The sequence below is a fragment of the Trichosurus vulpecula genome, chromosome 3, assembly GCF_011100635.1.
Source record: "Trichosurus vulpecula isolate mTriVul1 chromosome 3, mTriVul1.pri, whole genome shotgun sequence".
Lineage (NCBI taxonomy): Eukaryota > Metazoa > Chordata > Mammalia > Diprotodontia > Phalangeridae > Trichosurus > Trichosurus vulpecula.
This window is the reverse complement of record NC_050575.1, coordinates 349,555,691-349,844,048: the sequence shown is the minus strand read 5'-3', so window position 1 is coordinate 349,844,048 and position 288,358 is coordinate 349,555,691. Positions and strand designations below refer to the sequence as shown.

At 39.2% G+C, this 288,358-nt stretch overlaps 4 protein-coding genes and 1 pseudogene across 7 annotated transcripts; 3 read left to right on the top strand and 2 right to left on the bottom strand.

The window, feature by feature from the left end:
• The first annotated feature begins 17,812 nt into the window (after positions 1-17,812).
• PLEKHH2 (pleckstrin homology, MyTH4 and FERM domain containing H2) lies at positions 17,813-136,590 on the top strand. 2 transcript variants are annotated; one of them, XM_036752063.1, is made up of 30 exons: positions 17,813-17,916; positions 28,734-28,863; positions 48,997-49,059; positions 57,862-58,011; positions 61,863-61,946; positions 62,616-62,697; positions 68,327-68,512; positions 68,838-69,826; positions 74,155-74,230; positions 79,245-79,339; positions 80,144-80,288; positions 82,985-83,121; positions 83,222-83,332; positions 85,345-85,431; positions 88,912-89,070; positions 92,362-92,442; positions 96,000-96,179; positions 96,856-96,964; positions 98,067-98,179; positions 99,178-99,357; positions 103,529-103,626; positions 105,960-106,137; positions 110,133-110,288; positions 113,261-113,358; positions 124,680-124,821; positions 126,730-126,875; positions 128,857-128,986; positions 131,908-131,994; positions 133,537-133,674; positions 136,033-136,590. In XM_036752063.1, exons 2-30 carry the CDS (start codon positions 28,741-28,743, stop codon positions 136,216-136,218), a joined length of 4,509 nt encoding a protein of 1,502 aa, XP_036607958.1. In that variant the 5' UTR covers positions 17,813-17,916; positions 28,734-28,740; the 3' UTR covers positions 136,219-136,590. The 2 variants fall into 2 exon arrangements, with proteins under 2 accessions (XP_036607958.1, XP_036607959.1); XM_036752064.1 differs by lacking the exons at positions 126,730-126,875; positions 128,857-128,986; positions 131,908-131,994; positions 133,537-133,674; positions 136,033-136,590 and having other exon boundaries at positions 113,261-113,324; positions 124,680-124,815.
• A 12,718-nt stretch (positions 136,591-149,308) lies between these two features.
• On the top strand, positions 149,309-193,926 carry DYNC2LI1 (dynein cytoplasmic 2 light intermediate chain 1). Of its 2 annotated transcripts, none has more exons than XM_036750341.1 (14): positions 149,309-149,385; positions 151,147-151,264; positions 163,267-163,301; positions 165,314-165,383; positions 168,852-168,940; positions 175,022-175,208; positions 176,238-176,306; positions 176,875-176,952; positions 183,548-183,624; positions 184,217-184,287; positions 184,906-185,003; positions 185,132-185,224; positions 192,494-192,587; positions 192,950-193,926. In XM_036750341.1, exons 1-13 carry the CDS (start codon positions 149,378-149,380, stop codon positions 192,554-192,556), a joined length of 1,056 nt encoding a protein of 351 aa, XP_036606236.1. In that variant the 5' UTR covers positions 149,309-149,377; the 3' UTR covers positions 192,557-192,587; positions 192,950-193,926. The 2 variants fall into 2 exon arrangements, with proteins under 2 accessions (XP_036606236.1, XP_036606237.1); XM_036750342.1 differs by having other exon boundaries at positions 149,332-149,385; positions 192,494-192,583.
• A 320-nt stretch (positions 193,927-194,246) lies between these two features.
• LOC118842983 lies at positions 194,247-195,548 on the bottom strand (annotated as a pseudogene). Its single transcript, XR_005009891.1, has one exon. The product of XR_005009891.1 is annotated as a fructose-bisphosphate aldolase A-like (transcript).
• A 4,276-nt stretch (positions 195,549-199,824) lies between these two features.
• Positions 199,825-236,905, bottom strand: ABCG5 (ATP binding cassette subfamily G member 5). The gene is made up of 13 exons (XM_036750340.1): positions 236,763-236,905; positions 235,974-236,095; positions 216,295-216,431; positions 215,738-215,834; positions 214,861-215,013; positions 213,186-213,325; positions 212,679-212,808; positions 211,189-211,402; positions 210,810-211,015; positions 209,048-209,186; positions 206,695-206,880; positions 201,535-201,647; positions 199,825-200,018 (listed from the first exon to the last, which is right to left on the bottom strand). Exons 1-13 carry the CDS (start codon positions 236,903-236,905, stop codon positions 199,825-199,827), a joined length of 1,974 nt encoding a protein of 657 aa, XP_036606235.1.
• Positions 236,906-237,278: 373 nt separating this feature from the next.
• Positions 237,279-283,307, top strand: ABCG8 (ATP binding cassette subfamily G member 8). The gene is made up of 13 exons (XM_036751308.1): positions 237,279-237,419; positions 253,266-253,358; positions 255,868-256,024; positions 260,608-260,846; positions 262,184-262,316; positions 266,676-266,945; positions 272,685-272,850; positions 272,949-273,041; positions 273,677-273,876; positions 279,945-280,021; positions 282,018-282,285; positions 282,808-282,935; positions 283,049-283,307. Exons 1-13 carry the CDS (start codon positions 237,357-237,359, stop codon positions 283,184-283,186), a joined length of 2,025 nt encoding a protein of 674 aa, XP_036607203.1. The 5' UTR covers positions 237,279-237,356; the 3' UTR covers positions 283,187-283,307.
• Positions 283,308-288,358: the final 5,051 nt, after the last annotated feature.

Here is a 288,358-nt window from a genome sequence, read left to right as displayed (position 1 = left end):
GGCAGCATGACACAATAAACAGAAAGTTGGCTTTGAACCCAGGAAGGTGTGGATTCAAACCTCACCTCTCATAATAACTGTGCCTGTGTAACCCTAGATAAGTCACTAAATGTGACTAGATATTGCCTTAGGCAACTATCTAAGATTGTAAAGAGTAGAAAAGGTCCTGACTTGTATTGCTAGAGTGTGTCTCCTCAGGTCTTTCTTTCCTTATAAATAATTAATTTTATTAGTTAAATGTCATCAATCAGATCTACAAAACAGGCAGCTAGCTAGTTTAGTGGATAGGGAGCTAGGCCTGGAGTTAGGAAGACCTGAGTTCAAATCCAGTCTCAGACACCTACTAGTATGTGACTTTGAGCAAGTCACTCAACCTTTGCCTTAATCCACTGCAGAAGGAAATGGCAAACCACTCCTGTTTCTTTGCCAAGAAAATCCAATAGACAGTATGGTCCACTAGGTCATGAAGAGTCAGACGTGACTGAACAATAACAACAAAAAAAATCTACAGCAGTATATACCAATCATGCCTCTAAACTTAAGTATTTAAACAGTTATGTGACATTAAAAGTTTGAACAATCATTAATGAATATAAAAGGAGAATTCTGCCATATAGTTCAAAGGACTACCATATGAATCAGGTTAAGTGAAGTTGTTTGAATACTTGGTTTCCGATGTCATGGAAAAAGGTTAGAAAAAAGCAGAATTCGCAGTTTTTAGTAGGAAAGTCTGAAATTATGTGAGATCAGCTATGGAACAAGTGAGCTTTTAGATGTCTTTTGGGATCAAGAAAATGGAATTTCTGGTATCAAAATAATGACTCATTATTCTTAGTGAAATGAAGAAAAACGATTGTACTTCAAATTCCAATGAAGTACCTAAGAAAGTATATATATATATATATATATATACACAGTCTATTTTACAAGGCCCTTTATCATATTTCTTGAATATTTTCAGACCATTGAACAAATATGCACCAAGTCTGGTGAATTCAAGTGAATTCTGAACACTTAGACTGAACAATAATATAGTTCTTTAGAAAGGATATACGGTGACTGAGACAGACTTACCAGTTTATAGAATCACAAGTTTTGTAATCCATCATTGCCTCCAGTAATCAGGCAAGGAAATTAAAACAAGAATTGAACTCTTTAATTTTGTTTGGCTTTTCACATATATATTCCATTGTCCCCTCACTGTTTACCTAACTTTTGTAAGCAAGAGAGAACAGGGATTTGCAGGACTTAGAGTAAGAAAGACCTTGATTCAGACCCTCCCTCTAATCCTTTACTAGGTGCTTGACTATAGATAAATTGCTTAACCTCTCTCTGAGCCTCAGTTTGAAAAATGAGAAAATGACACTCCATACAATTGTCACACCCACACGAGGCTCAAATGCTATTATGCATGTAAAATGCTTTGTGTTTGTTTTTATAAAAAGCACAAATTATTCTTTTTTCCGCAATTTTTTTAACATTTTTATTTAAAGTTTTGAGTTCCAAATTCTATCCCTTCTTCTTTCCCTGTCCTATCCCTGAGATGGTAAGCAACCAGATACGTTACACATGTGCACTCATGTAAAACATTTCTAAGTTAGTTATTCTGTACAAGAAGACTCTACTAAAAGAAAAAATGAAAGAAAGTGAAAAATGGCATCTTTCAGTCTGTATTCCATTAATATCAATTCTTTCTCTGGAAGCACATAGTATGCTTCATCATTAGTCCTTTGGGATTGTATTGAATCATGGTATTGCTGAGAATAGCTAAGTCATTCACAATTCTTCAAACAATGTTGCTGTTGCTGTGTACAATGTTCTCCTGGTTCTTTTCACTACACTATGCATCAGTTCATGTAAGTCCAGGTTTTTCCGAAATCATCATGCTTGTCATCTTTTATACCACAATAATATTCCATTACAATCATATGTCACAGCTTGATCCCAAAAGACATCTAAAAACTCACTTGTCCCATAGCTGATCTCATATAGCGCAAGAATATTCCATTACAATCATATACCATGGCTTCAACCATTCTCCAATTGATGGGCATCCCTTTGATGTCCAATTCTTAGCCACTATAAAAAGAGTTACTATAAATATTTTTGTACAAATAGACAGAACTTTTCCCCCTTTTTTGGGTGTTTTGGGGATATAGAACTAGCAGTGATATTGCTGGATCAAGGGGAATGGACAGCTTCATATTCCTTTGGGCATAGTTCCAAACTGCTCTCCAGAATAGTTGGATCAGTTCACAACTCTACCAACAGTGCATTAGTGTCCCAGTTTTCCCACATCCCCACCAACAGGCAACATTTTCCTTTTTTGTCATATTAGTCACTCTGATAGGTGTGGAGTGGTACCTCAGAGTTGTTTTAATTTGCATTTCTCTAATCGATAGTGACTTTAGAGCATTTTTTCACATGACTATAGGTAGCTTTGATTTCTTTGTCTGACAATTGCCTGTTCATATCCTTTGACCATTTATCAATTGGGAAATGACTTGTAGTTTTATAAATTTGACTAAATTCTCTACATATTTGAGAAATGAGGCCTTTATCAGAGGTACTTTTGGCAAAACATTTTTCCCAGTTTTCTGCTTTGCTTGTAATTTTGATTGCATAACACAAATTATTCTAAATGTCATTATTTTGTTTTTTCTGAGTAATGAAGACAGATATTGAAGTAGAGAAAAAAATTTGTAAATAGCATTAACACACTCTACATATAATTAATCAGTAGAAGATAAGTTCCCTGAGGACAGGGACTGTTTAGCTTTGTTTAGTTTAGTGTATAGCACAGTTCCTTCCCATACTACATCTCCCAGCTCTGGATGTTTTCAGTAACTGCCTTCTTCCCACTATGCCTGGAATTGTCTCCCTCCTCACCTCCACCACCATGGCTTCCTTCAGGTCCCAGCTAAAATCCTACCTCATACAAGACTTCCTTTTTTCAATTATCTCCAGTTTTTTTGCATCTCTCTCTCTCTCTCTCTTTCTCTCTCTCTCTTATTTAGAGTTGTTTGTATATTATCTTTGCCATTAGAATGTGAGCTTCTTGAGAGCATGGACTATCTTTTACCTTTCTTTGTACCACCAGTGCTTAGCACAATGCCTGGCACATAGTAGGAGATTAATAAATGTTTATTGACTGACACACTAGATGCTTAATAAATGTGCTGAACTTAATTGAATCAATTGACTAATTAACAAATATTTATTAAATGCCTCCAATGTACCCAATACCATCCTAGATCCTGTAGGGAATATAGTGACTGCCTGCAAGAGACTGTAAATCTGGGAAAGAACTTAGGGAAATAAATGTGCTAGCCTTCTAACTCTGCACAGTTTTCTGTTGGCTACCCTTTTATCTACTTTGCATGTTCTCTCTAACCACACCTCGTTCTCTCAATACTTCACCTTTATTACTTGTTTATTTATGTCTATGTTGTATATACACACTTACCATAGACACACATATATACATTTATATGTATATGTATAAAAGTTAGTTCCCTCAAAAGAAGATCCTTAAGAGTAGAGATTATTTTGATTTTTGTCTCTATATCCCTAGAGCCTAGCACAGTGCCTGGCATATACAATAGTAGATGATTAATACGTGCTTGTTTAATTGACTTTTCTTTAAATGATTCATAAAAGCTCTTGATATACATTAAATAAAATAGAGTAGGGTAATAATTTACTTAGCTCCTTCATCCCTCTATTCCTCTCTAGTGGCATCAAATAGAAAGGCACCCTTGCTGCCCCATGTTGACTTAGACAACCACAAATTAACATTATCTATATTGTATTGTATTTTTACTGATTTTGTCAAACATTTCCCAGATTCATTTTAATGGAGGCGGGGCATGTTGACCTCTAGAACCCACCTGCTGGGAGCTTGACACCTCTGTTCTAAAGTTTGAAGTTGACATCACTTAGCTCAGTTATAGGTTCAGCCCTGAACCAAAACAATGTGACCAACATTGCCCTTAGGAGAAATGAAGGGACTCTAGGCCAGTAGTTTTTTGACTCAAAGTCAAGTCAGCCTAGCTACTGGCCCTATTCTAAACATGTGATCCAGTTCCAATGAGTCAGAGCTCTTTTCTCTTGTGACCCAGCTCCTAACTTGCACTGTAGTCATCTCTGTCTTCCTTTCTCTCAACCCCTGTAAGGACCTCAGTAGCCTCCCTGTTATTTTTCGGTTGTTTCAGTCATATCCAAATCTTCGTGGCCCCATTTGGGGTTTTCCTGGCAAAGATACTGGAGTGATTTTCCATTTCCTTCTCCAGCTCATTTTACAGAAGAGGAAACTGAGGCAAACAGGGTTAAGTAACTTACCCAGGGTCACACAGCTAGTAAGTATCTGAGGTCAGATTTGAACTCAGGTCTTCCTGACTCTAGACCTGGCATTTTATCTACTGTGCCACCTCACTATCCTCCCCTGATTTAAGAAAAAATCATGTCCCTTGGGCCACCTTGTTGAATTGACAGCCCTTCTTCATTAGAAGTGTGACTCATCAATAAAGCTAGTTTGTTTCATTGCTTTGTTGTATACACCACGATTCTTTGTGCTGAAGTATTGGTATCCCTAGACTTATCTTTGCCTCTCCCCCTCTCCCCTTATCCAGTCTCACTTTTGCCCCAGCTCTCATATTCATTCCTTGCTGACACTGCTCTGATTCAGATCTGCCCTACCTGCCACAGGGACTGATACAATAGGGTGCTAATTAGTCTGGAAGCCTTCATTCTCTTTTCAGCTCTAATCCATCCTGTACACAGAACCTAGATTAAATTTCCTAGTATACCTGTGATCGTTTCATTCTTTTAAACACACACACACACACAACTCAACAACCAATCTACACACAAGACCCACTTTCACTAGTTCTTTGTTGCCTACTTCATTCATCTATTCATTTATTCAACAAATATTTATTGAACATCTGTTACATAGTATATAATTCTATGAAGTTCTTGATAAGATTCTCCGAAGTAAATCAATATATTCCTGCTATTTAACATCTTCACTGCAAAGAAAAGGGGATACAAGAGAAGATGGTGAAAATGTGTTGGCAAATAGTATTTGGAATAATCATAGCTTATACTTAGATCATCCTTTAAGGTTTACAAAATAATTTTCTCACAATAACCCTGCGATGTAATTAGCGTAAATTATTATTACCCTCACTTTATAGATAAGGAAACTGAGGCTGTAGAGATTAAAGAGAGATACCCAAGGCTTATGTAGCTATGTTCAGAGCATGGATCCAAATCTAGCTCTCCTGACTCCCAGGTCAGCCTTTATTTTACTAAAGATTGTAAACAAAAGAGAAATATTATGCCTGTACATTATGCATACTTTATTCAAGAAGAAAATAAGAAGGTACTGTGTCTGTCAAGTACCTAAGGACATTAGGAAAAATTAAATTGAGTATGTCTTTAAATACAGGAAATGAAGGATTGGTCTTCAATAGAAAAGTCCTTTCTGATCAGCTGTCTATATGTAGTCACATCATTGACTGGTTCCAGAAAAAGTTACAGTACAAACTAGATATCAGAAAAGGATAAAATGATTTTAAAAAGACATTAGTGTAGTTACAGGAGCTTCAGTCCAACCTGTATAAACAAGGTTTTGAGTGAAAAAAATGGGAAATAGTTGAAAGGAAAGTCATTCAACATTCCCATTGCCTAGAAAAGTTGAACAGATACAAAATCATCCCTAAAACAAGAATGTCAAAAGGGTTATCAAATCATGCCAGTCAGCAGATCTTGATTTCCTTATCAATCAGAAGGATGTGAAGCCAAGAATAGCCTCTCTTTAGAGTACAAGCTCTTTTGCCAAACATTACTGACGAAGGGACAGAACAATATTGCCTCAAAAAACAGCAAAAAGATATTAAGAAAACAGCCCTACAAAGAACCTGCTGAGATCCATCCAAATCAGTTCCACCCAAAAGCCTTTGCAGAGGCAAGCAGAAGAACAAAACAAACAAACAACAACAGCAATAAATTAATGGAGGATAACTGTTAATGTTCCTGTAGTGATGTTGTCTTTGGAAATGGTAATGAACTATTCATAAAAGCTACGTCTGTCCAGCCCTAGTCTCTGTCCTGAGCTCCAATCCCACATCACCAAATGTCTACTAGATATTTTAAGTCAGATGCCCTGGTGACATCTCAAACTTGATATCTCCAAAACTAAATTCATTATCTTTTCCCCATAATCTTCTTTCTGAGTGGAGTGGGGACTCATACTTGTTCAGACCCTTATCACCTCTCCCCTGGTCTCTTGTAATAGCTTCCTAAATTGCCTTCTTATCTCAAGTCTCTCTTCCCTTCAATCCATCCTCCACACAACTGTTGAAGCAATTTTCCTAAAACAGGACTTTGACAATGATACTCCATTACTCAATAAACTCCAGTGGCTTTACCTCTAGGATTGTACATGTAATCTCTGTCTCAGAGATCATTGGTATGGGACTCTCTCCTCAATAAGGTGGAGATGAAGGCATGAAGGGTGGGGTGGAGTTGGGGACAGCAGGACAGCTCCAGCATTCCTCTGTCTTCTTCAGGAGGCTTGAGTCCTTTAGAACACTTTTGGCTTCCATTTTCAAGAAGGAAGATGGAAGAGGCCAATCCCACCTCAGGTTGCCAATGGGAAAGACTTTGGAAAGACATGAGAGGAGCTCTCTGTCCTGAGTTTGCTACAGTAGAGACTTTGCAGAGTTTCCCCTTGGGCGTGATCTAGAACTCTCTCTCTCTCTCTCTCTCTCTCTCTCTCTCTCTCTCTCTCTCTCTCTCTCTCTCTCTCTCCCCACCCCCCCCTCTCTCTCCCTCTCTCCCCACCCCGCCTCTCGCTGAGTTGCTCCCAATTGGAGAGCTTCTTCATTCTGTATTGCCTGGTACCTATTTCCTACGTATGCCTTCTCTTATTTCTATTTTGCTACCATTTCAGATAAATGGGTTTTCTTTGATAATTGCTGTATGCCCATTGAAGAATTAATATTTGGTGGGAAAAAGGTCAAGCCTTGGATCTAAAGCTGGGGGTCCTGTTTCCCCCCAATAATGACATAGTGATCAAAAGTTACATCCCACCCAATCATATCCCCTAGACTAATCATTTTTAAGGGACCAGGTAGACAAAATTCTAGTCCAGTATCCCCTCTCTCTGAGGAGAGCAGAGTGGTCACTGGCCAAAGCTTCCTGCTTCCCCTCGTGGCAGGAGTTAAAGTCTCCCTTAGAGAAGGATGGGGGAGAAGAGGCTAGAGATGTCCACCCTGCCTCCGTTCAAGCCCATCCTATGTGTTGGGGAACAGTTCTTCACTACACATGGGGCCACTCTTTGCAAATGCAAACTATTTTAACATTTAAAGCTCTTCAGAACTTAACCCCAAACTACCTTTTCAGTCTGATTATTCATTACTCAATCCCCTCCAGTCAAATTCCTCTTATTGCTGTCCCTCACACTAGTTACTGAGTCTCCCTTCTCCATGCCTCGGTGCTGACTCTTCCTGGTTCCTAGAATGCACTTATTTTCATTGATGCCTCTGGGAATCTCTGGTTTCCTTCAAATCTCAGCTTACATGCTACTTTCAGTGTGAGGTCTTTCTTGGTTCCCCAGCTTCTAGTATCTCCCTCTGTGGTTAATATGTATCTCTTTTGTATGAGAAATATCTACATGTGTCACCCATTGGAATGTAAGCTCCCTGAGGGCAAGGATTCTTTTGCTTTTATCTTTGTATCCCCTGAAATGAGTATAGTGCTGGAAATATAAGGCCAGGGATAAAAAAAAAAAGGACCTATGATTCCATTACATATAAGGTGTTCCTGGATGGAGAAATGCCCTTTACCAGTTCAGGTCAGGATCTTCTCTGCAACTTAACAGTTTTAGAGAGTTGCATAGATGGCTGGATGGCTGGATGGCTAAAATATTTATTTCCAAATGCTATGCTAAGCACTAGGGATATACTTCAAGCAAACAAGTTAGTTCTTATCTTGAAGAAGTTTATATTCTAGTGGAAGAAGACAACATATGAAGGGTAGCTGGAAGAGGCACAAGGAGGCAATACAGACATATTATGGCATTGTGTAGAGATGGCCAAGAAACCTTGGGAACTAAGCTAGAGGCTAAGTGACTTGCCCAGGGGTCACCTAACTGATGTGCATCAATAGAGGGATTTGAGCTCAGGTCTCCTGGACGTGCTCTATGTTCTACTTCTATTAATATGAGGCATAGAAGGTCCTTGGGTAGTAGATAGTGTAGATGGTGTAGCAGATAGAATTCTGGGCCTTGAGTCAGCAAGACTCATCTTCCTGAGTTCAAATTTGGCCCCAGATACCTACTAGCTGTGTGACCCTGGGCAAGTCATTTCACTCTGTTGGCCTCAGTTCCTCATCTGTAAAATGAGCTGGAGAAGGAAATGACAAACCTCTCCAGTATCTTTGTCAAGAACACTCCATTTGGGGTCATGAAGAGTCACAACTGAGCAACAACAAATAGAAGATCCTTAATAAATGCTAGTTTTTTTATCTTTTGATTAATACCCACCACACTTGTATTCTGTCATACCAAGCTACCTGCACACTCATCCTCATGTTCGTTTCCTCCCTACTCTCAACCTGGGACTCTGAGGTCTCCATGACACTTCCCACACCCACACATACTTTCCAGATCCCCTTCATGTGTTTTCTTCCCCAATAGAATGTAAGCTCCTTGACATTAGAGATTGCCTTGCTTACTTGTATTTGTACTCTTCCCCTGCCCTGGAATAGAAGAGTATTTGACACATAAAATATGTTCATGCTATCACTCTATCTATCTATCTCTCTATCTCTCCCATTTCTCTCTTTTTAACTCTCTATTCTATCTCTCCATCTATCTCTCTGTCTTTCTTTCTTTTTTCTCTCTCTGAATAAGTGGCAATAGTGCTTTAAAAGATGAAATTAGGGAGGCAGAGCCAAGATGGCAGAGAAAAGGCAAGGACTTGCCTGAAGAAGATTACAGGAGTCTCTTTGCTAGCACTAAGGCAGGACTCTGTTGCTTTGCCCATACTCAGATCCAGGTCACAGTCCTGGTTAGCAGTCCCGGAGCAAAGAGGAGTACTAGCACAGTAGAACTGTCAGCCTCAGTGGAGCAGGGACCCTCCTTATAGTTCCAGGGCAGAAAAGAGTGCCTGTGGTCACTCATAGAGCAGAGAACAGGCCAGGAGAGTAATAAACACTTCTCCTTAGATCACAGCACTGAACTGAAAACTTATAATTCCCTAGAAGTGTCTTTGAAAACAGCTGCAAAAATCCCTGAAGTTTGGGACAGTACACCTTCCACCCTGGAAGCAGAGCCCTATTTTAACAAACAGTTAAAAGTCAAGTAATAGGCTGGGAAAATGAGCAAACGACCAAAAAAATTTTGACCATAGAAAGTTAGTTTGTGACAAGGAAGATCAAAACACACACTCAGAAGATAACAAAGTAAAAACTCCTACATCCAAAGCCTCCAGGAAAAATATGAATTGGTCTCAGGCCATGGAAGATCTCAAAAAGGATTTTAAAAATCAAGTAAGAGAAGTAGAGGGAAAATTGGGAAGAGAAATGAGAGTGATGCAAGAAAATTATGAAAAATGAGTCAATAGTTTGGTAAAGGAGACACCAAAAAATACTGAAGAAAATACCTTATAAAACAGACTAGGCCAAATGGTAAAAGAGGTCCAAAAAGCCAATGAGAAGAATGCCTGAAAAAAGTAGAACAGGCCAAATGGAAAAAGAGGTACAAAAATTCACTGAAGAAAAAAAAAACTCCTTAAAAAAATAGAATTCACCAAATGGAAAAGGAGGTACAAAAACGCACTGAAGAAAATAATTCCTTAAAAATTAGAATTGAGCAAATGGAAGCTAATGACTTTATGAGAAATCAAGAAACAATAAAACAAAAGTAAGAGATTGAAAAAAATATAAGACAATGTGAAATATCTCACTGGAAAATAGATCCAGGATAGATAATTTGAAAATTATTGGACTACTTGCAAGCCATAATCAAAAAAAGAGTCTAGACATCATATTTCAAGAAATTATCAAGGAAAACTGTCCTGATATTCTAGAACCAGAGGGTAAAATAGAAATTAAAAGAATCCACTGATCACCTCTTGAAAGATATCCCAAAATAAAAACTCTCAGGAATATTATAACCAAATTGCAGAGTTCTCATGTCAAGGATAAAATATTGCAAGCAGCCAGAAAGAAACAATTCAAGTATCATGGAGCCATAGTCAGGATAACACAAGATTTAGTAGCTTCTACATTAAAGGATCAGAGGTCTTGGAATACGATATTTCAGAGAGCAAAGGAACTAGGATTACAACAAAGAATCACTTACCCAGCAAAACTAAATATAATCCTTCAGGGGAAATAATGGATATTCAATGAGATAGAGGACTTTCAAGTATTCTTGATGAAAAGACCACAGCTGAATAGAAAATTTTACTTTCAAATACAAGACTGAAGAGAAGCATAAAAAGGTAAACAGGAAAGAGAAATTATAATGGATTTAATAAGGCTAAACTGTTTACATTCCTTCATGGGAAGATGATACTTGTAACTCATCAGAACTTTCTCATTATTAGGGCAGTTAGAAGGAGTGTGTGTGTGTGTGTGTGTATGTATATGTATATATATGTATATGTATATATATACATATGTATGTATATATATACATATACATATATATATATATTTAGACAGAGGGCACAGGTATAAGTTGAATATGAAAGGGATAATATCTAAAAAAATAAAATTAAAGGGTAAGAGAGGAATGTACTGGAAGAAAGGGAAAGGGAGAGGTAGAATGGGGTAAATTATCTCATATAAAAGAGGCAGGAAAAAGCCTTTACAGTGGAGGGGAAGATGGGGGAGGTAAGAGGGAGTGAGTGAACCTAACTCTCATCAGAATCGGCTGAAAGAGGGAATAACATACACACTCAATTAGGTATAGAAATGTATCTTACCCTACAGGAAAGGGGAAGGGGAAGGGGCTAAGAGAATGGGGAGTGATAGAAAGGAGGGCAGATTGAGAGAGGGAGTAGTGAGAAACAAAACACTTTTGAAGAGGGACAGGGGGAAAGGAGAAAGAGAATAGAATAAACAGGGGGAAATGGGATGGAGGGAAATACAGTTAGCAATAGTAACTGTGAAAAAACTTTTGAAGCAAGTTTCTCTGATAAAGACCCCATTTCTCAAACATATAGAGAACTCAAATTTATAAAATAAGAGCCATTCCCCAATTGATACATGATCAAAAGATAAGAACAGTTTTCAGATTAAGCAAAGTCATCTATAGCCATATGAAAAAATGCTCTAACTCTATTGGTTGGAGAAATGAAAATTAAAATAGTTCTGAGGTACTAACTCATACCTATTAGATTGGCTAATAGGACAGAAAAGGAAGATGACAAATGATGGAGGGGATGTGGGAAAAATGAGACATTAATGCATTGTTGGTCAAGTCATGAACTGATTCAACTATTCTGTGGAGCAATTTGGAACTATGCCCAAAAGGCTATAAAACTATGCATACCCTTTGACCTAGCAATACCACTACTTGGTCTGTATTCCAAAAGAGATTTTTAAAAAAACCAGAAAGGAAAAGGACCTATATGTACAAAAATATTTATAGCAGCTTTTTGGGGGGGCAAAGAATTGGAAATTGAGGGGATACCCATCAACTGGGGAATGGCTAAACAAATTGTGGTATATGATTACAATGGAATGCTATTGTGCTATAAGAGATGATGAGCAGGATGCTCTCAGAAAAACCTGGAAACAGTTATGTGAGCTGAGGCAAAGTGAAATGTACTGTGCACAAAGTAAAGACAATATTGTAAGATGATCAGCTGTGAATGACTTAGAATGTCAATGATCCAAGGCAACTCTGAAGGACTTATGATGAAAAATGCTATCCATCCCCAGAGAAAGAACTGATGGTGTCTGAATACAGATTGAAGGATACTTTTTTTACTTTATTTTTCTTGAGGTGTTTTTTTGGTCTATGGTTTCTTTTACATTGTGACTATTATGGATATGTTTTGCATGACTACACATGTATAATCTATATAGAATTGCTTGCCTTCTCACTGGGGGTGGGGAAGGGTGGGGAGGGGAAAAGGGAGAGAATTTGGAACTCAAAGTTTTAAAAACAATTATTAAAAATTGTTTTTACATGTAACTAAGAAAAAATAAAATACTAAATAATTTTTTTTAAAAGATGAAATTAGAAAAAATGCCTGGAAGTGAACACAAACATAAAAAGGAAATCTGTCCTGGAGTCATCACAATTTTAAATATGCTCATGGGTCACTTTTCAAGATATCTCTGAAAGGGATAGATTTTAAAATAATGATAAAGGTCACAGATGTTGCTTTTGTTAAAAAAGAAAAAAAAGAGGCAACTGAGAAGACATCTGTAACAAATACCTGCTTTTTCTCTCTTTTTACAATCTGTCTTTGCACCCAACTGAAAAGTATCAAAAAGACAGGATTCTATGATGTCTATCATTTGTCAGGCTTTTTGAAAAAGTATTTTACTCAGTAGAACAAAATATCTCTTTAAAGACTCTTCTCAAACAAGGTCATAGGATCATAGATTTAGAACTAGAAGGAGTCTTGGAAGCCTATTAGTCTGACTTCCTCATTTTACTGAACAGGAGTTTGAGGTTTCTTGCCATATGACCTTGAGGGACTTACTTGAGTTCAAACAAGCCCTCAGTGGTGGAGGCAATACTTGAATCCAGATTCTCTAACGTCAAATCCAATGTTCTTTATACTGTACCATGTCAACATCGCCCAAACAAAATAATACAAGAATCTGTGACAAATGTGACTATGGAGTCACATGGCATAGTCAACTGACATAGTCATGATTATGGACTTCACTTAATGACCTGCAAAGTATTAACATCCAACATGACATAAAAAAGGAAGACAGTCGCACACTTATGGTGTTGGCCAGTGTCACAGAGATGCCTTTTTCAGAGTCAAATAGAAGACATATCCTTCATCAATGGCCAAGTTCCCCAGATGCTTCCATTCACAGATGACCTGGTAATAATTATATTTAATCCTCAAATCCTACAAAACTTCCTCAGTGATACCTAGAGTTATTTGCAAAAAAATCAATTTAACCATATACAACACACAAAAGAGGAACACAAAATAGCATCATATAGGAGAAGCACATGGCAGTGGTGGGCAACATAAGCTTGCCCAGGTGAGCCCAAGACAGGAAGTTCTTGGAGCCTGAACTCCTGGCTGCCTTCTTTTGTCTTTCAATTTCCTTTTCTGAATACAGGTCATACATTCCTGATCTTGAGAAAGGATGTTTCCAGCCCTGGGCTTAACTGATGGATAATTCTGAGTTCCTGAGCTTCTGAGTTCAAGAGTCAAGCACTAGCTGCCCAGAGGGAGAGATTTCCTTAACAACATTCTTCTCAGAGGAGGAAGATAACTTGTAGAGGGATTGCCCTGCAGCTGAAAGACTAAAATCATGCCATGAGGGGTCAGGAGAGCTAGACCTTGCCAATCTCTCATATTGCTATGAGTTGTTCAGACAGGGCAGGTCTCAGGCTAACGGGGAGTATTTGTTCAGTGTAAAGTGTTTTGTTTTGTTTGTTTTATCTTTCAGGGAGAGATGGTGTAACTGCATACTTGAGTATTTTATATTTCCTGTATGTGTTTATGTCAGTCTAGAAGCATTTTTTAAGTGCCTACCATGTATCAGGCATTGTACTAAGCCCTGAGGATACAACAAAGGGTAAAAAAAAAAACAGAGTCCCTGCTCTCAAGGAGCTCATGGTCTGATGGGGGAGACAAGATGCAAACAACTATGTGCAAACAAGATGAATACAGGATAAATTGTACTTAATCAAGAGAAGGAAGACACTAAGATTAAGAGATATCAGGAAAGGCTTGTCATAGAAGGTGGGGTTTTAGTTGGGACTTGTTGTTGTTGTTGGTTCTTTGTTTTTGAAGAGGACCAGTGACATTGAGGGATGATGTCTTGACTTGTGAGTGAATTGGGGTTGAGTGAAGCAGAGTTGCACAAAGTTGTCAGCCTTACTCTCTCTTCCAGAGTCACAGAGGTCCAATGGTAACACAAAAGTCAAGATGACTGGTAATGGCCCAGATGCCATAGATGACCTTGGCATCTTTGATGTCTGACCAACTTCTAAGTGTTCCACAAAGTCTACTTCAGCTGTCGACGTGACCATTGGGACTGCCAGCAGGCAGAGGTGAGGAGGGAGAGAATTCTATTCATGAGGGACAGCCAATGAAAATGCCTAGAGCTGGGAGGTGGATTGTCTTGTGTTGAAGAAAAGCAAGGAAGCCAAAGTCGTTGGAACATAGAAATCTGGGGCAAATGGGGAGAGGTGAGGGTAGAACAAGGTGTAAAAAGATTGGAAATGTAGACGAGGGCCAAGTTATGAAGGACTTTAAAAGCCAAAATTTTATATTTGATTCTGAAAGTGGTAGTCACTGGAATTTATTGAATAGGGGGCTAGTATGGTTCTGTGAGCTCTTTGTGTCTTATGCATTTTCAGAAGTAAAAGAAAAAAAAGCTGGCCCATACCTGAAACCATACTGTACATTGAATTCCTTTGCAAGTGAAACATGAATCGTACCTGTGCTTTATTCAGAGATTTCCCTGGCATTTTATTCCAGTGTATTCCACCTACCTGGAAATAATCCCTCTAGGGTCAGATTCTGAGGATAAAACCAGTCTGTTAAAGCCTAGAGGCCTTTGGGGTGGAACTACTAGCCACAGGTGATTATTATCCTCATTATCCAGCTGAGGTTAAATGACTTGTCCAGGGCCATTCATCCAGTAAGTATCAGAGGCAGGATTTGGAATTGTCTCTCTTGATTCCAATTCCATTTGGGAAATTGGAATTCTCCGAGTCTTTCTCTTCCACCAATAATTTTCCAGTAACGTTATACGACTACAAATTTGTTAGCACTATAATGAAGAATCAAAATTTCAATTGATCCAAATGGCACAGTGATAGAAAGATTCATGGTGGGTGAAAATAGGCTGCAACATAAGGCAATAAAAGGCTGATGATGATTCATGTGATATATACCATCAAAGAGGGGACCTTTGTTTAAACATTTGCTTTGAAAGAATATTTAGCACCTACTATGTGCCAAGCACTGTATTAGGTGATAGAGAAATGAATACTAAAGTGAAACAGTCTCTGCCTTTGAGGAGTTTACTCTTTTTTTGTGAGGCAGAGTTAAGTGACTTGCCCAGGGTCACACAGCTAAGTGTCAAGTGTCTCAGGTCAGATTTGAGCTCAGGTCCTCCTGATTCCCGGACTGGTGCTCTATCTCCTGTGCCACCTTGATGCCCTGAGAATTTACTTTTTAATGGGAGAGATAACACATGTAAAGGCTGGTAGTCAGAGAAGGGAATTTGGGTCACAGAAATGGTAGGTGTAGCCACAGAGCAATCAATAATCATGTCTGTTTCTAGAGGCAATGGTAGTATTTCTTTGGTTACTGCTTCCAGAGAAAGAATTGGAAAATGAGGGTGGAGGTTGAGAGAAGGGAGGGGGTCTTACAGGCCATGTAGTGGGGCAGACAGCAAGACGTCCAGAGTGGATAAGTGTATGATCTGGAGCCAGACACAGATTGGAGACATGGATAGTCTCTGGATTCTAACCATGCTGTTCCACTTGAGAAGAGCAAGTACAACAGTAGGGTAGATGACAGGATATCTGAGGTGGATGGTGTTGCAAGGGTTAATTATGTGCAGAGAAGACATTAATGGGACATGACTGAGTATAAAAACAAAAAAATAATATGGAAACTTTAAAAAGACATTATCAAGGAAATATATGGTGGGAAAGGAAGATGGGCCAGTTATGTATAAAGGGAGACAAAATATGGAAAGCCAAAACACTACATTGGTACACATAAGTCACCAAAGGAACAAGAAGAAAGGTACATTGGCAGTGTTCTTTATGAAAGATGTATAAAAGGAGGCAGAGGATGAGAACCAAAGTCACAGAATTTGAGAGTTGGAAGGGATTTCAGTCACCATCTAGTCCAACCTTTACACCCATGGAGCAAGTACCCACATTAGTGAGAGCCTAGATAGATTAAGGTACTGAATGAAATCTATTCCCAGGGCACTGTGCTAGAGCAGTGTGGTAGGAAAGTGTGTGCTGGACTAGGAATCAAAAGACTTAATATTTAATATGAGTTCCACTCCATACTAACTGTATGGTTTTGGACAAATCACTTAACCTCTGTGAAGTGTCATTTTCCTCATCCTAAAATGAAGGGTTAGAATACCCAATCTTTATTAAAGATATCTTCCACCTTAAATATAGGCTCCTACAGGATGCCTAAACTGCTGTTGCTTCTTGGGGAAAATCTAGTTATTACCTAAGTTAATAATTCACCACAATAGTAGTCTCTCTTCCACTGTAGTTTTTATATCTAGTTTTACTTGAAAAGATCGCCTGATATCCTATGCTGGAGAGATACACAGTGAGTGTAATTCATCTGCAATCTGTTAGCCATGATGACTTGGGCAGGATGTGATGTAGCTCCTGTAAGAGAGATTTATGGCAGTCAATGGACAGGAATTTCAGAGGATGAGAAGGTGTGGATGGGTTGGGATCTGCACCAGTGGTGGAATGCCCACAGGAATGAAATCAGGCAGCCAGTATCCTGTCTTCTTTCATCATCATTCTAAAGAGAAGGTGGGTTTTTTTTTTAAAGTAATATTAAACAGCTGGCAGATTTTGGATCTGCTGCTGCAAAAACGTAAAATTCACATTGTGCTAGGGCTGGCACCGCCAGACTTCATGCTACTGCCGGTTACACTGGACTCTCTGTAACAATCAGAAAAGAATTTTTTGAGTATTTTTTTTTCAGAAGTTAAGTAAACCGATCCTGGATCTTGACGTGATAAATGACTTGCTTTAAAAGCTTCCTTAACTCACTTAATCCACAGTCCTTTAGGGTTTACGTCTCCAAAATGGAAGCGATTTTACTGTATGTGAGGATTCTTTTTCGTGCTTGGTCATTACTGACCTAATAACTTGGTGTAAGTTACTTAAATTCTGTTTATTTAACTCCTGCTTTCTCTATAAAACCGGGCCAAGAGGGCTTGCTTGTTTGGTGAGGCAGCTTGGAGACAGTAAGGCATGTGCTGTGCATCAACAGCTCCCACAAAAGGCAGGAAGAATTTGATGTGTGGGGGTTGCATGGATCTGGTTCAAAATTAGTGCTCATCTGGAAGAAATATGAACGCCCGATACCGGCTGGCTGGTCTTTTCCTAGTAATAACAGTCTGCCTTTCCTTGGAGGAGCTCATTGTTTCGCAATATTTTATCTCCTTCGGGCTTGCTGTGCGTACTTGAAACAAAGCAAACTCAGAAATCCCCCGCAGAAGGGAAAACTCTGTTATTCCCATTTGCCAGCTGTGTAAACTGAGCGAAGTGACTTGCCTGACCTAGTGGTTTGGGGTCCGGTTTATCAACAGGATTGAAATCCCCTGTCCAGAATTCGGACCCAGGACTGCAGCAAGAGAGGCAGAATATTAAAAAGGGCAGGGAAATCCAGGCCACTAGACTGGGGGGCTTGGGACCACGGGTGGAATGGGGGAGGTGGGGAAGGGTCGCCTTGACCACGCCCCTCCGATGACGCTAAGGGACCTGCCCCACTCTCTCATTGGCCTCCAGAGGCGTCCGTCAGAGTAGTGGCGGCGACCCGCCCCCGCCTGACTCTCCGGGTGGGTGGGTTGGAAGAGACCGGGGCGCGGACAGCCCCGGGAGCCCCGGGACCAGCGGTAGCCGGGGACCCCTCCGCAACCGCTACCGCTGCCTCTGTCTCCGCCGTCCCCGGAACAGCAGCACAGGTAAGTGGGTGGCAAAGTCCGAGACCCCTCTAACTTCTTTGCGCCCCCTTGGGTCCTCAGGAGAGTCGCCTCTCCAAGTTCGAGCGCCAGACAGCCCTCCTGGGAGCAATGGTGCAGCTCCACTACGGGCAGGGAAGGGGGTAGAGGGGTAGGGGAACCCCCAGGAGGCCCTGGGCCAGGGCATGAAAAGGGACTCGGCCTCCGCTCCCGGTACCCCTGTCCCCATCCTCTTCCCACGATGTGCCTTGATTTCCTCGATGCCCACCCACCCAAAGGGGCATTGATCCGTGCGAGCGCGTCTTGGCTCTCGGCCAAGGGGCTTGGCTCCCGGACTGCGATCGCCGCTTGCCATGCTCTCCTCGGTTTGATGAATTAAAATAATTTGACCCCAGTCCCTCGCTTCTTCTCCCCTGCCTCCCAAGTGGGCACAAGGCGCTTTATGTAACTAGGGGTCTCCTGCCTACACGGACGTCCTATGACTTTTCCTTACTCCTCAACTTCATGTGGGTCTGTGTGGGGATAGGGTGTGGGGGGCGGGTGGGAGGACAGGGGCCTTTGGGGACTGTCAGGTGACTGAAACTTTCCCGGAGGGAAGAGTTAGGCAATTTATACTTTTCATAGCAACCGTGTGCATTTTAAAAGTTCGCCCTTGCTTGTAAAGTTATCCACGCAGAACCTAGCGCTTATGTCACTTTGTGTTTCTTGTTCCACCCACCAAGATTTCAGGGGTAAAAATGTTAAAACTTTAAGAAAACATTAACTGAAGCTGCTGCAAACTGTGTAATTTTAAGGTTACTCGTTCTCTTCCAATGCTGAGCTCTCACATAAATGACAGTACAAAATACTTTCCCCAGAAATACTATGAACATTTAAAATGACAGTATATTTTATAGATTGCAGAAGTATCTATATATGTCTGTACATATACACACAAATATATAAAACAAAGTAGTATCTAAACTATATTAAAAGGAAAATAAATGTAATAATCTAGTCATTATCTTTGACCAGTCCCTTCCCACCCCCATCCACTTCGAATTAAAACTTGTCTTTTAACAAGACAGGCAAAACGGGGATTTCTTCTGTTTTAGGGGGGAAATAACATATTTGCGGGCTGCTTAGAGATCAGAGGTACATAGGGAGACTGCAAATTTAGATAGCAAGAGTGAGCTTCAGTAGATGAACTCTCTATTTTTCTTTCCCTTTTCCTTTTGGGGAATTTGGGAGAGAAACAGGAAGTAGAGATTGAAAGAAAGAAAAAAAAACCATTCACTCCACAATTGTAAACAATTTATTTTATGTCAGTAAATATTTCCAAAGGTCCCTGGGGATGTTTGGAAAATCTGAAGCAAAGTAGTATCAATCACTGGCACTTGACTATAAAGTTGTTTTCAAATTTAAAATGTTTTAAACTATTTATATAGCGAATGTTCATAGCAGTTACAGCTGGGCAGTTAAGTATAGTAATGGAGACCAGAAAAAAGAGTACTATCATTCAGTCTTGACTCCTTATGATTATTTATTAGAGTTATAATTGGGGCAGCTAGGTAACATGGTGGATAGGGTACCAGGGCCTGGAGTCAGGAAGACTTATCATTCTGAGTTCAAATGTGGCCTCAGACACTTATTAGCTGAGTGACCCTGGGCAAGTCACTTAACCCTGTTTGCCTCAGTTTCCTCATCTGTAAAATGAGCTGCAGTAGGAAATGGCACACCACTCCATTATCTCTGCCAAGAAAACCCCAAATGGGGTCCCTAAGAGTCGGCTGTGACTCAACAAGGAAAGAGCTATAATCATTTCTACATCATAGGTACTCTATGACTAACCAATCAGTATAACATTAGTATAGATAATGGTGAAATCAGGTGACCAAGCTGCCATATTGCCTAGGTTACAATTGGATGGCTGTCCACCCAATTTTTTAAGTGGTGAAATGTTGGTAACATACCACTCCTGTCCTCAGAGTGTCATAATCTAGTAAAGGCAGGCTTTTTTTTTCCTTTCAGTTGGTGCATGCCTGTGTTCCAATATGCCCAGCCCCAGACTTCTCAAAAGTATCTTTCAAGATGTTGTATGTTTTAATTAAAATTGACCCCAAATGGAAAGAGAATGTGTCTTATTGTTTTCAAATGAGTATTCTCCTCTTCCTCCTAACATAGTTATACATTGTCTCATGCCTTCTTCCACCAAGTCTTTTCACCTCTGCCTGGCTTCTTTTTAAGCCTCGTTTAAAATCTCAACACCTGTGAGAAGCTTTGCCTGATTCCCTCGGTCATTGGCTCTAATTTATCCTATACATATCTTGTCTACCAGTAGTTGTTTTCATTTTGTCTTCCCCATCAGACTGGGAGCTCCTTGAGGGCAGGGATTGGAATTTTACTCTTTCTCTGTATCCCCAGCCCTTAACACAGTGTTATTAATAAATTAATAAATATTTATTCACTTACTGATAGCAGAATCCAGTCATATGATAATGCCCTATATAGTTGAAATTTAGTTTGGTTTCCCATTTCACCCAGTATTTCATCATTACTCATGAGTGGGAAAATTTTTTTTTCTTATCTTCCTTGAATCCTAAAGTAATTAGAAATAAATTACTTGGAAATTTTCAAAATTGCTTATTTTTATTAAGTTAAAATTAGCATATTAGCAAACATGTCTTTGGGGAAAAGCACTAAGGAGAGGAGATCAGTTATATACACAAGCATTATTCAAAATAGTGTGAGGAACTAAGTGCTATGAGTGTTCAGGGGTAGATGAGATCACTTCTGGCTGGGCAGACCAGAGAAAGATTCATGAAAGAGATGGCCTTTGAACTAGTCTTCGAAGGATGGGTAGGATTTTTAACAGGAGGAGATAAAAGTGGAGGAGAGGCCCTTTTGAGCTTAATGAAAGTGTGAGAAAAGGAGCAGAGGCAGAAAAGCCTGGACCATGTTAGGGAATGGCAGGTTTTCTAGTGGAATGCTATATTAATATAATAAGAGCTAAGGCTCAAAGAGTAGGCTGAGTCTAGCTCAAAGAGGGCCTTGAATGCTAGGCTGAAGATCATAGGATCGTAGATTAAACATGAAAGGGAATTTAGATACCATCAAGTCCAACCCCTTCATTTTACAGTTGAAGAAACTGAGGCAGAGAGTTTCAGTGACTTGCCCATGATCAAACAGGTAGTAAATGTCTGAGACAGGACTGAATTTCAGGTTTCCTAACTCCAAACCTAGCATTCCGTCCACTACCACCTAGCTGGAGTTGAAACTATTCCATGAACAATTGGGAACTATTAAAATTCTTTGAGTAGGAGGGTAGCATGATCACAGCTGTTCAGGAATATTAATTTCATGGTGGTACATAAGATAGATTAGTTGAAGGAGGGGAGATGCTTGAGATGAGTAGACAGGAAGCCATTACAGTTTTCTAAGCAAGTAGTAGCAAGGGCTTGCACTAAGGTGGTGGTGATGGGAATAGAAAATAGAAAGGAGGCCGGTGTGGGAAAAGTTGCCGAAGGAGAAATTAGTAAATGATTAAAGTATCAGGAGCAGGCCTGGAGGGTTTAGTGGACTGCTAGATGTATGAGTTGGCAGTGTGATAGTCAAAAAAGCTACTGTGAGCTGAGCCTGCATCAAGAGAAGCAGAGGGTTCCTGATGGGAAAGAGGATAGTCACTGAAGAGTGGTTAGAATAGTACAGGTTGAATGTGCAGAGGACAAGTCTTGGCTCAGTGTACTTCCTGACACTTAGAAATGTCCTAGAGAGGAATGAGCTCCCTTGGGAGATTGTAGATTTGGCCTCTCTGGAGGTATCCTGGCAAAGGCTGGATGACTTCTTGTTAGATGTGTTGTCAAAGGGACTTGTCAGGTACAGGTTCGACTCCTAGTCCTAGGACTCATAGTCCTAACTATGAGATTCTGTGATTTTGTGAAAAAATACTTGAAGGTTTCATGTGTGAATGATTAGGAAAATGGTGGATGTTATCAACAGGAATAGAGAAGGCAAGGAGGAGAAACAGGCTTTTCTTTTCTTTTCTTTTTTTTTGAGGAGGAGGAAGAAAATGAATTGTGTTTTGAACATTGCCTAGAGGGATGAGCCAGTACAGTCATCTAGAAATGAGGGTCTGGAGGACACCAGAGAGGTCAGGGACAGAAATTTGGAAGTTTTCCAACAGAGGATTGTGACTGGAGTTATAGGAGTGAAAATCATCAAGGGAGAGAGTATACGGAGTAAAAAGGGAAAAGGAGTAAACTGTAGAGGTGGAAATCCTTACATTTAGGGGTTGAGAGAAGAAAAAGGAACAAATAAAATTTAATAAAACAAATATAACATCGTAGATGACTAAGGTGAAAAAAAATCAGTTCGATCCCATAAGCATTATTTGGCAACTACTATGTGCTGTGGTAAGCACTGGGGATACAAAGACAAATCCCTACCCTCAAGGAGTTTATTCTCTATGGGCATAGCATTCTAACAGCTAAGTAAATTCATACAAAATAAGCTAAGTAAATTCATATGGTGTGTGTGCATATATTATATATATAATATATGTATATATATAATTTGTACATTATATATATATATAAACATACAAAATTATTTCAGGTGAGGCAAGGATAGAACAAGGATAGGCAAGATCAGGAAAGGGCTCATTTGGAGGTAGGCTGGGAGCTGAGCTTTGAATATAACTTGGCATTCTAAGAAGAGAATGTGAAGAGGAAGAGCATTCCAGGCAAGGGGGGCAGCCTGTGCAAAGAGGCCCAGAGGTAGTAGACAGAGAAGGAATGTTGTGTATAGGGTACAAAAATGGGCCAAGTTGGCTCTAATGTAGAGTTCAGGGTACATGAGGGGGAATAATGGAAGGTAAGTCTAGAAAAATAGGTTGGAGACAGATTATGAATAGCTTTAAATGTCTAGGCAAAAAGGAGGCACTGATGTATTTTGAGCCCAGGAGTGACATGGTTAGACCTGTGCTTTACAAATATACATTAGGCAGCTATGTGGAGGATGGATTGGATAGGGAAGAAGATGGAGGCAGTGTTAACATTTAGATGGCTATAGCAGTTAGTCTAGGTTAGAATTGACAAGGGGTTGAACTAGGATGTTGCCGTAAAGGTTTTAGCAAGAGGTCTAGTTAAAATCAGTAAATTGACAACCAATTGGATATGTGAATTAAGGGAATGGGAAGAGTTTATATGACAGATTCCAAACCTGGTTGACTAGAAAGGTGCCCTCCACAGAAATAAAGAAGTTAGGGGTAGGTTTAGAGGGAAAGATAATCAATTTTATTTTAGACATGCCAATTTTAAGATATTTATGGGATATCTAGGTAGCAATACCCCATAGACAGTTGGCTATGTGGGACTGGAATTCAGGAGAGCTATGAAGTAGAGCTTTGTCATAGAATCAGGCAATGCCTGTATAAGGAGGTTCCTTAAACCCATGGAAGTTAAGGAGATCCTAGAGAGAAAATTAGAGAGAGAGAAAAGAAGAGGGTCTCAGATAGAGAGCCCTGCTGTGTACCAGTGCTTAGTGGGCAGAACGTGGATGACAATCCCACAAAGGAGAAAGATGAGAAGCAGTCAGACACATAAGAGGAGAACCAGGAAGAGCGTTGTCATAAAAACCCAAGAAGGAGAGAATGTACAGAAATGAAGTCAATAGGCATTTATTAAATGCTTTACTATATGCCAGGTACTATGTTAACTACACAAATAAATGCAGGAACAATCCCTGCCCTCAAGCAGCAAGCATTCTAATAGAGGAAAAACACACGATTATATATACACAAGATAGATACAAATATGTATCTATCTAAATACACACGTGCACGCACACGTTCTGCCCACTAAGCACTGGTGCACAGCCGGGCTCTATCTGAGGCCCTCTTCTTTTCTTTCTCTCTAATTTTCTCTCCAGGATCTCCTTCCATGGGTTTAAGGATCCTCCTTATACAGGATGGGATGATGCATTACAGATGTCGAATACATAGTTGTAGATGCAAGACTGGAGGAGGAAAAGGTGAACATCAGGGTCAAACACTGTAGGGAAGCTAAGGAGGAGGAGGACTGACACATAGTCATGGAGATAGAAAGAAATCCTTTAGTGACATTGGAAAACAGCCTAGTTTCATTCTAGATTGCGAAGAATTAAGAAGTGAGTGAGAGGTGAGGAAGTGGGGCCAACCAGTACAGGCAGCTTCTTCTAAGAATTTGGCTTGTAAAGGGTGAGGCGTAACATGATTACTTGAGAGAATGGCAGGGCCAAGAGAATTTTGTTTGTTTTATTTTTGGAGGGGGCCAGGGAGCAGTAGAGAAGGATCTAGTGGACAAAGCAAAACTGAAGATTAGAGAGAGGGCATATAAAAGAGGCAAGCTCCAAGTACAGTCTGGGAAGGCTGGGATTACGAATACAAGAAGCAGAATTGGCCTTGGTGAAGAGCAGCGTCAACAGTTCTTATGGGATCAGGAAAAGAGAATGAAAATATCAAATGGAAAGGGATGGTGTTAAATATGGCAGCAGAGTCTTCTGTCACCTTAATTTAGACAATCAGTCAACAATTTATTCAGACCAACTGCTAATGGGCAAGTAAACCCAACAGCTCCCAGAAAGACAGTGCCTTCCAGACCACCAACCCTGCTACCAGCCATCATCAAGGGGAGCCACTCTTGTGTACATCCCACCTGTCAACTGCCTTATCCTTCCTTTCTCCTCTACTCTTCCTCAGTAACCAAAGAACACCCAGACAAGAAACTCCTCATACCAAAGCCCTTAGCATTGTCAACTTGTATTTAACTATAGAAATAAAGGTTTTATCAATGGAAATGACATTAAAGAAGATACATTACAATCTTCTTTTTCTCTGTACCCTGTGGGCCATTGGGCCTTTTCATCTGGCCTGTAATTGAAACTTTCTATATGTATTGTCTTTCACTACTAGCAAATAAGTTCCTTGAAAGCAGGGACTTGCTTTAAGATATATAAAAATACATACACACATATATACATATTCATATATACACACATATTTACATATATACATGTGTATATATGCACACATGTATATACATTATAGTATGTGCACAATATATAATAATACATATATGTCTATAAAATACATATTTCAATGCAAGATAATTTGGGAAGGAAGTCACTAGGTTTTGGAGACATCAGAAATGGCTTCCAGTAAAAGGTGTTACTTGAGCTGCACTTTGAAGGAAGAGAAGGATCTAAGTTTCTAAATCTATTTATAGTCTCATCTTCATAGTTAAGTGACTTGGGTAAGATAAAAAGTATTTCATTTTTATTATCTTTTCTAAGCTTCATGGTTGAAGGTTAACAACGGAATTCTTCAAGCTAGCAGGGGAAAACTCCAGTATAGATGACCCCACTGAATAGATAAACATGTATAGTATTTATTAAAACTTCAATATAAACTAATTGTTTATTTTGATGTTGTAATACCCATGAATAAATTACTTTTGAAATTGCACAACCCAGTGGCACAATTATTGAACCACAGAAAAATTCCCCACTATGAAAGAGACACTTCTTTTTGCCCAAAGGCTAGAAGTGTACTCTCATATTAAGTGGCTATAGTATGGCTGATTTACGGCTCAAGTTTACCTGTTTTCCAAATTAATGAAAATGTTTCATCAATGCTCTCCTACCCTGCATGCTCTGGAGATAATAAGAAGCAAAGTAGTTGGTAGATGAAGTAATGGATAATTCACTATAGCAATGACATAATCTATACCTTAATTAATGAGAGTTGGTTGGAATATGGATAATGGATAATAATATGGAAAAAGAATGGTTAATAGGAAGGAATGGGGACCAGGAAGAGAGACCAAAAGAAGATAATATCCAATTATATGTGCCATCATAATCATGTTCCCTTTAATTATGATGAGACTTTAGATATATTTTGGTGGGTCCATTGACAGATTCCTAATTTTTATCTTCATGATTGTTGTAGAAATTCCCTAAATAATGGTGTATTCGAAAGAATTATAAATGTTGAGTCTGGAGACCAGGATTCCAGTCCTGGCCCCCACACTTACGGTGTGAACATGGCAAAACCATGTAACCTATGTAAATTTCAATTTCCTCATCTTTAAGATTTGTATTGCAATTAGTTGTACTACTTGCCTCAGAATTGTTGAGAGGAAGGCATTTTGTATACTTCAAAGCACTATACAGATTTGGGTTATTGCTATTGTTAATGATAATAAAGTTATAACCTTTGAGAAATGGTTCTTTGTGATATATCATGAAAGAACCTGTTAACTGATGTATTATTAAATAGGCAATTAACAGAAGTTTGTTGAATTAAATATTGTATGGTTATGTTATAGTATTAGCATAAGGACTGATCTGTGCACAAATGACATGCCAGAAAATCAGGTTTCTGTTGTTGTTGTTAATAGGTCTTAGAGTGAATAGATAATTAAAAGGAAAAATTAAAATGGAGATTAGTCAAGAGGATAAACTGATATTCTTTTAAGAATTTTATTATTTTTTATTCTAAACTTAATGAATACCAATAAAATGAAGAATTTCATATTTGAAATAGAACAGAAGAAAAGATTATGTGAATTTCTGTAGAGTTTGATTTTTTTTACATGTGTAGTAAATTCATCATGTGACATTTAAAACTCTCCAGTTTATGTTTCCTTCTGGCCATCCTTTTGTTCTTTTCCATGCATTTTAAAAGAAATATTTCAATGAGCCTTTCTTTTCTTTTTGACAACTCCATTACTAACTTTTAAACTCCTTTTCCCTTAAAAAACCAAAACCCAAAATTCTTGAAACAAATATGCATCTTCATAACTTGGAATTTTTCTACCTTTCTAGTCTTCTTACATCTATTACCCCTCACATACTCTGCAATTCAGTCATAAATGTCATTCTTGCTGTTTCTCAAACAAAATGCTCCTTCCCTCTACTCTGTGAACTTTCACTGGCTGTCCCCCATCTCTCTCTTTCCTTATTTCCACCTACCGGCTTCCTTCAAGTCTCAGCTAAAATCCTACCTTCTGCAAGAAGCCTTCCCTGATCTGCATTAATGTTAATATCTTTCCTCTGTTGGTTAACTCCAGTTTATCCTATACATATACATATTTGCATATTTGCAGGTTTGCATGTTATCTCTTTCATTAGACTGTGATCCTCTTGTGAGCAGGCACTGTTTTTTGCCTTTCTCTGGATCCTCAGCACTTAGCACAGTGCCTGGCACATAGTAGGCACTTAAATGCTTGTCATCTGATTGACTAGACAAGCAAAACAAATGCCCGCATTGGCCATGTCCAATGTCAGACATGTGTCTTTCATTCTGTACTTTGAGTCCATCACCTTCCTGTTAAGACATGGGTAACGTGTCATCATCAATCCTCTGTAGTCATGGCTAGTCATTGCATTGATAGAGGCTTTTAGGTCTTTCAAAGTTGTTTTTCTTTACTATGTTGTTGTTGAAGAAATTGCTTCTGTATTGGTATTGGTTCTGTATTTGCATTTGTTCTGTTCTCTTTATTCTGCATCAATTCATAGAAGACTTCGCAGGTTTCCCCATCATTTCTTACCATATACTATAATTTGTTCAATCATTCACCAATTGATGGGTATCCACTCAATTTCCAATTATTTACCACTCCTAAAAGAGCTACTATAAATATTTATATCTTTGGATTCTTTTCCTTTTTCTTTGATCTCTTTGGACGATAGGCCTGTTAGTTATATTGCTGTGTCAAAGGATATGCACAGGTTAGTGACTTTGGGGGCGGAATTACAAATGGTTTTCCAAGATGGCTGGACCAGTCCATAGCTCTCCTAACAGGACATTAGTGTGTCTGTTTTTCCATAGCCCCTACAACAGTGGTCATTTATTCTTATTGTCATCTTTACCAAGGCAGTAGGTCAAACTTCAGAGTGGTTTCAGTTTGTACCTCTTTAAGTATTAATGATTTGGAGTATTTTTATATGCTAATAGATGTCTTTAATTTCTTCCTTTTGAGAACTGTCTATTCATAGCCTTTGGTCATTTATCCTTTGGACAATGGGTAAGCTTTGTTGAACGAGAGTATTGGGAGTATAAAAGTGGCAAAGAATGTTATGAGGGATAGAGATAGAAATTTTTAAAAGGTTATTTTTCCATTATTTCTCTGTGTGAGCATATAGAGTATTATATTTCCAATTAAAATTATGTCTTAGGGCTCTAAAATATTTGTGCTTGTGGTTTGGACTTCTTGATGGGTCTAGGTTCTTCAAGGAATTATACTCTTCATATTTATTCTTATCAATTTAAAGTTACCACTGTATATGAATATAATTTGCATTTCCATAATAATAAAAGCTCCTGTTCCTAAAGCATTGTAAAGTTTACAAAATGCTTTCTTAGCAACTGCACGTTGAGGCAGATAGTACAAGGATAATTGTCCCCAGTTTAATAGAAGGGAAAACTTGTTGATGGCAACCTAAAGCTGTCTTTCTTCATAAAAACAAACTGATAGTATGTCATAAAATATTTTTCAGCACTCAAAACCTTAATGTTTTAATTCATCAAATGACCTAGTAGCTCATCATACAACAGTTAGAGTATGCAAACACATATTATATATAGAAGTAGATATACATATATAGATATACACACACACACATATATAAAATATGTATGTATGTATGTATATTGCATAAGTCCATCTGTTAAGACAATACTTTCACTTATTGAATGTCAGTCGAGGGAGTAATATTTCTGTAAGGATTAGATTCTGAAACAAATTTTCCTGAATCCTGAAAGGTGTTTACTTTCTATCTGAATCTTTCTTCCTTTCTAGAATAAAGATGGCAGAACTTTTGGAGCCAGAAGGAACCGTAGATTGGAAGGAAAGGTGCATAGCCTTGGAATCCCAACTCATGAAATTTAGACTCCAGGCAAGCAAGATCAGAGAGCTTTTAGCAGAGAAGGTAAGTTTTTCCACCCTACCTTAAAATATCTATTTAAATATAGAACTGAAGTAATTTGTCTTTTTCAAATCCAAATTCAACTGACAAAAACACAAGTCTGACTGCATCATTCCACCTATTTGTTAGACTCCAGTGGCTCCTTATTACTTTTATTGTTCTATCTGGCGTTTAAAATTCTCCACAATCTCGCCCCCTCCTACCTTTCCAACTTTATTACATGCCACTCTCCTTTATATATTGCACGGTGAAGCCACACTGGCTTTCTTGTCTTTCCTCTCTGGGCTTTTTCACAAGCTGAGACCCATATACAAAATGTACTCCTTCACCTATACCTCCTGCTTCCTGAATTATGACTCAGCTCAGGACCTACCTTCTATAGGAAGCTTTTCCTGGTTCCTCTTAGAAGCTAGCACATCCTCTTCCCAGACCTCTTATCTCCTTGGTATGTGTTTTGTAGCTACATATGTACATGTTTTCCCTTGCTTCCTCCCTTAGAATCTAAGCTTTGTGAGGGCAGGAACTATTTTGCTTTTTTGGGGAGGCAGAAGGGGAGTGTCTTTACTTACCCAGTACCTACTACAGAACCTAGGTGCTTAGTAAATGCTTGATTGATGAATTAATATTCAAATTATTCTATTATTAGTAGTAGTATTTTATACTAAAATTCTAATTATTCAGGTTAAGTTTTTTTAAATAATAAAAATAACTGATACCTGTCAGTTCTTTAAACAATATATGGCATGTTATCACTCAAGGTTTAGAGTATTAAGATGAAAAACATGTCTTCGTGCTTACAAGTAGAATATGTATGAATTGAAAGTAGGTAATTAATGATTATTGGATAGCTAAATAGATACTTTGATTTTTGCAAGATGAATCTTTTTGGTTTGACGGATTTTAGATGGATTAAATATTTTGGAAAGTAAGGTCAAAGTGGTTTTAGAATAAAATATACTGACAGAGAGGCAGCTACATGGCTCAGTGGATAGAATGCTGGGCCTGGAATCAGGAAAACCTGAGTTCAAATTTGGCCTCAGATACTTACTAGCAACCCTGGGCAAGTCACTTAAAGCTGTTTACCTAAGTATCCTCCTCTGTAATATGAGCTGGAGAAGGAAATGGCAAACCACTTCAGTATCTCTGACGAGAAAACCCCAAATGGAGTTATGAAGAGTTGGACACGACTGAAATGACTGAACAAAGATACAAAATCATTAGTTGATGAGGCAGCTAGGTGGTATAGTAGATGGAGCATTAGGCCTGGAGTCAGGAAGACTCATCTTCCTGAGTTCAAATCTGGCCTCAGATACTTCCTAGCTGTGTGACCCTGGGTAAGTCCCTTAACCCTTTTTGCCTCAGTTTCCTCACATGTAAAATGAGTTGGAGCAAGAAATATCAAACCACTCCAGTGTCTTTGCCAAGAAAACCCCAGATGAGGTCACAAAGTATTGGACAGGGCTGAAAAACTCAACAACAACCACAACAACAACAATACCTGACAGAATATTTTTCCTCTATTTTAGAATTGATGTTCAATGTTAGCATCTGTCAGGGATATACGTGTGTATATGTTAACTCTATAGCAGTTATATTTATTATCAAAGTGGTTGAGGGGTGGCACAGTAAATAGGGTGCTAAGTCCAGAGTCAGAAAGACCTGCCAGGTTCAAGCACTTACTAGCTCCATGACCCTGGGCAAGTCACTTAACTGCTCTCTGCCTGGTTTCCTCAACTGTAAAATGGGGACAAAGCAGGTGTTCTATAAATGCTTATTCCCTTCCTTATTATTATTGTCATATTAACTAAAACCAGACTTCGTACAATGAGTTTCTACTGAGAGCCCCACCCAGGTGCCATAATGTTCATTTCACGGTAGGAATTTTCTTCAAAATCAATGTTTGAAATGCATGGAAAAATCATATTAAACCTGACATAATTATCTTATACTGATATGGAAAAGTGATCAGAAGAGGTTGTAGCCAATTTCTTAATCTTCTCTACTTAATATGATATTAGGGACTAACATTTCTATGCATAGTGCCTTAAGGGTTGCAAAGAACCTTACAGTCATTATCTGATTTGATTCTCAAAACGACTCTGTGCTACTGTCATAATGACTATCATAACAAGTTTACAGACTGTTTCTTAATTGTCAGCACTTCTTGGCCTGTTGAGATGGGTCAAGCTGTATTAGGACTATATAACAAAAAAGATGTCAAGTCCCATTCCAATTACTGTCCAAGAAGTTGCTACACTGCCATTAATTTGAACCCGTGATGGTGAGGATTTTGAGGCCTAATAAGGCGGTACTCAGCTTAAATGTCAGAAGTGGCCTATAACTTTATGTTTTACATTTTGTAGCTGGGGAAACTAACGTTAAACCACTTATCTTGGGGCAACTGTTCGTGACATTTTTAAAAGATAAATCTCAGTTTCAGATTATTATCTTATAATTTACCTCTTTGTGATTAAAATAAGCATGTCATCGCTTTCTCTCTCTCTCCCTCTTTCTCCCATCCAACCCCCTCACAGCCCATGCAACCTGGATCCATGAAGCCAAAACTGTTGTCCCCCTGCTCAAATGTTCCTAGTTGGTTCATTTGTTCCTATCATGCCGCTTTTCCTATTCTCTTTATTTGTGTAGATGTTATATACTTCCTGTTAGATTATAAGCTCCTTGAGGGCAGGCAGGAACTGTGTAATTTTTCATATTTGTTTACCCAATTATTTGTGCAATGTCTTGCCTCTAGTAGATGTTTTACAAATAAATATCTGTTGAATTGAAATTAATTGTAATCCGAAGCTTCCATGGAGCTGTCATCTTAATGAATGATAGAAGTATTCCCTTCACTGATGAAGATCAGAATCCACTGGAGCCTGACTCTCCTGGGTAGGAGTCTTGTCCATATCTTCCCACCATTCTGCCATAAGGCGGGGCTGGCAGTGAGAGAGAAGATGGAAATAGAATTGACAGATTGAACATGGAGGGTGAGAGAGAGGGAAGAGTCTTAAGCCCAGGTAACTAGATGGAGGTTGGTGCCATTAGCAGATGTAGGAAAGTTGGAAGGAGTAGTAGCAGGTCTGGTCAGGGAAGACAAATTCCATTTTCAACATTTTGAATTTGATATTCTGGAATAACATGCAGGGTGAGATGTCAAACAGGCAACTCGAGATACGAGACTTGAGGTAGGGGAAGAGATTGGGGCGGGAGAGAGAGATTTGAGACTTTCCTGTGTTGACATGATAATTGAGCCCAAAGTAGAGAATATATAGAGAGAAGTGACTGGGGATGGAGACCTTGGGAATCAGAAAAATCATGATGAACCAGCAAAGACCAAGAAGCTAGAGAAAAGGAGATTTTTTTTCTTCCTAAGTAGACCTGTGATTCATCTGTGTGGAAACTCAGAGGGAAGACCTTGCTCTCCTAGGGCGAATCAGCACCTTCTCTGTAACTTATAGTCTTAGGTAGTTTCATGGGATGCTGAGAAGTGAAGCATCTTGTTCAGGATCATGCAGCTAGTTTCAAAGGTGGCACTTGAAACCAGGTTTCTTGACTTGGAGACAAGGTCTCTATCCACTGCACTGCACTAGAGGGAATACAAGACAAAAATCATTCAAGTCATGTAGGAAATTGAGTTTACTTGCCAGCTGGCTTGTCTGTGACTAAAGGAAAGTATACTCTTTTTTATTACAGTAACTAAAACTAAAGAGGCAGCATGGCATACTGGTTAGAGATATTGCCTAGGGGTCAGGAAGATCTAGATTCAAATTCTACCTCTGACAGAAAATGGCTATGTGCCCCTGAGCTAGACACTTAAAATCTCAGTGTCCCCCATAACTACATAAGACTACAGAGCTGTTTCTGATCTGTGTTGGTACAGGGGGTTTCTTCATTTGGAATTCCCAACACTGATGAAATCACAAGTTTAGGGGGAAAACTAACACCCTAGAATTGCACAAATTAATTTTTGTTCCTAATCATTAAGGGATCAGATAGTTCAGTATTAAACTTTACCCATGAACTAGTAACAGGAGCAAAGTAAAATAAATATTTCCATTTGTATGACCTTATTCTTTTGACAGATCTAAGAAATGGAATTATTCATGTGTGTTTTACATATTGGAAACGAGATAATTTTGCCATGTTTCTCATGGTTTCCTCATAAATAATTATACTTTCAAAATGGGAATATGTCTTTACACAATATTTTCCATCAAACATATGCCATTCCAAGATCATATTTTTCTATAGTTGTCTTCTTTGCTTACTCTTTGCTACCCACTCACTCACTCCCCCATCCATGTTCCTACTTCTCTCCAGCATATCCCTACTTTTCTATCCAGCTACCTTCTGTCTACCTAATTCTGCTTTCTGCCTGGGTTGTTTTTGCATATGTGTGTCTGTCACACATTTCGATAGTGCTTTGTATTTTTCAAGGCACGAGTGATCTCACTGCTTTTGAAAGTGTATGGTCCAAAGCCAGAGATTGCATTCCTGAGGCCAGCCAGGTCCCACCTAAAACTTTTGGTTTGGAGTTGGAATCATCTCGTCTAGGTCTTCTATAGTGATTTTGTTCCCTGTGAGAGTAGTGCCTGGGAATCTAGACTGGCTTCAGGTCATCCTCAGTCCTGAAGGTGGGTTTGGGAAGCTGGGCTGGTTCTGGTAGGTATTTCTAACCGGAATTCTGGAGGCCTCCCACCTTTATAGTAGTGTTTATTTCCAGTTTGCTTCTTCTTCCTCCCCTTTCCCATCTGTGGTAATGCTACCTTGGGCCCTAATCAGATGGAATCTCACTTTTGTCCTCTAGATAGAATCTTGTAGAATCTTACTCTCGTCCTTAGAAATCATAGGTACCATAGTTCCCCATCATGCCCCCTTATATTTTTTTAGCATTCTCCCCATTTCACTCCTTTCTTTTTTGTGATTAAGCATAATGATTGTAGACAGAAAGACAACTTGGAATAATTATAAATCGATGCAGAAAGGCATCTTTTGATTCTCTAGCAGGGACTTTGAAATCTCTAGGTGCTAAGTTATGAGTCTTAAAAGATGATATTCATGTCTGCCCTACATTTCTGGAGATTTCAGAGGTGCAAAAAGCAGACTGCACAGCATTTAAAAGTGCCTTTGTGGAGTGTATTTTTGGGCGGAACCATCAGTACTACTAAACATACTGAAACTTGTGAAGAAAGAGGCCTTGTCGAGGTCTTAGGCAGAAGCGACTTCTGTAGGTGGGAGAGGTCTTTACAGGAATTTTAGGAATGGTGTTAGAAATGTCTCTCATATGCTAAATACAGGCTCACCCGGAAGCTGAGACCTAAGTGGATATTTTCCTGCTATGCTATATATTATGCTCAGCTAATTTTTTGAGCCAGAGGGGAAAGGACAAATTTCTTTTTTAAAGCTAAGGCGAAATGTTATTTCCTATGGGTTCAATTTCCAGTGAAAAAGCAAGATTGAAGAATATGAAGAATTTTTCTTTTTGGCACCAATATAACTCACCTAACCTGCTGCTATAAATGTGGTTAGAACAGCATCGTCTTACTGTGCAACAGAAAATTCCTTTATTTCTCTTGAGGTACGATGAATTATCCTACCCAAGGATCATCTTGTAGCATATGTGATTTGCCAGAGGTTAAGGCTACCACCACCATAGAAATGAAGACTCCCAAGAACTAAGATTTTCCGTTACTGGGCTGTCTAGGATGATTCCATATTCTGACCCAATAGTAATTTGTCCTTAACTGGGCAGGCAATATTGATGGCTCTGAAGGGCCAGTGGATTCTTAATGTTTTTGCATGTCATGACAGTAGTCATGGCAACAGTCTTCTGAAGCCTGTGGACCCCTTCTCAGAATAATGTTTTTAAATACAAAAAATTAAATACACAGGACTGAAAAGTACACCAATTATATTGAAATATAAATTTATTTATATTTAAATTCAAATTTATTTTATTTATTAAATTTTATTTAATTTAAATTTAATATATCTAAATAACATTTAAATTCGCAAATTTAAATATTTAAATTTGCGAATTTAAGTAACATCTAAATTCATGAATTTAAATAATTAAAAACTTTTTTTTTTAAGTTCACATACCCCAGATTGTGAACCACTGTACTCATCTAAGTACAGCAGCAGGATTCACTGTGTAAATCTGTCACGAAAGTGGCTCTTGCATTTTATAGATGCCTTTATCTGAGCTGGAATTAGTTACAACTGTACCATGGGGTAAATTCAGGGGCTTAGAGGGCAGACAGTCCTAGTTCAGTGCATAGTTTCATCTATGGTGAAGCTCATCCATTACCCAGAAAGTCAGACTCTTACTCTTGTGGTGTTTAGGGAAAAGATGGCCCTGGGGAGAATGACAGGCCTGGGGGTGATAGACCAGAGGAAGTTGTGGGAAGGTAGAGGGGGGAATACAGTGGTCATTGTGGGAAGGAAGCAAGTACCACCTCCGTTACTGATGCCCATGCTCATCCCATGTGTCAAGGAGGAAGTTTGCACTGAGTCATTTTATTTGTGTAAGATGCTTCTGGCTTATATTATTTTCCCCTTTGCTCAGAGAGAGTGTGAGAGAATTTTTAAAAAATAACAAAACCCTTCACTTTTTAGTCCAGTCAGATCTAAAGCAGTTTCTTTCAGTAATACCCTAAAAGGATTGGTTGTGGAACCAATCCAAGTGTTACATTGCAGGGCAAACAATGAAGGTCAGAATTTACAGGAATGTTTCCTGGATTGCTTCCTTGAGGGCTTTGAAATGTTATTTTTCTATTTTGAAGGATAATGAAGGAAGTATTGTCTTTCATACTAACCTTATTACTCTGAGACTAGTTGTCAGAAATTATTATAAATTTAATAGCCTTCAACGAAAACAATAAAGAAAATGAGGAATAGACTCACATAAAATCCTCCGCATTTGAGCAAATAAATTAAAAACTAACAAACATGCATTTATTCTGTGCTACTTTCTAAGTCCCACAGACTGAATTTTTTATGTAATACATAACTTTCATTAAAAATAATAAAAGTTATGGCAAACAGGCATTGTTTTTGATGTTTTGTGTTTTGCAAAAAATAAAAACGTTTTCTTTTGACAGAGTTTTTCTTGGTTTTAAAGTAATATCTTGGAACAAATGTTGTCCATACCTTAGGACAGGGCTGTCCAAAATGTGGCCCACAGTGTGATTTATGCAGCCCACCTACAAGCATAGAAATTTACATAAATACTTTAGTAAAGGAAGCCAAGCTACCGCAGAGCTCTCACTAAAATGGCAAATCAAAATATATTGTCTATTGTTTCAATAAAAACCTAAGGTTGGACAGCCCTGCCTCAGGATCATAGGATTTAGAATAGAAAGGAACTTTAGAGATAGTTTAGTCCATTCCTCTAATTTTACATGTAATTGTCTGAGGCAGGATTTGAACTCAGGTCTTTCTGATTCCATATGGGGAAACTAAATCCCAAAGAGGTTAACACATAGTAAACATCAGAAACACAATTTGAACTGGTCTGTTCATTTCAAATCCAGTTCATTATAATTTTTAAAACATGGTATCCCCATAGTCTATATACACTAATTTTTCATTTCCCTCATCTGTAAAATGTCCTCTAACTAAATTTTAAATTCTAAGTCATTATGAGCAAAATTCTCTGATCCTAAGTAACAGCCCTACTCGTGATTCAAAGACTAGGTGCCAGACCTCTTTAGAACAGTTTAGAATCTAGATGACCCCAGAAAGCTTTGAGGAGGAAGTGGAATTTTAATTGGACTTTGTAAGAGGGATGAGATTTTGATAAGCAGAGACAGAAAAACAGTTTGGAAAAATAGGCCCTTAGCTTAGGAATGCTAAAGGTTTATTAGGGGTGCAGTGAATTGACTAGTTAGACCAGTGTCACAAGCAGTGAGTAGTAAATCCAGAAAATTATATTGGGGCCAGATTAAAGAGTTTAGACTTTATTTGATAGGTGATAGGTAGCCATTGAAGGTTTCACATAGCAATAGTAATAATTTGTTGATGTCACTGAGTCGATTTCACTTGGGTCCAACTCTTTATAAGCCCATTTGGGGTTTTCTTGTCAAAGATACTAGAGTGGTTTGTCATTTCCTTCTTCATCTCATTTGACAGATGAGAAAACTGAGGCAATCAGATTAAGTGACTTGTCCAGGGTCACACAGCTAGTAAGTATCTGAGGCCAGATTTGAACTCAGGAAGATAAGTCTTCCTGCCTCCAGGACCAGCTCTGTATCCACTGCACCACCCAGCTGTACTAATAGTAATAATACCTGGTATTTATACTGTGCTTTGAGGTTTGCAAAGCAGAACACATATGATTTCATTTGATAACAAAGGAGTAATATAATTTGGGAAGATTAGTATGATTAGTCTGGGTATATAAAAAGATCACACTGGAAGGGAAGACAGTGTGATAGAAAAGCCAAGAGACATATTATCCAAGGAGGTCAAGGCAAGAAGGAAGGTCCCCTACATGTCAGTGGGCATGGTCTGGGTTCACATACTCTGGGCTTAAACAGATTGGGCTCAGTTGTAGGAGCAGCTCCCCAAAATAACAACTCTGGCTTGTTTTCCTCTTATCAATCCATCAATAAATATTTATTAAGTACCTACTATGTGCCAGGCACTGTGTTAAGTCAGGAGGATACGAAAAGAGGCAAAAAACAGTCCCTGCCCTCAAGGACCTTACAATTGAATGGGGAAGATAACATAAAACAAATATATACAAAGCCAGAGGGAAGGCACTGGAATTAAGAGGGGTTGGGGAAGGCTTCCTGTAGAAGGTGGGATTTTAGTGAAGACTTAAAGGAAGCCAGGGAGGAGGAAGAGGAGGGAGTAGTAGGAGCAGAGGAGGGAGAGTATTCCAAGCATGAGGGACAGACAGGCAGTGAAAATGCCCACAGCCTAGAATTTCTCTTGGGGGAAACCTCAGAATACAGCCTCCACATAGCTTGTGTACAGGTCTTCACAGATGTAGGTAAAACAGTTCTCAAATTCTGTGCTAATGCTTAAGGAAATACTAAATCTCAGGGACAGGACTGCCTTTATTTCTCCCCCTTCATCCATGAAGAAAACAGAAAGAACGCACAGACGTGCATGGACACTCAATACAGTTCTCCCTCTCTAATGAATCCCACCTTTCCCCTAGGGCCCTATACAGTCCCCCAGACTCAGATTACCACCCTATCATTTAGACTCCCTTCTGAAGGGAAACAAATTCAGGGTTGCCAGAGAAATATTCCTTTTCCCCTCTGACTTGTACTGTCTGAATAACATTAGTAATAAAGTGGTCCTAGAGGGGCAAAGGCCAAACCTTTTCTCCTCCATGTCATGTCTTAGTCCCTTGCTATTCTTCTAATTATAGGATCATGTGAATGTTGTTCTTCTCCTTAAGAGGCTATCACTGCTCAAGAGGGAAATGGAAGACAATAAGCACTTCTATAGCACCTACTCTGTGCCAGACACTGTGCTAAGTGCTTTGTTTTTTTTACAAATATTATTTCATTTGATCCTCACAACATCCCTGTGAAGTAGTTGCTATTATTAGCCCCATTTTGCAGTTGAGAAAACTGAGGCAAAGAGAGGTTAAGTGACTTTTGTCCAGGGTCACTTAGCTGGTTAGTTTCTGAGGTCATTTTTGAACTCAGATTTTCCTGATTGTGTCACCAGCCACCCATAAGAACACCCCACTTCTCTTACTCTATGGATAGATTCTGTGGTCCTCTTCTAAGACACTAGAGCTGTCTAAACACTCCCCCTTTTCAAAAATGTGAGTCCCAGAAGCCAAATCTGGGGCTGTTATAGAGGGAACCCCAAGGTTAGTGCTGTTCAGAAACTTCCCTTCTCTAAACTCTAAAAGATTGGAGTTCAGGAAGGCTTACTGTTTGCCTATGTGGTTGAGGGTCCGTGCGACCACAATGAGTGATACAGTGCTAGGCCTGGAGTCAGGAAGAACTGAATTCAAATTTGACCTCAGACAGAATCTTCCCTAGTCTAGGAACAAGAGAATCCTATGTCACAGACTCATAGGACACCTTCTGTTGGACCAAAAGACTGGGACCAAAATGAATTTGCATCAACTATAGTAAATGAATGTAACAGGATACTGCATACATTTGAGGAATTTAGAGAAGTATGGGGAGACTTGTATGAATTGATGCAGAGTCAAAAAAGCAGAATCTATTCAATGACTCCAAAAAAACATGGCAGCTGATCTCAGAATGAATGGACCGACCAGACTTGGTCTCAAAAGAGAGGCAAAGAAATGCATTTCCTTTTTCTTAGTTGAGAAGTAGAAGGCAGTGGATATGTAACACCCCATATGCCATTGGATGCAGTTGTTGTGATGGTCCATTTTGCTTCATTGTTTTCTTTTGTTACAAAGGAGAGAAAATGGGTGGTATATTGGAAATGGCTTTGTTATAGGGGAAAAAGACATTAGTAAGACTTTTTAATAAAGAACACTGGTACCAGTCAGAAGATTTGGATTCCAGTCCTGGCTCTGTTACTTACTAATTGTATGATGATCTTGTTCAAGTCAGTTCACCTTTGTCCATCTTAGATTCTTCATCTGTAAAATGAAGTTCTTGAATTAAGGATGTCCCACTTCTAGCACTATGTATTCTGTAATCTCTTGCTGCAGAAGGTACAAAGATAAATAAGGCATAGCTCCTGCCCTCAAAGGAACTTACAATAGAATAAAAATAGATAGAACATAGATAGATATATAGATAGATTATAACCTAGAGAGATATAACATAGGATAAATATATTTGAATATTATAAATTCATAAAGAAGTATAAAATCCTGTGAGATCAGGTGAAATTAAAGGTCAAGGTAAGCTAATTGATTTTACAGTATGTTTTAAACTACTGTTAGGATTGCTTTTAAAAGGACTGCTGGTGAAAAGTAGTTTGTATAATTCAAACTCCCCAACACTGCCACTCCCTTCCTACCCTTTGGCATAGGCACAAAGAGTCTGCCTTTGCAAACCATTCCTGAAGCCTAACTCCCAAGGTAGTTGCTGGAATTGCCTTCGCTGATACACACAGCGAACATTTATGTTCCTTACTGTGTGCCGTGCGATGTGCTATGTACTTTTAAATTATTATTTCATTTGTTCCTTACAACACCTTGGGAGGCTGGTGCTATTGTTATGCCCATTTTACAGATGAGGAAACTGAGGCAAACAGAGGTTTTTAGTGACTTGCCCAAGGCCACTCAGCTAGCAAGTACCTGAGGCTAGAATCGAACTAAGGTCTTCTTGACTCCAGGTCCAATGCTCTATCCACTGCACCATCAGCTACTGTCATCTATGTTCAAAGGTGTGTCTAATTCAACCAATCCCAACACATTTTAACCTGTTTCATTCAGTGGTTCAAAGCACTTCATTCCCCAAGCCTAGTTTACTACTTTGATTGACTGATTCAGGGGAGGTGTCTAGGATTTATTTTGTTGTTCTTCAGTTGTTGTTCAGTCATGTCCTATCATCATGATCCCATTTGGGCTTTATTTATCAAAGATACTAGAGTGGTTTGCCATTTCCTTCTCCTGTTCATTTTATAGAAGAGGAAACTGAAGCAAACAGGGTTAAGTGACTTCCCCAGGGTCACGCAGCTAGAAAGTATCCGAGGCCAGATTTGAATTCAGGTCTTCCTGAGTCCAAGTCCAGGGTGCTTTGTCCACTGTACCACCTACCTGCCCTAGGTCTTGTTTGTCCCTGGTTTATACCTTTGATCGATTGGTTCTGTAATTCAATCAGTCAAAGAGGCATTCTCACTTGATCATGGAATCAGCGTGTAGAACATCTTTTTAGTTGTATTAATTGGGGTTGGGGTCTGGGACACCTTTCTTATATATAAAATGTGAGGGTTGGTCTAGGTGTCCTCTAATATCCCTCCTAGATATAAATCTATGATTCTGTGATATAATAATAATAATGGTAATGATGATAACAGTGTATACATAGCACTTTAAGGTTCGCAAAGCACTTCACCTGTTATTTCATTTGATCCTCACTACAACCTGGTGAACCAAGTGTCATCACCCCCTTTTACAGATGAGGAAACTTAGGTAAAGACAGAGTAAGTGACTTGCCCAGGGTCACACCGCTAGTGTCTGTGTAAATCTTGTATCCTCCCCCAGCAGGATTGGTTACAAGGGCAATTTTTCCTTTTTGCCACTGTATGCCCAGCCCAATGTCATGAATATAGTAAGCACTCAATAAATGCTTATTCAATTGAATTGAATCTAGAAACACAATCCAAACTACTCTGATGTAAGAGATACATCCCAATTATAAGAGTCAAATTACTAGAAAAATGAGAGAAAGAACAGAATGTATCACTTGGGTCACTTCTTTATATTGTTACAGTAGAGAGTGTGACTAATCCTTGCTTTATAAGTTATGTTTTGTCAAAGTCACATAGCTAGTTGGTAACAGAGCTGAAACTAGAACCCAGGACTCCCTAACGCCCAGATCAATGCTATGTCTACTACATGTTAATCCATGTAGTAATGAGAACCGTGCCAGGGTTATACTATACTTACACTGACATCTTTAATTTCTATAATACTTCTATAAACATAATATATGTATATTATATATATAATTATAATTATATAATTCAGTTGATTAGTACTTGGTGCTAATGAGGCCCAAGTAGAAGGTACAGGTCTTGAAGAGCTAGTCAACTAACTGGCTTCATTCTCTCTGTTCAGAATGAACTTTTAGCTCCAGGACTTCTCAGCTCATCTTACATATTTGTGTCATCATAAATCGCTGGTTGAGAAATATGGATAGGTTAGCACATTGTTTCACTCCCACTTTAAACAATGCAAAACATTCTCCTTCCTGCCACAAGTTTCTCTCTCCCTCTCTCCTTTCTCTCTCTCTCTCTTCTCTCTCTCTCTTCTCTCCTTTTTTCTCTCTTCTTTCTCTCTCCTTTCTCTCCTTTTCTCTCTTTTCTTTTTCTCTCTTTCTCTCTCTCCCTCTGTTCTCTCTCTCTCCTTCTCTTCTCTCTTTCTCTTTCCCCCCTCAAATTTCTCTCTTCTCTTTCTTCTCTCCCTCCTTCTATTTCTCTGTCTCTCCTTCTCTCTCACCTGTTCTCAAAAACAGAGGGTATTCTATCAAACATCAAATCAAAATCCCTATCAAATCAATAGATATTTATTAAGCATCTACTATGTTCCAGGCACTGTGTTATGCATCACTGTCAAAGTGATCTTTCTAAAGTGTAAGTCTGACTATGTCACCTCCAGCCCCTCAGACAAACCCAATGACTTCTTATCCCCTCTAGGATCAAACATGAAATCCTCTGTTTGCCTTCAGAGCCCTTTATAACCTGCCCTGCCTCCACCTTTCCAGTCTTCTTACACCTCACACTAGCCCCACCCCAACCCCTACATACTCTTCTGGCCTCCTTACTGTTCCTCAGTCAAGATGGTCCATCTCACAACTCCAGGCATCTTCATTGGCTGTGCCACCTGCCTGGAATGCTTTCCCTCCTCATACCTGACTTTTGGCCTCCTGGCTTCCTTTAAGTCCCGGATAAAATCCCACCTTCTACACAAATCCTTTCACCATCCATTTAATCTAGGGCCTTCCCTCTGTTGATTATTTCCAGTGTATCTTTTCTACATCTTGTCTGTACATAGGTGTCTCTCTGTTGTTTCTCCCATTAGACTGTAAGCACCTTGAGAGTGGGAACTGTCTTTTATGTTTCTTTGTATTCCCAGCACTTAGTCTAGCACCTAGCATGTAGTAGGTGGCTAACAAATGTTTGTTGACTAATAGAGGACAAGTATGAAACACGTCGGAAGTCGATGTGGTGTAGTAGAAAAAGTTCCAGATTTGGAGCTAAAAAACCTCAGTTGAAATCCCAACTCTGCCTGTATGGCCTTAGCCAAGTCATCTCTGCGGGCTTCCCTGTCCTCATTTATGAAACAAAGAGGCTGAACTAGGTAATGTCCATGGCCCCATTCTACTCTAAACCTATAATTCTAAGAAAGAAAACACCTAGGTGGGGAAAACAAAGATTTGTGATTTAACCACCCAAGTAGATTCAGTTGATGGTTAAAATACAATATTCAGTGGCCTTGTGGTCTGCCTAAGTTGAATGTTAAAGTCTGTTTTCTTTTAGGAAGAAAGGCTAACCTGAAACACAACACTAATTGCTTGTTTCTTCTTTGAAAGAGTTCTGACTCAGGGATGTTTGCCAAGATTTTTTCGGACTAACCAGCATCAGTTTTAGCAGCAGAAGTGGAAGAGGCATTAGAAATAAAAATTCTAACATGAAATGAAGGATTAGCTCATATGTCCCAAACTCAGGACAGGGGACATTTCAATATAATATAATTTAGAGCAACAATATTAGTAAACAATTAGATAATTTGTTTTTTAGTGATTAAATCCACATTAACAAAAATGAAAAGTGAGAAGTTATCAGCAAGAGGGAAAATAAAAAAAAATTATCAGATATTATTATACTAAATTATATACCAGTAATAGCTAGCATTTATATAGTGCGTTAAGGCTTGCAAGGCACCTTTAAAAATCTCATTTTTCTCCCTCACAACAATCTTAGGAAATAGGTGCTATCATTGTCTCCATTTTACAGATGAGAAAACTGAGGCTGCGAGATGTTAAGTGACTTACCTAGGGCCACACAACTAGTAATTGTCTGAGATCAGATTTACATATGACAAAAAAAAGCAAAAAATTGGATGAATATCTGCAAAAATATAAAATACCAACATTAACAAAAGAGGAAATAGCCTAATTAGAGGTTTTTTTCCTTGGGGCCTGTTTTGAAGGGCATGTTCTCCAAAACCACTTCCAAGGCCTCATCCAACTTTTTGATCTTATGACTCTATGAATCAGCAAGTTATTGTCCTCTTACCAACAAATAAGCTGATATGTATAATGTTAAATAGTGACAAAGAGATAAAAAGGTAACCGTATAAAACTAGAGAAGACAAGAGAAATGCTTGATCAACTTCTAGTCAAAATGGGTCATCTGAAATATTTTCCACAAAGTACAGCCAGAGAAATGACCCAATACGAAATGTTTCCTGTCTCACAGAAACCTAATTAAACTCAAATCCCACAACAATGAATAGGCCTAAAGGTCCAGGAATAGAAGCCTTAAGTAATTTTTTCTAATATAAACTTTTTGTTCCAACAAAAAAAAGAGATATGATTACAAGAATTCCTCTCATATTAGCCTACAAAGTTCACTTACGAGCTTCTGAATATGCTTGAGAAATGTCCAAATTGTCTGAAGTTACGCAAAAGGATAATGAAGCTCTAACTCACAATTAATTGGAAATCCACATTTTCAGTATTTTGCAGTAACCACATAAAAGGTCACTATTTGCATTTTAAGTTCCAAAGACCAAAAGGAAGGGGGGATGTGGAGAAGAACATCTTAATATGTAGATTTGTTTTGCTTGACTATACAAATTTGTTACTAGGGCATTTTTCTTTTCCTTCTTTTTTTCTTTCTTTTCTTCTTCCTTCCTTCCTTCCTTCTTTCTTTCCTTCCTCCCTTCCTCCCTCCTTCCCTCCTTTCCTTCCTCCTTCCATCCCTCCTTTTCTTTCTTCCTCCCTTCCTTCCTCCCTCCCTTCTTTCTTTCTTTCCTTCCTTCCTTCTTTCCTTTCCTTCCTTTCCTTTGTTCCATCATTATTTCCTTCCTTTCTTTTTTCTTTCTTCCTTCCTTTCCTTATTTCTTTCTTTTCCCCAGTGGAGAATGAGGAAAGTGGGAGAGAGAAGTGATCATTGAAAAAATACAATGTTATTATTTTTTAAAAGTAGGCCATTTAAAAACTTACTGTGATGATAGTTAATACTAAATATAAGTGAATTATACCGTATAACTCTCATGTCAGATATTCCCTCCTGATTAAAAGGCCCAGGTACATTTGTGAAGATGTTTTACTTTCTAACTCATCTCACCTCATGGTATCAAAGAGTTGGTAGGCCTTCTCCACGCCTGTCAGTCAATGAATCTGCTACTATAAAGCAGCCAATGTGGAGTCGCCCAGCCTTTGCTTGGAGACCTCCAATGAGGGAGAATTACTACTTCCCCCTCCCCCCTAGTTCTGCCCTCCAGAGACAAGCAAACACCTCTTCTGAATAAGAGCCCTTCAAATGCCAGAAAATCACTTTTCCTCTCTAGCCTAAACGTTCCCGCTTCCTCAAGGACTCCTATGACACAATGTTAAGGCCCCTTCAGCTTAATGATTGCCTTCCTCTGTCTGCCCCTCTGCTTATGAATGTCCTTCCTAAAATATTTTGCCCAGGACAGAGCATGGCCCTCTAGGTATAGTCTTACCAGGACAGAGTCAAACAGGAATACGGCCACTTTAGTCCTGGAAACTACGCCTCTCAACATGACGTAACTTATTTAGCAACAGGCAGCAAGGCAGCACGGTGTGGGGCTTGGAATCAGAAAGACCCTGGATTCAAATCCTTTCTCAGATACTTTTTAGCTTGGGCAGATCACCTCATCTCTCTGCCTCAGTTTCATCATCTGTGAAATGGGGGTAAAAATAGCATCTTCTTTCCAGGGTTATTGTGAGGATCCGCAGCTAGGCAGTACAGTCGATAGAGCACCGGGCCAAGAATCAGGAAAATCTGATTTCAAATTTGGCCTCGGTCACTTGCTAGATATGTGACCCTGGGCAGGTCACTTAACCTCTGTCTCAGTTTACTGGGGGTAATAATAGTACCTACCTCCCGGGGTTATTGTGAGAATTAAGTGAGATAATCACTGTAAAGCACTTAGTACAGTGCTTAACCCATAGCAAGCACTTTTGTTATTATCACTACCATAGCATACAGTTGAGTCATATTGAATGAATGAATAAGTGTTTATTAAGCTCATATGTTGATCTTATAGTCCAGTATCGTGACTGATACCTCCAATCTTTTTCAGGTAAACTGATGTTTAACCAAGGCAGTCCTGCCCTCAAGGTGCTCACTTTCTAATGAAGACAACATACACAGGGGAGTAGTGGCTAGGGTAGAAAGCTTTGCTCTAGAAAGCTACAGGAGTGGTCACTAGGGCCATAGGAGTGTCTATTGATACACCCCATCCAGGAACTGCAACAGAGTTGGTGTGATCATGGTTCATGGTTTCAGAACTGGACAGGATGGGGAGGAAAGGGTAAATGAGATGCAGCAAATCCATTAGTGAAGCTATGGAAGAGAGAGCCAGAGAGTTCGGAGTGAGATGAATCATAGCTGGCTTTCCTAAAACTGTAGTCCAGAAAGATAGTCCTATCTCTCAAAATCAGAATGAGAGATATGTTTGAGCTTCCATCTGTTTCCCAGAGCAGGCAGATGTACAAGGTTTGCAGCTTGGAAGCCAGCAAGTGCAAGGGACAGAAGCAGGAGTGTCCTGGGACTAGCTCATACAAGCTGATGAGAGCTGACTGTTCAATTTGCAGTGTGAGCATTTATGTCTTGCTACAAACTGGACTTGGTTTATTGTTCTGTTGATTCTCTAGCCTTAGTAAAGGGATGGAGAAAATGTTAAGAATGCAGGTTAAAGTTAAAAGTGTGTCATACTTTTAAATTTTTATTTTTGGAGAGTCAGTTGTTAAACATTCATTAATGCACTGCTCTTTGACACCACTAAGTACAGCTGTTGACTCTTTCTTTATCTTCCATTTAAGGTATGGGTCCTCATAATTGTATGTCTATGTACTTAGCATCACAAAGAATCACTTGACTACTGAATGTAAATATAATATTTGAATGCAAACATGAGTGGTTCTTCTAAAGAACCACAGTGATGGAACCACACATGACAGAAAAGATAATCTGAGTATTATTGACCAAAAACTTTCTCTTCCTGAATCCCCTCTCACCATTTGCTGTATGGATGGTTTATGTATTTTTCATTTGGTGGAATTCAATTCATCACCAAACACTGAGTTCCATGGGTCACTTAGAAGGGGATCTGGTGAACCTTTGCTGGGATCAGTTTAGGGTAGGTAAGGTAGGGTCGGTAAGTCCGTGGCAATGATGAAGTTCAGAAAAGATTCGTGTTGAGTGGAAGGATTAGAGGAAACCTTCTAGGAAGAAGCTTGAAACAGTGGCTTCTCACAAGATACTCCATCTCATGACTCATTTTCACTATCTGTGCCTGGAATTCCTTCTCTCCTCTGATCTGCTCTTGGCTTCCCTGAAGTCTCAATTAAAATCCAACCTTCCAGAAGAAAGATTTTCCAAACCCCTTCCTTTTATTGATTATCTCCAATTTATCCTGTCTACATCTTGTACAGAGTTGTTTGCATGCTGTCTTCCCCATTAGACTGTGAGTTCCTTGAGGGTAGAGTCTGTCTTGTGTCTTTTCTTTGTTTCTCTAGCACTTAGCATGGTACCTGGCACCTAGCACCTAGCAGGTGCTTAATGTTTATTGACTGACTGACTGAAGATCAAGGACCATCCAGAATAAATGTAAAAAGCTACCTGGGAGAATGGAGACCAGGAGAAGCAAACCAAGAGGAAGCTTAGCCCAGAGGCTGAAGAGAGATTAGTCAGAAACTTTCAGAGGGCAGAGCCCTGAGAATGCCATAATGCCTTAATCCTGAACTGAATAACATGAGTCTCTGTAAGTTACCCCTGTTCACCATAATTTGTATATTCAGTTCTCCTCATAATGTAATAAATATTAGTGGGGTGCTATGCTAAACTACAGTGGAGAAGATGGGGAAAGGTCCCCTTCCTGACAATGAAAAGTGGTGAAAAGCCTTGAATGCTAGAGGAGAAATTCCTTTCCCTAGTATCCTCAGGTGATGGTTTCAGTAGATGTTAACCAGGGTAAATGTAGCACCTCCTCTGGGCTCAGTACCCCAAATGGACACTTGAGCTCTCAGGTTAGGTCCCCAGAGGATGGTTGACTACTATCACCTCCACATGGGTTTGAAAAGAGTTCCCAGAGCTGAATCAAGGAAGTAAAGCTTAAGAATCTATTCTTTCATCCACTACTGGACAGAATGGATTGGAGGAAAAGCTATACTGCCAGGCAGAGTGGTTTGGAGAGAAAAGATTTTACTTTTAGCTTTCTTTGCATTGCTATCTCCTGCTTGAGAGGTGGAAATTCTTCAAAGCTCAGCCTGGATGTGGGAAAGTTTTGCAGATCCTTGGTTGAGAGTTCTGTTTTGCTGAATGAACTTAATGTTACCTCAGGAGTGCAGAAGAACAGCGGCAGGTAGCAACCAGCTGAGGAGCTGCCCTTCCCAGTAGGAGAACAGAGCTTGAGAAGAGGAGTAACCCCACCTATGTGTAACTATTATACAGACTATTCCTGGATGGGACAATAGACATCAAGTCCAGAATTGTACATTGCATTGTGAATATATATTCCCTACTCATGTACCTCCATGTTATGGTTTTGTAGTTTTATGCCCATTTTTCCTTATGGTCACTGTGAGCATTGGTGGGAGCGAGTATGTCCTAAGTTTATTTCTGGAATATTATGTTTTAATATTCGTGCACTGCCCTCTGTTTAGTAAATGGTTCTGATTAAGAGTTAATGGTGCCAACTTGACTGGTTTGTTAAATGAGAAACATTGATAGGGGTTCAGGAGCTACATTAGTGAAGAGCAGAAGCATACTCCCCAAACCTCTCCCTCATCAGGGTTATCCAGTATGAAATCCGGAAAGACTCAAGTTCAAGTCCTACTTCTGTCACTGTGTGACCAGGGATGAGTCATGTAGCTTCTCTGAGCCTTAGTTTTCTCATTTGTAAAATGGGGGTAATGCCTATAGTACCCACCTCGCAGGACTGTTGTTAGAATCATGTGAAAAAAATGTATTTAAAGGTTTGTGAGTCTTAAAAATATTAACCATTATTGTTGCTAAATGATAATTTTAAAATTTTGTTTATAAAAAACTGAATAATAATTTAACTTTGTATTCAAAACTTTTTGGAATCCAGAAATAATCTCAAGTTTATTTTAGACCTTTTAACACATGATAAATGACATTACCTACTTTTAAGTCAGTTTTTGACATGGTTTGAACCTAAGGAATTTCTTAGCCCATTTCTAGAAGAGCACTGGGAATTTAATATTTGATTTCTCCTTCCTTGTCCTATAGATGCAGCAGTTGGAGAGACAAGTTATCGATTCAGACCGTCAAGCAGAGAGAGCTTTTCAACAGGTACAGTTTAAACATTTTAAAAAACTTTAATTAGCACTACTATTAATAATTAAAATGTACAAAATCATTTGTAGCAAATAATGAGGCTGATTCTCATCCTTCTTTTATACCCTATGCATTTCTACTGTTTGTAATAATTTGATTCTATGTTATAACAACAAAAATTTAGTAAGGGTTAAGGGATTTAAATTTTCTTATTCTGAACTTAAACACTAAATAAAATGGGCATTTGTATATACATAGTAGAATAGAAAAAAGAGAATTTTATAGGAAACTGGAAGTCTCTCTTATGTACAGCTTGCTTTTCTTTTTAAAAATGTAGTAATTTCAACTTTTAGCTTTTAAAGTTGTCCTGCTTACTTGTCCTTCTTTCTGGCCTTCTGTTTTCTTCTCTGCATTAAAAAAAAAACCACTACCTTCCTTCCTTCCTTCCTTCCTCTTTCCCTCCTTTCCTCTCCCCCCTCCCCTCCCCTTCCCTCCTTCCCTCTCTTGCCCTCCCCTCTCCTTTTCTCTTTCTTTGTCTTTCTCCCCCTCTTTCTCCCTCTCTCTCCCTTCCCACCATCACCATTCCACCCTACTTTTTATTGGAAAAAAAAAGAAGAGAAAAAAAAAACAAAAAACAAACCCTTGTAACAAGGGTTTGCGTAGTCAAGAAAAACAAATTCCTACCTTGGTTTTACCTGAAAATGTATGGCTTATTCTACGTCTTGAGTTCATCGCTTCTGTCAAGAAGTAGGTAGCGTACCAATACTTATCATCAGTCCTTTGGAATTGTGGTTTATCACTCCACTGTTTGGAGTTCCTACACCTTTCAAAGATATTTTTCTTTATAATGTTGTCCTTGTATAGATTATTCTGGTGCTCCTTACTTCACTCTGTATCAGTTCATACAAGTCTTCCCATGTTTCTTTAAAACAATCCATTTTATCATTTGTTACAGCATAATATCATAATGTATTTAGCCAATCCCTCCCTAATAGATAGGCATTCCCTTAGTTTTCAATTCTTTAGACAGAACCGCTGTACACGTTTTTGTTTATATGGGTTATTTTGAGAGATTTTAAAAAATGAACAAACTAGTAAATAAGAACTTTAGTAGTTCCTGATGCTTCTTTGGTAGCTGGTCCCAGAAAGATAAAACGTGAACTTAGCTAAAGGATATAGTAATCAGAAGGATCTTAAAATTTATCTTACACATATTTTTATTTATAAAACATTAAAGCAGAAGTGAGAAACCTAGGCTTGCATCCTGAATCTGGTTATACAGCTTAATTTCATGGAACTCATAGAATGTGTACCTTAGAAGATATGCCTATGGTTGTGAAAAATATAACATGACTTTAATAGTCATAGCATCATAGGCTTTAAAGCCAGAAGGGACCTTCATGATCAAACTCTGCATATTACAGCTAGGGAAACTGAGGCCCAAAGCACTCAACTTATTCAAGGTCACACATCTTACTAATTTCCTGCTGGCAGAATGGAGACTCACAGAGCTTAAAACTCCATTGCACTATTCTCCTATTACTATCTTTAGCAGCAATATCTTTACAAGATGAGAATGTTTCTCCGTGAAACTTTCTGTATTCATGATTCGGTACATGTATCTCTCCAGTGTTCTCTAGGTCTCCCTCTTTCTCTTTGCCTTATGTATGTATCCCTTCCTATTACTGTTTTTATCTCTGTGTTTCTTTGTGTCTTCTTTGTATTTTTTTGTGTATAGAAGATCTGTCTTGTGAGCAGCCAGCCTTTACTAGGATCCTCCGTATTAAGTCAATAAACAAAAATGTTGATTTGTTTTGTGCCTGCCTCTGAGCCGCTCTCTTTTTCCCTCCTAGGGCTATATCTAGTGATTTTGATGCCCTGGACAAACACAGGTGTAATAGAGATAGGTTCAGTTGAGTAATAGGGGACATCCTTTGATATCAGTTCCCTGTGGGGGATGAGATCACACACACCAAGACTTTGCTGGGAGAAAGTCTAGGACCAAGGGTAGGGAACCTGTGGCCTTCTTTTGACTGAGTACGAGTTCTACAGAACCAATCCTTTTATTAAGGGAATTTGTTCTGTGAAATTTGGATTCAGTCAAAGGGCCGCACTTGAGGACCTAGTGGGCCACATGTGGCCTCAAAGCTTTATTTTCCCTGAATTCTAGGACAGTGCCCCATGGTGGGGAAACAGAAACCTAAGAGATTTTGGTCAGACTTCACCTTAGAAATTGGAGCAGCTCCCTCATGCTGCTGTAGGATGGAGCCTACCATCTGGTAACTTAGTAGCTTCATTGTTCTTATTAAGTAGGTACTACACTCATTGCCACACTGATGAAAGAGTGAAAGTCGAGTTGTAAATGTAACAAAAATTTTAAATGGCACAGTCTTTTAAAATAATCATTTTATGTTTGCGTGTCTTAAGAATTACAGAGCACAGATATAAAAAGGACACCTCCCACACTCCTCTACAGAGGCACCCAGGGATGTGGGGGTGAAACATTGTATATAATGTCAGATATTTTCAATGTATTGACCAGTTCTGATGATTTTTTTCTTTTCTTGTCTTTTTCTAAAGTGTTTATAAGTTAGGGAACTTTGGGAGGCAGGGGAGAGAGGGGTGGGGGAATCGAGGCAATGTAAAAAAAGCTATCAATAAAAATCTATTAAGCATTTTTTGTGCCTTATACATTTAGATGTCCCAGAGAAGACTCCAGTTGTCTCATACTAATTATTATTCTGTTTTTGCTTCCTATTTTTCTCTGATTGTCTCTATGTCTCTCTTCCCCATTCTTTCCCTGCTTCTTACTTCTTTTCTCACCCTCTTTTCTTTTACTGCCCACGCTAAAAGTCAAAAGACTTTAAAAAAATCATATTAATTACAGAATTTTTGTTCCATGTTTTTAATTTAAAATGTAGCTCACGATTGCTTCTTTCTCTAAAACATAAGATTAAAATAAGTGATTTTTTTTTTACTTATCTACCTCAATTTTTTTCCCTCTGTTCTTCAGTGGATTTTACTGAAAGGCATCCCTAACTTGACACTAAGGGAAACTGACTTCAATAATTAAAACCTGCCTGCTACTTCTTCCCTTGAAAAGTTCATTCAGTGAGAACTTCTTAGCTAGAGCTAAGTTTTTATGTGTCAAATTTAAAGTTTTTCTCTGCAATCCACCCTCAAATTCCTTGTGCTTCATTTCCCAGCAGCAAGTCACTAGGACTGGTTTTAGATACATTGACCTAATGCATTTTTTTTTTTAAGTACGACAGGGATTGAAAACTTCTTTGCTATAACTAATCAAAATCCACAGTTCTCTTCAGACAACATTTGAATAAGCAAAGTTATGTTCTAGCAGGGATTGTTTTCGTTCATTGCCCTGAATGGAATTTTAAATCTAACAGGAAATATGAACAAAGAATGAATATGTTTTCAAGTATGAGCTGTTTCAGGTTATTGGCCTTTGCAGCGCCAAATAAATGTTAATGATTTATAGTGACTGAACATTTTGCTGTGTCTGTAACAGTGCCCATGGGACTGTGGCTTATCTGTTACTCAAATTCATCTTGTCCTTTCTCAGTGAACCACATATGAAATTTGAACTTTATTTATATGAACAATGGAGGAATGTTTCAAGGCTTAAAACAGTGGACAGCTAAAACTGGTTTGGCTCCATTCTGGCTTTTTATGTTTTTCCCATGTTTACTAATAAGCATACTCTCTCCAAGCTCTCTGTTAAGGTTTTATAGGTATAGAAGATCATATTTTTTTACAAGTCAGATTTTAGTGATTCGAGTTCAATAAACATTTATTAAGTTCTATGCGCAAATCTCTGCCCTGGGAGCTAAGAGAACTCCAGAAATGCATAAGAAATGCCCTCCACTAAAGGAATTTGTAATTAAGATAGCAACACAAACAAGAATGATAACAATAATAGTATACATTTATATAGCATTTTAAAGTCTGCAAAGCAGTCAGTCAATATGCATTTATTAAGTGCCTACTATGTGCTAGATAGTGATACAAAGAAAGGCAAAAACTAGGGCTTGTTCTCCAGGAGCTTAAGTTCCAATGGATATACACACCCAAGTGCCAAGGGACTGCCCCTGGAGGGATCAGAGAAGGCTTCATAAAGGAGGTGGCCTTTGTACTAAGTCTTTAGGGATTGGAAGGATTTCAGCAGATGCCAAATACTCCGGAAACAGAGAATAATGTGAGCAAAGTGAGGGATGTGTTCAGGGAGCAGTGAGAAGGCCAGTCATTATCACCATGCAGGACTGCTGTTCACCACCATTAACAGGAGGGTTAAGAGAAATACAGAGGATGTAATAAGAAACTTGTCCTAGAGTGGCTGAAGCCATGGGAGCACCATAAGCTTCCTAGGAATAGAGCACATATCCTTTGGTTGATCCAATACCAGGCAAGATTAATCCTAGGCAAACTACCAAGAGAGTCATGCTCTTTCACGATCATCATTTCAGGGCTACTCACGTCCCAGGTACACTTTGGCTGTCATTGCTTTGGGCCTCCTCCTTCCTGTCAGCCACCTAGAGCTTATCTGGGGCTACTTCCCCCTTCTCCTTCTTCTTTTTCCCACTCAGTTTTTCTTTTCCCTTTTATCTCAGCTGCACCTTTCCCTTCCTATAGTTATTCATGATACACAAGAGTTTACGATCCCTATGACCCAGAATACCCTATTACTTTAGCATATTCTGCTATTTCCCATTTTATGGAAACCTGTTTTATATAACACTTGATTCTTTTATCCCCTAACTGAGAAGTATCCTGGCTTCCTCCTTGCATAAATTCTAGAGTAATTTGCCAAAAAAAAATAGTGATCAAAATGTGATTGGAATGGGTAATGAGCTTTCAGTGAATCTTAAATAAATAGAAAATAATCTAGAGTTGAAAACTCTATTAAATACAGTTTATGTTTTGGGATAATCCTAAGACTTTATATTTGTATTTTTGCAATTTGAACATAGGATGTGCCTTATCACCATTTGCTCCAAAAATATAGTGAATTTTTGATTATGCATGTTAATCCATAAGGATAGTAGGGCTATGGGTAATTAAAAAGTGGGCAATCCACTGTTTCCTTCATTAGCACAGTCTGCAGAGGAAAAATGGATCTAGGATCATGGTGGGCCTTGAAGCCTGCTTTAGAAAACTTTAGGAACACTATAGGTTGAGGGGGTGGCAATGAGGTATTCCAGGATCAGCTAAGCAGAGAAGGCCTATGTTGAAAGCTCAGTGCCTAGTATGATAGGCATTTAAATAGCTTGTTAATCGATTGATTGAAGGGATAGATACAACCGTTGCATCAGCTAGCAGTAGAAGAGTAGAAGTCAACAGGAGGCAAAGGGCTTATACTCCCTGCCCTGTGGCTCTTTCATGTGTAGGTGATTGGGAATTGATTTAACATCCAATTTGAATTTGTCTGTGATTTTGCTTTATACGAGCTCCAAATTGTTTAGATAACTGCAATTCAGGCCAAGCAAAAATAAATTGAACTGAGTTTTCTTTGCTTGCTGTAATTCTGATAGCATATCCAAAAAATGCCCCCCCCGCCCAATTTCTCAGAATGTCCTGACATCCAGACTTTTTGGAACATGGAATGGTACGGAACTCCATGAGAGGCAGGCCTGGTGATCTGTAGCCCATGGCCTCTTTCTTCTTCTTCATGAGAAAGTGAAAGCCATTCTTGCAGGGGATTTTCTTTGCTCTGGGCAATGGTATGAAAGATTGTTTATGTCTCTGAAGGTTTTGGTCTGGCCTGAAAAATATGCACGAAGAAGACTTCATTTGTAGCCTTATCTGCAACAAAAACCTCATACTTCACAATTTGGCTTATCAAGAGTTGGAATTCCCAATTTATTTTTGTTCCTAGTATTTAAAAAGCCCTCTGGATCACAGTTTATACATCTGGAGTGGTTATTCCTAAAGGCAAGTCTCACAGTGTCACAGACTGGGCAATTTTACGTGGCAACCAGATTTCTCTAGAAGATGTTGGGTCAAGCATTAGGTTTGATTCTATTCATTCTGCACCCATTTACTTCAGGTTTTTCTTCTTTTATTTTCTTTTTTCTTTTTGGAGGGGAGAAGGGAAGGCAATTGGGGTTAAGTGACTTGCCTAAGATCACACAGTAAGTGTGTCAAGTGTCTGAGGCCGAATTTGAACTCAGGTCCTCCTGACTTCAGGCCTGGTGCTCTACTCACTTCGCCACCTAGCTGTCCCTTACTTCAGGTTTTTCTGCTGCTGTTTATCCTCAAGGCTTTGAGTGAGTTCTTCTTGCTTTACCTCCATAGCTGGAGAATGCCCTGGATGGGGCTGGCTACGTCATCTTAGACATTATGTTGGTTTTCATAGGCCTGAAAGAGGACTGTGGTACATCTCCCATTGTCTTAAGTCAGATTGGCAGAAAGTAGCTAACTAAAAGTGGTGACTTTAGTATTGCTGAACTCACAACATGGGCATTGTGACATGGGGTAGTGAGCTTTGACTTTGGACTTAAAAGACCTGTTTTCAGATCATAGTTCTCCCATTTACTTTTGTGACATTTGGCAAATCACTTTATCTCTCTACACCTGGGCTTTCTTATCTGGGCAGTGAAAGGGTTGGACAACATGATGTTCAATGGGTCTTGGAGGTCCAAACCCAAGATAAACAGTTGAAATCTTAAGGGTATCACTATTGAAATGTTTTTCTCTCTTAGTTTCCTTTCTCTTCATTCTTTTATTATGAAAGTTATACAGCCTTGTGGGTAGGCATTCGAATAGAACCTTTTTCCTTGGCTTCTGAGATGAATTCACATTTGTAGAGAGCCCATGGATGAAAGGTGGCATTCATGCTGTAAAGCTAAAATAACCTGAGTTCCCTGTCTCATGTAAGCCTCAGGAAGCCAACTGCCAAACATTTTTGAGCCTCGAGCAGAGATTCATTCATTTTATTTTCCACAGGTAGTTTTTTATTGCTTTTTTGGAGATTCTTTGCTTTTACTCCCTACCATGCCTCTCCTTTCCCCAGGGTATTTTATATTTTCTCCCCTCTCTGTATTTCAGTCCCCTAAACTTCAAAAATCATATCCCCATATCACTTTGTAGATAAACACCTAAGGCGAACTCTTTCCTCTGTGTTTTAGTTAACTCTCTCATGTTTATCAGTTTCTCATCCATATTCTTTTGAGATCATTTATGGCATTTGGAAGCTTTCTCCATTTCTCCTTCCCACTTCCCAAGGCTTTGATTGTGAGAGGCTTTGGTGTGAGAGGAAGATGAAGTTTATTATCTTAGAAATGATGAGAAGGAAGTGAGAAACAAAAGGATAGAAATAGTAACTTTTAGTTTTAAAATTACTTGCAGAGTGATTGCCACTGCATATAGTAAGTACTTAATAAATGCTTGTGGAATTCAATTAATGTCTTGACTGTATGAATCTGAGCACATTACTTAAGTTCTCAGTCCTTGAGGTAGTGCCCAAAGACTCTAAGTCATTGGTAGAGGGAGTTTTCTCATTGGGAATCATCTACTCCCATGAAAATCACAGGTTAGGAGAAGGAGGGAAGATACACATACATGACCACACAATGTGGGCAGGCACAAATCATAAGCAAATAGATACATTGCCCTCCCAGCTGTTTAATGTAACCAGATAGGACTACTGGGGGGAAAAATCTAGATGGAATCCACAATACCTTCACTAAAGGCCAAAACTATACTTTGATATTGGCATTCATCTCCTTCCTTTTTATCTTATGTTTCTTTCATATTTGGCTTTTTAGCTTTTTTCCTTTTATTTCCTCTATTTTCTTTATATAATCTACTTCCTATTGAACAGATCTAGCCACTTATTTTGTTGATTTGCCCAGTCTCAATCGTGTCTTTCCCCGGACTATTCATTTTTTTTCATGTTTTTCTATTTTCTATTTTTATCCTTTAAAATGGTGAATAAATTAGGACAGCTCCCAGGAAATGTCATTTTTGTCTTTCCAGAATGTTGAAGGGAAAAACTTATGTGTACCTTCAGTGCCACAGTAATCATACAAATTCTGTAAGATAGAAATCTACCAGGAACATTTAAGTTAGCAAGATATGCTCTTATATATTGCAAAATAATCTCATTTTGTAAAGATTTCAGTACTAAGGTTAAGTGCGCAGAAGGTCACCAAGTTGTTTTTTCTTTATGACTCTCCCTTTATGTATGACTGGAAAAGGACATGGGCCAATGACGGGGAGTCAGAGAGATACTAAGTGCTTTACTTATGTCCTTTAAAATACAAAAAGAACCAGAGGGAGGCCCTCCAGTGCATTGAATGCATCTTCTGGAGAAGACTTATGAAAGGATATGGATAAGAATCATAGATGAGAAAGTGTAGATGGTTGTGATCTATACCCACATGGAGGCCATGTTATCTTTGAGGTACTTTTTGGGAATCATTAATCAATTAGGTGGTGCAGTGGATAGAGTATGAGACTTGGAATCAGGAAGACCTAGGTTCCTATCCTACCACAGACATTTATTTAGCCATGTGGTCCTGGGCAAGTCACTTACCCTCTATGTGCTTCAGTTTCTTTCATCTACAAAACAGGGATAACAATTAATAATAATAATACCTGTCTCATAGGGATGTTTTGAGGGTCCAATGAGTTATCATAGGTAAAGTGCTTTGCAAACTTTAAAGTGCTGTAGAAACGCCAACCTTTATTAGTTTCCATGTCAGAGCAAGATTAAAAGTGTAATACGATAGTGACCTTTGTTGTAATGATACATAACAGTGTTAAATCCAAGTAAAATCTTTCATGTTTTACCTTAATTAGGTACAGGCTATGGAGGAGAAATTAAAAGCAGCTAATATTCAAACGAGTGAAGCAGAGACCAGATTATATAAAAAGTGTCAAGATCTGGAGACTCTACTCCAGGAAAAGGATGATGTCATACAGAACTTGGAACTCCAACTTGAAGAACAGGTTAGCAATCAGAATTCTATCATTCAAATGCCTGGTATAGATGAATGAATTTCTTTATTCACGGTCACCAAGAACAGGAAAGAAGAAACCTGTGTGCCTTTTTACGTGCTGGTGAGAAAACTGGGATTAAAAATGATGGGTTTGATTTCAGCCAGTGAAAGTTTAGTAAATATGGTTAAAAATAAAATTCTAAGAAAAATGGGATTTTCTTGTCCTTAAGTGTGGGGCAGCCTGAAGAAAACACCAAATGCACGTTAAATGCAGAGAAACTTCCTAAGTTTGGGGGTTTCCAATTGTGTATTTTTCTAAAAGAAGAAAATTTTTTAAAGAAAACATTTATTATTATAGACCTTTTTTATAGAAATGTTTGTTTCTGAAACAAACCTTTGTTTTGGATTTGCTTCTAATTTATAGCACGACAAGTGCTACTTCATGGAAACGTTTTATAAAGAATGAGGGATTTGTATTCAGAGAACCTGGGTTCTCTGCCACTTACCACCTGTGTGAGTCCCTTGGGGTAAGTCCCTTCACCTTCTCTGGGCCACAGATTCCCCATCAGAAAAATGATGGGGGGAGGGGATGGTTATTAGTTAACTTCTTGTCCCTTCTAGCCTTATTGCTCTATCGTAAGCCTGCGCAATCCTGGGCCGCACCCTTGAAAAAATGTAGAGGAAAGCATCCTCTACATTTTTCACAGACTGCCTGAAATCCTTTGGTGTGCCCATTGGCTGTGAGCCACCTGAGGGCTGCAGGTTGTGCGGGCCCGCTCTATAGCTATGGCCTTATGGCCCCATGTCCTCTGAGATCCCTTCCACCTCTAAATCTGTGATCCATTAAGAAAGTGGAAAGGTTATGGAATATGTTCTTCATTACTTATGCTTGTAGCGAACATCTGTTATGCTGATATTGGTTTTGTTCGCTAGTGTTTGCACTTAAAGAAAATCATATTTATAGACTGATGTTATTTGAACAATAATTTTTTTTAGTGTACTCACTTTAAAATTTTACTGTTTATAAGAAGAAAGTTGCTCCTTTTCTGTCTTACTTTTTAAATGTCTCTCAAAACTAGTCTTTCCTTAAGAAACTTCCAAAATGGTTTACTTTTCTTTCAAATGTGGTGGTTTCATTTCTGAATTTTGTGGTGAAAGTAGTTCTTATTGTATCTAGAAATAGTCATGTATGTTTTTATTTCTGACTTGCTTCTCTTTTCACTTTTTGCCTTTCCTGGTAATATAGAGGCAGTGAAGGGATTAGTTTGAAAATAGACTTGACATTCAATTTTTTGTTTCGTTTTGTTTTGTTTTTGGCCTTTGTGGTGCTACAGACTCCCATTTTTCTTTTACCAGAAAACCCCAGACCTTGGCTCATTTCCACTTCCTGTCCCCCTTATATGGGATTCCTAAGCTTCCTAGCTTTTTCTGTAGGAGAGGACCCAAGGATTTTCTTCTCCTGCCCTGTGCCCTGAAAACAGCATACAATCCTCACTTGTGTTGTGAGAGTTTTACTACTAAGCACTTCAGGGAAACATGCTGAGGTTTAAAATAATAAACAAAGAAGAAGCCTGAGAGCGCATCCTACTGCTTTGTTCGCAAATGTGGGCCCTAGACCTTAGTATTTCTTAGTACTCACCTCTTGAATCTTTTCTTCCAAGTCTAACACACACACACACACACACACACACACACACACGCACGCACATCTAGAGAAGGGGAGAAGGAGAGACAGAACGAGGGGAAAGCGGGACAGTGTATGCATACATATGTGTCCCTATGCTTCCTCCCTGTCTGGACGCAGTGAGATGCTGAATCATTCCCTAGCCTCTCATCTCTAGTTGACAGCTAGATATTTCAGGCCTTCTAGAACCTACTTACCCAGTTAAGTCCTAGACTTGAGGCAAATGATTTTTCTCTGGCAGTCCACCCTCGCTAATGTCCTGAGGGAACTCATTTCATCTTTGGGGACAGCTCTAATTGTTAAAAAGGCTTTTTTCTCCTAAATTAAAAATAAATCCGCCTCTCTGCAATTCCCACTCATTGCTTCTCGTTCTTCTTTCCGGGTTAATCCCTCTTCCACATGATAAATGTGCAAATACTTTTAATGCAGCTGTCATGAACCCCCTGAGTCTTTTCCAAACTAAAACTTTTTCAGCTGATGGCATGTTCTCTAGTCCCTTAAGCATACCAATTAATGTCCTCTGGATATTCCTGTTTACCAATGTCCTTAGTTCCTAAAATGTGGCACCTAGAACCTTAACACATCCCCCCCCCACCCCCACCGACTTTGGTGGGTTATCAGTTTAGCAGGTAGCAGGTCATTAATCATGACCATAGATTTAGAGATGAAAGGGACCTTGGAGGCCATCTAATCGAACTTTCTCATTTTACAGATGAGGAAACTGAGGCCCAAGGAAGGTCAGTGACTTGCTTCAAGGTCACATAGGTAGGTAGTAAGTATCAAAAGTGGGATTTGAACCCAAGCAAAAAAGAAAAATGAAGCTAAGGCCTGAAGATAGTCTAGGAAGCATATTATCTTCCATGTCAGTCATTTAGTCAATAAAGTACCCACTGTGTACCAGGATGTGCTTAGTGCTGGGAATATGAGAAATGGAAAAAGAAGGTCCCTCCCTGCTCACAGTCTATTGGAGGAGACAACGTTAAAATGTACAAACAAGACACAGACAGGATAAATGGGAAATAATTAACAGAGGAAAGGCATCAGCATTAAGGGGGATCAAGAATGGCTTCCTATAGAAGGTGGGGTTTTAGCTGGGACTTGAAGGGAGCCAGAAAAGCCAGGAGGCAGAGATGAGGAGGGAGGGCATTTCATGGGCTTGTAGCTGCCATTGCTTGTGGGGAAGACGAAAGGAAAGAAATTGCCTTCCTCCCCCACCCCAAACCATTTGCTGGCAATAAAGGGGAGTGGCCTGTTTTGTCCTCAATTCCTCTTGACTCTCTGATCAATCAATTTTGACACCATCATCCATCACTTGTGACCAATTAGGAATTGCTGTGTCATTTCAACAAGGTCCTTCAGGAAAGGATCAAAACAGTCCTACATAAAGGAATCAGAACCCATTCCCCCTCCAATGGGAAGTACCTTATCTAACAGATCAGGAGGTTCCCCATATCAGCCTCATTACAGACATACATACATGCATGGGTATATTCATATCTATCTATATCACATTGATATGCATATATGAACATATATGCATATATATGAATGTGTATATATGTGATATAGATTGAGATGATATATCATAATCATATATTCACACTTATATACATATCCATCTATATCACATACATATGTATATACATATATGTGGGCTATAGATGGATATTTTACATATGTACATATATGAATGTAGGTATGTATATATGTGTGTGTACACACACACAAGACAAAAGGGAATTGGTTAAAACAACTGATAAAAAACATTTTGCAAGTCAATATACCAGAAATTATTGTGGCTATATTATTAACATTCTCCAAAAAAGTGCCTTCCTAATAGAGTAAACAGTAATGTATAATTGTTCTACCACTGGTAAGAGGAGGGTCAAAGTACAACAGCTTGTGATATGAATAAAAACTATTCACATTTTCTGATTTATCATGCACGTTCTCCTGCAACAATCCTGTGAAGGTAGGTACTACAAATATTATTCCCATTTTATAGATTAAGAAACCGAGACTTTGAGAGGTCAGGTGACTCATCCAGAGTCTGTCAGCTGATCAGTGTCAGAATTAGAAATGCAAACCAAGGCTCCTCAGTCTAATTCTCTCTGTTGCTTCCTAGATTGGAATGTTTGTGTTGTCATCTCATTGATGAATTGCTAATGTGGTTTCAGAAACAAATTAGAATACAAGAAGCCAGAGTAATAGAAGAGAAAGCAGCCAAGATTAAAGAATGGGTGACAGTCAAACTACAAGAGGTATTTAACTTTCATTTTTGCTTCTTTCGAAGAGATAAGTCACAGAAAAATGGGATGATTCTGAATGAAATGTAAAATTCTGGTCAGTTGGTGGTGCTGCTGTATTTTGGTAAATTTGTGAAGGAGAGACTAAATTTCATTGGCTTCTCCTGAATTGAAAAAAAATAATAGTATCGAACATATGTATGACAAGTTGTCATTAGAAATGTCAGAGTCCTAATGAGTTAATTATAAACAAAATTTAGATGAATTATAGAACTTGTAAGTACATAATACAATATTGATGTTTTACACATCTGAATATCAGAAAATATTTAGCTTATATGATAAATTAAGTGGTAAAAATCCTTTCAGTACTATTTAGAGTAATTTTAAAATGCCCATGTTCATAGAGGTACAGTCAAGTGGAGAGTTAGGGCAATTATCTGGATCACTGAGATAAATCTGCTTTGAAGAAAAAATAGAAAGAAAGAATTTGAGGCCATAATTTTCTAAGTTGACTGTCTGTGGTGATCAATTTCACCTGATAAATTGCTTGGCCTTCATTTTTTGCCTTTGCTTACTTAGATCCAGGCTGAGAGTCATGAGGTACCTGTGTTAGATGGTAATCTACAAGTTCATTTTAGAAATGTTACCTGATTAGAACTGAATTACATTGTGTGCTTTTAGCTGGAATTGGAGAATCAGAACCTTCGTTTGATCAACCAAAACCAAACTGAAGAAATAAGAACAATACAGGCAAAACTGCAAGGTACATGGCTTTTTTTTTTAAGTAAGGTAGCTGAGTTTGGGTTTTTGTGCGTATAAAGAACTATTGTTTTCATTCTTATGCACCCTTTAGACATAATGAACACTGAATAAAATGTGACCATAAAGTATGAGAGTGAGTTAAAAAAAAAAAGACCTGAACTCATGCATCAAACTGAATATTGCTCTTCAACGTAATTGCCTAGGAAGGCTCTACACATGCTCCAAAGATGCCACCACTGGCTCAAAACACTTTTAGAAGTTCTCTTTTGGAATTGCCTTCAAACTAATTTGTGAGCTGTATAAGAAAATTGCTTTTGTTTCTTTATAATGGCACCTCATTTTTGGATCAAAAATTATATTATCCTGTTTGAGCACTTGCCTTATATACCAGACTTGCTTCTAAGTGAATTTTGGCTATTTCTTAAAATCAAATCCATCACTAAGGAGGGATGAAGATTTACTACCATCAATTAATTCTAATACTACAATCAATTCAACATAACAAATATTTACTCATCTTCCCTTGGGCTCCATGACATTGTTCTCTCTTGGCTTTCCTCCTACCTTTTTGACCATTCCTCAGGCTCCTTTGCTTGTTCATCCTCCTCCTCCTCCTCCTCTTCCTCCTCTCCTTCCTTCCACCCAAGGAACATAGGTATCTCTCAAGGCCTTGTCCTGAGCACTCTTTTATCTGTATACTCTCTCCTTTCGTAAATTATGGTCTCCCATGTAGCAGGGGTAGGGAACCTGTGGCTCAAGGCCACATGTGACTTTCTGGATTTGTTCTGTGAAGTTTGAACTCAGTTAAAAGGCCACACTTGAGGACCTAGAGGGCCACAGGATCCCCACCTAGAGGCCCCTTGAGGCCACAGGGTCCCCACCCCTGGTATAGATATAGTCTCTAGGTAGAAGACTCCCAGATCTCTATATCTACCTCTAATATCTCTCCTCAACTCTAGTCCCATATTACTTAGAAAACCTCCACATGGATACCCCATAGGTATCCCAAATTGAATAACTGAAACAAAATTCATATTTCTCCCAAAACTCATCCTTCTTCTAAACCTACCCAAGCTTGTTGGTGACAACATTTTCCTTCTGGTAAACCAGATTCACAACCTTGAAGTCACCCTTGAGTCTTCCCTTTCCCATATCCAACCAGTTGCCAAGTCTTGACTGTCCTGCTTCTGTAACATCTAGTGACACCATGCCCTTATACAGATACTTTCCTCTACTCCCCTGCTTTTCAACTCCCTTTTATGTGTCATCTTCCCCCTCCATCCCCCACCCCAAATAAAATATAAGCTCCTTGAGGGCTAACACAATCTTTTTGTTTGTATTTGTATCCCAAGCACTTCGCACAGTGTCTGGTACATAGCAAGTGCTTTGTTGTTGTTGTTCAGTCATTTTCAGTCATGTCTGACTCTTCATAATCCCTTTCAAGGTTTTCTTGGTAAGACTGGAGTGGTTTACCATTTCCTTCTCCAGCTAATTTTACAGATGAGGAAACTGAGGCAAACAGGTCGAAGTGACTTGCGCAGGGTCACACAGCTAGTCAGTGTCTGAGGCCAGATTTGAACTCAAATCTTCCAGACTGCAGACCTGGAACTCTATCCACTTACTTGACAGACTATTCCTACCTCCATTTCCTCCTCTCTCCAATCTATTCTTCACTCAGCTGTGAAGTTGTTATTCATAGAACACAGGTTTGACCATCTCCCTCTAAAAATCCTCAGTGGTTTTCCATGAAAGATAAAGATAAAAACTAGAATTTAGATAATAGCTAGCATTTATATAGTGCTTTAGGGTTTGAAAAGTACCTTATGTTATTTCATTTGATCCTTACAAGAGATACAATTTTCATCCACATTTTACAGATGAAGAAACTGAGTTTGAGACAGTGGAAATACCTTGTCTAAGGTCATAGTACAGGTGGAAAGTATCTGAGACTGGATTTGAACTCCTATCTTCCTGACCTTAAGTCCAACTAATACTTACTCTCTCTCTCTCTCTGTCTCTCTCTGTCTCTCTCTCTCTCTCTGTGTGTGTATGTGTGTGTATGGCTCTCTCTCTCAATATATGTGTGTATGTGTGAAATCTTCAACCTGTCACCCCCCTGTTACCTGCTCTCCTTCCCCTCTCCACATACAATTCAGCTTTCACTTACCTGTGCCACCTTATTTCAGGTTACTCCCCTTTATCTGCTCTCTTCCCGTCATACTGGCTTCTTAGCTTTTCCCCATATACAGCATTCCAAGTCCTTTGTGCCTTTTCTATACATGTCCTCCATGTCTGGAATACACTCTTGCCTCATTTCTGCCTTATGGAGCCTTGAGCTTCCCTCAAAACTCTTCTCCTTTCCTAATGATGCTACCTTCTTAATCTACCCAGATAGTAGCAGTTTCTTCTATGAGATGACCTTGTATTAATTCACATATTTTTATTTACTTGTATACATGTTGTATCTCCCAGTTCTACATACAGTAGAATGTAAATTCCTTGAGTGCCAGGATTATTTCATTTTTTCATTGTATTTTCAGTATCTAGTAAGATGCCTTGCCACCTAGTACTTAGTGAACATTTGTTTAATGAACGAATGAATGAATGTGCTGAGCTAGATACCAGATGGAATTCAAAGAATGAGAAGATATGGTGCTCTTTGTTGGGTACAAATTATGGATGACCTTGAATGCCAGATAGAGGAATTTATACTTTATTCAGTAATTAATGACTAGCCACTGAAGGTTTTTGAGTAAGGTATAATATAATTAGAGTTCCACTGTAAGAAGCTTAATCTGGCAACAGTGTGTAGGATGTATTGGAGGAAGGCAGAAACTGTAGATAAGGAGGCCAATTAGAAGCTATTGCAATAGTTCAGGAAAGGTGGTTGCAGTGGAAACAGAGAAAAAAGAACGAATGTGGGGGTGAGGGAGAGACAGAAGTCAAAAATGACTCAGACTTTTCCAACTTGGGTGACTGAGATGATGCCGATTCCATTGATAGAAATAGGAAAGTCAGGAAGGACTAAGTAAAATGTTGAGTTTGGTTTAGGACATGATGACATGAGGTGAAGAGAGTTGCGAACAATTCTTCAGCAATGCAGAACCATTGATAAAGTATAGGCAGGTAACTGAGCAATCACTGATTTGGATATATAAGTTCTAGTGTGAGGAGCAGATTGGAAGATACATATACATACACATACATGTACACAGGTATGCATATGTGTGTATACACACACACACACATATTCTACCTACATAATAGAAAGCATTTGATCCAGTGTTTGGTTTAAGATTCCAGGATTAAATTTCAAGGGGTGAATGTGCCATTTGCTATTACTGAAATAGGTTAAATTTGATAATCTATGCCTCTTAAGTGCTGATCCTTTCTAAGATGTTTTACTTCCATTTCTGGCAGTTATCCACCAGATAACATTGTTAGCTATTAAAAACTTAGACCACTTTGGTCTAAGTACCTTTCCTTTAAAAAAAATTAACTTATTTTAAGAACATTCATTAATTCAGTCTTTTTTTGTCCTCAAAATGCAACTTCAGTGTAAAATGCAGCTATTACATAACCACACATCTTTTTCAGTCTCATTAATTTTCTTTTTGGCATCATTTTTACATATTACATTTATTTCTGAATATATCTCTTTCCCCCTCTCAATTACCTAGCTAACTATCCCCTATAATAGAAAGAGAAATAAAGAAAAACCATTTGAGCAAAACCAATCAATACACTGACCATCTCTGATGGTATATGCAATATTCTACCTAAGGTGCCATGTCTAAACACAGGGTAGTGTTTAGTAAGAAAGTAAGACAGGATAAAAGTAAGACAGGATAAAACTCCTGATACAGTCAATATTGTGTTTTTTAAAACAAAAGCCATACTCTTTGTTGCAACACAAACACCAATGTACATATGGGTGTGTGTGTGTGTGTGTGTGTGTGTGTGTGTGTGTATAAGAACTATCTCTATGGAGGCACGTGGAGGAATGGAAAGGGTCTTGGATTTTAGAGCCAAAGTGGAAGTTCAAGTCATGGGTTTGGCATGTATGTGACCTTGGCCAAGTCCCTTGATCTTTCTTTGCCTCAGTTTCCACAACTGTAAAATGAGGAGTTGGACTAGGTGACATAAAAGGTACTCTCCAGCTCCAAATCTGTAATCCTTTGATGATTTAACTAAATAATCACAATTAAAATATCTAGATGCTTTGTGGTACCATCTTGACTACCTTAAGTTATTATCAATGTAGGTTTAAGTTAATCAGACTTCTGGGGGTTCTCCTAGATGTATAAATCAATTGGAAACTTTTCTTATAAAGACCAATAAATAAATAGAGCATTTATTAAGCACTTATTATGGGTCTGACACAGTGCTTAGTACTGAAATACAAAAACAAAGAAAAAGACAGTTCCTGCCCTCAAGGAGCTTCCATTCTAATGGGGGAAGATAGCCCATAAAAAGGAGCTGCCCAGGGCAGGGGGAGACAAGGTGGAAAAGTAGTTTAAGTGCCTAACAAACTGTGGTGTGCTGCCTGCCTTTGCTGATGAGTTAGGCTTGTAATTAGGGGCTTTCCTAATCATGAGATCATAGATTCAGTGGGCCCTTAGGGCCTTTCATTTTAGAGCCAAGGGTTGAGGCAGAGAGAAAGGGGGTCAGTAACTTGTCCAGAATCACATAACTAAATGCTTGATGCAGGATTTAAAGCTGGGTGTTTTTAACTCCAAGTCCAACTGGAGAATGCTTCTCGTTTTCTGTCTCTCTTAGAGCATCTGGCTCCATCCGCCTTCTTCAAAGGATTTAGAAGTCCAGAACATGGTGTCTACCCGTGCACCCTATGATATTTTTCCACAGTACTTTGGTACTTCAAACATCTATGGTTTTGTTGGTTTCCTCCACTAACAGAGCTCATAATCTCTCTTTGGCATCTCAGTTTCTAAGGGTAAAAGAATAAACCATCATACAACTAACTTGTTGATGGGCCTTCTTCAGTTGAGCTGGACTGGGCCTTGGACAACAAACAATCTATCTTGGAGCCTGCACTCAACATCTTTTAACTTGGTAGAGCCCACTAGAATTTGCACTTTATTGGCATAAGTTTGAGAGTCTGGATTTACCTCCGTGCCACAACGAGGCATTGGGTTAGGATTTAAGTAGAAGATATTGCTGCCACTTTGAACCTAGTTCTCCCCAGGTTACCTTGGCAACCAACATGTTGATCACTCCCTAAACCCTTGATCTCCTACCCTCAGATGCTAGCATTATTGAGTAAACAGGTTCCACTTATACTTTCTTTGCTAGTCCTAACGTTCCTATGTGGTTGCAGCTTATATTGGCAGGTTCTAATCTACTTTTATGTCAGGGCTGACATTTTATAAAGGGGTCTAAACTTTCAAAAACACATTTTGAATATATGACAATTTTAAAATACAGCATTTTCTCATAGGCTACATGATTCGTAGGTGGTCTTTGACATAAAGGAATCTTCTGGGATAAAGAATGAAATTTTGACTTTTTTTCTTGCACAGTGAAGAGAGTTACCCAAATATTTGTATGCCTCGGACTCATGTGCACTCCATTAGAAGGACATATGGTAATTCTCAATTATTTTATTGCAGAAGTTCAAGGGAAGAAACTATCCACCGCCTCCCCACCAAAGCCTTCAGAGGGCCAACGCTTAAGCAGTTTGACTTTTGGATGCTTTTTATCCAGAGCAAAGAGTCCTCAACAAGTAATTAAATCAGAGGAAGTAAGCAAGATATCATCTAAAGAACCTGAGTTCCCAGAAGGAAATCATGTAGAAGGTATTTACCACCTAATGTTATTTACTTTTAACCTTATACATGTATTTTGAATCTCTCACTAGCTTATCTTCTGTATGAAAGCTTTCTTTTGTACCTTGTTCCTTGTATAACAATGCCTGTGGCAGTTCTCCCATATGATTGGAGGTGATACTTTTTTTAAATGTCATAATGTAGAAGCTTATGTAAAAAAGAATAACCAAGTTTAATTTAGAGTGACTATATTTGTACCAAATTGCTAGTTATTGAAGAGTAGTTATACAAAAAAAATTTACAAATACACAAGCTTATTTAAAGCATCTTGCCAAGTTGATGTTTTCTTTTCTAGAAATGGACATCCCAGAAACTTCCCTTGTTAGCCAAGTACAAGAACATAACAAAGGTCAGAGGTCTTTGCAGCAAAACTCCTGTAGCCTGGAACAGAATGGGGTGACAAAGGCAAGTTATGCCCTACAAGGTGTAGGTGGCGTCAAAGACACATCAAAGAATTCCTGTGTAAGTGACTGGAGTTCTGATGAGGAGGAAGAAAGCAAAGAAAGGTTGAAATCCCGGTGTGACTCTACACTTTCTAGTCATACTTCAGAGGAGAGTACCAGGTACAGCAGAATGGGAAGTGAAATGTACTTGACAGCATCTGATGACAGCAGTTCTTTATTTGAGGAAGAGAGTTTTGGCATTAAAAGAACAGAGCACAGAAAGTTATATTCCTGGCAACAGGAAGCACAATGGAAGGCTCAGAGCAGTACAAGTGGAAAAGGAAATTGTGAATCACGGAGTAAAAAGGGGAAAGATGGTTTTTCAGATGAACTGAACAAGAAATTTCAGTGCCAGAGACTGGACTATTCATCTTCATCTAGTGAAGCCAACACCCCAAGTCCTATTTTAACCCCAGCTTTAGCACCCAAGAATCCTAGCCTGCCGCCCACAGAAGGACGTCAGCATTCGATGCCGTTCCATCCCTCCTCAAATCTGCCCCCCACAAAGTTAAGGATTCCTAATGTTTTCAGTATAAGTGTTGCTTTGGCCAAAAGACACTTAAGTCAGCCCCAGTTAAGTTCTGATCGCATGTTTGGCAGAAACAGAAATGCTATAAGCATGATCCGACCCCTCAAACCTCAAGAAACAGACATCGATCTAGTCGATGGAGACAGCACAGAGATGGTAGAAAATATGGATGTTGGTTATGATGATGGAGTGTTTTCCTATGACTCCCTTGAAGCACCTTGTTCAGAAGATTCAGAAATATGTGATTCAGCTGCAAAGAAGGCAGCTGGAGGCAAACCTCCAACTCCTCCACTTCATCGGTTTCCTTCCTGGGTAATTATTACAGTGTGGGTGCCTCCCCCACAGTGCCCTTTCCTTCTCAGGTGTATTAAGTTAGTCTGATTGTCAGCTTTAATTTTATTTATTTTCCTGCCTTTTTCTTAAAACTTCATTTATTCTGGCATTTCTGAAACTTAATGTAGTAGGAAGTTAGAATATAATGCCTGGGTACCTGATGCTCCTTGATAAGTTTTGAATTACAATGCTAATGGTATTTAGATAAATCTTTGACCTATTTTTTTTTTTTAGTTTTCAGCATTCACTTTTATGAGATTTTGAGTTGAAAATTTTTTTCTCCCTCCCTCTTTTTCTCGCTCCTCAAGATGGCAAGTAATCTGACATAGGCTATACATGTACAATATGATCTACCATCTATCTATAGTTAATAGTTCTATAAAATATCTATCATCTTTTATAGATGATAAATTGATAGATATATAATCTATGTAGTAGATTAATAATTTTATATACACTGTCCCTCTATAGGTATCTATGCCTACTCATAGATATCTATCTTTAGGTATCTGTCTATTTATAGATATCCATCATATATTAATAATCTAATCCATATCTATAATATAGATGTATAATTCATATCTATTATAATGCCTATAATCACTATAAGTATCTCCCTCCACCAATACAGATTGTAAGCAGCACCCCCTCCATACTTTCTTATCTTGGAGATTCCTGTCGGTCAGTCAATAAACATTTAATAAATAATAAATAAAGTGCCTGCTGTGTGCCAGCCACTGTGCTAAGTGCTGGGGATAAAAAGAGAAGCAAAAAAATAATCCTTCTCTCAAGGGGACTGCTCATAGTCTTGGGGGAGATGAGATGTAAACAACTATGTACAAACTAGGTCCTGTATAAATAGGATAAATTAGAGATAATCAACAGAGGGGAAGGGACTAGAATTTGTGTCCATGTCTTTCTCTAAGTGAAAGTTTTGTATGGTGCTTAATGTGTTCCCAATGAGTAGTCCCAGAGAATCTATCCCTAGAGAATCTATCCAAGGCACTGGAGGGCCTTGTTGCTTGGGTTGTCCATTCTTTGCTCTTGCTATGGGCTCAATTCATTTCCATTTTCCATCCATTCCATTCATCCATATTCTTTTTGGTGACTCTGATGTCCCCTTTCATGGAAAAGTCATCATTGGTAATATGTTGTCATATGTTGTTGTTGGTGGTGTTCAGTAGTGGTCTGACTCTTCATGATCCCATTTGGGGTTTTCTTGGCAAAGATACTGGAGTGGTTTGCCATAGCCTTTCCCAGTTCATTTTAAAGATGAGACACTGAGGCAAACAGGGATAAGCTGCCCAGAGTCACATAGCTTGTAAGTGTCTGAGGCCAGATTTGAACTCATGAGGGTGAGTCTTCCTGATGCCAAGCCCAGTGTTCTATCTATTGCATCACCTAACTGCCCCATTGGTAATCTGCTCAACCTATTTAAACCTACCATGCAGGTTTCCATTTCCCTTGGGCTCATTTGGAATTATGATTCTTCTGAGATCATAGTATTCCATGATTTGTAGCCATATAGCTTTACTGGGAGAATATGGGTATCATAGAAGATGAGCTTAGAAGCAATTTGGCATAGAGCTAGGATCTTTTTTGTGTCTTGGACCCCTTTGGCAATCTGGTGAAGCCTATGGACCCCTTCTCAGAATAATATTGGGTTTTTTTCATTCATAATTAAAAGAAATGCCAAATTTTTCATTCATAATTAAAATAAATACCAAATGAAAATAAAGATGTAATTTTTTTTCCATCCAAGTTCATAGACTGATATCTATCCAAAGACCAAGTCCATGGACCCCAGGTTAAGAACCCTCTGACACAGAGAATAGTGAGCTGGTCTTGGAGTCAGGATAACCTGGGTTCACATCCCATCTCTGACACATAGGGGCTAGTTGACTTTGACCAAGTCACACTCATTGTTCCTAGGCAACTTGATAAATTAGAAAATATTTGTTAATCTATACTGGTAGAAGGAGTTTGCCTACACTGATAAAGGTTGGTTTTTTTTAGCAGAAGGTGCCTTTGGATCATTTTTTAAAAAAAGAGCTTTTAAAATATGATCCAATTCAATTTCTTCTGACCACTTACTGGGAACACAGTAAGTACCATGCAATACTTCACTAAAATCAGCCCTTTAAATGGTATCTGAGCTGTAGGAGGGCTTTGTTAGAGTTTTAGATAAATTAGGGACTTAATTCATTTTTAAGTTCTTTAAAGATCATGATTTCCTTAGTACAAATAAAATACATTCATAGAGACATAGGTCATCCACTCTTGTTTTGAATTGAACCTTTAATTTCAATGTCTTTTGTGTCCAGACCACCATCAATCCACCTACAATGTAGTATTAAATGCTAGATGGCACAGGGAAACACGTTTGAATATGACACTAAGATTCCAATTATCTACCCACTAGGCAACATCCCTTTATGGTTCTGACCTTTTAATTCTATATACTTGCCCAGGAAGTTAGATAAGCCTGGAATCCATTGTATTAAATTGTTCTGCTCCTGTTTCCTTATCGTCCTTCAGCTTGCTCTTCTTTCTGTGAGTCCACTTGACCCTGGAGAAGTAATTTAGCTTTTCGAGGGCCTCTTAGCAGCCTAAGTTTTGAAAATGGGGTTTTCTATAAGAGAAGGAAAGCGAAATAAAAATACTAACTTACCTTTATACTAAGAGGTTAGGTTTAGAACTGGGAGGAAACTTGGAGCCTTCATCACTTTATAGACTAGGAAACCAAGTCTCAGAAAGGTTAATGTGACTTGTCTAAGGTTACACAGAAAGTGCTGCCAAGATTAAAACCCAGGTCCTCTGACGTCAAACTCAGTACTCTTTCCCCTGTAACCTCTGCCTCTTTCTAATCTTATTCTTCATCCTTACCACAACCCAAAGCACCTCCATGTTATTCCAGGTATCCACCATGTTCTGGCTTCTGAACATTTTTTGCAAATCTCAAATAAGATTCTTTAGTCTGCCTTTTTTTACCCTTTTACTCAGAAATGAAGAATAACAAATCTCTTGGTATTTAAAGATCCTCACAATCTCACCCATTCCTACCTCTCTGGTCATCTTACACTTATTCCCCTGTCTGCATTCTAAGGTTCAGCCTTGTGGGCTGCCTTATGGTCCCTGAGACCCAACATTCCGTCTTCTACCTCCATGTCTTTGCATTGGATGGAGCCTCTATGACTGAGATGCTCTTTCTCTGTACCTCTGCCTCTTAGAGTCCCAAGTTTCCTTAAGAAAGACAATTCATATGCCAGCGTCTTCATGAAGCCTTTGCTAGTCCCACCAGATGCTAGTGTCTTCCCATCCAAAGTCAGTTACTTTATGTTTGCTTTCTATATGTCTGTATCTACATCCATACAGCCAGACATACAAATATATACACAGACAGGTAGCATACCCCATTAGAATATAAGTTCTTTTGTCTTTATGCCCTCAGGACATATCCATTTAAGGAAGGGATTAAGCACCATCTTCTCCCCATTCCCTACCATTTATACTGCTTTTGGCTGTCTGTGAACCTCCCCGTACCTTCCTTCCCTGGAAACTCGTCATGGAAAATCACATTATCCTGAAAGGTTGAATCTGCCTGGGTACTCACATCTCATCAGTACTCTCTGCCTCTCTGACTGGAGATCATGAGCTCCTGGGCCACCATTTAAGGAGGAGACTCAGTATAGTCTTCTCCCCATTTCCCACCAGCCATGCTGTTTTTGGACTTCTCCATCATGCCCCTGAGTTAGGTACCTCCCCCACCTCTTTTCAGCTTTCTTTTGTGTGTTGTCTTCCTCCATCAGATTGTAAACTCCTTGAAGGCAGGGACTGTCTTTAGTTTTATTTGCAGCCTATCTCCTGTCACACTGCTTGGCACATAGTAGGCACTTAATAAATATGTGTTGACCAACATAGTAAATGCTTGTTAATTGACTGGTTGAAATAGTCTCCTGATTATTCTTTGCCTCTAACTTTTTACTTCATATCGTATCTACTTTAATTTTTCTTTTCTTTTCATCTTATGAGGGTCATAGAGATTCTAGAATGATTAGTAATTATAAGTGCCTTTTCTAAGTTTTTTTGTCTCTTAAAATATTAATCAAAAATCAGAAAATAAATATAATGCAATATTCATTAAATAACTGACAAATGAAAAATGCTTTGTTATGTATCCCTCAAAATAGTGTATTTTATTTAGCATTGACAATAGTATTGCAATAATATCACAGAATGATAAATTAAGGAAGTCTGAGCATCACCATAACTGGGTAACCTAATTCAAACCTCTGTCTTTAAACTAGGAAAGCAGGATTTATGCTGTGGCCAAATCAGGCATTCGAATGTCTGAAGTCTTCAGTACAGATAATATTAATAAAAGTAAGTGATTTTGGTTTGTATGCCTTGTGCGATTTGCACAGGGGATTGTGGGTTATCTAAGATAAAGCATTGCCATTGGAATAAACAACAGATGGGCTTAAACTTCCAGAAAATTACCTTGTATTCTTGTCTTTTTTTTAAAGTACATGTTAAAATTCATCCTTTCCAGTCTAAAGCTGTATACTTTGAATTCCAACACAAGATTCACTTTAATTAGTTGTCTTTCCTGCTGTAATTGTGAAAAAGGTGGAGGTAATATATGAGTTATAGGATAATTTAATTAGGAGGATTCAAACAGGTTGAGTGGCTAGCATGGCTATACCCAAAGAGTTGGCATTAATGGCTCCATGTCAGTTTAGAAGGGTGGCTCCAGTGAAGTACCTCTGTGCCGTTTAACATTTTTATCAATGACTTGGATAAAGGTATAAATATCAAGGTTGTCAGATGTGCAAATGGCATAAAACTGGGAGAGTTAGTTAACACATTAGGTGACAGAAGTTTCAAAAGATCTTGACAAGCTAGAACGTTGGGCTGAATCAAATAAGATGAAACTTATTGGGGATAAATGTAGAGTCCTAACCCTGGATTAAAAGAAAAATCACTAAGACAGCCTGAGTAGGCATAGTTGGACAACTCTTTGAAAAAAATCTTAGTGAACTGCAAACTTAAAATTAGTTAATAGTACAGTATGGCAGCTGAAAAAATTAGTGTGATCTTTGGTGTTGTTCAGTTATGTTGGTTGTGTCTGACTCTTTGTGATCCCATTTGAGGTTTTCTTGGCAAAGATACTAGAGTGGTTTGCCATTTCCTTCTCCAGCTTATTTGACAGATGAGGAAACTGAGGCAAACAGAGTTAAGTGCCTTGTCCAGCATCACGTATCTAATAAGTATATGAAGCCAGATTTGAACTCACAGAAATGAGTCTTCCTGACTCCAGGCCCAGCGCTCTATCTATTGTGCCACCTCACTGCCCCTGTAAGATACAGTCACACCGATACAGGTATGACTTGCCCAGAGTCACAAAGCCAGGATGCATCTGAAGGACTTGAACCCAGGTCTTCCAAACTCAGAGGTCAGCTCTCTACCCACTACAGCATACTGCCTTTCAGGTAGACATTATGGATATGATTATTTGCACTTCACATAAAAAGAATTAAGCCTCAGAGAGATTTGCACTCAGGAAGATGAGTCTTCCTGATTTTAGGCCCAGCACTCTATCCGCTGTGCTACCTAGCTGCCCTAGGCCTCATTAAAAAGGGCATAGTGTCCAGAGTTTAGGAAGGTTATAATCACAAGATAGGTCTGGCCTGACCACATTTGTAGTTGTGTTTGGTTTTAGGTGTATGATTTTAGAAAAGACATCGATATGCTGAAAGCATGCAGAGGAGGTCTACCAGAAGAGTACAAGGCTTTGAATTCATGCCATATGAGGATCATCTGACAGAACCAGGGATGGTTAGCTTGGAGAAGAGATGATATGAGAGCTGTCTTCAAGTGTCTCAAGATCTGCCTTGTAGAAAAGGATTCATCTTTGTCTGTTGGTCCCCAGAAAGTGGGAATTGAATCAGTGGGTAGAAGTTAGAAAGAGGCAAATTTAGGCACAGTGTAAGGGGAAGTTTTCAACAATTAAGGCTGTCCAAAGTGGGACAGGAGAGAGTTCCAGTTTTCTGTAAGAGGGCCTCATGAAAAGTACAGAAGAGCCCAGTTAGCTTTCCCACTTTTACTCCAGCAGAGATTTGAAATGAGCTCCAGGTTGAATAATAACCAAAAAACTCCCAAGAAAAACTTCAGTTAACTTTTTTATCCTTAAAAAAATTCTTCTTATAAGGAATGACTCTGGAAGCAAGAAGGGGTAAGGATATAGGTGATGTAAGACAAAAAATATCAGTAAAAATCCGTTTTAAAAAGAAATGAAGCAAAGGAAGTTAAGGTTATGGAAGAAAGATTTAGAACAAGAATTAATGGCTTAGAATAGAATGTGGTAAAATTAATCCAAGATACAGACCTTCTGAAAATTAGAATAGACCAAATAAAAATTAATGGCTCCATGCAACAACATGTACATGTTGTTTATTGGAATACTGGAATAAATCAAAAGATGGAAAAAGAGAAGAGAATATTTTATAATTACCTGATTACCTGAAAACCATGACCCCCTAAAAATCTTAGATACTATGTTTTGAGAAATCATTAAAAAAAAACTACCCAGATTGATTAGAACCAGAGGGCAAAGTAAAAACAGAAAGAATAAACCAAACGCTTTCAGAAAGAAACCTCAAAATGACAACTCCCAGGAATGTTAGAGCCAAAATCCAAAAATAACTTACCTAACAGAGGAGAAATAGAATAAAGGACTTTCAAGCATTCTTGTTGAAAGACCAGAGATCAGCGGAAGCTATGAAATATAAATACAGGAATCAAGAATAAATCAGAAAGGTAAATACATCTGAGCACTTGGAAGGAGCTGGAGGATGATGAAAGTGATTACAATCTAAAGGAAGAAGAAGCAAGTATACCTTGGGAACCCTAATGTCTCAAGAGTCATAGAAGGAGTTAAATGACAAACAGATGGACAGGGAGTGGTTGGCTCTGTTTTTATGGTCTCAATAAAAGAAAGAAAATAGGAGAAAATGGGAATGTACAATGGAAGAAAGGAATAGGAAGGGGAAAGAACTATTTCACATAATTGGGCTCTGTAAGATCAAGAATATACAAGCTTGGAGGACAGGGTGGAGAGAAGAGGTATCACGAGGAACTCACTTTGATCTGAACCAGACAGAAAAGGGTTGAGTGCCAGCAAACACATGGTTTGGTGAAGAAATACATTAAACTCAACAGAGAAATAGAAAAGGACAGGAAGAGGAGAGAACATGATTTCAGAGGAAAAGTAGATAATTAAAACAAACTCCAAAATCCAAGGGTGGATTGTGATGGGGGAATTAAAAAGAAAGAGTAGGAACTTGTGACTAGGAAACTGAGTGAGGCGAAGGGCAGGGGGAGGAATTTGTTGTTGTTCAGTCATGCCTGACTCTTCATGACTCCATTTTGAGTTTTCTTTGCAAAGGTACTGGATTAGTTTTTCCATTTCCTTCTCCAGCTCATTTTATAGGTGAAGAAACTGAGGCAAACAGGGTTAAGTGACTTACCCAGGGTCACATAGCTAAGAAGTATCTGAGGCCAGATTTGAACTCAGGAAGATGAGTCTTCCTGATTCCAAGCCCAGTGCTCTATCCACTTTGCCACCTAGCTGCCCTGGGATGAGAGGGGGAATGGGTGGTAGGGGAGAACTAGATCCCTGCAATTATAGATGCAGGGCATCTATAGATGGGGCAGCTAGGTGGCACAATGGATATTGTGCTTGGCCTGGATATAGGAATGCTGGGCCTAGAATAAGGAAGGAATACTCATCTTTTTGAGTTCAGATTTGGCCTCAGACACTTCCTAGCTGTGTGACCCTGGGCAAGTCACTTAACCCTGTTTGCCTTAGCTTCCTCATCTATAAAATGAGCCAGAGAATGGCAACCCACTCCAGTGTCTTTGCCAGGAAAACCCCAGATGGAATCGCAAAGATTCAGACACCGCTGAAAATGACTGAACAACAAAATGTAAAGCACGCTTTCTCTTTCACCACCTTCTTTATTAAGAGGAAGTCAATGCAATGGACAAAGAGGAAAAAGAATCAGGGTTGGGGGAGTGGATACCCAATTAATCATAACCACCATTTCATTAAGGCAGAATGGGGTAGAAAGCAGAATTCAACCATCTATCCTTTACAGGAAACTTTTAAGACATAAATGTTCAGAGTTAAAATAAGGGGTTAGTGCAAAATCTACTTTGCTTCATGTGGATAGTGAAAAGGGCTGTCTCAGGAGCTAGTAGATTCTTTTATATTAGATAATAGTGTTCTAACTGAATTTAGGAAGACCTGAGTTCAAATGAGACCTCAGATACTTCCTAGCTGTGTGATCTTGGGCAAGTCATTTAACCTCTGCCTTCATTACACATTTATAAAATGGACATCAGAATAGCACCTAATGTACAGCATCATTATTAGGATCCTCAAAGTGCCAGGTAAGGGTTGGTTATTATTATTAATTAACATTATTGTTATTCTCATTATAGAGAGAAGTATTACATAGATATTCTCTATATAATATTCTCATTATATAGAGAGTTATTCTCATATATCAAGAGGCTGCGAGACCTCTTGTCAGGTATTTCATAGAGAAGATTCTTTTCTAGATTGTGGAAGGATTTGAACTAGATGGCTACTCAGGTCCTTTCTAGCTCTGGCATTCTGTGAATTCTTTACCTAAAAAAGGTATTTTTAGTGTGAGATTTTCACATTGTGGATCTGTAGTAGGGAGTAGGGATGTAGTAGGGAGGAGTAGATGACTTTTGGGGACAAACCACTGCCTAGGAGTAGGGAGAGTAGTATCCTAGAAACTTTCTCCTGTCCCGCTGGCCTCTTCTTCTTTTCCCACATGCATGGTCTAGATTTTTGTCACCTAATGCTCATAGAAAAGGTGATTGATAGCAAAGCTCCATGGAAGTAACAGCATGTAATCAGAAGGTGCTTGCCTGAAGTAGTCATTCATTTAGGAAAGATCAGCAAACCAATATTTATTGATCACCTTCTGTATGCCGAGGGTTGTACCAAGTACTTACTGTCAGGAATATAGAAGAGTAAGACATGGTCACTATTACCCTCAAGTAATTTACAATCTAGATGGGAAAAAATGATTAATACGGACCACCTCTCAATCCATTATCTGATCCTATTCACATGAAAAACACTGAACGATACTCTAATGTACAACTAAGTCTCAAAGTGTGTACTACAGGTTGTAAGTGCTGTGGTTCATACTGTAGAAATCTTAATGAAGAGCCACTTGCATTAATATGCATTTGTGTCTTTTCTAAATTTTGTCACATTCAGAAGGAAAATATTTCCCTACCCCGCCTCCCTGGCATTTCAATATGTAATTGTCATTCATTCTGTTCTTGATTTCAGATTCTTTGTTGATGCCTTCTTATTCTACATCAGGACTGTATACATCTCTGATTTACAAAGATATGACAACCCCAGTGTATACAACTTTGAAAGGGGTAACTTTATCATCATTATTAAATATATGGTTGTGGTTGTGAAAATTCTGGACAATCTCCTTTATTCAGGCTCTGGATTCCGAACTTGATATTTTAACTGGGTAGGGCTTTGAAAAGCATATCAGAAGTTCACATCCATGGATTGTGAACATGGGAGCAATGGAAAATGTCTGGAAAAGATATTGACCACTACAAAGCCTGAATTGGTTTCTATTGTTCTCATGTAGATTTTTTCTCATTATTCATTGTTTAAAAGAACCATATTAGTAATGATGTAGTAATTAAAACTCTAATTTAGAAAGATCTTTATATCCATGCCAGGTTTGTTTTTTCTCCCCAAATAACCTGAAATATGCTTGAAATGTAAGACCTTTTATGTCTATAGAATCCTCTATTAATTAGAATTTGGTGGACTTTTTAATTTTTCTAATTTAAAAAAATTTTTGGAGGGGGAGGTGAGGCAATCAGGGTTAAGTGACTTGCCCAAGGTCACACAGCTAGCAAGTGTTAAGTGTCTGAGATTGGATTTGAACTCAGATCCTCCTGACTCCAGGGCAGGTGCTCTATTCACTGCACCACCTAACTGCCCCAAGGGTGGGTGGGTTTTTTACTTAAAGACTGGCAAAATTAATGAATTTGGGATGCCTTAAGAAACTTTTATTCCATGACTTGAATTTACAAAATATCATCTTGGATGTGTTTGTTTTATGTGTTTATGTATATGTATACATGCCCTCATGAGGAAACAGCTGTAGAAAGATACACAGGTTTGTATTTGTGAGATTGTTGTGCTCCTTTTTTCAGAAGGCAACCCAAATAAGCAACAACCCATTCTTAGATGACTCATCAGGATCTGAGGAGGAAGACAGCTCCAGGTCCAGCTCCCGGACATCTGAATCAGATTCTCGAAGCCGAAGCAGGCCAGGGAGCCCTCGAGCCATGAAACGAGGTAAGAAGCCCCCAAACAGAGGAGAGACTCCTCACCTCTACATGAACACCAAATAATTTGCAAAACATATAGGGAATATAAGCTCCATGGTATGAGAGTTCTTTATCAACATGCCTGTTTTATAGCATCCAACTCACATGGCTCTGTGATCCCATCAGTTTGGGTATTCTCTCCAGTGCTAACACGACCTCTCCATGCTTGATACCCTATAGCAGTGGTATCCGACTCAACTAGAAAAAGAGGACACTAAGTGGTATATAAGGTTATCTATGGACTTCATGTTGAGTAAGAAAACCACATATTAACATCATCTATGTTCTTTTGTATTTTTATTCTTTTGTAAAATATTTCCCAATTACATTTTAATCTGGTTTGGCCTGCCTTCAGGGGTGTTGAAGGTCACATTGTGATATGTTTGCTACTTCTTCTCTAGTATAATAGAAAAAAAACTTTCAGAGTCATGAGACTAGAGTTATCAGGATGACTAAACCAATTGTGTGACCTTCATAGTGTTATTGTGGTGGTAAAATAAGGTAACTGACCTGATGAAATATGGTTTCTCTTTCATCTTGATTGCTTGGCATTCGTTTCATCACTTGGTTATTTTGTGATAGTTTCTGGAATATGATACACTGCTTAAAGTCAGAAAAACATCTGCAGAGCTATTTTCATCCAGTATTCTTTTCTCTTAACAAAATGGCAGCCAGTACACATTTTAAGTAGGTGTGTCTTCTGTAATTGTTAATGAATTTCAATGAAATGTGGTACATAGATAGATGTTACAGTGAAATGTGATTACATAGATAAGGATCTAAAGGTCATATAACCATTAAGATATGTGAAAGCACTATTCAAAAGCTAATTGTTATTTTAGCAATTATGAATTTATATCAAATGAGAAATAGTAATGGTGTATGTTATTGACATAGCAAGTTACAGCATGACTTTCGAATGTTGGCAAACAATTTGTATCAGCTTCTGCTTAGATGATGGATAACTACCCTGGTTTTTTTTATTTTAGTGTATGGATCCAAAGTTAAGCCGAAATACAAGTTTAAAAAAATATAGCATATTTCATCACAACGGGGGGGGGGGGGGGATTTTTTTATTTAATGATTCAGCAATATGTCTTACTAGTTGGAAGTAGATTTTCCTAAAGGAAGTGAATCAGTATGGAAGTGACTTTTTAAACTCTAAGTTATGAGAAGAAAATGACACTGGATCATACTTTAAAATGACTCAGTATTTTAAAAAGCATCACATATTTAAAATTGAGTGGGATGACGTACAGCAGGATAAGATCTCTAAGACATTAACAATATAACCATGGACAGCTCTTTCCAGATATCAAAATAACTGGGTAAAAATGCTTGCCAAGAGAGACTTTTTAATAATGAGAAGTCACACTTCAACTTATATTGAGAACCTGAGCCAGATATGAAGTGTTGTGACAGGAAGGGTTGTGACGTGATGTCGCTTTGAAGTGATAGGAAGTGATGTCACTGAAAGAGATAGCATATTATAATGGGAAAGTGATGGATGTTGAGTCAGGAGAGATGAGGGTTTGAATGCTGTCTGTGACACTAACTGTGTGGCCCTAAGCTAAGTCCTTCTCTCTGTTGTTTAGTTCTTCTTATGTAAAGTGCAAAAATCATACTGGTAATGCCTACCCAAAAGGCAACATACTGTAGGGGGTAGAGAGATGATCTCTGAGTTAGGAAGACCTAGATTCAAGGCCCACCTCGGATACACCCTGGCATTGTGACCTTGGGCAAGTCACATCTATATAGATGTGAATATAACTTACAGGGGCAGCTAGGTGGCACAATGGATAGAGTGCTGGGCCTGGAGTCAGGAAGACTCATGTCTGTGAGTTCAAATCCGTCTTCATTCACTTATTAGATATGTGACCATGAACAAGTTACTTAACCTTGTTTGCCTCAGTTTTTTCATCTGTCAAATAGCAAAACACTCCAGTATCTTTGCCAAGAAAACCCCAAATGAGGTCACAAAGAGTCAGACCTGACTGAAAATGACTGAACAACAAAATAACTTGCAGAACAAGTGCTAATCTTCATTCATACCTAATGTGAAGAAATCAAGCCTCAAAAAAAAAAAACAAAACCCAAACCCAGAAACCCAGCTGTTTCAGCAGATAGGATGTGGATGGATGGAGTCATGAATTTTGTAAAACAGTGATATAAGAAGAAATCTACTCTAAACATAGACTTGAAGATGTGTTATCCATGTAAAATAGACGTATTTATATACACACTAAAATCTCTTTATTTCGTGTCCTTCCTTGGCCTCAATAGAAGCTTGCCTGACTGATGCTACCAGTTCCTTTCCTTTTTCTTCTGACCTGTGTTCTACATGACCCAATCAAGTGTATGTCTAAAGGTTGATCCATGATGACTTAGGGGATAAAACACTAACATCTCTTAGAGATTCTAGACCCTAGAAGCTAAAGGGACCTCAAGGTCATCTTGTTCCAAACCCTTGTTGTATAGATGAGGGAACAGAACTCCAGGAAGAGGTGACTTGCCCAAGACCAGACAGGTAGTGATTGTCTGAGACACGATTTGAACTCAGGTTCTCTGACTCCAAAGCCAGTGCTTTTTCCACTGTGCCATTGGCCACATGTTGAGATAACCTGGTGTATAACATGAATACACTTTATTTTATTAATCAATCAGGTGTGTCTTTATCCTCTGTAACTTCCGAAAGTGATTATGCTATTCCTCCTGATGCCTATTCAACGGATACAGAATATTCAGAACCAGAGCAGAAGCTCCCCAAAACTTGTTCCTCTTCCAGTGATAATGGGAAAAATGTAAGCATGGTAATATTTTTTCATATTAATAGACCCCTTAGTTAGGAGGGTCCAACAGTTGACACATTTATGAGATTTTTCTTTTTCTTTTCAAAATTAGGAGCCCCTGGAAAAATCTGGCTATTTGTTAAAAATGGGTGGCAAAGTAAAGACCTGGAAACGGAGATGGTTTGTTCTTAAAGGTGGTGAATTACTTTATTACAAATCTCCAGTGAGTATGAGGAACTAACTGTTTACTATGGTATCCTACAAACTGTGACTCAAGCTCCTGATTCCTTTTCATGTACAGAACACCAATAATGACAACAAAGCATTTTTTTTAAAGGTGTTTTATTTATTTTTAGTTTACCACACACGGTTCTACATAGTTTTGAGTTCCAGTTTTTCTCCCCTCCCTCCCCCCTCCCTCCCCAAGACGGCATGAAGTCTCATATACCTGTCATGTATAACTTCGCATTGAATTAATTTATGCTCTAGTCAAGTCGTGGAGAAGAATTTTGACCAATGGAATGAATCATGAGAAAGAAGAAACAGAACCAAAAAAAAAAAAACAAAACAAACAAGAAAAAAAAAACCCCAAAAACAAAAACAAAAGAGAAGCAGAAAAGGCGAGCATGTAGTGTGCCTCAGTCTGTATTCAAACTTCGCAGTTCTTTCTCTGAATGAAGATAGCATTCTCCATCGTGAGTCCCCTGGAATTGTCCTTGCCCCTTTAGGTTGCTGAAAGAAGCGCAGTATGTCAGGGTTGGTCCTCATGGAATCCACATATCTGTGGCTGTGCACAACGTTCTCCTGGCTCTGCTCCGCTCACTCAGCATTATGTCGTGTAGGTTCTTCCAGGTTGTTATGAAGTCTGCATCATCCCCATTTCTTATGGCACAATAGTATTCCATCACCTTCATATACCACAGCTTGTTCAGCCATTCCCCAATTGATGGGCATCCCTTTGCTTTCCAATTCTTGGCTACCACAAAGAGAGCTGCTATAAATATTCTTGTACATATGGGTCCTTTTCCCGCTTGCATGATTTCTTTGGGATACAACCCTAGAAGTGGTATTACTGGGTCAAAGGGTATGAATATTTCTATAGCCCTTTGGGCATAGTTCCACACCGCCCTCCAAAATGGCTGGATCAGCTCACAACTCCACCAGCAATGCAACAATGTTCCAGTTTCCCCACATCCTTTCCAGCATTTATCATTCTCCTGATTTGTTATTTTAGCCAATCTGACAGGAGAGATGTGGTATCTAAGAGTTGTTTTGATTTGCATTTCTCTAATCAGCAGCGATCCAGAGCATTTTTTCATATGCCTGTAGATAGCTTTAATTTCTTCCTCTGAAAACTGCCTGTTCATATCCTTTGACCATTTCTCAATTGGGGAATGGCTTGTATTCCTATATATTTGGCTTAGCTCCCTGTATATTTTAGAGATGAGGCCTTTATCAGAGATACTAGTTGCAAAGATTTTCTCCCAATTTTCTGCTTCTCTCCTAATTCTTGTTGCATTGGCTTTTTTTGTACAAAAACATTTCAATTTGACATAATCAAAATTATCCATTTTGCATTTTGTAATGCTCTCTATCTCTTGTTGGGTCATGAATTCTTTACTTTTCCACAAATCTGATAAGTAAACTATTCCTTGCTTTCCCAAATTATTTAGAGTATCAACTTTTACTCCTAAATCATGAACCCATTTTGACTTTATTTTGGTATATGGTGTAAGAAATTGGTCTATGCCCAGTTTTTTCCCTACCATTTTCCAATTTTCCCAACAGTTTTTGTGAAATAGTGAATTATTAGCCCAGAAACTGTCTTCTTTGGGTTTATCAAAGAGTAGATTGCTAAACTTGTTGATTTCACCTACTTGTGTACCTATCCTATTCCACTGATCCACACCCCTGTTTCTTAACCAGTACCAGGCAGTTTTGATGACTGCTGCTGTGTAGTACAGTTTAATATCTGGTGTGGCTAAACCACCATCTCTAGCATGTCTTTTCATTAATATCCTAGATACTCTAGACCTCTTTTTTTAATTTTTTAAAAAATTGTTGTATATTTGTAGCAAATTGTACATAGTAGATTTGCAGTTTCATGTACAGTTGTCTTTTTTATTGTAGTAGGTTATGGAAATGCTTGTTTTATTCCATAAATTAAAAATAATTTTTTTTAAAAATTGCATTGCAGATTATTACATTAAATTTGGTTTTCTTTCTTTTACACAGAGTGATGTAATTAGAAAGCCCCAGGGCCATATTGAACTTAGTATGTCCAGTCATATCGTTAGAGGAGATAATAAGCAAACAGTTCAGGTAATTATCTTAAGTATTTTATGTCCTACATAATCAGTTCTCAATTAGCCATGTAAAAAGAGGAGTAGGAATGTGAATTTGTGTTCATTATGCTCTCCTAGGAGAATATAAGCTCTTTGAGGACTTGGATTCAAATGTAGCCTCTGCTAGGACCTTGTGCCAGTCAGGAAGACCTAGGCTCAAATCCACTTTCTGATGTTGTTTGTCCTTCATTCTCAAAGAGGATCAACGACACCAGGAGGTTGAAGTCTTGACTTGAAAACGAATTGGATTTAAGTGAGGCAGGGCTGTGCAAAGTCATCAGCCTCACTCTCCTCCAGAGTCATAGGAGTCCAGTGGCAAGACATAGGTCAGGACAACTGGTGATGGCCCTGGATGCAGTGGGAGATCTTCCAGTCTAATACTTAGTAGTTGTAAGACCCTGGGACAATCACTTAACTTTTCTAAGCCCTGGTTTCTTCATCTGTAAAATTAGTAGGGTGGATTTGACCTCTAAAACCCCTTTCAGCTCTAAATCTATGATCCTCTGACCATTTGAATTTTGTCTTTGTTTCTCTAGCGCCCAGCACAGAGCATTGACCTAGCAGGCATCTTCATAAATGTGTGTTGAATTGTTATTTGAAGGAGTGATTCAATACAACTAGATTCACCTGTTTATTGATGCTAAAACAGTTTTGAAGTCCTAGAGACCAGGATAAAGTCATGCAACAGACAGTTTACCTTTTGATGGGCCCTACATCTCCATCCTTCACTTTTATTTTCTCCTCTGCCCTCGTCCCCAGTGTTGTCAGGCTATTATGTAAATTAGAGATCTGATTCATTCACATGAAGATGTTAGTGATTTAATATGCTAGCCATCCTGGGAACATTTATATTTAAAGAGGAAAAAGTGATTAATAACCCAAAGGAATAAATCTTTCATGGTGTAGTCTAGCACTGTGAACAGGATAGGGGAGATGTTTTTGTGTAGGAGGAACCGGACAGGTGTCCCTTTCATAAGATGGGGTCATGCTGCTAACCCTGTGATTTCATGAGTATAGAGAACTTTCATTGAGGAAACTCTCTTTACCAGTGCACATACCTTCTCTGCCCTCTGAGAGTTGCCAAGGGACATTGAGAGGGTAAGTGATTTACCTAGGGTCTCAAATTTCAGAAGCAGGACTTGAACTCTTGACTCTAAAGCTAGTTCTCTGTCTACTATTCCAGGGATTCTTAACTTTTTTGTCATGATTCCTTTGGCAGTCTCATAAAACCTATGGACCCCATTCTCAGAATATTTTTAAGTTAATAAAATACATAATTTAAAAGAAAACCAATTATATGGAAATAGAATCACCAAAAAAATTTTAAGGTTCACAAATTAGTCAATCAACAAGCATTTATTAAGTGCTTACTGTGTGCAAGGTAAATCCCAAGTTCAGAACCGTTGCCCTTCATTATGTTGCCTTCATGGACATGACCCTTAGATGTATGCACAAAAACACCACCTGTGTCATGTGCAAGAAACCCAGTCTTGCCGGAAGGAAGGTATGGCACCAGAAAGGCAGTCTTCTCTAAGCATCTGAGGGAGGAAGTTTTATATTCAGATACTTCTTTCTGAAATACCTTTAATGTTTGCTTACCATTGTTTTAAAAATAAGGCTGAGAAAGCAAGCATAATCCTCTTGACTGGCAAACAATAGAAGAGCAGTAGAAATTACCCTACAAGAACATAAAAAGAACGCAGCAATGGGGAAGGCTTGGCCATGTTGGAAGAGTGTGGTGGGTGGACAAAGTGACTTTAGAAGTGTGTGGAAAATCCTTACGGTGGATATGCCAAGTATGAAAAATTGAGGGCTGATTTATCTTGTCATATATTAGCTGCAACCATGTATAGGATGCAGAAACTTCCCCCTATGTTTGAAGTGTGTTGTGCCCATAAAATTCTACCTGTGCTAGAGATTTACATTTCTGTAATTAGTGGCCCTCTCTCCCACCTAAAGAGATATACATCAGGGAATTTGTTCCTTCATTAAATTCTTTGTGAGGAAATTTATTCTAATATTACTCCTACTCAAAATTTCAAACAATCATATGAAGACTAGAAGGGTCCCCAAGATTCCAGGTACTGATGTGGTACAAAGACAAGTTAGTGAATTCTATACCCAATATTTTTTTTAATCATCAAAGGTGTCTGTTGTTAAAATTAAAATAACCTGGTTTTACGTTGAACAAGAATTTAGTTATTGTAGTTTTCACAAAATGGTCACAATGTGGAGAGTATAAGAATACATTGAAAAATCAGTCAAAAAGCATTCATTAAGCACCTACTAGGTGCTGGGCCCTGTCTTAGGTACTGGAGATACAAATACAAAGTGAGATTCCTACCCTTGATGAGTTTACGTTCTATTCCTCAAGAGGCAAAATACTCACAGGGATATAAACTACAACTATTATTGAATTGGTATAGAAAACCCCAGAGAAGGTCACTACCTTCTCTGCAATTTGTGGTCTTAGAGAGCTGTCTGGGACTGAGAAGGCAAGTGATTTGCTCAGGATCAATTTATATTTGTGTCAGAGGCTAGACTAGAGCCCAGGCCTTCCTATCTCCAAGGCCAGTACCCTATCCAATGAAACATACTGCTTTTCTTTTTTCTTTTTTTAAAATAAATTTCTTTTTTATTTTTAGTTTACAACACTCAGTTTCACAAGTTTTTGAGTTCCAAATTTTCTCTCCCTTCCTCTCCTCCCCATTCCCCCCTGAGTTGGCATGTAATCCAATATAGGTTCTTCATATACCTTCACATTGAACTTATTTACATAATAGTCCAGTTGTAAAGAAGAATTATAACCAATGGAATGAATCATGAGAAAGAAGAAACGAAACCAAAAAGGAAGGAAAAAAAGAGAGCAAATAGTTTGCCTCAATCTGCATTCAGACTCCGTAATTCTTTCTCTGGATGTGCATAGCTTTTTCCACCATGAGTCTTTTGCAGCTGTCTTTGAACCTTGCATTGATGAGAAGAGCCAAGTCTACTAAAGTTAGATCTTACAGAGACTGTGTGTTTAATCGTGTATAATTGTCTCCTTGTTCTGCTCTCCTCACTCAGCGTCAGTTCATATAAGTCTTTCCAGGTTATAATGAAGTCTGTCTGCTTCTCATTTCTTATAAAACAATAGTATTCCATTACATTCATATACCACAATTTGTTTAGCCATTCCTCAGTTGATGAAACACAATACTTTTCAAAATGTTGAAAGACCATTAAATACAGATTCTGTTTTTAAAAGCACACCATAATTAGGGACAGAGGGAGGGAGAATTGACACCTGGGCAAATCGGTAAAGGTACTTCTTGCACATTACTCTTGGTCTCAAAGGCGAGGTATAGAGAACCATGTTTGCTTCCATGTCATTTGATTGTGTTTAAAGAATGGGCTTAGAAAGAAATAAAGAAATCCTATAATATTTCTCAAGACTTACTTTATTCTCCCATTCTAGTTGACTACTGAGAAACGCACCTACTACCTAACTGCAGATTCTCCCAATATATTAGAGGAATGGATTAAAGTCTTACAGAATGTCCTTCGAGTACAAGCTGCCAATCCTCTTTTCCTCCAACCTGATGGAAAACCTACAGTCAAGGGGTTGCTTACCAAGGTAGGGTCTTAGGACATTGAACTTCTTAGAAATGATCATCATGCAAAAATGTGTACTGTGCCTTCCCTTTGTTCTTGTCTCTACTTTATCCTGTAGGTTGCTTGCTTGTCCATAACTGTTTGTGGAGGTGGTGTTGTTTGTCCTTTGTTCTCAAAGAGGACCATGACATCAGGGAGGTGATGCCATGATATGCAAGTGAACTGGATTTAAGTGAGGGAGGACTGTGCAAAGTCACCAGGCCCACTCTCTCCTCCAGAGCCATCTGGGTCCAGTGGCCATATATAGATAAGGATGTCTGGAGATGGCCCTGAATGCAGTGGGAGTTTGCATTAGACATTAGACTATGAGTTCTTTGAGACCAGGCATTGGTTTTTGTCTTTCTTTGTGACCTCAGCACATAGCACATTGGCTGGCGCATAGTAGGTGCTTAATAATGCGCATTTACTGACTGATCAGTTAGTATACCATCACAAAGCTCTATTTTTTTTCTTTGTTTGTTTGTTTGTTTGTTTTGGTCCAGACCTGTGATTTTATTGATGGGAGAAACTGCCATTGTAGGAACTTTCTTCACTGATACAATATCAGCAACTTCTCCTGTTTTATATAGTCTCAGCCTGGTACACTGAGAGGTTCAATGATTTGCCAGTGGCTACACAGCTAGGCTGTATCAGAGGCAGGATTTGAAACCAGATCTCCCTTCCTTCAAGGCCAGCCCTCCACCTGTTTTGACTACATGGCCTCTTTATGTAGCAATATCATTTTAGGGTTTCCAGAGGAAATAATGTTATTTTTTCATTGCAGCATCAAGATAATTCATAAAGATTTGATTTTTTTTACTCTTCATACTTCCACATGGTGCTGTCAAAGGTAGAATGTGATACCCTTGCCTTGGATGGCTATTTGCTTCCCTAAACGACACTGCCCTTCCAATTTTTGGCTCATGTTATATTTCTCATGTCTTCTCTTCCTCATTTCAATTGTACATGAATATTCTTTTATGCGTTTTTAATTGGAGTAATTTGATATGATTATCAGGTGACTAAATTCAGGGGCATTGCAGTGGATAGAGTGCCAGCCCTGGAGTTCAGCGGACCTGAGTTTAAATCTGGCCTTAGATACTTATTAGCTGTGTGACCCTGAGCAAGTCACTTACCCCTGCTTGCCACAGTTTCCTCATCTGTAAAATGAGAAGAAAATGGCAAACCACTCCAGCATCTTTGCCAAGAAAACCCCAAATAAGGTCATGAAGAGTCAGACATGACTAATCAACCAAACAACAACAAAAATGCTAAGTGTTTGAAGACGTGAAGCTTCAGTTTCTTTTCTTCCTGTTACTTAGAAAAGCCTGTCCATTCCCGTATTACTGGAGTCAGAGTTTTTTGAGTGGAAAACTTTTCCTGTAGTGATTTTGGATTTGGTTACTTCCTTGGAGTTTATCTGTAGATTATTTGACCTACTGCTGTATAATATTCTAATGAATTGGGGGAGAAGGCTTTTCAAATCGTCAAAATAACAATTATATAAAATTAATGTGTGTGGGGATTTAAAGGTAGATGCTGCTAGTTAACAGATTTTGTTCAAGTTATCATCAGCCACACTGGGTACATTAATGCCTAGAAAAGAAACTATTTAAAAAAAGAAATCAAATTGTTCTTTACACTATTGAGTTAGGCAAGGCCATGAGCTTGGGGATCATCTCTAATCTTTAGGGAAATTCTTCCAAAATGCTACCTGTTCTATTGTTTTAACTTATTCTGAAACTTAAAAAAGTAAGAAATTAGGCAATTGTTCATGTAATATTATCCAGTCACTTTGTATTTTTAATAGAAAATATTTGAATGACCTTCCTTCTTTTTCAGTATTACTGTTGCCAACTCTCCCTTCCCAATTTTCTCCCTAATCCACCATCACCATTAAAAACTGAGAGAAAGAAAAAAAAACCCTTGTAACAAATAAGCATAGTCAGCAAAATGAATCCATACAGTGGACATGCCCAGAAAGATTTGTCTCTTTCTTTACTTTGTGTCCATTTCTTCTCTGTCAGGATGCGGGTAGCATGCATTATCCTTTGGAGACACGGTTGTTCATTGCATTGAACAGAATTTCAAAGGTCTTCAATGCTGTTTTTCTTGACAATATTGCCATCCTTTGTATAAATTGATATCCTGATTTGCAGTTACTTTGAATAAGTTTTCCTTATTTTCTGTTTCACATTTCTCCATTTATAATTTTTCTAAAGAACATATATTGCTTCACTTTAATGAATAGGCAGTATGCCCTAGTAGATAGAACTCTGGACATGAAGACAGGAAGACTTGGGTTCAAATCAGGCCTCCATCACCCACTAACTTCGTGACTTCAGTCGTATCTCTTTTCCTCTCCGAGCCTCAGTTTCCTCACCTGTGAAATGAAGATAATAGTAATAGCGCCTACCTTGTAGGATTGCTGTGATATGAGATAATACATGTGAAGCACTTTGCAAACTTTAACATGTTACATAAATGTGAGCCATTAGAATCATTGTTCATTTCAAAGCCATAGTGGCTAGATGCCGTATGATATGCCAGTATTATCAGAGCACTCCATTAAGTTTATTTCTATACAGTGATTTACTAAAATCCATTGAAAGCTGCAAGTGTACATCTATAAAGACATGTTTCTAAGCTTAAAAACAAAACACAAATGAAGCATTTCCCCGCCAAAGCAATGCTCCAATCCATCAAACTTTTAAGTAGGTGAACTATTTATTTAACTACAGGTTTAAATGATGAAAGGGTGACCATATTTGTGGGTTTAATTGTCTATTTTTCTTCCTTTTATTAGTATTACTGTAGTGTTGTAATTTCTTTATCTTTCAACAAATTACGCTGTGAATATTCTATACAAAGACTTATATGAACACATCAGATTAAAAAAATGCTCAATTGTTAACATAGAATTTGGTAAAATGTTTCCCCCCCAAAGCATACATATATAATGAAATAATTAGAGTCTTGGATAATATGCCTATGTTATTTAGAGTATTCTTTTTCTTATGTTCACAAGAGGCCTTTTTACTATTCTAGTAAAAAATGACATATTTTTAAAGGTTTGTGCTACAGGTATTTCTAAAGCAATGTTTAGAATTAATATTAAGTCTTTCGGAATGCCAGTTACAAAGCATATGTACCTTGATCAAATAAGGTAATCTTGGATTCCCTATCTATACATTTAAAATTAGAGTAGAGAAGATGTACTTTGATGTATCAGATCTCTGAGATTGATTTTTAATTCTTTGTAATATTAATACAGGTGAAACATGGCTACTCTAAGAGAGTCTGGTGTACACTCATAGGAAAAACATTGTATTACTTTCGTAGTCAAGAAGATAAGGTATGTATGCATTTTTAACCAATGGGCTAATTAGAGGCATTTTTAAAAATTGTAACTAAAGTTTTTTTCTTTTACTATGTTGTTACTAGTTTTATTAATAGTTTTAACTTATTAACTTTGAATTAAATTTTTATTTAAAACAATATAGATTTTCAAGTGGCACACAGAGATCTTGATTCTTTTTACCCTAAGAATGTCTAATAATTCATCTTACCCCAGAAGAAAGAGGTTTCTTGCCCCTCCTTGTCACCTTTCTATGTTCCCTCCACAGTCCAGCAACCTCTGAATCATGTTAAAGATCTGCTGGAAAACATAGCAATAATGATAGGTAACATTTATATAGTGCTTACTACGTGCCAGGCAATGTGTTAAGTGCTTTGCAATTTTTATCTCCTCTGATCAGCCCGAGAAAGTAGGTGTTGTCATTATCCCAATTTTACAGATGAGAGTAGACAGAGTCGTATAGAGCGTCAAGGTTGGGGTTCTGATATGGTCCGACAGGATGAAGTCCAAAGGGTCTAATATGGTCTATTGAAAGGTATTGAAGGTATAAGAAATGGAAGATCACATGTTAGGAAAAGTTCCAGAATCCTTGCACGTCAGTATTAGAGTATATAATATACTATAATAACTCAATATCTCCAAGATGACACATGGACCCAGTTACCATTTATGAGCACTTTGTGTCACCTCTAGATCCAAAAATGATTTACGCCTAGTGGCCTTTTAAAAATGTGTGATGTAGTATCCTCAGAGGATACCCAGTCTGTGGCTGAGAAGTCCCTTGTGAACTAAGTAATCTTATTCTATTCTATGGCTCTACAGTGGACCTCTAACTCTCAATAATGAGAAGGACCAGGCAATAAAGACTGTATAGTTTTATTAGCACATTGCTTTTGAGAAAAAGTATTAAAGGACATTCAGATTGAACAAGTATTTATCGAATGGCTGCTGCATTCAAGGCGCTGGATAAACAATGGTGAAATACGACTAATTATAGCCCCATTTATAGTTCACAGAATTTATAATCCAGTAGGGAGGATAAGGCAGAGTACAGTGAAAACAGCATAGGGTCAAGCATCAAAAGACTTGGGTTTGAATTCTGTCTCTGATGCCTAAAAACCTATATGACCTTGGGCGAGCTGCCTAATCTTTGGCCTCAGTTTCCCTATCTGTAAAATGAGGAGGTTGAACAAGATGTTCCAGATATAGATCTATGATCCTAAGACAAGTACACAAATAACTAACACAAGTTAGAAAATTATTAAGTGGATAGATCATATCAAACCAAAAGGGAGGAGTCATTTCTAGGTGGGGGATCCAGAGAAAGTTTTATGGATAAAGTGACACTTGTCCTAGGCACTGGAGGGAGGGAATGATGGAATTCAATGTCAAGCGTAGGAAGGGACAAACATGCATGAAACCAAGGATGTAGGAAAGAGCAGGAAGATAAGACTGAGAAACAGTGAATAGCCCTCTTTAGCCACCACCAAGAGAAACACTGTGACGTAAAAGAAAAAGATAGATTAGGGTCAGATTGTAGAGACCCTTGAATACTAAGCTAAGAAGTTTGTATTTTATTTTGTAGGATACAGGTAGCTACAGAACATTTCTGATTAGGGAAGTTATGTGATCAGACCTTTACATTATAAAGATTATTTTGGCAGTGGAACAAGGATGGATTACAGAGAGAGAGGAATGATGAGAGGAAAGGAGAGTATTAATTATCATATTTAAATTTAATCATATAATTATTACATAATTATAACATAACAAAATAGAGATATAATATATAGAATATCTGATATCTAAAATAATAATTAATAACTAATTACAAGAAAAGGAGAGTATTATATGATAAAATTCAGATTCAACATGGTGAAGACCTGAACTAGTTGACAAAGATTTATATGTAAAGATGGAAAGTCATGCCTTTATGATGGTGAGCTAGTACAATGGTACCTCATTTTATGAACTAGCTATGTTCGATCAGATTATGATTATTATTCATTTTTTTGTTTTTAGAACTAGCGCAAGTATCTAACACTGCCTTCCTCCATTTTCTTTCAAGAGCAAACAGTTACATGTTGGCTAGCCAACTTGGGAAAATATGTAAAACATATTCCCAGGAAGTCAGAGGATTCTGTGTATGTGTATACATATGTGTATGTGTATGTGTATATATATATATATATACACATATATATATACACATATATATGTATATATATGTGATGCACAGTGTACATATGCAGGTGTACATGTACATGCATGTATATGTATGCAGACGTATCTGTGTGTATGTGCATATATAGGATGACTCCCATCTCTGCAAACCCAGCCCCACCATCAACTTCCTATTGGACATTTCAAACCGGATGTCCAGAGATAGGTCAAACTCAATATATCCAAAACAGACCCTGTTAGCTTTCGCCAAAACCCACTTCTCTAATGAACTTAGCTTTTTTTGTCAAGGGTATTACATCCTTCCAGTCTTCCAGGTTCATAACCTAAGCATTATCATCATCTGCTCATATCTTCATCACCACAGGTTATCTATAACTTATTTCTATTTCCACAGTCTCATGAGTCAGACTATGTTTTTATTAATTTACTTCTTAATTTTGTGAGTGCTTTTTTCTATGTCATTTCCTTCTTCCTCTCTCCATGAGCTCTCACTAATAAAGAAAAAAAAAATTAAACAAAACCAACTAACAAAGTGACCATAGCTGACAGCATATGCCACCACCCCTCTCTGTAAGAAGAGGAAAGAATGGTTCGTTATCTGTACCCCAAGAACAAGACTTGCCATTAAAATTAATAATTATTTGATGCTTTTTACTGTAGTTTTTGTTTATATTACTTGTAGACAGTGTTCTCTGGTTCTGATTCTTTTGCTCAGCCTCAGTTCATGCGAATCTTCTCCCGCTCCTCCAAATTCCAAACAGCAGTATTCATGGAGATATTACAGTTTGCTCAACATTTCTCCAGTTAATAGACAATACATGTTCCCAGTTTTTTGCTCCCACAAAGAATATTTCTTTCAATATTTTGGCATACACCAGGCCTTTCTTTCTCAGATTGATCATTTAGAAAATTCCTAGTATTACAGTTCCATTTCTTACTACCTGTATGAAAATGAGATAGCAGCTAGGCGGCACAACAGGTAGAGTGCTGGGCCTGGAGTCAGGAAGACTAAGTTCACATCCAGCCTCAGTCACTAACTAATCGTGTTACCCTGGGCAAGTTTCTTCTCCCTATTTGCCTCAGTTTCCTCAGCTGTAAATGGGGATCATAACAGCACCCAGGGTGGTCGTGAGGATCAGATGAGATGACATTTGTAAAGCATTTAGCACAGTGCCTGGAACATAGTAGGTGTTTAATAAATGCTCGTTCCCCTCCCCCTCTTCCGTTTCCCTTCTCCCTTAAGGAGCTCAAGAAATCTTCTACTTTGTTAAGGTCAGTGAATCCTGAGTAGACAGTGTTTGTTCCGAAATTTTCAAGCAGGAAAATAATTTAGAGAATGGTTTTCTCACCATTACTGATGTTTGCTTCAGTTTCCTTTAGGCCAGATCAAACTTTGGGAGGCTAAAGTGGAAGAAGTTGACAGATCATGTGATTCTGATGAAGATTATGAGGCCAGTGGTCGCAGTCTGTTATCTACACATTATACCATTGTTATCCATCCCAAAGAGCAAGGACCAAGCTACCTTCTGATTGGATCCAAGCATGAAAAGGTGACAAGAAAATTTTTTTCTATCAAATTGATTTAGACAGAGGCTTATTCACTATTTTTAACAATTTTGCAAAGCATTCCCAGGTAAATAAGAAATGGAACATTTGTTTTCAGTTATTTTCAGCTCATTTTTTAGGAATATTTTCCACTATTTGGATGTAGGCCCACAGGTTTTACTTGATCTGTCATTTTCCAGTCCTGTTGCTAAATGTTCCCAGAGGCTGAATTTAGAAGAGAAAGATGCTCAAAAGCCCTCCCATCAAAACTATTCAGTGGCTGAGAGATGTCACTTCTCTCACAAGGAAAGATTTCTAGAGGGAAAACTAAAGGTTTTTGTCATATCCCTGCTATGTTCAGTGACCTAGTAAAAGTTTTTGTCTGATATAATTGAAAATGAGCTGTTTTCATTTATTTCAGTCTCTTAGAGACAGCTTCCACCCACCATCTTGATGCACTTCATAATTTGGTCATGCTCTGCTAAGAAATGTCTATAGAAGATGAAGAAGGTGACATCAGTCAGAATTTAGGCACGTGGGCACAATTCAGACTCAGCCTAACTGAAACGACTCCGTGATTTTGAAAATGCAAAAGTTTTCCAACCCAAAGTCTTCCTTTGTTCACACAAAATTAGACTTTTCTCAAATAATTGAAAATTATTTTTATGATCTCTTTTTAAGGACACTTGGCTTTATCATCTAACTGTTGCGGCTGGAAGCACCAATGTAAATGTTGGATCTGAATTTGAACAGCTGGTTTGCAAATTGCTTAATATAGAAGGGGAACCCAGTAAGTGTTTCTTCATTTCCTAACCAGGGTTTACCAATTACTGGAAGTAGAAATGTATTCCTAGACAGTCATAATCAACTTTTGACAGTCTCTTTCTATACCCAAGTTCTAATTACAGCACTAAGAAATTCAGCAAATATGTATGTGAATACATGGAAACGGAGATTTGTTAAATAAATATTTGCTCAGTGCCTCTTATATATAAGAAACTGTGCAGTGTGCTATTGGTGATACAAAGAGAAATAAGGCCTGGTCCCTGCACTCAAGGAGGTTGTAGTCTAGGAGTCGATATAAAGCATGTACTTAAATAACTGTAGTACAAAATAGAATGTGGGAATTATATAGGAGAGGCACAAAATATTGTAAAATTTACAAGGTGATTATTTATGGGAGGAAAAGGAGGATCAGAGAAGGCATTTGAGCTACAGCTTGAAGGACAGAAACAGGATTTCAGCTGGTGAAGATAAATATATGGTAGAGCAGAGGATCTGCCAGGTATAGGGGATGGAAGCCACAAATGCACAGAGGTAGTTTTCCAAATGTTTATCTGATGTTGACTATATTAATTTAATATTTAATTTAATATGGGCAGCTAGGTGGTGCTGGGCCTGGAACCAGGAAGACTCATCTTCCTGAGTTCAAATCTGGCGTCAGATAGCTGTGTGACCCTGGGCAAGTCACTTAACCTGGTCTGCCTCAGTTTCCTCATCTGTAAAATGAGCTGGAGAAAGAAATGGCTAACCATTCCAGTATCTTTGTCAAGAAAACCCCAAATGGGGTTACAAAAACTTGGATACAACTGAACAACAACTATGTCTAAAGCCACTGTCCTAGGCCCTGAGTTACTGAGACGACTGGAAAAATTCTCTGCCTTCAAAAGATTTACATGTCCTGGAAATCTGATTAGTCTTATATATCCAGTTACCCCTACTTTACTAAAAGAAAAAAGAAGTCACTCTTCCTACCTCAAATTTTTCTTGACCTATTCCACTTGATAGGGTAGGGAGGACTTGAGTGAGCCAAACCTCTTTGAAAGGTTGATTTAGTCAAAGGTAAAATCAGTGAGTTCCTGTTTTACTTAAGCACTTTATTCTGTGGTCAGCTTCTCAGATATGGAGACACCCGGCTCTGTGTCATAGCAAAGAAGGAATCAGTTCTCCTCTGACAACACTGCCTTCTGAAGCTCTGCAGACTGAAGCTATTAAATTATTTAAGGTAAATCCTGCCCCAAACCGAGGCATGGAGGTAGTTGGAGGTAAGGACAGTAAGCATTGTTCAAACAAACAAAACAAAAAAAACTAAATCAGTAAAGAAATATCATACCAGATGTATGTTATTATCAATGAGAGACCTGAAGTTACTTATGTATAGAAGCTCTGTCCTTTTCTGGGTTATATAGCTTGAGAGACATGAAAACCATAGAGAATAAGTTCAAAGATAAGACTTAATGATTGGAAAAAACCTTTGGGAAAATGTTAGGAACTGTCCCTGGATAAACCCAAAGGGTGGCTTTAATGAACCTTTAAGTACTTAAAATGTTCATGGACAGACCACATTATTCTTCCCTGCTGAAGACAGAGCAAAAGAAATTACTTAAACTCCAGAGTGAGGGATTTACATTAGCTATAAGGAAGAATTTTATGTCACAGATATTAAATGTTGCACTGGGTTACCAGAGGAGACCTTATTTTCTAGACATATCTTAACACAATAAAGATACTTCTCTTTCTTAGTCTCCCCTTACATTTCAAAAATAATGTCTATTATTTTTGCAACACAGTAATGGATTTTCCCCCCCATGATGGTCTAGTATAGCCCTGTCTGAAGGCCTGTGATTGGAATAGAGTTCTCAAGAAAGTTTCCATCTCAATTTAGTTTATATTAGCACTGTGAGCCATACACAAATATATCCTGAGTGATTTACAAAATCATTGTTATGTTGCATTTTATGCTTTTAAATTATGAAAATAATATGATAGAAATATTTATACTGAAAAGACTTAGGGTTGAAGTTACGCTGAGTTGAAATGAAAAGGTCTTGAGCAAACTACTTAATCACTCCATTGCCTCCTTTTTCCCTTGGGGCATAATGGTTATTTCGGAAAAAAAAATGGAAATTGCTATCTAGACCTAAGTCAAATTAATGTTATTGCTGGAGAATGCCATTTAATTCATACTTCAAATAAAAAGTTCTTGCTTTTCTTCATATACAGACATGCCAGCTCTTTATAAATGCTGCTGTTGACTCACCTGCTATCGATTACCACATATCTTTGGCCCAGAGTGCTTTGCAGATCTGCCTCACACACCCTGAACTGCAGAATGAAATTTGTTGTCAACTCATTAAACAGACAAGACGAAGACAAATACAAAATCAACCTGGGCCGTTGCAGGTACCTCTGATTCTTTCAGTTTCATGACATATACAAAAGTAATTAGGACTACAAAACAGCTTTCTTAATTAAGCATCATTGATTTTAATACTACTCAATAAAATGCGAGGGTATGATAAATTGTTCATTTTTTTTTCATGATACTGACCAATATTTCATTTTTCTCAGGTTTACTATTATATCTAAATCTCTAAAACCCTTCCGGACTCTAGTTCCCTCTTTCAGTTTCCAAGACGCTGATTTGTAAATACTCCCTTTTTTCTTCTATCTCCAAACTGCTATTATGGCAAATTGACAGACAAGGTGAATCCAAAGTCCTTGTATACTTCTACCAAAAATGACTTAACTGCCATTTATGACACCCTCATAATGAAAACAATAACACGCATCAATGGTAAGAAAGGACTGAAGTTCAAGTATATTATGTAGGCAAATATTTGTATTTGTGAAGTCAAAAGACCTAGTTTCCAAGCCTTTCTGGACCTCGATTTCATTTTCCTCCTTTATAAAGTAAAAGGGTTAAATTGTATCATCCTTAAGGTTTCTACGAATTCTAAGATCCAGTTATCTAAGTATGTACAACCCTCACACTTGGTATCTCTATTTTAATCCAGTATTCAAAGGCTGTAATTTGCAGTTGTGTTAGATTTTTTTGTTGTTTGCTAAAAGGTTTTTATTAACCTTCTTAGATTTTTGAGAATTTCCTTCTTCTCAGAGAAGAATCCTACAATGTGCCGTTTTTCATAGGAGTTATTGATTTGTTTAACAATGGACAGGAGAAAAAGTCAACTCTTAATAGCAAAGAAAAATTACAGCCCAAGATTATTCTAAATTACTTTACCTATAATCAAAAAATATTATTAACCTTTTAAAAGAAAAACAACCTTAGAGGTCAATCTTCAATAAAATGGGTTGATTCTCTGTGAAAAATCTATGGCAGAACATGGAGAAAAAGCCCAGAGAGTGAGAAGGCAAGAATGCGTGCATTGTACTGTATGCCCATGAAGGGAGCAACAGGGAGATCACAGATCCATTGGAGAGTTTTGTCCATAAAGATTAAACACCTCTCTTAAATTCCTCTTCTTATTTCCACATAACTCCATACATGTAACTTACATTTTGCTAAGCATGGTTGTCCTTTTTAAAAATTTTAATGAAACTTGCTATTAAATTGCTTTTAACTTCTAAGTAGTCTTTTTAGGTCTTATCTAAAGACAGCATGTTGTACTCTAAATTTTTGGCAATATTGATGCCTTTCTGGAAATTTATCAGAGCAAAGTGCATTATACTGATGGGCATATGACTCAAAATATAGATCAACCTAAGTTTTAAAATGTAACTAGGGATTGACTAGAGCATGCAAAAGGAGCTGACCTTTGTGCTTCCACCTGACCATGTGTGGGTGACTCAGTGCTGAAAGGAATTGGTGCTTTGTAATGATGAGGAAACCCCCTTGGTGACTGCAGAGCAAGAAGAGCTGATGGTTCTATAGAACTTCAATCAATCAATCAATATTTATTAAGCACCTAGTATATGCCAGACACTGTGCTTAGCAAACTTTAAGAAAGAAAGTGACCCTTGAAATTTACACTTATCTGAAATGTCCAAAGGAGGGATTGAGAGAGAGAGAGAGAGAGAGAGAGAGAGAGAGAGAGAGAGAGAGAGAGAGAGAGAACGAGAACGAACACGGACAGGAAGGAAAGGAATGAAAAGAGAAAGGTCCCCAAGTGCTCTGCCTACTGACCTCCCTTGCTTCCTTTAAGTTCCAACTAAAATTCCATCTTTTACTAGGAGCCTTCTTTAACCTCAATTAATTCTAGTGCCTTCTCTCTGTTAATTATTTTCTATTTATCTTTTACATAGTTTGATTTATATATATTTGTTGGGCCATGGTTGGTCATCTTGATGATCAGCATTAGATTGCAAGCTCGTTTGGGACAAGGACTGTCTTTTGCTTCATTTTGTATCCCCAGCACTTAGCATGGTGCCTGGCACATAGTAGGCACTTAATAAATATTGATTGATTGACTGAATTTGAGGGAGGATAGATTCAAGGAGAAATTATTCCTAATCAAACTAAATTCTAGTGATGTACAAAAATTTTTATAGCATTCTTTTTTTTCGCAGTGGCAAAGAATCGTAAACTGAGAAGGTGCCCCTAATTAAGGAATGGCTGTACAGTATATGGTATACAAATGTAATGGAATCCTATTGTTCTATAAGAAATAGTGAAAGGGATGGCTTCAGAGATACATGGGAAGAGTTGTATGAACCAACACAGAGTGAAATGAACAGAATCAGGAGAACAATCTAGACCAGGAGTGGGGAATCTGCGGCCTCAAGGACATACCTTGAAGCCACAGGTTCCCCACCGCTGATCTATACAATGACAACAATATTGTAAAGATAAACCACTTTGGAGGACTGGGGAACTGATCAGTGTAATAACCAGCTTAAATTCCAGAGTTCTCATCATGAATCCTGCTGCTCATCTCTCGATGGAGTGGTCTAGGACTTAGAGTGAAGAATGAGACTTTTTGGGGGGATATGACCAGTGCAGAAATCTGTTTTGATTAACCATATGTGATATAAAAATGTATAGTCTTTCTTTCTCACTTGAGAAGAATGGGAGGAAGAGAGAAGGTAGATTTTTGCTGATTGGCAAAAATAATTATTTTTCAAAAATGAAGTGAGTGCCCATAGTTCTGTCTTCTGTTGACCTTCCAGGTGGCATCACATAGGTCTGGGACCTCCCATAAGGAGTGTGAACAATGAGCCCTTCCCTCTCCTCCTTACCCTCAAAACTACACAGCAGTGAAAACATAGCAGCTAAAGTCTCATGCCCTGCCAAGGTGAACTTGGTCTTGGGTTTGGGATTGCCTTTTCTGTATTTGTTCTTTCCTGATATTGGGGGAACAAATATTGATTCTCAGAGGAAGACAATATAGAGCCAGGGAAAATGTAAAATGCCTAATCCACAATCTTGCAAACTGCTTCATATTGGATACCTTTAAATTTCAGCATCCCAGCAGGGTATGACAATAGCTATACTCAGTTGGTTCAAATTTCTTGTTGTTGTTGCCCTTGGGTACTTGTGTTTCATGTTCAGCATTTCTTATGTGTGTAGGAAATAGATAACTATACCATTCCTGATTCACCTTATACATCAATTGCTTTTCTACTACCTCCTCTGGCGAGGATATGAACCCAAACCTAAACGTCAGCAGATCTTCCTTGTGGGTGCCCAGGGTAGTGGTAGAAAGATCCAAAGAGTACAATAAAAGGATTTGATACAACTCAGTGGGTTGATTGATTCTTAAAATCCTCTAAACTTGAAGCAGGTTGTAGGATTGCGGGTTAGACATTTTACATTTCACTTTGGTTCTGCACTGTCTCCCTCAAAGTTCGTGTCTTCTAGAAAGCCAGGTCATGGATTGAGTGCATCATCCATCTAGAGATCTCTTCTCTTCCATAGTCCTAAAGTAGTTTGCCAGGGACTCCTTCCATGGTTCAGCCAGCACCAAACTGAAGAACCAATATCTCAAACCTCTCAAGCTGACAAGGTGGCTTCCAAGCCTGGACACATCCAAATCAGATCAATATTTGTCCACTTAAGATTGGGAAAGAAGAAACACAGAGGAGGCAGCCCAAAACTCAGGATCAGGTTCTCCAAGGCAGAGTATGGGCTTTAGCTGCCATGTGCTCATGGCTACATCATAGCCAAGGTGGGAGGTTGGGGAGTACTCTCCTTTCCCTCCTCTCACCCCTTGTGGGAAAACCCAGTGCTAAATGATGTCATCTGAAGGGTCAAAACAAGAGAAAGCCAGGGGCAGAACCATTTCTATTTTTAAAGGTCCACTGAGTCATCTCCCTGACTTGCTCAGCAGCTGATAAGGTCTGATTATCTCAAAGCTGGAATCCTCTTCAGGGCTGAGTCATGCACATGTGTATGGCAGGGAGCAAGAAGGGCCCCTCTGCACATGCTCTATTCAGTCTCATTATATAGAAATTCCTTTTTTCCTGTTAGATATGCATTACTGAGTTGAATGAATCCTGGTCTGACCCAGTGTGTTGTTTCCTATGTTCTGATTTGTTTTTAATGTTTTACAACCCTGAGTCTGACAGCATCAAGAATAGCTTTCTCCAGTGATGATCTTTCTTTTCGGTCCAGGGTTGGCAGCTCTTGGCTCTGTGTGTTGGACTCTTTCTGCCTCAACATCCATTCCTTTGGCTTCTGAAGCTTCATCTGAAGAGGAACGCTGATTCAAAGTATGTATCGAGCCAACCAAATGACGACCCTTTAAATGCCAACCACGAACTCTTAGTTTTGAACTCAAGGGTTACCCAAAACAAGACTATTCCTTATTCCTCAAGATAGTCCTTTAAATTCTTGAAAAGTTAGCAGAAGTCTTCTTTTCTGTAGGTAGAATGTCCTTATCCTGGAAATTAATTGACCCTGATGATACAGTTCCCAAGGTTCACTTGAGTGGGGAGCTATTTTCTATGGGTTTTTTCTCTTAATTTCCTTGGTGCTGCATTATTTTCTTATTAAAAAAAAAGTTTTAAGATTAAGAATCCACTCAGCACATCAATCTCCAGGTAAAAGAACTTGAAGGCTTAGTTAAGGTGATATTCTAGGCCTCAAATGAGAATGTGGACCTTAATATGTTGGTTGTGATATTAGGGGAAAAAACACAACTTTTTTACAATTTGTCGTTGAGTCTTTCAGTCATGTCCAACTCTTTGTGACCCCCATTTGGGATTTTCTTGGCAAAGACACTGGAGTGGTTTGCCATTTTCTTCTCCAGCTCATCTGACAGATGAAGAAATTGAGGCAAATTGCCCAGGGTCACGTAACTAGGAAGTGTCTGAGGCCAGATTTGAACTCAGGAAGATGAGTCTCCCTGACTTCAGGCCTGGCATTCTATCCACTCAACTATCCAAAAGTGGAATGGGCTGCCTGAATTGGTCAAAGGGTTGTTGTAGTTGTTTTAAATAGGTGCTGAGCTTCCTCCTTACCAACAATCTTCAGGCTAAGGCTGGATGATCACTTATTGGGAATATTGTAGAGGGGGATTTTTTTTTATCATTCCCCTGTTGAATTGGATGGCTTCGAAGGTCCCTTCTGACTCTGAGAATCTCTGATTCTGTGACAGCTAATAGTTTGACTAGATTGTACTGACTTGAGAGGGCCCCAGCACAGGTAGGGACTTACCCAGGAAGGCCATAGGGTCTGTGTTCACAATTCCATACCCCACATGGAGGGCATCAATGAATCTTTGGGCATAGATTGAACGATTAGGTCTTAAATTTGGCTTTGTCAACAGAGTTAGCATTCTTTTAAAAATGAGATAGTAAGATCAGTATCCAAAATCTAGTTTGGCCTAGTAGCATTTTGTTGATTTGAAGTCACAAAAACAGTAATCAGTCACCTTTGTATAGAGTTTTGGTTTACTAGCACCTTCCCTCATATGAAGGAAATAGCATAGGTATTATTAATTTCATTTTACAAATGATGAGGCCCTAAGAGAAGTGAATTTTTCTGATACAAATTTAGTGGTAGAACTGACATTCCAGCCAAGCTCTCTTGATTTCTATTATCTCACACTGCTGTTCTTCATGCTATACTCTACTAAAGTTGTATATTCCTGTTACTATTACGATTATTTACTTTTTCTTTGTTTATATAATGGTATCTATGTAATTTATTAAAATAACTGTTAAAGTCAGTTTCAAGTTAAAAGTAAAATAATAGAGATAAAGGAAGCAAGTTTGCTAGAGATTTTGCCACCCAAACGAATATCTACATGCATACTTACTATTTGGTGTAGGGACGGAGAATGGTGATGATAGTGAGACAGTGAGGCAGCTAGGTGGCACATTGGATAGAATGCCAGTTCTGGAGTCATCTTCCCGAGTTCAAATCTGGCCTCAGACACTTACTAGCTGTGTGACCCTGGTCAAGTCATTTAACCCTATTTGCCTCAGTTCCTCATCTATAAAATGATCTAGAGAAGGAAATGGCAAATTGTTCCAGCATCTTTGCCAAGAAAATCCCAAATGAGGTCCCGAAGAGTAGGATATGACTGGAAACAACCAAACAGCAATGATAGTGAGAAGGGACCTATATCTGAGAGAACTGTGTTGCTTAAAGTGTTAAAAAGAGAGAGTTTGGTCGATGCTATCTTAGTTTATTGGAATTTGCATTATTCAGAATGAAAACGTCCATCAAAAAAGCATAGAAAGTTTTAAGATGGCTTAGATCTAAGGAAAGATTCCTCAATGTTTGATATGCACATTAAGGCCAGTGTCATCCAGGGACTCTTGAGGGTCCCCAAGACTCTTCTAGGGGGTTCTTGAGCTCAAAACTATTTTCATACTAGTACTAAAATTTTTCATTTCTAATTAAATATTGATAAATATAACCCATATAAATAAAAGCTCTTTGAGAGGTGGTAGTCCTCACTAATTTTTAAGAGTATAAAGGGGTCTTAAGATAAAAAAAATTGAGAACTATTAGATGATCTTATTTAAATTTAGTCTTAGACCATTTCTCTTCTCATATTTTTGTTCTTTTAATTTTTTTCCCATTCATGTTACAGGACAGAATTTGGGAAGTATGCTATTTATTGCCAGCGATGTGTAGAAAGAACTCAACAAAATGGAGATAGAGAAGCAAGACCCTCAAGAATGGAAATTCTTTCGACCCTTCTTCGAAATCCTTACCATCATTCATTGCCCTTCAGTATCCCAGTACACTTCATGAATGGAATATATCAGGTAGGTCAGTTCAGAATTTCCAAAATCTTTCATGTACCATAATTAAGGTATCATGGAATGAGTATTCGTGGAGGGCTGGAGGAAGTGAAGCAAATTAAATACAAAAAAACTAATAGCTGGCAGTGATGATAGCACAAAAGCAAATCTTTGCTCAAAACAGGAGATGTAAAAGAGACCCATCAAAAGCAACATGTATAAAAAAGCAGAGGGCAGAATTAATTTTATAAATAAATTTTCTTTTTTTATTATGAACTTAAGAATCATCAACAAGCATAAGCATTTCATCATACAAATAAGGAAAAGAGATTTACAGGCATACCTCATTCTATTGCATTTTGATTAATTGCTTGAAGGTTTGTGGCAACCCTACATTGAGCAAGTCTGTTGGCACCATTTTTCCAAAGCACGTGCTCACATCGTGTCTCTGTGTCACATTGGTAGTTCTCACAATATTTCAAACATTTTCATTATTATCATATCTGTTATGGTGATCTTTGATGTTACTATTGTAATAGTTTTGGGGTGCCATGAACCACACCCAAACAAAATGGCAGACTTAATAAATGTTTGTTGTATGTACTCTGCTCCACCAACTGGCCATTCCCCCATCTCTCTCCCTCCCTATTCCCTGAGACACAACAATATTGAAGAATATTACATAAACTTAGTTGATAAAGCAGCAGGAGTATTTGAGAAAATTGACTCCAGTTTTAAAAGAAGTTCTACTATGGGTAAAATGCTATCAAACAGCATCCCAGGCTGAAATCTGAAAGAGATATCTTTCATGAAGAGAAGAGTCAATTCATGTGACAAACTTCACTGTTGTCTAATTTTAAGAAATTGCCTCAGCCACCCCAACCTTCAGCAACCACCACCCTGATCAGTCAGCAGCCACCAACATCAAGGCAAGTCCCTCCAACAGCAAAAAGATTATGACTTGCAGAAGGCTCCCATGATAGTTAGCAGTTTTAGACATAATAATATTGCACACTTAATAGACTATGGTATAGTATAGATTTAACTTTTACATATTCAGGGAAACCAAAAAATTCATGTGGCTTGCTTTATTGTGATAATTGCTTTATTGCAGTAGTCTAGAACCCAACCCATCATATCTTTGAGGTAGGCCCATATAGAAGAAACTATAAACTTTTTTCTGGCCAATACCATTGTATTTCTTAGGAGAGGAAAATAACTTTTAAACTACATCAAAAATGAATCAATAGTTCTAAGAGAAATTCATAGCATATTGCTGAATATTATCAGTTTTTGTTAGTATACTTTCCAAAGTATATTTCCTTGATCTCTTTCATTAAAGACCTATCAATCCTCTTATAGACTGAGGCAAAAACATCACCCTCGACTTAAAACTATACCTTGACTGTATTATTCACTTTTTAGAAAAGTCAGATATGCTGAGCATAATGGCACATACCCATAATCCCAGATGCTGGGGAGGTTAGGATTAATGAATAGGTTATGTATGGGAGTTCTGAGCAATAGCAAGCTAAAGCTGATTGGATGTCTGCCCAAAGCCTGGTGCCAGTATGGCCCCTGGGAGCAAGGGGCCAAAAAACTACCTAAGGATGGGCAAACCAACCCAGGCTGGGAACAGAGTGGGTCAGGTCAAAACTTTTGGGCCAATCAGCAGTGGGGACAGGCCAATAAGTGGCTGCTTTATTACCAGCTTGGATGATACAAGGAGACCCAGCCTCAAAAAAAAAAAAGCTAAAAATTTTAATCTGCATATTGTACGATAAAGATGATGGTGGAGACTGGAAATTATATGACCATGTGGGAGCTTGGGCCCTAAGGACAGTAGCCTAGGCCAGCATTGATGTGAGAAAGGTATCCCTGAGTTGGGGTGGGACAGGAGGAAAGTATGTGCAGAAGAAATTATATTGATCTCTAACCCCCAATGGAAGAAGGTGGGATGGGAGAAATCCTCCCTTGAAATCCATTAAGTTCATTATGCTTATGACTCTTCCCTCTTTTTTTTCCTCCATCTTAACCACTACCCCAATCCCCACCTGATAAGTTTGGGGTGGGGGAAGAAAGCACGTTCAACCCTCCTTTGTCTGATTCAGATAAGAGTGAAGTTCATCTAGATGTTCACTCTCACACCTCTTCCTGAATATTTATATTTTCTCATACACCTTGATTATGAGAAATTATATATTCTCCCCTTTTCTTCCTCCTTTCCACCCTAGTGTATTTCCTTTACCGTCCCCATTACATTTCCTCTTCAACCCTTAGAACAGAATCAATCAACGCCTAAGCCTTCTATTTTTCTTATATAAACTGCCTCATTATCCTTTAAAGACATTAAGGTTCTGAAGAGACACTTGTTTCTTTTTCCTCTATTAAAATGTTAGCATTTCATCAGTTTATAGCCCCTTCCAATTGTTCATACCAATTTACCTTTCTAGGTTTCTCTTAACTCCTGTATTTGCACATCAGAGTTCTCACTCTACACTGGTCTCTTCATTAGGAATACTTGAAAGTCCTCTATTCCATTAAGGGTTTACTTTTCTTTTCTCCTGTAGGATTAGACTCAGCTTTTCAGAATAATTTACTCTTTGTTGTGAACTTGTCTTTTGCCTTTCAGAATATCATATTCCAATATCTCTTTTTGTTTATAGTATAACTTCCTAGTTTTGTGTGATTCTTACTGAAATTCCTTGGTATTTGAATGCTTTCTGGCATTTTGAAATATTTTTTCTTTAGACGTAAGCTCTGGATTTTTTCTATGACATTTCTGGGACTCCTCCTTTTGAGGTTTCCTTCAGGGTATGATTGATAGATTCTTTCTGTCTACATTTTGTCCTCTAGTTCTCTTAGATATAGGCCATTTTCATTTGTGATTTCCTGAAACATAGTGTCCAGCCTTGTTTGTTTGTTTTTTTTTTATCATGGTTTTCAGGGATTTCAGTGATTCTTAAATTATCTATCCTTAACCAGTTTTGTAGGTTAGTTATATTCGATGGCAATTACGTTACAATTTCTTCTTTTTTCCAACCTTTTGATTTTGTTCTAATTTTTCTTGTTCTCTTATGGAGCCATTAATTTATTTGGTCTTTTTAGGGAGTCTGTTACTTGTTTTGTGTTCTCCTTTCAATGGTTTTCTGTTATTTATAGCCATATATCAGTACTGGAGAAAAATATTTGTGATAAAGAGATCAAATTTTGAAGTACTGCACAGTTTTTGGTATGTCAGATATTAAACCTAATTTCCTCCAGTGCTGAAAACAATGCCTGTCATATAGTAAGCACTTCATAAATATTGGTTGACTTACTCAGTTTGGGGCCCAGATCAAGATCCTATTAGCAATGAGTGTTTCTCATCCACTTTATTTTTCCAGTGTGGCTCCTTAACATCTTTTCACTGTCTTTTGAGACATTTGCTCATTTTCACATTATATTTGTTTCTGTTATTTTGCAAATGAGATACTCTAACTGGATATTGCATTTGATTATCTCTCTACTTGAAAAGTACTCTGATATTTCTATAAATGGACTTTTAAATAAAGATCATATGAGATAATATTTGGAAAATGCTCAACACAGTGCCTGAAACATAGTAGGTACTTAATAAATGTTGTTCCCATTATCATGATATCCAACAACAATAATAATGTATATCCATTTTATTTTTATATTAATCTCGGTTTTTTCCTGTATCTTAAATTAGGGCAGCTAGGTGGCACAGTGGATAGAGTGCTAGTCCTGGAGTCAGGAAGACTCATCTTCCTCAGTTCAAATCCAGCCTCAAACACGTACTAGCTGTGTGACCCTAGGCAAGTCACTTAATCCTGTTTGCCTTAGTTCCTCATCTATAAAATGAGCTGGAAAATGAATGGCAAACCACTCCAGTATCTTTGCCAAGAAAACCTCAAATGGGGTCATGAAGAGTTGGACACTTACTGAAATGACTCAACATCAACAACAATAACCAAAACCTTAAATTGCATGAATTGATTGTTATTTCTGTTCAGGTAGTTGGATTTGATACTTCTACCACAGTGGAAGAATTTTTGAATACTCTAAACCAAGAGACTGGAATGAGAAAGCCAGCCCAGTCTGGATTTGCGCTCTTTACGGATGACCCTTCCGGCAAAGATTTAGAGCACTGTCTTCAAGGAAACATTAAGGTAAAACCAAAGCATTGGGGGAGCAAATTCATTAAACAATAAAAAAAAGTAATTTCCAACAATTTGGAAGCTAGTTTGAAAAATCCTCAAGCTAAAATTTTAAGGCATGTAATTTCTATTTCCATTCTTCAAGGATCCATGAACTTTTTTTTCCACTCCCCTTTCACCAAGGCAAATTCCTAGCTCTCTAGGTTTTAGTGGGCAGCTTTAAATAATGATACTAACAATAATAACTAACATTTATGTAACACTTTAAGGATTGCAAAGTACTTTACAAATATTTAGATTTGATCCAGAACCATTCATCACTTCATGGCTTTCCCTCTGGTAAAGAGCCTGTCTGAATTTAGCTAGACTGGTCCTTGGATGACAAATTTGCAGTCTATTAACTGGGCCTATGTCTGGAATCTTTCTGTCTTAGTAGAACTGAGAGCGTGCATTCAGCTGGCTTAGAAGAGCTCCTTAATGAGAGAGATGAAAACTTTATAGAAATATATAACTTTATATGTTAAAAGAAATCGGGCCAGCTTTGATCAAGTAGTGAAATGTTTTGCTAACATATATTAGGCAAATGGCAATAAAGCAAAATGTATTTTTTTTCCTTTTACATTACTCTTTTTTACTAAAATAAATTTTCTACCTATAGGTCGCAATATTTAAAATCTTAGAGTGTTGAGCCAGAAAGAATATCAGAGATTACCTAGCCCAACACACTTACCTTATACATAAGGAAATGGAGACCCAGAAGGACACAACAGTTTTTTTTTATAATACAAAGAGAGGCAGCAGCATGGCACAGTGGGCAGGTTGCTGACCCTGGATACAGGCCCCACATCGGGCACATCCTGGCTCTATGGCCCTGGGCACGTCCTTAGGCAGCACTAAGATCATAAGTCTTCAAGTCGGTGACAGTCTGCATTGGGGAAGGGAGTTCCTCATCGGGAGCTCCCTACACAGATGAAATCACAGGTCTAGTCCAAAAATTAAAAAAAAAAATTAGTTCAGCCCAGCTCTGAATTCCTCCCTTGGCCACTCGTCACAGCATGGAAGTGACACAGTCTCAAAGGCGGTGCCAGGGGACTGTGAGCTCTGCCATTTCTCCCAAGGCAGCTAAGGCGGTTCAGTGGAGGGTGCCAGACTTGGAGTCAGGAGTTTCTGGGTTTGAATCCTGCCTCAGACACTGATTGGAGCTCAAGTATGGCCTTAGACACTTTATTAGCTGTGTGACTCTGGGCAAGGCACATCCCCTCTTGTCTGCCCCAGGTTCCTCATCTGTGAAATGGAGCACATTATTATAATTACCTCTCAGGGTTTATTGTGAAGGTAAAAATGAAGTAGTATTGTCAAGTACTTTATAAACCTTAAAGCCTTGCATAAATATTAGCTATTATTGTTACCGTTATAATTATTATTAATTATTTCTTCCAAATTGGAAGGGAACTAGGTAGCACAGTGGAGAGAGTTTTGGACACCTATTAGCCCTGTGACTTTAGGCAAGTCACTCTATTTCTATCAGATTCAGTCTCCCTGCGTGTAAAATGGGGATTGATAATAACATCTACATCCTAGGGTTTTTTGCAAGAATCAAATTAAATAACATAGGTAAAGCACTTTGCAGACCTCAAAATACTATATAAGTATGAGCTATTATTATTATTAGCGAAATGATAAAAGGTGTTTCTGTCCTCTGAGAAGCAGTCAAGCTGAATTAGAAGTGACTGTCATCTCACAGACTACATGATAATGATTTTTATGGCCATAGTAACTCTCAGATGGTCTACCAAGTGCCCGAGTGACTGGCACCATCTTTGGTGGAGAGAATACTCACACCTACAAAAATATGTAGCCCATTACGTTTAGTCCATTAGGAGTGTTTGGTTGCCTTTAATATTTGTTTGTCCTTCCCTGAATCCCATCATGATCCTGCAGATAATCCAATAACATTGTTCCTTTTCTCCTGGACCCATCCTGTTCTCTTCTGCCTTGTGAGAACCTGGAAGGGCAAGTCTTGGCAATAGATGGCCAGGAGCCAGGGTGCTAATATTTAGCCAACATAGTCATCGTATTTATTTGGTTGAATGGAGCCGAGTAAACAATAGTTGCTTTGTTAACTACTCCTTCTATACCTTTTTAAAAATGTCTACTAGTGGCCCTGGAAAGATAATTATATTTTCCTTCAGGCCTTTATTCTCTTCTTTAGTGGAAGGATTTTAGAAAATGTTGTTTACATTTCAACACCCCTTTGGAAAATACCTCAATCTCAGTCTAAAGCTGAAGCTGAAAATGGTCCTTCTTTATGGTTATGTATGAGTCAGCAACATGGTGCAGTGGATAGAAAACTGAGCCCAAGGCTTGAGCTGAAAACTGGACTCAGTGTGACCCAGGCAAGGCAAGACACTAAACAAACCACTGCCTTCCTCAGTTTCCCCATCTATAAAACAAGAATAATAATGGTACCTACTTCCCAGGGTTGTTTTGAGGATAAAGTGCCTTAATATTTATAAAACATTTTGAAAACCTTTAAGCACTCTATGTAAGTGGTTATTACTGTTATTTAGTATTCAATGTATTTAGTATTCAATTCACAGGTAAATTCCAGTAATCTTTATATTACTAATTCCGTGGAAGAGATCATGCATTAAGATTCTTTTTCTTTTTAAATAAAAATCAATGGCCACAGCCCCAAAGTGTATGTGTGTGTGTGTGTGTGTGTGTGTGTGTGTGTGTGTGTGTGTGAGTGAGTGTGTGTGTGAGTGTGTGAGTGAAAGGCTAAGTGAATCAAAAAGCAGCTTGTAATTAAAATCCTAAATTGAAAGCTTTACATACCCATTTTCACAAGCTTAAATAACAAGCTTCAGTACATTTGGCTGGATCACAGCCATTGAAGTTTTTCATTATAAACACACACTTTTCTTCTAAAACTCCTGATTTGGTAAAATGCCGTAACTACCAGCTCTACATTTTCCTCCTAGATTTGTGACATTATTTCTAAATGGGAACAGGCTTCCAAAGAACAGCAGCCTGGGAAGTGTGAAGGTACGAGAACCGTGCGCCTAACTTATAAAAACAGGTGTGTGATAATGACTAGAATTCCCAGACTGTGAGCGTATGATTGTGTTTATTGTATGAAGGCTGTTCTCCAAAGGTTTCCGCTCAATATCCCCTTTCCCTCTATGCATTCTTTTTCTTTTAAATAATATTTTATTTTTTCTCCAATTACAGGTTAAAACAGTTTCTAACTTTTTTTTTTAAGTTTTGAGTTCCAAATTCTATCCCTTCCTCCTCTCCTCCCTCCCTGAGATAGTAAGCAATCTGATATAGGTCATACATGTGCAATCATGTAAAACATTTCCATATTAGTCATTTTGTACAAAAAGATTTGAACAAAAAAAGGAAAGGAAGAAATGAAGGGAGGAAGGAAGGGTTGAAGGAAGGAAGGGTAGAAATGAGAGAGGAAGGAAAGAAGGAAGGAAGGAGGGAGGGAAGGAAGGATGAAAGAGAGAAAGAGAGAAAGAAAGAAGGAGGGAAAAAAGAGAGAAAGAAAAAGAGAGAAGGAAGGAGGAAGAAAGGAAGGAAAGAAAGTGAAAAATAGTATGCTTTAGTATGTATTCAGAAAACCTCTATGCATTTTTTAAGCAAAAAACCCTCACCATAAATCTGTATTCCTTATTGTAGCCTCTTAAGAAAGGATAGAAGATATGTTATAATAGGTCTTGCCCAATGAGTCAAAGTTTATCCTCTAATTGATTTATTTAGGATATTGTAGGGCAGGTCTCTATTTATAAAGAGGCTGTGACTGGGAGAAGGGGGAAGAAAGGTTGCATGGCGAAGTTGTGAATAAGGCCCAGAACTTGAAGTCAGGAAGACCCAGGTTTAAGCCCCACCTCAGACACTTACTATCTGTCACTGAACCCTTCAATGACTCAGTAAAACAAAGGATGTTAGACTCAGTCTCTTAAGGTCTCTTAAAACTCTCCAGCTATGATCCTATAGCCTAACAAGATTAAGTGTGCAGTGAGGTCTTTGTTCTGACTTTGAAGACATCTTCATACACAGTGGGGAGATGAAGATGAGGAAAGAGGTGGGGGAGAATATCAGAGGGGTCAGGATCAAGAGAACAAATGGAGAGATTGACCTTGGCAAGGAGAAGTGCCACTTCTTCACCAGAGATTAGAGCAAAGGAAGACAGAAAACTTTAAAAAGTAAAGCTATTCAAAATTGGAATCATCAGCATTTATTAATCACCTTTTTTTCTTCTAGGCATTGAATTTTTTATAACCAAAAACAAAATAATCCTTGTCTTTGTGGTGCTTATATTCTCACATCATGTCAGCCAGTGGGGGTCAAAGTCAAATAGAAACAGGTACCACCAAACCATACCTAAGGATCACTGCTGGCCACATGACCCAGAAAACCACATATTACATGTTCCATTTTATTTTTATTTTGTTAAATATTTCCCAATTACATGTTAATCTGATTTGGGCCTCACTGGGACTGTTAGACATGTTTGATGCTTCTATTGTAAACATATAAATAAAATGTATACAAAGGAACTATAATTTCCATGATGAGAAGGGCGTGTGTGTGGGAAAACAAGGGGGGGGGGAAGGGAGGAGTCTGGAAAGGCCTCATAGACAGTGAATTAAAGACCTAATTAATGGAATAGTATTCCTTTAGGTGATGGCCAAGACAAATTAATAAGCACTTATTGTGTGTCAAACACTATGCTAAGCACTGGTGAGAGTATTCGTACACAGACACACACACACACACATGGTAAATTAGAGATCATCTCAAAGGGAAGGCATTAGCGATGAGGGGGACCCAGAAGAAGTTCATGTAGAAGGTGGGACTTTAGCTGGTACTTCAAGGAAGCAAGGGAAGGTAGCAGGTGGAGGTGAGGAGCAAGAGCATTCCAGGCATGGGGGATCATCTGTGAAATTGCATGGAACCAGGAGGCGGAATGTCCTTTGCTAAGAACAGCACAGGAGGACAATGGGACTGGGGGAAAGGGAGTAGGAGATGAATAAGGTGTAAGAAGATTGGAACGGTAAGAAGAGGGGGAGGGGACCAAGTTATGAAAGACTTTAAAAGCCCTATTTGGTCCTAGAGGCACTGGAGTTCACTGAATAAAGGAGAGGTGGGTGGGTGAGGTCAGATCTTCATTTTAAGATCAGATTGCTGCATAGAGGATGGATTGAAGGGAGAGACTTGTGTCAGAGAGGCCAACCAGAAGGCTATTGCGATAGTCCAGCTGTGATGTGATTAGGACCTACGCCAGGGTGGTGGTCATAGGAGAAAAAGGGGGTGAATATGAGTGATGTTTCAAAGGTAGAAAACAGGACTTGAGCACCGATTGGATATGGGGGATGAGAAAGAGTGAGGAGTCAAGAATGGCGTCTAGGTGACTGGGGGAAAGGTGGTACCCTCAAAAGTAACAGGGAAACTAGGAAAAAGGGAAGGTTTCAGGGGAATGATGAGGAGTTTGGTTTTAGACCGTGGTTTTACATTCTTTGGAGATAGGGATGTACGTGTTGCATTTTCCTGCAATATTGCTTTCTAGGTACCTTGGACATACTTCTGCACACTGTAAGTTCATAGAAGATTGGATTTAAAGAGAGAAGGGACCTTAAAAGTTCATGAGATCTAGAGCTAGAAGGGACCACAGAGGCCCCCTTGTCTAACCCCTTCATTTTACAGATAAGGAAGCTGAGGCCCCGGGAGGTCTTGACTTGCCCAGGTCCTCTGACTCCCAATCCAGTCCTCTTTCCTTTGCCTCCTTTTGCTTCATACTGCCCTTAAATTTACCAGGTGAGGGTTTTGCATTGTTCATTTTACACAGTTAGGATAAGATCTGCTCATCCATCCCTGTTGGGATGTCTTCCAGAAAAGGCTGGATGACCATTTGAATTGAGTATGTTAAGCAGGGGATTGTTTTGAAGACAAGGGTTGGACTAGATAACCTCCAAGGTCCATTCCAGCTCTTAAACGCTCTGATTCTGATAGTCTGGGAGTTGAGCAGAGGGTTAGCCAGGACTTCACTCCAGGAATTCTGAAAGATCTTCCTCCTGCTATAACAAGTTTCTATTGATATTACTTCTGTCTGTTTTCTTCGATGAGGGGGAGATAACCTGGAAGACCTGGACCCTTCTACAAGCTAGTTCCAGCCCCTTATCTAGGTCACACAGTGCCTGTCTTTTGATCATTGATCCGGCTAGCTGCTGGGATTTTCTGACCTTCTCCTTCCTACACCCCTCCCCTCCCCACCAAGCTGGCATGGGTGTATGTATTTTTAAGTGGATGCATTTCAAGTAACTTTCATTTATACTGGGGGTGGGGGTGGGGGGTGAGATCATTTTTTTTTTCAAGCCAAGTAGAATCACTTCCATGTATAGTAATGTAATGAGTTTTCTGTGCTGGGTCATGGGATGATGGTGGCAGTTTAATCAAAGAAGACTGATGACTTTTCTAGATGAGATAGCACTGAAGATAGATTTGGACAAAATGTGGGGGCGGGGAGGGAGGTGGCGGAGCTGATATAGAGGAAGGGGATGTCTTATGCCTTAGAGGATCCTGGGGAAAAAAAAAACACAATGAAAATGTTGCTGTGTTAAAAAATCCCTGAGGGTCTTTAACCCTCACATCCAATACCATGAATGGAAATTATAGCATTAATTTTTTTTAAATAGAAAAGTTGAAATGCTCATAGAAGCTGCAACTGTGGTAAAATACTATTTCCAAAGGCGGTCCCGCCTTGCTTACATGGGTACCCAGTTCATGAGCCCAAGCTTCCACCGACACAAAGCTAGGATGGTAACCTGCTGTACCATGTCATGTAGCCAAGTGCTTGAGTCTTCATCTGTCAAGTATTCCACTCATTAGCCAAACTCAAATATCAACTCACTCTTTATTGTATTGTTAGGAAATTTCACTTATTTAGATTCAGTAAGTTAGAGAACTAATTAGTGGGTTTTGTAACCAGATGCCCTCATCTGTGACGATTTTGAAACTCGCCCTTAAATTCCATTCATATTTAAGCTGCTATTTGGTTTGGTTTCTCGCTATGTATTTGAAGATTGTAAAAGTCAAGGCATGTCTCTCACAAAACAAAACTGGAAAGAGGTCTGCCCTAAAGAGATGGCTTCGCTCCCTTAAACAAAAGGATTATTTTCAATAATCTCTTGTTGTTTGTTTTGCTCCAGGGAGTGTAATTTTCCTACCCTTACAGTCTTTGGCTTTCAGTGAGGACTCCTAGGATCCGGCCTTGAGAGATCATTTCATTTATCCCACTATCCTCACCTCCCACTTAATAATAAAACTGTTCCATACAGATGAAATTCTGTATTTGTAAAGAGCTTCCTTAGTAAATAACTTCAGGGTTTATCAGCCTTCACTGCCAGAAGAATCTTCTTTAGACTTAGATTTAACCTTGCTGTTTCATTGCTAAGGTTTTAAGCCTACCTCATTCTTTTATGTGGGGCTGCTAGACAGCGCAGTGCATAGAGCACCGGACTTGGAGTAAAGACTCTGAGTTCAAATCTGGCCTCAGACACTTACTTAGCTGTGTGATCCTAGACAAGTTACTTAACCCTGTTTGATTCAGTTTACTCGTGTAAAATGAGCTGGAGAAGGAAGTAGCAAGCTACTGTTGTGGCCCCAAATGAGGTCACAACAAGTTGGACACGAATGAACAACAACAAATTCTTTTACTTCTTGGCTGTCTCATAACTGTACTGTAGAACAGAGGTATCAAACTTGTCTTCTTCACATTAAAGGTATTTGGGAAATGTTTAACAAAATAAATAAAAATACAATGCGATATAGATAATGTTAATTTGTGGTTTTCTGAGTCTATATACATATACATACATACATATATATATATATATATATATATATATATATATATATATAGCCCTCGGGCATCTATTTATGCTTGAGTTTACTGGTGGTCTATGGCAAGGCTCAGCAAACTGACAGCTGTCTGATTTTGTACAGCCTGGGAGCTAAAAATTGATTTTACCCTTGTAAGTAAAGTTTTATTGTATTTTAAAAATGTAAAAATCATTCTTAGCTCATGGGCGGTACAAAAACAGGCACCAGACCCGTGTTGGGGGCAGTTATTTGCCAACCCCTGCTCTGAAGTCTTGTTTTATTCTGTCACCTGAGATCTGATTTGTAGCAGCTCACAGGCAGCACAGTATAACAGAAAGAGCCCTGACATCAAGAGTCAGACGACTCAGGTTCAAATCCTCCCTGTGTAACCCTAGACAAGTCATTTCATCTTTTAGCATCTCAGTTTCCTTTCTCTCAAAGGAGGGAGCTGGACGAGATCACCTCCGAGGTTTCTATGACTTACGCTATGTCAGTCATCTTTGCATCTTTCTTTAACCCTCCTCCATGTTCTTCAGAGTCTTCTTTAGTCGTAGAGCACAGGGTTGAGCAGCAGCAATAGCTGTCTGAGCAGGAATAATAATAATAATAATAGCTAACATTTATATAATGCTTACTATGTGCCAGGAACTATGCTAAACACTACAGTTATTCTCACTTGATCCTCACTGAGACCCTGGAAAGCTGGTGCTATTCTTATCACTACCATTTTACAGATGAGGAAACCGAAGCAGACAGGCTAAGTGACTTGCCCAGAGTCATACAGCTAGTAAGTAGGCTGGATTTGAATTAAGGTCTCCAGGCCCAGCGCTCTATCCACTGAGCCACCAGATGCCTCATGGTTTCCAAATGTTTCACTCCAATGTAGGTGTCTCTGGATCACTTTCCTTTTGCTGCTTTGTTTCTGTCTCCCTGTAATTTTCTTATCCATTATGATAGAAAATCAATCATGGCCGAGTCTGCCCAGAGCCATTATGGCTTTTCTGCATTTGCTGATTTTTTTTTCCTCTTCCCTAGCTAGTCTGGCCTTTTAAAATTTTACTCTATGTATTTTAAGCCATTTTTCTAATTTGCTAAAGTCATTTTGCATTTTGATCCTGGCTTCTAGAGTGCCGGTGAGCATTCCCCTCTTGCTCTGATGTTATCCATAAATTTAATGAGCCTCCTCTTTAATGCACTCACCCACATAAAAGTCTTAGACACCAGCAGGGCCTGAGGCCGACTGAACACCACTGCTTGTGTCTTTCTGAGTTGACATCGCTTCATCCCACATCAGCCTCTGCATGTGAAGGACCCCCCAGCCATTTGTGCACACACCTACGTTATGGAGTCTAGACTTGTTTCCTTGCCAGTGTGTCAGGACACTTTGGCTCATCTTGAAGATGTCCTGGGTGTGTCAGAATCTGCTGAGTCTCCTTGGCTCAAGCAGTAATTTACCTGCTACACTGTCATACCTCCTCACGCTGACTGTGACCAGCTACCAGCATTTGTCCTACAGCCAAAAGCATGCAAGTGCCTTTAGCAGACTACATAGGGCCATTAATATAAGGAGGAAGGTAGATCATTTAGGCAGAGACACAAATAGACCTTTGCTACAGGGGCCTCATGAGTACCAGAAGTCCCATATCACCGAGACCCAAAGCCTTTGTCATTGAGGCTTTGGAGCCACCAGAGACCTGGAAACAAAGCATGTCCCAAGTGTGTGGTAACTTCTGATTATGCCTTATTCTTCGCCATTTTGGGAGGAGGATATGGACTTGATGCAAAGTGCATGTTCCATCTGGTTGCAGACACAATCACCTGATCTTTACCAACCCAAATGCCTGATTTGATTTCCTTCCCAACTCCACCCCTTTTATTTCTAGGATTTGGAGAGAAAACAAGCTATATGCACTTTTATGTAAAGTAATGTAGCGAATTCTCCATGCTCTACCATGAAGGTGCCCAAAAGGTATTAAATATTCCTCCTTATGATGGTGTTGACTCAATCAAAGAAGCCTGAAGATTTTCTAGGTAAAACGATACTAAAAATAGACTTGAACAAAAGGAAGGGAGACAAATATGGGGGAGGATGGTATTCTGCAGCCACAGGACTCATGGCATAAGCCCCAGTCAAATGGTACTTCTACCTTCCTATGGCTAGCACACATTTAGTTCTCCTAATCCGTATAATTTAGAGCTTCTGACTACCAAATCAGAAAGTTCTTTCCCTTCTACTGCTTCTGGCTTAGTCCTCCCATGCCCTCTCCTGCTCTGCCCTCTTCCTTCATCCTGCCCTCTGGAATCCCTGTTCTATTGTTAACAAATGTCCCCTTGTCTCAGACTTTTTTCTCCCACTGTCCTTCCATCTTCTTGTGTGGAAACTGGCTCCCTCCAGAAGTCACTGAATCTAGTATACCTTCATTCATTTACCTTACACTGGGCCAGTGAGAAGGCATGTTCCTTGCTCTTTACTGCCACTTTGGGATCTTCCCTTTGATACCATCACTCAGCAACCTGTCTGCTTGGGGAGTTCACTCCATCTATCTATACCATCTTGTCTAGATCCTTATTGTAGCCATGTGCCAGCTTGGAAGTGGTTCTTTCTCCTTCCTCAAGAAATCTCCAGCTCAAAGTCTTGCTCTCCAATAGAATCCAAGGCCTCACATACAAGGGCTAAAGTCAATCCAGCCAAAGCCCATCCATGTACACATGGATATTCCCTCAGATACCCATACCTCACCTAGATGGTGAAATATATAGAGCATTGGGCCTGGTATCAGGAAGACCTGAGTTCAAATGTGGCCTCAGACACTTACTAGCTGTGTGTCCCTGGGCAAGCCACTTAACTTCTGTCTGCCTCAATTTCCTTAACTATAAAAATGGGAATAATAGCACCTATCTCTCAGGGTTGTTATGATGCTCAAATGAGATAGTATTTGTAAAGCTCTTGGCACAGTGCCAGGCACATAGTAGGTGCTTAATAAATGCATGTTCCTGCCTCCCTCCCACTCCCACCCTATACAATTGAACTACTCTACATCTTCACACTACCCAAGCCACTCACAGAGATGGTCATACCCTAGAACTCAAACTGCTACCCCCATGATTCAGAACTATTAACTTCCTCTCTGATCAGAACCTCCTGATCTTTCCCTCTGCTCCATTCTCTACCATGCCCTCAAACTATCATCTTATATCTCTTCTCCATTTTATAGCTAAAGTAAAAACAATGGTGGTTTTTACTCACTGTTTCTTTCCACCTCACACTCATATCTCATTACCTTGTAAACTTACCACTTGACCAAAATGGCTTTCTCCAATGTTACCAAGAATCTCTTGCCTAATAAATCATATTCTCAGTTCTCATCCTGGTTGACCTCTCTGCAGCTTTTGACATTTTTTTTTACCCCTTTCACTTATGTAATTCTCATCTCTCTTGGCTTCTTGGATGTTGCTCTCTCTTTGCATTGTTCCTACTGGTCTTACCATTCCTTCTCAGTCTCTTTTCCTGGATCCACTTCCCCCTATTTCCTGCAAGTATCTACAAGGATTTTGTTTTGATCTCTCTGTCTCTGTCTCTCCATTCTACATACATACATATTTGTGTGTGTGTGTGTATTCACACTGAATTTTAGATTTGTGAAGGACTTTGGTGCCTATCTTATCTACTCCATATCTGAGAAAGAGCCTCTTCTAAAACACACCCAATAGGTACACATCCTATCCTTTACTAGAAGACCTTCAATGAATGAGAACTGACCACCTCCCAAGCCAGCTTACTTTTTACCCTCACCTATAGTTAGGAAATTTCTCTTTATTTTAGCAAATCTAAATTTGCCTCTTTCCACCTACTTCTTCCCTCTGGGGCCCCCCAAAACCAAGATGATTCCCTCTTCCGTATGATAATCCTCCAATTAACTTGAAAATAGAGATCATGTCCCTCTTAAGTTTTCTGTAGGCTAAGCATTCCTGATTCCTTCAACTTCTACTCAAATAACGTGCTCTTGAGGTCTTTTTTATTCTGGATTCCTTCCTCTAGATACTCTGTACCTTTTCAAAATCCTTCTCAAAATGTGGTGCCCATAACTGAAGGCAGAGCCCCCATTGCGACCATATTTACACACACACACACACGTATGTATATTATATGCACATATATATGTGTATGTAGGCACGTATGTGTATATATTTCATCTAATTAGGTTCAGCCCAGTGTTCTAGATTGTCACGACCATTTTGGATCCTGACTGTTAGGTAGTGTTTTAGCAATCCCTCTCATCTTTGTGTCATCTATAAATGGATAAGGAATCCATCTATGCCTTTATCCAAGTCATAAATAAAAATGCCAAATAGCACATGACCAAGAACAGATTATTGAACACTCCAACAGAGAAGTTCTTCTAAATTAGCATTGAACCAGTAATGACTAAACTTTGGGCCTTGCTATTCAACCAGTTCCAAATCCTGCAAATGGTCATTTCAACAACTCATCTCTGTGCTTGTTATCTACAAGAGTATCATGAATGTCTTTGTCAAACTTTTGGCTAAATTCTAGATAAATGTTAAGATATATAGATAGATGTAGATAGAGATATAGAGGTATAATAGTCAATATCTCCTTGCCTCGTTTTCCTAACCTATAAAATAGGGATAAGAGTGGCACCTGGCTCACAGGGTTGTTGTGAGACTCAAATGTCATCAAATATGAAAAGCACTTTCAAATATTATAGTGCTGCATAGATTAGCTACTATCGTCTGCCAAGGATAAGTTCATCTGGGTGACTAGAACTCTTCAAGGGTACCTGGGTAATGTTTTTTCTACCTCATTTATTTTGGGTATCAGTTTACCTATTAGCCATTTTTTTTCTTTTCAGTTAAACCTGGGCATTCTCCTTTAAAGGGAAAATAGGAGCAAAATCAGAATTGAGAACTCTGCTTTCTCTTTGCCATCAATTCTTATGCCATCCACCCTAAGCAGTGCCCCCATACCTTCTTTGGTTCAATTCTTTTCCCTGGAACAGCTAAGAAAGAAAAACCTCCAGAACATGATTTTTGTGGTTCTTAGCTTTCCAGTCACACAGTTGACTGAAAGGTACAGAGAATGCCATAGACCCCTGTGCTGCTAGCTTGACAACTACAAAAAAGCATTTGATTCAGAAAAGCAAAATCCTACTATAAAGGTTCTGCTCTGACAAGATGTCTATCATGCATATGTCAAAGTCATATAAGAAAAAAATAATAACAAAGAACTTTCTTCATCAATCCTCCGATTGTTACTATCAACTGAGGAATAAAATGAGGAGATAGCTGCTTACTAAACGTGCTTGCTACTTTTGTAAATGTGTACTGCATAATAGAAATGGAAAAAAAGAATTCCTTTACAGATGTTAAGGCCCTCCAGTTGCTTGCTGTTTGTAGATGACGTTATGTTGATTATATCAGGCTCTGGGGCATTACAGAGACTCTTAAAGCTATAACCATTCAAAATTGAGTTCATCCTAATGCACACATGAAAGACTGACCGGATGAAGAATTCTAGATTATGATATGCAGTTAGAAGGCCAGATTATAGAGCTGGACCATCAATACCTTTATCCTAGACAAACCCTGCAGATGGAGAGTGAAGTGGGCTTGGCATCAAATAGGAGAAGGAGGAGAACTACCTGGATTGCATCTGAGAAATGGCACAGGGCTTTTTATGACCAGAAGCTTTTCCCGGAAATGCTAGGTTCTTAGTATTCATAGCCTAGTAGTGATGCTAAGAGTACCTCCAAGTCACAGAATGCCACAGTCTCTGATCAACTAAGGTTGATAGTCATACAGATGGAAATGGAAACTGAAGGGGAGCATGAGTAGGCTGCAGTATATTACCAAGGAAAATAATGTACAGGAAAAGCAACATAAAGGCTATCAACAGAGAGGTAAGACCAGAAAAGGAGGTAGGCTGGTCACATTACAAGAGTGAGGAATACCCAATGAACAAATAGCCTGTGTTCTCCATTGGTACTGAGAAAATGTCAAGAGTTTTAGACACAGGGTCAGAATGAGTTAGCACAATGGAAAAAGTACGAGCTGTCTATCATTGCATTTATGTTTGTGGTCTTTAGAACCAATTAGCCAAAGTGACTCCATATTAGAATCCTATCACCCAAACTGCAGTATCATAACATATATTTCAAAACTCACAATTATTATGCCCCAGGTATAAGTGTTCTTTCCTGACACATTTTTTTCAAAGCATTTTCAAACTTTACTTCACATTTACCACATTCTAGCTTGTACCATATGTATTTGCCTACATTTCATAGACTCTCTTCCTTCTTAAACTGCAGGTTCCTCGAGGGCAAAGACTATTTTTTTATCTTTATACCCTCAGTGCCCAGTAAGTGTTTAATAGCTATTTGATGAATTGAATCAAATACCGGCTGTGGTCCGACGTGGTCTTTATTGTTAGCATGCCTTTTCTTTCTTTTTCAAAGTTATTATTTAATGCACATCTTCCTCATTTTACAGGCTTTACTTCTCAGTGCAAGTCCGTGGGGAGAGTGAAAGAGAAAAGCTCCTATTAATGTATCAGACAAATGATCAAATAGTAAATGGACTCTTTCCTCTGAACAAGGAACTAGCAGTGGAAATGGCTGCTCTTTTAGCTCAGGTAACTTCTATGTGCAAGTACTCCTTTGCAAAGATCAGATAATAATTGATATTCTGGACTAAATGTAGTAAAACAATGTACCTTTAGCAGTTCTTGAACTTCATTTTGCCATGATTAACACCTTAAAAATTACAGGCCCAGTAATTACAGTTTGACTCCAAATTACTGACACTCTAGTAGAGATGATACAGAATGAGATAGTATTCCATAAAGAGAATCTGGGTTCTTAATTATCCTGAAATTAAGCCACGAGGCTTTGAATTTAATAAAGGAGCATGAGTGTAGAAGTGTGGGGCTGAGAATGCCAGGGTAACATATTTGGATTACATCCTATTCTTTAAACAATGTAATATGTATGTATCAGAGTTTAGGAGGATTAGAACATTTTCTCTTCCTAAAAAACCATTAAGTGGTTTGACACGGATAAATTAAGATTGCATTTTAAAGCATTTATCTAACTTCCACTTTGGATACGAGTTTTGTAATCATTTTATTAATCTTCACAACAATTTCCTAAAAATCTCCAATAATCAAAAGTTGCGTCTTATAAATAAATATTGTTAATGCTCATTTTACATGGGACAAATTGCTGAGGCAAAAAGCAATGAATGTCGCACAACGCATCTAGTGAGAGAAGATTTGAAGTTATATCCCTTTCACAGAATCACAGAATTTCATGAAAAGAAAGGGACCTTGACAGCCATCTAGTCCACCCTATACCTGAAACAGAACCCCCAACTATAACACACCCACCTGCTCATCCAGTCCTTGCTTGAAGACCACTGAGAAGAGGCAACTCACTACCTCTAGGTTATGGCTTCTGAACCTTTTTGGTATCATGGACCTCCTTGGTGGATCATCTGGTGAAGCCTATGGGCCCCATCTCAGAATAGTGTTTTCAAATAATCAAAGGAAATACTAAATTTCAGTCTGAGATTAGTGAAAATAAAGATGTGATTTTTCTTCCCATCCAAGTTTATAGCCCCCCTGAAATCTATCCACAGGCTACCTTTGGGGTTCATGGACCCCAGGTTAAGAACCCCTGCTCTAGAGGCAGTCTGTTCTCTTTTTGGATATTTCTAATCATTAGTAAAATTTTCCTGACATCAAGACCAAGTTTGTCTCTTTGTAGTACCCATTCATTACTCCCATTCATCCCCTCTGGGGTCAAATACAATCTGGCTAATCCCTCTTCTATGTAGCCTTTCAAGTATTTGAAGGGAGTTATCATGGCGCCATACCACCACTCAGGCTAGGGGTAAATGCAGGTGATACATACTATATGATTACAAGTTGGTACTTTAGCGGTACTTAAAAGGACAATTAAAATAGTTTAAACATAGAATTTTTATTTTAATGGCATTTTTAAAATGGAATTCAAACTTCGATATTCAGTGAGGCAGAGAGGTGACCCAGTGGGTGGAATTCTGAGCTTGGAGTTACAAAGACTGGCTCAGATCTAGCCTCAGACACTAACTGTGCGACCCTGAGCAAGTCACTTAACTTCTGTTTGCCTCAGTTTCCTCCTATGTAAAATGGAGATAATTATAGCACCTACCTCTTAGGGTTGTTGTGAGGATCAAGTGAGATTATATTTGTACAGTGCTTAGCAAAGTGCCTGACACTAAGTAGGCACTTAGCAAATCTGTACTTTGTTCTTCCTCATTTGTAAAAACAGGAGGTTGGACTCAATGACATCCAAGATCCCTTCCAGTTAGTTCTAAATCTATAACTCAATGATTCTGTGACATCAGTGAACATTCATTCTTTAAATTCCACAATCATATGATCAAGACAAATGGATTATATACTCTATACATAACAGTAGTAGCTTCATTCTCTATTTATTTTAAAAGTCAAAACTTTCTCTGACATCCCACAGTTTCTATTTCTTAATTTTCCTACTAGGTGGAGATTGGAGATTTTGAGAGACCTTTCTCAACTCCAGCAGGACAAGTGACCTGTCAATATAAGGCAAACCAAACACTAAAACAAGTCATAGAGAAATTTTATCCTAAAAGGTATAAGAATGGCTGTTCTGAAGAACAATTAAGGTAGGAAAAAAAAGTTCCTGAGTATTTCATGCCTAATGATGTATGTATGCATCATCTAAAGTTTAGAGCAAGGGCTATTAAGTTGGGGCCCATGAGCTTCTTGAAAACCCTATTTTGATGTAATTGGTATCCTCTGTAATTCTATTTATTTTATTTTATGCATTTAAAAACATGATTCGGGGCAGCTAGGTGGCACAGTGAGTAGAACTCCAGCCCTGGAGTCAGAAGGACCTGAGTTCAAATATGACCTCAGATACTTGACACACTTACTAGCTGTGTGACCTTGGGAAGTCACTTAACCCCAATTGCCTTGCCTGCCCCCCTCCAAAAAAACAAATAAACAAAAAAAAGCATGATTCTGATTGCCAAAGGGGTCCAAGCCACAAAAAAGATGAAAAACCTCTGGTTTAAAGAATATATCCTCATAGGAAAGTCCAGTGAGATTTTATTGGTGGTAGATTTCATTTTCAAGACTATTTTCTTGTCCATATCAAGGCTATAAAAACACAAAAATTTACTGGTTTGTGTGAAAATGGAGATAATCAATATAAGGCAAAGAGGATGAAAATGCTTGTTGCTAGTTAACTGGTTATGCTTTTCATGTGGTTTTAATTACTTCATGTACAAACTAAGCATGCCTTCATATTAGAATCTTGGCTCAGCCCCCTCCAAGATCTGAATTCACATGTTCTAGGTTCAAAACTGAGTGTTATTTCCAAAATCACTTTCCATTCAGCTCAAATTATGCCCCCCGCCCCCCCACACACAGAGTAGCCTTCAGCAAAGCTTAGTCTTCAACTCAAACTAATATCTAGGTTTCTCCAGAGACTCCCCCATCTTCCCCCTAGCCATTATATATCCTCCAGCTGTGGGAGTAAAGCACATTATACTTTCAGCCTCAAGATGTAGGTACTGCTTAGGAAGTTCCTAGTCTCTTTCGTATTTGTAATGACATTTTTTTTCTTTTCTTCAATGGGGGGTGGTGGTGGGAGGGAGAGGAAATAGATTTTTGTTATTGAAAAAATAAAATTTGATTTTAAAAAGTGAAAAAACAAGACAAACACAGCCCATTCCACCTTTGGATAATTCTAATTTTCATACAGGTTTCCCATAAATTGAATAAAAAAGAAGTTCCTAGTCTCTTGCTAGGAAGTTGTCTTCTGAGACTCTTAAACTTGAGGCTGTTAGAAGTGTGGCAACCCCTAAAGCTGGTGCTTTCCAACCAGGAAGTATCCCTAATAAGGATGCACTTTTTTCACCTAAAATGTTCTATCAATATCTTTTACTGTTTATATCACCTTAACTCCTGAATATATTCCTCCTCCCCTACCCAATGAGCCATCTGCTTGTATCAAAGAAGAAAAAGAGAAGGAAAAAAAAGAAAGCAGTTCAGCAAAACTAACCAACAGATCGACTAAGTCTGACATGTATGTAGCATTGCGTACCCATAGTCTCCCACCTCTCCAATGCAGAGTAGCAGGTGCATTTTCCAAGTTTTTGTCTGTGTGTTGTTTATTGTTTTCCTGCATCTATTTAGTTTCCTTTGGTCAAGTAAATCTTATACTACTTCATTGAATTCCTTATTTCATTTTTTCCCATTTATTTAGGACCATTTGTTTAGAAATTCCCCTGAAGGCCTATTTTAAAATGCATATATTCCTAGGGCCCATTAGACTACTTTACCCTAATATATTGCCTTTCCTGGCTGGATGGTTGTAGAGGTAGCCCCAGAGCACTGGGTTATGTCTGAACCTCAGGAAGCAGGAATACTCAAAGTGAGAAACAGAGAAGTTGGGAGGGAAGGGTGTAGAAAGGGATTGTGGCAGTTGCTGAAGACAAATGTCATTCTACTTTATTATTGTGCCTAGGCTCAGCTATGGAAAAGTTCTACATCACAGTTTTGGGGTTTGTAAATGTTCAGGAGAAATGAAATACTAATTTGTACTCTAGATTATAGATTTTTCCGCTTTTTTTTTTAAAGACAACTTTGTCAACGATTGTCAACTAGATGGATGGCTCTCCGTGGACACAGTGCTGCTGACTGTATGCGCATTTATCTGACTGTAGCCAGAAAGTGGTCATTCTTTGGTGCAAAGTTGTTTCTTGCAAAAGTAAGAAATTTGTGGGAAAGGGGTTTTTAGATTGCATCTTTGTGTATATACCACTCTTGCTCCAACCCAGCGAATCAAGGTAGAGTTATAAATCATCAATAGTGTGCAGTAATCTAAACATATTTTAAATTTAGCTTTAAAATGCATTTCAAAATAGGGACTGTTGAATGCAGACATCAGAAGGGGCTGCCTGTCTTTGATCCTAACTGACCCCATGATTGGAGCAGGTTCAAATCAGTTTCCCAGTTGCTGCACCTGGAGCCTAAACCCAAGCCCAGTAAGATATTACTCCTATTCCCACCTCCAGGTTCCCCCAGCATTCTCTATGAATTTTTCATTGTTATGCAAAACAACTTATGTAACAGATTCCCAAGGTCGTGCCTTCACTGAGACTATCTCCCTATTGCTATTTAAAACTGCCTCTTCTGTCCATCTTGGGCATTACAGTACTTGTTGCTGCACAGTGCTGGAAATAGCAATTCCCTTGTTTTGATTAAAAGACCCTAGTTTTTGCTCTTTTGGCAGCCTTCTTTATTTCAGTTTGAGAGAACATAATCCCAAACTCTGGGAATTCTGAACAACGTAAACAAAATAATGAAAGAACGCACTGAATGAAAGGGCTAGACAGGAATACCCAATTCCCTGTCTTTTTCTCAATCTCTATTATGCTGGTAGAATTCATGAGAAGCTAAACTCAGTTTCCCTTTCTACAAAAACTGCTTAGCTCATACCTTTCCTGGAGTAGAATAGGAGGCAATTTATGCTTAAACACCTTTCTTGGTGACTGTATTATTATCAAGTGAGAGATGAGAGGTACTGGGTATAATTCAGCAAGAAGTTCCAAAGGCCTCTGGGAACTGGGAGCTATAATTCAAGGTTGTCAGTAATGAGATGAGAAAGCCAACCTTAAAAAATGTGCCTAAAATAAAAGGCAGTGTGGAGCGGCAGTAGAGGTTTTAAGTCTCCATTATGCTGCTTACTCCCTGTCTTAACTTGGACTGGTCATTTAATATTTGGGGGCCCCCAGTAGGTCTCTTTCTATACTCCTCTTATAGATCTTAGTAACTAACATTTATGTAGTTCTCTGGGGGTTGCAAAGCCCTTTGATATACATTTTTATTTGATTCTCACAAGAGCCCTGTGAGCAAGCACAGTATTAGCCCCATTTCATTGAAGGGGAAATTGAAGCTAAAAGAGGTGGTGGTGGTGTTGATGATGATAATGATGATGATGATGGTGATGGTGATGGTGATGGTGATGGTGATGGTGATGGTGATGGTGATGGTGATGGTGGTGGTGGTGGTGGTGGTGGTGGTGGTGGTGGTGGTAATGATGGTAATGGTAATGATCTGCTGCTCTGCCTTGTTTCAGTTCCAAGGAACAAGATGCCCCTCTCAAGTTAATCTCGTCACCATGCTACTAACTCAAACCTTGACATAACCCATGTCCCTCAGTCTCCTCCCCATTCTGGTTATAGGGGTAGGGGGACCAGTACCAAACCCCTTCTAATGTCTTCCTTTATAGAGGACAGAAACTGGACTTCTGGGTTCACTATGCTCTGCATCTTCTGCTTTGCCTGGTTTGAACTCCATGAAAACAAAATGTCCCCATGCAGGGTGTCCCCGGAGGTCTTCCTGCCTTGTTTTGCGTGTTGTCCCCCTTATTAGATTGTAAGCTTCTTAAAGGCAGAGACTATCTTTCTTTCTGTTAATTGCATCACCAGAGAGGAACACATAGTAGGTCCTTAGTAAATATTGATCAGATTGATGATGATGATGATAGCTGATTTTTGTATGGTGCTTTAAGACATTTTATAAATATTATGCCATTTTATCCTCACAACAATCCTGAGAGTTAGGTGCTATTGTTATCCCCATTTTACATATGAAAAAACTGAGGCAGACAAAAGTCAGGTGTCTTCCTCAAGGTTGTACAGCTAGTAAGTGTCTGAGACAGGATTGGAACTCATGTCTTCCTGACTCCAGGCTCTATCCACTGTACCACCCAGCTGCCTTAGGTGACTTGTCTTTGATAGCACAGCCAGTTTAAGAGATAGGTTTTGTTAACTCCGTAGATGAAAAAAATCTTTAAAGATGATTTGGGAAATTATCAAGCAACTTGTTACCATACATTTTTTAAGCGGATGGGGACTGAACCTGTGATTTCATTGGTATTAGGGAAGGCCTAAAAGAGAACACTCCCTGTAGCAACTCAGGTCAGCACATTCTCTGCCACCTGTAGAATTAATTGTCTAGAGCCCGCAGCAGGGAAACGACTTCTTGAGATCCCAAGCCTTTAGTGTCAGAGGCAGATTGTGGAGATTCTGCTTATTTCCAGGCCAGCTCTCTATCTGCTGTGTCAAGTGATAACATAGGTGGGAGTTTCGTGTTCCATGAGCTGCGTCTAGCTATTCTTGTTCCTCATCCTCTTAATTAGCAAGGCTTCCTCATTCTTGTGAGTGCCAGCCTCCCTGAACTCCAAGATTTATACCTAATGAATGTTATGATAGTCTGCTGCTTTTTCTGTACTTGTAGCTTTTGAAAGTGTTCAGTATATTTGACCTAAACGGGATTAGTCCTGGTTGCTCACGTTTATTTGGACATTTTAAAAAAATCCATACTTTGAAAATGAATGTTAACCAAGCAACTTAAACCCTAGCTAGAATTTTAGTACCTCACAAGTCTGGACAAATAAGTAATTACAGAATACTAAAAGTTACTGTTTTTTAAAAAAAGTACCAACTGTCGTTTTTTTTCTAATTCCAGGACAAAATTTGAGGAAATTTAGAATAGTTCTGACTAAGCATCCAATTCAGTATGGTTTGATTTCTTTAATGTCAGGCGTTTTCCATTAACAAATGTTCCTGTCTTTTAATGTGACATTTATAATATGTGGGGTTATTTATCCCTCCTATTTCACAGCCAGTAACTCCATCAACACTGGGAAATACTTTCATATGGCTAGCTGTACATGAAGATGGAATTAGCATCTTGGAATATAACTCCATGGTAAGAATAAATCACAAAACTTTTTGATGTAGGTAATGCTATATTTAGCATTTAAGTTGGCTACATTCCATTCAGCTACAAGACCTGTCATAAAAAGGTAGGCTAAAAACAAAAGGGGAAAATTACAATCATGATTGTATTAGGATTCTTGAAATGGCAGTTTGCACAGTATATTACATTAAGAGGACATTTTCTGTGTATGAGACAAATTATATTGCGGTATTATTAAAATAGAAATTTTAATTGCATAGGTCAAAAAATTCAGTATCATTGAGTTTTCTCCAAAATGGTTCTTGTAATACCTCTAATTCTTCACTTTGCAATATGCAAATTATTATAATAGGGCTTTCCCATGATCAAAGAAAATGACATTAATAATGTGAAAGACTGTGTACCCCTCCACATATACAAAATTTAAATTTTTTTCTTGCCTTTTCTTTGCAAACTAAATTAGTTTATGATCAAGTGAACAAACATTGCTTTAATACAGATGTTGACTGCCATAATTAAAGGTTATCCCCTCTTGAGATCTTAATTTTAACCTGACTTTCATATATATTTTTAACATCTTTTTTTGTTTGTTTTTAAAACCTGAGAAGAAGACATGCAAATTGTATTAGTGCATACCAAAAATCTAATGATTAATTTGCCAGAATCAATTGTTGGTTCTGTGTATACTAGTAGTCTATGGTCACCAGGAATGTCAAGAGAGGTCATACTTTTCTGTGCAATAACCCAGTGATTCTGTCTTCAGTTGCCCCTACTGAAACGTGTTTTAGAGGAATTTAAATCTTCTGGATAGTTTCAGACTCATAAATGAATGTCTTGAGTGTAGGTTACACTTCTTATAATTAAATTAAATTACACTTCTTTATAATTAAATTACACTTCTTATAACTAAACAATTTCGAAGAATATTAAAGCTTAACTAAACATATTTGTTACAAAGGTTTTGTTTAATTTTTTTCCAGGGGAGAGAGGTTGGGTAGGTGAAGGGGAGAAGAAAATAAATGCTTGTTAATTTTTTAAAAATAAAATATAATTTAAAAAATCAGTGCACACTAGTAAATAAATACAGAACCGCAAAATACTGAACCACATTTTCTCAGTATGTTTTTTTTTTTTGCCTCAGCATCTTTGGGCAGTGCAGAAATGAAGGTCACAAAGGTAACATTGAGCAAATTACTGCTCCAGAGTAGCATCAACCACTGTCCCAAAAATGTCCATTGCCATCAAACACCTACTGTCCAAATGATATAAGGGACAAAGCAGAATACTAAAACAAGTTAGAGTAAGAACTTAAATGTTCCACGTGGTTTGTCGATTGTTCTCTTCGTTTTTATCTTGTGAACTTAATTAGTCATGTGTGCATTTGGGAAATTATTTCAGAAACTAGCAAATACTGCAACAAAAACTTGCAAATGGTTAAAATGTATTCATCAATTTAGCCTTTATATTATCAGTTGGGTTAATTAAAATTGTTAATTTTATATACTTCTTTGGTGGCATAAAACTTATAACTTGGCTTTCTTCTGTCTTAAGAGGTTAATAGTAACATATGCGTACAAAACCCTAATGACCTTTGGGGGTTATCAAGATGACTTTATGGTGGTAATTAACAGTGCACATTCCAAGGACAAGCCAACAGATAAACTCCTCTTTACCATGGCAAAGCCTAAGGTAAGTGGGAAGACTTCTGCCAACTTTGGCAGCCTATAGACTGCTTTTTTGTTTGTTGTTATTGAAGTAAATATTGAATGAGGGAATGAATGAATGAGGAGCCATTTATTAAGTATCTACTCAGTGCCATGTACCGTGCTAAGTGTTGGGGATATAAATACAAAAAAAAGGAGACAGTCTCTGCCGTCAAGGTGCTTACAGTCTCATAGGGAAAGACAACACATAATAGCAACAGCTGGGGAGATCTGTTTTGGTTAGGAAAAGCCACAGGGATGGTAATTGCAATCAAAGGGTAATTGATTGATACAAGTTTGTCAGGAATAGTAGTGTTTATAATGAGTGGAGAAAAAGAGTATATGTGAAATCATGGCATGAAGATGACCTAGGAGCACATTAGTGGGTCTGCTTAGATGTTAGATGTTAGATACAGTTTGTCATTATTATTCAGTCACTTCAGTCACGTCTAGTTCTCTGTGACCCCATTTTGGGGTTTTCTTGGCAAAGATACTAGAATGGTTTGCCATTTCCTTCTCCCGCTCATGTTACAGATGAGGAACTAAGGCAAAGAGGGTTAAGTGACTTGTCCAGGGTCACACAGCTAGTAAGTGTCTGAGGCCAGATTTGAGCTAATGAAGATGAGTCATCCTGATTCCAAGCCTATTGCTCTTCCCGCTGAGCCAACTAGCTGGCCCATGTTAGATATGGTAAACACTCACTAAGCAGGAGCCCAGAGCTGCAGAGTAAGAACTGGAGTACTAGAGGGCAAGAACGTGGAGACGTGAAACTGGGTAGGGGGAAAATGATGCCTACTTTGAGTTTGAAGTTATTACTATTATAAGATAATTTTGTAGGGGAAAAAAAGTTGAAATACAACAGATCATACAATTAGCTTGCCTGCTTTTACTCTTCCCATGAACCTTCTGTGAAGTCTTAGGATAAGGATAAGGACTGAAAATGTGATTGCATTGATACAGGGAACTCCCTAGTCAAGAAACTCCCTGTAGCAATACAGGACAGTATCTTCTCTGTGACTTAGAAACTTAAGGAGTTCCCTAGACAAATGAGAAAAAAATCTTTGAAGTAAGTTTCTCTAACAAAGGTCTCATTTCTAAGATGTATTAGAGAACCAGTTAAAATTTATAAGAATAAAAGCCACTCCACAACTGAACAATGGTCAAAGGATACGAACAGGCAGTATTTAGAGGAAGAAATCTAAGCTATCAATAGTCATATAGGAAAATGCTCTTGATTACTAATAATTAGAGAAATGTAAATTAAAACAACTTTGAAGTTCCACCTCACTCCCATAAAATTGGCAAATTTTACAAAAAAGGGAAATGACAAATGCTGGAGGGGCTATGAGAAAACGGGTACATTAATGTGCTGCTGATGGAATTGTGAACTGGTCAAGCCATTCTGGAAAGCAATGTGGAACTATGCCACAAAAAGCTTGTAAATGGTGCACGTACCTTTTGACCTGCCAATATCACTGCTAGGTTTCTACTTCGAAGAGATCTAAGAAAGAGGAAAAAGACATATATATGCTAAAAATATTTGTAGCAGCTGTTTTTGTTGTGGTAAAGATTTGTAAATTGAGGAAATGTCCATCAATTGGAGAATTAACAAGTGATTATATATGAGTATAATGGAATACTATCATGTTATAAGAAATGATGAAGGGAATGGTTTCAGAGAATCCTGAGAAGACTTCTATAATCTGATGCAAAGAAGTGAGCAGAACCAGGACAATTTATACAAGAGCAACAATATTACAAAAACAAGACCTTTGAAAGACTTGGGGACTCTGATTAACACGATGACCAATCATATTTTCCAGAGGACTCCTGATGAAACATGCTACCTATCTGATAGAGATTAAGAATGCAGAATGAGACTTTTTTTTAACATGGCCAATATGGGAATTTGTTTTGCTTGTCTATGTTTGTTTGTAAGGGGTTTTATTTTTGTTTTTCTTGCTTTCTCAATGGCAGCAGTAGGGATGGGGGGAGGAGGCAAGTAGGAGGAAGAAAGGGCAAATCTTGAAAACAAAATTTAACTTAAAGGTAGGGGGAGGGGTAGCCTAGAACAGTGAGGGGCTAAGTGACTTGCCCAGGGTCCTACACCCAACATGTGTCAGAGACAGAGTCTGAACTCAGGTCTTCCTGGCTTCAGGGCCAGCTGTCTTCTGAGCCAGGCTGCCTCATATACTCAGTGAATTCTTGTTCAGTTGTTTTCTATCCATGGAACAAAGGGAACCAGTGAAATCATAGGCATATCTAAGTGGAGTTAGCTCACAGTTCAGCTCTCTTGTCCTTTAGGAAATGACAATAATGAGACATTCTTATTTTTCTTTTCTAGATTCTTGAAATAACTCTTTTGGTTGCCAGCTATATTAACAACTTCCATCAGCAAAAAGCAGCTCTTCACCACCTCTCAGCTCCTGCACTCCTGTCTGCTCGAAAAGGAGGGCCCAAAACCAAGGACACAGGGAGCCAGCCGCTCCTGTTAAACAGCAGACCAACTAAAGGCCCAACTTTACTGTGAAATTTCAGAAGCTGGTGACGCTATGAAGTAGCCGAATGTCTGGGAATGTTACTGGGTGTGCTCCACGGTGTTTGCACTGAAGAGCATGATGCACCCATCAATATTTCAAAAAAAGATACGAAACATTGTTACTCCTTTTCACATGACTGTTTAAAATATAAATGAACACTTAGTTACAGTAGAACAAAATAAAAACTGTTTACAAACACTAAACTGGTTTAATCATACAGTCAGGGCTTTGAAGAGCCCTTCAAAGGTCAAATTGTCCAACCCTCTGCCAATACTCAGTTGAGTATTGGTCATATTTGTGAAAATCTTGAAAAATAGGTTCTAGGGACAGCTAGGTGGTGCCGGCCCGAGACACTTGACACGTACTAGCTGTGTGACCTTGGGCAAGTCACTTAACCCCAATTGCCTTGCCAAAAAGCAAAAAAAAAAAAAAAAGAGGTTCTATAGCCTCCCTTTGTAACCTGTTACTCAGAAGTTACTAATTAAGTAAAAATTGAAGTTACCTTTAGTGAAAGTATAATTGAAAAAGTAGAGAATAGAAAGTTCAAGGAAACCGTTGCAGTTTGGGAAATGTTTTACATGGTACAGTGGGTCTGCTAGAGTTGTGTGTGATAAACTAGAAAACCTCCTACAGCACTTAAAAACTGTGCCCCTTCAACATTGCCAGGTCACTGACATAAAATTCTGTTGCCCTGAAATTTAAAAGGTAAAAGTGATTCCCAACTTGCCTTGGCTTTCTGCGCTCTATGAATTTGCTGAAAAATCCACAGCTTTCTTCTCCTTTGGTTCCATGCGCTTCTCACTGTCCTTAATTGAATAGAATAGTATTTGAAGCCATGCATTCCTTTTTTTCCCACATATGGTATAGCACTTTACCTGAAGGGAATGCAGCATCAATGTGTCTTCTGAATTTTTATTGTCTCAAAGGTTAGTAGCCTTCAGAATTTTAAAAATAGAATACATTAAACTTGATCAATGCATTTTTAACATAGGATTATAAATCATGGGGTGATTCCTCAAAGCTTAAAAAAAACGGTGTCCTTTTGTTATTGAATTTTTCAATTTCAGGGTAACGTCCTTATTGCTGAAGGAAGTCGTATTTGTGTAAATGACTTGAACCCTTTCTATGGAACCAACTGGAGACTAAACATATCTATGAATTAATCCAGGTGGGCACTCCCTTTAATGATGAAAATTGAAACCCGGCCATCCATGCCTGCTTGTCAGCTGGGGTGCTTGTCAATGTCCTGTAAATCTTCCACTGAGAGCCTCCCTCTTCATCTCTTAATATTTAGTGGATACCATATTTTATGGAGCCCATGGGCTGTCTATTTATTTAAACGTTTTTAAGATGATTTATTTTTTAAAAACAGCTTTTGCTGTTACCTCATGCTGTTACTCAAGGAGGTAAAGACTTGGTTTTTGGAAGCAGGAAGCTTGTTAAATTACTGGGCAATGCAGTATAGAGTTCATGTCAAAAGAAAATGTTTAACATAAATTTCTGCTAGAGATTGGAATTATAGTGGCTGGGGTGAGGGAGGGGAATGAAATGTAAGCATTGTAGTACTCATCATTAGTAACTACTCACAACTTTAATTTATGTGGAGAATATTTGTATTTATTCTTTTGGACATATATTTATCGCTTTTCACCAGGTATTTTTTATGAATTAAAAGCAAATTCCAAAATTATTAGGTGTTAAGGTAAGGAGTACAAAGTGTGGAGGAGTGAAAAGAATGCTGGCTTTGGAATCAGATCACCTGCTTTTAAATCACACCTTTTCTGCTTGTGTCACCTCTATCAATTGACAACCTTTCTGGGCCTCAGTTTACTCATTTGTAAAATGAGGGGGTTGGACTGAATGACTTTGAGGCTCTAAATCTATGATCATCCCTAAATGTAATCATTTTTTGGTATTGTCCTTTGCCTTGTTCTATTTTTTTGTTGCCTGTTTCTCTTCCTGAAAATGCACTGATCTCACTTTAAACCTTTTTCACAAGCATTCTACTTGTAGCTAATAAAACTTTCTATAAAAACTCAAGAACGTCTGCTGATTTCAGAAGAGCATTCCACTTCCATATATGGAAAAAAGGAATTGCCCACATATGTGTGACTATAATTATAATGCTTCTTTAACACTTTTTAAAAACCCATTGGTGTCCATGGCAGTGTACCTGGCACATAGTAATTACATAATAAATACTTGTAGGTTGGTTGATTGCTAGAAGGGTGCCCTCCACCAGTGCCTATTGTGATAGGCAAACCCTTCTGTGCCTTAGTGGATGACTATCATGTATTGCTGTAGCCAAAAAACATGTAATATCTGATGGCCCACCTCCTGGTGGTGAGTAAGCTCCTCCAATTATCTGGACTATCCTTCCTATAAGGTAGAATTTGTTGCCAGGCCTATACTCGAAATCTCTCTGCCTTGTTTGACCTGCCAGAATTTATTCTTTGTTGACATTGACTTCAAGTATCCAGGAATCACCTTCATCCCATAAAGAGGTGTCAAAGAAAGCTGTGAATTAGACAATAGTGGTACTTTACTAGTTTGGTAATGATTCAAAGAAAGGTCCTTTCTCCTGCCTTCCACCCAACAAACAAACAAACAAACACAGATAATTTTCACTGAAAAGTTCCTGATCTCTCTGAGTATTGCTACTCCAGCCAACTACATCACACTTCTAGTCTAAGGTGAAATTCTCCACCTATTGTCTTCTGCTCAGGCTTTGGTGGTGGGTATAGATTCTTTGTTTAGATTGCCCAAGGCAAGTAAATGATATAATCAAAGTTCATTAAAATAGGTCCAGCCTCTCATTGTAATATTCATTCTCTCTCCTTGTTAACCAATCAGAGTTGATTCCCAGCCCCTGGAACACCCACTTTTCCAAGGCTATATAAAGCTTGAGACTGTCGCCATGAGGGTCTTTGGCATTTGAAAGTACCATTGACCTCTTTTATTAAAATGCTAGCATTATTAATAAAATGACTAATTACCTAGAAAAAAAAGTTCTCGAGCTACAACTAATTGGTTAAGCAAATTTATCTATAAGAATAAACTACCATGCCTCTAATTAAGACCTGGATTTCAGTCCTACCATTGACACATCCTGGCTAGTATGACCCAGGAAAAGTCATTTAAAACTATTTGTTGAGCAACAGTTGCTAATGGAATTTCCTTGCTGGGATTTCCCTATGCCAACCAAATCACAGGACCAGTTTAAAAAGAAGAAACTGGTGCAGTTTTTTGTGTAATTGCACAAAATTTGGTGCAATTAAAGTAATTTTTGTATAAGACCAAGTGAAGTCTCCAAATTACCAGAGCATTACTTAATTATTATATAATAAGCCAAAGGCTTTGGCAGAGCTATTCACATAAAAGCGTTATTCCCAGGCAATACTTTGTTCACCATAGAATAAAACCTAATAAGCTTTTAGTTTAAAGGAAAAAATTGTGATGTCTTAGCTTAGTCTACAAAACCATATAATTGGCATTTATTTTTTGATAAATTTTTTAAAAAGACATTGTGACAGAAAGAAATTAACTTTTGAAACTGATGATGTTGAAAAACTGATTTTATTTTCTGAAAAATGACAACTTTTACACAGCTATTTTAAAAATCCAAAGCTTATTGTTGTGATCAGTTACCAGAGAACAATGTTATATGTTAATTTTCATATTTGAATTGTGATGTCTCCTATCATTTTCCTGCCTTTCAATCATAATAAATGATTTATAAATCCATTTCGAGCATTATCTTTTGAATACAGTTTTAGTCTTCAAGAGATCTGTAATTTTTCCATTGTCAAAACTGAGGTGGTCTGCCACTGAAAGTGGTAGTTAGTGCCTCCTTGTCTTGCATTCATGTCTTCAGCTGTGTTTTAATTTCATGCATGTACAGCTGTGCCTCACTCTGGTGGCCTCAATTTTTCTTCCACAAACAAGCCCCAATGTTTGGCTTGCTTACTTCCCCTATTGCCTTCCACCCTCACTACTAATATTTATTTGTAACAGGAGTTTCTCACTACTTTAGTATGTTTTCATTTCTCCCTTGCCACACTATCTCTAAATTCAACAAACATCCCTTACCTAGGGTTTTAAAAAAACTTTTAAAGGTTTTTTTGTTGCTACAGTTATCAATATGGCTGCAAGACATGGACCACAACAGACTCTGAAGAATAGAAAAACAAGAATCATACAGAGGTTAATGGAGAGAAATATGGTGGGTATGAACATGATGCAAAGTATAGCAAATAAGGAACTTCAGAGAACAAGAGTAAAGGTATCATCAAGGAAATATATAATCAAAACAGTTTTGCTTGACTGTACTTATTTGTTATAAGGAAATATATTAGGTAGACCTGTGCCCCATTTTAGAAGAGAGTGTCAGTGTGCTAGATATACAGGTATCCTCCAAGTCCTTGATGGATGCATTTGTACATCAGCCTTATCTCCTAACTACACTCTAGTCAAACTAGATTACCAGTTCTGAATCAGCAGACCTTACTTGCATCTACCATGCTATTATACCCCAAGGAACATTGGGCTTTTCCAAATGCACTGCAGCTGAACTCTCATAGAGATAGTAATTAAATCCACGGGAGCTGATGAGATCACCAAGTGAAGTAGAAGGTGAAGAGAACCCAGGACAGAATCCTATAGGTCACCTATGCTTAGAGGGTGTGATCTGGATGGGGATCCAGTAATGGAGACTGTATGGGACAGAATTTTTAAATAATAGGAGAGACATCTTTGAGAGAAACAAAGTAAATTTATTCTACAAACCTTGCAAGATTTGGGCACACCTCCATAATGGAGGAGGCAAGGTAAAAGGGAACCTGCCTTAATTTATAGTCTTAATGGAAAAGATTCCCACCCATCTCTGTCCCTTCTCACCATTGGCTGGGAGGTGGGCTTACAGTCTAGGCGCGAAAACTACACAGAGGACCAAGGTTGATTCAGTCCATTCAGGTTTTTCCCTATCAGAACTCAGCTGCCGGGGTGGTGTCTGAAAGTCTGGGAGAAGAAATGGGGTGGGGGAAGGAGAGACCCTTCCTGGAGCAGAGAACAAATAGCTCACAGGAAGTTCATTATCTTCTAACATCTGAGAGAGAGGTGGGGAAGGGCATGACTTCCCAAAATTACAAGGCCAAAACCCAAAACCTCTCCATTAGACATACCCTGTGAAGTCTTCACAATTATCCGTCCCATTCAAGACTGAGAAGGAGTAGTCAGAATGGTAAGAGAACCAGGAGAGAGCGGGGACCTAGAAAGTAGAGTGTTTAGAGGAAAAGAAGGTAATCAATGGTGCCAGAGGCTGCAGAAAGATAAAGAAGAATGAAGATTGAGAAGAGGCCATTGGATTTGGCAGTTAAGACATCACTGGTAACTTTGGAGAGCAGTTGGGAGTGGAACGATGAGATTGTAAGGGGTTAAGAAGAGAAGTGGAGCCACCTGTTGTAGATGGTCTTTTCAAGGAGTTTTGCCAGAAAAGGCAGAAAAGATATAGAACAATCGTTACTGGGGATGAAAGGATCAAATGAAGGTTCTTGTAAAGGCCAGGGAGACATGGGCATGTTTGTAGGCAGTAGGGAAAGGGCCAGAAATAGGGAGAGACTGAAGATGAGTTATAGAGTGGGATGACAGAAGACAGCTATAGTTAAAGCTAGCTATCGTTTCCCTGTTAAGTCTTCTCAGGCTGCACTCCACCCCACAACTTTCTTCGACAATCCCTCACTATGACCCATTCTCTAGGTTTTTTATCACCCTGGTTGCCCATTTTTGTACAGAATTCAGCTCATCCATGTCTTTCCTAAAACATGCCACTCACCCCAAATAGAAAATAATTCTCCAGATGTGGTCTGACGAAGATGAATTACAGCAGAACCAGTATCTCTTTTGTACTAGACATGATACTTCTCATTGGAGCCATGTCATAATAGAAAATAAATAAGTCTAGCCAGCTACAAAATTTTTGTTGTTGTTCAGTTGTTTCAGTTGTGTCTGAGTCTTCCTGACCCCATTTGGGGTTTTCTTTGCAAAGAACTGGTGTGATTTGCCATTTCCTTCTCTAGTTCATTTTATAGACGAGGAAACTGAGGCAAACAGAGTTAAGTGACTTGCCCAACATCACACAGCTAAGTAAGTGCCTGAAGCCACATTAGAAGATGGGTTTTCCTGACCTCAGGCTTGGTGCTCTATCCACTATGCCACCTAGCTACAAAGTAAACACCTCTAAAGAGTTATGAGGGGCAGCTAGGTAGCACAGTGGATAGAGTATGTGACTTGGAGTTAGGAAGATTTGAATTCAAATTTAAAGAGACATATTGGAAAGATGTTGCAAAGGTGTTTTCGGAACCTGGAACATTCAGATCAGGACTCAGATGGAACCCCTCCCCTTCCCCCCACCCCCACATATGCACACACAAAAGCAGGTAGAACATGGCCCTTAGCTTTAGCTAAGCCTTGATTCAGAAACTGATTCTTTTTTAACTAAAGTGAAAGGGTGAGAGTGAGAGAGAAGCAACAAGCATTTATTAAGCACCTATTATGTGCCAGGCACTGTGCTAAGTACTTCATAAGTATTATCTCTTTTGATCCTTACAACAACCCTGGGAGTAGGTGCTGTTATTATCCTCATTTTACAGCTGAGATAACAGGCAGACAAAACTTAAGTGACTTGTCCCAGGTTACCTAGCTAGTAAGTGTCTGAGGCTGGATTTAAACTCAAGTCTTCCTAACAACAGGCCCAGCACTTTGTCACACAGTCTGCCTAAAGCAGAAGAGGTGATTAAGCAAAAAAAAAAATGCCACTATAAACAATTATTGTTGATCTGGGGATACCCAAAAATCCAACGTAGAAGGAAAGAGTAATTCTGTTACAACAAAAAGCAGCTATTCAAAAGAAAAAATAAATTTTCATAAGAACTAAAGGAATACCTGAAGGAAGAAGTTTAAAAAAAAAAAGGAATAAAAGCACTGGGGGAAAAATTGGGAGAATAAATAGCTTAGAAAAGACAGTGGCAAACCTTCCCCAAGGAAAAGAATAAACCAAGAAGAAATCAATTCCATGAGACAACAAGAAATATTAGAGCAAAAAGATCTGAAAAATAGAAGAAAATTAAGGTAACTGGTATAAAAAACAATTGACCTACAAAATAGTTCAAGGCAAAATAATTAACAATCATTGAATTCCCTGAAAATCATGATCAAAATCAAAGTCTAGGACACTACATTTGAAGAAGTCATAAATGAAAGCTGTCCAGATCTATTAGATTCAGAAGACAAAGTAAAGATAGAAAGAATCCACCAATCACTTCCGGGGTGGGGGTGGGGGGAAGAACAACCAAAAGTTCCAGGAATGTCATAGCCAAGATCCAGATCTTCCATGTCAAAAAAAAATATCACAAGCAGCCAGAAAGTAGTTCAAAAACCAAAGAACCACAGTCAGGATCACCTAAGACTTGGTGGCTTCCACCATAAATGAGAGGAGCTCTTGGAATACAATTTTGCAAAAGGCAGAAGATACAGGCTTTCAATCACAAATAACTTTTCCTGGAACATAGTATAATCCTACAAAGAATAAAATGTAATAGAACACTTTAAAGCATTCTTGATGAGAAGACCAGACATACATAGGATCTTTGAAATAACAGATACAAGAGTAATGCAAATGTATTTGAACCAATGGGGAAGAGCTATATGTAATGCTAACATTCTAACTGAGCCAAAAGATGCAAGTGTCTCTTTATAACCTTAAAATCTTTAAAGAATTCTTAGGGAACTAAAACACAGTAGGAAAAAACAGAGGACCTAGTCCTAAATTAGTTCTATTCTGAGGGTTTAGAAAAGAGAGAGAGAGAACAGAGGTAAAAAGAATACATGAAAAAAAAGAAGAAAGGAGATTGAACTTGCTATTTCTTAATAACTGCAGTATGTGAAGAGTATATAATCAAGGGGGAAGAAAAGGCATGGGTATAAGATGAAGCACACTCTTATGTGAACTGGACAAAATGGGGTTAAATGCACACACAGGATACAGTGTAGAAATATATTAAATTCAACAGAGATGAGGAAAGGATACCAAAAAGGAGGATGATTAGTGGAGGAGAATGTAGTTGCAAGCAAAATTAACTTCCTGATCTTGAGAGGATTAAAAGAGAAGAAAAAGAAAAACAAAGAATTAGAATCTAAGGAAATGCCTTACATTGTTTCAGACAATTGGAAATGGCTGAAAAAGCTGTGGTATATAAATGTAATGGAATGTTATTGTGCCATAAAAAATGATGAAAGAGATGATTTTAGAGAATCCTGAGAATTATGACCTGACACAGAGTGAGGTGAGCTGAACCAGAACAGTTTGTATAAGAATGGCAATATAATAAAGAAAAATAACTTTTAAAGACTTAAAAGTCCTGATCAATGCAGAAGAGTGGGATTCTAAGTCAGAAAAGTCAAGTATGACTCCAACGTTGCAAACTTCAATAATTACAAGGCTGAATGATTGAAAAAATCATTTAGTAAGTACCTACTATTTACAAAGTAATGTGGTTACAAAAGGAAGAAGCATATTCTGCAGTGGATAAAATGTTGGGCCTAGAGTCTGGAAGACCTGAGTTTAAATTTCGCCTTGAATACTTATTAGCTATGTGATTTTGAGCATATCACTTAATCTCTGTTTGCCTCAGTTTCCTCATCTTCAAAATGGGGATAAAGGAAGTGCAAAAAAAGAGAGAGAAAATATAGATCAATTTCTCTGATGAATATTGATATAAAAATTTTAAATAAAATACTAGTAAAGAGATTACAGCAATATATCACAAGGATGATACACTATGACCAGGTGGGATTTATACGAGGAAAGCAAGGCTGGTTCAGTATTAGGAAAACTATTAGCAAAATTGATCATATCAATAACAAAACCAACAGAAATCATATGATTATATCAATAGATGCAGAAAAAGCCTTTGACAAAATACAGCACCCATTCTTTTTAAAAACACTAGAGAGTATAGGAATAGATGGAGTTTATCTTAAAGTGATAAGAAATATTTATCTAAAATCATGAGCATTATCTGTATGCAGACAAGCTAGAAGCTTGTCTAGCAAAACAATCAGAGATGAAGCTAGGATGTCCATTATCACCTCCATTATTTAATATTGTAGTAGAAATGTTAGCTATAGCAATGAGAAAAGAAATTAAAGGAATTAGAATAAGCAATGAGGAAACAAAACTATCACTCTTTGCAGATGATATGATGTTATACTTAGAAAATCCTAGAGAATCAACAAAAAACGACTTGAAATTATTAACAACTTTAGCAAAGTTTCAGGATACAGAATAAACCCAGATAAATCATCAACATTTCTACATATTACCAACAAAGTCAGCAGCAAAAGATAGAAAGAGAAATTCCATTTAAAATAACTGTAGACAATATAAAATACTTGGGAGTCTACCTGCCAAGACGAGCCCAGGAATTATATGAACACAACTATAAAACACTTTTCACACAAATAAAGTTAGATCTAAACAACTGGAAAATTATTAATTGCTCATGGGTAGGTTGAGCCAATATAATAAAAATGACCATTCTACCTAAATTAATCTATTTGTTCACTGCCATACCAAACTATCCAAAATTATTTTATAGAGCTAGAGAAAATAACAAAATTCATATGGAAGAACAAAAACTTGAGGATATCAAGGGAATCAATGAAAAAAATGTGAAAGGTGGTCTAACCATACCAGATCTCAAACTGTATTATAAAGTAGTAATTACCAAAACAATTGGCACTGGCTAAGAAATAGAGTGGTGGATCAGTGGAAAAGATTAGCTACAAATTACATTATAGTAAAAGACCATAGTAATCTAGTATATGATAAACTCAAAGATCCAAGCTTTTGGAACAAAAACTCATTATTTAAAAAAAACTGCTAGGAAAACTGGAAAACAGTATGGCAGAAACTAGGTATAGAACAACATCTCACACTGCATACCAAAATAAGGTCGAAATGGGAACATGATTTACACATAAAGGGTGACACCATAAGCAAATTAAAAGAGCATGGAATAGATTATCTGTTAGATTTATGGATAAGGGAAGAATTTAGGACCAAAGAAGATATAGAGAGCATTACAAAATGTAAAATATATCATTTGATTGTATAAAATTGAAAAGTTTTTGCACAAATAAAACTAATGCAACCAAAAGTATAAAGAATGCAGAAAACCGGAGGGAAATTTGCAACAAGAATCTCTGAAAAAGGCCTCATTTCTCAAATATGTAGAGAACTGAATTGAATTTATAAAAATCCAAGTCATTCTCCAATTGATAAATGGTCAAAGCCAGTTTTCAAAGAAATCAAAGCTATCTATAGTCATATGACAAAATGCTCTAAATCACTATTGATCTGAGAAATAAAAATTAAAACAACTCTGAGGTACCACTTCACACCTATTTGATTGGCCAACATGACAAAAAAAGGAAAATGATAAATGTTGGAGAAGATGTGGGAAAACTGGGACACCAAGGCACTACTGGTGGAGTTGTGAATTGATCCAACCATTGTGGAGAGCAATCTGGAACTATTACTAAAAGGTCATAAAACTGTGTGTACCATTTGATCCAGCAATACCACTGCTAGGTCTATATCCCAAAGATATCAAAAAAAAAAGGAAAAAATGACCTATTTGTACAAAAATATTTATAGCACCTGTTTTCGTGGTGGCTAAGCACTGGAAATCAAAGGGATGCCCATCAATTGGGGGATGGCTAAGCAAGCTGTGGTATATGATTATAAAGGAATATTATTGTCATAAGAAATGACAAGCAGGATGATTTCAGAGAAACCTGGAAAGACTTACATGATCTGATGCATAGCGAAGTGAACAGAACCAGGAGAACCTTGTACACAGTAACAATAATACCGTTCGATGTAAAACTATGAATAACTTAGCTATTCTCAGCAATACAATGATCTAAGAAAATTCCAAAGGACTAATGATGAAGCATATTATCTGCCTCCAGAGAAAGAACTGATATGGATTGAATACAGACTGAAGCATGCTATCTTTCACTTTTTCTTTCATTTTTTTCCTTTAGTAGAGTCTTCTTGTACAAAACAATTTTGAGGCTCAAATTCTATCCTTTCCTCCCTCACTCCCTCCCTCCCGCCTCTGAGACAGTAAGCAATCAGATAAAGGTTATATATGTATGATTACATAAGACATTTCCATATTAGTCATTTTGTAATAACTTCCTTAGGGTGTTTTGCTATGTCACTTAGACTAGATTTCCCACTGTGGTCCTGACAGTGCCCTCTACAGATATAGAGAAATCAGGAGTAAACGTACATTTTGGGGAGGTGGGGTAGATAATGAGTTCCTGGGAATATATTAACTTTGAGAGAGAGTTCCAACAGGTGATGTGGTACTAGAGCTCAAGGAAGAGATTAGGGCAAGAGATACAGATGTGGAGAATTATCTGTAAGGAGATAACTGAAACCATGAAAGTTTATAGAGTCACCAGGTCAGAGGATGCAAGAGAGGAGGGCCAAGAACATCCACTCCTATGGATTAACAATTAAATATGACCCAACAATTTCTTTATGGTGTCACCCTCTATGTGTAAATCATGTACCCATTTTGATCTTATTTTAGTATACAGTGTGAGATGTTGTTCTATACCTAGCTTCTGCCATACTGTTTTCCAGTTTTCCCAGCAGTCTTTGTCAAATAATGAGTTTTTGTTTCAAAAGCTTGGATCTTTGGGTTTATCATATACTAGATTACTATGGTCTTTTACTATAATATAATTTGTACCTAATCTGTTCCACTGATCCACCACTCTATTTCTTAGCCAGTACCAGTTGTTTTGATAATTACTGCTTTATAATACAGTTTGAGATCTGGTATGGTTAGACCACTTTTCACATTTTTCTCATTGACTCCCTTGACATCCTTAAGCTTTTGTTCTTCCATATGAATTTTATTATTATTTTTTCTAGCTCTATAAAATAATTTTTGATAGATTGGTATGGCAGTGAATAAATAGATTAATTTAGGTAGAATGGTAATTTTTATTACATTGGCTCAACCTACCCATGAGCAATTACGCAACAATGGAGACCAAGAAAGCAGAGAACTATTGTAAGAGAATAGTGTCAGAAAAACCGAAGAGAGTTTCCAGGAAGAGGAGGATCAAGTGTCGAAAGCCGAAGAGAGGTCAAGAAGGATGATTTAGAAAGGGCTATTGGAACTAGCAATTAATAGATCATTGATAACCTTGGAGAGGACAGCCCAAGGCAAGGGAATTCAGAAGTAATAGGAAGCAAAGGTTCAAGGGGACAGATCCTGACTTAGAGCTCTAGGAAAATTTGAGAAAGGTGTTATTTGTTGAACGGAACCACCATACCCAGTCAGCCTCAGTCTCAATTTATCATACACATTATATCAGGCCATTTACATGTTATGTAATGATCATTCGGGGACTTGACCGCCAATGTCACTGGTATAGGGTTAGGGAATTGACCTGGGTGAGAACATTTGTTATTTGTTGATTGGAATCATACCCAATCAAGCCGGGCCTCATTTTATCATACCAGAGGCCTGATAATGACCCATTTCCCTGAAATATAATGATTATTGGGGGTTAGGGTCAGGGGCTTGACCCATGATTTCAAGAGGAGTACCAATAGGGTCAACCCCTTCTCTGCAACTCAGTCGTAGAGCACAGAGAAGTGAATGGCGCCAAATCACACAGCCAGCATGTGTCCCAGGAGAGACTTAAACCCAAACCTTCCTGGCCATGAGTCCAGCTTTCCATCCAACACAACGCAGCCTCTGACTATGCCTTAGAGACCGTCTTAGAAACAACCATGTTTAGTGCCCCATGGCATGTAACCCTTCTCCAGGTCTAGCTCTCCGAGTCCCTCCCTCCCTCCAAGCCAGCCTCATCCTGAAGTCCCAAGGTCCTGGACACAAGGGAACGTGCTGAGAAGCCCAAGAACTACATTTCCCATCATGCCGCTCTTCGCCGCGCCGTCTGCTCTGGCAGCGTCGTTGCCGTGGCAACCAGGAAGTCCATCCCTTCCAGGTTCCCAGAAGGTACTCAGGGTTTCGCTCCAGCACCTCTGGGGAGACCAAGATGCCCAGGTACCCCGGCCCAATTCAGCCTGGGGAGGGTGAGGGATGGGAGGTCCGGATGTGTGAGGTGGGGAGGGAGCGGGGGAGGCCCCCCGGAAGCTCACACGGATCCCACCTAGATGGAAAGATCATCCCGGGAAGGGGCTGAGAAGCTAACGCAGGGTCCCTTATATACAGTAAGCGCTCAATCAGTGCTTGTTGCCCACCTTCGTGCTAGGAGGGGAGGTTATATTCATTTGGTCCTCTTTCTCTCTAGAGTTCTCTCGTCCTCCCCTCTACCCCAGCTCTCCCAGAGAAGTGAGAATTCCTCACGTGAAAGTGGGCAAAACCACAGGAACTCTATCGCTGGCTCTGTCCAGATTGTGCCCGGTGTAGACAATAACCCATTTCACCCACACCCTCTATTACGGTGCCCCCAGGCTGGTGCCTTCCTAAATCCAATTTTCCAAATCTCTAGTTATCCTTCGGGATTACAGTCAAATCAAATCTTTTTAAAACCGGAAGGGACCTTAAACTTTTTGGTCTCAGGACCTCTTGGCACTCTTAAGAACTTTGAGGGCCTCTCCAAAGAGCTATTTTTTTTAAATGAGGGTTATACTTATAGCTATTTACTCTATTAAAAATTAAAACATCGTAGTATCATAATGAAAATAATTTTGCCCTCCCAGACCCCTTTTTAAAAGTCTCTTTAAGGGACCCAGAGGTGCCTGAACCACGCTTTGAAAATTGCTGATCAAGACCAAGGCTTTCCTTTTCCAGTTGGAGAAATTGGATGTCAGAGAATCCGAGTGATTTCTCCAAGGTCACCCAGCAGCTGATTAATGACATTCAAGTTACAGTACTTTAGATTGATGAGAGAGAAAGAGAGACAAACAGACAGACAAAGAAAGAGAGTGTGCACATCTATTAAACACTTACATTGTGCCAGAGACTGTGCTAAGCACTGTGGATACAATTACAGGTGAACAAGAGAGCCCCTGCATTCAAGGAGTTTACATTCAAATGGGGGAAAACAACAAATAAAGAAGAATGGGAAAGCAAGTTTGGGGGGAGGGGAGTACCCCTGTGCCACCATGGTTTGGAGCTAATGGATAGGAAGTTACAGGCAACTTTCCACCACACTTCATCATTCCTCGCCCCTTCTGAGCTACGTTTTGTCTTTGTGTCCCTGAATCAAATCCACATTTTTTTAAACCTGTCTTTGCTAATGGAATACAGAAATATATACTATACTGTACCATACCAGCCCAGATAGCATCCCATTTCCTCCCTCTGAGCCTTTGCCTAGGCTGTGCATGCCTGGAATGTCCTCCCTCCTCAACTCTACAACCTTTGAATTTATAGCTCATATGCCAACTCCTTTGGAAAGGCTTTCCCTCTCCCCTTAGTTATTTGTACTCTTCCTCTTCAAATTCTGGTGGATATACTTACCTATTTACATGTTGTATCCCTCATGTAAAATATGAGTTCTTCTAGTCCCTTGATGATTGTCTCCTCTCTCATTTTGTCTTTGTATTTCTGGGATCTAGCATAGTGCCTTACACAAAGTAGGTCTTTATAAATACTTGTTAGTTTGGATTGTATATACCATAAGGGTTTGTAGAGTCCAGATTATATAGAGAATCTTAGGCTTTCTGAGTTATACTGCTTTTTATAGATTTTCTGTCATGTTAATTGTCTTAATTAACTTATTGATCATCAGAACACTAAATCTGAAGTGAATACTTCAAAAAATTTCTTTTTCCTGATGTTTGACTTTCTAACACACAGTGATACACTCTGGGAAATTGCAAAAGCTGAAGTGGAGAAGAAAGAAATTTCTGAAAATGGTGGAGGTGGAATGGAAGTCTGTGAAAAATCTGTATTCTTCATTGGCAGTAAAAACGGGGTAATATGTGTGGCTTCCTGCTGTGCTTTCAATTGTTGTTTTATATGAAAATCTCTTAAAATTCTTTAGGCTTGATAGTAGTTTTGTCACTAAAACTTCCTACGTAATTTGATGGCTGCCTAAAGATTACTTGTTTAAAGATTACTTCTAAAATTGAAATAATTACCTAAATAATACTTGAGTGTATCTGTAATATCATTGATCTGGGTACTCCCTTCACTGCTGCAGATTGCAATCTACCCAGGCCTCCTCAAACATGCTGGAGACCTTCCTCCAGTTCTTTTCATATTATACAGGGACAGGTGTAGCCTTTGGGCTCTCCATCTGTTGTCCTTCACTCTAGCTATATGGCAGGCCCGTCTCTTTCTCTGATCATTCATTTCAGGAATGGTATCTTTTATGCCATTTTTTGCATATAAGTCTTTGGTATTATGATGCAGCCTACTTGTGCCTACCAAACCTTATTCCATTGCCTTTTTTTTTCTTTTTTTTCCTTATACTAGTAATTTTTCTACATTTAATTTTTATTTTATTTTTCTCAATTACATGTAAACCAAAACTTTTTAACATTTTTTTTAAATTTTGAGTCCTAACTAAAAAATTTTTAAATGAATATTAAAAATTATCCTTGCATATAACTGGGGAACAATAAAATATTATTAATTTTTTTTTGATTCCCAAGTTCTCTCCTTCCTTCCCTTTCCTCTCCTCTTTCCTCCTTGAGAGGGCAGGCAATTTGATATAGATTATACATATGCAGTCATGTAAAACATTTCTGTATTAGCCATGTTGCAAAAGAAAATGCAGACCAAACAAACAAGAATAATAAAGTTTTAAAAAGTGTGTTTTGATCTGTATTCAGACCCCATCAATTCTTTCTCTGGAGGTGGATAGCATTTTTCCTCATAAGTCCTTCAGAATTGTCTTGGATCATTGTATTGCTGAAAATAGCTGTCATTTACAGTTGATCATTGTACAATATTGTTGTTACTGTGTACAGTGTTCCCCTGGTTCTGCTCATTTCACTTTGTATCAGTTCATATAAGTCTTCCCAGGCCTTTCTGCTAGCCTCATCCTCATCGTTTCTTATAGCACAATAGTATTCCATCACAGTCATATAGAACTTGTTCAGCCATTCCCCAATGGATGCATGACCCTTTTTTCACCCCTAGTTTTGAACTGATCCATCAGTCCATATATCTTAAATAATAAATCAGAGAACACTTACTAAGCACTTATTGTGTGCCAGACACTTTACCAATACTACAGACTGATAGAAAGGTAAGCCCAGTTGAATAGGAGGAAGGTGGGCTTGATTGAGTTTGGGAAATTGTGAAGTATATTCAGTGAGTCTAAGCAGCTTCCTGAAACAAAAGTGAGAATTTTTAGTACTGATATTCTTTCAGTGGAAAAGGAGCATAAAGTAATGGATTGAGAACTGGCCTTGGAGTCAGAAAGAGCCGAGCTCTAGGCCTGCCTTGGACACTTCATGGTTGTGTGACCATGGACATGACTCCATCTGTTAGCATGGGAGGACCTCTCTCCCACTGACTTGTAGGATAGTTCAGGAGGCATGTACATCCATGTAGGACATTTCTTCCATTTCATGTAGATTGGCAGCTGCTCTGCTCCTTACCTTCTTAGAGAATTGTCTGAGGGCTTGAGAAATGACTTGCCAGGGTCTGGCAAGGCCAGAATGGGTTGGAGCAGGGCTTGAGCCCAGGTTTTTCTTATCCTGGAGCTGCCTTTCCAGGAAATTGGTGCATAGAAAAGGGTGCATAGACTGTCTGGTGAAGCGTATGATCCTCTTCTCAGAATAATATTTTCAAATGCATTAAACAAAAATACTTAGGATTTCAAAGGAAATCAATTGCATTGAAAGGAAGTTATTTAAAAAATTTTTAAAGCAAATTCACAAACCATAGGTTTGTGAAGTCACAGGTTAAAGTTTCCTCTTTCCCATCTGCCCCCACCCTCATCCCCACCATTCTAACAGTCCTGCTGGGAATCAGAGAATTCCACAATCCCTCAAAACACAAAATTCCTGGTGACCCAAAGAACAGCAAAGAGTCTTCATAGATAGCAAAAGATTTTCCAATTAGAAAGCATTTAATTTTAGTGCTTTAACTTGGTGCTGCTTGGCTTGAACGCCTCTTGAATACTGTCTGAAGAACTTGCAAATTCCTGTTCTAAGCCTCAGCTCCTCCTCCAAGCTCTAGACTTGTCTCTGTCTCTGGCACAACTGCCCTCTTGGTGCCACTAATGCCTCAAACTCAGCTTCTCATCCTTCCCCCAAAACCTTCCTTCTTCCTTCCCTTGTCACCAATGCTACTTCCCATCCTAGTAGGCCTGAAAACTTAGAACTCACTTTGCTTCCTTCTGCCTTGCCTTCCACACATAATCAGTCCCGATATCTGCCATTTTTAACTCTGTCAGCTTGTTTTCAGCCATTTTCCTAGCCCTGTCCCTGACTACTTCCCTTCTCACACTATCTTGTAGCCAAACTGTTGTATTTGCCTTTCCCTAAACATGCCCTTCTCTTCACCTTTCTATAGAGTACCTTGTCCCTCTCCTGTCCTCCTATTGAAATCCCAACCCCATTTGCTCAGGCATAGTTGAAAAATGCTACCATCTCTGGGAATCTGTTCCTGAGTCTTTCATCTCCAAGAAATGACTCCCTTCCATGTCATTTTGTGCTTCTATGTAAAGCTTTTTTGGTAGCTTTGATGCATTCTGTCTTATGTCCTAGTGATTTGTATGTGTGTGGTCCCCTACAAGATCACAAATTCTTTTGAGGATGAGGACTAACATTGTGTTCTTCTTTATATCCCCTAAAAGTACTGAGAATAGTGTCTTGTGCATGGTAAGAGCTCAATAAATATTTAATGAAAACTGAACATACTTTAGCCATCTGCTGGGGTATAGAAATAGCTTATTTATACAGAACACTTTTTCTAATAGTATTTTATGAATCGGGATTTTATTTGAACCATAAGACTACAAATTCTTCATTCAAATTCAGTGTGTTTGTCTAGGACTATGACAAATACCTATCAGAAATTGAGAGCTCTATGCAAAATAACATTGTATTGTAACATTGTGCACAGCACAATCTTTCATGAATTGTGAATGATTTGGACTACCATTTCAAAGTTTTGGAAATTTGGATTTTATCCTTTCCTCAAGGGTAAAGGGCTAAGGATGTTAAAATTAATGTCAACTTTTAGAAACAATTTTGATAGAAGTTTTGGGCATATTCAAGTAACAAGATCCAAGGCAATGATTAAATTATTTTACTTTAATTTTGTTCCTAGGAATTTCTGATGAATTAGTTACCAATGATCTCTGTCTTTTTCCTAAGGATAGGTATCCTAGCTGGCTATTAGGCCACCCAGAATTCAATAACTAACTGTTCTCTTTCTCTCTAGCTACAGGTTTGCGCAAAGAGTATATCTTATTTTTAAACTGTAAATTATTTAAATTATACCTTGTTTTTAAACTACAATTTAATTAAAATCTTAAATTGTAGGAAGGTCAGATATACTTACTATTATATATTTTGATGGTAACCATGAAATTGACTCATCTGAATATTTCTGACTTAAAAGCCTTACTTAGGGACAGCTACATGGTATAAGTAGATAGAGCACCGGCCCTGGAGTCAGGAGAACCTGAGTTCAAATCAGCCCTCGGACACTTGACACTTACTAGCTGTGTGACCCTGGGCAAGTCACTTAACCCCAATTGCCCTGCAAAAAAAAAAAACCCAAAAAACAAACCAACCCACAAAAAGTTTCTTGATTATTTCTTCATTTGGCATTCAATATGTTAATTCATTTAACAATGCTTTATTGAATACATATCATATGTGAGGAACTACTAGATATTTATAGATACAAAGGTGATCAAGGTAACAGATAACAATTCCTGCTCTTGTAGGCCTTACAATCCACATTTAGAACTCAGATCCCTACTGTAATATCCCCATCAAGTGGACATTGAACCTCTACTTGAAGTCCTTCAATAATGGGGAATCCATTCCCATGGCAGCTCATCCCCCGTTTGAACAACACAAGTTGTTCAAAAGTTTTTCCGTACCTCAAAATAAAATCTACCTCTCTGTGACTGCTATCTGCTCCCTGTTCTTAGATCTGCCTTCTGGGGTCTGACAGAACAAATCCCTCCTACACAGGGTAGTTCTTCAGATGTTTGAAGACGTGTCATATCTTCCTTTAGTCTTCTCTTCTTTAGGATAAACATGTCTCATTCTTTCAACCAATTGGTGTTCTCCAAATTTCTCGTCTTTCAGGTGACCCTTTTCTGGATATACTCCAGCTTATCTGTCTTTTTAAAAATGTGTTGCCTAGGACTGAATACACTACTATAGATGTGTCCCAATAAGGTCTGAATATGGTGAGACTGAGTTTCTCTAACAGCAGCTGACAATAGCATTACCTTTTTTAGTTGCCACAGTGACTGGTGACTCATTGAACTTACAGTCCACTAAAACCCCTGACATTTTCTCCATGTTTTCCCTATTCTGTACATGTGAAATAGATTTTCTGAACACATATATAAAACTTTACATTCATCTCTATAAATTCTTCTCTATGTGATTTGGCCCATCCTTGTACCCTATTGAGATCTTGTTGGATCTAAACTCTGTCAGCCTGTATGTAGACAGAGACAGACAGAGACAGAGACAGAGATTAATTTTATTAAGAACTTTTATATTAAGCTCTTTCTAGGCACTGTGCTAAGAGCTCAGGATACAAATAAAAGCAGGCCCTCAGAGGGCTTACATTCTAACGAGAGAAGACAATACAGAAAGGGGAGCTGGAAAGGTAGGGTAAGGACTGCATTGTGACAGTATGGCTGGAGATCTCTGGGGTGTGTTGTGCAGATCTAGAACCCAGAAAATTAAGGCCAAACCTGACCAATCAAAGTACAGGGAGCTCCTAGGGGAGGAGTAAAATTTCCCAAAGGGACAGGACTGCAGGGGAAGGAGTGGAGATGCAGGGCTGAAGCACAATTTATCACTCTTACCATAATTCCAACAGAATGATCAGCACTTTTGTATTCATCCTCTGTTATTTGTCCTTGTATTTATCATCTCTTATTTTTTTAAAATTCTGAACTCAAATACCAAATAATGAGCATTTCTGAATACATAATAGAAGAGAAGGAGTGAGTTTCACTCTTTCAAGTCAACACGTGTTTTCATTGGATCCACATTGGTCTTCTTTAGGCAGCTCCTCTTTTCTCTCACAACCATCTTTGCTTGCATATTCAGAATTTCATTATTGGGTTTCCCATCTCTCCTGGTCTGACTTCCCTAAAAACAATCTGTTCACCAGATTTGACCTATCTTTTTTCTGAAACCTTTAAAATTTACTCTCCTCAAATCTAAGGTAGGTGTCAGACTGTGCCCAGTTTTTCTCTTCTCTATTTATGATCGAGTGGTTACTTGCCCTTAATGTCTCTATCATTACTACTTAAGCAACCAGTTTCTCCTTGTTGGGCAGAATCAAGTTGAGAATAACCAGTTTCCCTCTATTATTTGAAATAGAAGTGAGTATTAGGGCAAATAATAAGTTTATCTCTGACAGACTGGGTTCTAGATATCCAGAGAGTTGAAATCCCCTGTTTTCATGCTTTAATGTTCTGCATGGAAGCAAATGATTTTATAGTTGGGAAGATGGCCCTGGGGAATAGGACTGAATCCAGAGAACAAAGATCTTTAGACAAATGTCAGATTGAGTATGAGTGAGAAAGAGAGAGAGGCTGATGGCAGGAGAGGACGTGAACAGGTAAACCCCTAGCCCTGCACGCATCCAACTGAAGTAGTGGAATGATGTAGTAGGGAGAATGCTGGACATGAGGTCAGAAGAGGCCTTGGTGGCATATCCTGCCACTCGTCCTTAGGATTGTCATTTCTTGGAGCCTCAGTTTATTAATTTCTAAAATGTGAATGATAAGTCACAGGATTTTTGTGAAGCTTAAATGCTATGAGGCATGTAAAGTGTTTTGTGAATATTAAAATATTATATATTGTAACATTTTTGTCAAAATTTTATTATTGATGATAGTATAGATTGAGGACTTATTGAATGGCCAGAGAATATACAGAGAATAATCAATGGGTTGTCAGATGGAAAAGGTCTCCAGTGGTGCCCCAGGGAGCTATGGTTGGCCTTTTGCTGCTCACCATTCTTATTATTGACTTGGATAAAGGCACAGATGGCATGCTTATCTAATTTGCAGCTGATGCAAAACTGGGAGTAATAGCTGACGCAATGGATAACTAAGCCAAGAGGCAGAGAGATGCCAACAGCTTGAAAGCTGGACTAAATCAAATACACTGAAGTTGAATGGGGATAAATGTAAAGTCTTCCACTTGGATTTTTAAAAATCACTCTTACGAGTACAAAATGGTGGTGACATAGCTTGATGGTAGTTCTTCTGAAAAAGACCTGGGAATTTTATTGGACTGAAAGATGAGTGTGAGCCAGCAGTTCGATATGGCAGCCAAGAAGGTTAATTGGAGAGGCATGGCTGCCCGGAAGAAGGAGGTGCTAGTCCTGCCCTGCTGTCTGCCCTGGGCGCACATTTCTAGAGAGCTGGGTTTAGGGATGGGGTCTGCATTTTAGGAAGGAGCTTAAAAAGTGGGAGAATCGCTAGAGGATGGTGAAGTGCCTCAATGCCATACCATATGAAAATCAGTTAAATGAAATGGACATTTTTACCCTAAGTGAACTGTTTTCCATACGGGGTACATGTCAGACTAAGTTCTTTCTTCTCTGTCACAAACTCTTAAGACAGATTGGTTACTCACCACCAAGGTTCCCAGAATTTCTACTGCAGTAGCCAGTTTATCCCTGTTGGTAATGAATAGAATTTCCCCTTGTTTTAGTGAAATGAAGTCATCATCCAGACAAATCAAGAAATTATTAGTTCCTCATGGCCTGTCGCGGCCTGAAAGATGATTCTGTTTCCCAAACTCTGCCCATCTTCTCTATTTTTGTTTACGTGGCTCATATCAGAGTGGGGGAACCTGCAGCCTCAAGGCCACATGTGGCCCTCGAGGTCCTCAAGTGTGGCCCTTTGACTAAATCCACACTTCATAGAAGTGGCCTCGAGGACAAACATCAAAGACAATAGAGAAGGTTAGTGGGAAAAGCTGCGGGGAGTGGAAGGAGTTCATGGTTTGGCTACCCCCCCCAGGGGCAGCGGAGGTGGGGCAGCTACAGAAGTACAGCTGCAGTTGCTTCCGGCCCCAGGCCCACCTGGTGGGAGGAATTAAGTGGCAGATCAGAGGAGGAGTAAAGAGCCTGCGGAAGATCTAAGTCCAGTCCGGGTTGGGGGTTCTTGGGGAAGGAGGGGTGCTGGTGTGGCAGAGCTGGTACATCCCCCCAAGCTTGGAACATAGAACTCTTTAGTCTATAAGCAGTCATACCCTGCTGAAAAAGTCAAGAGTCAAGTTAGTTGGCTGGGAATATGGCCAGGCAGCAAAAACGCACCCAGATTCAGTCTCAGACTTTGGAATCTTACTTTGGTGACAAGACCAAAACATATAGCCAGAAGAAGTCAACAAAGTCAAAGAGCCTACAACAAAAGCCTCCAAGAAAAACATGAACTGGTCTCAGGCCATGGAAGAGCTCAAAAAGGATTTGGAAAAGCAAGTTAGAGAAGTAGAGGAAAAATTGGGAAGAGAAATGAGAAGGATGCAAGAAAACCATGAAAAATAAGTCAATGACTTGCTAAAGGAGACCCCCAAAAAATGCTGAAAAATACACTGAAGAAAGCAACACCTTAAAAAATAGACTAACGCAAATGGCAAAAGAGCTCCAAAAACCCAATGAGGAGAAGAATGCCTTGAAAGGCAGAATTAGCCAAATGGAAAAGGAGGTCCAAAAGACCACTGAAGAAAATACTACCTTAAAAATTAGATTGCAGCAAGTGGAAGCTAGTGACTTGATGAGAAATCAAGATATTATAAAACAGAACCAAAGGAATGAAAAAATGGAAGATAATGTGAAATATCTCATTGGAAAAACCACTGACCTGGAAAATAGATCCAGAAGAGAGAATTTAAAAATTATTGGACTACCTGAAAGCCATGATCAAAGAAAGAGCCTAGATATCATCTTTCAAGAAATTATCAAGGAGAACTGCCCTGATATTCTAGAGCCAGAGGGTAAAATAGAAATTGAAAGAATCCACCGATTGCCTCCTCAAATAGATCCCAAAAAGAAATCTCCTAGGAGTATTGTCACCAAATTCCAGAGCTCCCAGATCAAGGAGAAAATACTGCAAGCAGCCAGAAAGAAACCATTTGGGTATTGCGGAAACACAATCAGAATAACCCAAGATCTAGCAGCTTCTACATTAAGAGATCGAAGGGCTTGGAATATGATATTCCGGAGTTCAATGGAGCTAGGATTAAAACCAAGAATCACCTACCCAGCAAAACTGAGTATCATGCTCCAAGGCAAAATATGGATTTTCAATAAAATAGAGGACTTTCAAGCTTTCTCAGTGAAAAGACCAGAGCTGAATAGAAAATTTGACTTTCAAACACAAGAATCAAGAGAAGCATGAACAGGTAATCAAGAAAAAGAACAAGAAAAAGAAATTGCAAGGGACTTACTAAAGTTGAACTGTTTTGTTTACATTCCTACATGGAAAGATGATGTGTATGATTCATGAGACCTCAGTATTAGGGTAGCTGAAGGGAATATGCATATATATATATATATATGTATATGTATATGTTTATGTGTATATATGTATATGTGAGTGTGTATGTATGTATATATGTATGTGTGTGTATATGTATATATATATATATATAGAGAGAGAGAGAGAGCAGGCACAGGGTGAGTTGAAGATGAAGGGAAGATATCTAAAAGAAATAAAATGAAATTAAGGGATGAGAGAGGAATATATTGAGAGAGGGAGATAGGGAGAGATAGAATGGGGTAAATTATCTCGCTTAAAAGTGGCAAGAAAAAGCAGTTCTGTAGGAAGGGAAGAGAAGTCAGGTGAAGGGGAATGAGTGAATCTTGCTCTCATCAGATTTGACCTGAGGAGGGAATACCATACATACTCAATTGGGTAACTTGCCCCATAGGAAAAAAGGAGGAAGAAGAAGATAAAAAAGGGGGGATGATAGAAGGGAGGGCAGATGGGGGTGGAGGTAATCAAAAACAAACACTTTCGAAAGGGGACAGGGTCAAGGGAGAAAATTCAATAAAGGGGGATAGGTTAGGAAGGAGCAAAATGTAGTGAGTCTTTTACAACATGAGTATTGTGGAAGGGTTATACATAATGATATGTACGTGGCCTATGCTGAATTGCTTGACTTCTTAGGGAGGGTGGGTGGGAAGGGAAGAGGGGAGAGAATTTAGAACTCAAAGTTTTAAAAACAGATGTTCAAAAACAAACAAAAAAACGTTTTTGCATGCAACTAGAAAATAAGATACACAGGCAATGGGGTGTAGAAATTTATCTTGCCCTACAAGAAAGAAAGGGAAAAGGGGATGGGAGGGGAGTGGGGTGACAGAAGGGAGGGCTGTCTGAGGAACAGGGCAACCAGAATATACACCATCTTGGAGTGGGGGGGAGGGTAGAAATGGGGAGAAAATTTGTAATTCAAACTCTTGTGAAAATCAATGCTGAAAACTAAATATATTAAAGAAAAAAAAAAGAAAAAAAAAGAAGTGGCCTCGAGGCTGCAGGTTCCCCACCCCTGGTCTATATTATATTTCCTGCAACTCTGTTTCTGGTTCCAGCCTTTTCCAGCATGCTTCCTTACTCAAATTCTTGGATTTCTTCATATGGATGTATCTTATGAATATGCAAGGTTATTCCACACCTCCCTTTTACTTACAATGCTTCTTTTGAAGATGACCAGCCCCTTTAGAGCCATATTCCACTCATGGATCTCATCCCACCAAGTCAATAATAACAATGCTAACCAGCATAAAGCCAGGCATGGTTGGAAACCACACTGGAGACTTTCTTTGGGTTTTATGACTGCCTCCTTTCTGGCATTTGGTTTCCTGTCAACTCCTGACCATTACAACTGCTGTTCTCCCTACTCTGTGGCTGTTCTCTAGGCCCCTAGCTTGGTGGACACGCATGGGCAGTTCTCTGTCTCTCCTTTCCCTTTCAGTTGAAAGGCCATTTGATTAGATTTACAAAACACCAAATAAATGAATTCTTCAAACTCAGTGTTCCTGACTCCTAGTCAAGCTCTCTTTCTATCATGCCATTGGCAGTGATGGGAAAGCCACTATAACTTTTAACTAAGAGAATTTCATAGCACAACTCGAGAAAGTTTCACCTATCATCAAAGTATGGGATCAATGATAAAGGGCAGAAACTAAAAGCAGAGATTAGTGATAGCCAGGACCTTAACTAGGCCCTGATTAGGGGTGTATATTAATACATACTACCTAGTACTCTATGTTAGGTAGTGTCAGGAATGGAAAGTTGTAATACTTTTTGGAGGCAGAATTAGCAGGACCTGGTGAGTTGATATGGTAGAAGAAGAACGTGATGAGGGAAGCATAAGAGTTGAATGATTGTGAAATGCCTGAGTCACTGGGAAGAAAATGATACTCTGAAAAGAAATATGAAAATAATTTAATCTCTCTGGACCGTATTTTCTTCATCTCTCAAAGGCAGTGGTTGAGCATTTCAGATCTAAAATTCTCTTGTTTTAAGCCTTTCTGCAATTTCTTTGTGCATTTAGACCTTGAAAGCTAGTATTCATTTTTAAGTATGGGTATCATTTGGCAAAATATTTAGGTTCTCAACTTAAATCTCATGGTGGCATGGATATGACCCTGGGCTCTCTAAGGTCATGGCCATGGAACACCTATCTGACAGGAATTCTAGCATATTACTAAACAGAGACTGCATTCTCTTCTCTGACAACCAGCCTTCCATCCATTACTTAAGCAGTTGGCCACCAGAGTTTTTTTTTTCAACAAAAACAACTCATGAAGATTGTTTACTAAGGTTTATGATCTTCTAAGGTTTAAATTACAAAAAGGGGCCAGCCTTCATTGGTAGAGGGAATTTCCACATCTGGGAGAACTGCTATCTATGTCAGTGAAATCACAGGTTCAATCCCTCTTTACAGTCCTACGTGTGTGAGAGTATCACCTAGATCCTTAAATATTAAAATATAATTTGACATTTCTCATAGTGTCATCATATGTTTGGAGTAAAATTCCAGTTACGTCTTTTAAAAAGTCAAGTTAAATTCATTTTGAAAATTCAAAATTCATTTTGATTTGAAAAGTCAGATGAATTCATATTTTAGAACTGAAAAAGGCCTAGATGAGTAATCCATCCAGTTATAGATGAGAAAGCTGAGCCCCAGAGATGAATTGACTTGCCCGTCCATGGGTACAACCCTGGCTATTGGCAGAGCCTGGATGAGAGCTCACCTCTCATTCTCAGCCCAGGATCACGCTCTGTCATCGTAAGAGAGAAAGAAATGAAAATGTGTGTTGTGCTAGAAGTAAAAGCACAGAAGAAGATTTGGCCGTGCTTCAGTGTCTGAAACCTGCTGTACTTTCTTGCAGTTTTGGCCTTGTTATTATTTTATACTTTCTTGTTATTTCCATTTCAATAACCGGGATGAGATTTTTTTTAGAATCCAGTAATCATTAGCTTTGCCAGCAATTAGCACTGCTGAGTAGATGGGAAGTATAAGACAGCTGTCAAGTTGACCACTAATATAATGTGAGATTTGCTGTTATTTGTCATCTTCAGGACTATAATTACAGTAATAGTGGTGTACTTGCACTCTGATGCAAAGTTGACAGTTAACTTTTCCTACATAGAAGACTTAAAAACAATTTTAAAAGTTTCCATGGACTTTATCATATTTATTATTAAAAATATCTAGGGCCAAAGATGTGAACAATTATATGAATTTTGCTTTGGGATGATATTAAACATATTCTTTTTTTCTTAATTTCTAGGGCAAGACTACTATTATTCTAAGATGTCTTGACAGGTATGTCTTAACCTTTAATAAAGTATTATTATATAGGTCAGTTTGAGGCCTAAGAGACATGACATAAGGCTACTACTGATACACATATACAAATACCCTTTCCATAGTTTATTTTTTACAACAACCTTTGAAAGCCTTTGGAAAGCTATATTAACCAGTAGCCCACAGATGTAGCAGACAGTGGCCTGTTTTCTTGCCTTGTTTTTGTCTCCAAGGAAGTTTTCCATCCTCATTGATAAGGCTCCTCTGTTTAGAAGGGTAATCACATCTGCTCTGATTACATGAATATACTATTGAAGTGGCCCATTTTTGCCATGGCATGTTGAAATTATTTTTATTCTATGTTTTTCATGATTCTCTTTTTTTTTTGGTAGGGGAGAAGGGAAGGCAATTGAGGTTAAGTGATTTGCCCAAGGTAGTGTGTCAAGTGTCTGGGGCCGGATTTGAACTCAGTTCCTGCTGACTTCAGGGCCAGTGTTCCACTCACTTTACCACCTAGCTGCCCCTTTCATGATTCTCAAAATGTTTATTGTGTATAATTTATCATTTGGTATATTTTGAAGCAAATCATTGCCCCTCAAATTATACTTGTACCATTCACTACCTAATGTTTTTAGTGAGAGCATGGACTCTGGAGCTGTGGTTTCAAAAGCGTGAGAAGCTCCCATTGTGCTAGGTTCCTTCACCAAATCTAGTCTGGCAGCTTGTCTGCAGTTTAGTCTTAGAGGATTATTTGGGGGCAGCTGTGCTCACAAGCTGGTATGTATCAGAGGCAGTGCTTGAACTCAGGTTTTCCTAACTACAAGATGGGCCTAATCTCAATGGTACTTCTCAGTGTCTGCTGGCCATCTGTACAAGAGCAGATGATTTGAAATTATGATTGCCTTTTTCAACCTGCCATAGTAGTGACCAATATTTTACTAGTATTAGTGTATGTTTATCTGTCTTTTTAATTTCAGCATCTCTTTTTTTAAGAAATGTTACAGTGGGCAGCATTTAGTCTTGGGCATCCAGGGTTGAATAATACTGTTCATTTTTAAAATATTCTTGAAATTTGCATGTAATAAAATCTTGCCTTTGTATGAGTCCTTTCACCCAAAGATTATTTGTTTGGAAAGAATCATGGGAAGCAGCATTTGCCTCATTTTTCAAATACTATTTATTAAGCATGGCTCACTTCTGTGCAAATATGACATGTATATTTTTTTATTTTAGACAGCCTCCATAATTACTTTTCTATCATCTAAAGTGACATTGTCTTGAGAACTGTGAGCTTCTACAAAAATACTTGAAGACCTGAAAATCTTTCATATAGAAATTCTCTAAGATGGAACTTTAAAATCTCATTTATAAATTATATATTTTAATTAATTTTTAGACAGGCTATATGGGGTAGTGGAATAAAAGACCAGCCTTGGAGACAGGAACATCTGAGTTCAAGTCCTGTAGCTAAACAATAGTAGCTATATTATGGGTTAGAGCAGGTCCCTTAATCTTTTATGGAGTTTCCTGGGGCACTGAGATGATTAGTTAATATATAATTTGCTGGTCTGCATCATTATTGGAAGAAGTTTCTATGATAGATACACCAATAAAATCATGGATCTAGACAAAAAAGATTGTATGTAACATATATATATGTGTGTGTATATATACATATATACACATATATACAGATATGTGTGTGTATGTATACGTACATATATTCAGCTTCCTCATCTGTAAAATTAGCTAGGGAAGGAAATGGCAAACCACTCCAGTATCTTTGCCAAGAAAACCCCAAATGGAGTCACGAAGAGTCAGACACAACTGAAACAACTGAATAACAACTACACACACACACGCATGCATACATGCAGGCACATGCACACTGTCCTTGTCTGTATAATACAAGCTTTGCTTTCCTTACTGTTGACTAAAGCTTCCAGACAAACATGGTAAAAATTAAAATGATTACATCAGAATCTCTTTCACCTTAAGGAGGTGTAACCCAACCTGTCTTTGTTGAACAGAGATGAGCCACCAAAACCAACCTTAGCTTTGGAGTATACTTATGGAAGAAGAGCAAAGGGGCATAACACAGTAAGTGTCCTTAAAAATGATCTGGTTTGTCAGTTGACGCAGCACTGATCGCAGTAACTTTGTTTTTCCAGGGTTATTCTTATTATCTGTCAACAGGAAGTTGTGTGAAGAGTGCTGATTGTACATTCTAGTGCTCTCTTGGTACATGTATTATGTTGGCTTCTGTTATACCCCGACTGGGAGGCAGCCATAGGAGGCAGGGAAAATATTTTAGTTTCTGCTTTATTGTGTCTTGACTGTGAGGATCAAATTCATTTGATAATTTGATCTTACAGTTCTCTGGCATATAAAGGATTTCATTGGTCTAGTATGACTCTTTCCCACAGATGAGAAAATTATTGTGAACTATCACGTCTCCCAAAGGAATTGCTAAAGATGTTCATGTGGGTTGTGTTATATTTATAAAAATGTGCTTGCATACATAAAAATACAACAATTTGCATTTCAAGTATCAGATGCCAAAGTCAGTAATAAAGCTGTTATTAATATATTAAATGATAAAGAGCTAAGAATAACTCAGGATCAGGGCAAGGAAAATAACCTGGAGTAAACACCCAAGAAAAAATATACAGATGCAGAGGGTGGGGTGGAGTTGGGGAGGAATCTGCGTTTTATAACTGAAAAGAATTGTCAGGTCATCTTTTTGTCCCAAATCTCTTGAATCTTAAATCATATATTCAGGTATTGGAAAGAATTCTAAGATTTCATATAGCAAATAGTAAATTAAAAGGGACATTTTCCATTGCGGAAGAAGACAGAAATCCTTTTTCAATCTGTAATCAGATACCAAGAATGGAACAATTTAATAGGTGAGGGGTTGTTGGTACAGAATTGGGGTGGGGGTGGCAGGTGGGGAAGAATGTTGGCAATGAAAATGCTTCATATAAAAATGGCATTGGTAACCATCAGCCTTTACCCAAAGTGTTAATTAACTCATAAAGGCCTATATTGATTGTTCTTACCTAACTTCCCAGGGCTGGACAGAAGGGCAGGGAAGCTGGTACAGATTACTAGAGGCAGGCAGGCCGACAATGTTGCATACATTTTTTGTCTTGATAAATTTGTAAAACCAGTGAATTTCAAAGAAAATAATAATGATATATGAAATTCTGTCAGTTATCACTCTAGTCAACCAAAGAACTACTTACTAAGAACAGAACATATTTTAATATAATTCTTAACAAAATAAAATTTTATTTTATGTTCAGTGCATGCACAGTTATGAATAATGGCTTGTGAACTTGTGCCATGAACTGAGAATTTCCAAATGTTTCTCTCTTAATATGGATACTCCCTTCTGTTTTTTGATGGTGTGGTAAGCAGATTCATTTGATGGTGTGCAGTCACAATTTCCTTGCATCGATTGTTTATAAAATGTTGTTTTTTAGGAATAAAGTCACTATTTGGGATATTGGGGTATAAATTTTTGTTGTTATGGTAAAGGTTGTATTTTAAATTATTCATTCTTTAATTACAAAAGGTTAAAATAGCCAACGTGTAGATTTTTACCAAAGACATAATTTATTTTAACTATATTTTTTCTTAGTTTTCAGGTAAACAAAGTATCATGTCAAAATTATAAAAAAATTTAAAATTTATTTGAAAAACAAAAATCAGTTGTATCCTGTAAGCAGTTAATCTTCTCCCCTCCCGTCCTTACCTTTTCCCTCTTCTCTCTTCCCCTCCCTTCACTTTCTGAGAAGCCCCTCAATTTTTCCCCTGACTGAATCCACTTTCTATGGCTCTACTCCTTCAAAACGTTCGTATACCATATAGCAATAATAATAATAATGACATTTATATGGCACCTACTATGTGACAGACACTGTACTAAGTGCTTTACAAACATCTCATTTGATCCTCACAACAACCCTGGGAAGGAGCTACTGTTATCCCCATTTTACAGTTGAGGAAACTGAGGCCCACAGGGTTAAAGTGACTTGCCAGACACAGCTAGTATGTGTCTAAGGTCACATTTGAACGCAGGTCTTCTGGACTCCAGGCCCTATCTACTGGCAAAAAGCTTTGCTCATTTTTTCCTCACAATAATCCTGTGAGGTAGGCACTCCCGTATCGTGTTCCACACATTAAAATCCATCATGCCAAGTTCTTGTCCTCCAGTCTCCCGTTTTCTTAGGCATTTTGTCTTCAAGCACCCCAGCACCACTGGAGACAGCCGGAAGAGACAGACAGGGGGCAGGGGGGGGGGGGAGAGAGAGAGAGAGAGGGAAAGAGAGAGAGAGAGACAGAGAGGGAGAGAGAGAGAGACAGGGAGAGAGAGAGAGAGAGAGAGAGAGAGAGGGAGAGAGAGAGAGAGAGAGAATGAGAAAGAATGAGAATGTGAAGCGGGAAGGGGCATCAGCTGATGGTCAAGAGAGGCTTTCAGCTATTGGGGGACGCTCCTGTTGCTCATTATTCGTCAGTTGTTTCTCATTTTGTATCATCTGAGGCAGCCCCACAGGGAAACAGAGGCAGCTCCTTCTTCCTTCCATCATCCCCAGACCAACATTGGGTGATGGCAGTCGACACCATTAAATACATCCTGAGCCTGAGCCTAGGTGAACCTCTGGGCACTCCTGGATCATTATCTATTATTTCTGGCCTCTCTGTGCGGTGCCTTGCCTGTAAATCTAGTTGAGATTGCAAACTTAAAATCTTGGTCATGTTGATGGCTATATATCAACTAGGTTCTCAGGAGGCTTGTCTTTATGTACATATAGAGATCCCGAGGAAGAAGGTAAGAGAATCTGGGCAGGGAAAACCTTGGAAAGGGGGTTCTACAGAGTAGCAGCCTGTTCATCCATCCTCTTCTGTATTCTTCCTCACCCCCACCCTCAATGTTACCCCCATTTGATTCCTGCCTCAATCTTTCTGTTCCGCCATGTAGGTTTCTGAATGTTGTCACAAAGATAATCAGTCAGCTCATTTTAAAGTAGAATGTCAGGCATTGATATTTCTTCAGTCAGTATCCTGTCCTAGGCATTTGCGTGCATATGTATAGTATTTAACTTTCTTTTCTTTTTGGACTATATAATTATTTTGTTCACAAGAATGCTGTTTTTTCTTAAGATTTCAAAGAACTTCACAAATACCTAAACAGCTCTTGGGTTATGAATATTGCTAATTCACGTTTTAAAAAAGCAAGATGAGGCATGGGATTGGTTACCTGAAACCCGTGGAGATCTTTCCCCATTCCTTCCCCCACACTTGAACTAGGGGACAATTTTATAGTATTTAATTTTTATCCTTACCCTGTAGACTCACTGTAAGATTGATGCTTTGGTGTCTTTGAGATTAGAATAAAGAGGGACCTAGAGAAGATAGAGGAGCCAGAGTTTGTCCCTAGAAAACTATTTATTTTGTTGTTCTATATATGTAAATGTCACTGGTTAGTGTGTTGGAAACATCTCTGTGTTACTGAGAAATGAAAGTTTAGTAATATGAAGGAAATTTCCCCCTTTTTTCCAGCCTAAAGACATTGCTCATTTTTGGGAACTGGGTGGAGGAACCTCTTTATTGGACTTAATCAGCATCCCAATAACAAATGAGACATTGAGGTAAGTAAGGCATCAGTATGACCCAAAAGTTGGTCTGAAAGAGCTAACAGTCAGGAAATCCTTAGGGCTCACAAAGTGTCTATCAATATACCTTCATAAGCGACTTTCACCATAATATCTATTTTGTGTTTACTGCATGTTGGTACTTCCTCGTTGACAGGGTGTGTTAAACCAGTATGTTCAAAATGGCCAGCATTGCTTTGGCCTTGACTCTCTGAGACAGCAGCATTCCTGCTGTCTCATGTGCTGCAAGTAAGTAAGCCCATTATACAGAACAACTTGTCAAGCCACACATAGGGGAAATTTTACAAATTAATTTGAACAGCATCTCTTTTTCCGAGTCTTAACCCATAGTGAACCAACTCAGCCCTTTGGGCTATCTTTAGCTAGAGTTTGTAGAGCCCTAGCTTTTAAATGATTGCAGCTGGGACAGACAGTTTCAATCAAGAGAAGGAAGTCACTGGGGGGTTGGAGGCTGGGTGGAGGTTTCTTATTTATTTGCTGACAGTAAGCAAATAGGATTTTAAAACAAAACTCTCAAAACCCACTGGTGATTGTGGTTGTGTTCCCTGAAAATCATTGCCACATGCTGGTCAAATGAGATGTGACGTTTCTCAGTGTCTTTGGGAACTCATCCTAGCCAAGAAAAACAAGTTTTCAAAAACTACGTTATCCTCTTGTCAGAGCTCAATGTAAACTGTTGTTACCATCATGAGCTGTGTATCTGCACAAACACAGCAATGGAATTTGAGTAGTTGTCTGGTGAATTTGACCATGTGGACATCCAGATTGCCCAAATCATCTAATTCCCACATTTTGACCCAGTTAAATCCTCTGTATGCTACCAGTTTCCAAGACAATTGGAAATCTGACTTTCTTGTTTGTATGTGGCCAGAGGTGTTCCTGTTCTACCCCACTAGTTCAGGTCCTCATCGCCTCATGCCTGGACTACTGCAATAGCGGGTCTCCAGCCTCAAGTCTCTCCTGCCCCAATCCATCCTCCATGTAGCTGCCAGTGGGATTTTTCAGTGTAGTCTGACTATCCCCCCGTCCCATTCAGTAAATTCCAATGGCTCCCTGTTTCTCAAGGATCAAATGTAGATTCCTCTGCTTGGTATTAAAGCTCTTTGAAACCTGGCTTCTTCCTAGCTTTCTATGATTCTTATACTTTACTCCCTTTCCTACATCTTATGGCGCAGCTCCCTCCTATCTACACACCTTTGCTCCAGCAGTACCCTGGGGTCTGGAATGCTCTCCTTTCTCACCTCTCCCTCTTAGAATCTCTGGCCCTACCTCCTAGAAGAGTCTTTTCCCAGTCCTCCCCACCCCCCACTCCCCACCCAGTGGTAGATCCTTACCCTCAAAAACTATCTTCCATCTACTCAGATGAAGTTTGTATGGATTAGTGCATGTGTATGTGACAATATAGAGGCATGTAGGTGGCACAGTGGATAGAGTTCTAGGCCTGGAGTCAGGAAGATTCATCTTCCTTAGTTCAAATGTGGCCTCAGACACTTACTAGCTGTGTGACCCTGGGCAAGTTACTTAACTATGTTTGCCTTAATTCCTCATATGTAAAATGAGCTGGAGAAGGAAATGGCAAACTACTCTAGTATCTTTGCCAAGAAAACTCGAAAAGAGATATATAGATATATATAGATATATAGATAGATATACACACACATATACATATACACACACACAACATACATATATGCGTATGTATAAATGTGTATATATGTATATACATACACACATATATGTGTATTATATATGTATGCGTATGTGTATATATACACATATATACACATGTGTATACGTACATACATGTGTATATGTATATGTGTATATATACATACATACATATGTGTGTATATATATATATACACATACATGCATACATATGTTGCCTCTCCTATTAGAGGCATACATGAGACAAAACCTGACATTGTATGCTGTGTTCCACATTTAAGCACCTTGAGGGCAGGTACCATTTTTTTCTTTTTCTGTGTATCCTCAGTGTTTGGCACAAAGTAAGTGCATAAGAAATGCTTGTTGATTGATTTGGTTTGCTAAGTTTTCAAAAGCTTTTGTGGCCAGAATCAGATTAGCAACATTGATTTCTTGTGCTGGAGAAGACCCAGTTTGAGAAACAGCCTTGCCAAGTTTTTACTGATACAGCTTATCTTACAAATAAATGGTCAATCATAGATCAACTCCAGATACATTCCAGAGACATGAGACATTTGTAATGGAATGTTTCCTGCTGTTTGCTTCCTTGTGTGTGTTTGTGTGTTTTTCTTGGTTACATGTAAACAAAAATTTTTAACATTTGTTTTTAAAAATTTTTAGTTTCAAATTCTCATCCTCCCTTCCCTCTCCACTCCTTGAGCAGTCAAGCAATTTGATGTAGATTATACATATGCAGTCATGGAAGACATTTCCATATTAGCCATGTTGCAAAAGAAAATTCAGACCAGATAATAATAATAATGATAATAAAGTAAAAAAAAGTATGCTTCAATAAGCATTGAGACTACATCAGTTCTTTCTCTGGAAGTGGATAGCATTTTTCATCATAAATCCTTCAGAATTATCTTGGATCATTGCATTGCTGAGAATAGCTAAGTCATTCACAGTTGCTCACTGTATAATATTACTGTTACTATGTACATCATTCTCCTGGTTCTGTTCATTTCACTTTGCATCAATTCATACAAGTCTTTCCAGGTTTTTCCACAACTTGTTCAGATCCCCAATTGATGGTCATTCCCTCAATTTCCAATTCTTTGCCACCACAAAAAGAGCTTCTATAAGTATTTTGTATGTATAGGCCCTTTTTCCTTTTTCTTTGATCTCTTTGGGATACAGACCTAGTAATGGTATTTCTGGATCAAGGGTATGCACAATTTTATAGCCCTTTGGACATAGTTCCAGATTGCTCTCCTGAATAGTTGGATCAGATCACAACTCCACCAACATTACTGTCCCAAATTAGTGTCCCACATTCCCTCCATTGCTTCCTTGTTTTGAAAAGAACATCAGATGTCTTTTGTCTACTAATATAAAAGTTAACACCTTGGTCATTTTTGATCTTGAGCTGTACCGTTTGGTACAAAAGGCTAAGAAATTTAACCAAGAAATGGAGATGGACATGGTTCAATGCCCTGGAAATGTGTGTGATATAAACCCCATTAAAACCTGGGAACTAGACTTTGAAAAATAGACCGTTTGCCAAAATTATGCTTAATGTTTAATGTCACAGAAGTATTATTTCACAGTGAAGAATTAAAGAATATATGTCAAAATCTTGTGAACTCAAAGCCAGTGATGTGGCAAAAGAACATATTTCATATTGAAAGTTTTTTAAGACATTAAAAAAAGAAAATTGGTCATTTTAATGGTTGAAAACAATATCTGTCATTCAAGAAACATTTTCATTAGGTTCATTTTTCTTTTATTTATAATAAAATTATTTACATGTATGCAATTAATCCTCCGCTAAAGACCACCTGCTCTGAGGTCATGGGTTCTTCATGTGGGGGTGGCCTTGGCTTCTCAAAGACTCTGGCAGTAACTCATGCCAGATTGTGTGTCTCCTGTCTGAATACCAACTGGCCTATCTCAGGCTCCTTGCTGGGTTGACTGCAGCTTGATGGATCTTTTTTTAGCCTCAACAACTCTTAAGAAAATTTTAAAAATTAAAAAGTTCTTGTTTCCATCTTTTGTTTTTACATCACCTGAATTTCCCAGGGTCTCCCTCATCCTCCCCTTCCATGAGACCCTGAGATACCCTTTCCCTTATAATAACAAAGAAGGGGGAAAGCTCAGTAAAGCTAACCAACATCACAAAACCTGATGTGGTATACAACAGTCTAAACCCATCTTCCCCACCTCTACAAAAGCATTGGGCAGGTGTCTTCATAGAGCTTTTCTTTGGTACCCAAGCTTGGTTGCTACACTTTCACAGCATTTAATTTTGATTGTCCTATTGTTCTTTCCATTTATGACGTAGTCATTGTTTGTGTTCTTTTTGTGGTCCTGCTTTGCTTCACTTTGAGTCCACTCATATAATTCTTCATGTGCTTCTTTGTAGTCATCATATTCATAATTTCTTATGGCACAGTATTATTCCATTAAATATGTGTACCACAACTTATCTAGCCTTTCCCCAGTCAATTGACATTTACTCTATTACCAGTTCTTTGCTACTACAAAAGTACACTATAAATATATTTGTGTAGAAAAAGCCTTTTTTTTAACCATTGAACTCTTTGGGTTATAAACTTAATGATGGACCCAGCAGCTTTTGATGACCACTTACTAAGTAATAAAGAGATTTGACCTGTGTCATTGATGGATATAATACCCAGATCAGTGAAATTACCAGTCCTTGACTTATTTAAGTATGAAAACTGATGCCTAATAATTTGTGGTCAGAAAAAATCTTTGGGAGTTTATAGTGTGAAATATTTTGCCATATTTCAATTCAGTTCAACATTTATTGAGTGCTTGCTAGGTATACACACCTTAACCTGGCAATTTGAAGCACTTTATGTTCTGGCACTGTGGTGGATGGACCTGCCATTTATTGTAGGAGGGGAAGCTGTGGTGGTTTCTTGTATTTTAAAATTTGTAATTATGGTAAAAATACACTTTTTCAAATTTTACCCCCTGCTTGTTTCTCACGCCTGCCAGACAAGAAAACACCAGGCTGTCAGATCCAGAAGGCATCCCTGGGTTGTGCTGCAATTTGAAGTCTTCTGAATTCATTTGTAGAGCTTGACCTAGTTCATCTAATGGCATATTGATGGACCTTGGTATTTTTCCATATTCAGAACTTCGCATGTCCCCCTAACATCAATTAACAGACTCGATTTGGAATGCAGCACATTTTTGAGTTCTTTGTAGGTGACACTCTCAAAAGCAGCAGTACAGAAATGATGGCAGACTCCCTCTGATGATCTCAACCCCCACGAGGCTGCTGACATGGGCACTGCCCCTGCTCCTAGGCCCGAGAGAACAGCTACCTTACTGCAGGCCTTGGGAGGCTCCCAGAATCCCCAAGATCCTGGAATACTCCATAACGGGAGCATTCCTAGAGGGCCATGGCCCACCCCCACTACCTTGGCTTCTATGGACTAGGTCCATAGCTATTGGTCTAGTACTGGGCTGCTTTGAGACCCATACCTTTTGTTAAAGCATTGAGGAAGCAGATTCCGGGGGATGGAGGGAGTGGACCCACAGCAAGAGAACTAAAACAGCCAGTATCTAGGAGACTCCCCACTTACAGATACTCTCCTCCTTCTCTTTCTCCTCCTCATTCTCCTCTTCTTCCTTCTCAAATTTTGCTACAGTAATTTGTTCTCTTCCTCGCCCCTTCAACTCCTACATATGTTTAGCTGTGTATGTCACTAGCACAGGGCTAACACATAGCAATCACTTAATAACTGTTGAATTAAATTAATGAGTTGTAGTGAAAGGAGGAGAGATAGGAGCCAGGAAGGAGTATTGTATTGTTGGTTCTTGTGGTTTAAGCCCTAAAACTAGGACATTTGCAACTTATAAAGCCTTACTCCTTTTTACCTTTCTATTTCCAGTTCCTACCTTGTATGTTTTCCTTGTGGTGCTTAGTAATTCCTCCTTTCGAAACACCTAAGAAGCATATTGCCATGTCCATTCTCATAACCATCTGGGAATGAAAAAATTCAGGAAAAAGAGGGAAGGAGATGGTGCCTAAGACCCAGGGGATACTTCAAGTGGAGGAATACTGAAATGCATCTGTTGTCGGCGGTCACTCAAAAAGGAGCATTATTTTACTAATAGTGTAGAAAACTATTAAAACAAATAGGGACAAAAAGCAATTAAACCTCTACCACCCTCACTCAATCCGACCCTTCTCCAGGTGGAGTTTTATAACTAGAACAATTCTGTCGTTTCCTCTCCCACAGCTTCCCCACCTCCCCCGCCTGTTGTGCTATAGTCTGTTGCATATTTTAAGGGAATATTTCCACATGGTCAGTTCTGGAAATGGGAATTGTCTTGGGACTTAAAAAAATTAAACATCTTTTGCTCCTTTAGGACATTTTCTTTAGTTCTCGTTTTGGATCTTTCAAAACCCAATGACCTTTGGCCAACCATGGAAAGTCTGTTGCAAGTCACAAAAACTCACGTAGATAAACTCATAGTGAAAGTGAGCAAGACCAATGCAAAAGCAGCTTCTGAAATGAGACAGAAGATGTGGAGTAATATGCAGAAGGACCATCCAGTAAGTTTTCTCTAGGAGATTTTTCCTGGAGTCCTAGACCTGGGTATAGTTAAAGATAGTATTTTTGAACCTCACAAATAAAGTCTTTAGATTTTTATGCATGACTTGAAATGCTTTTGATGCAGATGAACCTGTTCACTGGAAAATTATATTAGCTTAATAAAATCTCAGTAGAGAAAAACAAGATTAAAAAAGAATTCTTACGTCTTCTTGTTAGACATCTACTGTGATTGTTATGGCATGTTACACCAGTCAAAAGAAATAGAGTTTTAAAGTAGTGGTTTGATATTGATTTTATAATCTCTTTAAAATGAAGATAAAAACTAGACTGTATAAAAGTCATCTGGCAAGAGACTAGATGAAGGTACAAATTTAAGCAAGGAGTGGAGTTATAACAGCCTTCACCTCCACTATATATTTTGCATCCATTCAGATGTCTGTCACATATTCATTCTCTTTTGATAGTCTGACAACTAATTAAATTATAAAGTTGCAGTGATGGTAATACAAGTCCTTTAAATGCAATTGTGAATGTAATCTTTTGGAAAATTTAAGAGTGCCCATATCTGCTGCAAATATGTGTTATATGTGTTTTATATATTTAATAACTCTCCTATCTATAGAGTACAAATTTTACTATGATAACAATGCTAATGCAAAGTGGAACCAACAAGAAGAAATGTTTAAAAGAAAAAGTGGAGAATGAGAGAAAAAATATAGATGGATCAATGATGTGGGAGTGAAGACAAAGTAGATTTTTAAGTTCACAGTTAAAGTCAAGTTTTCCTATTTTAACCTCTGAAATATATGACAATAAGCAAATATTGGTGTGAACTCTATTTCAAGGAAACAGGGTCTAATTTTTCTGTGTTCTTTCTAACGGACAAAACATAATTTAAAGATAAATGGGAATTAATGTTCTTATAGTTTCTCAAGTTTTAGAAAGACTGTTTTTGTTTCTGAGAACATAGGTGCTCAATAAATACTTGATAGGCTGAATTGAATTCTACAAAGTTTCTTTGTTAATAGGATCGTGAATTAATTGACCCATTTCCAATTCCTCTGGTGATCATTGGAAGTAAATATGATATTTTTCAGGTAAGTAATTCACTTTTCCACTTCCAATGTTGTTTTTCTATGCATGCTTGTCTGTGTAGAACCCCATAAGAGTAACTATGAAATAAGAAAAGACCTTGATATAGTGATAGATTATGGATCCAGGGCTGGAAAAGGCAGAGTGGAGAGCCACAAAAATAGCAGTTACGGTGGGAATGTGGTGGGGCAAATTACTTTGGGAGAAAACTATAAAATTTGAATTTTTCATACAATCAGTGGGACTTCCCAGGTTTTATTTTTTAAAGTTGAAAATTAGGTTCATCTACTCTTTTTTTTTGAAGCATTAGGGATCCTAAAAATGTATGCTTATGTATAAATTGTCTTTAGCTGAGAGCCTGAGAGAACAAATGTGAGAGAACTATGGCTAATGCCTTATTAAAAATAATTAGAGCGAGAGTTGTGCTTGGCAGGAAGGCTGAGGCAGCAGAGACCTCAGAAGACAGCAAAGAAGGAGACGTGATGGTCTTCTCCCTCAGTCGTTGGCATCTTCCTTCTCTTTGTAGCTGATCCTTATCCTTTTTTTTCTGTTTATGAATGTACCTTCCTTTAGGATTTTGACTCCGAGAAGAGAAAAATAATCTGCAAGACGCTTCGGTTTGTTTCCCATTATTATGGGGCTTCACTGATGGTTAGTATGGTCTCAGTTCTGGTTGGGAGAATGGGCTAAATACAAATTCCGAAAGACAGGAAGTTTGTGGCAGTTATATAAGCCACCCTTGTGTAATAGTAATTAAGGTGGGACTTTTTGCTATTGACCTTTAATAATTCTGGCCTTTGTTTGAATGGGGCAGATAAAGTGGGATGTTTTTGTATTTCTCAGCACTGAGACAATTGGGAGTCATCGATTTGTATCTGATGTGATATTGGGGGTGGGGAACTTCTCCACGCCCAGCCTGGGTGAGGTAGCGGCCCTTGGGGCCCTGAATAGGATATATAAGCACAGAGGTTAGCATTCCCTCTCAAAGCTCTTAGCCACAGCAAGAGTGGCTGTGACTCTGGGCCAGCCGTTGTAATGAGCTCCCTGGCTGAATACTCAGATGTTGATAACTACGAATTGTATTTGGTCTGTAATTCAGGGTGCTGGCTTTTCCCCCTGAACTAGGTGGATGTTATTTGTAAGCTGCATTAAAGTAAGATTGTTAACCCCTTAACGTTGCTTTCCTTAGTAAAGCAGATGAAAAGGACCTGGGCTTGCAGCGTTCTGTGAGCTGGTTGTTGTTGGCTTTACACCCTCACAACAGCTGCTAGCCGAGTTGTTGATACACCTTGTATACTGCCTGTCATTTATTTCCTACTGCAAGTTTCACCTATCCTTAACATCTGGCCCTGAAGGCAGGAGATAGACCAGGATGTTAAAAGGCTATTTATTTAGAACATTCATTCAAAGTAGAAAATATTAAAAACACATTTTTAAAAGTCCCTAGAATCACCTCCCCCCCCAAGAATGTTGTCATGTCACCCTGTTTTAACAACCCAGCTAGCAGCTTCTGTGGGGGCGTAAGATGCACCCAGGATGCTGCCGGGATGCTGGAAAAGCACAGGTTCTTTTTATCTGCTTAAACAAGGAAAGCACGGTGAAGGGGTTGACCAGCTTACTTTAATCCAGCATTCACTTAGCATACAGACAACAATCATTTAGTTCAGGAGAAAATGCCAGCATTCAGTTAGCATTCAGTTAGTTCAGGGGAGCATACAGACGAGCATCGAGAGACAGACCAAATACAGATTCATTGACTTACTTCAGGGGAAAAAACCAGCACCTTGAGGTTCAAAACATTCATTTAGTTCGGGGGAAAAACAAACCAGCACCCCGAACCTCAAAACCAAAATACAAATAAATTACAAATATCAACAGACAGACCCAATACAATTCATAGTTACCAACATCTGGGCTCGGCCTGAGAGCAAGGGCTGGCCCAGAGTCACGCTCCCCACTGCTCCCACGCCAACCGGAAAAGGAAAGAGAGCGCTTCAAGCTGTCCTCTCCCCTCTTATAGAGTTTTTGACATCATCAAGCACCACCTGAATGACCAGGGCCGATTGGTTCTTGACTTGGCCCCTCCCCCTAGCGTAGATGTTAACACCTCCCCTCAGCCAGCCCCATGACTCATCACACAGGAAGTTTTCTGCTTCCTGACATGCTCTCTGGGCTTCCTGCCCCGGAAGAGCAAGCCACAGTGTCCAGAGGCTCAATGAGGTAAGCTGAGTCATTCAAAGAAAACAAAGGCCATTCTGGTTACATCCCATTATAACAATAATAAAAGCTAGCTAGCAACTTGGAGGCTTGTAAAGCACTTTGTGAGATGAATGGAAAGTGCTCTGTAAACCTGAGAGTGTTACATGAGTCTCAGGGAGAACAGGATAATGGAAGGACCACTGGGCCTGGGCATCAGGAGACCAGGGCTCAAGCTCCACCTCTCCCACTTAGAGCTGGGGGACTTTGCACGAGTCACTTAAACTCTCTCTGAGCTTCAGCTTTTTCATACATAAAATGGGAATATTTTTACTTCCTATCTCCCAGGAGTTGTGAGGGTCTGTGAAGGTGTAAACTGTAAGGCACTATACAAATCTGAGCTGTTAGTCCTAAAACATATTTTTTTAAAGTTTCGAGTAGACTTTGAAACATTAAAAAAATATTGTAAGTTTGTGTGTCATTGTCTTTCCTGCTAAATGTTTCGCCATCTTGGAAATTTTCCTAAAACACTTTAGTGCTGAAAAATCTGGTAGCATTCTGTAAGGGGGCAAGTGGTGTATTTTTAAAGTGTGTTTTTAATACTTTTATCTTTTGAATGATTGTTTTAAATAATTGGTCTTTTTAACATCCTGTTCTATTCCCTACCTTCAGGGCTAGGTGGTATTTAAAATATTAATAACAATAAAAACACTTCACACATTTTTTACTTTGTTCTTTTCTAAGCATTATCTGATCTGTTTTCTTAGAGATCACATTTATTTTTTAGCTACAATTTGCAATTTAACTGTACATATGAGGTTAACAGGATGCTTTATATGCCTTTTTCCATGAAATACCCTTGAAATTGAGATAGATACAGGTGAATGTTACCCAGTGACCAGGACAAGGACCACAAATCCTCCAGTTCTTGGTTTCTACTGCTAGATAATGCTACTAGCTTAGTTCCAGTCAAAAGATAACTCTCATCCTTTTTTCATTGCTGGAAATGAATGGTATACCTATCCTCTGGAAGACATTCCCATTCCTTTGCAAAATGACCCTTCTTCAGTGGATCTGCAAACTTATCAATATTCTTTCTAGGAATGTCAGTCAAAACTCACCCTTTTCTTCCTGCATGATTCTTGTTCATGCCCTCCTGTAAATCCTCCAGAGAAGGTCCACCCAACCTACTAGAAGCCTTCCTCTATATTTTTTAATATTATGTGGGTACAAGTGTATAATTTGGGCTATTTCTTTGTTGCTGCTCTCCCTGGCTGGCTTGTTTCATTTTCCAATCATACATTTCATGAGTAGTGTCTTTTATGCCATTTCTTGAATACAAAATTTTGTTGGTAGTATGCTACAGCCTGTGTATGTTCCCCATGCCTCTCTATTTCTTTTTGGCTCATCTACAGTTTTGATTTCACCCTTAGAGCTGGTTCATTAGTCATAGATCTTGGATAGATACTGCACATGGACGAGGAGCCAGGCCCAGAGTTGAATACGAGGAAGAGTTTGCTTTTGGGAAATTGTGCGGTGTTCCCTTGGGAAAATAACAGCATAAAATCTTAGCCCATTTGCATTTTTCTTTTTTTTTTTCAAATGGCCAAGGAATTCATCACTCAGTGATTGACCTACTCATGATGAGGCACCATCAGCTGCGTGGAACCTGGGCAATAAGCCTAGCCTCTTGCCAAGACCATATTTGGAGTCTCTCTGTTTAATAGCAGCTGCCAGGGCCTGTGATCCATTGGCATGATCTGAAAATCCAGTGTTGGCTGGCGTGAGCAGGGTGGGAATGACCATGGGCTTAGGACAACTAGACATTGTAGTGGCCAGAGCTCTTAGATGAGACTGAGTGATTCCCACACTCTGCAGATGCCGTACCTTTTGCACTGAGGGGTCACCAACTCTCTTAGTGCCTGGTGTTACTTACCTCCTCCCTTTGTGTTTGGTGATTAGGGAGAAGGAGGTGACTTGTAGTTGTTTATACATAAATAAGAGTTGATGCTAAACTTTAGTGACACTTCTATTTTACCATGATTTTTGCTACTTGGATCACATTTATTCCAACTACCAAAAGAAGAGAGACAGAGACAGAGAGAATGAGAATCTAGGGTTGTCCTTGTAACATGATGAGGCCTCAGATTAGAACCTTTTTTAGGTACACAATGACTTTTATTCCTGTTCCCCCCCCAAAAAAATGCATAGGACTAACTAGAGCCCATAAATAGTCAACAAAATTCTCCTATTCCAGAGAGTCCCATTTTCCCTAGGGTCCCCAGTTCCTTCCAACTTATGGCACTCTCTTATGATTTGGACTTCCTTTGCCAGGGAAGTGAAACTGTGCTTGCAAGTGGGAAAACTCCATGACATTTTTAATGGGAATCTGTTTCACCTCAAAGACCCATCTATATAGAAAAGCCAGCCTTATATACTGTCCTGAGGGTGTGGACTCTCCAAGGAGGAAAACATGGTTGGGGTTGTTAGATAGGCAACCAGCGTCCTTCCCATCAGTCTTGCACTGTCCAAATGACTGGGTTAATAAGAGGCCAGAATCTGAGTAGCTTATGTTGTCCTGGCTATAGTGCCTTGTAGCTGTTCCTACATGGGAGGGTGGGGTGAGGAGAAGGGAGAAAGACTGAGGCATGTATGCTCCTCTTCTTTTCCCAAGAGGATCCAGTCTGGATTACAGACCTCTTGAACTTGAGCCTGCTAGAGAGGTAATGTCGGAGGCTCCCATTGTTCAGGCTCAGAGGCTAGATTCTGGCGTCACCATGCACTGGAACTCCCATTCCTTGATCCAGGATGGTGGGGCTCTAAAATTCTCACCACTGGCCTGTGGTTCCATTATCTGTGGCTGCTGTCTCTTGGGCTGAGGGATCAGGTTACTGTCTCTCCTAGCCTGAGAAGCATCTCTCAGTGAGCCTAGCTCTGCTCCTGTCCCAGAATTTTAGGATTATAAATTTAGAGCTGGAAGGGAGCTCTTTAGAGGTACCTCTAGTCTCCTTATTTTGCAGGAGAGGAAATTCAGCCTCCTGGAAGTGAGGTGACTTGCCCACAGAGACACATTAAGTTGGGAATACAGTTGCTCTCCTTCCAAATTTAGCACCCTTTCCTATGGCCAACCTTGCAGAGACATTGCAAAGAGCAAAACTTCGCTGGAATACAGCTTTTGTGGAGGTTGCAGAATGCAGATAATCTAAATAGGAAACACACATACCAAGTTGTTTTTTTTTTAAATTGGATCTAAAAGCAGCAGTTAGTCTGTTTCAATCAAAGTTAGAGTTTACAAACATTTTCTTTGTAGTCCAACACTCAGGATGTTGTTATTTGTATATATGCCTTGAATTAAGATATGAGGACTGCCTATAATGTAAAGTCATCTGGACAGACACACTGGAACTTTCCCTTCCACGTGGAAGTTAGCATTTGACTCAGCCATTTAAGGGGGCTATCCACTTGTTATTGTGGCACTATTATTGCTCAAAACATTCCTAGAACTTCCATTTTTGGAACTGCCTTTAGAACCAGTTTACAAGTCACAAGAAAGTGTCTCATTACTTTGTCAGGTTTTAATGCTCTGCCCAGTCTGGCATCCAACCTCTCTCTCTAAGTTTATTCCATGTTTCCTTATTTAACATTCTCTTTCATGAATTCTATGTTCCATGTAGACTGGCCTATTTTTCTTTCCCATATATGATATGGCATCTCCCATCACCATGCTCTTTTGAACAGGGTTTTCTATGATACCTGGAATTCAGTCTTTTCTGAGCTCTAAATCCCTTAGATGCTTCCAAAGCTTAGCTTAGATGCCACTTCCTAAAGGACTTACCCTGCACCTTATGGACATGTTGTTCCTATCCCCACTCCACACCCCGCCCCCAAATTGAATAGGAGAGGAACTGTGTTCTTAGCTTAATGTGTCTCCTTGGGCAAGTCACCTCACTGTCAGGGGCCTGAATTTCCTCTTCTGTTAATGACTTTGAAGGGAGAGACTTTATCATTTTTCTTTGACTCACCAGTGTTTAGCACAGTGTCTGACACAGAGTTGAAGCTTAATAACCTGAATGACTAGTCACAAAACTTTGTTTTCAACTTAGGGTTGTTACTAGGCTTGATTAGACACTATATTCACTGGAGTTGACTCCAGGTGACTTTTGGCTGTTTCAAAAACTCAAATCCACCCAGGATGTTTGTAATACTGAGAACTCTCAAACCGATTGCCAACTCTCAAGCAGTTCCAAGAATGTTACAACTTACACTCTTTGATTGTGAACTGAATGTGTATGCCAATTCACTGATTAGGTTTGGAAAAATATCCTTTTGGGGGGCCATTGCTGGTGTGTGTGTGGTCAGTAAACATCTGTTAAGCACCTAACATGTGACAGGCACTGTGCTGAGCATTGGGGATACAAATAGAAAAAAAAAAATTCCTGCCCTCAAGGAACTTATAGTCTAATGGAAGAAGATAATGCATAAAAGGAAGCTGAAGGGGGAGGGAGGGGAAAGTACCCAATGAGGGGATATGACTAAGAAGTCGGAGAAGTTCCAGAGTAGTACAGGTAGGTGAGAAATGAGGATATGTCAGAGCTGAGCTCACTCCTTTAATAGAGGTTTTGGAGAGCATGGTACCACTTTCCAATGAGAGAGACAAAAGGTAGTGATGAGATGGAGTATCAAGGTGTGTGTGTGTGTGGTGGGGGGGAAGGGGTATACACACATATTCAGATGTGTGTATGTACGTACATATATGTATTATTACACATGTCTCATTTTTTTAAATGGTACTGATAGGGATCATATCATGATCCATGTTTTTGGGAGTGGCTGAAATGACAGTTCAAATGTGGCAGACTCTTCCATGTTATATACATACTCAAGAAGTTTGGTTAAAGAAAAGATCAAATTCGTCATGGGGAGGTTTTGCTTTGTGTGAAAAGACATAACTAGTTTTTAGGTAAATTGTGATTCCCCCATTAAAGTGTTTTTTTATTTGTTTCTATGATGCAAAGGTACAACATATCATTTACTCTCTTGATTTCTTTAGTTTGCCAGTAAATCAGAAGCTCTCCTACTGAAAATACGTGGAGTTATCAACCAGTTAGCATTTGGCATTGAGAAAAGGTAATGTAATAAAAGACAATTAGGATTGTCTCCTCATGTGATTGTCACTACTAGCTATTTTCTGTTTCTTGGGCTTTCATGAAAAGAAAAATGTCCCAGATGGTTACTCAAGAGATCGTTTCATTTGCTTTTTTATATTTGTATTTAGTAGTTTATAGATTTTTACAGAGAGTGTTATTGATTACTTTTCATTGAAAGAGTAAAATAATGTTCATATCATATTCATTTTCTTGGTTTCCTTTTTTCCCCACATTTTAAAAACATCTGTAATCTTTTCTTGCATAGTCGATGTCTTACACTGATTTTTAAGATGCAGACAATATATTTAATATTCACTTTTCTTAGTTCAAATCCAGTACTATAGCAGAAATAATAAGTTGGATCCCTTTTTTCCCTGGAAAATTTCTTCTCAAGGAAACATTTTTAATATTTGGGTTCATTTGAGTTAATAGTCATTTGAGGACAGTACTTTCACCAGGTTTTACAGTCTCTAGATATAAAACTTAGCTCTAGCCTTTACGATGAGAGCATTTGTGGCAGGAGTTTTGATTGCTAAAATAAATTGGATTCTTTTTCCTTCTTATCCGTGTAGCAAATCAATGTCTGTGGACCAGAATAAACCACTGTTTATCCCAGCAGGATTGGATTCTTTAAGTCAAATAGGTTGGTGAACTTATTAAGATTGTTCAATATTTTTTTAATTGCTTATTGATTTTAACCTGGCCCATGTTCATATAAGCTCCAACACCAACATTTTATAGGTTTTCATTATCATTGTTACAGTAATTTCACAAGTATTAATGTTATACATACTATATTGATGTAACATGTAGCATATTGATGTTTCGAAGAGGGACCATCATGTAGGAAACATATTCTTACTTCTAAGCCACATTCCACCATAACTGTTTGCATATTCTTCCTTTCCCCTGATCCTGCCTGACTGTCACTTCTAGATATCCAGGATACTGGAAAAGATGTTTTGAATTATTTCGGATTTTCCGTGTTCTGAGTGGTGACAGTCATCTTCTACCTCAGCCATTCTTTTTCCCCTTCCATCCCCACTAGGTTAAAAGTGACTTGGCTTTGAATGAAAAGTTTTTGATAGTGAGTCAGAAAGTCAGATGTTGAAGGAGAGGAAGGAGGTAGCTTTGCAGATTGATTTTACAGGTTTTAGTATTGATAGTAAACAATTGGGTGGGGTTTTATTTGTTAATCATTGTCATAACATGCAGTTTTCTAGTATACTTTTATAATTTGGAGTTAAACTTTACTCATTAGGGTCTCCTCCTGTGTCTGAGAATGACATTGGAAAGCTTCATGCACAAACCCCAATGGAGCTATGGAAAAAAGTATATGAAAAAGTATTTCCACCAAAGGTAAGAATTTTATTTTTATCCTCTGAAACCCAGAGAGTTGGCACTACTAGAGAATGGTTTCGAAATATTAGCATGGACTTGTTTTAAGTATCCTTTTACTTCTTCTTTGTAAAATGTTTTCATTTCAGAGTGCCAGTACATCCAAGGAGACCAGAGACCCAGCCAGAGACCCCCAGTATGCAGAAAGTGAAGTTGATGAGATGCGAGCACAGAAAGACCAGGTACCATCTTGTCCATTTGTTTTATTTCACAAGAACTTATACCAAAACAGTGGCTCTAGAATTCACCAGGTTTTTAGAATCCATTTATTATTAGAGTTTGGTAGTGAATTCTTACCTCTCTATTTAAGAAACAAAATTAAGATCTTCTCAGTCAAGGTGGGTTAGAGAATTCACATACACCGGTGAATTCAGAATTCCTCCTGGCTCCTTTGTTGTCCTCAAGACTCCTCCATAAAAATCTTCTACTTTAAGAATTAAAGATGTCACAGAGCCCTTTTTGTGGTGCCCTATAATGCTCAATAAATGTCAGTGTTATTAAATAATAGAAAGGACTCGTTTGTGGTAAAGTTAGTGGAAGCTCAAGATTATGCTAATTTGAAATGACTGAGATGTGATGTTAAACGTGAAATACAAATGATGTGACAGAGTACTTTTGGCCTGTTATGACAGCTCATATTTTTGTAGGTGCCTTATCAGTTTAATAAAATTACCAGACTAAATTTTTCAGTGTGCAGATGATCATGCAGGTAACCACTCTAAATCCTAGGCAAGTAATCACTTGTTATTCAGCTAAACAGAGCCAGGCAAAGCAAAGAATTACTGTTGCAAGAGTTAGTTGAAGACAATTGTATACGGGCCTGTTATCAGAGAATCTTTTCCCAATATTATCTGAATACCTCCCAGGACCCATGGAACAGGGCAGTTTTTAGGTAGAATTATATTAAACCAGATCATTTAGACATAATATTTAAAGCATTCTGTCTATATGTAGAACTTTTTCTAATGAGGTTTCTCTAGGTGAACCAAGGTGAAAGTCAGTATTAGGAAAATGGTGCAGATGACTTTAAATGACCCCATGAACTCCAGTTATCTCTCTCTGTTTCTTGGCTCGAGAGACCAGCTGAGTTGGAAGTTATCTTAGACTTAATGTTTATCTAGTAGTCAATAATAAACTCTACTTATCTATATGAGTATCTGATCATGTTACGAAATCATTAGTATCATTGTATTTTCTTATATAATTTGAGCTAGCTGTCACTAGAGGACAAAAGGATTTCTAATCATTGTGATTTATATATGACCATTTCTATGAGACCATTTAATTTTAAATATAATATCCAACTACTCTAAGGAAATCAGTTTAAGCTAACCAAATAGGCTACAGGCAATTGGGAATTTCAACTAAGATGGAAAAAAGCAAGGATTCCAACACTGGTGCTTCCCTTCAGGCTCGTCATTATCACTGCAAGGAGAGGTAATGACATCAGTAGGGACAGCCTAAGTGGGAGAGCATTTTTCCAAGCAATGGCAGTTTTTTTAACCTGCCTGAAAAGTAAAAATTTCGTCTCGAAACCTTTTTCATAGTGGCCAGCCTATAGCTATATTACACATGAGTCATAGGTTTTAAATGGTCACACAACTTCTTGGTGTAATTTATTTATTTCTGCTTTAAAGATACTTTAAATATTACAAGTGGGTATTTATTTATTTGGTTTAAAGATAAGGTTTATTCACATACTTTTTTATTCCCTTGCAGTAGCTTCATATCCTTGGCATCAAGTTGAATTGATTGGTAGTAGAAAGGACTTTGATAAACAAAAATACTTTATAGATTTTTGTACCGTTGATAAGTTCTTAAAATGATTTTCTAATGGTTGCTTGTTATTTTTAAAATGTCTTGGGAAAAACACATTTCCACTTTTATGGGTTTTCGTAGACCAGGCTATGTTCTTTATGCAGAGTGCATAACAAATTCATTGACTTAGATGTGGATAACTTAGAAGTGAATTTTTAGCTGGAAAAAGATACCTAGTTATTAGCACATATTTCTTCAAAGTGCCTTTCTAAGTTTATTTATTGCTTGATTATTGCTACACATACCATATTCATTGAAAATAACATTTTTATTTGATCTAAAAAGCACTGTGATAAGATTCACCAGGAAGAAGACAATTCTCTAGCTATAATCAACTTTAAAATGTCAAAAATTTCCCATAATTACTTGAAAGTGGGTCTTTTTTTTAGGAGCAACACTTAAATGCTTAGAAAAGCCCATTTTTCCTTCTTTTAAATACTGATACTGCATCAATTAGACATATGCCTCTTAAAAATATATCACATGCTTTCATGTTAAAAACTGGAATATTACACTTTGATTTCTAACACATCATACAAATTTGGTGTTGATTTACTTTCATATGACAGGGCTTTTTCTGATTCCCTGGGCTTTGTAGGAGAAGAGGTGGTGATTTTTTTTTCTACTAAAATATAATGCAATATCATCTCTTGATTGGGCCTGAGCATTGTCTAGACTGGGGATTCCTGTCCCCAGCTTCTGCTCTATAAAAACAAAACAAAACTTCCTCTCCAGCTTCCAACATACAGACTGGTTTCGCTGTCATAGCAGCCAGTCTAACATGGTTTCTACCTTTGGCTCTGAAGAAGAATGGATACAACACCATCACACCATCAGTTTTATTGAGAGGCAGCAGTGCTGAGCTTGGAGTCAGGAAGACCAGAGTTCAGATCCTGCCATAAACATGCATCAGCTAGGTGACCCTGGCCAAATAATTTAGCCTCTTTTGGACTCAGCTCTTCATCTGTAAAATGTGGAGCTTAGACTCAATGACCTTTAATGTTAAATCCAGCTCTAGGTCTATGATCCTTGTGTTCAAGTATAGGAGAATTCTGTTCTAAAGAGTATAATGCTAAAAATAAAATTCTTGGGTAATATAAAGTAGAAGATAAAACAAATTTGGAGCCCAGGCTCTCTCTGAAAAGAAATACCTCAAATGTAGGAAATGAATGTAGAGTCTAGCGTGTTCCCTTCAGCCTTGCGCCTTTCTTCCATCAAAGCTTTTAAATCTTTATTTGTAAGATATATTTATGGGTGGAGCAGTTGAGCATTTCTGGGGTTTGCAGGTAGTTAGAATATTATGAAAATGATGGGGGGCTAGAGGGATACCTACTTTTTGAGCTCCCAGTGTTTGTAGTACAAACATTCATTCATCCAACAAAGTGTTATTAAGCATCTCCTGGGAGCAAAGCAGGCTGGGCAGTGGGAGAGATGGTGAGACAAATGAGAGACATGGGCTCTGGCCTCCAGGAGCTTAAACTTCTGTAAGAGGAGATAAAATAACACTAACATTCAGAGAAACAAATTAGAAAGTGACAAGTGAATAAGAGGTGTGTAAAATGCTATGAGATCAAATGAGAAAGAAACCACTTCCAAAAGTGATATTAGGTAAGGACACTTCATGGGAGAGTGGTCATTTGATCTAAGTATAGATAGGATATTAATATGGGAAATGATAGAGAAAAAGTGTTCTGAGCATAGAGAATGGCATGAACCCAGGTCCAGATACACAACAGCATGGAAGTGATCAGGGGGGAACAAGCAATCCCATTTGGATGGAGCCCAGAATATGCCATGAAGCATATTAATGGTAGTGTGAGATATGGTTAGAAGGGGTGGGTTGGAGTCAGATTGTAGAGGACCTCCACTTTTGGCCAAGGAGTTTGGTCTCTATTCAGCGAGCAGTAGGGAAGCTATGGTGGTATTTGAATAAATTTATTTGAGTAAGCATTATTTCATAATACGAAATAATATAGAATTCTATAATGGAATAACCATTATACCAAGAAAATTTACCTGGTGTGTAGGATAGATTATATCAGTATGCTATATCTGTCTTGGCTGGAGAGCAGAGCGAAGAACTTCCAAAGCCTCTATCTAAAGAGGGCTCCCAAGGCAGCCATCTTTCTGTCCACTTCCTGCCCAGCTGTATTCCTTTGGACTGGATTCCATCAACCTCCTGCCCTCTTTTTAGCTTCCTTTTTTGTGTGTTGTCTTTCCCTGTTAGATTATATGCTCCATGACGGGAGAGAGTGTCATTCTTTTTCATATTTGTATCCCCAGCACTTGACACAGTTTATTGACTGACGAGTGTAGGAGGAAAAAGAAGTATAAATAGGTTCGTTTGGAAACTATTTGGATAGACCAGGCAAAAGATAATGGAAGCATGGACTAATACAGGCATTGTCGGAATGGTGAGAAGGGGACTGATGCAAGAGATAATGAGAAAGTTGGCCTATTGTCAGCTGTGTGGGGAGATGGAGTCAAAGGTCTTTAACTCCTAGGTCATGCGCCTGCGCAACTGGGAGAAAGGTGGGCTTACTGACTGAAGTAACTGGGTCAAGAAGAATTGAATGTACTAGAAATGGTGTCTGATCATGTGCGTTCATCAGAGGAACTGGTACAGAAGGGAAAAAAAACAACAAACAACCATCTGTTCTACTTGTTCGTTTGAAGGATCAGTGATGGGATTTTGCCTCGGGTTCCTCCTTAGCCTCCCAGGGTCCCTTTCTCCTCTCTGCACTTTCTTATTCTTTGCTGCCCTGCAGTGACAGTGTGTAGTCTGCCCTTCGCTCTCTTGCCAGCTCATTCTGACCTCAGCGTGATGACCCAGTGGTTACGACTCTTGTGATTGCAGTTGGAGTCATGCCAGATCCTTTAGGCCCAAGCTAGAACACCCCTATTGGTAGCTCTGGCAGTGACCAGAGGAGGAGGCAGAAGCCTCTAATTGTGATCAGCTTTGACGTTGTCATGGGAGCCTTCATCTCCATGCTGGGCAGGTTAAGGAGTGGCCTTAAACTTCTGTAATGTCAGAACCACATCAAGTCATTAGGCAAGGCTTAAAACTCTCTATATCACACGACTATTAAGTCCAGCTTAAGGAGGAAAAGGGATAGCCTTCCTGTATTCTGCTGATCACTTGTCAGGTGCCTAATGAACCCAACAAGAGGCTTATTTATTCAGGTAGGATTTAGCTTGGGGCCTCTAGGTGTCACAGTGGATACAGCACTCGGCCTGGAGTCATGAAGACTCGTCTCAATGAGTTCAAATCTGGCCTTAGATACTTCCTGGCTGTGCGACCCTGAGCAAGTCATTTTTAACCCTGTTTGCCTTAGTTCCTCATCTGTAAAATAGGCTGGAGATAAAATGGCAAACCACTCTAGTATTTTTGCCAAGAAAACCCCAAATAGGGTCACAAAAAGTCAGATATGACTGAACCACAAGAGGATTTAGCTTACCAGGCCTCTGAGGTCCCAACCAGCTCTGAGATCCTGTGATTCCTCAGAATCTCAGGCTAGTACCTTTATGATTAGGAAGTTCTGTGGGCAGTTTCCCTAATTTTGTGGTTTCCCACAAATCCATTTCCTTTAGCTCTACTCACAATGATTTTGGAGTATATGGAGTAAGATTGTTACTAAGAACCTTCCTGTATTCTCATCTGCAGATAGATGGACCTAATTCCATTAGCTGTCTCTCATTTGTTCTTTTTTCTCATTATTTGCTAGCTTTGCTCTGGACCCTCTCCAGAGTTTCTCTGCCTTCAGACTTTACTTGGGCCCCTAGAAAGGGCCTGGCCAGTGGTCTAGTGTTTTTCAACTTTTTTTTTTAATTTTACAGGTTAAAGCAATTTTTTTTTTTTTTTTTGCTTTTTGGCAGGGCAGTTGGGGTTAAGTGACTTGCCCAAGGTCACACAGCTAGCAAGCGTGTCAAGTGTCTGAGGTCGAATTTGAACTCAGGTTCTCCTGCCTCCAGGGCTGGTACTGTACTCACTGCGCCACCTAGCTACCCCTTAAAGCAATTCTTGACTTTAAAGAAATGTTAGTGTTTAAGGCATTTAGTTTGGAAGACCAAACTAATTTATTTCCTCTATTTTTGGTATCAAAGGAATCTCTTGAATCAGTTTTAAAGTCTGAAGAAAGCATTCTACGGCATTGGTTCATCAGGGTTATTTTGCTAAGGGGGAATGAGCCTGACGTGTCTTCCTAAATCCCTCAATTAAAAAAAATCACCTCATTTGTAGTCTCTTTGTTTTTAGGGCACTTTACTTTCAGAAACATACTTGGGAAAGAATATTCATAATAGCCACTACTGAATCTCAACTCAGTGTTTATAAGTAAATGTGAAGTAAGAATCTGTTTTTGCATCCTTTGTGAATAAATGGTCTTGAATTCAACAGATATTTCTTATTGTGTCTGCTTTATGCAAGGGGCTCTGGGCTCTGGGGATGCTGACATAAAAGCAAAAGATTCCTTGCCTTCTCTGAGCCCACATTGTACTAGGGCACCGCCCTGCCTCACTTAAATCAGGCACAAGTCAGGGCATCACCTGGTGATGTCATTAAAATTAAAGGACCAACAACAAGGTACATCAGTAGCCAAGATTAAAACTCAGCAGTTCTCTTACTGTCTTTGGGCTTTTCTTAGTTACTCCAAAGTAGCTCTCAGAAAACTTGTATCTGTAGCAGTAAGTGTGGCTGGATACAAGACAGCCTTCCTACCTCCTAGGCCTTTTAAAATAGAACTGAAATTTCCTGAGTTTGCCCAAGAGGATTTTCAGCATCCGATGGTTCATTAATGCAGCCATTATCATTACTGGAAAATACAATAAGAAAAATTTGAACAGGACCCCAGATAGTCTTCATTCCCTTCTTAGAATGACTTGACTTCCTGGAGGACCAATTGTTAATTGTTGTTTTGTCTTAATATCAGTTGACAATTTGTGGAATATTTTAATAAGAAAATGTCTCAAAAGAGTGTTAGTAAATGCTGAACGCTTAGTTTTCTTGAGACCAGAATTTCTAGTCACTGTTTACACTTGTGAACTTGGTCTTTGAAATGGCAAACAATAGATATCCAATGCCCTAAAGTTACCTGACTTAATTAAAATGATAAGCTGTGAGAGACTTTGAGATTTATTACTTTACAAGATCTCTACAAAGTTCTTGTTTAGCTTTTAAACTTTAACGTAGGTCATGGGTATGACAGACACCATCTGTAATTGTCCAGTGACAAGAAACTGAATATTCTTCTCATAGTGGATGTGAACTTGAATTCTGATAGAGGACACAATTTACGTTCTTTCTGTCATATTTTTTTTAGTTTGTCCTAGGATCCAGGATGAGAACACTTGTGTATAATTTGTTTTGAAGTACTTTTTGCAAATTGTACCTACCTAACCTGTACCAACCCTAACCCTAAAATTGTCCTATAACCTCATTTATCAAAGTTTAGACAAAAGAGCTTCGTCCATTAATGGAAAACAAAACCTTAGGATTATTACCAAAATTTATGATAAGTGTTAATGACACTCAGGATACAGTGATTGATTACAGTCCAAAGTGAGTGAAGTATGATTTTTTTTGAGTGCTCAGTGTAAAGAATTTGGAAAGTTATTTATAAAATTTTCTGTTTTAGGAACTAGAACAGTATAAAAAAAATTCTTCTAAATCCTGGAAACAAATCGAGTTTGACTCCTGAACCTAATATGTGGGAACACAGGCATCAGTAGGTTTGTATTTCTTCTCTCTGAAACAAGAGTAAAATTTAAAATTTTTTCATCCCTTGTGGTAATATATAAAATATTTTAATGTAAAATGTGTAACTGCTATAAATGAAAGACATTTTAATACTATAACTTTCAAGTAATCTGAAAATATTTTTAAAAGAAAAAAGTAAACTCAAATGCAAATATTTGAAAAAGATGGAAAAAAAATCTTGCTACCAGTGCCTCTTAGAATGAGATAATAATTGTGTTTATATAATATTCTCTCATATGTGCATTTGTAGGTTTTCTGTTTTTATAGTTTTATAGAATGTACAAACTTATGTTTGAAATAGTTACTAATGAAGAATTATTCTCTCATATTATAGCAATTTCCTTTATAGAATGGTTCCTCTGGAACTAAGGTGCGTCTGTCCTAGGATTGGAAGTATTGAAACTCCATCAGAGGTACCTCACAGTGGTTATCTCATTCCACCCTCCTATAATCAATCTCATGAAATTCATATCTGATAGCCCGGGTCAAGATGTTTGCTTGAAGGGGCTGTTGATATGGCCAAAGTCTCACTGACTCTAGAGACTCAAGAACTAAGCTCCAGTTTCAGTAGGGTAACCATTCTTGAAAACAAAATTCAGATCCACTAGCAGCATGTTTGTGTGTCTGCCAGCCCTCTTAAATATGTAGAAACCTACCAGTCTGAAGACACAGATCAAAGTCTTTCAGTTGACAGTAGCATATTATTGGTCTGTCTAAAATTAAAAGCTAACTCTCAACTTTTGGGGGAAAAAGTATAATGAATATGAATTTTCCAAAAATTTGGAATAATTTGAATACTATGTTCATGTATTCATATAAATATTTCCATTTTCTGGTACCGAATAGGTAGAGAGGGTCAAGGAGCCTGTTCTACTTGCAGTTCTACTACTGAGTTGAAAAAATTCATTTACTTCATCTCAGTAAAATGTAGATTACACTTAGGTTGTTTTATTTTTGTTTTGCTTAGTGTGAATTGTATAAATCTTATTCATATATGCATCTGTAAAGTTTTAGATTTTTATATGAACCCAGAAGATTTTGCTGTATTAAAAAAATTCATATAAAATTAAATTACCACGTAACCTCTTTATAAAAACACTTAGGGACAGGAATCAAATGTTGGGCAATATTATTTGAGCATTTTATAGTATGGAGTTATTTATAACCAAATCCAAGTAATGACTAGCTATATAATTTTTATGTAACTGCTTATTTGTAAAGAATTCATGATCACATAAAAAGCTGTTTGATATATATTTCATTGATGGAATTAATAATGCTAATAAATGTTGACTTTAGCATTAAAAAGAAGTATCACTTACAGTCTTAAACTTTATTCTCTATGCTTTTAAGACAATTTAGCCTTTACATGCCAAACATAGATAAGAATAAAAATAGCACTTTCGTTTCTCTTCTCAACTCTCCTCTGTTCCAGGTAAGTGCTCATGCAGTTAGAGATTTGGAGCTGGGAGCGTCCTTAGAAACCACGGAGTTCAACCCCCTCATTCTACATATGAGGAAACTGACTCCTGAGGGATTAAGAGGCTTTCCCGCCATACTAAGTGGTAAACGGCAGGGCTAGGATTCAGGCCCAGGTTTTCTGACTCCCTTTCTTTTTTTTTTTTTTTCCCTTGTTAAATAGTTGTTTATTGGAAAAAGTGGGCTGAGGAGGGGTCACTAGATTCACCAGAGAGCAACAATACCACACAAGTTAGGAGTGATGGGAGAGGTCAGCACAAAGCTCTGGGATCTCAGCCTCTTCCTGGACTGTGAGGGATGGCCTGGAGTGTTAGGGCATACCCAGGTGGAAGGCCTTGACTTAAGTTAGTAGGCATGGTTAGAGACAAAGAGAGACTCGCTGGCTGCAGCTCCTGACTTTCCACTTGGAGTATACTTGCCTTGAGCAGCTTGGCTGTTAGCCGTGGCCCGCTTAATATATTCCTCTTGGGCAGCCTTGACATTTTCTTTCTTTCCACCCCAGGTCTTAAGGGCAGATGCCTGCAGGGCTCGACCATAAGAAAAGGTCAGGGCCCATGGCTTATGCAAGGGGCAGGTATTGATGGCATTCAGATTGATGGAGGCATCTTCTTCACTCTGACCCCCAGAAAGAAAGGTGATACCGGTGACTGCAGGAGGCACACTCCGGCGAAGGGCAGTCACAGTTGCCATTGCGATCTCCTCATGTGAATACTTCTGGGTACAGGCATGGCCAGGGGTGACCATGTTAGGCTTCAGCAAGGTCCCTTCCAGATAGACGTGGTGGTCACTCAGAGCTTTGTAGACAGCAGCCAGGACCTTCTCAGTGACATACTGACAACGCTTCAGATCATGTTCTCCATCAGGGAGAATTTCTGGCTCCACGATGGGGACGATGCCATTCTGCTGGCAAATGCTGGCATATCGGGCCAGCACATTGGCATTCTCCATGATGGCAAGTGGAGAAGGCGTATTATCCCCAATCTTCAGTACACAACGCCACTTGGCAAAGTCAGCTCCATCCTTCTTATACTGGGCACAGCGCTCACTCAGCCCATCCAGACCTTGGGTGGTAGTCTCGCCATTGGTCCCTGCCAGGGGCACTACACCTTTGTCCACCTTGATGCCCACAATGCCACCCTTTGCCTTTATGACTTTGGGGAAAGGACGGCCATCATCGGCTTTCTGGTAGAGTGTCTCATGGAAAAGGATAACACCTCCAATACAGTTGTTCACTGATCGTCTGCTGTCAGAAGCAACTGCCTGTAGAGGCGTCGATTTTCCTCTGTGTTCTCAGTTCCAATGGACTGCAGCCGCTTTGCAGTGCTACCGGTAGACTCATCTGCTGCCAAGATTCCCTTGCCCGGAGCAACAATTCGGTGAGCTGTATCAGACAGTTCTTTCTTTTGCTCCAGTGTCAACGCTGGGTGTTGGTAAGGCATGTTTTCCTTGGCTGTGCTGGTAGTTTCCGGCAGAAAGCAGACCGCTTATGGTCGAGAACCGAACTTCTGCCCCTGACTCCCTTTCTATAAGGCAGAGCTGGTGGGGGTTCACTACCCAAATATTCATGATCACCTAATCATCTGTAGGCTTTCAACATCAGCCTGACACATTTGATCTTTGTACATCGCTCCCCTTCACACACTCTGTTGTTCAGCCAAACTGGCCTTCTCCCCGTTCCTCACACGTGATGCTCCATCATTTTTCTTTCTGCTTCTGCCCTGCTTCTGAATGCACTTCCTCCTTGTCCTCTTCTCTTAGAAACCCTAGTTTTCTCCAAAGCTCAGCTCAACTTCTGCATGAAGCCTTTCCTGATCCTCCTACTGCTTTCCCACCCAAATTACCCTGTATTTCTTCTGCACATACTTAGGCAAGTAGGCACCTGTCTCTCCATGTAAACACCTTGAGGACAGGGGCTATTTTGTTTTTTTGTCTTTGTATCTGCAGTGCATTGCACAGTGTGTGGTACATAAAGGAGCTTAATAAATGCTTCTTGTTTGCTTTGTGAAGATACAAAAGTACAGAAGAAAAAATCGCTTATGCTTTATTTTCTGTCTTTATGAAAACATGTTGTACCATCAATAGGTCTGGGCTCTGGTAGCTTCTGAGTAGTTAGTTGATCCAGTAGGTATACCAATAGTCTGAGTTGACTTAGTTGTACCATAATGTACAGAAAACCATCTACCTTATTTTTCCATTGCTACCACAGTGAAGCAAGGCTTGCCTTCTATACCAGGAGATCTGGCCCCAGTACACCTGAGAACAGGATGCTCATTGTGCTCCAAGCATCGTTAGCCCCAGGGAAGAGTCAGGTCTCTGCTTTTGTTCTGGAGGGAGAGCTCTGGTCAGTCTAATTCATTTCATTTTTGTGTTTCAGTTTTGTAACATCACAGAGTCAGGCACACTTCATTTCAAAAGGAATCCATTTCACAGGAATTAAGGTTTTTTTGTAACAGTTTATAACTTTTGTCATCCAGTTCAACATTTATTAAGGGCCTTCTTATGTACAAAGCACTTTGCTAGGTCCTAGGGAGACAGAGATTAAATAGTCCCAATTCTCAAGCATCTTATATTCTACTGGAGGGGTGGGGCAGGATACAACAAGTTAACAAGTAAATAATAGAGAATTTGAGAAGGAACTCAGCAGTAGTGACTAGAAGAACCAGGAAGGACTTTTTGGAGAAAGAAGAAGTGTCTGATTTCTCGTTACTGACACTTTTTGGCTAGAGGGACAGATTGTCACTGGCAATGTTTAAATGGCCTGCGGGAAGCCAATATTTTTTTCCTAGGGAGGTATAACAAACATTTTGCAGATTGAATAGACATAACTATGTCAATTTTCCAAATGCTTCCAAGCTAGAATGAAATATAATCTGCATATGAATAGGAAGGAAATGTCTCTACTTATATTGTAGACTGATACTATGGTAAGTTGAAATCATTGGTTTCAAAAGAGGTTCCTGTGGGACTGTCTTTGAACTACTTAACAGATCAGCTCTAGAAGTATCTATAACAGGCTTGACACATATAATCTGGAAAGCATCACAGAACTATTGTATAAAAATCATCAGTGTCAGGGACCTTTTGTTGAAGTTGACAGTGGTATTCTGGTAATTTCCCAATGTCTCCAAATCCTTAAATACCCTTCCAAGAATCAGGGTTTTACTGTGGTTTCCCTAATGAACAATTTTTTTCTTAATGTAAGATGCTTCAAGGGCTATGATGTTTTATCATTCTTTACAAGCTAGGTAACAGTTGCTACACAAATCATGTAATCACGAAGACACATACTTCAGAGTTACGATGGAAACACTGCCAAAGTAAATATACCAATTGAAGATTTTCATTTCTGATTTGTGAAGTTAATCACTTAAAATCGATCAGAAAGATATTCAGTGGCTTAACTAAAATAGAAAGATAACTTTTAATAGTCTTTTTTTACAAGCTAGTTTCTTACCTAAAAATAGAAAACGTAGACGCTTGTTTTATACAGATCTGCATGTCAAACTTCAGATTTTAACCTCGTAGTAAGTAATGATTTTTTAGTATACATGTTGTATATACTAGTAGAATCCCTTATCTACAAAAATACTAAGAAACTCCTAAGAATATCAAGGGAATTAATGAAAAAAATGCTAGGGAAGGTAGCCTAGCAATACCAGACCTCCAACTCTATTATAAAACAGCAGTCATCAAAACTGCCTGGTATTGGCTAAGAAATAGAATGGTGGATCAGTAGAATAGATTGGGTACATAAGACACAACAGTCAAGGACCATAGTAACATAGTGTTTCATAAACCCAAAGACCCCAGCCTGTGGGATAAGAACTCACTATTTGACAAAAACAGCTGGAAAAATTGGAAAACAATATGGCACAAACTAGGTATAGACCAACATCTCACACCATATACCAAGATAAGGTCAAAATGGGTACATGATTTAGACATAAAGGGTGACACCATAAGCAAATTAGATCAAGGAATAGTCTACCTGTGAGATCTATGGAGAAAGGAAAAAATCAGGACCAAACAAGAGATAGTGAGCATTAACGAAATATAAAATAGATAAGTTTGATCATATTAAGTTAAAAAGTTTTTGCACAAACAAAACCAATGCAACCAAGGAAAGCAGAAAGCTGGGAAATGATCGTTACAGCAAGTATTTCTGATAATGGTTCATTTCTCAAATGCGTAGAGAAATGAGTCAAATTTATAAGAATGCAAGCCATTCTTCAACTGATAAATGGTCAAAGGATATAAACAGGCAGTTTTCAGATGAAGAAATCAAAGCTATCTATAGTCATAAGAAGAAGTGCTCTAAATCAATCACTTTTGATTAGAGAAATGCAAATTAAAACAACTCTGAGGTATCACTTCACACCTATCATATTGGCCAATGTGACAAAAAAAGGAAAATTATAAATGTTGGAGAGGATGTGGAAAAATTAGGACACTAAGACACAGTTGTTGGAGTTGTGACTGATCTAATCATTTTGGAGAGCAATTTGAAACTATGCCCAAAGTTCTATAAAGCTATGCATACCCCTTGATCCAGCAGTACCACTACTAGGTCTACATCCCAGAGATCAAAAAAAGGGAAAAGGACTTATTTGTACAAAAATATTTATAGCAACTCTTTTTGTGATGGCAAAATATTGGAAATTGAGGGGATGTTCATCAACTAGGGAATGGCTGAACAAGTTGTGGTATATGAAAGTAATGGAATACTATTGTGCAATAAGAAATGATGAGCAGGCAGATTTCAGAAAAACCTGGAAAGATTTGTGTGAATTGTTGCAAAGTGAAATGAACAGAACCAGGAAAACATTGTACACATTAACAGCAACATTGTGTGATGATCAACTATGAATGACTTAGCTCTTTTCAGCAATGGTTCAAGACAGTTATAAAAGACTCATGACAGAAAATGCTGTCTACATCCAGATAAAGAACTGATTCACTTGCTGTATTTTTGTCTCTCTCTCTCTGTGTTTTTCCTTACTGTGGTCCGTGAGGTCACAAAGAGTCAGGCACGACTTAGCAACAGCTAGAAATACTTGGGTGTCACCGAAGAAGGTCAAACTTCACCAAGTTCGTAGAAGTATGGTGATTTTTCTCAAGCCTAGCAATTGTTTGAGATCAGCTACTAAGTTGTATTATTACATATTTCAGTGGGAAGAAACACACTGATGAAATCACAGATCTTTAAGCAAGTGAAGGTAGAATGCAGTCTTGTCTAATTCCACAGTGTTTTCCAACCCACGGTTTCCCTACATGGCTGTATAATCATTCAGACCATTTCTTTTCACAGATAGCTTTGTCAAAGAGTAAGTGTGATAGATATCAACATCATTATACTCCATTCTTTTTCTATGAGATTTTTCTCTCTTATAAAACCAGGAAGACAAGCTTAAAATGCCATCTCACTATGAATTATTATTATTGACATTTCATGGAATAGCTGAGCCAACATTTCCACACACAGCAAACTCATGGGGTAGAATAACAGCAACCAGGAACTCTTTTTCCCCAACATTCAGAGGCCCACATAACTATAGTTGGATCACAGTCTCTGGGATCTTGATGTCATCAAGAATGAAAGTCACAGAATTCTTACTTCCAAAATTGCTAGATATATTTATCTTGTAGATTTTTAGACTTTGGGTTTTAAACCACTCTTGCTTATCTAAAAGTAGGAGTCCCATTTTTTTGTGTGTGTGTCAACATTTGCTGCTATCTGCTAATAAGGTAATCTCTTATTTTGAACACAATTATTCCTAAAAGGACAAGAATAGGGATAAATGCATATAAAATGAGAAAGTTAGTTGTGAATCTCGATGTTGCACCTGGACAGGTTTTTTCAATGAACATGTTTCCTTGAGTGAAGAGACAGAGTGGATTTTCTACTACTGATCCATTTGAACCACCTGCCAGAGAAAAGATTGATAGCATCAGGTGTGGCACACACCAGAATGATTCAGTCAGTAAGCATTTATCAGATGTCTGCCATGCCTCATCAGTACCATGCTAGGGGCTCTACTTTATCTGTCTAATTTATCAGACACTTAGGACACTTCAGATAGCTAGGAAGTCAAGCTTTGTTAGATCAGATCATGATAAAAAAAACATATTTGGTGCCTTAGGTTCAAAGTGGAGGAGCTTGGGCTGCTTTTGTTTTGAAGTGACCAGTCATACCTCCAGTGCCTTAATAAGAATCATAGTCAGGTAGTGCTGAGGACATTCTAAAATCATTGGTGATTTAACTGTGACTATTCAAAATAACTACTGAATACTACCCCATCCATAACTATACTGCCCCAAATGATTTTAGTGAGTCTAATAACTCCTGCCAACAATTGTTCAACTTTGTTTTATAAAGAAAAATATGAGAAAAATAATCAATGCCAAACTGAATACTCCTGGGAAAAGCAGATTGCTTCAAGTGAGGAAAGATGAAGCAGTTGGGTTGAATCTGTATCTGGGCAACATGTTAGAGACTTAGGTAGGTCTTACTATTACCATTTGCCCTACTTCCTTTTAAAATAAGAGGGCTTGGTCCTTCCCCTTAGTTAAAGGCTGCTTCTTCATATTCAAGGACCTAAGACACGGCCTCCACTGAGCCATTTGGTAAGGTCATGATCTAGCACAGGTTTTCAAAGCACATAAACTAATAGAAGTTCAGAAAAGTCAGAAACTCACTGACAGAGATCAGACCACATCAGGTTTCCTTTGTGGTAAACTATTGAGCTATTAAGGGCACTAGGTGGTACAGTGGACAGAACTCTGGGCCTGGAGTCATGAAGACTCATCTTCCTAAGTTCAAATCTGGCCTCCGGCACTTACTAGCTGTGTGATCCTGGTCAAGTCACTTAACCTTGTTTGCCTCAGTTTCCTCATCTGTAAAATGAGCTGGAGAAGGAAATGGTGAACTACTCCAGTATCTCTGCCAAGAAAACCCCAAGCGGAGTCACAAAGAGTAGGATGCAACTGAAAAACAACTAAACAAAAATTGAGCTATTCCTTGTAGAATGTAAGGAAACTCCTTCAACACCTACATGATTGTCCTATTCAAATAAAGAAAAGAGAAACCTACAACAAGGATTTTGGCATGCTCCTTATCCCTAAGGACCAAATGGAGTTTTTTAGGCTTGATTTCCTCCAGACATCAGGTGGTCAGAGTTCACTTCAGCCCCACCATGACACCTAAGTGTTTCCAGTTTGTGCTGTGCCCAATGTAATAGCCTTGAAGCATGCTGGAATTTCTAGCTATTGGTCTTTGTCGGGGGCAGACTAAAAAAAAAAAACCTGAGGAAGTTGGCAAACAAGCTTTTTATTCCTAAAAATAGTCTTAGTTCTCATGATAGGCAATAACTTAAAACTCACTTCTCCCATTGGTTTAACAAAATAAAATACATGAACAATGTACTATTATAGAAGACTTACCACAAGTGAAATTCAGCCCGTGAAACTCGTTGACTATTAGAATCTCAGAGCCATATTTTTGAAATGTAAAGTAACCAAGAATTCTTAAAGGAAGGGGCATTTCATTTACATTCCTTAAGAAAGAGAAGAAAAAAAGATTAAGGTTAACAGACCGATTACACTCTCAACAAATGAAAAGTACATACGTAACATTGGATAAATGGATAGAAAGCTCCAGTTTCATTATATGGTACTGGTGACTACTGTTGTTCATCCTTCATTTTCAAAGGACCAATGACATCAGGGGGTGATGTCTTGATTTGTGCAAGAATTGGATTTAAATGAGGCAGAGTAGTGCAAAGTTGCCAGCCTCACTTCCTGAGTCATCAGAGTCCAGGAGAAGGACAAAAGACCACTGACAATGACCCAGGATGCCGTGGATGACCTTGGTGTCTTTGATACATACATATATACATACATACATACATATAGATCCCTTGGAATATATGCATTCTTTGGAAAATAATGTCTACCTGATACCTTATGGTATGCTGAGTTGTCCAATTGATAGTTGTGGATTATATAGATGGTGTTATTCATGCTATTCAGATGTTCCCGTTTGCACATGACAATGATGTTAATTGCATCAAATCATAGACCACAATAGAGCCTTTTGGATGACTTCCATGACTACTCAAAGGAGTTTAACCTGACTGTCCACATAAGAAAGATAACACTCATGAAAAATGACTTCTCTTCAGAGTTGGGTATGCAGTTGGGTGAACAGTTTTACAGAACTTTTCCACCAGCATATGTATATCTTGGATAACACTGAAAATGGACATTGAATTCGATTTTGGTGAATTACAAAAAATAAAATAAAAAAATTTTGAGGCAATTAGAGTTAAGTGACCTGCCCACGGTCACACAGTTCGTGTCAACTCTCTGAGGCTGAGTTTGAATTCAGGCCCTCTTGACTCCAGGGCTGGTACTCTGTCCAATTCGCCACTTAACTGCCCCCCCAAATTATTTTTAAAAACCCCCAGCTTGTCCTGGAAGAATATGTGACTTGTGACTAAATGTAACCTTGGAGATTACAAAAACTTGCCTACATGCAGGAGAAGGAGGGTGAATAGTGATTGAGTGAAAATAGAAGTGGAAGTAGTAGAAGGAGCACTGGCTTTGAACTCAGATGGCCCAGCTGTACTACTTGCTACTTGTGACCATGAGCAAGTCACTTCGTTTTTATGAACATTGGTCTTCTCTGCAAAATGAGAGAGTTGAACTAGCTGATCACCAAGGGCCCTTATATCAAAACCATATGGGGCGAGATTGCAGAGAGATTTGAATGGCAAACTAGGTCATTTGGACTTTAAGGTAGAAATCATTAGAGGTTCTTGGACTTTGATATTCTGATAATTCAAAGGATCTGTCATCTCTCTGATGGTGGCACGCCCTTCAGCAGTGTATATTGCAACCCATCCTTGCCTTCCCATTCTGTATGACTTTTGTTCACATTCTCCCACAAATACTACTTAAGGAGGAGAAGGCACACCTACTGTGTGCCTTCCTCTAGTTATCTTGACGTTGTTGGATACCAAAGGAACCCACTGGCCATCCATCTGTTCTCTATCACTCTTATTTGTTTGGTCCATCTCTCTTTTTTTTTATTTGGTCATACAGAAATCTGGTGACATCTTAAAAGTAATTATTTAGGAAGAATAATCTAGCAAGGTATATAGTCTATAGACTTGAGTAGGAAAATAAATAATAGGGACGTCAGTTGGAAGGCTATTGCGGTGGTTCGGGTGTTAGGTGATAAGGGACTAAAGTAGTCCCAGTGGGAATGGAGGAGCAGCAATGGATCTTGGCTCTGCTGCTAGACTTCTCTTTGGAAGCTGGGCCCTTTTCTAATACTGTCTTTATATCAAATCTAGTCATCTATATCTATTTTTAAAATTTGTTCTTGTATCATCTTCCTAGGTAGCTAGCAGGAGTACTAGATAGAACACTGGGTCTGGAGTCAGAATTACGTGAGTTTGAATCCTGCCTCAGATACTCCCTGGCTGTGTGACCCTGGACAAATCACTGCCTCGGTTTCCTAATTTTAAAACAGGGTTAATATAAGCACCTACCTAACAGGGAGCTTGTTGTGAGGATCAAATAAAGTTATCTATGTAAAGCACCTTCCAAACCATATAAATATTAGCTATTATTCTTCTCAAACCCAGGGTTGAATCCCATAATGATTACCTAATATATTCTTGTTAATTGAGAAACAACAGGGGCAAGAACAGGACTTTTCACATAGTAAGTAATAATTGAATGTTTGTTGAGTTGCTGTCATAGCATTTGATGACTGATTAGATATAGTGAGTAAGGAAGAAGTTCAAGATTTATTCAGATATTTATTAAGTACTTACTATGTACAAAGCACTAGCTTAGCATTGTAGGGGGACAGGAAGCTGACTAAGGAAAGGTCTCTACCCTCAAAAATGTACAGGTATGCCGTTGGAAATGGAAAGCCTACTCCAAAAGTCATTAGACTTCTGGGTTTCTATATAAAAGAATATGCCTTAGAATACAAGGTAGTATGTGATAATTAATAAGCACTTATTAAGTGCCAACATGAACTAGACAGGGATACAGAGGGAAAAAAAATGAAACATCCCCTATCTTTGAGGAGCTTACATTCTATCAGGGGAAACAACATGTACATGTATAATCATATGCAAAATACAGGATCACTGAGGGTGGGGGAGGAGGTACGAAGCTAAGTGAATAAGTAAAGGTCTCATGAAGGAGATGGCATTTGGGCTGAGTTTTGAAGGAAACTTGGAATTCTAAGAGGTGGGTATGAAGGAGTAAGTGTCAAGGCATGGGGGAAAGTTGTAAAAAGACCCAAGTGAAATTGACAGGAAAGGAAGGAAGAAAGGAAGGAAGGAAGGAAAGAGAGAAAGAAGGGAGGGAGTTATTTCAAGCAAGAAAAGGATTTACAGGAGTGGTACCTGAGCTGAGTTTTGAAGGAGGCCTGGCATCAACAAAAGGGTGAAGAGAGGAGAGTTTAAAGCATATTCAGGGTACTGCAAACACTTTAGCTTGACTCTAGCATAGAATACGTAGTAGGAGTAGAATTGATCAAGGTTCCTTGTAGGCTGAAGCCAGAGTTGTAGAGGATCTTGCCCATGAGACTAGTCAGTCAACCAGCCTTATGTATCAAGCACTGGGAGATTCAAAGACAAAGAACTTTATTCTGTAGGTATCAGGACCAATGAATGTTTCTAAACAGGAAATCACAGAACAATGCTTTTGATGATATTTATATTTATTAAGTGCCTACTATGTAGGCACAGAAAATGAAAAGGAAGGGGCAGATAATGAAACATGTTTCAAAAGAAGATGGAAAAAAACCTCAGAGTTTCTTAGTTTAACATCAGCCTGGTACATTTTCTTCTACCTTGTCAAACATTTACTTGGTTTCTGCTTGCATATTGAGCTATGAAAAACTCACTACCAAATAAGGAGGGCCATTCCTTTTGTTGGCACCCCTAATTAATAAGCTTTTCCTCATACTCAACCCCAATAAGCCTGTAACTTTTGTCTGTTGATTCCAGTTCTACCCTTCAGTTCCAATCAGAAAAAGTCCAATTTCTCTTCCACATGAAAGACTATCAAATATTTTAAGCCTGTGCTCATATGCCCCCTAAATTTTCCCTTCATGTTAAATATCTCCAGTTCCTTCAATCAGTCCCATATAGTGCTTAATCCCTTAGTAACAGCTTATCCTTATCCTTCCTAAAATGTGGTACCTAGAACAGGCCGTGCTATGCCCAGCAGAGAGAACTCTCATGGTCCCTTGTTTTAATATATTTCTAGTAATTCATCCTAACCTAAAAATTAGCTTTTGGGGCTGCCACATCTCACCATTGACTTATATTGAGCTTGAAAGTCCACTAAAAACAAATGTATGCCTTCCTGCATGAATTGCTCTTGTATCCATGCCTGCCCAGCTTGTATTTATAGAACTGGGGCTCCCATGTTGTTGTTTGCGTGCATCTTGTTAGGTCCAGCCAATGAGCTGTCAAGCTTGGCAAGATCCAGTTGGATTCCTACTCTGTCATCGAGCTTGATAGCTTTGTGTCATTCACAAGCATACCAGTCAGCAGCTATGTCTTCATTCAAGCCAAAAGATAAAATCACAGATAGTATTACTTAAAAGGGTTTTTTATTTTAAAAACTCAAAATCTAGGGGCAGCTAGGTGGCGCAGTCAGTAGAGCACCGGCCCTGGAGTCAGGAGGACCTGGGTTCAAATCCAGCCTCAGACACTTGACACATGTACTAGCTGTGTGACCTTGGGCAAGTCACTTAACCCCAATTGCCCTGCCAAAAAGCAAAAAAAAAAAAAAAAAAAAAAACTCAAAATCTTTGAAGTGACTTAGAAATCAGACTCTATTTCTTTTGCAAAAACAAACCCCAAGAGCACTTCCCATCATGCTAAAAAAAACACATTAAGCCCTGTAATAGCAAATATTCAGTAAATATATGTATAATATCATTCTAAAGAAAATAGTGTGAAATGTGTAGGCCACTCATTTTTATGGTGACAGCTGTTTAATCTTCTATAAGTTGCTATCAATAACTACCATAAAAATTACACTTAAAAATAAGTTAGTGTTTCAAGTATATAACCAGGAAATAGGAGGCAAAAAATCAATTATTGCAAGTATTTTAAAGTATTTGTTGCTTAAACACTAAGACTATAACTTAACCAATAAATAGCCTCTCTTTCCCTAAAAACTCAATAAGTGAAAATTTTGCCCAGTTGAGAACTCCTAGGAAAAAGGGGATTGGTTTAGATGGTTCAAATTAAGTAAATCTGAACCTGTTTCGAATTGGCTCATTGGTTCATATGAGGAAGAGGAAGATGTTGGGTTGGGTCCGTATCTGGATAATTATGAGTTAGTGACTTTTATAACAAGAGTGACTAAATAGTGCAATAAACATTGCAGATTGGTCAAACTTGATAAACTGTCACTATCTAGACCCGCCTTTTGGCAATATTCTCTGCAATTAGCAATAACAAATCAGTTCACTGTAAGAACATGTTTAGGTGCAACATCCAAAATGTTAGGTGACTATTGATTGGACAAGTCATCCATCCATCAGACAAAAGTTCTCACCTCAAAAATCCAGACCCAGTGAGGACTCCTGCAACAATCAGCAATGCCATTTCGCTGTTGACTGTATTGGGATTCTGAACCACACCAAGTAGCACAAGGGTTAGAAGTTCACCAGCTAGATGGGGGACAAAGACAGCAGCAGAGAAATACCCAAATCTGGCCGGCTCAGGGTGCATACCCACAGACCTGTAAAGACAAATCCTCGCTTTTAGGCAGCTTTCTCTTTCGGGAGTGTATTGGTCAAGAAAAGGACAGGTAGGTGGCACAGTGGTTTGAGTGCCAGGCCTGGAATCAGGAAGACCCCTCTTCCTGAGTTCAAACCTGTCTTCAGACACTTACTAGCTGTGTGACCTTGGGCAAGTACCTAACCTGTTCTGCCTTAGTTTCCTCATCTGTAAAATGTGTGGGAAAAGGAAATGGCAGTATCTTTGCCAAGAAAATGCCAAATGGGGTCATGGAGAGTTGAAATGACTGAAAAATGACCAAACAACAAAAAAAATTAGTACTGACATTATATCATGCCTCCTACAGAACAGAGTCATGGTTGATGGTAAGTTGGAGTCTCCAAGACAGGCAGCACTCCAATTAAACAGACAGAAGAGAGCCAACATTTCCAGTAATTCTTTCCTGTGGGTTGTTTCTACTGGTGGAGGCCCAAAGGTGAGCTCACCTATTGTGAGTTTGCAGTAGTAATTTTCAACAGCTGGAAAATGTTCAGTCAGTAGAGATACTGGTTATACCTAAATATGTCTCATTGCAACTTGGCTAACAGCGACCCCACTGAAAATTATAGTCTGACATGGTATCTGTGATGACTAACTTTGATAGACTTGGCTCTTCTCAGCAATACAAGGGTCTAAGACAGCTCGAAAAGACTTAGGATGGAAAAAACTACCCACATCCACAGAAAGAATTACCGAATCTGAATGCAGATTGAGGCAAACTATTTGCTCTCTCTCCCTTTTTTTTCTTTTTTGGTTTTGTTTCTTCTTTCTCATGGTTCATTTCATTGGTTATAATTCTTTACAACTTGACTATTGTGAAAATAAGTTTAATGTGACAGCACATGTAGAACCTATATCAGATTATATGCTGTCTTGGGGGTAGGGGAGGAGAGGAAGGGGGAGAAAATTTGGAACTCAAAACTTGTCAACTGAGTATTGTAAACTAAAAGAAAAAGAAATTAAAAGAGAAAATTATGGTCTGGGAATAAGAGAGGGACGAGTAATAGAAGAGAGGGCAGATGGGGGGGTGGTGGTAACCAGACGCAAACACTTTTGAGGAGGGACAGGGTTAAAGGAGAAAATAGAATAAATGGGGGGGCAGGATAGGATGGAGGGAAATATAGTTAATCTTTCACAACATGACTATTATAGAAGTGTTTTGCATGACTACGCATGTATAACCTATATTGAATTGCTTACCTTCTCAATGAGTGTGAGTGGGGAGGGAGGAAGGAAAAGAATTTGGAACTCAAAGTTTTAAAAAATGAATATTAAAAATTGTTTTTACTTGCAACTGGGAAATAAGATACACAGGCAATGGGGTATAGAAATCTATCTAACCCTACAGGAAAATAGAAGGGAAAGGGGGTGGGGTGATAGAAGGGAGGGCAGATTGGGGGAAGGGATAATCACAATGCGCACCATCATGGGATGGGGGTAGGAGAGAGATGGGGAAAAAATTTGGAACTAAAAATCTTGTGGAAGTGAATATTAAAACTGAAATAAATAAATAAATTGAAATGTGAAAAAGAAAAGAAAATTATGGTCTGAATTTTTAGTGCTTGACTTCCTAACATCATTTATGTTTCATGCTCTTCGAAGGTGACATGCTTGATCATTAACCCTCTCCTTCCCTATCCAATGGAGTTTCTTCTCTCCAGCTTTCAGTTGAACATAGGTGTTCTTTGGTTCCTAAACTTGTGACCTTCAGGAAGCCGACTTCTTGGCATTCTCTGACTCAGTTTCTCCATTTCTAGGCAGAATACTTGCTTGCTACCATATCCCATCAAGCCAATAGTTAATTAATTTATTAAAAACAAGTTGTCTGACCAGATAGAGACAAGCTGTTGCTACAAGACTTCCTCCCTCCCTCAAAGGACCTCTTTTGAATCTCTCAGATCCTCATGTGTCTAAGAGTACCTTGTCTTATCCAGGGGTGAGAAGGATGGAGGGAATAGGCATTTATAAAGTACCTACTATGTACCAGGCATGGCAATATGATCTCTTTTGATTCTCACAACAACCCTCTGAGGTAGATGCTATTACTGTTCCAATTTCACAGCTGAGGAAACTGATGTTTTATGGGCTAATGAGACACACCACGAAGATCTTGGTTTTGGCATGCTTACCAATAGATCACACTGCTGAAAATCACCACACTGAGGATGCTGAAGGGAAGAATGTGCAGGATGTAGGCCAACAGCATTTGCCACTTCTGATATAAACCATCTTGGCTCGCTTGGTCACTAACGGCCCGTAAAGCAGGAACTGTACAAGGAATGTAGTTTTCAAAAGTCAGTCACTCCAGGACTAAGGAAGAAGAGACAGGCTGAAACTGAACTGAACTCAGGGTGCACCAAGACTGGCAGATGAAGACTAGTTGGGAGAGAGATTGTCTGGAGTTCCCTGAAGCAAGTGCCCTTTCCCCAGCTGGGAAGAAAGGAGATCAGGATGTTTGTCCTCAGAGCCCAGCAGATTAGGGGTCTCTCGATCTTACCCTGGGCAGAGCTGAGAAGTAGGATTAGAGGTGACCTATTTTCCTGGAGTACTGGAAAGAACACTGACTTTGGAATTATGAGACCTGGGTGTGAATTGCTATTTATGTATTCCCTGTGTGACTCGGGGCAAATCACTTTTCAGCTGAACCTCAACTGCAGACCGAGAATGGACTGAGGTCTCTTCCATGTCTAAAATGCTAGAACAGCACTGAATTATTGCATTTGTCTGCACAGAGTTTGAATTTTAATATAATTTGGATAAAAATAATAAAATTATTTTCTTCTAATTTGAAGTAGCAATTTCGCTGTCTCGGTAGGAAATATATACAAACACAGTACAAGACAAGACACTGGTGCTTCCCTAAAAACAAGAAAAGGAAAAAGGATAATATGCCTTGGTCTCAGCCTAGATTCCAAATAGCTTATCCTCAAACCCATTAATAGGATATGGCAGATCTGAGTGTAGAGATGATAGAAAACACAAGATGATCACTACATCTCAGTTTTTAGATCCTATTTATAGGTTGTCCCGATGAGGAGTCTGCTCTAAACCAAAAGGCTATACTTTGGTACTCCTTCAAACTCCCATTTCCTGAATAAATCAGACATCTGGCTCTCTACCCATATTGAAATTCTGGCTGTAGGTGCCCCAAAATAATCCTGATAAGAATGTAAAAGTTTGATATGGTGCAGGCCAAGGGTGTGCTAATAAGTGATTATTAACAAATGACTCTGAAAACACACTGTTAAAAGGAAATGTACAACATACTTTTAAGTTTGTCATTATTAACATTTTCTCTATCCTAAGTCTCAAAATCAAATCATGAACCAAACCCTGATTTATGTATAGCATTTGCTGATTTCCAAGGTGTAAATGCTCACACCAAAAATCTAACGATCAGCTAGCCAATAGGGACTGGCTTCAGCACACCCTGGTTGCAGGCCTTTGTGCTCCAAGACATGGAACCCAAGGATGGTAGTAGGCTACTTGTCTTTCATGCCCCTTAGCTCTCCTTTCTTTACTTTTTCCCCATCAATCTCTCCTACCTCCAAGCACTCACTCTCATTCTTATTTAAGACTCCTAGTGCTTCAGTGCTGCCCAAGGGCCCCTTTTATTACACCCTCTGACATAAGGCGTCTGATAAGGTAATGCATAATTAGGCTAAAGCATTAGTAAGTTGTTACCACCTCCTGGTATTTTAAGAATAGAGTCTAAAGAGAATAATACTAAATTCAAAAGGTCTGATCATTATTTAGTGGTCGAATTTTTGCACCATGGAAATTGGGCAAGGAAGATTCTTTAGGGAAAGGAAGACCTTCCTCAAATCATACCATCACATAGTTCCCCACCTCTTCTTCCTCTATGTAAGGTTGGTCTTAGGGCATACTTACAGTAAGAGATACCGTTGAGCATGCCAGTATAGGGTAATCCTGCCACACATGTGTAAAGAAGGCCCACTCGGTCCTGCACAGCACCCTTGAGCGCATCGTTCCTCAGGTGAAGGATAAAAAACATCAGGGGCAAAGCCATGACGAAATTCTGAATGAGTCGCACAGACACTGCCATTTTATTTCTCAATGAGTTTCTCATTATTTTCCTGAAAGCCCAAGTAAACTTTTAAAAATTCTTCTGTTTTAACATTATCCAGGCACCATATAGGAAGACTGAGGGAGGTACAGAAGGAATTTTATACCAAGTTTTAAATGCCAAGGTCAAGGTATTAGCAAGTAAGTTCTATTCAAACCTGGTAATTTCTGGTGGAGCTCTTACCTCAAGAGGATGCCCAGTTTGGTGAGGGTTCCAGGAGAATCCTTAGTTTTGAAAGGAACTGGTGGTAATGCTTGCATATGTCTTACTTTTTTAATATTCTCCAAAGTTTGTTGATAAATTGCTGAAGTTTTATAGGCAGATCCAATCAACTGCACCCTCCTGTAGGTTTCTATTTCACATTCTTTATTTTGGGTATCTATTGATGTCAGGTCCACTGGAATTTTCCCAAGAAGAAATCAGCAACTTTAATATTTGCATGTTTCTCTAAATTAACCTAAATTAACCTTAATTCTCTAAATTAACATAGTGAATGGTTTTTCACATCTAATCAAAACTCAGTCAGCTCCTAAATCTTATATAATCAGGATTATTACCGCAAAATCTTAATGCTTTAATCCTATCTGCACCATAGACATCAGCATTTCAGAAATCTTTCATTTGAAAATAGGTCCATATATTTCAAGTGGATGTGGAAAAAAATTAGGACTTTATTTAGTGAAGATAGCCAAGTGGTTTTTCATGTGGAGTCACCATAAGTACTGTATTGTAGTTGGATCATAAACTCATAAAATATGTATTGAAGGGACTTTGAGGATTGGACATCCTCAGTCTAAATGTCTAAGATCACTACATCTCAGTTTTTAGATCCTATTTAGATCTCTGACATTTTATAAATGAGGAAGCTATGGCTTCCTGATGATTTGACTTGGCTTGCGCAGGGTTCCATATAAAGTCATTGGAAGACCTGGGACCAGATCATAGAATCCTGAGAATTGGAGCTCAGAGGAACATCTAGTCCAGGTTGCCTAATTTTTCACATGAAGGTCACAAAGGCAATAATTAGAGGAGCTAGGATTTGAACCCAATGTCTTCTAACTCTTAGATCCAATACACTTTCCACTATACCCCACTTTAGAAGTCCCTCAAGTTCCTATTGCTTGATTCCCAAGCCAATCATTTTTCCACTCCAACATGGTACATCCTTGCACAGTTAAAAACTATACAGCTTAGCTACCATACAAAGCTAGTCCTTTGTCTATTGCAAAGGCCAATCGAAGTAGGAGTGAGGCTGCCACTTGACTAATAGATTTAGATCGATATATTTATGAGCACCAGCAATAATGAGGCATCGTTGTTCCTAAAAGACAAACTCTCTTCATTGTATTTTGTTACACAGTGAAGACTGAGATGAGTAAAAAAGTCCTGTACTCCACTTCTGACATTGAGGACCTCCTCTAGTTCATAGAAGCTTTACTTTTCTCCACTTAAAATAAAGGCTTGGTGAGGACAGATTTCCCTACTCACTTTTATCTCGAAGATAAATATTGTTAGTCAGGTTCCCTCTCTGTAGCTATCATGGTCAAATAGATGTTACTGAGCCTTGAATGGCATGGTAAAGAACCAAAGAAGACATGGGGGTCATTTTAGCAGATCATGATGCTTTCAGTTACAAGGACTTGTGATGAGATGGCAAAAAAAGAGTAACTTACTATAAAAGTCAAATGGGTTTGAGTGTTCCGGACAAGGATAGTTGCAGTCACTGAAGAAATCAATCATTTCCATAGGTGCCCCACAGAAAACCAACTCTCCACAGCTCATGATAGCAATTTTATCAAACAGCTATTTGGACAATAGACTGGGTTAGTATCTAATTGTGCTAAGATGTCACTAGCAAAAATAAGTTATGAAAGAGTCCTTTAAGGATTCTATCCACATAGTATCATCCTTTGACCGCCACTGCTAACAGTGTTTGCTCTTAATTTTTCTGATGTCATAGCACAAGTGAGACTTGTCAGGAGCTATTATGGGGAAGGATTATTTGTGCAGCAGAAGCCAGGTTCTTACCTGTGACCCTGCTGTTTCATATGGAGGCCAGTGAAGCAGCTGTCTGGGGTTGGATTGTAGGTAGGGAACAGACCCTGCAATGCCCACATCCCAAGCAGCAAGAGAGCTATTATTCTCACCCCAGTGGCCATCGGAGAGATGAGGTCACTCACCTGGAACAGTTCTGAGCGGGGCTGATGGATGGTGAGGATCACAATCCGATTTCTGCGGGCCAATGTAGAAAGCAGTACTACAATCTGATTTGCTGTCATACAGTCCAGCCCTGTGGTTGGCTCATCAAACAGCATCACTTCTGTAGGCAGAAAGGGACCAAGACATGGATTGGAGTGTGATTTCAGAGTCAAGGGCTGAGTCTTGGGATGGTGTGATGAAGTTTGAACTTTCTCTTGAAATGTCTTGACCCACTTGAAGAAATAAATTAGACAAATGTCCAAATGGAGAGAATAAAAACTAACTTCTACTCTTGGACCAGGAGACAGACCATCCTGAAAATGCCCCCACTTCCTTTTTGTACTTTAGTCACAGAAGATTCTCCATAGAGGACTTTGTAAACTGAAAAATGCTGAATAAATGTGAGTACTTTTTTTTAAAGGAGTGAGGGAGGCAGGGCTAGAGAGAGCAGTGTGAGAAACATAGTTTTTACCAGTCATCTGTCTGGGTGATTTGGAACCAGAACTAATGCATAGTAAGCCATAGAACTACCTATGTAACACGGACAAGTCACTTAACCATTCTGTGCCTTTAAAATGACTATATATTCTTTAAGTTCCATTCCAGCTCTAGGTTTATAAACCTATCATTAGAAAAGTTGATTTTGAAGAGCTGAGAGGCAAGAGACTGTTTTTTTTTTAAGTAGAAAAATTTTAACCTTCACTTGCTTTCTAAAACCTGCATGCATTTTTAATGAAGACTAGGATTGCATGTCAGGACAATTTTACCTGCTCATAGGCCTGAGATGCACCAGAATTAAATGAGCATGTCAGTCTGATTGTTTGGAGAGGCTTTCATTTTTTTCCTGAATGAAGAAAACTCACTGTGTTTTTCTTACTCTTTCCTTCTGATAGATAAGGACCAGCTGAAGACCCAAAAGTCTTAACTATTACTTGAATAGATAGGAATTATAGAGATGAGTTTTTTCGCTAGAAGAATAAAAAACTTCCCAACAAGAGAGGGTGGTTGCTACCTGGCTCCCATAGTGCTCATCAGAATAACAAATGGCATCAGCCTAGGCAGGGGGAATTAAGCATACCATTTGCATTGGGTTTTTCTTTTCCCTTGATCCTTGCCACAAAAGGTCACTTACATACCAAGGCTTATTGAGTTTCCTCTCCAAAAACTTGGCACAGCTGGGAAATTTGGGGGTAAGATAGGAATGAGGATAACAAATCCCTGTGCATCTGGGATGTGCAAAATTTGGGGTTCTTTGAATCTACTTCCTGCCAATTTAACACTAAAATACAACTGTCAAGGTATAAAACTCCCTTTTACAACATGTATTTTAAATTGGAGTTAGAGAAATCATCAATAATCCAAAATAGTAAGTACTGTGGTATTTAGAAAATACTTGGGAAATTAATTTTATAAAATTAATTATAAGTATATATTATATGATTACATAATATATGTATATAATATATTACATATAATATGTTATATAATACATAATATATTATCTAATTATTTAATAAATATATAATAATAAAATTAAATTTTATAAACACACATAGCCCAATAGGAGCCCTATAGATGGACTGGTGGTAACAAGATATACCATGAGAGACCCTCCAGGAACATGCTCTTGGGTGAATACTCTTGGTGAATACTCACTAGGATCCTGAAGGAGCTGGGCTGCAATGGAGATGAGGCGCCTTTCACCACTAGAAATTCCCCCAAAGGCTTGTTTCCCAATCAGTCTGTTAGCAATATGGCTGAGGTTCATTTCCGCCATTACTGCCTCCACCTGCAGGAGACACAAAGCCCAAGCAGGACCAGAGCATCACTTGTTCCATTTATGAAACTTGGTCCTTCTCAGGTAATGGAAACACTGACCCTGGCTAGTGGACAAAGTAAATTGTAAATGGCCCAAAAGATCCAACACACAGCCCCGTGGGAGTCAGGAAATCAGTAGCATTGCAATAGAAGTCAAATCAGTTTGAAATGGCTTCTTTCCTGTCATCACAGAGGAAGGATCCTAGAACCAGCTCACATTGTTTCTTGACCTTGGTTGTGTGATACCAAGTTCATGCAAATTTCTTTGTATCCTTTGAGCCTGTTACAAAGTCACAAGGAACAATTCTTGGAGAGCTTTCTCCTTGCAGAGAAGGAGTCCTGATAGCTGAGGTAGCCCTCCAAATGGGTGTGAGATCAGGGTCAGAACCAAGAGTATGAGCTAAAGGTAGAAGACCAGAATGGAAAGTCTGAGATGGTTTTTGCATTGTCCTTAGACATTATGAGTCTTTGAAACTGAGGAGCAGGTGAAGTGGGAAGTACATGGGTATATGTAGGGAGGAAGAGAAGGAATGCAGATGGTACTCGGGGTTGCTGAAGCCTCTAGGCCACCACCTCCCACTTATGCTTTGACTTACCGTGCTACTCTTTGACTCTCCCTAGAGAAATGAAGCTGCAGATTTCTGTGAGGCTGGGTCACTCGAGCATCACTGGGAAAGGAGCTCTTCAACCAAGACCCTGTAAGAGCTACTCACCTTTTCTTGGAAGAGGTCTTTAGAACCCTCACGAATGGCCAATTTTGCAGTATAGGACAGTGTCTCTCGTACTGTGAGGTTACTCAGCAAGGTTTCATTCTATAGCAGTGGCCGGGAAGAGGAATGAATGAATAAATGAATGATAAAAGGCATTTATTGAGTACTTACTTTGTGGCAGGTACTGTAGTGAGCATCGAAGATATTAAAAAAAAAGCAAACAAGACAATTCCTGCCATCCAGGACTTCCTAATTCTGACGGGAGTCAGTAGATCCCCAGAGGATGGCTGACTACTACTCTCGGGATTCTAGGACCCTAAGGAGCTAGGTTTCAAATACTGTCCCTCATGAGCCCCCAGTAGTGTCCTTCCCCTAACAATCAGCCATAGTTAGCTTTTTAGCAAAGGTATTTTTCTGAGATGGTACATTAAGAAGAATAATTACAAAAATATTTGAATTTAAACTGTTAAAAAAAAAAAGAAAGATCAGATTTTCAGGGTCCTGCTTCAGCTCCGACTGCTATACTTTGTGGGTTTAAGATTCAAGAAGGCAGAAACCCTACCTGTAGGGCATAGGAGAAACAATCTTGAAATTCCTCTCTTTTCAGCTGCTGCCCATTCACACACACCTCTCCAAGGAAGATACCTTTGTGTCTTAATCTGCCAGATATGGCATCTAGCAAAGTAGTCTTTCCAGAACCTGCGAAGGCAGAAGAAACACCTTCATCCACCTACTTTCTAGTGATTTGCACTTGTTGTTTGCTGTAAGAATTCATTGCCAACCAAGATGAACCAAAACCAAAAAACCAAAACCCTTTTTATTGCATCCCAGCCAACTTCCAAACCCTTGCCTGCTACAAAGATGCTTTAGCTGCAATGACCAATAATCCCTTCTTGACTTCTGTTGCTGACTCATGTAACAAACAGAACTAAGGGCATAGGCCATTTTCTTTTACCAGGATACAAACTATGGTATGAGTAGGGATATGCTGTTAATGCTTTTTAAAGTGTTGATTCTTAATTAAAAGCCTTGGATCTGATACTAGTTGTGTGATACTGACAAAATGACCTCACCTTTCTATGCCTCAGTTTTCTGATCTGTAAATTGGGGATTATTTTATTTGTATTATCTACCTCATAGGGCTATTGTGAGAACAAATTACACACCTTAAATTGTTGTATGATATAAGCAGTAGTAATTAGTGTTTATTTGTCTTTTTTGTTTGGTTATTAGTTTATAGGGCAGGAATTAGTAAGAGAGTGCATATTGTAATGGACAATGCTGGATCTGGACTGACGGGAGACAGGGGTTAAAATCCTACTCTGTGACCAAGGGCAATTCACTTGACATTTCTGAACCTCAGCCTTTGGGCTTGTCTGAGCCAGTGGCAAGATGTGGGACATTAACTTGTGAGCAATTTGAAATAGAAGTTTTTTTCTGTCCACAAGCCTGCACTTAGTGCTGCAAATTTTACATGAACAGAAATAATAAGTACTGACTATTGCTAAGAGGACTATTACCACAAACTTGCCTGAAGTTTGTGGTGAGAAAGTCTTTTGTCTTTGTTTTCTCTAAGTCTTATCTAAGGGGTTGGGGGAGGGGTGGGGATGTGTCTAGGATAATCTCTCCCTTTTGGGCTAAAAGTCCAAAGAGGTTACTACTAACTATCAGTGAGCTCAGAAATGTAGAGGAGAGAATGAAGGAGGAGAATCTCAGGGGTGGAAACAAGGGAGTAGATACTGAGTATCTACTTTTTTATGGTTATTATTATTTTAAACTTAAATACAAAATGAGAAAAGAAAGGAAAATTGCCATGAGAGAGGATTCGATATGACAATAAATTTCCATTTCAAGAAAACCTATATAATAAATACACATTGTTTTCAAAGCTACCCAGCTTTGCTTCCTTCTAGATTTTCTTTTGTTCTCTGCTGTGCACTTTTTGCTTTATTTTCCCCCTTGCTCCACCCTTCCCACCCCAACCCTCCCCATAGCTGTAAAGAAGGCTACAATTAAGTGTAGATATATATAGATATCTATAAACATACACATATATACACATATACACTCATACACATGCATATAAGACTGTACTATTTCCTCCTATCATCTGTTTCTCTGAAGGTGAATTGCCTCTTCCTTCAAGTCTTGCCATGTTTTTCTGAATGAACCAACTCACCATTTCCTACACCACAGCAATATTCCAACCGAATCACATACTATCTGAGAGATTGTCTATGAAAGTTTCCCCCCAATTTTCTGCATTCCTTCTGTTCTTGGTTTTATTTATACAAGAAAATTTTTCTGAATATCTCCTGTATGTAAGACATTATATGAGGTCCATTAAAGGATATAGGGATGAACCCTGCCTTCAACAAGGTGACAATCCATAAAAATATGTTCCACATACGGAGTAAAGTTTCCAGAGCCAGCTTATACAAGCCCCCCAAGGTGATAAAACTAATAACTAACAATATTGAGAAGCAGTGTGGTATAGTGGATAGACCCTTAACCTTCTAGTCAGGAAGACCTCTGTTTAAGTACTGCCTCGGAAACATCCTGGTTGTGTAACCTGGAGGAAGTCATTTATCATCTCAGTGCTCCCAGGTAACTTCCTAAGAGCATAAGTTGCAGAACAGTAGGTGATCTGCATTGGTATAGGGAATTTCCTCATGGGAAGTTCCCTATACCCATGAAATCACAGGTCTAGGCAGAAACAAACAAAAAACCCTAGAAGTCACAAGACAGTGATTTACAGATTTTTAAAGATTTGGGACATCTAGGTGTTTCAATGGATAGTGTCAGGCCTGAACTCAGGAAGGCTCATCTTTGTGAATTCAAATCTGGCTTCAGATACTTGCTAGCTGTGTGACCCTAGACAAGTCACTTAATTCTGTTTTCTTCAGCTTCCTCATCTGTCAAATGATTTGGAGAAGGAGATGGCAAACTATTCTAGTATCTTTGCCAAGAAAACTCCAGATGGAGTCATGAAGAATCTGGTGAAACTGAAATGACTAAATAACAACAACAAAGAATATGAGCAGGTCCCCCAACTGCTCCTTACTACCAATTAAAGCTTTGCCAGAGATGGGAAGAATGGTGTTGCTGCTGTTTATAAGATCCTAGCAAAATGTCTGATTTTTTAAATTCAATATCATGCTTCTTCAGTGCTTCAAGAATAGGTGGGACAATTTCTAGAATTCCATGGAATTTGTAAAGAACAGTTAGTAGCCATACTTCACAAATCATTCTCAAAACTTGAGAAAGAAAGTACTCTACCAGAGACAAATATAGTCCAAATATCTAAACCAGGGAGAGATAAAACACAGAAAGAAAACCATAGGCCAATATCATTAATGAACATTAACTCAAAATTTTAAACAAAATCCTCAGACTACAGCAATTTATCAAAGAAATCATAATAATTCCAGTGGGATTTATACCAGGGATGCAAAGATGGTTCAACATTAGGAAAACAATCAACATAATCATCAAAAATCCAAAACTTCATAATCATCTTTATAGAAGAAGAAAAAGCCTTTGATAAAGCACAACACTTAAAAAAATTCCTACAACATACAGGTAAAGAGGGATCTTTTAAAAATATCATAAATTGCATCTATCTAAAATTAAAAGTAATCATCATATGCAATGGGAATACAATAAATACAGAAGTGAAATAAGGATGCTTATTCTCCCCACTATTAATGGATATAATTCTGGAAATGCTAGCAATAGCAATTAGACAAGAGAAAGAAATCTAAGAAATAAAGATAGATTTAAAAAAGAGAAAAAGCCATCTCTGCTAATGACATGAAGGCTTATTTGGAAAATCTTAAGGAATCAATAAACATACTAATTGAGACAATAGCTTCTTCAGCAAAGTAGCAGGATGCAAATAAATCTTCAAAAATCAACAACATTTCTACATAATGACAAAACACAAGAAAATAATAGAAAAGGAAATCTCATTTCAAATAACTACACAATATATAAGCTATCTGGGAATTAACCTCCCAAAGTACAAAAAAGACTTATGACAAAGTATTCCTTGAAGATGTAAAGAGCAATTTAAATAGCTGGAGGTATATTCAGTGCTTAGGCTGTGTCAAAATAACAAAAGTGGCAATACTACCAAAATTAATTTATACTTTTAATGTTATACCAATCAAACTACCAAGGGAATACTTTGCAGAACGTGATAAAATAACAAAATTCATATGGAAAAGTAAAAGTTTGAGAGTACTAAAGGAAATTATGAAAGAATTAGGGATGAAGGGAGAATAGCACTTCCAGATTTCAAACTATATCATAAAGTAGCAGTCATCAAAACCACCTGGTTTTGGGTAAAGAATGGAGAGACAGATCAATGGAAAATACTAGACAAGAGAAATTCCAATGCAATAGAACTCAATAACCCAGTGTTCAGTAAAGTGGAAAAACAAATTACCTACAGAAAAACTTATTTGATTAAAAAAAACCACTAGGAAAACTGGAAAGCATTATGACAGAAATTAGGCTTAGACATTGGTCTTATGCCACATTTCACAATATATTCTAAATGGATCTGAAACCTTAATATTAAAGATCCTATTATAAAAACAAATTAGAAGAGAAGCAGATCATATACCTCTCACAACTATGGGTAGAAGATGCATTCTTGATGAAATAAGAGATAGAGGCAGTTACAAAAAGATACTAAAGATTACTAAAAATAGATAATTTTGATTACTTGAAACTAAAAGTTTCTGCATAGACAACATTAATGAATCTAGGGTAAGAAGAGAAGTGGTGAAATGGGAAAAGATATATCAAATTTGTCTGATGAGAGTTTGGTATCCAAGCTATGTAAATAATAACTATATATGAGACTAATGGCCATTCCCTAACAGATAAATTTTATGGTCAAACAATAGGAACAAACAGTTCTTAAAAGAACTGCAAAATATTCACAACCATATGAAGAAATGCTCCAGATCACTAATAATCACAGAAATGCAAACCAAAACAACCCTAAAGTTATATCTCACACCCTGGAAATGGGCAAAAATGTCAAAAAAAAATAGCAATAGTTAATGTTGGAGCAGTTGTAGAAGAATAAGCACAGTAATATATTGTTGGTGGAGCCATGAAATGGTATAGTCATATTGGAAAGCAATTTGGAATTATGCCAATAAAGTGACAAAAATGTGCATACTCTGAACCAAATACTCCATTACTAGGCTCATACCCCAGTACAATGTTTATAGCAGCACTTTTTTGACAGCGAAAAATTGGAAACAAAGTAGATGTCCATTGATTGGGGAATGGCTAAACAAATTGTGGTATATAAGAAATGATGTCTGTGATGTATATAGAGAAACATGAAAAGATCTATATGAACTGATGCAGAGTGAAGTCAGTAAATCCAAGAAAACAATATACAGAGGGACTACAACAATGTAAATGGAAAGAACTACCACCAAAAAATGAAAAATAGATATAACAAAATTATAAAGATCACAAAGCACTCAAATGAAGAGGATGAGAAGATACCACCAAATTACCCCTTCATGGAGGTGAGAAGTCCGTAAGTGTTACACACTGCACGTGTTTTCAGACTTTTTTCAATGTATCGATCAATTGTGCTAACTTTTTTTCCTCTCTAAAATATAGCATTTATCCTGTGAGATAGCTCTGTATGGGAGAGGGAGGGAAGGGGAAGGATACTTGGGATAACTGTGGTGATGTAAGAAACAAAAAATATCAATAAATACTTTTTAATAATCTGTGGGATGCTCCCTCCACCTATGCTGATTGTAGCTCCTCTACTCTTTAGTAGATGGTCTTTGTGAGTTGCTGTGAGGAAAAAAAAATCCACATCTTGTAGCTCATCTGGTATTTATTTTTTTCCAACCTCACAAGATGGAACATTGGGTATAGCTCAGGCATCAGAAAAGAACCTACAATCTCTCAGCATTTGTCATTTGACCTACTTATGGACATTAAGACCCCCTAGGTCTTGCCATCCAAACCACTGCTTCCCTCTTTGGACTTCTGAAACTTTCCAGCCATTCTACAGCTGAATTTTCTTTTAAGTGTTGTCTTCCCCAATCACAAGATCCTGGAGAGCCAGGACTGTAGTGAATTATTATTTGTATTCCCAGCACTTAGCACAGTGATTTGTACATAGTGGGAGCTTAATAAATGCTTTTCTCACTCATTCATACATTCATTCATTAAGTAGAGTGATTAATTCATGCTAAGAATATAAAGATAGGCATTTTCAAATAATGTGCCTGAATATATGTAATATGTTCCTGTAATAAGTACATATATAACATACTCCTGTAATATATCTGTGTAAATATATACATACTACAGATACATTATATATACAATATATACATATATGTATATTTATGTATATTATAGGAGAGCAGCCCATGGATCTCTTAGATGTCCCTAGTGTGCCACTGGTGGTCCAGACAACATACGTCTGTGAAGATTTATATGAACTGATTCAGATTAAAGTAAGCAAAACCAAGAAAGCAATCTATAGAATTACCATAATAAAGAAAAATAAAGAAATATATCATATTTCTGATTGCTGCCCTGGGCAATCTTGACTTCAGAAGACTGGTGGAGGAAAGAACCAACCTCCCTCCTCTCTGCCTAGAGCAGATGAAATACTAATAAAAAAAATTTTTTTTAATTTAAAAAAGAAATACTGGTATAAAATGAAGCAAATATTGTTGGACATAACCAATGTGTTGGTTTGTTTTACTTAACCATCTCTCTTTGTTATAGTTCTATGGGACATGGATCATTGGATAGTGACAAAGATATTTAAAAAATTAAGCAGCAATCAAATATTTTTAAAATTAAAGAAAAAAGGATGTCCTTATGTAGTTGTCTAATCCATGCTCTCCCCCTCCCTACCCTTACCCCCACCCCCACGAGCCTCATCTTGGTTAAATCATTTCAAAAAATAGCAATAGAGGACTTTTGGGAGTCAAGATGGTGAAGTAAGCAGTAAATTGCTGTAGCTCTCTCTTATTCACCTCCAAACAACCATAAATAGCACCCCAGAACACATCCTGGAATATCAGAGCCAATGGAAAGACAGAGTAGAGCAGTCTTTTAGCCTGGGAGACTTGGAGAAATGGCAAGAAAGGCCTGTCTCATTTGAGTAAAAGGGGAGCGCAGTCCAAGACAAGAAGCATCCCAGCAAACTGGCTGCAAGCCCCACTTCAGCAAAACCAGCAAGGAGATCCTGAGCTCCAGTGTAGTGGAGCAGTCAAATGCCAACATCAGGACCTCCTCGTGCCTTAGCATAGCCAGGGAAACTGGCAGACCCCACTTCAAGAACCACCACATTTTTCAGTGGAGCCCTGGGCAAACAGGCATCTTCAGGAGGCCAGATGTGGCTCTGGGCAGGTAGGTGTCCTCCAGTGGTTTGACTTCCACATGCTTCAGAACAACCCAGGGCAAACAGGTACCCTCAAGTGGCCAGATCTCCACAGGCTTCAGTGTGGCCCCAGGCAAAAACAGAAAAACCCCACCGGACCTCAGCACACACCAGATACCACCACTAGGACCCAGCTCAGTACCAGGTAAGCTGCCAGACCCCTATGGCCTCCAGCATTGCCAGTCACCCTCCACCACATCCCCTCAACACACCACCCAACTGGAGGGTCCCCTGTTGCCCTCAAGGCAACATCAGCACAGCACCAGGTAAACAGCCAGGACCTGCAGTGACTGGCACAAAAAGAGCACCTTCCACCCTGGGAGCAGAGATCAAATTTAAAAGAAAGAAAAAAGGCCAAAAATAAAGATGAGCAGAAAACAACAAAAAAAGAATCTGACCATAGAATGTTATTATGGTGACAGAGAAGACCAAGACAAACTCAGAAGAGAACAACAATATCAAAACACCTGGGGCAAAACACCAAAGAAAAATGGGAAGTGGTTTCAAGGCCAGAAAGGACACATGGAAGATCTCAAAAAAGAGCTTAAAAATCTTTTAAGAAAAGTAGAAGAAAAATTGGGAAAAGAAATGAGAGACATGCAAGAGAATTATGAAAAAAGAGTCAATAGCTTGGAAAACTGCTTAAAAAGTAGAATTGTGCAAATGGAAAAGGCGATACAAAAATCCACTGAAGAAAACAATTCCTTAAAGAGTACAGTTGGCCAAATGGAAAAGTAAATACCAAAAGCTAATTGAGGAAAACAGTACCTTAAAAGTTAGAATCAGGCAAGTAGAAGCTAATGACTCTATGAGACATTGAGAATCAAACAAAATCAAAAAGAATGAAAAATGGAAGAAAATGCAAAATACCTCATTGGAAAAAACAACTGACCTAGAAAATAGAACCAGGAGAAATAGTATCAGAATCATGGGGCTACCTAAAAGCCATGATCAAAAGGAGGACCTGGACAATATCTTTCAAGAAATTGTCAAGAAAAACTGCCCTGATGTCCTGGAACCAGAGGGCAAAATAGACATAAAAGAATCTCTCAATCACCTTAGGAAAGAAATTCTGAAATAAAAACTCCAAAGAACAGTATAGCCAAATTTCAGAACTATCAGGTCAAGGAAAAAAATACTACAAGTGGCCAGAAAGAAACTATTCAAATATTGGAGAGTCACAATCAATATTACACAGGACTTGGCTTCTGCAACATTAAAGGATCTGAGATTATGGAACTTGATATTCTGTAAGTCAAAGGAGCTAGGACTACAACCAAGAATCACTTATGCAGCAAAATTAAGCCTAATACATCAAGGGGAAAAAATGGTCTTTCTGGGCGGAGCCAAGATGGCAGCTGGAAAGCAGGGACTTGCTTAAGCTCTCCCCCAGGTCCCTCCAAACACCTATAAAAATGTCTTTGAACAAATTCTAGAGCTGCAGAACCGACGAAATAGCAGAGGGAAGGAGGGCTCTAGCCCAGGAGAGCCTGGATGGTCTCTGGAAAGGGTCTATTTTACAGAGCTGGGAGTGGAGCAGAGCAGAGCCCAGCATGGGCCATGCCAGGACCAAGCAGACCAGGAGCTGGGCAGAATAGACCATAGGGCCCTGTATCATTGAACTGTGGCAGTTACTTCTCAACCCACAAATGCCAAAGACAACAGAACAGGTTAGTGGAAAAAGTTGCTGGGACAGAGTAAAAGGAGTTCGCTGTCAGCCACCACCTTGGGGGCAGCAGAGGTGGTGCAGCTCTAAGGCTGCTTCCAGAGCTACAGCTGCAGTTGCTTCAGGGCCCAAGGCCCATTTGGTGGGAGAAATTAAGTGGCGGATTAGAGCAGGAGTGCAAAGCCTGCTTTGCTCTGCCTGGATCTGGGCCGCAGTCCTGGTTGGCGGTTCTTGGGGCAGAAGGAGCAGTGGTGTGACAGAACTTGTTGTGTAGAAGTAACTCTGAAAACAGCAGCACAACCCCTCAAGCTTGGGATAAAGTACTCTCTACTCTGCAAGCAGTCATACCCTGATGAAAAACTCAAGGGTCAAGTAGTTGTCTGGGAACATGAACAGGCAGAGAAAATGGTCTCAGATTCAGACTCATACTTTGGAATCTTTCTTTAGTGACAAAGAAGACTAAAACATACAGTCAGAAGAAGTCAATGAAGTCAAAGAGCCTGCATCAAAAGCCACCAAGAAAAATATTAATTGGTCTGAGGCCATAGAAGAGCTCAAAAAGGATTTGGAAAAGCAAGTAAGAGAAGCAGAGGAAAAATGGGAAGAGAAATGAGAGTGATGAGAGAAAACCATGAAAAACAAGTCAATGACTTGCTAAAGGAGACCCAAAAAAATGCTGAAGAAAATAACACCTTAAAAAATAGATTAACTCAAATGGCAAAAGAGCTCCAAAAAGCCAATGAGGAGAACAATGCCTTAAAAAGCAGAATTAGCCAAATGGAAAAGGAGGTCCAAAAGACCACTGAAGAAAATACTACCTTAAAAATTAGATTGCAGTAAGTAGAAGCTAGTGACTTTATGAGAAATCAAGATGTTATAAAACAGAACCAAAGGAATGAAAAAATGGAAGACAATGTCAAATATCTCATTGGAAAAACCACTGACCTGGAAAATAGATCCAGGAGAGATCATTTAAAAATTATTGGACTACCTGAAGTCATTATCAACAAAAGAGCCTAGATATCATCTTTCAAGAAATTATCAAGGAGAACTGCCCTGATATTCTAGAGCCAGAGGGTAGAATAGAAATTGAAAGAATCCACAGATCACCTCCTCAAATAGATCCCAAAAAGAAAACTCCTAGGAATATTGTTGCCAAATTCCAGAGCTCCCAGATCAAGGAGAAAATACTGCAAGCAGTCAGAAAGAAACAATTTGAGTATTGTGGAGAGACAGTCAGGATAATACAAGATCTAGCAGCTTCTACGTTAAGGGATTGAAGGGCTTGGAATATGATATTCCAGAGGTCAATGGAGCTAGGATTAAAACCAAGAATCCCCTACCCAGCAAAACCGAGTATCATGCTCCAAGGCAAAATATGGACTTTCAATAAAACTGAGGACTTTCAAGCTTTCTCAGTGAAAAGACCAGAGCTGAATAGAAAATCTAGCTTTCAAACACAAGAATCAAGAGAAGCATGAAAAGGTAAACAAGAGAAATCATAAGGGACTTACTAAAGTTGAACTGTTTTGTTTACATTCCTATGTGAAAAGATGATGCATGTAATTCATGAGACCTCAGTATTAGGGTAGCTGAAGGGAATATACACACACACATATATATATATATATATATATATATATATATATAAACAGAGGGCACAGGGTAAGTTGAATAGGAAGGGATGATATCTTAAAAAAAATCAAATTAAAGGATGAGAGAGGAATATATTGAGAGAGGGAGAAAGGGAGAGATAGAATGGGGTAAATCATCTCACATAAAAGTGGCAAGAAAAAGCAGTTCTGTTGGAAGGGAAGAGGGGGCAGGTGAGGGGGAATGAGTGAATCTTGCTCTCATCGGATTTGACCTGAGGAAGGAATAACATATACACTCAATTGGGTATCTTACCCCGCAGAAAAGAAGGAGGAAGGAGATAAAAAAGGGGGGATAATAGAAGGGAGGGCAGATAGGGAGAGGAGGTAATCAAAAGCAAACACTTTTGAAAAGGGACAGGGTCAAGGGAGAAAATTGAATAAAGGGGGTCAGGATAGGAGGGGGCAAAATATAGTTAGTTTTTCATAACATGAGTATTGTGGAAGGGTTTTGCATAATGATACACATGTGACCTATGTTAAATTGCTTGCCTTCTTAGGGAGGGTGGGTGGGGAGGGAAGAGGGGAGAGAATCTGGAACTGGGGTAAATTATTTCACATGAAGAGGCGCTAAAGACCTATTACAGTGGAGGGGGAAATGGGAGGGTGAGCAAGGATCATCATTTGAACCTTACTCTTATCAGTATTGGCTCAGAGGGGATAATATACACAGTCAGTTGAATATGGAAATCTATCTGAATATAGAAATCTACCTGACAGGGAACTACAAGGGGAGGAGATCAATTAAGAGGGGGTGAGAACTGATAGAAGGGAGGGCAGATCACAGAATGTGGAAGACAGAAGCACAACACTGGTGAGGAGGGAAAGGGTGAAAGGAGAGAGAAGACAAGCAGGAGGAAGAATAAGATGGAGGGATATACACAGTAATCATAATTGTGAAAGTGAATGGGATGAACTCTCCCATAAAACAGAAGCAGATAGCAGAATGGATCAAAAACCAGAATCCTGCAATATGTTGTTTACAAGAAACACACTTAAAGCGGAGAGGCACACACAGACTAAAGGGAAGGGGCTACAGCAGAATCTGTTATGCTTCAGCTGAAGTAAAACAAAAAGCAGGGGTAGTAATCCTTACCTCAGACAAAGTAAAAGCAAAAATAGACCTAATTAAAAGAGATGAAGGAAACTACATCTTGCTAAAAGGTACCATAGACAATGAAACAGTATCAATACTAAACATATATGCACCAGATGGTATAGCATCCAGTAAGGGAGAAGTTAACTGAGTTATAGGAAGAAATAGATAGCAAAACTATACTAGCAGGGGACCTCAGCTGTCCCCTCTCAGAACTCAATAAATCTAACCAAAAAATAAACAAAAAAGAAACTAAGGAGGTAAATAGAATATTAGAAAAGTTAGATATGACAGACCTTTGGAGAAAACTGAATGGGAAAAGAAAGGAATATACAGTTTCTTAGCAGCACTTGGCACCTACACAAAAACTAACCATGTATTAGGGCATAAAAACCTCAAAATCAAATGCAAAAAGGCAGAAATAGTAAATGTATTCTTTTTTGGATCATAATGCAATAAAAAATTACATTCAACAAAGGGCAATGGAAATATAGATTAAAAATTATTGGAAACTAAATAATCTAATCCTAAATAATAAGTGAGTCAAAGAACAAATCATAGAAACAATCAATAATTTCATTAAAGAGAATGATAACAATGAGACAACATATCAAAACTTATGGGATGCAGCCAAAGCAGCACTGAGGGGAAATTTTATTTCTCTAAATTCTTACATCAACAAAATGGAAAAAGAACAGATCAATGAATTGGGCATGTAACTAAAAAAAAAAAAAGCTAGAAAAAAGAACAAATTAAAAATCCCTAATTGAGCACCACATTGGAAATCCTGAAAATCAAAGGTGAGATTAATAAGATTGAAAGTAAGAAAACTATAGAGCTAATACATAAATCTAGGAGCTGGTTTTAGGAAAAAAAAAACAATATGATGATAAGCCATTGGTCAATTTAATTTAAAAAAAAGAAAGAAGAAAACCCAAAATGAAAAAGATAAAATCACCACCAATGAAGAAGAAATTAAAGCAATCATTAGAAAATATTTTGCCCAATTATATGCCAGACAATCTGAGTGAAATGGATGAATACTTACAAAAATATAAGTTACCCAGATTAACAGATCAGGAAATAGAATGCCTAAATAACCCCATATTAGAAAAAGAAATTGAACAAATCATTAATGAACTCCCTAGGAAAAAATCCCCATGGCCAGATGGGTTCATAAGTGAATTCTACCAAACATTTAAAGAATAATCAGTTTCAATACTATATAAATGAACTAGGTGAAAGGGTCCTGGCAAGCTCCTTTTGTGATACAAATATGGTGCTGATACCTAAACTAGGAAGAGCTAAAACAGAGAAAGAAAATTATGGACCAATTTCCCTAATGAATATCAAAGCAAAAATTTTGAACAAATACTAGCAAGGCAATTTTCACAGCAATATATCACAAGGATTAATACGCTATGACTGGGGCAGCTAGGTGGTGCAGTGAGTAGAGCACCAGCCCTGGAGTCAGGAGGACCTGAGTTCAAATCCAGCCTCAGATACTTGACACACTTACTAGCCGTGTGACCTTGGGCAAGTCACTTAACCCCAATTGCCCTGCCTTCCCCCCTCCAAAAAAAAATACACTATGACTAGGTGGGATTTATCCCAGAAATGCAGGGTCTGTTCAATATTAGGAAAACTATCAATATAATCGACCATATCAAAAATAAAACCAACAGAAGTCATATGATTATCCCAATAGATGCTGAAAAGCTTTTGACAAAATAGAGCACCCATTCCTATTAAAATACTTGAGAAAATAGGAATAAAAGCATTCCTTACAATGATAAGCAGTATCAATCTAAAACCATCAGCAAGCATTATCTGTAATGGAGATAAGCTAGAAGCCTTCCCAATAAGATCAGAGGTGAAGCAGGGATGTTCATTATCATCACTATTCTTCAATATAGTACTAGAAATGTTAGCTATAGCAATAAGAGAAGAAAAAGAAATTGAAGGAATTAGAATTGGCAGTAAGGAAAAAAATTATCACTCAGATCATCAACTAAAAAAATTGCTTGAAATAATTAACAACTTTAACAAAGTTGCAGAATATAAGATAAACCCACATAAATCATCAGCATTTCTTTATATGGTCAATAAAGCCCAGCAACAAGAGATATAAAGAGAAATTCCATTTAAAATATTTGTAAACAATATAAAGTACTTAGGAATCTACCTGCCAAGACAAACCCAAGAACCATATGAACACAATTCCAAAACACTTTTCACACAAATAAAGTCAGATCTAAACAACTGGAAAAATATCAATTTGGGTAGGCCAAACCAATATAATAAAAATGACAATTCTGCCTAAACTGATTTACTTATTCAGTGCCATACCAAACTACCAAAAAATTATTTTATAGAGCTAGAAAAAAATAACAAAATTCATCCAGAACAACAAAATGCCAAGAATACCAAGGAAATTAGTGAAAAAAAAATACAAAGAAAGGTGGCCTGGCAATATCAGATCTCAAACTCTATTATAAAGTAGTAATCATCAAAACTATCTGGTACTGGCTAAGAATTAGTGGTGGGTCAGTAGAATAGATTAGGGACACAAGATAAACCCAAAGACCCTAGCTTTTGGGATAAAAACTTTCTGTTTGATAAAAACTGCTGGGAAAACTGGAAAAACTGGAAAACAATAGGACACAAACTAGGTATAGACCAACATCTCAAACCAGACATACCAAGATAAGGTAAAAATCAGTGCATGATTTAGACATAAAAGGTGACACCATAAGCAAATTAGAAGAGCATTGGAATACTCAGATCTATGGAGAGGGGAAGAATTTATGACCAAATGACATAGAGAGCATTACAAAATACAAAATCAATAATTTTGATTATTTTAAATTTAAAAACTTTTATACAACCAACACCAATGCAAATAAGATTAGAAGGAAAGCAGAAAGCTGGGAAACAATCTTCATAGTAAATGACTCTGATAAAGGTCGCATTTCTCAAATATACAGCAAATTGAGTCAAATTTATAAGAATACAAGCTATTCTCCAACTGATAAATGGTCAAAGGGTATGAACAGGTAGTTTTCAGATGAAGAAATATAGTCATGAAGAAGTGCTCTAAATCACTTTTTTGAGATATAAAATAGATAATTTTTATTACATTAAATTAAAAAAGTTTTGCACAAACAAAACCAATGCAATCAAGATTAGAAGGAAATAAACTGGGAGGAAATTTTGATAGGAAGTTTTTTTTTTAAGATAAAGGCTTTATTTCTCAAATAATAAGAGAACTGAGTCAGATTCATAAGAATGCCAGTCACTCCACAATTGATAAACAATCAAGGTATTTGAACAGGCAGTTTTTAGACAAAAAAAAAAATCAAAGCTATCTATAGTCACATGAAAAAATGCTCTAAATCACTATTGATTAGAAAAACATAAATAGAAGCAAGTTTGTGAAGTACCACCTCTCACCAGTCAGATTGAGTAATATGACAGAAAAGGAAAATGACAAATGTTCGAGGTTATGTGGGAAAACTGGGACACTAATACACTGTTGGTGATTTTGTGAATTGATCCCACCAGTCTTAAGAGCAATTTAGATTATGCCCAGAGGACTATAAAATTAAGTATACCCTTTGATCCAGCAACACCACTACTAGGTTTATACCCTGAAGAGATTTTTTTTTTTAAAAAAAGTGGAAGGACCTATATATAATACATATTTAGAGCAGCTTTTTCTGTGGTGGCAAAGAATTGGAAAGTGATGGGATGCCCATCAATGGGAAATGGCTAAACAAGTTATGGCATGTTATTGTGATGGAATACTATTGTGCTACAAGAAATGAGGAGCAGGTTGCTTTCAGAAAAACCTGGAAAGATTTATGTAAACTGATCCAAAGTGAAATGAGCAAAACCAGGAGAACAACGTACACAGTAACAAAATATTGGATGATCATCTACAATGATCCATGTGAATGACTTGGCTATTCTTAGCAATATGATGATGAAAGACAATTCCAAAGGACTCATGATGAAAAATGCCATCCACCACCAGATAAAGAACTGGTGGAGTCTGAAGGTATATGGAAGCATGCTTTTAAAAATTTCTTTTTCTGATGTTTTCTCATAACACGGCTTATCAGAAAATATGTTTTGTATGACTGCACAGGTATAACCTATATGAAATTGCTTTCCCTCTCCATAAGGTGAAGGAGAGGGAAGAAGAGAATTTGGAATTCAACTTCTTTAAAAAATGTTTCTAAAATTTTACATGTAATTGGAAAAAAATAAAATATTTTTTCCATTTTATTTTATTTAATTTGTTTGATATATTTAGTTTTCAGCATTGATTTTCACAAGAGTTTGAATTATGAATTTTCTACCCATGTCTACCCTCCCGCCCACTCCAAGATGGCGTATATTCTGGTTGCCCCATTCTCCAGTCACCCCACTCCCCTCCCTTCCGCCTTTCCCTTCTTCTCTTGTAGGGCAAGATAAATTTCTACACGCCATTGCCTGTGTATCTTATTTCCTAGTTGCATGCAAAAACTTTTTTTTGTTTGTTTTTGAACGTCTGTCTTTAAAACTTTGAGTTCAAAGTTCTCTCCCCTCTTCCCTACACGCCCACCCTCCCTAAGAAGGCAAGCAATTCAACATAGGCCACATGCGGGTCATTATGTAAAACCCTTCCACAATACTCATATTGTGAAAGATTAACTATGTTTTCCTCCTTCCTAACCTATCCCCCTTTAACCAATTTTCTCCCTTGACCCTGTCCCTTTTCAAAAGTGTTTGCTTTTGATGACCTCCTCCCCCTGTCTGCCCTCCCTTCTATCGTCCCATCTTTTTTATCTTCTTCCTCATTCTTTCCTGTGGGGTAAGATACCCAATTGAGTGTGTATGTTATTCCCTCCTCAGGTCAAATCCAATGAGAGCAAGATTTACTCATTCCTCCTCACCTGCCCCCTCTTCCCTCCCAACGGAACTGCTTTTTCTTGCCACTTTTATGCAAGATAATTTACCCCATTCTATCTCTCCCTTTCTCCCTCTCTCAATATATTCCTCTCTTACCCCTTAATTTGATTTTATTTTTTTAGATATCATCCCTTCATATTCAACTCACCCTGTGCCCTCTGTCTATATATATATATATATATATATATATATATATATATATATATATATATATATATACATATATATATATATGTATATATATACCTACACATATGTATATATATATATGTATATATACACACATGTATATATGCATATTTCTTTCAGCTGCTGTGATACTGAGGTCTCATGAATCAGAGACATCATCTTTCCATGTAGGAATATAAACAAAACAGTTCAACTTTAGTAAGTCCTATATGAATTCTCTTTCTTGTTTACCTTTTCATGCTTCTCTTGATTCTTGTGTTTGAAAGTCAAATTTTCTATTCAGCTCTGGTCAGTTCACTGAGAAAGCTTGAAAGTCCTCTATTTTACTGAAAGTCTATATTTTGCCTTGGAGCATGATACTCAGTTTTGCTGGGTAGGTGATTCTTGGTTTTAATCCTAGCTCCATTGACCTCCAGAATATCGTATTCCAAGCCCTTTGGTCCCTTAATGTGGAAGCTGCTAGATCCTGTGTTATTCTGATTGTGTTTCCACAATACTCAAACTGTTTCTTTCTGGCTGTTTGTGGTATTTTCTCCTTGACCTGGGAGCTCTGGAATTTGACAACAATATTCCTAGGAGTTTTCTTTTTGGGATCTATTTGAGGAGGTGATCTGTAGATTCTTTCAATTTCTATTTTACCCTCTGGCTCTAGAATATCAGGGGAGTTCTCCTTGACAATTTCTTGAAAGATGATATCTAGGCTCTTTTGTTGACCATGACTTCAGGCAGTCCAATAATTTTTAAATTATCTCTCCTGGATCTATTTTCCAGGTCAGTGGTTTTTCCAGTGAGATATTTCACATTGTCTTCTACTTTTTCCATTCCTTTGGTTTTGTTTTGTAATATCTTGATTTCTCATAAAGTCACTAGCTTCCACTTGCTGCAATCTAATTTTTAAGGTAGTATTTTCTTCAGTGGTCTTTTGGACCTCCTTTTCCATTTGGCTAATTCTGCCTTTCAAGGCATTCTTCTCCTCATTGGCTTTTTGGAGCTCTTTTGCCATATGAGTTAGTCTATTTTTTAAAGGTGTTGTTTTCTTCAATATTTTTTTCAGTGTTTTTTTGGGTCTCCTTTAGCAAGTCATTGACTTGTTTTTCATGGTTTTCTCACATCATTCTCATTTCTCATCCCAATTTTTCCTCTACTTCTGTAACTTGCTGTTCCAAATCCCTTTTGAGCTCTTCTATGGCCTGAGACCAGTTCATGTTTTTCTTGGAGGCTCTTGATGTAGGCTCTTTGACTTTGTTGACTTCTTCTTGCTGCATGTTGTGGTCTTCTTTGTCACCAAAGAAAGAATCCAAACGTCTGAGTGCGTTTTCACTGCCTGGCCATGTTCCCAGCCAACTTACTTGACCCTTGAGTTTTTCGTCAGGGTATGACTGCTTGTAGAGTAAAGAGTACTTTGTTCCAAGCTTGAGGGGATGCACTGTTGTTTTCAGAGCTATTTCTATACAGCAAGCTCTGCCACACCAGCACTCCTCCTTCCCCAAGAACTGCCAGCCTGGACCGAGACTCAGATCTTAAGCAGACTCTGCACTCCTGCTCTGATCAGCCACTTAATTGCTCCCACCAGGTGGGCCTGGGGCCAGAAGCAACTGCAGCTGTAGTTCTGTAGCTGCACCACCTCCGCTGCCCCCGGGGTGGTGGCTGAACCACAAACTCTTTTCACTCTGTCCCCCGCAGCTTTTCCCACTAACCTTCTCTGTTGTCTTTGGTGTTTGTGGGTTGAGAAGTCTGGTAACTGCCACAGCTCACTGATTCAGGGCAGTAGGGCCTGTTCCACCAGGCTCCTGGTTTGGTTGGTCCTGTCGCCACCCGCGCTGGGCTCCGCTCCCCTCGGCTCTGTAATAGACCTCACCCAGAGACCATCCAGGCTGTCCTGGCCTGGATCTCTGCTTCCCTCTGCTATTTTGTGGATTCTGCAGTTCTAGAATTTGTTCAGAGTCATTTTTATAGGTTTTTGGAGGGACCTGGCAGGGAGCTCATGCAAGTCCCTGCTTTCCAGCCCTCTAAATCACTTTTAATTACAGAAATGCAAATTAAAACAACTCTGAAGTACCACCTCACACCTATTAGATTGGCTAATAAGACAAAAAAGGAAAATGATAAATGTTGGAGAGGATGTGGGCAAATCAGGACCCTGATGCACTGTTGGTGGAGTTGTGAACTGATCCAACCATTCTGGAGAACAATTTGGAACTATGTCCATAGGGCAAACTGTGCATACCCTTTGATCCAGTAATACCACCACTAGGTCTGTATACCAAAGAGATCATAAAAAGGAGAAAGGATCTATATGTGCAAAAATACTTATATCAGCCCTTTCCAAGGTGACAAAACACTGGAAATTGAGGGGATGCCCATCAATTGGGGAATGGCTGGAAAATCTGTGGTACATGAATGTAATGGAATACTATTGTGCAATAAGAAATGATGAACAGGCAGATTTCAGAAAATCTTGGAAAGATTTGTATGAGTTTATGCAATGTGAAATGAGCAGAACCAGGAAAACATCCAGCAACACTGTGTGATGATCAGCTATGAATGATTTAGCAACCCAATGATCCAAGACAAGTACAAAGGACTCACAAAGCAAAAGGCTATCCATATATAGGACTCTTAATGTACATCGAAACGTAATTTTTTTCACTTACTTTATTCTTTCTCATGGGTTTTTTTATCTGTTTCTTCTTTCACAACTGTGACTAATATGGAAATGATTTTTACTTGATAGTACATATATAAACTATATCAAACTGCCTACCATTTTCAGAAGAGGGGAAGGGAGGGAGAAGGGAGAAAAATTTGGAACTCAAAATGTGAAAATGAATGCTAAGAATTTTCTTGACATGTAACTGGGGAAAAAATGAAATACTATAAAAAGATAGCAATGTACTCTTAAATTTTTTTTAAAAGATCTCTCAGCTTCCCTTAATAAAATAAAATATAATATCAGGAAATTAATCCTATATTTAGCCAAAGAATAAGCTCTGAGTGGATCAGAGTAAAGCTTAGCTTTTTAAAATAATGACCATTAATAAAAATATCTCCCAGGTTATACTATATTATATCCTTTACAATCAGGAATTTCCTTCTGATCTCCAACCCAAGGCCTTCCTGTCATAATTTAAGCCTATTACCTCAACCTGCTGTTCACCACCAGCTATATCACCACCAGCTCTTTATTCTTCTTCACACTTTTGGTTTGACATTTAGAACATTTCCAACTTACCAGAGCTTCCTAAAATCGCCAGGATCTGCCCACTCTCAACATACAAGGAGATGTCTTTGAGGATCTCTCTGGTCCATTTGTTCCAGTATGAACCAATGTCCCACCAAGGGCCAACACGCTCTCTTGAAAGGAAACAATGTTGGGGTCAAGGCAGCACTGAGAACCAGCAAAGAAACACCTCTAATTTTTCAACTTCCATTCATTATCTTAGAAGTATCTTCCTTCCTGTAGCACATCCAATTTGGTCCTTCCCTCAAACCCTGTCCATTATCATTGGGCCTCTTTGTTTTGTGTATATGTGTAGCCTTCCAAATCATGGCCCGGCAGAGAAGCTAGGTTTTGAGTGGTCAGAGACTGGCTCCGGTTGGAGCAGGATAAGAGAGGAAGGACCATCACTGGCCACTTCCATCCAGCCCCAAGCTTTGGTCACAAGTCCTCTTCTAGAGGAGGTAGACTTTACTAGATCTATTGGCACTTCCATTTTTCCTCCAGACTCCTCCACCCATTTAGGGAGGTACCCTTGGCATGTTGCCTCCATGTACCCTTGGCGACCAGCCGCCTACTTTATAACATCACTGTCAACGGCCCAGAACCTAGAGACCAGGGAATGGGAGCAGGAATGGAACCCAGCATTTCCTTTGCTTTTCTATCACATTCTCACTCCTATACTCTATCACATTCTTAGTGGGCCCACCCATGGGGACAGCCAAGGAAAATCCCACCTGGAAGAAGTAAAGAAAGTAAAGAAAAAGTAAAGAAAGAAAGAGTAGCCCTCCATTTATCCCTTACCTGATAGTGTAGGAAATCTGGTGAATGCTTAGCCTATGGCAGGGTAGTGTGGATGCTGAAGTAGCTTCCTCTGGAGGGTCCTGGCTGTTTCCCCAAGTCTCATTCCTTGTGCCCCTTATGGCTGTCAAAAGTTGGTGCTTCATCACTAATCAGGCAATGAAGACAGGCAGTTTCCAAGGCAGCCTTCTACTGGTAAGCAAATACAGCAAAAATAGCAACAGCCAAGTCACAGAATGCCTTGTCGGGCTCACAAAATGCCAATGAAGAGGAAGGCAGGGGCAACCTGCTTTCTCACGATCAGTCTCACCAACTAGGGTAAGGGGGAGCATTGGCCTATCCAGAGTTTTCTTTATCAGATGTACCTTTAGCCAGGAAATCTTCCTTATCTCTAGAACGGAAGAAAATGCCTGCGTGTGCCAGTACTCTGCCCCCTGAAACGTTTGGATAGCACAGCGCAAGAGGAAGTAGAATCAGGGCCAGCTGGATTCAAGCAAGAGAGAAGGGAGACATCCAAGCTGAAAGGTAGCCATCCCATCCAAGAATCATAAGACAAGAGGAAAGAGAAGCAGGTGCCACCCTGCCCTACCAGGCACCATGACTGAAAACCTCTACCTACAGAGTGAGACGAAGAACCTCTCCAGCAAGGAGGATGTCTCAGTAAGTGAAGTCTTGAACAGATATGTCTGTCCACGTAGAGTCTCAGAGAATTTAAATTGGATTTATCAACAGGACAGCCAGCCTTACCAGCTGGAGCAACTCTGCTGTCCTTGAGTCTCCCTGGAATGATGGTATTTGGTGACACCATCAAACTCTATCCCCTGTGGCAACACAGGAATGAAAGGTGGCTCAGGAGTACTCTGGAGTTGGTTTAAGGAGTGGGCTGGGTGACCGCTCTGCTTGGATGTTCTGAGCCTGCCCCAGGCAGGGGACCTATGAGTGAGTGGGTGATGACTGGTTCGTGTTTATGTTAGCAGCCGGAGGAATGAGAGTCGATAGAGGAACCCTTCACCCAAACAATGCTGGGTTTGTTTTATGATGCTTTAGAAGCAGCAGTGGGAAATATACCAGAGGGTGAGACTATGGATCGAGATAAAGAAAAGGGCTTTTGCTGGATCAATTTCAAAATGATAGGTCTTAAAATGCCTCCCATAGATCACAGATCAGAGAGTAAGGGAAAGTTCAGAACCTGGGGCTTGTTTTCAAAAGGGGAGAAGAGAGAGGAAACGGGAAGCAATTCTCCACCCAAATAGTGTCACTTTTTTTTTTTCTGGCTGGTACACAAGGGCCTGATCTTACACTTCTCTTTTGGGATATGAAAGTGACCAAATGTGGACAAGGGTAGGAGTTAGAGGGACTTGGCCCACCACCACTCTCAAGGCTTGTAGAAAGGGAGGAGTTTAGCACCAAAGGACCTACCTAGCTGTTAAGTAATAATAACAATAACATAACAGCATTTATAGAGGGCTTTAGGGTTTGCAAAGCACTTCACAAATATCATCTCATTTTATCCCATAACAACCCCGGGTCGTAGGTGCTATTTTTAGCTCCATTTTATAGATAAGGAAATTGAGGCAGATAGGGGTTAAGTGACTTGCCCAGGGTCATGCAACTACTAAGTGTCTGAAGTTGAATTTGAACTCAGGTCTTCCTGACTCCAGGCCTGACACTCTATCCACCATACCACCTAGACACCATAGAGTCATATACCTAGAACTTGAAGGGACCTCAGAAGCCATCTTGTACAATTCTCCCTACCCACCCCCCCCACTTCATTTTTTTTCTGCAGATGAGGAGCCTGTAGGCCCAAGGAGGTTAAGTGATTTAACCCAAGTGACATAGGTAATAAGCATCAGAGATGGGATTTGAATTCATGTTCTCTAACTATGGAAAGAGTAACCACTCTTTTCATAGTACTAGGTTGCCTCTTCCTACACTGTACCTTCCTTTGAAAAGCCTGAACTGATGGCTAGAGCAAGGCTATAAATTTAAAAACAAATGATGAGGCTTTGGAGATCTCCAGCCTTTAGAGACCCTAACAGTGCAAACCCATCATCTCTAGGGCAAGTAGGCTGGTTTAACTTCAGTGTCCAGGCCCCTGGGATAGGCACTGCCATTTCTAGCCACCTTTTCTCTATGGAAAGTCCTTGGTGGAGGCCCTGTGGTGCCAGGGGGAAGAATACTAGATTGAAAATTAGAAAACACCAGGGTTTGAGTTCCAGCTCATCCACTCCATGTATGATCTTGAACAGGTCACCCAAATTCTATGGTTTCTCATCTATAAAATGAGGGGCTTGGATGACATGATGTGAGGTGGAGGAGTTGAAAGAATGTTTGCTTCAGAGTCAGAGGGCCTAGGCTCAAATTGTGACCATCACACTGTCAACAACCCTGAGCTTTAGTTTCCTCATTTCTCAAACGAGGGTGCCCATTTAAGATCTAACAATGAACAGATCTGAGTCTTTCTTGTCTGGGTGCTCTAGAACAGTGGTCTCCAAAGTGGAAGTACCTGCAAGGGGCAATGGGATGACCCATGGGGGTGCTCGACCTACCAAAGATACGAGGATGGGTGGCGTCCCATCCCTCCTCAGAGTAGCTAGTTTAGGGGCTTATCTCTAACACGAACCCTCCACTTCCTTCACAACATACCCTTTTCTTCCTTCTCCCAATGTTCTGAAAGTTCTTACCTTGCCTTCCATTCTGTACTACCAGGTATCGTGATGTGATGATCACCCAGGACAGTGTGTATGTGTATATGTATGTGTATGTGTATGTGCATGTACATGTGCATGTGCATATGTATATGTATATGTGTATGTATATATGTGGATATAGATATGCATGTGTATGTGTATGTATTTGTGCACATATATATATACATATTTACCCATACACACATATATTGTATATATACATACATACACACATATCTGTGGGTATATGGATGTGTTTTCCTGTCTTTTTTTAACATCCTCATAGATTTTCCCAGTATTCCTACCCCTCCCCCTCCCAGAGAGCCATCCAATACAACAAATAATATTTTTTAAAGACAAAAAGAAACAGACAAAAAAATCAACACAACCAATCAATACATTTAAAAAGGCCAAAGATATGCAATATGCAAACAGTTGTAGACCCCACACCTACACAAAGGGGTGGGTTTTCCCTCCGGGACAGTGAAAAAGGCTGTGAGCCAAGTACCCACAAAGTTTTCTGGTACTCCTAGGAAGATCCCCCCTTTCCCTAACATATCCTGAGGCAGTCACCATCGGTCTGTCTCTGGGCCTTGGGGCAGTGGCCAGTGAGTTCCTCACCTCCACTCCATGGGCAAGCATGGGTGGGTTCTAATCTATGTTGCAGATCCCATTATCTTTCCTTACCCTCAGCCCACCCCTCTTCCAAACTTGCCCATCACCTTGCAGTCCTACAGGTTCGTAACCTGTGCCATTCTCCACTCCTCTTCCTCTGATTTCTGTCCAGATCTTGTCGTTTCTACCTTCATAACATCTCTCGTATCTGTCCCTTTCTCTCTACTCATATAAACATCATCCCGTTTCAGCATTTCTTACCTGTTGTTACTATTCAGTTGTTTTTCAGTCATGTGTAACTCCATTTGGGGTTTTCTTGTATGTATGTATGTATGTATGTATGTATGTATGTATGTATGTGTGTATAGAGTGGTTTGCCATTTCCTTCTCCAGCTTGTTTTATACCTGAGGAAACTGAGTCAAAGATGGTTAAGTGACTTGGTCACACAGTTAGGTCACACAGATAGGAATTGTCTGAGGCTGGATTTGAACTCAAGATTTTTGACTCCAGGCCTGGCACTCTATCCACAAATGGCCTCCTAATTGCTCTCCCTGCCTCATCTATTCTCTCCAATTCCTCTTCCACAGGGATACAAAATGATTTTCCTAAAATACAGATCTGATTCAATAAACTCCAGTGGCTCCCCATGACATCCAGGATCAAATATAAACCCCTCTGTTTGACATGTAGAGCCCTTTGCAGCCTGGCCCCAACCTACCTTTCCAGCCTTACTGGTCATTACTCTCCTTCATACACTTTGAGGGTCAGCCAAATGAGTCTTCCTGCTGCTTTTCCTGTATAACACTTGCCCCTTCTTACTGCCTCTGCGCTGATTGTCCCTTGTCCCCCACCTAGGACTCACTTCTTCCTCACTGCTCCTTCTAGAATCTTTTGTCTCCTTCCAGACTCAGCCCAAGCTCTGCCTTCTACACAAAGTCTTTCCGGATGTTCCCAGGTCCTAGAGCTCCCCCAACCCAAACTGCTTGCATTTACTTTGGATCTGGATTCTGTAAATACTTATTTTCTCCCCTAACAGATGGAAAATCTTCAAATGCAAGGACAGGTTTACTTTGGTCTTTTTATCCCAAGGACCTAGCACAGTGCCTGGCACATAGGAGGTGCTAAATAAATGCTTAGCAGTGGATTGAGTGGTTGGTGGAAGAAACTTCCAAATCCATGGAATCACACTTCCATTTAAGTGTTTGAGAGATTCATCTCCTTTGTTACAATATTTACAAATTTTACTGAATCTCCGAATTCATAAAACAAGATTGATGATTGAAGGAATATTGAAAAAAGATACAAGAGAGGTTGCATGGCATATTCAATTGCAAACTGGCCTTGTGGTTATAGAAACATGGGTTCAACTCCTCCTAATACATAGTGAATTGTGACCCTGGTCAAGTCCCCATGTTCCAAGGAACTCTCTAAGACTCCAAGTTTCAAGAACAGGTGCTGATAGATACAGCTTCCTATGTCAATGAAATCACAGATTCAGGTCAAAAAACAAAAGCAAAATAAAAAACAAAAAGCCCAACCCAGTGGAAAATGGAAAATAAAACAATAAGAGCATTAATCCTGAATGCTATGAAATTCTCATGAACAAATTTGGTTTCAAAGAAGACTGTGAGGGTAGAAGGCTGCATATAATGTCATGCTTCTCCATGTGTTGGTTAATTTTGCTGAATTGCTTTCCCCTCCCCCTTCTAATCTTTGTTACAAGGGATGACTCTTTGGGAGGGGGAGATGGAAAAGGATACTCTGGCAAATGTAGATGATTTATCAATATAATATCAATATAAATTTATCAATAAAATACTTTTTAATTTAAGAAGAGATTGAGATAAAGACAAAAATATTTATTGCATTTTAGACTCCACTTGGAAAAAAAAGGCAAATATTTCACCTCGAAGTATTTGCTTGTCAAAGGATGTCAAAACAAATATACACAAATCCTCTGAAAACCTTTGCCCCTTGACCCCAAACATTACACTTGCCAACATTTTCTCCTGGAAAAGTGCTTAAATGATGTTGAACTGAAAGATGCTATGCGTTTTTCTTTTCCAAAGATGAGTCTTAAATTTGCTGACCTCTTCTATAATGAGAAGTGGCTGTTGATAGTTTGCTACCTAGAAAATATTATAAAAAGAAAAAGAAAATAAAGGAAAGGAGACATTAAAAAAAATCTATGAACCAACTTTTATTTCTACATCTTTACTTCCTCATGCATTCCTCTCTCTTCTCCCACCCAGAGAGCCATCTTTTTATAATAAAGAAGAAAAAAGAACAATTTAGAAAAACTAACCAACACATCAATCAAGTCTGACAATATGTGCAGTGATCTATATCCTTAGTTCCCCACATCTGCAAAAAAAGGAGAGAAATGGATGCTTAATTTTTCTTCAGGGTGAAGTTGGTCATTATAGTGATGTTGTATTCACTGCAAATGTTGTGGATATTCTTCCCATTAACATTTTTGTGGTTGTTGCATTTATTGTTTTCCTGGTTCCATTTACTTTGCATTGGTCCATAAAAATGAACTGCCTCTCTGGCTTCCTCCCATTTATAATTTCTTATGATGCCATATTCTGTTGTCACAATCATGAAAAAATAAGAATAATGATTGCTAACATTTAATAGGACTTTGCAATATATTATCTCATTTAATTCTCACAATAGCCTTGTGAGGTTGGTAGTATTCTTATCCCCATTTTACAGATCTGCTTAGCCATTCCCCTGCTCGGTATAAACAACAAAACATTTATAGAAGCACTTTCTGTATTAACAAAGAACTGAAAACAAAGTAAGTGCCCATTGGTTGAAGGACAGCTAGACAAATTGTGGTACACAAATATAATGGAATATTACTGTATCACAAGAAACGAAGGCGATGATGATTACAGAAGTGTGGGAACACTTAAATGACAAATGAAGTAAGCGGATACCATGAAGACAATGCACACAATGATGCTGACAAAATAAAGAACAACCACCACAAAGCAATGGAAGAGAAACGTTGGAAAATAGTCAAGAACGTGCCTGGCCCCCAAGAAGACATAGGAAGAAATACCTCCCCTAATTCCTTTGCAGTGGGGAAAAGAGTCTCATGGGTGTGAAACATTGCATATACTGTCAAATTTTTTTGAGGTTTTAATCAATTTTATTGGCTTTTTCTATTCTTGTTTTTCTTTCCTTTAAAAAATTGTTATAAGGATACAGACGGAAATTCAGGTGATGTAAAAATGCATTTTATCGATAAAAATCATTTAAATAATAATAGCCAACATTTAATAGCACTTCGAATGTTGCAGAACACTTTACAAATGTTCTCATTTTAGCCTCACAACTATCCTGTGAGGTAAATGCTACAGCATCATCCCCATTCAACAGATCTGTTCAACCATTTACAATTGATGGCATTCATATTGTTTCCAGTTCAGCTACTACAAAAAGAGCTGCTATGGATATTTTGGCAGACATTTTATCTGTCTTCATATATTTCCTGATTGCTTTCCAGAATGGTTTAGCTCAATTCCCAGCTTTCCCAGAAGTTTTTCAGTATGCTTCTCTTCCCACTTCTCCTATGTTGACTATTGCCATCTTTGGGCATCTTGCCATCTTGTGAAACCTCATAGTTGTCTTGATTTGGACTTCCTTTATTATTAGTGATTTGGAGCAATCTGTCACATGATTTTTAATAGTTTTCAATTCTTTTGAGAACAGTTCATATCATGTGACCAGTTATCCATTAGGGAATAGCTTTTGGTTTCATATATATGTTAGTTCCTTATATATCTTGGATATGAATGAATGCATTAATATCATTTTATTAAGTGCTTACTATGTACCAAACACTGCATTAAGATGGGTGCATAGAAATACAAAGCAAGACACTCCCTCCCACTAAGGAGACAGCACATATGTGGGAGTGGTGGCCAGGAAAAAGAATTCTAATCTAGGAAGTCACAAAGATGTCAAGTGAGATAGTAGAACAGCCCACTGATGGTCCCTTTCCAGAGGCAATGGTAGCATTGAATTGATTATCATTCTCAGAGGAAGACATGGTAGGTGGGGGAGCCAAGATGGGGGCTGGAAAGCAGGGACTCGCCTAAAGATCTCCCCCAGGATCTTCCAAACACCTATAAAAATGGCTCTGAACAAATTCTAGAACTGCAGAACCCATGAAATAACAGAGGGAAGCAGGGCTCCAGCCCAGGAAAGCCTGGATGGTCACTGGGTAAGGTCTATCGCATGGAGCTGGGAGCACAGGGGAGCAGAGCCCAGCATGAGTGGCGCCCAGACCAACCAGACCAGGAGCTGGGTGGAACAGGCCCTAGCACCCTGAATCAGTGAGCTGTGGCAGTTACCAGACTTTTCAACCCACAAACACCAAAGAAAACAGAGAAGGTTAGTGGGAAAAGCTGTGGGGGACAGAGTAAAAAGAGCTGGCAGTTAGGCCACCACCCTGGGGGCAGCAGAGGTGGTGCAGCTCTGAGGAGAGAACTAGAGTTGCAATTGCTTCCAGCCCCAGGCCCACCTGGAGGGAGGAATTAAGTGGCAGATCAGAGCAGGAGTGCAGAGCCTGCTTAAGATCTGAGTCTTGGTCCAGGCTGGCAGTTCTTGGGGGAGGAGGATCACTGGTGTGGCAGAGCTTGCTGTGTAGAAATAGCTCTGAAAACAACAGCGCAGCCCCTCAAGCTTGGGACAAGGTACTCTATACTCTACAAGCAGTTATACCCCAACAAAAAGCTCAAGGGTCAAACAATTGGCTGGGAACATGAACAGGCAGTGAAAACAGTCTCAGATTCAGACTCAGACTTTGGAATCTTTCTTTGGTGACAAAGAAGACCAGAAGACAGCCAGAAGAAGTCAACAAAGTCAAAGAGCCTATATCAAAAGCCTCCAAGAAAAACACGAACTGGTCTCAGGCCATGAAAGAGCTCAAAAAGGAATTGGAAAAGCAAGCTAGAGAAGTAGAGGAAAAATTGGGAAGAGAAATGAGAGTGATGCGAGAAAGCCATGAAAAACAAGTCAATGACTTGCTAAAGGAGACCCAAAAAAATGCTGAAGAAAATAACATCTTAAAAATAGACTAACTCAAATGGCAAAAGAGCCGCAAAAAGCCAATGAGGAGAATAATACCTTGAAAGGCAGAATTAGCCAAATGGAAAAGGAGGTCCAAAAGACCACTGAAGAAAATACTACCTTAAAAATTAGATTGCAGCAAGTGGAAGCTAGTGACTTTATGAGAAATTAAGATATTATAAAACAGAACCGAAGGAATGAAAAAATGGAAGACAATGTGAAATATCTCACTGGAAAAACCACTGACCTGGAAAATAGATCCAGGAGAGATCATTTAAAAATTATTGGACTACTTGAAAGCCATGATCAAAAAAAGAGCCTAGACATCATCTTTCAAGAAATTATCAAGGAGAACTGCCCTGATATTCTAGAGCCAGAGGGTAAAATAGAAATTGAAAGAATCCACAGATCACCTCCTCAAATAAATCCCAAAAAGAAAATTCCTAGGAATATTGTCACCAAATTCCAGAGCTCCCAGATGAAGGAGAACATACTGCAAGCAGCCAGAAAGAAACGATTTGAGTATTGTGGAAACACAATCAGAATAATCCAAAATCTAGCAGCTTCTACATTAAGGGATTGAAGGGCTTGGAATATAATATTCCAGAGGTCAATGGAGCTAGGATTAAAACCAAGAATCACCTACCCAGAAAAACTGAGTATCATGCTCCGAGGTAAAATATGGATTTTCAATAAAATAGAGGACTTTCAAGCTTTCTCAGTGAAAAGACCAGAGCTGAATAGAAAATTTGACTTTCAAACACAAGAATCCAGGGAAGCATGAAAAGGTAAACAAGAAAGAGAAATCATAAGGGACTTACTAAAGTTGAACTGTTTTGTTTACATTCCTACATGGAAAGATGATGTGTATAATTCATGAGACCTCAGTATTAGGGTAGCTGAAGGGAATATACATATACATATAGATAGATAGATAGATAGATAGATAGATAGATAGATAGATAGATAGATGGCACAGGGTGAGTTGAATATGAAGGGATGATATCTAAAAAAATAAAATCAAATTAAGAGATGAGAGAGGAATATATTGAGAGAGGGAGAAAGGGAGAGATAGAATGGGGTAAATTATCTCACATAAAAGTGGCAAGCAAAAGCAGTTCTGTTGGGACAGGTGAGGGGGAATGAGTGAATCTTACTCTCATCAGATTTGACCTGAGGAGGGAATAACATACACACTCAATTGGGTAACTTACCCCACAGGAAAGAAGGAGGAAGGAGATAAAAAGGGGGCATGATAGAAGGGAGGGCAGATAGGGAGAGGAGGTAATCAAAAGCAAACACTTTCAAAAATGGACAGGGTCAAGGGAGAAAATTGGGTAAAGGGGGATAGGATGGGAAGGAGAAAAATATAGTTAGTCTTTCACAATATGAATATTGTGGAAGGGTTTCGCATAATGATACACATGTGGCCTATGTTGAATTGCTTACCTTCTTAGGGAGGGTGGGTGAGGAGGGAAGAGCGGAGAGAATTTAGAACTCAAAGTTTTAAAAGCACATGTTCAAAAAAAAAAGTTTTTGCATGCAACTAGGAAATAAGATATACAGGCAATGGGGCATAAAAATCTATCTTGCCTTACAAGAAAGTAAGGGAAAAGGGGATGGGGGGAGTGGGGTGACAGAAAGGAGGGCTGACTGGGGAACGGGGAATCAGAATATATGCCAAGTTGGAGTGGGGGGGTAGAAATAGGCAGAAAATTTGTAATTCAAACTCTTGTGAAAATTAATGCTGAAAACTAAAAATATTAAGTAAATAAATAATGATTTTTTAAAAATAGACATGGTAGATGGGCAATGCAGGTAACCAACTGACCAGTGGAAAGGAAGCTGCATGTTCCTGAGGAGTGCCTAGTCTATTGGCTCAGCTCCTCTCAGCCAGAGTCTCTAGAGGTCCAGTGTGGAGAGTGGAGATGTAGCAGGTGGATATCTGGCAAACATGAGATACTAACAATTAGTAAGAAGGTGACTGCTTTTAGAGGGAAAATGTAATATGGAGAGAGTATTTTGAAAATATTTGTGTGGAAAGGTTTCCTTTGATATGTTATTTTGTTGCTGAAAAGGATGCATGTTATCTACAAAAACTATTTATATACTTTTAAAACTTGGAGATTGAATTTTTAAAAATCTTCCAAATGAGGCATTTCAGTAGACTATGAACCCACTTGGTAAAAATATAAAAAAGCAATATCTTTGGATTAATTCATATGAATAATTGATTGACATCAGGGAAGATTGGAATTTACTAGGCAAATTTCAATGCAACTTTGCATTGTTGGTGGGTGGGATTGAAAAATGAGAATCAAGGTTTAGTAAGCTCAGCCACCAATTCAGTTCTTTTACTTAGTGCTATATGTCTTTGTGAAGTGTCTTTTTTAGCTAGGACAGTGACTAAAAGCATGTGTTGAAATAAACTGAACTTAAATCCACATACATGCATATAATGTATACATGAATATTCATATTCATACATCCAGGGTATGTGTTCCAAAAACACTTTAATGATAGGAATGCATGATCAAAAATGTTTGGAGACTGATGTTCTAGCAAATGCTTTGGGGACTTCACCCTGGCACATCCCTCAATGCCTGGGGCCTTCTCACCCTGGAATATCCCTTTGGTCATATGGGTCCCCTTCTCCCAATGGTGAGTTCCTTCTGGGTCCTCCGTCTGGGGGATGGGCTCAAGCTGCCTGCACTTCATTTCCTTCTTGACTATGTTTATGACTCTAAGAACTTTTCCATCATGCACTTAGATGCCCCTTCTCCTCTGCCTTTCAGTCCTATTTATGTCTTGTCTTCCCCCGATAAAAATGTAAGCTCTTTGAGGACAGAGCCTATCTTTGCTTTTGCTGCAGTGATTCAAACAGTGCCAGTTTTGCACAGTGTTGTTGTAATTCAGTCATGTCCGACTCTCCATGACCTCATTTGGGGTTTTCCTGGCAAATATACTGGATGGATTTGCCATTTCCTTCTCCATTTTACAGATGAGTGTATTGGCAATCAAAATGCAACCAAGTGCCCTTGAAGAGTTTGGCCTTTATTTCCTTGATTAAATTAGGAGTCCTTGATGACCTCCTTGCCTCAAGGGAAAGCCTAGTTTACATGGGTTTGAGTGACATGTTTGTGACATCAGAGGCTTTTAGACCATGTGGGTTTAAGTTGCGTCTTTGTGACGATTTTAGGTCACATGGGTGAGTTGCATGTGTGATTCACCCTTGACCCTGAAAAAGATATAAAACCAGGGGTTGGCTTTCTCTTTTTCGGAGCTCTGACCCATAGCAGTGGTGGTGCGAGTGACTCTGGACCAGCTGTTGTTATGAGCTCCTGGGCTGAACTCAGATGTTGGTAACTATGAATTGTATTTGGTCTGTCTATTGATATTTGTAATTTGTTTGTATTTGCTCTGAAGTTCAGGGTGCTGGCTTTTTCCCCTGAACTAAGTGAATCATATTTGTATGCTGAATTAAAGTAAGCTTGTTAATGCCTCAACATTGCTTTCCTTAGTAAAGCAGATCAAAAGAACCTGGGCTTGCAGCATTCTGTGAGCCAGTTATTTGTTGGTTTTACACCCCCACAGCAGCTGCTAGCCGAATTGTTACAACAATGAGGAAACTGAGGCAAACAAGGTTAAGCGACTTGCCCCGGGGTCACACAACCAGTAAGTATCTGAGTCAGGATTTGAACTCAGGTCTTCCTGACTACAGGCCTGATGCTCTATCCACTGTGCCACTTGGTTGCCTGCCTGGCACATAGTAAGTCCCTAACAAATGTTTGTTACCTAACTGCCAATGTACAAAACAAATACGCTTGTATTATTTGAGTATCATTCCTTACCCCAATCTTGGAGGTTTGATTAGAAGTTAAGAATCATAGCACAATAAGTACGGAACTTGCTACCTGCAAATAGATTTACTTTTGCTTGTCTCTCATGTCACATGTCAGTAATTCAAGAGGCATTCTGACAGCCATGCTGATTAAGATGTCAGTAGAATAGATATTTTAGTATTTTAGGAACACAGATAATTTGTCAAAACCTCAGGAATGAACCCAAGGCAAGTACTGCAAATTGGAGTAGAGGCAATTCCCATCCTATGCAAAGGTTGTATCCTAAAAGATCCCTCCCAAAATCGTTGTTTAGAAACTGACATTCATTGTCCCATGAAAACCAGGGAATAAAGGATAGCGAGATTCCCAAGACAGTTTACAAAGGTTTATCTCACCCACCATGCAGCCAAATGCTAATATTAATAGGACTAGCCTGGGTTGTGGGTCCTGGGAGCAGGTGACCATACTGTATAGGAAGGAGGGAAAGGACAAGAAGTTTCTTCCACATTTCCTGGATTCAGGGCCAGGCACTGAAAACAAATGTGAATTTTTTTGTCTTTGGCATCCTCCCACCTACCTTTCTACGTTCCTCTCTTCCCTACCCCCCTCCAGGGCCCTCCTGCTGTCCTAAGTCCCCAACTACAGCTCCCATCCAGACCTGTCCAGCCTCCCTTCCAAAATGACTTTACCTCCCCTCTGATTACAACTACAATTCTCTCAGTACAGATTATCCCAGCTTGGTATTAAGAGAGAAGGAATCTGATAGAACTTCAGAAATCCTTTGTCTGATCATTATCTTTTATTATTCCATTTTTCTTTATGCCTCACAACTACCAGTTCTGTTCTTTGTCCTGACTGTGATTCCACTCCTCAGCACTTTCCTCAGCTATTGTCCCTGCACTGGCTAGGCTCCCCTCCTTTCCTAATCTTGATTTCCTTGAGAAACCAGTTCAACTCTCAAATCCCTTTCCGCCTTGTCTTATCTCCTTTGCCTCTACTCAGTGGAGTGAAACAAGGCTGTGTGCTTGCTCCCATGCTCTTTAGCATGTTTTCCTCCATGTTGTCAAACACCTTCAATGAGGATGAACACAGCATCAAGTTCAGCTACCACACTGATGGTAAATTCTTCAACTTGAAAAGGCTACAAGCCAAGATCAAAGTGGAGGGATTGTTGGTGCATGATTTTCTGTTTGTGGGTGCTTGTGCACTCAGTGCAGCCTCTGAAGCTCAGATGCAATGAAGTAAGGATCAATTCTCTGCTGCTTGTGCTAATTTTGGCTTAACAATTAACACTAGGAAAACACAGGTGCTCCATCAGCCAGCACCACACCATCCATATATGGAAGCATTGGTTATAGCAAATGGAGAAGGTTCAAATGCTGTGGATAAGTTTGCTTACCTTGACTGTGTACTTTCCAGGGATGTACATACTGATCATGAGGTTGACGCACACATTGCCAGAGCTAGCTCAGTGTTTGGGAGGCTCTGAAGGAAAGTATGAGAGAGAAGAGGTATTAGACTGACTACCAAACTGAAGGTCTACAGAGCTGTGGGTTGACCTCATGGTTGTATGCCTGTGAAATCTGGACAGTATACCAGCACCATGCCAGGAAACTGAATCGCTTCCTTTTAAATTGTCTTAGGAAGATTCTGAAGATCACCTGGCAGGATAAGGTACCATGCACTGAGGTCCTTACTCGAACTAAATTGCCAAGCATTCAAACTCTGCTTCAGAGTGTAACTCCGATGGGTTGACCACATTATTTGAATGCAAAACGCACAATTGCCAAAAAGACTATTTTATGGAGAACTCACACCAGCAAGCATTCACATGGTTTCAACAATTCAGCTAGCAGCTGCTGTGGGGGTGTAAAACCAACAACAACACTGCAAGCTCAGGTTCCTTTGATCTGCTTTACTAAGGAAAGCAATGTTAAGGGGTTAACAAACTTACTTTAATTCAGCACACAAATACCATTCACTTAGTTCAGGGGGAAAAGCCAGCACCCTGAACTTCAGAGCAAATACAAACAAATTACAAACATCGTCAGACAGACCAAATACAATTCATAGCTACCAACATCTAAGTTCAGCCCAGGAGCTCATAAGAAGGGCTGGCCCAGAGTCACACATGCCACCACGGCTGTGGGTCAGAGCTCCGAAAAAGAGAAAGCCAACCCCTGGTTTTATATCTTTTTCAGGGTCGAGGGTGAGTCACACATGTGACTCACCCATGTGACCTAAAATCGTCACGTGGTCTAAAAGCCTCTGATGTCACAAACATGTCACTCAAACCCATGTAAACTAGGCTTTCCCTTGAGGCAAGGAGGTCATCAAGGACTCCTAATTTAATCAAGGAAATAAAGGCCAAACTCTTCCAGGGCACTTGGTTGAACTAAGTGCTAAGAGCCCATTTTGATTGCCAACACAGGTGGTCAGAAGAAGTGATACAGGGACACTCAAGATCCCTCTGAAGAACTTTGGAATTGATTGTGTGACATGGGAGACACTGGCACAGGACTGCCCAGCATGGCATGGCCACATCAGAGAAGGTGCTGTGCTCTACAAGCAAAGCAGAATTGAAGTAGCTCAAAAGAAATTCTAGATGCACAAATTTAGAGGACGCACCCCAAATGTTCACATGGACTATTTGTGCCTGACCCATGGTAGAGCATTCTGAGTTTGTATTGGTGTGATCAGCCACAGTGGGATGTGTTGTAACTTGCCTCTATCATTTTGGTCCTCTTTGAGAATAAAGGACAACAACCAACCAGCTTCTTGCTACTGAATACAAATGGGGGAAATATAGGAACCACTCTGATTGGGGTCTCTACAAATTTATCACCTAACCTTATCTGGACCCTCCCTGTAGCAAAGCAACCCTTCTACTCCTCCTTAATTGATTCTCTATCCCTCTGACCATTGGACCTGTTCCATATGTTTACATCAACCTTCCCACAGCACTTGCTTCCCTCCACCCTCTTAGTGGAGGACCTCATACTTCACTGAAAAAATGGAGGCCATTAATGGAGAACTCCCTCTTCCCCGCTCCTCATCTCACATCCCTCCAACACTATTCTCCATTCTTTCCTCCTTTACTCTAGTTTCTTATGATAAAATGGCCAATCTCCTTGCCAACGCCAACCCGTCTCTCAATGTACCTTTGATCCCAATCTCCTTCTCATCTCTGCCTCCTAGCTTCCCTGGTTTCCTCCTAGTTTCAGCAAAAGTCCCATCTTTTGTTCTCCTAGTTCTGCTCCTTTCACTCTGTATCAGTTCACAGAGTTCTTTCCAGGTTTCTCTAAAACTATTCCTTTAATCATTTCTTAATAACAGCTAGCATTTATATAAGCACTTTAAGGTTTTGCAAAGTACTTCACACAAGCTGTCTTATCTGATCCTTACACAACCCTGTAATGGACACGTGATTATTATCTCCATTTTACAGAAGGCAAAACTGAGTCCCAGAGAAGTTAAGTGATTTTCCCAGGGTCATGTAGCTAGGACTCAGGTCTTCTTGATTGGGGTTCTATCCACAAGGCCAGCTAGCTGCCTAATAATATTCCATTACATTTATATGCCACACTTGGTTCAGTCATTCCCCAGTTGATGGTCACTTCTTTAGTTTCCAGTTCTTTGACACTACAAAAAGACTTGCTAGAATTATTTTGGTGCACATGGGTCCTTTTCCTTTCTCTTTGATCTCTTTTGGTGATGGCTTACTAAGGATCTCGCTGGAGCAGTTTAGAAACTTTGTGGGCATGGCTCCAAGCTGTTTTCCAGAATCCAGCCCCTTCATTTCAAAAATTGATACAATCAGAGCTCAGGGAGAGGAGAAGACACGGTAAATAGCAGAGCTGAAATTTGAATGCATCCAATTTCAATCCTAGGGCTCCTCCTCCACTCTTCTACCCAGGTTTACTGCTGCTAATGACTTACTATACGGCCAGCATCCTGACTGTTCTGATTCAGCCTGTCAAAAGGAATATCTGTCAGAAAGAGGGTTTCCCTACCATGTGCTTCCTGCCATGGGGAGGGCTAACATTAGGCTCCGCGAGCAGCTAACTTGAAAAAAGACCTCCTCAATAATGAAGTTAATGATATGCAGAAAGCTTTTGGCTCCCACTTGTATACATCAATCCCTTTAGCCCTTGAATGGAGAACCATACAATCTTACTAGGTACCTTATCCAATATTTGCTCCTTCCCTCTTGCCTCTTCACCAGCCCAGAAAGGCCCACTAACTTGTAATTTATTTCCTACAAATCCAGGAAAGTGTGTTCTTCGCTGAAAATGACAACAGTCTGTACTTCACATACAGTGGGCAGTCCAACACCCTGGAGATCAGGGACCTCAACTACCAGGTAAGAGTACAAGTAAATACTTTTACATAATACTTTATGACCCTGTCTGATGGTCTGGCCATTCCCTGGTTGAAAGTTCAACAAAAGAAACAAGAGTGTAAAACTCCGTGGGTGGGGCCTCTTCTCTGAGGATGGGGAAACAGTACACTCCTTGAGAACTATTCCTAGGTGATGCAGTGGATAGAAAATTGGAATTAGAATCGGGAAGACCTGAGGTGAAATTATGGCACAGACATTTATTAGCTGCGGCAAGGCACGAGGATAACAGCAGCACCTGCTTCCCAGGGTTGTTGTGTGGACCAAAAGAAAAAACAGAAATAACATATGTAAATTACTTTAGCTATTAGCTAAATAAATGAAAGTTAATAGCTAGCTATTATTATTAATATCAAATAGGATAACATGTAAAGCGTTCTGTACATGCTAGCTAATAGCAAATGAGATAAGATTAAAGCGGCTGTAAAAATCTGAACGCACCATGTAAATATTAGCTATGTTATTATTGCTATCACTATTATCATGGATTTCTCTTTCTAAGGAAGCCATCCCTTACATTTCCTCCACTATGAATGTTCCTTAGCAACCTCACCTAGAGGTTGCAACGCCCAAAGGCAGAAGGAGGCTAAGGGTTTTCAGGGAGGAAAGCATCAAATATTATTATTATTCAGCAAAGACAAAGCAAGGTTTGCTCGTGAAAATGAAAAATCACCCTTTTTTGCATTTGCAAAATTCACAGGTCCCCTTACTCAGGACTGAAGACCTCTTCTTTCCCTCTTCCTCTGATTATCGCTAGGCAGGGAGTGAATGGGAGTCCAGCCTGGGGAAGGATGTACCTGGGACCTCCCACTTGGCTGCCTGGGTGGGATGGGCCAAGAGACACAAATAAGCTGGACCATGGTGTGTATCATCTAGAAAGATGATACACAGACTTGTCTGGGGATTCCAGTTTATTTCAGCTTTTCTGTGGTTAATGCTCTTCCCAGTCTCATAATCCTTTGGTTTGCAGATTGGGGTGTTTTTGCTCTCTTGGTCTGGATCTGAGATTTCGTGGAGGTGGGGAGCTCCCCAAGGAAGAAACTCCCATTAAAGACGCACATCAGCAACTGCTCCACAATTTTTCATCTTAGAGGAGGGATTCTTAACCTTTTCTGGTCATGGTCCTCTTTGGTGACAATCCAGTGAAGTCTAGGGGCCCTTTTTCAGAAGAATGTTTTTCAATGCATAAAATAAAACCCCACCACTACATGGCCAGACCTATAACTGCTCCAGCTGGGACCAGACCACTTCAGACCCTCATTTTGCTTCCTCATGACATCAACTGATCAAAATCCTTCTTCCCCCTTATCCCCAAACCCTTCTCATAACCTGACGGGGTGTCCACCCTGGCTGACTTCCATTCTGTCTACAGACCTCTGTTCCTATAGAATGGCTCCCTCTAACACTCTGGATACTGTTTCATTCCTTGTACCCCAGGCTCTAGTGCAATGGCCCTGGACTACTAGCACATAGTAGGTGCTTAATAAAAACTTGTTGGCTGATCAATTGTTTCACCAAATATGGTAGTGTTATAGGCTGTAATAACAACCTGCTTGCAGCTACCTCACATTCTGGGTTCAGCTGTGTCTGATCTACAGCTGCTGTTTATTCCTTTACATATAGCAGACTTGTTGTTCTTTAAGTCTATTTTGTATGGGCAGCACTAGGGTTTAAGTTTTGTTGTTGTTCAGTTGTGTCTGATTCTTTGTGACCCTATTCGGGGTTTTGTTGGCAAAGATACTGGAGTGGTTGCCATTTCCTTCTCCAGCGCATTTTACAGATAAGGAAACTGAGGCAAACAGGGTTAAGTGACTTGCATAGAATCACACAGCCAATAAGTGTCTGAGGTTCTGGCCCTCTGAACTCAGATCTTCCTGACTCCAGGTCAGGTATTCTATCCACTGCACCACCGAGCTGCTGTAGGCTTCAAATGTTCATGGTCACCTGAGGTCAAGAGAGGGGAGGAAAGAAAATATGACAAAATGTAGCCAGGCAGCTAAGAGCATGAAAGGTACTGTCAAACAAGATTTTAAAGACAATTCAGTTTGAAGGGCAGAGACCATGGACCTCAAGACACAAGGCCCAGTGGGGGAAGAGACCCTGAGATACTGCATGGCCAAGGGGAGACAGAGACAACAGGACATTCAGAATGGCTGCTGGAGAACATGTTATCGGAGGAGCGAGTATAGCAGGGCTCAGCTAGGGAGAAGCTAGCACACCAGACACTATTACCTTATTATAGCTCGTTATTCTTGCTAACTAGGTACTAAGCTCTGTTATTTCTGTCTGTTGCTCATCTCTCTAAATTTTGGCTCCTCTAATTTGTGTCAGTACTCCAGTCACCCTACCCTATTGTGGTTCTGGGCAGTTGGACAGCGGCCATTGAGATGGATCTCAAATGAGTCTGTGATATACTCCTCCACATTATACTGAGCATCGTTTAAGAGTGTCCTCCATCCTTCCCTTCTCTCAGGTCAATGGGGACTCCCAGATGCCATGGTATAAGCAACTTACCGAGTTCAAAATGCCTGGTATGTGGAACCAAGGCCAGGATTCCCCTGTGCCTGTGATCCAGAATCTGAATCTGAAAGTCAGGAGTGGGCAGATGCTGGCTATCATGGAGAGCTCAGGTATGCAACTCTTCCCAACAGGAAGAGGACAACAGTGTGAATGCCACTTCTACTCAGGACCCAGAATGAAAAAGAACATGACTCTTCCTAGATGTCTATCCCAGAACCTACAGCAGCAGGCGCTCATTCAAGATGGCTCTACTAGCCTCAGGAAACGATCCTGGCACCATACAAAGACATCATAAGTACTTACTGGGAACAGACCCATTATCCTAACGCTCCTCCCACCACAGATGAGTTTAACACCCTTTCTTCATACTATTGTTGCTGGGTCATTTTTTTTCAGTCATGTCCAACTCTTCCTGACCCCATTTGGGTTTTTCTTGGCAAGATCCAAGATTGGTTTGCCATTTCCTTCTCCAGCTCATTTCACAGATGAGGAAACTGAGGCAGACAGGGTTAAGTGGCTTGCCCAGGGTCACACAGCTGGGAGGTATCTAAGGCCAGATTTGAACCCAGGTCTTCCTCACTTCTAGGCAGGCGCTCTATCCACTGCAGGCCTTCAAGTTCATTAGGGTAAGATAAAGTCTTACTAATAATAAGAATAATTCACATTAATATGTGCTTTCCTAACAATGAGTCAGTGAGGTTGCTAGCACAAGGATGGCAAAATAGAAAGAGTTTTAACTTTGGAATCAGAAGACCTGAGTTCAAATCCTGGCTCTGACATTTAATACCTATATGACCATGGAGAAGTTGCTTCATCTTGTCCCGGGCTCCAGGGTCCTCATCTGTAAAATGAGGGGGACAGGAGAGTATTAGATGAGATGGCCTTTCATGTCCCTTCCACCTCTCCATCTAGGAACTTAAAAATGAAACTTTGTCTCACAGGAGCAAAGCCCCCAGGCATAAGGCATTTTTCAAAGTACAATAGTTGTTAATCTTTTATGTCTGCTGCCAAAATTTCCTTTTATATCACAGTATTATTCTAGTTTAACCCACCACTTTATCAATTATACTCTAATTTGGTCACTCTGGGGCAGTGGCTGGAAAGAGGTTCCCCAACTTATCTGGCCTACCTCACCCTTTAGAAAAAATTTACTCAGCTCCAAGCTGGAAATCTACTTTCTTTAACCCTTTAGTGGGGTTTTGTTTTTTTGTTTTTGGAAATTTGCATCATTTCAAAAAATATATAATTTTTCTAAATGACACATCTTAAATTTAATAATTTATTGTAAATTTGTAGATTTTTTTCCTGCATTGAAATTTTGATGACACAATAGTATGTCATGTAACTGTATAGTATTGTATTGTAAACAAGTCATTACACTCACATATTTCTGACAATGCATGCTGGACTTCCTGACAATGCACAACATGCTCACCTGCCAACACTTGCTTGTTAAGACCAGTCAGTGGACTTGACTACTGATCAGTTATAAGTTGCATCTATTTTGTGTGTTTATTTGGAAAATAATGTAATCACTATGACTTTAACTCTGTTACACAACAGATGAAACACAAATGATTTTTCAAATTTTCTTTCCTTATGCTTCCACTGTCCCCTTATTTTTATTCAATGCCCCTCAATTGCACCCAAGGCTACTACTGCCCCCCTGGATCATTCCAGCATTCCCCAGGGGGAGGTATCACCCACTTTGGCAACCTACATGTGTAGGTGGATACCTGCATGTTCTGAAATTAGAATCAGAGTTTCTACCTTTGAGAAAGGCATAAATTGAGATAAGTTTATTTTTTAATAATAATGCATGCAGCCCACAGCACTCCTAAGGGTAGCCTGAACCAGATTAAAATGTAGTTGGGAAACACTTAACAAACTAAATGAAAATACATTAAAACATAGATAATAGTACATTTTAAAACTAAGTAAACAGGCAACAGGCAGAGCTTCTTACGTAAGGTTTCACAGCCTCTGTTTCCATTTAACACCACTGTTCTAGATAATCCTTGTCACTGGGGACCAAACAGAAGGTCATCTGAGCAAGGATAGGGCTTAGGAAGGAGTCAGAGCACACATTCAGGTTCATGTGGGGGGAACCCAGCCCAGCTCCCCCATGGCCCCTGCTACACATGCATTATCTTTCTTGAACCTCACAACAACTCCATCAGATTGATACCAAAGACATTTTCATCCCCATTTTACAAATGAGGAAACTGAGGCCCACCAAAGTTATGCAACCTAACCTACAGTCACACAGCTAATAATTTTCACAGATAGGATTTGAAACCAGGTCTTCCTGACTCCAAGGCTAGTCCTCTCTCCACTATATCACACTGCCTCCCTCAAGGCAGCTAGGGAGGTTCCGTGGCTAGCATGCTTAACTTGGAGCTGTGAAGCTCTGAGTTTTAATCCTGCCTCATGCACTTACTAGTTGTGTGATCCTGGGCAAGACACTTCACTCAGTTCCCTCAGCTGTAAAAAACAGTAGCACCTTCCTCACAGAGTCAAGAATCCCATTGTATGGGGAATTCACACAGGGCAAGAAGAAGCAGTACAAGGACACTATCAAGGTCTCTCTTGAGAACTTTGGAATTGATTGTGTGACATGGGAGACATTGGCACAGAACCACTCAGCGTGGTGCGCCCACATCAGAGAAGGTGCTGTGCTCCATGAGCAAAGCAGAATTGAAATAGCTCAAAGGAAACGCAGGATGAGCAAGTTTGGAGTATCCACCCCAAATGTTCACACCGATTATTTGTGCCTGATCTGTGGCAGAGCATTCCAAGCTCCTATTGGTCTGATCAGCCACAGTCACACGAGCGTTGTAACTTGACTGTAGCATGCTGATGTCATTTGGTTCCTCTTTGAGAATGAAGGACAACCACTACCACTACCACTTCACAGAGTAGTTGTAAGAATCAAATGAGACAACATAAGCTTTATAAACCTAAAAATCCCAAGTGTTTTAAGCCCACCTGTTTGCTGAAGCTGACTGTGGTTTGGTCACCTTTTAAAATTCAGTTCTGTACTCCTAAAAGAAGCCTGGGTCAAGATGCTCTAAATTAAAGAAGGAGGCATGATTGACCATGTGAGGAAAATGTTTGGGGGTCACTAATCACATAGCCTGCAGTGAGTGAACAAGACACCCACAAAGAGCAAGCATTTTTGAGACATATGTTGGAACTTTCCCCTGGTTTAAAAAGCACTTTAAGAAGAAAATGAGTCTATACCCCGAAGGAATAAGCAGTAATGAAATCAAAGTTGTTGTACCTGGGGGGACATCACAGATAAAAGTAGCCATTCCGATGGAATCACACACGATTGTTTGTTGAGAGGACAAACCAGGCTGAATGCCATTCAGCAAACTGGTCTTAAGCACTTTTTAAGAGCTCATGATACACCTTATCAAACAGTTTTGTGAAGTGGATCCAAATTGCCCCTTTACTTCCTTTTATCAATGGCAATGAATATGGCATTGGAGAATGGATGGCTTTAACTGGACAGCAAATGACAGCTTCCTTTAGTTACATGTTTTAATTTTTTTTTTTAAGCACAAAAGGGAAGGTCAGAACATACCTTTCTACAGAGCGGTAGTTTAAAAATAATTTCTAAACTTATTATTTCTTTTTATTTTACTCCTCCAAACAAGCTCCAGTTTTGCATTTTTAAAAGACATCCTATTAACGTTCCTAATTAGTCATTCCCATAAAACTAGCTTCTGAACCAAATACAATTTGAATGATGAGACGTTTGCTGGCAAGTCAGGGAGCCAAAAATAGTTTAGCTTAACAGTGCGATTAACTCCCGCCCTTCCCAGAAGAAGAGGAAGTGGGGTTGGGAGGCTGAGCATCTTTCTGGCAAGCAAAAGTAAAGCCATTTAAAGGATGGTCCCTGGAGTCTTGCCTCGGTGAGAATCCACCCGAAGTCATTTTTGCCCCTGGCGTTGTCAAGCCCTGAAGCTTCAAGCGGAGGCCATAAGAAAATCCCAAGTTCAGGGCTGATCTTGAGGGCTGGCCTGTGTGTCTAGGCTAGACAGCAGTTAAGGACAGCAGCGTGAGTTTCCTAGAGTGCAGAGGTTGGGGAACCTGCGGCCTCGAGGCCACCTGTGGCCCTCTAGGTCTTCAAGTGCGGCCCTTGACAATCAAACTCTAGCGGGTTTCCTCTAATGCAGCTGTGGCAAGAGTAGGCATTCGACCAGACTGGAACGAGGAATCGCAGCACGTGATGTAAATTCATTTGGGGATTCGGGTCGGGGAGGGGAAGCGGAGGCAGGGCGAGGCAAAGCAAGACACAAGGCAGTCTGATCACCTTGGAGTTGGGAAGTTAGAGGTGCGATCTTCCTCCCTCCGGGAGGGTGGGAAGGGAAGGTGGGCCTTGGGAGTGAATGCCATAGCCACGTGACCATGGGGGCAGCAGTCCGAGGTGCAAACTGGCAGAAGATGAAGTGAGTGGAGGTGCTGGGCTGGTGGTCACTGCATGCAGGGAGGAAACGAGACCCGCGCCACATGGGTGCCCTGGGATAAAGCCCCATTTGCCCCGGGTTAGTCCCAGCTTCGCACATGATGGAGTCCTGGGGTATCTCGAGAAGAGGCAAAGGATGACAGCCACTTCCCAGAGCTCCTGCTAAGCGGGACCAGAACTGGACCTCCCCGACGGAAGAAATCTCTCTTGCCTTGCTAGGTTATGGAAAATCCTTCCTGCTGGATGTGATTACCTGCAGAGAACATGGAGGCAAAATTAAGTCGGGCCAGATTCTAATTAACGGTCAGTCCAGCACGCCCCAGCTGGTGAAGAAGTGCATTGCCCACGTGCGGCAGCATGACAACCTTCTGCCCAACCTGACAGTCTGGGAGACCTTATTATTTGTCGCGAAGCTCCGACTGTCAAGAAACATCTCAGACGCCCAGCGCAAAAAAAGGGTGCGTAACTGTAGCTCGTTGGCAAAAGAGGAATTTCACAGAATCATGAAAATAATCATGTGCTTTGGGGCCAGGCAAGATGGTGCAGTGGTTAGAGGCCAGGCTTCAGGATCAGGCAGATCTGAGTTCAAATCCTGCATCTGATGCTTGCTAGCTGTGTGATAATAGGAAAGTCACTTTCCCAGCCTCAGACAAATCTTAGACTTTTTTTAAAAAACTAAGTTGCCAACGGGCTGGTCTGTCTTGGCCGACAGGGAGTGGATGAGTGGTGAGCTTCCACAGTGATGAAGCCACAGAACCTATGTTGAGGGTGAGGGCAAGAATAACTGGAATGAATCTTCCCTCACCATTTTCCTACACTACTCGTCTCATGAGGGTGTGAAGGCAATTTTAAGGTTACTTATCTTAACTTTCAGCAGCTAGGTGGTGAAGTGGATAGAAGGCCTCTCCTAAAGTCAGGAAGGGTTTAAATGCGGCCTCAGATACTTACTGGCTGTGTGGCCCTGGGCAAGTCACTTAAGCCTGCTGGCCAAAGTTTCTCCATCTGTAAAATAAGCTGAAGAAGAGAATAGCAAACCACTCCAGCATCTTTGCCAAGAAAACCCCTAATGAGGTTATGGAGAGACAATAGCCTGGGGCAGGGGGATCATGTGAAGGGGGAAAAGAACAAAGTAAAAAGTACACATCAGAGAACAAAAGAAAACTTACGAGGAAGCAAAGATGGACAGCTTTCAACACAATATGTAGTATTTATTACATAGGCTTTCTTGAAATGGAAATTTATTGCTGTGTATTTTGAATCCTCTCTTACATTCTGCTGGGCACATGGCGATGCTTTTTTTTTTCTTTTCTTATTGTGATTTAAATTTTTGTATTTAAGTCTGAAAGAAAAATTTTGTACTTAAATTTCAGTATATAAGTCTATAGTGTTTCTTTTTCTTATTGTGTATTTAAGTTTTAATATTTAAGTTTAAAATAAATTTTTTCAAAAAGGATTCCCCAAATCATGGAGTGATCTAGTTAGATCTATGCTTTAAGAAATCTCTTTGGCAGCTTGATTGGAGGATGAACTAGAATGGGGAAAGAGGCAAAGAGACCAATTAGAGGCTCTTGCAGGTGATCCAGGTGAAAGGCAATGAGGGGCTGCCCCAGGGTAAGTGGAGAAAAAGGGACAAAGGTGTGGGAGACATGGTGAAGGTGGGAACTCTTTGGATGTATATGTGCTACTGATATTATGGGACTGGGGGAATTACAAGGATATTGAAGGAAGAAACGATGCCTTAGAATAATGTCCCAAAAGCAAGAAATTAGTGACTTCACTGCTTGCTTCTTCTCAGGTAGAAGAGGTGATAGCTGAGCTGCGGCTGCGGCAGTGTGCGAACACACAAGTGGGGAATGAGTACGTGAGAGGAGTGTCCGGTGGTGAGAGGAGACGAGTCAGCATTGGGGTGCAGCTACTGTGGAATCCTGGTGAGGAGGCCATGGTGGTTCATGTGGCCCTGTGTGTGAGGAAAAACATCTCTCCACTCATGGAAGCTCCCTGCATCTTTGACAAATCTTTGATCTAGAGGCAGCGGATAGAGTGCTAGACTTGGAGTTAGGGGGAGACTCGAATTCAAATGCAGCCTCAGGCACTTACTAGCTGTGAGATCCTGGGCAAGTCACTTAAGCTCTATCTGTTTCTTCTTCATCTTTATTTTTTTTTTATTTTTTTATTTTTTTTTTTATTTTTAGTTTACCACACCCGGTTCTACATAGTTTTGAGTTCCAGTTTTTCTCCCCTCCCTCCCCCCTCCCTCCCCAAGACGGCATGAAGTCTCATATAACTGTCATGTATAACTTCGCATTGAATTAATTTATGCTCTAGTCAAGTCGTGGAGAAGAATTTTGACCAATGGAATGAATCATGAGAAAGAAGAAACAGAACCAAAAAAAACAAAAACAAAAAAAAAACCCCAAAAACAAAAACAAAAGAGAAGCAGAAAAGGCGAGCATGTAGTGTGCCTCAGTCTGTATTCAAACTTCGCAGTTCTTTCTCTGAATGAAGATAGCATTCTCCATCGTGAGTCCCCTGGAGTTGTCCTTGCCCCTTTAGGTTGCTGAGAGAAGCGCAGTATGTCAGGGTTGGTCCTCACGGAATCCACATATCTGTGGCTGTGCACAACGTTCTCCTGGCTCTGCTCCGCTCACTCAGCATTCTTCATCTTTATAATGCTTTGCTTCCCTGGGCTGTTGTGAGGATCACATATGTAAAGCCAAAATGTTACAAAAGGCTTTGAAAAAACCAGAAAATGTATTGCTGGATGAATAAAGCTACATAAGCTTTTTCCCTTCCCTCCCTGAACCACCTGTGAGGTTCCATAGAATAATTTACTCAGTTTGGGTCCTGAATATCTTGCTTTCAAGCAATATTAAATTCTCTTGATTCATTTTAGAATTGGGCCCTTGTAGATATTTCTTCGTCCATTAATCCAGTAATTCATTCACTCATTAAACAAACATTGGCTAACCACATGCTATGTATAAGACCCTTTGGAGGATATAGGAAGAATAAGGCATAGTCTTTTCCCTCCTGGAGTTTACAATTTAATAAGAGTTACACACATGTGCACATATCAACACACATGTATGCACATATATTCTATACCATGCATGTGTGTGTATGTGTGTGCACATATGTGCGTGCTTACGTGTATACTCTTTCTTATTCGATCGTAAGCTCCATGAGGGAAAGGACCACACCTTATTCTTAATAATATGTGTGTATACATATATGTGTATGTATGCATAAATATGTGTGTATGTGTGTATATGTATGTATGTGTTCATACACACAACACATATATACAAGATAGTAAATGTGACCTGAGAGACATGCCTGCAAAGCACTCTGGGAATTCAGACTACAGATCTGTTAGCCAGCCTTTGTCAGGCAGAGGCTTTCTCATCACCACATTTTAGGTGATAGGAACAGAGAGCCAGTAGGTAGCCCTAAAGAGCTGCAGCCCAGAAGAATGTAACAAATTCATCTCAGGAATGAGAGAATTCAGCAGACTATACAATCTCCAGTAAAGAGATGATACAGATGATAAGAGAGTTCAATAGGAAAGGTAATATGCACAGTAAAGAGCAGAAATGTGATGCCAGACAGAGAATAGCATGATCGTGTTACCAGAAAACACTGATAACTCTACCATGTCACAAGGATGAGCTATCCTGGATCTGAATTTGCCTTGATCGGGTGTAGTCAGGGGTATATACAGACCCACATGAAATAATGAGTACAAAGTACTTTGCAAACCTAAAAGCATTATGTAAATGCCAAGTATCATCATCATCATCATTACTGTTATTTTTCTTAAGCACTTTGCAACCCTTAAAGCACTATATAAATTCAGGCATGGTTGTCATTACCAACTAGACAGAGGATACATTAGTTGAAAACAAGTGACAATAAAATAGCAAAGCAAATAAAGTGACATAAAAAGGCCAGGCATACAGGAGGTATCTCCCTCAAGCTAACACATCACCAATGGAGGGGACACACACACACACACACACACACACACACACACACACACACACATTCAACCAGGGCACATTATAGAGGGCACACAAGTAGGGGATACATGCAGGGGTGTGCTGGAGCCAGCTCTTACTGGCTTTTGAGTGTTTTGGGTTTTTTTTAGTGGATTTTCAGTATGAGCATTTATACTTCAGAAATCAGCAATCATTACAAATCAGGGTTTGAGTTATTGTTTTGCTGATTGTCTAGACTTAAGAAAGTATTAATAATGAAGATTAAACTTAAAAATGTGTGGGTATTTACATTTTCCCCCCAGAGAATTCTTGTTAAACAATTACCAGCATAGCCCTGTATTGCTCTATAAACATGGCTTGAGCTGAGCAGGAATGTAGTAGAAGGTTCAAAGAGTGAAGTCATCACCAGAGTGGAGGCCAGGTGACTGTAAGCTAACAACAACACCTGGAATTTGTATAGTGCTTTAAGGTTCAAAAAGTACTTAAGAAGAAGCAGAAGGATAACAAGAATGATGGTTATGCTAATACTTGGCATTTACATAGTGCTTTTAGGTTTGCAATATATTCACTATTTCATGTGGGTCTCCCAATACTCCTGCATACATGTGATCGAGGCACATTCAGAGCCAGGATAGCTCATCCTTGTGACATAGTAGTTACCAATGCTCTCTGATAAGATGATCATGCTATTCTCTCTTTGGCATCACATTCCTGCTCTTTATTGTGCATTTCACCTTTCCTAATTGTATCACCTCTTTTCTGGGGATTATGCTGAGTTCTGTCATTGCTGAGCTGCATTTGTTACATCCCTCTGGGCTTCAGCTCTTTAGAGCTACCTACTGGCTCTCTGCTCCGATCACCTAAAATGTGGTGACTAGAAAGCCTCTGCCTGACAAAGGCTGGCTAGTAGATCTATAATCCATTGCCAAGGCTATGAGCCAACACATCTAAATAAAGGTAGTCAAAAAAAAAAAAAAAAGAAAGAAAGAAAAGAAAAGAAAGAAGAAGGAAAAAAAAGAAAAAGGAAAGAAAAGCCAACCAAAGGGCTGCAGGCTAAGATTAAGTCTGATCTTTTGAGTGCCAGTGTCTAGTGCTTGTTTCATGCAACTAGCTTCCCTAGATTTAGAAATTCCTTGTAACTCCTATTTAACCCCTGACAGGCATCCTGTGTATTGAAACCAATTTTGAAGACTCTGTCCCAAAATTTCCAACAAGAGCTGCCTATAAGTAAGAACAATTAAGCCCACTTGTCTCCCCAGATTTTGGCTGGAAAAATGAAGTTAAGTAAAAACAAAAGCTAAGAGAAGAAGGTAACTGTACTTTCTAGGCCCATATTCCTGCCTTTGCTATGTAGATCTGTCACTCACACCCCATCATTACCAACCAAAGCAGGGCCTTTGGCTTTTGAGCTGTATTCAGGTCAGTGCAAACCTACACTGTCTCCCTACAGAAATATACTGTGAATTTTCTTAGACTGTGTGTATCTGGGGTGGAGTGGAGGTGGGGGTGGGATTATGTATAGAGAAAGAAACTCAAATGCCTATTTATGGAGGTTACTAAATTTAGGATACATTTATCTTTAAAATAGTTTAGTAATAGTTGTGCTTGACACCAGGGGACTGGAATGGATTAGTCAAATCTTTATTGTGTGCCTAGCACTGTGCCACAACTGGTAGAATTGTTATTTGCTCTGATTTATATAGGTAGGAAGGAAGGGGAGGAATTTCTGTCTAGGAACTATTCCTCTCTAAGGTCCTGCCTAACGTAAGGATTTTAAAATCACCTTGCTGGATGTTTTCCCCTGCCTTCCTAATTTGCTTCCTTCACTCATTCTACTTTTTATTTTTTTTAATTAAGGCAAAAGGGAGAGATACAAAATAGATAAGACAAATTCTCTGGCCTCAGGGTGCTTACAATGTACAAAAATATAATGCAAAATAGAATAATACAAAATGTACATAATGGGTACAAATAAACTACAATGTGAGTTTATAAGAAAGAGAGATTTTTTTCAAGTTGGGATGAATAGGGAAGGGTTTCATGGAGGAAAAGGCATTTGAAGGACTGGTAAGCTTTTAAGAGGTTAAAATGGGGATGGGTAGGGTAAAGGTATGGAGGAAGGAAGGTCTTCTCATTTCAAGGAAAATGTTCCTAGGTCTCTGTCTCCCTTGGTTCAGTGAAGAGCAGGACCCAGGGATAGTTGCAGAAACATGGCTTATCCAAGAACTTCATATAGTTATGTTTAAATCACGGGTATTAGTGGGTCATTGTGATCTTTTTACTTGGCAGGAATCTTAATATTGGATGAGCCTACATCGGGCTTAGACAGCTTCACATCCCATAACCTTGTGAAAACTTTATCCAGATTGGCAAAAGGCAACAGATTAGTGATGATATCACTGCATCAGCCTCGCTCGGATATCTTTAAGCTGTTTGATTTGGTCCTCCTGATGACCTCTGGGACTACCATCTACTCAGGGACAGCCCGGGACATGGTGAAATATTTCACAGAGATCGGCTACCCCTGTCCAAGGTATAGCAATCCTGCAGATTTCTATGGTAAGTCAACAAAAGCCTTCGAATTAGGGTGATGTGGGTACCTCATCTGGGATGGTCAGCCAGCATTTCTTTTCCCCATCCTGACAGTGCAGTAAACAACAGCTGAGCTATTCATGAACATTTCAGCATTGAAGCACCTGACTTACAGCCTCCTGTGAGGCAGGTACTACAAATATCATGATTCCCATTTTACAGATGAGAAAGTCAATGTTTAGAAAAGTTAAATGATTTTCCCTTGGGTAACATGAACTTGGATCCAGATCTCATGTCTACAAAGCTGCTGTTCTTTTCATTGCATCATGAAGCCTCAGAAAAATCTTGAAGGCTGTAAGATAATGGTGATGCATTCTTGAACATGGATTTGCTTACTAAATTCCAGATTCCAAAGCTGAGAGGGGTTGGGGTGAGCTTCTTGAAACCTGAGAGGAGATACTCTTGGGACCAATAAAAGGCCAGATTTAAGTTCTAGTTAGATAAGCTTATGGATATTTTTACCATGAAAGGTGATATACCAGCTGAAGTCCTGGGAGGTTCCAGGAAGTTGTCAAAAAATTTATCATAATGGGCTATTAAAGCAAAGTTGAGATCAGAGCCATAACTAGAGGTAGAATCCATTGTTCCTCTGAAGTGATGCTCTGCACAAAAGAGGAGGAAGAGGGTCCTTGTTGTGTAGGTCCCAGGATAAAGAAGGGGCAGAAATGGGGTCTGTTGGAGAAAAGCTGAATCTGGGCAGAAAGATAGTGAAGATCCAAGGTCCTGGCCTCTGGCCAAACTCTGCCTGTGGAGAGACAGTCAATAAGCACTTTATTAAGTGTTTACTATGTGTCAGGCATTGTACTAAGTGCTAGGGATACAAAGAAAGGCAAAAACAGTTCCTGTCCTCAAGCAGCTTACATTCTAATGGAGGATACAAAATGAAACTTACTAGGTATATGCAAGGTATATACAATGTAACTAGGAAACAATCTCGGAGGAAAGGTACTAGTAGTTGGGGGTGGGAAAAGTCTTTTTTTAAAGATTAATTTATTTATTTTTAGTTTTTAACATTTGTTTCCACAAGACTTTGAGCTACAAACTTTTCCATCTCTCCCCTCCCCCCACCACAATATGGTATGTATTCTGATAGCCCCTTTCCCCAGTCTATTCTCCCTTCTGTCACCCCCCTTATTCCCTTTCCCCTTACTTTCTTGTAGGGCAAGATATACAGGCATTGCCTGTATATCTTATTTGATAGCAAAGGTCTTTTGCAGAAGATGGGATTTGGGATGAATCTTGAAGGAAACCAGGAAAGCTAAAAAGGTAAAGGTGAGGAGGGGGGAGCATTCCAGGCACAAGAGATGGCGAAAATGAAGGCGCAATCAGGAAATGGAGTGTCTTATGTGTGGAACAGTTAGGCCAGTATGGCTGGATTGTAGAGTGGACAGAGGGCAATGAAGTGTAAGAAGATGGGGAAAGGAAGGAAAGGTCCAGTTTTTAAGAGCTTTAGTGCTGAAGGAACAGAGGCTATTGGTAGGGGAGATGTTTCCCTAGCTGTGGGAGTTCTCATAAAAGGGGCTGGCTTCTTAGGGCCATAGGCCGTAGGCTATTCAGAGGCAGCAGCCTTGCTTCTCCAGGGTGGAGGATATGAAAGCCCAGTTAGACTGCAGCTTTGGAACTTGTGGTGGGCCACAACCCTCTCCTCTTCCCACATCTCCAGTTTTCCCCAGGTATTTGAATCCCTACTGACAGACAACTTTTCTTTGGGAGTTGAGATGAGAAAGGGCTAACCATGTAATCTCACAATTGTCCTTTGATGTTATAGGCAGAACCAGAAATCTGGGTTGGAGCCACCACAGAGGGGGACTGAGGCAGGGGCATTCTCTGAGTATCTTTCTGTGCTGGATTCTGAATTCTCACTTCTGACTTCTCAGTTCTCAATAGCTACCTTCTAGGTGTATATACTCTTTTTAGGGCCCAGGGGCTTCATCAGCAAAAGGGTGTGGGCCTGAGGCTTAGTGCCTAGTAAGCAAAGGGAGTAGATCTGCCTACAAACCTCTAATCAAGCTTCCCTTAATTGGCCCCACCAGAGATCTATTGAATGGGGGGGGGGGGAAGATATTTAATCACTGATTGGCATCACAGTGTGTGTGGTGTGGCTGTGTAGAAGAGGAACATTCTTTCTCAGGGAAGCAGAAGGAAGGGAGATCCTAATCAGTTTGGTGTCAGCCCAACTAATCGAGGAGTCAGTCTTAATGGACTTAGCTCTTAGATATGAGAGTTTCGTGTAAATTACAATGATGCCAGAAGTTCAATGCCCTAAGTCCAATTTCTGCACTTTTTTTCTATCAAGTGTTTTGTTAATATACCCAGAGATAAAGGAGACAGAGTATACAATCCAATGTACAAGCCTGAATCAACCCAACCTGGTGCAACCCTTGGTCTGGGGTTAGAAATCAGATGTATCCAGTACCTTTGACAGTCAGATACAGAGGGAGCCTCTTTATCCCCAAGCCCTCAAGCACCGAAGAGCCTGGAGGGTCCTGGGCTCTACTGAGAGCAGATGCTTAATTATGCTTCTGTTTTCCTGAGGAAAAATCTCTCTGCACCCATCACTTCCTGGAAGATCCACCATAGGAGAGGCTGCTTGATATAGTGGATAGCAAGCTAGCCTGGAAACCAAGTTGGCTGGGGTTTATGTCCCACTAATCACCCTATGGGCTGTGTGACTCTGGGCCAGTGTCTTAACCTCTCAGGTGCCAATTAGTGTTACAAGAGGGAGTTTCCTCATGAGCATTCTTGATATCCATGAAGCGATAAGACCAGGGCCTGAACCAGATGAACCATTTTATAGCATTTTCTTGGGCATTATTTATCCTTGCTTAAGCAAAGTAATAGAAGCAGAAAGGTGGAAAGGGGGTAGAGGAGAGAAGGTGGTGGAGGAAAGTCAATCAAAGCAGAAGAAAATAATGAGGACATTCATTCCTTCATAAAAAATGAACTCCAGGGTGAGTTTGGCAGGACATATGAGAGTATGGCTGCTGGTCAAGCCTCCATGGGTCAGACCATGTGTGGACTCCTCTGCTTGATTCTGGGTCCTGCATTTGAGGAGGAGCATTGACAAACATTCATTCTAATGCCTTCTCTCCTTATTTCTCTGTTGGTTATTTTCTGTTTGTCCAGTATCTGGCTTGCTTTGTATATATTTGTTTGCATGTTGTCTCCTCCATTACATTGTAAGCTCCTTGAGGGCAGGGGCTGTTTTTTTTGCCTCTTTTTGTGTTTCCAGAGCACATAGTAGGCACTTAAGAAATGTTTACTGATTGATAGTGTGGACAGATGAGGGTAAACAGAAAGGGCAGGGGGCCCTGCAACTCTATCACATGAAGACCAATTGAAACTCATACCGAAGAAAGTATGCCTAAGTTGGAACTTCATGACTCACCTTGGCCCAGGGTCATTGATGGAGAATAGGATAAGGCCTGACAGATCATTTCAGTTCAACTTTCCCCTCCTTCCAGTTTTGCAAGTGTGGAAAGTGAGGCTCAGAGGTTTGAGTTGCCAAAATCACAAAGCTGACCAATAGCTGGATAGAGACTAGAACTCGCATCTCCCAGACTCCTGGCTTAAAGTCATTTCCACTATAGCAGGTGGGCTTTCACTTCCTTATGCACCAAAACAACTCTATCTCCTATAGCCTGGGCTAATCTGTGAAGTCTTTGCCAAAGCTTCAAGATGCTATTGGTGGGCTTTGCCACCATGTGGCTCCCCCGGGTTTTGGAGTGCCTGAGCAGCTAGGACAACTGACTGGAATTTGGCACTTAGAGACAGAGAGATATCTGCTCATAAATTCCACCCATCAGGCCATGGAGCCATGACCTTCTTGGGAAAGTTTCCATGGGGAGCAAATGCTAATTGCTGATGCCCATTTACAAAGCCGTGGAGCAACGGATGGTACCCTGGGGGCACTATCAGGAAGACCTGAGTTCAAACACGGCCCCAGACACTCAGTAACTGTATGACCCTGCACAGGTCACTTAACCTCTGTTTGTCTCAGTTTCCTCATCTGTAAAATGGAGATGATAATAGCACCCTCCTCCCAGCTTGTTTGTGAGGATCCAGTGAGATAAAGATGGGAAAGCCTTTGGCACGGTGCCGGGCCCACAGTACATGTTATATAAATGTTAGCACTTGTTATTACTGTCACAGAGTATGTTCCCAGACAGCCATCGGCATGTCAGACAACATTCTTTTCAAACGCCTTCGGTAGAGAACCTTGTCTGGATTTGGATTTTCCATTGGCCGGATGGGAAGCCCAATCAGTGCTAGGGTTTAGATGAAGTCTTGCAGGCCATGACTACATAAGAGATTTAACGTTATGGAGCAAAGGGACGTTTAAAAGAAGCATCTATGAAAGCAGGTGCTGAATCGGCTCCCACTGCCCTAGATTGGGGCTTCGTAACCTGTGGTCCATGAACTTATCTTTTTTAATAATGTGATGGCTCTATTTCAAAAGCTGGAAGAGAGGAATAGTTTGTCAGCTAGGCGGTACAGTGTATAATAGAGTGCCAGCCTTGGTGTCAGGAAGACCTGAGTTCAAATCCTGCCTCTGACCCTCACTAGCTATGTGATCCACCATGGGCAAATTACTTCACTGCTCTCAGCCTTGGTTTTCTCATCTGTAAAACAGGGAAACTAACGGCACCTTCCTCACAGGGTTATGAAGGTCAGCCGAGGCTACATAAAAGCTACTTATTCTTATTATTATATAAATATATTCTGTATATTATGTAATAATATATAACCTATTTATATAATAATATTATAATATCAATATTACGTATCAGGAAGGTAATAAGACATCTAGGTTCTATTCACAAAGTTGCATATTGACTTCATTATTTTGAATAAATTAACTTCTCCATACTTAAGTTTCCCTGTCTTCAAAATGCTTTATCATTAATGATAACAAAGGAATATAGTCTAATAAACCCTGAGTCAGGAGGCTTTAGGTTCAAATCTCGCCTGACTCTAGCTGTATTACCATAGGGAAGTCACTTAACCCCTAATTGGCCTGTTCCCTTGTTAATAAAATGGGAGTCAAAATTGCAGCTACCTCACAGGGCTGTTGGTGAGGATTAAATGAAAGAGTGTAAAGCCCTTCATAAACTTTAAATATAAGGGGCAGCTAAGGGGCACAGCAGATAGAACACCACCTTGGAGTCAAGAGGACCTGAGTTCAAATATGACCTCAGATTCTTATTAGCTGTGTGACCCTGGACAAGTCATTTAATTGCCTCCAAAACGAAGTGTTCTATAAATGTCAGGCATTATTACAAGTCATATATAGTGTTTTAAGATTTAGAAACATATTTCTTATAACCCTTGGAAAAAGGCAATGCTATTATCAGGCTATTATCAGGGAATGGAGCTCATGACGGAGTCAGAAAGATGTGAGTTAGGGTCCTGCCTCTGACAATGCCCAGTTGTCTTTCTACCACACCCCAGGGGTTGTCAACTCTTTGTCTACCCAGGGGAGAACACAAATAAAACTATTGTAACCAGATCATTTTAGGGTCTCTTTTATTTTTATTTTTTGAGGCAATCGGGGTTAAGTGACTTGCCCAGGGTCACACAGCTAGTAGGTATCTGCAGCCTCCTGGCTCCAGGGCCAGTGTTAGGGTCCATTTTAACTCTGTGGGTGTAGACCTGCTATCTGGTGACTCTCTAGCCTGTAGGCCATGATAGCCGCATCTCTTTCAGTTGATTTGACCAGCATCGACAGAAAGGACAGACAGCAAGAAATGGCCACCAGAGAGAAGGTCAAGTCCCTTGCTACCTTGTTTCTGGAAAAGGTTCAAGGTTTTGATGATTTCTTATGGAGAGCCGCCGAAGGGGAAAGTGCAATGAATGTGTCCGTGGAGCCAAGGTAAAGTGAGCATCTGGCAGGGAAGGGCCCCTACCTTGCTTGTTGGGAGGCAGCTGCTGGAAACAAAGACCCTGGCCCTGCTCTCTGCTTTCTGACAGGTCTCATATCAATTCAAAGAAGTCCATTAACTTGCCATCACCTTCTTACCACCTACAACCAGGGATGATGCAGCAGTTCGCCATTCTAATTCGGTAATTCAAAGACTTCTGAAGTTGATTTTAAGAGGAAAACTGCATTTAAACATTTTGATGGTGGCCAGTCAATAGACAATTTGTAAGCATCTATGTGTGCCAGGCACTGTGCCCAGAGGTAAGTCCTAGCGATAAATAATCATGGTCCCTCACTGAATAACAACAGGCCCATCTATCTTGTGTTTCTAAAGAAAGTGGAGTTCACCTGCAAGCAGTTCACATCAACTCAATATTCATAAAGGGACTACTGTGTGCAGAGGACAATACCAAGTGATGGGCGAGGTATTAATCTTAGAGAATAATTAGACAGAATACCTGCCCTCTTGGAGCTTTCTGTCTAGAAAGGAGCTAAGATACATGCTGCATTCCTCTCATTGGAATGCAGGCTCATTGAAGCCGGTGACTATTTTGTCTTTATATCCCTACTGCCTAGAAATGTGCATTGCATATAGTAGGTGCTTAATAAATGCTTGTTGATGTAAGATAGACAAAGAACTATAATACAAAACAACCCCTGATCAGCACATAAGAGACAGGATGCTCTCTGTCAGGTCATGGGGTTGGGGTGGGGCGGGGGAGGGAAAGGGGAAGGTCATCACCCTCACTGCTGCTAATTTGGTGTTCTGCTTCTTAAGTCGACAGATTTCCAATGACTTCAGGGACCTGTCAACATTGCTGATCAATGGGTTAGAGGCCCTTGCGATGGCCATGATAATTGGATTTCTATATTATGGCCATGGAGAAATCCAGCGCTCCTTCATGGACACTGCTGCTCTCCTGTTCCTGATTGGGTCTCTGGTTCCCTTCCCAATGATTCTGCATATTATTGCAAAATGTAAGTGCTGTGTTTGTTATAACCATTGCTAAATCCAAAGATGGGAAAATGTCATTCATTTGGAATTTACTGGCTTTGGTATTCGTGACACTTTGGACTGGGCTGGGCTGGCTAGAAGTATACCTTTCTTGGACCTAAAAAGAAGAGGTTTACTAAGTCATTGAATAATGATCACAAGGGGCATAATTAGCCTAAAATAACTTCTTTCCTTGAAGCAGGCTTTTAATTTAATTCTGGAACAGCTACTATGTACAATGCACTGTGTACAAAGATGAAAAAAAAGCCCCAACAGTCCCTAACCACATGGAACTTACATTCTATACGGACTTGGGCATTTTACTAACTGGAAAGGTAAGGTGGGGATGAGGTGTGAAGGGTTTTACAAGTCAAACAGAGAAGCCATTGTTTTATGCTCACAATAAGGGGCATACTCAAAAGGTAAATGAGTTGCATTTTTTTAAAAAAGTCTGTAATTTAGTTTTCCCATTAATTGCACTGGATATTTCCCTGGCCAAAAGCCTCTCTTGGTTATTCCACAACAGATGAGTGTTCATTCAAATCCACTATCTGTTATGTACTCACCATATGCAGAGCACTGTGCGGAGTGACAGGGTTTACAAAGACCAAACCAGAAAGTTTCTGTCTTAAAGCAACTCACTTTCTATTTGGGAGTATAACTTATGCAGACAGGTTAAGACTGATCATTTGAGAAGGGAGAAAGGACTGACAGGGCGAGGAAAGGCTTTGGAGAGAAGAGGCAGGGGAGCTGGACCACAAAAGAAGCCATAAACTCTAAGAGGTAAAGTGAGGCAGGCTTAGAGCCCAGAAGGGCAGCATAAGGCCTGCAGGGGTTGGGCAAAACCTTGGAGATGGGAGTTATTCTGTTCAGGGAGCAGCCAGCTGGCCAGTTTGGCTAGACCAGTGCCATAATGGAGCTAGCTCTACATTCCATAAACAAACACACATGATTTGGCTCAAGACCACCAAGATAACTGTTAGCTAGAGACACAGGGTAGTACAGAAGAAAGTCTAAAATGAGTCTGAAAAAGCAGGTGTGTGAAGTAGAGCAAATTATTGACCTCCTTGCCCTAGGCCTCAGTTTCTCCGTTTAGAAAATCAATCAATTGAAAACATTTATTATAAACCTGTTTTATGATGGGCAATGCTGGAGATGAATAGGAAAGGAACAATCAATCCTTCCTTAACTTCAAAGAGCCTGTGTTCTATGTGTATATGTGTTCGTGATACTTATTATGTATCACATATTACATATACATTATTTGGGGATAATATACATCAATATACATTCTGGGGGAAGATAACATTATATGTATGTACAATGTATAACATGTCTATATACATTATAGAACATATGCACAACATGCATATATATACATATACATTATAGACACATGTAATAAATACTATGTACATAGTATTTATTATGCATGTATACATCCTATACATATTATAAAATGTATATAATATGTATCTATCAATCAAAAAATTTTTGTGCTAAGCACTAGGGATACAAAAAGAGGAAAAAGCCCCTGCCCTCATGGGGTTTACAGTCTAATGAGGGAGACAATATGCAAACAAATACATGCAAAACAAGTTATATATAGGATAAAGAGGGGTCAGGGAAGTCTTCCAACAAAAGACAGGATTTTAGTTGAGAATTAAAGGAAGTCGGAGACATTAGTAGTTGGAGTGGAAGAGGGAGGGTGTTCCAAGCTTTGGGGACGGCCAGAGAGAATGCTCAAAGCCTGAGCTGAGAGATGGAGTGCCTTGTTCATGGAATAGCCAGGAGGCCATCTGTCATATGTGTATGTAAAGGTATATGCACATTATATGTCATAACATAATGTGTATATAGGCATGCATACATATATACACCATGTAAAATGTGTATATAACATATATACATATATGTTATAAACACTAATACATACAAAATAATGGATACACACAATGTATGTGTATGTATATATATATATATATTATGTTATCTTCCCCATAGAATGTAGAACATAAAACAGACTATTATCCTTCCCATAGAATATGTATGTATATGCAGAATGAACACATGTAGAATAAATGCAAAATAAATACAAATAAATGCAAAATAAAATAAAAACAAATATGAATAAATAAATTAATAAAGTTAAATGCATGTTAGACAGGTAGGCAATCAACAGTTGGGGGGATCAGGAAATCTTTGTGTGCTTGAGCTATGTCTGGCAGGAAGTTGGGAACATCTGTGAGACAGAAGCGATGAGGGAGTGTATTACAAGAATCGGGAATGGCTGATGCCAAAACCAACATGGATCTGGTAGACTGAATGCCATTTGTGAGGAACTGAGAAGTCCAGTTTGCCTACAATAGAGAATATGGGAAGGGGAATAGATAACTGGAAACATAGGTTGGGGTCCTTACATTTATATATCACAGTTGTGAAGGGCCTTAAAAGTCAAATAGAAATGTTAACATTATCCTAGAGGTAGTAGGGAGCCACTGGAGTTTATTGAGGAGGGGAGTGAGATGCTCAGATCTGCATTTAAGAAAAATCACTTTGGCAGCTAGCTATGTGGGGAATAGATTGGAGTGGTGTAAAGACCTGAGTACAATCATAATCCATGCCAGAGGAAGTAAGGACCTGAATTATAGTGGTAGCTATGTAAGCAGAGAAAAGGGGATGGATGGGGAAGATGATGGGGAGGCAGAATCAACCACGGCAACTAAGTGGCTCTGTGGGGTAGGTGAGAATAAGGCGCCAAGAAGAATTCTGAGCTTATAGAAGCAGGAGACTGGAGGAGTGGTGGTGTCTTTGACGGAAATAGGAAAGTTTGGCGGGGGACAATCTTCTCTTGGGGAAAGGGGAGAAAATTAAGGAGTTATACTAAATGTTATTTTTGAAAGGAGAATTTTATGACTCACAATGCCAGCCTTCTTTAAGGACCTGGCAGCTCAGAGCACTACAGAGACCACCACTGTCAAGCTCTTCATCCTCCCTCTCAAAAGAAGCATCTTCTCACCTATTGGTTTCTGACTAGCACATGATTTCTGATCCTGCAGCCTTTCACTGTAGCGCCCTGAAGAATCAGTGACTTGATCCACTTCCCTGCCCCCAATTCTTGGTGCAGGTTTGCCTTGATTTAAGCAGGCCTGATCATAAATGATAGATGTTAAAGGCAAATAAATTGGAGTTGAATGGGGGTAGGGCAATAATTTTTCACCTTACCAAAGGGTTCTTTAAATAGCAAAAAAGGAAAAAAAAAACAACGCCTGCTGAGTCTAAAATATTTGATTGCCTAAAAACCCATGCACAGCTTTACCAGAGAGTTCTTAGGAGCAAGGACTAATCTGTTGTGCCCTTTAGCTCCTCACCTGTCCGAGGTGCTCGGTAGGTGCTCAACATTTGTTGTTTGAGAACATCTTTCGTGCAAAGGGAGGTATACCTGCACGCATTGCTATCATGCAAACCTTCAGAGTCCAAGGCCCACTCTAGGAAGTAGCCTAATCATGTATGATGTGGCACAGGAGTTGGGTGTGGATGCTAGGTCTGGTGTCTGCTGACCCCCCTCAACTGACTCATAATGGATGACCTTGGGCAAGTCATTTTCTCTTGCTGCTGCAGTTCCCCCATCGGCTAAATGGGGGCAATAATACTGACCTACCTCACAGGGGTGTGAGGCATTGCCAGTTGCTCAAAAAGTACTTAGGATCTTTGGGTGGAGGATGCTGGGAGCTGAAGTCTTAAGCCTGGCCCAGGCTTCAGTCCTCATTGAACTGTCTCCACGAGTGGAATGACTTAACAACCCAAGCCAATTTTCTGTGTATCCCATACTCCCCTGTCCCTCCAGTCACCCTTTCATCAAAGCTGCTAATTCAGATGTTGACAGTGTTTTCATAAATGTTGGAGTCAAATAGCCAAGAAATAATTGTGGAATTGTAAGAAGGGGAGGCACTTTCTTTGTCTTTCCACAGAGAAGGTAGGGGTGTTTCTCTTGTATTTGGATTCTAGTACCCATGTTCTGAGAAAAGAGGCCCAGGCTGCCCCAGGAGCAGAAATGACCCCAACGGTTTTGATTCCATTCTTTCTTGACTATATCCATACATTTACAACTGATCTGATCTTAGGACAGCAACATCCTTACCACCATCTTTATGGAATCCGTTCCCAAGCTTCCTCCTGGGATCTTGTGTGCCTCCCCTTCCTATTTCTTATGTAAGGGAAGAATATGTATATTCCCACATTGGAAATAACCATTTTTAGAGTATTGTTACATTTAACACTCCCAAACCAGAGTGTGGATGCTCCCTAATGTTTCATCCAAGCCATTATATTCAGCATCTATTATCTCTCTTCCCTAGGGTTCACAATGCGGACCTGATGTTTTTACTGGTCTGGTTTGGAATGGCTTCTCTGGGCCCCATTTTGTTTTCTCAGACATGGGCTTACGGGCCTTGCTCTTTCTCAGTTCCAGGGGGTTCATCCAGTTCCTGTCCCCAACAAGTCCCATTTTTTCCTTCCCTTACCCTCATCCCTGGATCTGTAACCCACGAAAAAGCACAAGGTCTTGGCCCCTTGCTGCTGTTACATGTTCCTTTTTGTGTTACACGGACTTTTCTCCTTACTCTTCGTCCAGCATCAGAAATGCCAAGCACAGCCCACGGGAAGTCTGGACAATGGAGAGTGCTCAGCTGCCACAGGCCAGGAATGAGAACTTCAGTACTGGCATTGTAGCCCCTCCCAGCCGTCCCCCCAGACTGGGCACCAGGTCGGCCCAAGAGGCTGACGCATCTCTTGGCACCAGGCTTCATGGTAGCTTTCTTTACCATCCAAAGCAGATCGGATCACAATCTGGAGCCAGATGTCTGGATGGAAAATGGGAGATTGAATTTTTAATGGCCTTTGTTTTGTGGGGGAGTTTGGGGTATGCTTTCTTGGTTTGATTTTGGCCAAGTCTGGCTAATTTTTTTTAAAGGAAAATTGTGTATGTTACAACTTCTAAATGTAAATGTTTAAAAATAGGCATTTATGTGTTTCCACAACTGACATCCAATGCAGACCTCATTCTCTCCCCTTCTACCACCTTCCTCTTTTTCTCCCTCTTTTCATACTCTTGTATTGGTTTTAATAAATGGTCGCTTTTCAAAAAAAGAGAATTTTAAACAGTCAAGAATTACAAAAAATGCAACATATCATTAATATGAGAAATACAGATGAAAACTACAGAAGTTTTACCTTATAGCTAGCAAATTAGCATAAAGAAGATGACAGAAAACACAACAAGATGATAAAAAAAATCCAAATAGCCAAGGTTAGAGAACAAGGAAAGAATAGGCATGTTAATACACTGTCATTAGACCTGTGGATCGGTCTGAACATTGGAAATACTCTGTGTAAGAAAAGTGACTGAACAGTTCATAATCTTTGACTCAGTGACCTTACTATAGGGCACATATCCCAAGGAAATTATAAGGAAGTTAAAGATGTAGAGTAAAATAAACAACTAGGAGAACCACATACATGATGACCTCAATGATATAAATCAAAGCCAAAAGGAGGCCAAATTGTGAGTAATGCAATAAGTAATCTTTGTCCTAGAGAACCAGACACGAAATAAATGCTTCCTTTCTCTCTATGGGGAAGTAAGCACGCCTTGAAGACTTTCCATGTGCCAGCACTCTTCTGGGGAGGGATAAAAATGGAACATTCCATTCTGCCTCCAAAGACTTTACATTCTACCAGGGCAACTACGGCAGGAGATACAAGTTATATACAAGTTAACATATAAGTTACAGGAGAGTGTAACATACAAGTGTAACAAGTTCACTGTCTTGTTTTTTCATGTTTTTGTTACAAGAGAATGTTCAATGGGGGGTGTGTTGTGTGTTTGGGGGGCATATCTGTAAATGATATTAATATAAAAACAAGAGATTGTCAAGATGTCTAAAAATGAAGTGGTTCTATTTTAGTTGTATTAAAGGCTATTTCCAGAGACAGTTATTAGTAATTTTGAACATTTCATTCTGTATTAGCTTCATTTTTCTTCTTCCTTTAGGTCACTCTGAAAGGGCAATGCTTTATCATGAACTTGAAGATGGGATGTATTCTGCTGGCCCATATTTCTTTGCTAAGGTAACCCATTTCTAGGTGTGCATCAGTGTGCCTGCCTGCATATTAAGTGGGCTGGATTAGTGTCTGGATTGCTATCACATTGTCGTTGTGTTTTTCAGCTATTTCAGTTGTGTCTGACACTTAGTGACCCCATTTGGAGTTTTCTTGGCAAAGATACAGGAGTGGTTTGCCATTTTCTTCTCTGGCTTATTTCGCAGATGGGGAAACTGATCAAGTGACTTGCCCAGGGTCACACAACTAATGCACCAGGTTTGAACTCAGTAAGATTGAGTCTTCCTGATTCCAAGCCTGGCACTCTATCCGCTATACCACTTAGTTACCCCAAGTTAAATTATATAGAAATTATATTAATGCTACATTTTTTCTGAACCTAAGACAAAGATATGTGGAACCAAATAGCAAAGGGAATGTTATAATCTATTGCACACTTGGAGAAGCAGTGCCCTTCGCAATTCAAATATATCCGGCAAGCATGCAAGGATCTGCTATGAGTAAGACATTGTGCTAAATAACCATCCAGGATTTTGTATTCTCCTGGATTGAATTTTCAGCAGTTACAGAAAGGATAGTCCGAAAAAGGAGTCTTTGCAGAGCTTGGCATTTCTTTCTTTCTTTCTTCCTTCCTTTTTTTTTTTTTTTCAAGATTACATAGTAAAACCTTCTTAACTTGAACTGGCTGAGAGGTAAGGAGAAGGCCTGGCTAAACTAGAAGACATTTTTCCAATTAATATTGTTTTCATTTGTATCGTTCTAGTCCCCCAATAGAGCGGAAGCTCTGAAGGCAGGCTGTTTCTTTTGCATAGTGCCTGACAGAGAGAAACTACAAGCATAGCAGATGCTTAGTGAGTTGGTTCTAGTGGAATCAGATTACCTGTGTGAAGGGGTAGAAATGTCACTTGGATGGATAAGAAAACTGTGTAATCAGATTTTGAAAAGCCCTGAAGAGGGCCTTGTGTGTGTGTGTGTGTGTGTGTGTGTGTGTGTGTGTGTGTGTGTGTGTAAGGGGAATGCTTTTTTAGATGCTTCAGAATGCAAACCTCCCCCTCAACCTTTTGTTCACTCAATTCCACAAACATTCATTATGGTACCAGGAACTGTGATAAGCAACTGGGGATATACGGGAAGCAAAAACACAGTCCCTCCCCCTCAAGGAGCTTCCATTCAAATGGGAGAGACAGCATGACAGAGAGTACAAAGATGAATTATAAAGGAAAGATGAATTTTAGCCCAGGCTCTAAGTCAACAAGTCAAAAAACATTTGCTCATGATGTGCTGGGCACTGTGTTAAGTGTTGGGGGTACAAATACAAGCAGAAAGAAAGACAGCCCCTGTCCTCAAGGAGCATACATTTGAATAGGGAAAGGCAACAAATAAAAAGCTGAAAAGCAGGGGGAGGGGCACCCCTTTGGAGGTAAGTTGGGGAAAGAAGTCTGGGGAGTCAGGAGCAGAGGCTGGAGAGGAATGAAGGGTGCCTCCCTAAAGTGGAAATTCTGGGAGTGAATGACCAGAGGAAGGGCTAAAAGTTGGGGTGGAGGGATCTTCCAAGTAAAAGTTGAAAGATCACAAATGGGAAGGAAGGGAAAGGAATAAGCATTTCTATAGTACCTACTACGTACCAGACATTGTGATGAGCGCTGTTAGAAACATCATCTCATTTGATCCTCATACCTATCCTATGAAGTAGGTGCCATTATTATCCCCATTGTACAGTTGAGGAAACTGAGGCAAAAAGAGGTTTGTGATTTGCCCAGGGTCAACCAGCTAGGAAATGTCCAAATTAGTAAGGTTTGGATAGCTACGGTTTTGAGAGTCACACGTTAAGGAAGCCGATAGGGTCACAAACAGGAAACCACTTCATGGTTCAGAATCATACCATAAAAACAAAAGTCTATTTTACTCTTGTGAATCCTGGTGAATTGTTTCCTATTATTTTTTTTCCTCCCTAAAGAAAACAAGGATCCACTCTGTTTTAAACCCATGATCCGTTTCTTACCAGGTTTTGGGAGAGCTTCCAGAGCACTGCGCTTACGTGATCATTCATGCGATTCCGATCTATTGGCTAGCAAACCTCCGACCCGATCCAGAACACTTCATCCTGAGCTTCTTGATGATCTGGCTTGTGGTCTATTGCTGTCGGACCATGGCGCTCTGGTGTGCGGCCTTGCTGCCAACTCTCCACATGTCCTACTTCATGGTCAATGCTCTGTTCAACTCGTTTTACCTAGCAGGGGGCTTCATAATAAACATAGACAACCTATGGACAGGTAAGGCAACAACCATCGTCTCCCCTCAAAACAGAAGTGGGTGGGACTTCTACTTACCTTGTACTTTGATCCCCAGGCTGGTGGTTTAGATTACAATCCAAATAAATGGGTATTGCTTCCCATTGCTACGGGTGGTAAAATGTAGGAAATGTCCTTCCCATCACTCACAGCCTATAGGGCTCAGACTCAGATTCTTCTGCCACTCGCTACTTGTGTAATCTCAGGCAACGACAATGTCTGTGGTCGCAGGTTCCTCATGATTTCTATGGTTCCTTCCAGCTCTAGATGAAATCTTATGAGTTTGCCGCTTTGACAGGTTCTGCTTTCAGGAACAAGTATCGATGGAGTTTCTTACTTGAACCAAGAGAGCTGTCTGATATTTCTTGACTCAACTTTCTCACTGCCAACAACCTGACCCCATGAGGTGTTTATTGATTTACTTTCCTGGTCGGATTTTGCTCTGGCCTTAAAAGTATCTAGGGAAGTACATTTCAAGCCTAATGGGGAATTTCTTATTCTCAGTACCAGCTTGGATTTCCGCAGTATCCTCTCTCCGATGGTGTTATGAAGGATTAATGCAGATTCAATTTAATGGAATCACTTACATGATGCAGGTTGGAAACATTACCATCCCAATACAAGGAAAACTTGTGAGTAATATCCGTGATCTTAACTTTTTAAAAAAAAATAAAGTTAAAAAAAAAGTTGGTTTTGCTTTAAAAAGATGATTGCAGTAACATTTCTCTTATGTTTTTGCCCACAGATAGTTGATGCTCTGGATCTGAATTCACAACCACTGTATGTTAGCTATGCTATAATCACTGGCCTCAGTATTGCCTTCATTATCTTGTACTATTTGTCCCTAAGGTTTATCAAGCAGAAAACAAGCCAAGATTGGTGATAAAAGGCTGAATACCTGGAATATGCTGCAGGTTATGGTGTGGACTTGAGCTATGTCACTAACTCTACCTCTCCACTGAGAAGTCCTTTCCTAAAGATTCCTACTGGATAAAGAGCAGCCCAGAGACTCACCATCCAAAGGGCTGATCTTCATCCTCTGGACCATAAGATGATGCAGTGGTACTTGCAAGCCACAGGATGGCAGCAGAATAAAGACAGTTGAAAGTCAATTTCAAATCTTTGGACTGATATCCTGTTTATTGGAGCATCGATGTGTCTATTTGGTGAAGCTTATCAAAATTAGCTTTATTTTCCTCTGGGCCTATATATTTACCTAGGTACAAGATGTGGACAAACCACATCTGGATAGGTTCCTCCTATTACTTTGAAACATAAGATGGGACCAAATGGAAACCTAGAAAAAATATTATGCATATATAGTTTTTCCCCTAGAAATAATCTTCAGGTTAAAAAAAAATCTATCTTGTAAAACATATCACTGAGAAACTGTGACCTGAGAAGGGTAATAAGTCTCCCAGCCATTTAACTGAAGGATGAAAGAATATGTATGTAGCAGAGGAGGTGGCTAAGCCCATGTCACCAAGACTTGTATAAGGGATTTGGGGTTTAGAGATTATATAATGGTATAATGAAGAGCGCTGGCTTTGGAGTAAGGATATGAGTTCAAATCCTGATTCTGTCACTTCGGGTGTTCTCTTGGGAAAGTCACTTCTCTGGATGTTTCCTCATTTGTAAAATGAGGGGATTGGACTCTGTGTCAGGCTCTTCCATTTCTAAATCTGTGATCCTTTAATGTACTGTAGGATCCGCTCCCCTCCCCCCCACCCCCATGGGCAATTCTATTTTACTTATGTGGAACACTTTATTCCCCAACAATGCCAGATAAATACTAAGCCCCTGAACACAAACACAAGTATGTAGGCAGCTAAGTGGTCCTGTAGATGATGGAACTCTAGGCTTGGAATCAGCAAGACCTGAATTCAAATCCAGCCCGTTTGCCTCAGCATCTATAAAATGCGGGTTGTAATAGCACCTACGTCCCAGGGCGGTTGTGATAAAGTGAGCTATTTGTTGTTGTCATGTACCTCTTAGGATCCCCATTTCACACAGAAAAGATGTGAAACATCCCAAGCTGCAGGAATTGGTTCCCATTTTGCTGAATAGGTAAGCATAAACTAGCAAGTGCACCTTCTAAGCCATACCTTCAGACTGAGACAGGGGGTTCTTATCACACCCTTCAAAGTTAATCTGCAGGTATGTATGGGGAGAGTGGCGGGGGGGGGGGGGGGGGGGAATAGTGGTGATGGAGAATCACTTTCCCAAATCTGTGCCCTTTTAGAATCACAGAATGTCAGGGCTGGAAGGGATCTTACACTATCTAGTCGAATCCCCACATTTTCCAAAAGAAACTGAAGCTGTGAGAAAAGATGCCCAAGGTGGGTTTGGTCAGTTGACAGTCATGACTAGGTAGGTGCTGGTGAATGCTCTAGGTCTGACCTGGCAGTTCTCTATGTCCCTCCTTCATTGTACATCCAACACAACCTCCTTGCCCTTCTTAAGTATGCTACTGGTGGCTGGGCAGTAACTCATGCTCTTCTTTTTCCTTATACTCTTTCTAACGGCTGCCACGATTTTGGTAGTATCAGCAATGGTACTTAAATCTGCCTAACACATGTTAGCATGGAAGCTGGTATTGATGATTCATTGGGTCTTAAATTAGTCATTCTCATGGCAGCAGCTTAGAGCTCTATTTTTCTTCTTTTTGTTCAGAGCCTGACTTCCGGGCCTGGGCTGTCAGCAATGCCTGACTGAGAAAAACGAGCAGTATGGCAAACTCACAGCCAGCATTTCGTCAGCTATCAGTGTGGCCTGGAGAGGCTACCTGCTACCTAATGCATCTGTAAGCATAAAAGGATGCTGGACTGGGTCAACCAAACAGGAAAGCAAACATCTTCTGTTGCTGAAGTAAACATCTGGAACCTTCTCACAAACAATGCCTGACTATGTGAGCACATACAGCCTATGTAAACAAGCCAAACAGAAGTTAAATGACTGCCCCTGTCCACTAGCATCAGAAAGCAATTTGTATCCAGCCAGAGCCAGCCCTGGTGTGCAAATAGCAGAAATGCACCAAACCCAGTGCTCTGAGACAATGCATTTTCATTTTTGCCAGAAAACCAAAGAACAGTTCCCAGTGTCAATAACTATTAATGAAGGCTACAATATTTAAGTGTTAGGTTGAAATGTTAAGAAAAATTAACTCCTTTAAAGGCTGGTGATATTAACACTTCTCAGATTTTCTTTGCAAGGCCATTTATATATTAGTTCATTTTGTACAAATACCATCAAGTTGCAAAACTTTACCTTTTCCCCATTTCACAAAGCTGCTTTTAAGACTGTTACTGCAAAATCATTTATTTTTGCTAGCTCCCCCATTAAGTGCAGAAAAGGTTTGTGGTCCTGGCTTTCAATTGCCCCCTGGCTCTTCTGTTCTCTGGCTGGCAAGTTATACACTGTGTTCAGCTCCCTCATCTGTAAATGGAAGGAGTGGGGAGGAGAAGAGACCAATTTTATCCTACTCTACCTTCGGGAATATTGTGGGGAAATCGCTTCATAAAGCTTAGTGTTTTAGAAATGGGAGCTTTTATTATTCTCTCCTAGCTAGCTGCATTAGTCTCCCTATTAGAAGGCAGGAGGCCATTCAGCCAGGCCTGCAGCGTAGTAGACTGTGGTTTTAAATCCCAATTAGCATCACTTAGAGACAGTATATTGATTCAAAGCTGAAAGGGCCCTGAGAAGTCATCTAGCTAGGGCCCTTCACTTTTCAGGAGAGGAAACCTAGACTCTGAGATAGCAGCAGCATTTTCAAATTATAGTTAGTGAACATAAACCTAACACTAAGAACGTGACATGGGGAGAAACAGAAGTACGACTTAAGAATACAACAGTCCTCAAAAGGATGTGGGGAGTGATGCACATGACCCTTGGGGCACTGTCACACAACCCAACAGAACAACCCAATGACTAATTCTCTGGTTTGCCGAACATGTGGCTAAAAGGTTGTTGCCCCCTTCTGAGGATGGCTTCCTACTGAGAAAGGCTGATACGTTGTACTTATGGCATGGTTTAATTTGGTCAAATACTGTAGCTCCCTTCAGATCAGGTTATTCCTTTCCTCTGTCAAAAAAAAAAGGCTAAGTGACTATATTGTGTTTGATAATGCAACCATTTCCTATATTTGTACCAGGACTACATTATGTGGGCTTTGTAATATGCTCAGCGCTGAAAGCATGATACATTTCTATTGGAAACACTCATGTGCATGACTAACAATAGAGAAGCTAAAAATTACCATAATTTTCATACCCCCTGCAGCTACCAGTTCAACATACACTTTTGGATGTTGTTTTCACTTGCTGAATTTATGGGATTATTGGTCTGTCAGAAAGACACCAATATGTAAATATGAAAACTGTAATCAGACATGAGAGAGGGTCCGACTGCCATGCACGCCTAAATAGTAGTGTAACTGAAGACTGTACACTTCCATTTTCTATGAGTTTATTTAACATATAAGAAACTAGGTTATGAAACTTGGTGACTGCCTTAATCATCAGAATAAATCAAGTGTCTGAAAGCTGAGGGATTTCATCACTTGGGACAGATAACGCTCCATAGATAATGCTCATTAACTCTGCTGTAGCAGCATTTCATGAGTTACTTTTGCCATAACCAACCAAACCAACCTCTACTGCCGGGTGATTCCCATTGAGTTGTTGGATTAAATTCAACAGAATCCCTTTACAACACTGGTTGTTAGGATGCTGGAATCACCTGGTATGGGTGTAATTGCGTGTACCTTTCAGGGCACCCAGATTCAGGGGGTACATTCTGACCTGGCATGAAACATATTCTGGTCTCTAATCCTAGTCACTCGCAGGAGGCTAGGCCTTCAAAAAGCCCAGGAAAATACAACTTCTCCTTTTAGGCTGCAAAGCATCTGTTAGTGCCTTCATTCTGGATACTGATATGAATGGTATCCTGAAGCCACCCATCTCTACCCAAGGATGGGTGACATGCTCCAACCAAATGTGTAACGTTCGTCAATACGATCAGTGCATTGAGAATGCTTTTAAGTATAAATGTCTACTTTCATTATTCTTCCTGACATACAGGATTATTGTATATAATAGCTAAGAATCTCCTAATTTATTAATATAATTAATAATCCAAATATAACCTGGGGGATTTCTGCTTCCTTCTCTCAAGAGAGGAGTGGCTGAATGCTCTGAAAGCATTTTGATGTCCTTAAAATGTAACATTTCCCTACTTGCATCAAAATCACCAGAAAAGGAACAACAGAGTAGATGTCAGTCTTGGAGTGACTGTTCTGAAGCTCAGATTCTTTTGTTGAGGGTTATGTTAACACAGAAAGGGACTCTTAGCAAATACATTCCCCATAATGGATAAAACAAAAATAAAGCTGCTCCTCAGTTTTGGATACACGCTATTTATTCACAATATTAACAGCAGGAAATTCTCCTTAAGCTCCAATACAAGAATCCACAATTACTTTGAAAGCTCTCTTCTAAACCCAAAGCTTATCCTGACACAATGCTTTTCTACACGAATATTTTTGCCTTTTCCTAAAACTCACCTCAGAAAATTCAGTTTAAGATGTGCTCTATGAAGGTAATTTACATTTTCTAGGAATCTTGAACTTAAATTCCTTCTAGCTTAGCTACTAGTATACAGTTGGTGAGTTTATGGGAACTTACTACCTCTATGATATAAAACATCATAGTCAGGCCCCCTGCCTCCCTCCCTGAAAAAACACCAAACTCCAAACCTGACTTTTCAGGGAAAACTATGCAATAGCTATGCAAGTTGCTACAAAGCTGAAAGGACTGGGTGCTCAGGGGCTATGCATGAATCACATCATTGCCAGGTACTGCCTCTGGGGTCTGGCCAATCCCACAAGTCTTTATGATTACATCTCTCAAAAGGATACAGTCAAATCACAACTGTTGTCCAAATGGGTGAATGCTGTCCAATCCTACTTCAGGAATCAAGTCCTGGCCTAAGAAAAATGCAAAGTTGATCTGTAGATACCAAGTTTACCTGATGCAGATGAGAAGCCTGAAAAAACATT

Coding starts and splice junctions, on each gene's coding strand:
- PLEKHH2 (XM_036752063.1), top strand. CDS start 28,741: ATGGCAGAACTTTTGGAGCCAGAAGGAACCGTAGATTGGAAGGAAAGG. Junction 49,060..57,861: donor CAGAGAGAGCTTTTCAACAG/GTACAGTTTAAA, acceptor TACCTTAATTAG/GTACAGGCTATGGAGGAGAA. Junction 83,333..85,344: donor TACTTTATTACAAATCTCCA/GTGAGTATGAGG, acceptor TCTTTTACACAG/AGTGATGTAATTAGAAAGCC.
- DYNC2LI1 (XM_036750341.1), top strand. Junction 151,265..163,266: donor TCATTGGCAGTAAAAACGGG/GTAATATGTGTG, acceptor CTTAATTTCTAG/GGCAAGACTACTATTATTCT. Junction 185,004..185,131: donor AAAAAGTATTTCCACCAAAG/GTAAGAATTTTA, acceptor TTTTCATTTCAG/AGTGCCAGTACATCCAAGGA.
- ABCG5 (XM_036750340.1), bottom strand. CDS start 236,905: ATGAAGCACCAACTTTTGACAGCCATAAGGGGCACAAGGAATGAGACT. Junction 216,432..235,973: donor GGCGATTTTAGGAAGCTCTG/GTAAGTTGGAAA, acceptor CTGCCTTCGCAG/GTTCTGGAAAGACTACTTTG. Junction 211,403..212,678: donor AAACCCATTTGACTTTTATA/GTAAGTTACTCT, acceptor GGAAAATTCCAG/TGGACCTGACATCAATAGAT.
- ABCG8 (XM_036751308.1), top strand. CDS start 237,357: ATGACTGAAAACCTCTACCTACAGAGTGAGACGAAGAACCTCTCCAGC. Junction 237,420..253,265: donor CCAGCAAGGAGGATGTCTCA/GTAAGTGAAGTC, acceptor CTACAAATCCAG/GAAAGTGTGTTCTTCGCTGA. Junction 273,042..273,676: donor CAGTTCGCCATTCTAATTCG/GTAATTCAAAGA, acceptor CTGCTTCTTAAG/TCGACAGATTTCCAATGACT.